Below are 285,362 nucleotides of genomic sequence, written 5' to 3'. Positions count from 1 at the left end.
AACTACGCTGCTGCTGTTGTCATGAATTTGCCTTCAAGACTTGAAGAAAAAAACCTTAATTCTGTCAAATATTGGACTTCGTGTCCCCTCGGGCTGCCTTAGGAACGCGTCAGCTGACTCACCTGACGTTTGAAGGTGACATTCAGGCAGCCTTTGCTGGGTCTTGTCGGTTGCCATGGCGACGACGGATGCAACGGCTCCCGCGGTGACAGCTCGGAGGCCGTGCTGGGTAAACACGGATTCCCCTGAGAGCGGGACAACTGGTAATGACACCACAGAGGAAAAAACACAACACACACACACACGTGACAGTGATGACACACGGGAAATTCACAGGAGACGCGGCTGCTCTGGTCATTAACAACCCCAGCATCTCCGTCTCTTTCTTCCTCCCCCTCATATTCTCACCTCCGTCTATATTTGTCCTGTCTATCCCCGACCTCATCATCAGACCTACTGTATTCTGCTTTATTCAGCCAGAACTGGGCCATAGAGCACAACCCTGTCCCAGCTCTCACACACACTCTGTGTACACACACTTAACACTAGCTCACACACACACACACACACACACACACACACACACACCAGGAGTCAACGCTAATTAGCTCTACAAACAGGTCTTGGCCTGCTCTGCGCGTGTGTGTGTGCGTGTCGGGGTGAGAGCGGGGCAGTGTGTTAACTAACTAGTGTGTCACGGATTTCTTTTTCTGTCCTCGTTTTACGGAAATGAAGTGTGCCCCGCGAGTGACCCATATCTCCTGACACATGGGAGGAGGAGGAGGAGGAGAGAGCAGGAAGGGAAAGATGTGGGAAAAGATATTATTTATTTATTTGTTTTTAAACAAAAAAACCATCGCATTTATATGTGGGAGACATCAAAAGGACAGCAGGAGATGAGGGACTGCAACAAAGTGAGCGAGGCTGAGACATGTGGACGGACAGGAAGGCAAGAGAAGAGAGATGAGTTATGACTAATGTTTACCAGTCAGAGTGGGACCTCTCCTTGTAAGGCCAGACTCATCGCTCTGAAGCAGAAGTCAGATGGTACACGGCTCAGTGCATACAGTACGTCCTCAGGAACCACAGCCTTGATGCCTTCTCCATATACAGCCTTGAACATAATACTGGGGGGATGTTGTGAAACCTGCTGTCCTCTTAACGTCTATGTTGTCTTTTATTTCTTCCGTTCATCCCATTCGTCCGAAGAATATTAAAGGTCCTGGTATACTTGCCGCCTCGAATATCGCGGACCCTTGTATACTCAGGGTCCTGTAGTAACCCACTTCACCGTCGGGTGGGGGTACAAGTCTGGACGCGGGGAATAGGACACATTCCTACCAAAAATAAAAGAAGAGAACGACGCTACGGCTCCCGTCAGTCCGAGGGTCACCAGGTCAAGGCTCGGATGACTATCCTTAACAACTACTTCTTCTGTTGTCGAAATGTTTTAAGTTAAATTCAGCGTCGGACAGTTTGACCGCGGAGAAACGAGTGTCAGATAGATTTAGGAGTGTTTTAGATCACATCCATATTGGGGATATTTGAGTCACAATAGTTTGTCATCTTTAAAAAGTGGGTCCCCATATAGGAGGTTTGGGAAACACTGGTATACATAATAAAAATAAATAGTCTCACCTAGGGCACCAAAAATGCATAGTTCCGGCCCTGCTGGTGTTGCTACCCTGAGTCAACACAGCCGGTGAGTACTCGCCCGATGTACAGTCTTCCATTTGTGTTACAGCGTGACAACGAAAGAATCTCAGGCCTGACTGGTTTTCATGACATTACCTCACATGCATCTTCAGTGACGGAGAACTTTGTGTCTTTGCAGGATCCACATGTCACCCTAACATGAGATTTGCCTCCATGCAAATTCACATCACATTCAGTGTGAAAGCACTGTTGGAGAAAATCAGGCGAATAACAATGATCATCTTATAAATGTGCTCTGTTTTCTATTGTTTCACAATGATGGTGAGTTACTGATGGGTACTGAAGTGTTACAGTAGAGGTCGTAAATTAGCCTCATTAGCCTCACACCGAGAGACAAGGGATAGGCTTGGAGGAAGCGTGCCACCTGCACGTATGAAAACAAAACTATTAATCATGGGATGCATTGGAAATCAGCCAAAATGTGTTACATGATCACCCAAAAATCACATACAAAGAAAGCTGAGAAGTCCCAAAACAATGTAACCAATCAAAGAAAGAGGGCGTAAACCCTCCCGTTACAGGTTTTTTATAAAGGAAAAACAACACAGCTAGATACCCCTACAACGTGCAGCTAATAGTGGAAAACACCTAATTTGTAATAACAAAAATAAGGGTCAGGGATAAAGGATAAATAGAGATGCTCCACTGTTTTTCAGTGTACTTGGGTGCTCTCACTGGGTGTTTTATTTGTGGATCCCCAAATAAATACCTGTTTGACTTGAAGACAGTGGCCTCAATGTGGCCTGTGATTATTCTTATGAACGCAGTGAACCATCCATTTGAACCTCCTAACAAATGTACAGAGTAGGCGCGTGAGCTCACATATACTGTATTTACATACATTGTTTCCTGGTGTCTTGTGATCCAGAGCCTTTTATGCTCGACCTTTGAAAACCACATAATGAGCTGCACCGCTCCACAGCAGCAGTATCGACTTTTCACACCAGTTGGCCTGATTTGACGTCTTCAGTCGAGAGACGTCATGAATCAGGACTGTCAAAAGACAAAGGGTAGTTTCCTCCTGCTCAAAAAGGAGCCTCGAACCACGGCTGTGGTTCAAGTGCCACACACCAGCCATCTGGTGTAGCCTAGTTTTAGCACAAGGACACAGGACTGCGTTTGCAAAACCACACTGTTGCTCCACAAGACTGTTCTCCTAGTATGTAAATTGTATTTTAATGAGATGTTTTGAAGTTTTGAAGTCAGTGTTGGCTTCATATCTGGTGCCTCAGCAAACACCCCTCCATCCCCTCAGCCACCAAGGTCAGCTGTGCCCCTATAATCTCACCTCACAGTTGATCTGGCTGTGTGTGCTCGTGTGTGATTATTGATCTTGCATCACTGAGCTTGGATTAATGCTGGGTTAATGGACGTGGCGTCAGTGGAGTTATAATATTTAACTTGAGCAGACAGCATCTACATATGGAGCTAAGAGGCTTGGGGATTTACTGGCTGCTTGTGCGTCTGTGATTATCTGAACTCACTATCTGATATTTTTTCCCATTTTTGAATAAAAACAAATAAGTAAACAAATAAAACACCTGGCTCTCACCAAATTATCTTTGCTCTCTGTTTTGCTTCATGCAAAACGTCTAATTGGCTTAGCACAGCATGACAACTGCGAGCCCATTGGTTTTCTGTCTGACGGTTACAAATCTGCCCACCAGCACAGTGAAGCTTTGCAATTAACGTGTTTCACATCATTTGCCGAGTCTGTGTCTAAAAGCAGCGCGTACAAATGTTACTGTGCTTTTAATCCGAGTAAAAAGCCATTGCAGCCGCTGCTGTCGTTCCATTCTGAGCAGTGCTGCTATCTAAATGATGCTAAATGTGAGCGAGACGAGCTGGAATTCTTTGTTATTCACCTTTTCACAATTATCTTCAAATATCTAATCCTCCATGTAAACGTGGTCAAGACGATCCACTGAAATTCACACCAAGCATCAAAATAGAGAAGAAAAGATCAAAGTGACTATGAATATGAAAAACTATATTCAGTGAGATAAGATAGTAGGTTTCTATACACATGTACACGTGTACAGAGTGTTTTTTCTAGTTTTTGTTCTCATTTTCTCTGCCTTTAAAATGACTGACTGTAAGTTTTTGCACCATAGAAGTCCTGTGTGTCTGGACGGTCTGTTCATGCACAAATGGCGACACAACATCTTGAATCTTGAGTGGGCTGTTGGTGCCAGATGTCTGAGCATGTCAGACACTGCTGATCTACTGGGATTTTCACGCACAACCATCTTTAGTGTTTACAGAGGGAAAAAAAAGAAGAGAAAATAGGCATAAATACTGTGTTGATGTCAGAGGTCAGAGGAGAAAGGCCATGAAGCAGATGGGCTACAGCAGCAGAAGACCACACTCACACACAGACCTGTTAAAATGATGATGGTTCGATGTTAAACTCCTGAAACCTCCCTCACAGTGGTGGCAGACACTGTAGAAGTCATGTCAGTTCATTTTTGTCGATCTTTATTCTCACACGTTCGCGTCAAGTTCAATTTATCTATAAAGATTTTTCGCCTCACGTCAACAGAAGGGAGACCAAAATTCAAATACTTCTACGAAGCTGAGCAAATGATTTACAGTATTTCACTGCTGCCCGGAGCTGGCGCAGACTTGTAATAACATTTCGGTTTCTTGACAGCTCCGTCTGGATAAAGCAGAGTGTTATGTGAGTGTCTAAGCTGCAGCGCTGGTGGATTAACCCTTGCTGCGATAATGAGTGTAGACGGTAACCCCGAAGACGAGGGAATCCATTACTGCAATCAGCCGATCAGCTCAGTAATCTCCAGGACTGGGCGGGGAGAGCAACAGAAATGCGCATGAATCTCACTTTATGAGGAAACCTTATTCAGAAAATGATACATTTCACATTGTGAGTTAAGGGTGTTATAGCAACAGAGAGCTGGAATGCTTCGGAATGCCCAAAATAGCCAAATCTACATCTGCATCTAAGAGATAAAAACCAAACTGGTTTGCTTCTGTGGCACAGTTGCACACAGCTGTTTCTGTGTTCTCTCTGCTATAAAAAAGATCATTTATTTGATTATTTCAGCTGCTGAACTGTCCAACGTCAGACGCCAAAGATAAATGAACATTTTTCAGGCTAAATGAAAGTATTTTCTTTTGCTATCTCATTGTTAACATTGTCATAAATCTCCATTGTTATTGACATTTGTGGCACGGAGCAGCGAATACGATAGGAAAACTATGACGTTATATTCTCCAGCGTCATTCATTGTTTTGTGTTTGGATTTTTTTTGACGTTTTTTTTTTACGGTTTACTACTGTCAAAGAAAAGTAACTAAAGTCTAATATCTAAAAACACTAGATATCACTAGAACACGTCCTGTCTTTGGAGATTTCACACACAGGGATGATAAAAGTGTTGAGTTGTAAAGAGAGGAGAAAACAAAACCTCTTTTAATTTAATTAAGCAAAACAGACAAGTGATTGTTCCACACATAGTCGGCTGCACTGGACATCCACAGCTCGTCTGTGACTCTGTTTATGTGTACTATGTGCTGTGTGCGCTCACAAAGCTCTCTCCGCGTGTGTGTGCGCTCACACAGCTCTTCTCTGCGCGTGTGTGCGCTCACACAGCTCTTCTCTGCGCGTGTGTGCACTCACACAGCTCTTCTCTGCGCGTGTGTGCACTCACACAGCTCTCTCTGCGCGTGTGTGCGCTCACACAGCTCTCTCTGCGCGTGTGTGCGCTCACACAGCTCTCACTGCATGTGTGCGCTCACACAGCTCTCTCTGCGCGTGTGTGCGCTCACACAGCTCTTCTCTGCGCGTGTGTGCGCTCACACAGCTCTTCTCTGCGCGTGTGTGTGCGCTCACACAGCTCTCTCTGCGCGTGTGTGCGCTCACACAGCTCTTCTCTGCGCGTGTGCGCGCTCACACAGCTCTTCTCTGCGCGTGTGCGCGCTCACACAGCTCTTCTCTGCGCGTGTGTGCACTCACACAGCTCTTCTCTGCGTGTGTGCTCACACAGCTCTTCTCTGCGCGTGTGTGCGCTCACACAGCTCTTCTCTGCGTGTGTGCGCTCACACAGCTCTCTCTGCGTGTGTGTGCGCTCACACAGCTCTTCTCTGCGTGTGTGCGCTCACACAGCTCTCTCTGCGCGTGTGTGCTCACACAGCTCTTCTCTGCGCGTGTGTGCGCTCACACAGCTCTTCTCTGCGTGTGTGCTCACACAGCTCTTCTCTGCGTGTGTGTGCGCTCACACAGCTCTTGTCTGCGTGTGTGCGCTCACACAGCTCTCTCTGCGTGTGTGTGCGCTCACACAGCTCTTCTCTGCGTGTGTGCGCTCACACAGCTCTTCTCTGCGCGTGTGTGCGCTCACACAGCTCTTCTCTGCGCGTGTGTGCGCTCACACAGCTCTTCTCTGCGCGCGTGTGCGCTCACACAGCTCTTCTCTGCGCGTGTGTGCGCTCACACAGCTCTTCTCTGCGCGTGTGTGCGCTCACACAGCTCTTCGCTGCGTGTGTGTGCAAGATTTGTCATTAGTTGCTTTTTGAATACATTTTAAAAAGTCACCGGCGGTCTGTAAAGTTGAAAGTTAGGAACACAAACAGACATTATACCTCTGACTCGGTTGATTCTGTCTCCGTTTCTGTTATTATATCTAATGTTTACAACGTCTTCTTCTGTTTTTTGGTGTAATGTTACGGCACAACTTACAGTCCTGTCATATGGACTATGGACGGAGATATTTCCTGAAATGTTGCCGTGTTTGCGGGGAACTTTGCGAATCTTCGTTTTATGTCCATGTGACTATTGTCTTCCACATATAAGTGTGTCAGTGAACAAATACTGCAGCAACAGACCTCTGATATTTACATCTGTCTTCAGTAATCTAGTAACCTACCTTTCTCTGTGTGAAAAGAATCATGGAACACTTGTTTGTCCAAACAAAAGCTTCACTATCACACTTTAAACGTATTATTCATTCATAACGGTGATGGCCGTCTTTCTTTTCTCTGTCACTAGTTACTACTATCACCATAGAGAGAGAGAGAAGGTTTCTGAAAGAATGGAATAAATCTCTCAGATTAAGTGGCATCTGGTGACCTCAGCAGCACAGAGAGCAGTCAGCCTGGTGTGTGTGTGTGTGTGTGTGAGAGAGAGAGAGAGAGAGAGAGAGAGATTATCAACACCAGCATAATGTGCATTAGAGATTGGTTCTGGTCCACTTTTGTATACAGCATAAGTGTGTGTGTAGTAGTCATAGTAGTGTTGCAGGTGCAATGTTAATCCTAATCCACTCATGAATATATATGCTGAAGGGCAACAGACCATTAGCCTCATTTTTGTGTGCGTTTATGAATACACGTTCAAGTCTACATACAAACGCACACATGCATACTGGGATGTAGTGGTATGTGTGTGTGTGTGTGCGTGTGTGTGTGTGTGGCTGTGAGCATGAGAGAGTAATCTGAGAGTGAATGGGGGTTAGAGGGCCATTAACCAGTGCATTAGCTCTGACGGCAGACAGACTGAAGAAACACAGTAAGGCCAGGGGTGTGTGCGTGTGTGTGTCTGTGTGTGTGTGTGTGTGTGTGTGTGTGTGTGTGTGCACATGTGCATGGAGGAGAGATGATGGTTTGAGGATTTCAGGGGGAAAAGGACAATGGGGTAAGGATTTAACAGCGAGGGGGGGGATTGAGTGCATTAGTGAGAGCATGTGTGTGTCAGTGTGTGTCGTAGGGATTGAGGGGAGCTGACCCATAAAAAGCAGACAGACACACCCTCAGTAAGTCAGAGTCAGCCGTTCCATCATCCCTCCTCACTGACATGCAATTTTCAAAGTCAAAAATATGTTGAAAACATGAATACCTATAAAGACAACACACGATAAGAGCAGATTTTATTTTTATTTACTGGAGAAATTTAAGTCAATTTATTGTGTGGTTGCATGTGTGGAACCGGCACATGAGGGGTTTTTCTATTATACAGTTCTAGCACGACTCGACTCGACCCGATCGGTATCAGACGTTTGTTTTTTGAAGTAGGAGAGAGGTGAGGAGGGTCAAACAAGATTTATATTTAACCCAACATCTAGAAACATCTGGTCCTCTCCCTCCTCAGAGGACCTCAGACTGTTCCACCAACATCCTAAAATATGTATAGAACTGCAGCTGGTAGAGCTACAGCGTCTGAGTGACTTTCTCTCTTCTTCTATCTTGTACAATCTCTTGTCATGTTGATAGATAGTTCAGTTCCTACTGAGGGAAAAGGGAACTGGCATACATCAGAAAAAAGAGCTTTACTGGATAAGTGTTTACTTATTTTATGATGGATGCAGATTATAACAAATGTAGAAGGAATGTCATTTTCCTTAGTTGAACCCTTAGTACACAGAGTAGGTTAAAATGTATATACAGAGGCTATAAGAATGTGCAGTATAGAGTGTCTTATATTCTTTTTTTCATGCACAACTTTTAGGCAATCTGATGAACCATTTTTGTTCATTTTCACCAACTACAACAACACATTAGAAGATGAAAAAACATATTTTGTAAAGCCTGCAGATCTGACACACACCCCAGGATGTCCATATAAGGGGTTGTGTATTATTCCAGCGGCAATTTACCAAGTGTTCACCTGCGGCACAGATCTGAGCCACGTGAGCACTAAGGGTCAGGGTGGTGTTGAGTCAGTGGGTTCAAGCTCAGGCTCTGCTAGTCTACATGCAGATGTGTCCCAGGGCAAGGCACTTAACCCCAAGTAGCTTCTGACATCTGTGCTGCCAGTGTATCTTGTAAGTTACTATCCGCCCTTTTTGCCACGGCACGGCACGGTTTAGGTTCGTTTTCCACTACAAAAATAGTACCTATTCACTGTGGGCGGAGTCATCACTGCACGGCTGCATGAAACTGCTGTGACTCCACCTGACTGAAACACAGCGGCAGGTTCTGTGATGCTGGTCGCGATCAGCAGCGCTGTCGCTAAACGCACCAGGCTCCTCTGTTAAATATTGACATTTTAGACATTTCCCTGGTAATTGTTGGAGATTAACGCAGGTTTTTAGGATTGTTAAGTCTTTTTAACTGATCTACAGTTCGGCATTGTTCGGCTTGGTTCTTGTGTCGCACGCCTCTTCCTTGTGACGGCACGTATATTAGCCTACTTACTCGGCACCTTGCCAGACCTTGCCAGAGCAGGTACTAAAAAAAGTACCTAGTAGTGGAAACGCAACTTAACCGTGCCGTACCGAGGCGAGTCAAGCCGGTGGAAACACTCTATATGTCTATCAAATGATTATCTTATAAATGTAAGATGGCAGCTTCTGTTTAAGGCTTCGTTTAAAGCTATAAAAAACAAATTATGTTTTATTTTAAAGTGATAATACACTCCAGCAAACTGTCAATAAACCACCTTAAGTGTTACACACGGGTTGTTCATTTTGGCTGAGTGATAGCCGCTGTAAGTCAGGTGAATTCCTGGCATCCTAAAATCAATTAGCTTCGGGCAGATGGGGCTCATTAACCTAGAATAGTAGCCCGTCTGGGAGAGGGGGAACAATCGGATTTCAACCCTCCGCTGCCTTGTGGCTTTACCCACCCACAGAAAAGGCTTTGGGAGTAAACCCTGAGGAAAAATGTGGAGACAGATTCCCTGAGGCAATCCAACACTGACATCAGTGTTCTGGAAACTTCTGCAATGCCACTGGGACTGAATTATATCAGCCTTTCCTTTGGATCTGTAGGGGGGATCGACTACTAAGCTACAGTTGGCCCTTGGTAGAACATGCTTCGGTCATCACACATGGTGCTGTGCCTAATGAATAGGGTCAGACCTGACAGATGGAGGACTCCCTGTCTAAGTCAGAAAAGGTCCAATACCAATGTTAACCCTGTACCCCCCTTCGGACCATGTGCATTTGTTTTCAACGGAACCGGCGACCGCGAGCCATGGAGCCATGAACATGCCGGTCGGGATCTGTTTGGAAGCTTCTGTGTTTTTCAATTCTCCCCGTTTTAAATCGGCTGGTCTGATGTAGACGCTTGTTTCCTCTGACAACGCTTTTCTCTGCTTCGGCGACTGGCTACGGTGTGTGTGTGTGTGTGTGTGTGTTTGCCGTGAAGCGATTTGTGTTTCTCGTGAGATCTCCTGATTCTGACGACTCCGGGTCGGCGGCACTGACTCAGGCAAATACTGTACATGCAGTGGCTGCTTTTCTGCTAACGTTAGATGGAAAAAGGAGGGGAAAAAACATGCTGGGATAAACAGAGAGGCAGAGTGAGAGACCAGGAGGCTCTGACAGGGTGGAAAAAGTGAGAGTCCTCCTGTGTCTTCTATTATTCATGATTTACCACAAGCAGTGGAGAGAGGAAGGAGAAGCTTTCGATCTCTCCCTTCAATTTAACCATCTATAAAGCCATGGCCTCATCCTCCTCTTCCACTTTCACCTCTCATTCACTCCGCGTTCCTTTTTCTTGTAGCACACTTTCACCCCCTTGTAAGATTTGACAGAGCTGCTCGGGTAGACCAAAGAAACCAGTGGAAATGTGATGTCTGAAGAGCTGACGAGGTGACATTTCTGAGGCCAAACACAGATGCTGGACAATCTGAGCTGAAAATAGCTCCATTGACGACTGCATGTCCTATTTCAAAGATATTAAGTCTTTTGATGTTGGGATTGAGATATTTTCAGTGTGTATTTAGCCCCCAATTAGCTACAGTATAACCTGCCGGCTTTCAAATACAAAGATTACTGATGGCCACAAATATTAACCCTTATTTTAACCATAAAAGGACCAGAAAATGTCCCGTGAGTAAGTGTTTTTGCACCAGAATAACTTTAGAATAACTAAAATACTGTATTAACACTTTCTAGTTGTACACCAACATCAGATTTGTGTGTTAAATTTGAGATTTGAACAGTATAAAACACATTTAAAATAACCTTTGTTTGAGGTTTTGTCACAATGTCCAAAAACAGGCAAACCAATTGGAAACTATGTACAGGATGTATGTACATTCTCCGGCTTCCTGCAACGGCACGAGTGAAATGAACCGTAATAACCACGCGTTGGCTTTGGCGTGCAACTTCTCAGCTTTCAGAAACCGTTGGAGTTTTACCGCTAGCACAAACCGGCAAGTAATAGCGGTAATCGTTTACGATTAACAATGATTAAATCAGAATCAGAATACTGATTCAATAAAGTGAAGATTTTTTTGAGCTTGTTGCTAAAGTGTAGTTGCATATATGGGCGTCTTCCCAGCTCCATGCGTTTGAGAGTTTACCCACAATGGTTTGGAACCTGGGAAATCTTGAGGGATCGTCTGATTCTGCCGTCCTTATTATACAGTTTCCGACACTTGTTTGAATGTCCTGGCTTAAGTCACTTTATACTGTCTTCTTTTATTGGTGAGAGAGATATTTAAATATCTAAAAGCGCGCAAATCTTGGTTTGGTTCTGTTTTATATTGGACATATTGGTTTGAAGTCCTGGAGCTATAAGGAAAAAGATGAGCACATAAAAAGTAATGATACATCTGTGGATTCAGGGTCATATTTATTCAGAGTTTTACCGTGTATATAATACACTTTGTACAATAGTCTAAAACTGATTGATAGCAAATGTTTATATCCCATCTGTTAAATTAATGTTAAGAGCTAGTTTAACCCTTTACAGGGCACTCATTGAAAAACAAGATCTGTTTACTGTTGTTGCATTTTTGTAGAAAACAAAGGTCCATGAATGTACCACGTATGGTTCCCTGCCCATATACGTAAAAATATACAAGAAAAACACAAACAAAGTGAAAGGAACATCTAGAATAGCGTTTCCCAATCCTTGGCTTCCAACACACCTGACTTCATGAACCTTCTATCATGAGATATATCATGAGATATCACAGTAGATGCAGAAGAAGACTGAGCCGTATCACCGTACTGGAACTGCACTTGAAGTTTTGAGAGTGGCAGGCCTCCAATGATTGGTCAAATTTCACGGTAGCGCAGATTTGGGTGTCTTCGGAAGTTACCAAATGTAATTCTTGGCCCGGTAAAGGGTTAAATCCCTCATGTGGTCATTTTGTTGGAGTGTTTTGTTGGGGTTTTATTTGAGAGCGAGAGAGAGAGACGCTTGTTACTTTGGCGAGATCTGGCAACACTGGTCACAAGCCAAGTTCCCTTTCCACTTCCCTGTCATCATTTATTATTTTGACGACTAAAGTAAATTTAATATTCATTTTAACATAGGAAATGTGTTGAGTTACAGTGTAGTCAGTGTTTTTTACAGAGCTGCTGATGACTGAGTGTGTTTTTGAGTAAACTCATGTGCGACACTAACAACCATTCCTCAGTCAAAGTCACTGAGATCATAGTAATCCTCCGTTCTGATGTTCTGGAGCTCCTGACCTGTATCTGCGTGATTATATCCACTGCACTGCTGCCACATCATTGTCCTGATTGAACAATGGCATGACTAAGCAGGTTTTTAATTAAGTGCACAGTGAGCATGGAACAAAAACGAAAGAAAAACGACAACCAAGCTGTCTAAAAATTGTCTACTTTATTCAATAACATAAATGTTTTTGTTTCTTTGTAAAACATTCAATAAAAAAAAAACAATCTTTAATTTATTGCTCATCGTCATCTTTACACTAGGACTTGATCGGATGCATAATAATTTTTCCAAAGCACTCTCACAGGGAATAATGTTGCTAGATATTCAGACAGGTTTTTCTGTGGTCATTATAATAGTAATAACATACACACGTACACATGATGTTCTGATTATATAAAAACAAACCAAACAAGTAAAGTTACAGTAGCCAGACAGAAAATCAAGAGAGCAGGGACGGAGGCAGAAACAGGGAAATGCTCACACACTGTACTTTGCAGTTGTCGTGTTCGTGTTGGTCGTGTAAGAACTAGTTGAAATAATTTCCCCTTGGCGATGAATAAAGTATTTATATTCTATTCTGTTCTATTCTAACTGGGAAAACCTCAAACCTTTAAATCCCAAAAAACTCAAAAATGTGGTGAGAGTTACAAACAGGTGTTCCTCATATCTTGGTCATTTTAAAAGTCCCTTTTCTTTCATTTATCATTAAATGACTATACTTAAAAGACATGAACCTAACGTACAATTTACCTAAACTATTAAAATAGAAAAGAAATGGAATCAAATGTAACGTATGAGCTAAACTGGGGTGGAGTTAGAGCGCGTACAGGTCATCTGTCATTAATGATGCACACATGTTCCGACGTGTTTACTGGACATCTTCTACGTTCACTGGCGCTGCTTAAGGCACAGTGACACACTTTTAATGTGAAACAATGTTCTCGGACGCCAATGTCCAGCGGTTTTAATCGTGGTAGTTTAGAAGCACAGCATGGACCGGGGGAAAATGAACGGAATAGTCCTTGAAGCGGCCAGTTCATAGTTTCTACGTCCTCATGTCCACTATAGTCCCCACATGACTGACAGTGAATGTCATCGTCCACCACGCGTCTGCGATGGTACGTCCTGATGCAGTTGCACCATACATATCAACTGCACATGCTTAAGGTACGACAGTGTATATTGAAATGGAATAGAGCGTGGGGCTCGGCGTGCGTCTTTTAGTACAAATGGACGCGCGGGTGTGTTTAGTGGAGCGCGTACTCTCTGCAGACATGGAACGCACAAAGTATGAAGAGGCCTTGAGTTGGCTTAAGGGAACTGGGTTATCTTAAAGAAAATGTACATCATGAGACTCATTACAGTACTGAGATGATGTGAGGCTCCTCCGTGCCAGAGTCATTTAGAGAATCCCACGTCCCTGCCACTCCTCACCTCATACACATTCTCGCCAACGTGTGTGTGTGTGTGTGTGTGTGTGATGAAGCTGCATATTTGACCTTCTGGAAAGAATACGCACAGACACACACTCACTCACTCACACAGAGCAGCCCTGAGGTCAGTGGTGTCGTCCCAACCTCGTGCCACATGGAGGGTGTTTACATTCTTAAATCAGCGTCGCCGCGCGCGTACAAGGCAAGCGGTCGATGGTAACCGGGCGAGGTGTCGTCAGGTCGAGGAAGAGGGAGCGCAGGCGGACGCAAACGGGTGCGAGAGAAAGGTCACGTCAACAAATAAATAAATAAATAAATAAACCACCAATAAATATAATAAGTTAAAGGGGGTCTGTCTGTACATGTGTGAAGACACGTCCTGTGTGTTGTTTGCTTGCATGTCGAGCGTCTGTGTGTGTGTGCTGCTCTGTCGCTAAGGAGAAGCATCACAAAGCTCGGCCTCCTCCTCCTCCTCCTCCTCCTCCTCCTCCAGAGACGCACAGCTTCACTTTCCTCTGACACAAACAGAGCTGCTACGACACTCTGTGTCCTACTGACAAGAAGAGAGAAAAACTAGCTTCTGCTCCATCTTTGATTTTTGCCATGCATTTACAGTAATGACAACGTGTGTGTGAAGAAAGCGCTGACAACTGCTGGTGAAGTCCCAGCATTGTTGTTTATTTCCATGGAAAAGCTTTGTTGTGAATGTTTCTATCAAAGGTCTAGTGTGTAAGAATCAGTGACACCTAATGCGCGGCAGGGGACGACAGTGCCAGGAACAACGTTGTCTTTCCTTGTTGTGACTTTATATATAAACGGCTTATTTAAGGCTATGGAAAAGCAAATGATATTTATTGTGTAGTATATGCATGTGTCTGCATATCTAAACTAAGTGTTACACACTGGACCTTTAAGATGCCAGTGTGCGTCACATGCAGACGCTTTGACATTGTTGAATAACAACCATCTCTTCCTACAACTTTCCCGACATGAGACTCTTTTCACTCTTACGGTCACTTCTCATGTGTACAACCATCTCCAAACACTGTCAAAGCCTCAGACGACATAATTATTATGACACAAAGTACCTATCATTGGTCATTTTAGATCAAAAACGATTTAAATCATGCTTTAATGATCATGAATGCGCCATAAGAACCCACAATGATGGGTTAATATGGACAGTTATCATAACTCTCAATGTATCGTGCTGAATGAGAAATGGGATCTGTACTAACTCATTTTATGATTGTAGGATATGTATAGTGTTCAAATTTAATCCAAAACAAGTGGTAATCTTGACGTCTGATCGCGTAGATGGTGCCGTGTACCATAAATAAGGTTCACTACGCAGTTTAATCTGTTACTGACGCCCCTAGAAGCAACTGTGATTATCGCGTCGCACGTGAGTGAACTTCATCAAAACCATAGTTTAGTATTTCAAATGATTACAGATTCTTACGGAATAGTCTAAAGACGTTGTTTTTGTTTAACGGCGGCGATCATTTCGTGACGCTCAGAAGAGATGAAGAGTAAAAGAGAGGAGGAAGCGGCTTGTGACTGACAGTGGCATAGACAAACGTTTTCATACAAAGTATCGGGAGTACCGTGGCACGAGTAAACTTGCAGTAAAAGGTGTGGCAGTCAGGTGCATGTGTGTGCGTGCGTGCATTAACAGGAGGGTTAAGGTCGAGGGGGGTTTTACATATCAGTGGTTGTACATTCAAGGTGAGAGGTTAGGAGGCGCTGTCCTGCTATGGCCTTCACAGGCGAGTAAGGGTCAGGTTCAGGAGTCGTCTGTAGGTGTGTGTCTGTCAGCATGGTTACAGTTGCACACTCATGGCAGGGTCAGTGGTTTCATCTAGAGAAGGATGCATTTTCCTTTCTCCACCCACGGGTTGTTCTTCATCAGCTCGGGATTCAAAAAGGGATCCTCCGGAACGCCGTCCTCGATCCACTTTACCAAACTAAGAGACACACAGAGACACAGAGAGACACAGAGAGACACAGAGAGACGTTTTTACTATTCACGAGGAAGTCCTCCTCTATCCTCTTTAGTGTTTTCCGGTAGATAAAACCTGTTCATTAGTGAGCTTTAGATGAGCAGAACCAGGATAGCTGGTGATTTCTGTGCCTGACTAAAATGCTAAAACCAAGTGACAACATCAACTAATCTTCAAAAAAGAGCTTTTATTCTGAAAAAACATGAAACGATCACTCAAATAGATTCTGTCGCTGTGGAGACGAGTGGAAAGTAAAGCTGGTCACCTACCCTGCCTGTCTGACTGTGCTCTCTGTCTCTCTCTCACTCTATCATGATAAACGTGAACGTGTGAGTTTCTGAGGACACTCACAGGCGGATTTTCAACATTGTTATCACATGTTCCTGTTGCATACGTGAAATCACGCAGTTCTACGCGTAGTTCTGCGTTTAAAAATAAAGATGCAATTAAACAATGGCGTCTGAAATGCACGCTGTCGTCTGTAGAAACAAGGAAATAAGTAAGTAACTTAAACTGGCAGCAGGATTGGTCGGTGATGGGTCAGGATTATTCGCATTAATCGTGATTCGTTTAGTATCCTGTGTGAGAGACTGTGTGCACAGTTAAACTGGACGACGCACTCAGTCACGGTTTTGGAGGACTTCTCTCGTTTGAAGGCCAGCTGGTACTTGAGGCTCTCCACCTCCTTCTTCATCTGGGGCAGGTCCATCTCATCCATGCCTGCAGCTTGATGTAGGGACTTCTCTACCTGCACACAGGAAGACAGGAAGATACAGAGTTACATTCATGCGGCGCACAGTTGTGTTAAATAGTCGTCAGGCGGCAACTCAGCGCGAACAGAAGCCATTTGATTTATATTGTACAAACAAGTGTGGCGTAAAACTGGCAGACCCACTTAACACTCCAGGATATGTTCGGTCTTTCAATTCTTTTTTTAATTGAATTACATTTACAAACACCGTGACCGAGAAATGAATGCAAATCAAAACAACTCTCTCGTTACAACAGGAGCAGTTTTTTCCTGATTGATTATCACGTGATCATTTACATTTACATTTGTTCCTCTCAGCTCCTCCTCCTCCTCCCTGACCGTGGTGTGTGCACCTGAGATGTGGTGGCGAGGAAAGTGAGGCAGTGGCACAACTTAAAGCCGTGTATAATCCTTGATAACACCTGATGCCTAAGAGCTTGTTTCGCTGGTCAGTTGTAGGTACATGGACATAATATGGACAAATTATCCAAATAAAATAGGAATATCTTTAGTATATATGCATATATTGAGTCAAGTGTTATTTTCTTTTGCTATCAGAGAAGCTAACACATTTCATATTTTGAGAGAAAGTTAAATACTCACTTCTTCATGTTAGCATTTAACCAGCAGCATTTAACTCGTGTTCTTATGTTTCTGTTCTATTTTCACTGTATTTGTTTTGATGCTCATTTTACTTCCATGTCTTTGATTATTCTTGTCTTTGAAATTCAATGATGTCAAGAACTCTGTGCTGCAATTTGTGCATCAAAGGTAACTTATTGTTATCATCATCATTATTATTATTATTATTATTATCATAAAGGGGAAGCAAAAATCAGTAAAAGCTTCTTTTGTGTTGTTGAGACAAAGTTATATTTTGCAGCGTAGCAATGTTTGTGGAGACGTCACAAAATAGACTTGTTTTTATTTTTATTTTTGTTCATAAAAACGAGCTTTGAATTGTGACGCATTTTCCGAATGTCACAAATTCAATGTGATTTTAGATTAAAATTTGAAGTACTTTTTGCTATCACATGTCTTTTCATCAGATTGCCTATAGGTGGTGCTGGAACAAACAGGATATAAGACATTCTTATAGCCTCTGTATACGCTCTGTGTTCGAAGGGTTAATGACAGAAACAGAAACATATGACAGTAAAACAGTAAACAGCCAATTTGCTCTGCAAGATTCAAAATTAAATTCCATGTACTGAGTAAATCCGTTCTAAACTATGGGATTTACTGAATCTAATGTAAGGCAGGAGAAGCTGTAAGACAGCATGTGCCCACGTCGTCATAAAGCAATGAGAATTTAGCAGGAAGACACCAGGCCCTCTGCTCTGTGTAGGAGAGAGAGGCTGTTTGCATACTTACCACATAAGAGGTCTCTGTCATTTAATGGCCTCAGTGAGGTGAGGGATAAAGTGGAGAGGACTCGCCAACAAATCTCATTTACAGCTGATGGCGAGACTCACGGAGAAGGAGGACACTTAGCTAATAAATCTCCTTCTCGGCAGAAAGCGTGTTCGACCTTGTTTGTACAGCGTCGTACTCATATGTGTTAAATACGCTACAGATCCTACACTTTATTTTATTATGCTGTACTGAGGAGTTTATAACAACATGTTGTTCTATATCATGTCATTTACAGCCATGATGTTCAGTATATTGTACAGCATAGTTGATGAGGGTGTAAATGGGGGTTATTGTTGTTTAATTTAGCATTGAAATCGTCCCGCAAGCTGCTATTTTAGCGCTTTATCTGTCACAATTGAATGAATGAATGAATATCTTTATTTTGGTTACAGTCATATAAAAAGTAAAGATAAAGTGAGATCATTTCACACAAACGTGCCAATAACCGAAAAAGGAATAGTCCGAAATGTAGAGAAAATATCTGAAACATTACACTTAAAATGAAAGCGCTGAACTGTAGATTCTCACTGTAAACTCTAATTATATTACACTTCTCACTTTTTTTGAACCCCCAAAAGAGTTTGCTCATTTCAAACATAAATAATCCTCGTGAATTATAATTTCCTTCTCTTCGTTTAAAGAATGCAAACAGGAAGCGTTTTATTCACGACTGATATCTCTTGCATTTCTTATCCAAATGACATCAAAGTCACACTGTTGGTGCTCTTAAGCCCTTAAATTGTGTGAGGTGGTCAGATCCAGTCTCCAGGTATAGAAGCTCCAGCTAAATGCAGGACTGCACTTCCTGTCCAGTTTAGCTGTAAAGTGAACTGAGCCATGGAGATGATTTTCAGGATCCTGATAATACATGTTTTGCTGCATTCATTTGATACTGCACCTCTTTCTCTCTTCCACTTAATCATCTTTCTGCTCTCAAACGTCTGGGCTCAGTAAGTACCAGCAGGTCTGAAATGTTGCTCGTGAACAATTTGTCCACTTATCCAATAATGGTAATTATTATTGAATATTTCCTGGCTTTGGTCCGCAATGCTGCTGCTGCTGCTGCTGCTGCTGCTGCTGCAGCTGAAGCAGCAACACTGACAGAAGCAGAACAGAGCAATTCAGGTGTATTTGAGCAATCATTAGAAATATAATCTAATCTTGCAGGAATATGACTGTGGTGTCACCTTCTAATCCCATCAGCATACTTTTCTTTTATCATTTAATGATGATTTTGATAGAAACTGTGCATTATTGTGCAAAAGTCGTCAGTTTGTCGTTACAGCAAAGCTCTAATGATCATAATGAGGCCCAGAGGGTGCAGGATTTGTATCCCACCTGCTGTGGGAGCGCGCGTGCATTCTGCGACGTGGAGGCGGGGTTACAATGTTACCTGTGAAGTAACCTGGCTCTTAAGATTCTGTTTAAATGCCTCTCCCTAGTAATGATTCCTAACAATGTCAGAATATCTTTGTAATGTAAGTCATTCCCAACCTTACGTGGAGGATAAAGTGGTAGAAGATGGATGGATGGACATTATACCTATTTCATGGGAACAAATTAGTATTTGTTTAATTAATTTTTTATTTTTTTTTGGAAGAATACAACCAGGAAATACAGGAAATATGTCTAAATAACGGTAGTGAGCCCCACACACACACACACACACACTGATTCCAGCCTAAATGGAGTGGAACCTTAATTAATGTCATAGAAAACACCTGTGTTTGTGCTATTATTTCATGTCAAAAATAGCTGCTGTGACGACAATCAAACCTGAAATCACAGCTTGTATCAGCAAGTAAAACTTTGCTAAAGTTGTGAATACTGTACTACTGTATTTTTAGGCCATGCCCAGTCTATACTGGTATCTATGATATGTGAAAACATTATATAGCACATCACATATAGGCATTATATGACATTATATGACAATAATTAACAGTGCAAATGGGATTTAAAGGCCAGAAAAGTGTAATACACTCGTGGTCCACTCCATATAGCAATGTTGTCCTCATCCTCTTCCTGTGCTTCCTCTGTCCTGCTCTCTCACACTTCACACCCACGCTCTGTGTCCACTGCACTCGCTCAATAATGCGCTTCCCCTCTTGTGTGTGTGTACATTGTGTGTTTGTGTACCCTCCTGTGTGTGTGTGTGTGTGTGTGTTCACAGTATTGTGAGTCATCTGAGGACTGGGGAGAGATGAGTGCCCGTCTAGTCAGCACTCAGAATTGATCTCATCGAGGTGCTTCAGAGACAACGCTGGTATTTTTACAGGGACATGAAATACTACTTGATATTATGCAGGGGGTTTTTTTTTTCCCCCTTTTTTATGACAGTTTAGTGAGCGAAACTGAACAACTACTCCACTGCATTGTCCACTGCAATACAGTGACGGCTGGTATTATTTTTCTTTCAGTGGCTGTGAAGCTCTCGCTTCTGTTTTTTTTGGTGTTTTTACCAAATATAATGTAGTTTATCACTGGGAAAAAAACCCTGAATCACATTGTTTCCAGTCCTAATGCTAAGCTAAGGTAACCGGCTACCAACTTGTTTGTTTGTTTCATGTCAGAAATCCACTTTTAAAGTTCTCGTAGACACATTTTTGGCTTGAACTTGTTATTATGATATTAAAACTGCAGAAACAAGCCTTGCTTTGACTTTGTTATTGTTTTTGTGACTAAAAAAGTAAAACATTTACAGCACAAACCAACCCAGTTTCTCCACATTCCACAGTGAATATCCAGAATATAACATTTTATTTTTTTTTTTTTACACCAACAGTAAGGAAAGATACTTGTGTGTCCTTTTTGTTGTCTTGCTGCTGCAACGACAAACACTCGAGACGCGGTAAAGGCCAAGTGCGTATAGGATTAAGTGCCGACTGACGTCCCTTCCCTCTCATATCGTGGCCCTTGTGTTATATGAAAATGTGAAATGGCCTCTTTAGAGCTGGTGTTTGTCCATTCTGGGCTACTGTAGTAACATGGCAGCACTATATGATGGACGCTGAAGGAGAACCGTTGCCCATCGTAGACGTAAAGGACTCATTCTATGGCGCTTAGTTTAGAATTATTACAGATTAAGATCATTATGACCATTCATTCTTATCAAAGGATCCGACTGATATTTAAGAACATTTGGACTAATCTGTGAAGGTCTGGTTAAAGAACAGGGAGGTGTATGCAGATGGAGACGGAGATGTGCACATCTGTGTCCTGAGGTGAAGACAACACACCAACATCTGTGAGTGCGCGTGTGTCCTAACAACATTAGACACAAAGAGGCAGAGTGATGGTCAGATCCTGGCTCAGATCAGGTTTCAGCAGCATCCTCCAGAGACAAGAGGAGGATTGGATGCTTTCCTCTTCATATATCTCATCCCTGTTTTCTCTCTGTGTGTCTCCTCTTACACTTTCACTTATTTTTCTCTACAAGATAACATCCTTTTTTTTCCCCCAGCACCCTCTTCTCCTTGAACAAACAAAGATCTATCGTGTTTTAGTCGCTACTGCAGTGCTACGAGAAAAACAAAGAAATAAGGCTTTACGCGAACAGTGTTTCTTTTCCTTGTCAATTAAAAGGAAATGATAATGATCTAGATGACTTTTTCTTACTTTCCAAGGAATGGGCCATCTTTTATTTATTGCATTATTACCTCTTATCTCTTTATATGACACAGCACTGGGAAACAGAGCGGATGTTTGTGTCAACGGTATCTGACTTTCCTCTAACATTGATGTGCACATGCAGCTGCAAAGTCAAATCTAATTAACTGATAATATTTCAGTATATACTTTGACTGCAGCTACAAAAACAGTAACCCCTGTAGTTAAAGCTGTTTTTTTTATTGGCAAACCTCCTGCCCGTGGCTGTCATTAGCATTCCCCTCCATCCTTCCCTGCATCACCTCACGAGCACCGAGTTTTGCCTCCTGATTAGATTACGTGTCACGATAGTTGAAAGATTTCCTGTAACTTTCCTGTCACAGTGCTGAGAGTAAGAGGCCGTGTCACTGAGCGGTCTACGATCAACGGCAGAGTCCAGTGGCGGCGTCAGAGATGATATTTCTTTATAAACATCCATACTGTATGTACTGTATAGACGAGGGGAGGAAGTAACTCAGATTAAATGATAAAAAAAATAAATAAAATACAGCTGTAAAAGTGAGGCGTGGAGGAAAACCACGGATTCTTGGAGACGTGGAGGATTCTGAATGGATTCACAAAGGTCCAAATTATGATTATTTAAAAGTTAAATAATGTAATAACTGCCCACTTTATCACAGAAGACTGGACGCTAATGATTCAGTTCACATTTTGTCTTAAATACATGAATTATGAGTCAAGATGTGACTTTCAGTCGTAACTTTCCAGTTTAATAAATGATACTGGACATGAATTATTTGTTTTCATTTGTTTTCTTTCAAAAGACTGATCGAAAGTGCATCAATAATCATTTTATAATCCAATCGCGGTCTCTGAATCGTAATCCAATCGTAAGGCACCTAAAGTTTGTGATGAATGACCACATTTTATCATTCACCTCGCCCTAGATTCATCGTTTAGTTACAAGAACTGCGATACAGTAAATGTCACCGCTGTGTTTTTCACTTTAATACCATTTTTATCATTTCTTTTTTGTTACTTTCACGCTTGTGGACACATTCCTCGAACGATAAGAGGCAATTTTGTGTTGTGAATGATAAACGACGAATGCAAGGAGGAGGAGGAGAATGATAACATTGTGCTCCTTTATCACTTTACATCCATTTTTACTGCTGCATTTTTATCATTTCCAGCCCTCGTGTGTATACCGTCTGTTGTTAATGTACAAAAACGTATTAAAAGTTGCGTTTTTATCGCCGCGGGCCGCGCCTCCTCCTCTCTCTCACCTATATCAACTGCACCTGTCATTTTCCATTCTTATCTTTCTCTATTGTCTCAAACGCCTGTTATTTGCTCAGTCCTCGCCCGTGTACACGTACATCTCGCCCTCTGTTTATCTTCTGCATCTCTGCTGGCTGCTAACTTTGAACTTCAGACACATCACACACTGTAAACATTTGACTTTGACAAAATTCGAGCCGCGGGAAGTAATTGAGTGTTGAGGCAGACAGTTTTCTTCCTCCTTTCACTTCCCTGGTATCTGTTTTCTGTCCGTCTCCCGTTGTCTTCCACACATGACATCACAGTAAGAGCTCCCAATCCATTTGTGACAAATTCCAAACAGTAATCTCTCCCTCCCCTTCCTCCCTCGCTCTCTTTCTGCTGTCAGTTGTTGTTCCTACTGATAAATCCATCCCAACATGACACACGATACCTATAGCAGTCACATTTACAGGTGGCGGTAAAGTACATATGTTAAAACACCAATATATCACTGACAGACTGTGGCCGAGCAGCCTCGTAAACCCCGCGTCTGTTTACTGTGACGGGACGGAGCTCGCTTCCCTCTGGGCTTCGCTCGCTCAACTGAAGGATAAACATGTCGCAATTATCTGGCATCCTGCCATTAGACCAAACGAAAGGCATTTGCTTCTGGTTCACACAGGATGTGGTGAGGATGTGCATTATATGTAGCCTGCTGTTCTGTGGACGTGGAGCTTTAAACAGATGTTCATCGTTCTCAAAGAAACCAATTGTTTTGTAACCAATTAGAATTTTTCCATTTATTCTCATCACGTTTTCTTTTACTTACTTACTACCTTTTGTGATATGCTTGATCGCTCTGTCTTGGTCCTTACTTTGGGAGCTTTTCCATTATACAGGCCTAGTACTTCTAGTACAGGTTCTCCGGCTTCCTCCCACAGTACAAAAACATGCAATATTATGGGGATTAGGTCAATTGGTCACTCTTAATTGACCGTGAGAGTGAATGGTTGAATGCTTGTTTGTCTCCATGTTTGTCTCCAACTGTCCAGGCTGTGACTCTGAGATTGGTACAGCCTCCTGTGGAGGATAAAGTGGTAGAAAATGAAGGGATGGATGGATGGATGTCTAAAATCTCAAGTCTGTGCTCCGCTCATGCAGGAAGTACTGAACCATTCGGTGGACTCATCTTTCTAATGATTCAGTTACACGTTGAGCGTCACTCGTTGTGTGTTTTTTGTGCCACGTCACAGCAGTTTCAATGTTGGACGCGATCCACATCTTTAAGTGCTCACGCTTGTATTGGAGTAGTACGTATCACATTTAAAATTGACAGAACTGAAGCTGCTTAAAATATCACGATTCGTTTCTGTATTTTCTGACTGAACATATACATGTACAGTAGTAACCACTGGACTCACAATCCTATTACCTGGGGATGTTATTTCATATTTAGTCCTATTTCAGTCAGACTAACATGTATTTCAAGGTTTTAGCTGGACTATCACAATAATTCCATTTCCTTCTACTGTTGCGTAAAGACAAACAACAGCTGAAATAGTTACAATAATCTTTATGTAGAAAAGTATTTCCGTCAATTAACCTGACTGCAGTGATGCTGGTTAGTTCATCCTTCAACATTTTGTCTTTGTTTGTATGCCAGTCTGCCTGGCAACAGCCCGTGGCTTATTCCTTGTAGTTGTCCAACCGTGTGTTTGTCCCAGTCTTACGAACACGATCTCTCACTAACACCCTGAGGGAATTCTTCATAAACGTCCAGTTGGACGTCATCGCCCCAAGAGAATCCTTCAAATGAACTGTTTTCATTTTGGGTGGCCAGTGGTCCAAGGTCAAAGTGGCCTCACAAGACCTTTAAGTCAACAGGCTCATGTTATAAAGGTCTGACAAAATAACCGTGTAGACTGAAACTGCGTCGGTCAGCAGAGGCAGACGACCACTGGGGAGTCATTCTAGTTTGGTGACGGCTTCAGTGAAATGTGACCTCCTGAACGTAGCCAGCACTCGCTGCATTTAAGTGTGGAGAAGTTGGGATGAGAGTCAGCAGCACTCTGTAAGCAAACAGCTGATGAATTAGTGTCCTGAGTGTCTCTGGTTCTTGTTTCCTGGATAAGCCTGACTTGGAAGTTTGACTAGAAAGGGAAACACTACATTTCTTTGTTGTGATCCAGTATCATCAGCATCATGAGTTTGTCAGGGCTAAGAAAGTCTAGGACGGTGACAGATGCTTTTTCTCTTTAGTGGGTTAAGATGAAGTGTTGATCAGCAGGGGGAACAGTGGCTAGCACTATTGCCTCACAGCATGAAGGCTGCCACCTTCCTTCCAAAGACATGCAGATCGAGGAGTGTGAATGTAAGCGTGAACGTTTTTTCTCTGCCCTTCCTTTAGCCCTGCGTCAGTCTGTCCTTGGCTACAGCGCCCCCTGTGACCCTCATGTGGAGGCTCAAGGCAATGATAGCGTAGCTGATTTGGGACTTTTTGTTTAGCCTAATGTCGCCATAAAGTGGACTTAATATAAGTGACACGACACTTTTAATTGACAACTGACTCATTTTTGCAACACTGCACAGAAAATGAAACCCTCGGCATAACTCATTTATGCTGACTGCTGTCTTCTCTTCCTCTCTCGCTGTCTCTTTGGCCTCGTTCAGGCTTGGACGCGGAGGCGATTCCTCTTATGACAGTAAAGGAAACTCCGCTTCCACTGGATCAGTGCATCTCAAACAAGTGGTGTAAAAATGTTCGAGCAAAGTCAGCTACAGACGGAGGCAGACTTATTCTCTCTCTCTCCTCATCCTCCTCTTCCTCACATGTACTTCACACACTGGTGCAGTGACATTAGATTAAGACGGAGCGAGTGATAAGGTGACTATAGTTTGAGACTGTTGTATTGACATTTAATGACTAAAAAAGTCTGTGTCTCATTTATATGAATCGCTTGTTCAGGATCAGTTGTCTATCTCAGGTCGTCTGACGTTATTTTCACTGCACTTTAAAACCAGCGGAAGCTCAGCTTCGATTGATCGCTACGAGACGGCACAGAATTGCTTTTTTTTTCACTGCGGCGGTCGGATCAAATCGTCACTTCCAGGGAAGCTCAGCATGTATAAATAACTTGGCCTGAAATTACTTTCCTCTGTTTGAAGGACCAGCAACCGCCACTGGTCTCCTGTGACCACGCATGATGAGATCTGGGCTTCCCTTCCCTTCATTCAACTGCACACTGACGTCTCACGTCCGTTTACAAGAACAAAGTTATGTTCCTAACGAGTCCGACTTTGTGTACGTCAGTGTGTGTGTGTGAGTGAATCAAAACCCTACTTACGCTGCTGTAACATGAAAAGTAGAAGTAACCATGGGGGAAAAAGGAATCATATGGTGATCAGTAATCAGCTCAGGAATGTTATGAAGCCACATGTGTTTACTCAAACTCTCTGGTGAGTGAGATTGGATCTAAATTGGATTTTAGGAACCAAACATTTAAACTGATTTAAAAAAAAGAGTCGTTCATTGAAGCGCTCGCTTCTCTCTTTCTTCTGCCTCTACGTCACCTCCCTCTTGACCTTTCTCCCCCCCACCTCTCCTCTGTCCCCCATTTTTCCTTTTCACCCCAATCGGTCGAGGCAGGTGGCCGCACATAGTCTGAGTCTGGTTCTATCAGAGATTTCCTGATCTAGATGTTTGCTCATTGTGTGAATTATTGGGTTTCTCTGCTCTCAATGATGTTGTCTATGTACAGAGCCTTGAGATAACGTATGTTGTGATTCGTATGATGAGCTATACAAATATTGTATATATATATATATGTATGTATATAGTGTATATATACATATATACATACATATATGTATATATATATATACATATATATATACATTTACATATACACAAATATATAATATTGAATTGAATCTGAGGACACATTCAGGATCTTTTTTGACTCTAATGAAGCTTTTATAGGTGAAAGCTAATTGTTTGTGTTGTTTGGTGGATCTCATGTACATAAACCTATCACTGAATTGAAAAATGGTCTTTCCCAAAATTGTTGTTCTTCACATTGTCAATCACTCTTTCAGGCAACGGCCTGCTTTATACATCCCCTAGAAACACCCTTGCAAATTCTGGTCAGGGCAGTTGTGTCCAGTTCTGTATGATATGTAGAGCAATATTTGCATTTTTAGAAAAAAAGAAGAAAAAAACACTTCCCTATTCTTTTCAGGAGATTCATAAAACATAAAATGTGACCTAGAGCCTGAAGGAATTATTAAACACAGTTGTTGCAGCAGAGGCATTAGAATCTGCCCGTCATCATTTTCTTCATGAATTAACATAATGAATTCATCATTACCTTCAAACCATAACAAAAAAAAGGCAGTGTTCTGTAAAAAAAAGTGATCAAAAGTGTAGTAGCAGTAATAAATGTCGAGCACAGCAGCGTGTGGTGTCTGGTTGAGGTTTGGGTGTGTTCACAGTGGTTACTGCGCTGGAGCTGAAGCTGTGAGGAGAAACTGGGACACTTTCCATGACGGGAGGTCGTGTTAGCCTCAAAACGACTCTCTCAAGTATCATAAAAGATGTCGAGGTTAATTACATTTTCTTTATTAACATTATTTTTTGACAGCCTCTTCACATATCTCCCTTCTTGACTTCTGTTTAAGACTGAGTGCAGCGTCGTAGTACGTTGTGTCAGTAATTAACAGCTCGTGGAAGTGTGTTTTTGTGGGTTTGTGCAGGGAAAAGTGTGGGGGTTGTTTTAGGGGAGGTTACATGTAGGTCACATTGTGATTTGGGTCAAAAGCATCCAGAGATTAACCCTCTACCCTGCGTCTCCTCCACTGTCCTCCCATCCTCTAACACTAATGTGCCACATACATACGTGTGTGTGTGTGTGTGTGTGTGTGTGTACATGAGTGGAGCAGGTGGCAGTGTGAGATGAGCTACCACAGTTTAATGTGTTGAATTGCTCGATCCGATTCCAAGGGCTGAATATTAAACTGGTGAACAAAAGGTGAACAAGTGAAAGTGGGTGAGTGAGGTGTGCACAAAATGAAGAGGAGACAGCGAGGGATAAATAAGACGCAGAAAGACGAGAGATGAAGGAATTCTTCTTGGCTCGACAGCTACTGCATTGTAAATAGAGACTAAAAATAGAAGTGAACAGGCAGAGCTGCTCTGACCAGCTGAGAGTGGCGACTGAGAGGGAAAGAGGAGGCACATTGCTGTTAAAGTGAGGAGGAAGTGCTGCGGAGGATAATAAATGCCAGACAGACGCTCACAGATGATGTTTGAGCTTTTACAACCAGGCGATGTGTTCGGAACATTAATGAGCTCCAGAGCCACTGGGACTAGCCCAGCTGATATGACGCCGCCATGGCACCGGCTGCATGGAGGGAAACGTCCAGTCGATCAGATCTGATCAATACTGGCCTGGAATACACTGTGTGCGATCAATGTTTGTATGTGTGGACGCACTAAAGCGAGGTCCACTAAATGAGCAGGACACTCTCTGACTGCACAGTCCTGCTAGAGTCACAGGGTAGTATCATGGATGGATTAGTGGACAGTCTGACCAGCAGGCAAAATCACAGCCAACAGTAATAAAATGGATTACAATCAGACAGGAAGATTTACAGAGAGACACACAACAACCCTTACGAGACACAAAATGATTGACATGTAATGATTATAAAAGACAAAAGATGTTTACAAAGACACAAAACGACCACAGAGAGACACAGAACAACCACCAAGCCACAATATTACTACAAAGAGACACACAAAATGTCTACAAAGAGCCAAAACAACCACTAAGATTCACACAGAGAGAGAGAGAACAACCTTAAAGGGACACAAAACAACGACAAAGAGACAAAAATGACCATAAAGTGACCGCAAAACCACACAAAATCACAAAATGACAACGAAAAAGACACAAATTAACAGCAAAGATACAGTTTCAGACAAACAAACGATTACAAAGAGACACAAAATAATGACCAACATAATAACAACACAAAAACAACCAATAAGAGACACTAAACAGCTAAACAGCTGTAGTTAAACATTAACTACAGACAAACACAGTTACTACAAAGTGACACACAACAACCACAGAGGCACAAAATGGCGACAAAGAGGCAAAACACGAGAGATAAAATATACACAAAGAGACACAAAAAAAAAACACAAAATGTCTACTGAGATTCACATTATGACTCCACAGCGAGAGAAACAACAACCTGGAAGGTACACAACCAGTTAGAGCCATGAAACAACGACAAAGAGACAAAATAACCACAAAGATTCACGATATAACGACACTGAGAGGCAACAACCTCGAGGGGACACTAAATGATTAAGAAGACCCATAAAAATAACCACCAAGACAGAAAAATGACTACAAACAGACAAATCATTATTACGGGAAATATGTGTCTGTAACAACAAAAAACACAAGAACAGACTAACAGAATGACTGAAGCGAGGCACAACAGCAAAAATAACATAAAACACAGACGCGAGAGGGGAATTTGGTTTGAATTTATTGATCATTCCTCGATTACACTGAGTAAACGAAGTCTTTACTGCCAAGACACAGATCTACAGTTCCCTGAAAACAGGGTCAGGCGAGGCCAGAGCAGAGGGAAGCAAGGAAAGGAAGAGGAGGAGGAGGAAGAGGTGCAGAGGAGACATGTAATGTAAGATTTATGTAATGTCAGTGGGTACTTGCAGAGCCGGCCCAAGGCATAAGCCAACTAAGAGGCTGCTTGGGGCCCCCTGATCACCAGGGGGGCCCCCCAATGGTGTGTGGAGAAAAACAATTTTAACATATTAAAGAAATCTAGACATCTTTATATTTAGATATCTAAATAGTGTTGAGCTTAAGTTATTTGGTTTTATTTTGCAGTTTAGTCAGTGATTTTACTGCCCTCTAATGTTAAAGAAAAGGCAAGAGTGACGCTGTGTACTATAATGAATGCAATTTTTAGTGTTACACTTGAATCAATAATAGTAAATTAGGGCTGCAGCCATTATTCTTTTTCAATTCATCGATTACTTTCTATTTTGATCTATTTTTTCAATAACTCTAACAAGCTTTCTGATTGTTTCAGCTTCTTAAATGTGAATATTTACTGGTTTCTTTGCTCCACATTACAAAGAAGTCATTAAAACGGAATCACTTTGCCTGAGAACATCAGCATTTCCAGGTTTGAGAAACACTGATTGAAATCTTTCCAACATATTCTTTACATTTTACATTTTGCGGACCAAACAAGTACTCGACTGATCGATGATGAAAAATAACCGTCAGTTGCATCGCTTTAGTCAAGTACCGGCTACTCGGAGGTGGAGGGAGGGGGTCCCTCAAATCAAATCAAAGCAAACATTAGGGCCCCATAAAGGCTTGAGCCGGCACTGGGTACATGGCCCACGACATGAAGCAAAAAAATATGAATTATGTAGTCCAAGATTGTTGTTGTACTTTGTGTAGTACATCTATCCATCTATCTATCTATGTATTGTGTATCAGCTGCATTAAGGCCTGTGATATACTATAATAGAGCACATGTGACACAGTGGATGACTGTAATTGTATGATGATGATGATGATGATGATGATGAGGTAAAGGAAAGAGTCGCATCTCTTACCTCACTGACGCGCCGGCGGAGGCTGTTGCTCTTTCCAAGTCTGACCGGTGCAGGGAGCGCAGAGGAGAAAAAGCAGCACCGACACACGCAGAGACGTGGATATTTGTTTTTTTAATTTCCTCTCTATGGAAACAAATAAAGAGCAGAGTCCCGGGAAGCGGCGCGCGCGCGCTCTGTATCCACGGGAAAAGATCAGGGATAAAATCCGCAGTCTCCGGAGTGTAGTACAGACGATGACGAGCACACTGAGGCTGTGTGTGTGTGTGTGTGTGTGTGTGTGTGGATGAGAGCCGGAGGAGTCTGTGTGTTGCAGAGGATGCGTGTGTGTGTGTGTGTGTGTGTCTGTGGTGGTGGTGGGGGCGAAAATAACCAAGTGGACAAGTTCACAAGCCGGTCCGGTGCGCGCTCCGCTCTCCACTGTCCGCGTCTCCGCCGGGGACCCAGCTATATGTGCGTCCGCGCGTGTGCGCGCGCACGAGAGAGGGAAAAGTGAGAGAGAGAGAAAGAGAGCGAGAGAGAGAGAGAGAGGTGTATCAGTCAGGTAACACAGTGCCACAATCAGGAGGAAAATACTTCAACCTGTTCTCACTCTTTCACTTCTCTCTCTCTCTTTTCTCCGTGTGTGTGTGTGTGTGCGTGTGTGTGTGTGTGTGTGTATACCTCTTGCTTGTCCCAATTGCCAGACTCTGGATTTCTGCCCTAATATGGCCACTTAAGCTGCATCTGATTCCACTGAGAGAGAGAGAGAGAGAGAGAGGGAGAGAACACATGTGAGGGTTTTATTCCACACACACAGAAAATGCTGCATTGGAGCAGAGAAAGCTTCAGCTTGAAATTATGGAGCAGTTCATTTTTATAACAGGTCTAACTGAAGGACTTTTAATTTGAAATGTGTCAAAATTGATTCAGTAAAATTGGATCGATTTTCAAAATGTTCAGAGGCTTTTAAATTGAAATGTTAAGTTATATAAGAAATGATGGAGCTATTTGTTTGTTTCCATTTCAGAATTTAGAAAACAAACAAACAAACAAACAGAAAACTAGTTTCCCCTCATATTTACCCTTCATGTTCTCATCAAACCCTCAGCAAGGCAGCGATGGAAGAGTGTCTATAAATAACTGTTGCTGTAAGTGTCTGGACTGCATTTACAGGAAATGTACACACACACACACACACACACATGCATGGTTCAGGTGAACCATAAGCACACGCAGCACTACAGTGAATTAGTTTGGTTGATTCAATCACAGAAGAAAAGCTCAGCACGAACGATGAAAGTGCACTGAGGTTGTTTTTGTGTGTTTTTAAGCCGTTATGAAAGCAAGAAGAAAGTGATACACACTCTATCTCCATCAGCATCACCAGCCACGTGAGAAGTCGTCCCCAGACACTGATCTGGTTTCACTCCATCAATTCTTCTCCCACCCTTAGGAGTCCAAGCATCCCTCCCCCAGGCCTCATGCTCATAGCTGAATAGTTTATAGTATTTTAGGGCATTTTTTTCCAGCATTAATTAACGCTGCAGTAGACAGGATTACTAGAGAAGTAGTTGATTGTGGAGTGGTTTATGTTTTAGGACTGACACACACATTATACTACAGTTCTTATTTGACTCTCATGTTCTCATACTGGAATAACAACCTTTCTAACAACCTTGAAATCGATTAATGACAAAAATATAGCACCTTTAAGCTTCCATGTATGCATATGTACATTTACAGAATTGTTTTCAGCGCACTCAAACTAGTGTCATGTATATATATATATATATATATATATATATAAATATACTCCTCACTTTACAGGCTCCATTAGGTGCTGTGAACATTACACGGATGAAGTTAGTCTCCTTCACCTTTGTGGGTCACCACCACTCTGTGAAGTCGTGTCCCTGGAGAATAGAAACAACATTTCTATTGGACGGCAGATGATTCCCCACTGTGCTGCTGGAGCCAGAGTGCATGCTGGGAGCAGATGTGGTCAACCACTTACAAAGAAGGTGTGAAAAGACGGGTAAATTGTCTGTTGTGGAAAGACCTTCAGGTGATGGACAGATGGACAGCTACAGAAATGTGCCGTTCTGAGTTACTGTAATGTTTCCATGCACAGTCCATGTCCTTGTCCCAGTATACAAGCAGCAGCAGGGAATCCATTCATTCAATGACCTCTCTTTTCAGTTTCAGGTTTAGCATGCAGCTAGTTGTGAGCATGTCTCCGTCAACATAAAAATATCCAATTCTTTAAGGTTGATGGAGCAAAAAAAAAAGTAGTAGCTCGACTCCTAATTGCATTTTCTGGGTTAGTCCAACTCTGAGGAATTCAATTTTGTAAAATTTCACTCGGATGAACATGTTATAAAAAATCCGGCACTGGATTTGACCAGGCTCTCTTGGTTTGGAAAGATATCTTTCAGTTGTCCTTACCTTGGCTTTTTGGTTCCTTGTGACTCCTGTTTTATTTTGCACTTCATCCTGGTGTATGTACCTTGTTAGGTGTGACTTCCTGTCCTGTCTTCCCTGTTGTCTGCCCCGCCCTGATGTGATTCACCTGTGTCCTCCCTCGTATATTTAGGCCTTGTTTCGACTGCAGCACAAATCACATTTTTAAGCATATTCAGATTGTATCTAGCTCGATTTTTTTGGCAGTTAAAAAACACACGAGATCCAAAGCTGATTTAAACCACATATGGAGGTGGTTTCAAATGTGCTCAGAAAGGAGTTCAACGTGTCTTCCTCCGGGATTCGACTGAGCTGTGGCACTGGAAGTGAAAACGCATCCACTTTAGTCAATGTGTCGCGTACTGCCTCCGTCATTGATGTGATTATAGATCCATCCATGTGGAAGACTACAATAGACTTATAATATGGACACACGCAGATCAGATCTGATCACAGTATATAATGTGAACAGTTGGTCAGGAAGATCCGAATCTGATGTTTGAGCTGCAGTCTAAACAAGGCCGTAGTCTCTGTGCTCGCGTCTGTGTTGGTTCAGTTTGTTTGTATCGGGTCCGTTTGTTTCTACTCTACTATCAAGAACATAACTGGACACCAGAGTTGCTGCAGAATCATTATTAATAACCCAAATCTGTTCAGTGTTTATTTGGTTGTATATAGGCCAGATTTACACTCGTGTGCTGGTGCCAAGACATTTTTGTCAACTGAGTTTATAATGGGGGTGAAAGAGAGAGGCAACAATCTTTCTTTCATTCATTATTGACATGATTACAGATTACAAAACACATAAAAGCAGCTCAGCGGACTCAAATAAATAACCATTATCCCCGGGAAAACCCAACACAACCATATCCAAATATATTATTCATGAAGCCCGGGGGAAGGAAGGGCTATGATATTATGTAATGTGCTGAAATCCTAATTGGAGCATTTTGCTTCGATACTGTAGCCGCTGGGTCTGACGATGTACATTTTAATTTAAATTATATAGTGGATGCAAAAAGTAAATGTACATGTTTGGGAGATAATCCGTTCAACAAGTTATTTGAGATTGTTCAGCTACTGATGTAGAAGATGGAACGTGGTGGAACACACACTATTAACTTAAAATGCTCTCTGTACAGCTCTTCAACCTGAAGTGATGAGACTGGATCACCTTCATTCCAGTGGAGATATTAACAGGTCATGGTGTTTGTCCTCTGTTGGCTGCTGGGCCTGCACAGTGTGCAGTGGTTAAAACAACTGTGTTTAGCAAGAAAATCCCAATGAGTGCCGTGAAACCGAACCAAAACAATAAAATTGACTACAATGCAACGTGCACGGGGCATTTGTTACACCATTGGTTCATGCTTGAGGGGCTGCAGCAGTCGCCGATACGTGAATCATCACAGGCTGAATGCTGGTAGTGCAGAATACTGTATGATGCACATGGAAATCTGTTGCATGGTCTCCAGATCTGTTTATGGTTATTGGACGAGGTTGATTTGTGACATCCTAAGGTACAAGCTAATATTCAAGTCTCCTCCATCTTGGTGCACGATAAAAGCTATAGCTTATATACACAGTCAAACTATAGCTGTCATTCAATGTCATTCAATAAAGGCGCAAAAGACAAAAATTGTGTGATGGATTTTACGTTGAAAGTGAAGAGGAAAAGTTAGCATATTGTTAAAAAGCAAATGAATACGATGAAATAAGACGAAGCAAATAATGGGTGGTGTTTAAAAATCAGTTTCCACTGGAAAAACTGTGTGTGAGGGAACGTAGAGCAGGTGTGGACAGACGAGGAAACCACAGCATTCCTCCACTTAGCGCAAGAAGTAAATATTACTGCAATAATAGATGTGAAGCAGCAATGACACACGACCACGTTTAATCTTGACTTTAAGCTTTTCAAAATAAAGGCTAGATATTAACCCGCGGCTGTTTGGCCCAGACAGGTTTGTTGTGGTAGGTATGGGAGTGTTAGATAGGAGTCGGTGAAGTTTTTAAATGTGTGCACCAAGAGGTTGTGCGCTCTTTTGCATAGGTTGTTAAGGTAAATAACGTGCAGTCACGTACAGTATGTGTTTCAGGCTTTTAATTTTAAGTGGCTAAGCTTTGAGCCTCAGTTCGCTGATTAAGAGTGTTCCAGGAGAGATTAACAACTAGTCTATTATATGTGATGAGACCCTGCATTGTCCTACATCGCTATCACAGCTTTACACTCGCTGAAACTTTTTCATAGTGGGCGTTTGGTTTACTATTTCAACAGTATATTGCATGTTTAACTAACAAAGAGACTGTACTACCTTGAATTTGAAACAGTTCTACACTAGTCATGTTCATAAGTAAATGGTTCACTCTAGGTTATCTTTCAAAATTCCATTAAAACATCGTGGCAAGGCATTTTGTTCCCGTTTCTTATTTTCCCTGTGGATCCAGCATGTTTGAACTTACTGTCCCTGTGTTTGAATCATGTTTGTGTATTTGTGTGTGTGTGCGCACAATATATTTTCCATGGTACCTCAAAATATTCACCATGGGAATAACTGGTAAACGGGAAGCGATGCAACATTGTACAGTGTTGTATCTCAAGTGGGATTTTGGTCAAAACCAAAGAGGTAAACCAAAAGTGTCCCAGTGCCTTGTTTTCCAGCATGCCTGTGCCATCGAAACATTTCAGATTCAGCACGAGCTGAACAAAATCACATTGTAGGACTAATTTAAAGATGCCCTTTCGAGTTCTCTTACACGCAGGCACTTGTTGATGTATTTTTTTTCCCTTGTAAAACATTTGCAAAGGCAAAAAAATGTTATATCTACACCCGTGTTTGCAAGCGGGCAGTCTTATTTGCCTTTCCTTGCACATTAGGGACCCATGCATACAATATTCTTTAAATATATTTTAGTAGCACCTCAAGTGCTCAAAACGTCACAGTGTACCATAACCAGCAGTCAGGCGGAAAGATTGCTCTGCAAAAGTGCTTTAAACATTCAGAAAAGGGTAAAAGCTGCTCACATCATCATCACATTAAGCTCACAAACATGTCCTTTCTGCACAGGCCACATGAATGAATGAGTCTTTACTCGAGACGAAACACTAGACTCCCGTTTCATGCCTTCGTGCCTGCTTCTGTTCATCAGAACAATCCACACCCATGAGTCTAAATTACACATGCCTCTGTACCTGGACCTGGAAATGCGTAGATTGTTTTTAAAAACGTTGTACTATATTTGAGGTTATTTAAATCCTGGTTACTGGTAAAAGGCAAAATGAAACAAACACTAAAGTGCATTATCACATTTTCATTTATCAAGTACAGTTATTTGTAAGGATAGAAAAAAAAAAGTGTTTGTGAGTTTTATTCCCTGTCTTCATTTGTCTGTTCCAGTACTTGTTGGTGAACTGTGTATGTGTGATCCTTGTCTTGCATGACAACTAAACCGTCCTGGGAGGACAAAGCAGAAGAGTTTGCAACTTATTCTTATGAACTGAAGTAAAGCAAACGCAATAGAGAGAAAACATACAGTTACCACCTTATGATGTGTTCCTGTTTCCTGGTTTGTTGTCGCAGTATACACTATTCCTGTGTCATGGATGTCCCCTTATTTTAAGAACCCCTTTCTTTTTGAGTCACACCTCTGCCCTCATGTCAGAACTCTCCTGAACCCCCGTTTTTTCCTGGCCCTTGTTGTTCTTCCTGTACTGTTTGATGCATGCATCGCCAATGGATGCACCAAGTGATCTTGACTGTCTCACAGGAGACGAGAAGAGAGAGGCAGTGGACCGAGACCAGAAGCTGCAAATACAGTCACAGGAAGACAACCAGAACCAGAACCACAGTACCACCATTCCCATAGCCAATGGCCACTACTTGGCATTGGTTCCAGGGAACAGGAGGCCCATTGATCCGACTCTTGCGGCACATTTTGCCAAGATCGCACCACCACCTCCTCCTCCTTTAATAGAGACTGGCACCGATGGTTGTGCTGGTGGAGAGCAGTTGAGGAGGCTGGAACAGCACCAGCAGAAGCTGAGAGAGATGCAGCACCGTCAGGAACAGGAGAGGCAGAAGAAGCAGTGGCTGGAGGAGGAGCGGTTGAGGCAGGAGCAGCAGAAGCACCTGGAGATGCAGCGCGAGGAGCTCCTCCAGCTGCAGCTCCAGCAGCAGGAGCACCAGCAACGCAGGCAGGTTCTTCAGTGGCAGCTGGAGCTGGAGCAGCAGTACCGTATGCAGCAGAAACACATCCAGCAGCAGCAGCAGCAGCTGAGGAGGAGCCCAACTGGCGTCATGCTCTCCCCATCCTCCGGGCTCTGCACCATCTACGAAGCCATGGAGACCAGCGATGAGGAGGACGAGGCCAGAGAAGAGCAGAACGGGAACAAACAGGTGGTAGGAACGAGGGTGCCATCCTCTGACGGTGTCAATACACAGCTGCATCCTGTCCCTCCACAGGATCTGGAATGGAACAGGAAGGTGGACATGGTGCAGCAGCTCATCAACCAGACCTTGATGCTGTCTGGAGATGGGGGCTGCCCACCTCTCCTCCTCCTCCCTGTGGGGTCAGGGGGCACCCTCAGCCCCTTGGAGAGCAGCATGTGGCCCAACATGCTGCCACAGTTTTGCCCTCCTGTCGCTACAGTCACCTCCGTCAGCAGCTACTCCCCGGACAGTAGGGGCAGCTCTCCACCCGGAGACTGGACTGTGGTGGAGGTGGAGACACAGCACTGAAGCAGCCGAGGTTCATCACCGAGTAATTCAATCCAGAAGTGCAGCTTTACATGTTTTTTATTTTTTTTTAGAAATACGCTTATTTACTTTCTGGTGGAGAATTAATTCAGAAATTTAAAATTGGCCACACTCTCACTTGTGTATGATGAATATGAAGCTATTGCTTGCAGCTAGTTAGCTTAGCTTAACACAAATATTAGAAACAGGGAGAAGGCTATCGAACAACAACTGCAGAGTTCACTAATTAGAGTGGAAATAAAGTATTAAATAAATAAGTTAATTCACATAAATGTATCCTTCGTACAGGATCATATCAAGGAGATGTCTAAGATTTTGACAGCTCACAGTAGACAGATTACAGGTGTAAATCATGAAATGAATGATGGCTGAGTTCCATTTAGCTGTCTCAGTCTCTAGCTGCATGATGGCCCCCTGTCGCACTGTCCCAATTAACATGAACTGAACAGAGCCGCCGTTGATATGATCAGTATTACCCAGGCTTTTGCTACTTGCTCTTTCTTACACAGTAAAACAGAGTTCACTTTATGGAGTTTAATGTGGGATTATTTGTATTTATTTGAGTATGTACTTTGATTTAGGGTGGGGATTAAAAAACAGTAAGTTAAAGGTTGTGTTGTTTGCGTGAGTGGGGTTGGTTTTCTCACCTCAAGTCTCCACCAGAAACCTAGTAAGCATATTTCCAAAAAAACTAAACATTATTCATTATTCATGAACATCCTATCCACTCTTAAAATGAGTGACAGAACACAATCACACAATGCAGTCATATCTGAAGGGATTTTTAATTTTGAATCCAATCACAGGTCTTATCACATGACCATCTGCTGTCAGACAAACAATATTAGAACAAAAACAAATACTTCACTGTGGATAAAGTGTGTCACTGATCACTGCAGCCTCATATCAGAGCATGAGGCATGTTAACGGTACTAGTCCAGTGTCTTCCTCATGTGTTCCACTGTCGAGTCTCTTTCATACAAACCAAACGCCGAGACCAAATACTGGTCGTCCTCTCAAATGAGAGATTACGCTATGACAAATTGCACTTCTGTTTATTTGTGTGTTCAGGTAAGTGAGTAAGTGAGTGATCTTCATGGATTTGTAAATGTTAGATGTTTTGGGGGCATCGATGCTGCCAAATAACCCCCACCTCCATCACCCAGTCTCCGGTCAGTAAACTACAGCTACTCTGACTTCACTGGACAACCCAGGTTTTGATAGACTTAATAGAGTCGTCAGTCATGGAGGGAGAGGGGGAGGCGAGGCCGTGCAGGAGGGAGAAGAAGGCCCTCCTTGTTCTGCTGTAAAGGGAGGGGAGAGAGGGATGGACGGTTAGGGGTGGTGGGGGGTGAGGGCACTGGTGGTGATAGGGGGGTGTTGTTGTCGTCCCACTCACATTCCAAAGTTGTAACCTCATTTCCTGGGTCGCCCACTATTCAGGGAGTCTCTGAGGTTACCGATGATGTCATCGTTGGTGGGAGAGAAAGGAGGATGACTGGGCTGAGAGACAATGTGCTGCTCTGGAGAGTCAGTCAGGGGGTGATGGTGGAGTAGTGTGGGGGTGGGGGGGTGTAGCACTATAATATATCACTGAATATTATATGACCGTTTTTGCACATTGTTCATATACATGTGTTTTGTGATTTGTGCAATAATTATATTTAGTACTTTATATATAATATACGTGATTAGTATAAGTAATATCAGAACATATCATGATATTTTATATCAACTAAGTCAAATGTCTTGTGTGTTGACAACAAAAGAAAAAAAAGCACCTGTGTTTGTCTTTGTCTGCACAAGCTGGACAAGGTGTGGCTGTGATGAGTGAAACAAAAGTAATATATAAAAAAAAACACTGCCACCTGTTGGCTGCATGACTGAAACATTGATTTAATACTCTGTGTATTTTATATCCACAGCTAAAATATGAGGCCATTTATTTTCACATGACTCTTCTACTAATAAAATGCATGTTTTATAAAACAAAATCTATATAATATTTAAATCTAAAGAGTTACATGAAATCAGTATTTATATTTGAAAGCAGCACGTATCGAATATAGTTTTCTACATTTATACTTGCAGCCACATGCATGCATGTACTATGCATGTGCCGTCACATCCACTGCTGCTTTATGCTGCTATACTATCATAAAATGTTCACTATTTTATCAAGATATATATATACATATATATATGTGTATACCTTAGACGTAGGCAAGAACAAATAATAGCAGTAATGCATGCGTTTATATGTATAAGTGAGCCCCATGTTGTTTTAATATAGTCAGTACAGTGCCTAAACATTTTTGTTAAGAAATGTGTGCACAATAAAAATCAACTGAAATCCTTTAGGTCCATGTTTCCATCATTAAGCTTCATAGTCTGTTTTGTGGCAAATACTTGAGGAGCATTAACAAAACAGTGTTAGTGAAGTGTATGACAGTTGGGTAACAAAGAGAGCTGCCCTCCTGAAACAAATGATGAGAATTAGGGGGACACCAAGTGGCGGTAGAAGGCAACTGCATACATTTGTGGATTTTTCTGCTGCACCTGTTATTAAGAAAAAGGAGACAATGAATGTACAGATTTTCAATTTAGAGTGTCCAAATTACCTAATCCCCAAATCTGCAAGTTTTTGGACTGTAGGAGGAAACCGGAGAACCCGGAGAATACCCACACACACACATGGGGAGAACATGCAAACTCCATGCAGAAAGGCCCTTGTTCAGACTAGGTTGCAAACGCAGGTCGTCTTGCTGCAAAGACAAGAGTCTACCATGATGGGTCTCACATTTTGAGATGGTAGATCTTCATTGTCAATTCTTCACATGTACCAGACATACAAATTTATGCTTCTCACGTACACTATCGTACGGTGAGGACAAGCCACAAGTAAAAACAGCAAAGTGTGCAGGCACAACACATAAAGACAGACATATATTGACACTAAAGTAAACAATAAATAAAAATTGCAAAGTAAAAGAAGACATTTACTGAGACTAAATTAAATGATAAGAGACTAGGAGTTCACAGTGTAAATGTAAGAAGTAGCAGCAAAACTTCTTATGTATAAATTAGGAGTTGTAATCGTGCAAAGACAGTCACATGATAGATAATAGATTTTAAAGCATTGGTTTCTACCTAATGAGTCACATGCACAACAGCAGAGAAACCAACCGAGTCATAATGACACTGATTTTGTTTCACTCCTAAGGCTGAGGGCAAGGATAAATAAAAACCTGATGGCAAAATGGTTATGGTGCACGTACTGTCAGTACTGTATCTGCATGTCACTTAATGTCTCCCTCTCTCCTCATTTCTATACAGTATAACACTGAGTAAAAATAGGCAAAAACAACAACAAAAACTCTCAACTTCCACAAGAAAGCAGTAACTTTTCATACACACTTCTTCAATTTCAATTCCGTTTTGTTTGTTTAGCTGAAGTAGCAGCATCCTCTGTCCTTAGACCCTTGGTTTGGGTAAGGAACAAACCCAACAAGGAGAAAATGGAGGAAACCTCAGGAAGAGCCACAGGGGAAACAGACGTGTGACGGATGTTGTGTGTACAGAGTGAGCAGATATTATTACACACAACTATGACAATATTGATGACATGTGATAATGCATGACATCAGTAGTAGCCTTATGGTTACACATGCACAAGAATAACAGTGGTAGTAATTCTTTGAGCATGCTTGTGATTGATGGTCGAAGAAGTGAGTGCAGACATGGTCATGGCACAAGTGGGAGAAATAAATATTTTTATTTGAGACCCTTAAATGTCTGTGAACACCACTGTCTGACGTCAGTCTAAGGCCTTTTCTGGATAAAAGGGAATGCAGATAAAATAAACAGGGATAGAGTGTTCAATGTTGTTGCTGCATTTATCAAACACATTATGTGCTCGTGGTCCGGCTTTACTCTCTGTGGTGATTTGCTGACTGCAGACATCTGGCACTGCAGAGTCCGACACATGTTTTCACGAAATCATATGTCGTTACAGTCAAAGTTAAAGGGGCACTCCATCAATTTTATACACAAAGGGGATCCACGGCTCATGTTATCTCAGTGTGGGTTCCATCTTGTTCTTCACTGTCTGCACATTCATTAAAAAGAGAGAAACGTATGCCCCCGCCTGTACATTACATTCTTAATGTATATGAATGGGCAGCGTGTTTGTCCAAAAACACACACACACACATCAGCTGTAAACATTCAAATGTGATCAACAGGTCTCAGGTGCTGCAAAGATCTGTGCCATTTATAACTGCAAATAAAGGCCGCGACAACAGCACAGGAAAACTGTACTGTTTTCAAAATAAAAGCACAAGTCCTTCCTTTACATGTGTTTTAATTGAACTGGGATAAATGTTGTGATCTCAGGGATTCTTTAAAGCAAATTTATTAGGCCTATGACTGTAAGCTGTACATTGACTAGTAAAGTTACTCTGGCTAACTTTACTAAGCTTTTCAATAATTATTATTTGGCATACAGGGTTACACTGTTTTTTCACATATGAACATAGTTTACATTTCAATGAGTAGCTGTCTTATGCATTCATAAGTAGTAGGTCATCCAATAATATTCGGTAAATCAACGTTTATTAGACCTATTATTAGTGGATTACCAGTATGCAGTATTATGCATGTTTTAATTCTTTTCAACAGATTTTTAACAAATGAGTTACACACTACACACTATATTGTGCGTATTCATCAGTATGTTATAATCAAAGTAAAACAAAAAAGAAATCAAATGAACAGCATTTTGATCCATTTTCTACAGGGACAGTTGTTGTGTTGCAGTAAAATTATTAGTCATTCAAAAAGGGATGAGGTTAACTGAAATGCAACTTTTATTTTGAAGGGTAGACCCGGAAGTAGTCTTGTTCTCTAATCTCAACTTGACCGACCACTTGTTCCCTCCTCCCCGGCAGCAGCGGCATCAAACACCGGCAGTGTGTGCAGAGCCGAGCAGGAGTCGCTCCTGCGGGCAACATGGCCTCAGTTCCCGGCTGAAAGACAGGGCAGAGTGCGTGCGTGAATCCTGGAGGGTTCATTTTTTTTTTATTTCGTGTTTTTTTTTGTGCGTGTTTCTCCAGGGTGAGGATGAGAAGAAGAAGCCGCAGCAGCTTTGATCGCCCTCACACCAACACTAACACAGGACACAGCACGCGCTGCGTGATGCGCGCCACAGTCCAAGAGTTGACGTGCTGTTTCCAGGAGGAGGTGATGATGGTCTCCTCCTGCTCCTCACCTGCTCCACTCAACAGTTCCTCCTCCTGTTGTTCGTGCAGCTCGCTAGATTAACGTTGAACTGGGACTCTTCACTGTTTTTTTAAATATTATTATTATTATTATTATTATTATTATTTATTTTTAATTGCATTGAAGTGAGCAGGACATATCCATGTTTTCGTGTAACCACTGGAGGACTTCACCTGTGATCTCATCCACCATGAAGGTGGACGAACACTAATTGAAGACACCTGGAGTCGCGGTCTAATTGGCTGTGCGCGAGGCACATGATGGCAAATAACGAGCTGCAGGTGAGTTTCACAACTTTTTCATTGTACAGCAGGTATTTTATTTATTTATTTATTTATTTATTTTTAGCGTTGTTGGTCAATAATACCAATAATTACCTTTTTTAAGCACAGTGCAAATCAAGTGATGTGAGAGGGAAGATCGCTTCTGTAACACGATGTTGACCAATCACAGTGCAGTTTAGAGAGAGTGGCCACGCCCACTGGCTGCTGTACTACTACTACTCTGCTGTCAGGTGCCTTTGGTGGAAAGACTGCAACACAAGGTGTTGTCCACACGCAGGCACAACTTTTTATGTACGATCTTTTTCTTTTTGTGTTGAAAGAAATGTTTTCATACACAACTCCCAAAACGCTGGTTTTGTTCAGATCACTAAGAACGTCACGATTCTCCGAATCCTCCATTTGATTCTCTCTCTTCTTTCTCTGCTCTTTTTAGACTTGTCTAGTTTAGTCCTGGATGATTGGTTTTATTTCACGATAACTCGACTTGACTGATATAATGTCATCATTCGTTTGCCTTGGCCTTATTGTCAAATTTAAATAATGTGTTAACAATATGAATGTAACAATAACCAGTCAATTGGAAACTAAGTGTAAAAAGAAGAGAAGTCATAGAGTGTCATGTAGCTCTGAATGTCCAGCAATCACTAAATCTGACCTCTGACCTCCAATAACATTATCATACATGGAAGAAAACACCTGCTTAACATTTCGTGACGTGGTTCCAGTGTGTTAATTAAATGTTTAAATCCAGGGTTTTCCCACCACTGAATAAGGTCACATGTCTGATGCTACAAACATGTCTATAGCGCTTGTTAAGTTTTGCTCCAAAAGACAGAAGAGTTGTCTATGTTGACCGTTATTTTTATAGTTACGTCTCCGTCCTTTTGATCCATGTGGAGACGTCCTGTGCTCTGACACACGCAGTGGTTTTGTTGTCGAAAAACGCAGATTTTGTTAGAATTAGAATTACAATCGAGACTGTGACCTTCAGTATTTCCCGCATGACCGGAGGTTCCATCTCTAAGACTCCATCGATTAATCTGTCGAGTATTTTCCCGATTAATTCAGTCAGACATAAAATGTCGGATCAGTGTTTGTCAAACCCAGAAATGAAGACGTTCTCGAATGTCTTGTTTTGTCCACAAACCAAAATGATGACATTTTAATGACTTCTTTGTCATACGGAGAAAATATTCACTTTTAGAAAGCAAAAACTATCAGAACTCTTGTTTTAATAGTTGCCGTTTAATTTAGTAATGGATTAATAATAGATTAATTGGTATTTGAAGATGCCTTTCCAGACTAAAAACACAGTCCTGGAAACTTTTAGGTTTTTTGGGGCTAGAAAATGTTAAATTTATGCGTGAGAGTTCCAGACTTGCATGGATTTCCTCTGGTCTTGGGTTGTGTATGAACGTAGTGCGTCCGTCTGTCTGATCATCTCATGAGAGGAGCTCAGGACAACAGACACGTAATCCCGAAACATTAATGTCCTGCACATGAAACTCAACAGTCAAGTGTTTGTTTTAGTGATCCTGCCTAGTGCAGCTTTAAAGCAGCTGCTGTGTCCGACTGTGAGCTGCTGACTTGTGTTGTCGTGTGTGGTGGAAATGCTCTGCTTGTGTTTGACGTTTAAATAATGATGAATATTGAGCTTGTCTAACCTTCTAATTACTATTAGCACTGGTTAAAAAAAATGACAACAATACTGGATGATGAGTGAGACGAGGGCCTTCAGCTCACTCATTGATGACATTTCTAACAGCGACCTGTTAAAACATCTTGTTCGTGTTGCCACACTCACGTGGAGCAGACGGCGTGTAGAGATGGGAACACATTCTCACATTTGTGACTCAACAGTTTGTTTATTTTTTCCAGTTAATTGCACACAAGGAAGCTTCTAGGAGAGAGCGTCATTTACCAAAGAGCCCAAACAATTCATAGCGCTGGATTTGTTTAATCCGTCGTAGATCTCGCCCGCTGTTCCCAACAATCACGCTGACTCACTGTCTCCACATGTAAATGACATACAGTGTTGACAATAGCATCCATTCAGACCTGGCGTTATAACGTGTCCTGCATGCGTCTCCTGTGACCACATGAGATCAGGTCTAGCATCCTCTCTGTCCTTGTTGTATACGCGCTGACGACATGTCTGTACATGACAGCTTCATTGTTTGTGATGAGTCTGACTGTGCAGATGTGTTGGAGAAAGAGAGTTTAGACTCTCACTGCTGTAACATGAAATATGGTTATTTGAATAATTTAGTAATTAAACTTAAGATATAATTCACTTTTATTTTGTGTCATTTGGTCATATTATAATGTCATAATAGGGTTAGGGTTATAATATTATATGTCATATTGGCAATTTGTCTTATTTTGTACGCGTTTATTATGGTTTAAAATTGTTTAAAATGACCGTAACCATAACGATAGTGTCTTATCACTCACATAGTTTTTAAATGGATTGTGATAGTTTTTCTCCTAATAGACTCGTGAACGTGACGGGGTCTTGTTTATTTTTGTAACTGACGGCTCGGTGTATTAAACGTTTGGATGCCAATTTTTATAGTCGGTTTTGCCTTTTCCTTGGATTTAACGAGTCAGAAACTTCACATTTCAGCAGAGTAATAACTGCAAAAATAAAAATCTTGTCGTGTAGGGTGTCCAGAGTGTGTTTTCGAGATCAGATCAGAGGACGTGTTTGACCTGGTTGATCTGGACGTGATCAGATCACTCGCGACGGATGTTAAAAACCAGGCGTGAACGGGGTCCATGTCCAGCTGTGTGTCCCCGATGTTTAGTCACTTTACTCACTATACTTAACTCCGCATGCTGCACTTTTAAGCCACATGAAATTACCATCGTGGAAATTCCTTCACCACAATGACCCTAATCAGGGTTCAATTTGCTGTTGGTCGACTACTAAACCAGCTTCATACATAACTGTGTTACATGCGCCCTTGCACAACCGTGACTTAATACAAAGAGAGCAATAAGCCTCATTATAGACAGAGAGTGTGTTTTGAAGTAAATGGATAACAGACTGCTGCTGCTGCGTCCCTTAAATGCCCGTGCCCCCGCTTTGACCTCACATCACTGATCAATACATAACAGCTGATGGACAAAACAAAGCCAGTGGTCTTTTCAGGACAGGACGCTGGACTTGCATTATTCACGAGGCCTCGCTTCATGTGTAAAAGTAGGTAAACATTAGTGTTTCATCGTGAGTCGAGTCCACTGTCTATATTGCATCAGATTTCATCAGAGACATGAAATGATATCTGGTTTGTGACAGTGTTGCAGCGCGATGAGTCATGAGGAGGCTTGTGGTGTGAGATGCTCTGGTCTCATGTAGAGGATTTGGGTTCCAGTTACGCTGGTGGCAGTCCAGCCTTGGTCACGGCGGAGCGAAAATTAAAAATTAAAGAGAAGCAGAGTTCTGGCTCAGCCTGTACATCACTCTGTGGTTGTAGTCAGGTCCAGTGTGTAACATTTAGGAGGGTTCACTGGCAGAAATTGAATATACTAGCCTTTAAAATAATAATTATTTGATTTTCAAAGCCTTAGAATGAGCCGTTCTTACGTACATTAGGCCATGGCATCTCGCATTGCTGTGTTTCTACATCAGCCTTACAAGATGTTTTCACATCTTGGCGCTTTTCCACTTCCCACTTCCAGCACGGCTCGACTCAATTAGCGATAGTACATGGTACCTGCTCTGGCGACGTTCCAAGCGAGCTGAGCCGACTGCCGGCCACTGATTGGTCAGAGTGTGTCATCACTGGAAGAGTCATGAGCGCGGCTTCCGACACGGGAATCTAACCAAACAATGTCGAACTGTAGATCAGTTTAAAAGACTTAAAAATCCTGAAAACATGCGTTAATCTCCAACATTTGGCACGGAAACATCTAAAATCTGGTGTATTTAGTGACAGCACTGCATCACAACCCCTTCCGCCGTATCAGTTGTGTTAGATGGAGTCTGTGCAGGAAGTGCTGAACAATTCTGTGAACAAATCTTTTGAATTCACTCAGTCTAATGGTTCAGTTACACTGAAAACAACTGCTTTGCAAGTCACTAGATTGTGTGTGTGTGTTGTGTAAAAAAACAACGTCACAGCAGTTTCATGCAGCCATGCTATGATGACTCCGCCCACATTGAGGAGGTATTCCAGTAATAGAAAACCATACCAAATCGTGTAGCGTCGAAGGGAAGTAGAACGGCTTAATCCACATACATTTAATGCATAAACTAACTTTAAAGCTGTAGCGTGTAACTTTTAAGTAATAAAAAAGATGACCGTTACATCGTCAAATGAGTTCACACAATTACGTTTCTCTTTTGTGTTGTGATGTCACAGCGCTGCACGCTTGTGTGTTGTTGCACTTTGCAGTCTCACATTTAGTTTAATTGTTTAATTAGAGTAATTGTCAATAATTCTTACACGATTGATATTTGACAACAACGCACTTCCCTTTTGTTTCCATCTACGACCTGTGTTGATCTACAGTGTCAATCAAGTCACAACTGTTGTGGGCATATGAGGATATCATAAAAAAAAAAAGTCTTTCCCAGCAATCAGCTCACTCACACATCCTCTGTGCGACACAGTGACACAGCTGAATCATTTGTTTTGAGTGAAAACTGACGGCCTCCTTGACATTTAGCAGTTTCCCCGAAGAAGGAAATGTGCCTGACGTGTTTCTTGGAAAGTAACGTGGACCAGCAGTAACCAGATAATCTAGGTCACTTTCACTGGCAAAGTAGTGGTTTACTGTGTTTTAAATTGTGCCCTTTTAAATGAAAGTATTTTAAGCAGCTTTGCAATCAAAAATGATTATTTATGTCACATTAGAAATATTAGATTATAATAAAGTATAACGCAAAGAGCAGTAAAATAGCAATAACAATGCTTGTATAACAATTATACAAGCATTCGATGTTGCCTTTAAATATGAATATTTTCTAGTTTCTGTGCTCCGTATAACAAATAAATGAAAGAAACTGAATTATTCTGGATTATGTTTAAAACAAGACATTTAAGAACATCATCGTTTCCATGTTTGAAAATCACTCTTTCATCATTTTCTGACATTTTATGACAAACAACGACTTGATTGGCCGAGAAAATAATCAACAGATTAATCGATAATAGAAATAATAGTTAGTTGGGGCCCTAAAAACAATGCAAGTGTATCAAGGAGATTTGACACTCACTTCCTTCCGAGGAGTTCACCTGTTAAAAATGAAACTTGCAATATCAAACAACGTGATAAAAGATTCACAAATGCTGCACTTAAAACATACATAATGCAGATCAGACCCAGGATTTATACTTGACTGTGTCACTCATGCTCCTTTTTGTGAATGACCTCATTTCAGTTGTAACTTACAGACGGATGCAATTATTTCCTCTTTAGAATTCTTATTTTTTTTAATCACTTTATTTATTTAACGCCACAGCGTTTGTGATGAATGATTCAAAGTATGTCAGGTAGTTTCAGGCAGTCCATTCCAGGCGCATGTCTTTCTCCACAAGAATTTAGTGAGCTATTTAAACTGCAAAGATTTCCCAGCTGCTGCTCTGCACTTCATACATGATCATGTTTTCAAAGACGTGCTCCTTCACCTTTTTAAATTTGTTAAACAGTAAATATTGAACTGAAATCCAAAACCAGTCACAATCCCTGTGATATTTTACTCAAATTGTTCACTCGCACAATTGCTCAGGTGCTCTCTACATCATATTTGGAGAATAGAAGCAACACATGAGAAATGTTATAGATTTTTATCTCTGCTTTGGTTAAAACTCCAGAGAGAGAACATAGAAAAAAAGTCTTCTGATGTGTGTGTTGTTTATCTGCCTTTTTAAGATTCAAAGACTTTTATTGTCAATTTTGTGTCAATCTATTGTCAAGATTTTCTTTAAAAATGAAGAAGAAGAATTTAACATAGCAATATTTGTCCAGACTGTATTCATGAAACTTAATTGGAGCCGCGTGGTGAAGTAAACAGCAGCACCTGTTACTGACAATTGCAGACACGTAGTCAGGCAAGTGCTTGGTTGCGGTTGGCAGAAAACGCGTTGCATGATCACTTTCATGTGAAGTCACCACGGACATGAAAACAAACCAAACACAGTCACGTGGAGCTGACTCCTTTGTTAATGGTTTAAATGAACAGTCGTTTGTTTACTTTTAAAAGTAACACAGATTCAAAGCTCAGAAAATAATGCGAGTCTTTGAAAAACCTTGCCCTAGTTTGTCACAGTGGTTTTCTGTTGTACGTTTCGTGAGATAATGTCACATTTTTATCGTTAACATCGACCACGGAGCTTGTACTCTCAACCACATATAGTAGATTGTGAGTCATACAGTACAAATAACAGGATTTCTCTTGACCTGCTGTGTCGATGGTGCGTTTATAACACGTTTATGGCCTCATGAGTCAGTCCATAGCTCCATAGATGGCCGCCTGAGCTGCAATTGAGCCATATCTGTCCAGTCTGATGAATTCAGCTTCCGTCTACTCTACTGCAGCGACAAGGGCTCAGTCATGGTTACTGGCGGCCAGCAGACGGTGGCAGTCAGTGGCGGCTGATTGAGATCAACGGGGTCACAGTTGACAGACTGGACGTGTTGAATGGAGCGAGGCCCGGCACTGTGGTGATCACGGAGCGTGTTTGATGGCTCCCTCGCCCCTTTATTCCTCCAGAATGGCCTCATCAAGGCCGCGCTGTTCGATGACACTCATCCTATTTGATGTCACGCCCTCTCTTCCTGCCTTGCCCCCTCCCTCCTGTGAAAAAAAACACATTATCCCTGTATGCACAGAGCAAGGCCATCAGTGTAAAATGTAGTGTAACTGTTAGTGCCTTTCTGCACTCTCTATCCTCCCCACCCCCCACCCCCCACTGACGCTGCTGCATACATCGATTTTCAGCCTGTTTATTTTTTGGCCCTCCCTCTCCTTCAGATGGTTGTAAGGAAAGTAAATCGAGCCTCCTGCCGAGGATGTGAGCTCTGCGCTGAGATGATAACATAACCTACACTTTGGGGGGAAGCTGCGCGCTCTGTGACCGCCCCCTCTCATCAATTCTTTATTTCTCCTTAGTTTCCTGTCATGTGTAAGAGTTCTGCAAGTCAGAGGAGCTGCTGCCGTCTGGAGCAAAGGCACGTCCAGACCACTATTGATCACCCATGTGAGTGGGAGCAGCTTGCTCCACTTCTTTAATGTCATCGGAACACTTTAGTGCACGCTGGTATAGAAGCGCTGCTGCCAGAGGTTTGTTGACGGCGTCCCACGCGTTGGAATACGTGCTCGTGTCTTACATCACACTCCACAGTAATGTGCATGTCCTGCTGCCGCCGTGATGGAAGTAATAGGATTAAGAAACTGCAGACTTCACTGTGTCTGTGACCTCAGAGGAGGGGGAGAGTGAGACGGTCACAGACGCGCACACAGACACACGGGCGACGCTGTTGCGTTGAGCTATGGTTGTAGTTACTTGGAGTTCAGGGACTCATTACTAGTAATAGTAATAATAGTGTGTTTCCTGGTTGTGTGCCATGATGACGGACAGAGGCTTGTCGCGTGAACAGGGTGAAGTCTGCCATCTCTGATTGCCTTGTTTTACCAACAAAGTTGGCAGCTCGTTGGGACCGCGTTGAACGTCATTCCACTGTCTCTTCACTTCAAAAATGTCATTCTTTAAACAGACAGAACATATATTCTGTATCCTCATCAGCTGAAAAAAAAAAAAAACATTGTTTTTCTTGCTGTTTGATCAAGGTCTCTTTTATTTTTCAAATAGAACAAGCAAAAAAATAAAATTCACACATGGAACAGTCAAGTCTAGTTTCAAACTTCCCACGGGTCTGTTGACTGCTTTCTGTGTGTTATATCACGGTCAAAAGCTATGGTTCCACCAAGTAGTACGGTAAACAGTTCAGTATGGACAATACATATGTTTGTTGCATTTTCATTAAGAATAATACCAAAATAACCGACCCCAACCGTTTCATTTTTCAATACCCTTCCCTTGCGGTACCGGAGTAAAATGGTACAAAAAGGGAGGAGCTAGACCGGCGACAGAAAAACGCAGCGCAAATGGAGCAGCTGGATGTCCTCAGTTGTGTCGCGTTTCATGTCGTCTGCTGTTCGATACACTGCGTATCTCGTCGACTCGGCCATCGGGCACAGTGCACACCCATTCTACCAAGTAAAGGAACTGTTCTCAGTGGAAACACAAGCCTCACACAGGGCTTTACTGTTCCAAACCATACCCTACTGTACCAAAGCGAACCACGGCAGGACCTGTGGAGTATGTGCAGAGCACCGAGGCCAGTTATAATAGTGATTCACCTCCCAACTGAGTTTCAATCGGACTTAACATGTTTACATGTATTTTAAAAAGTCTGTTTTTATCCCACCTAATTTTCTGGTGGAAGAAAAAACCTCCAACTGCTGCGTCACGTTTTCAGCACAACTTCAGTGGAACGTCTTAATGGTGCTCATCAATCAAAAGCAGTGCGTGCGTCGAGCTCTGAGCTCAGTCATTAGGGTGCAGTCGAGCAGACCCAGGTCGTGCCGGGGAGCAATACTTATCTTTTAAGTCTTTTAAATTGAATCCAAAATTGTAAATGATCCCAACACACGAGGATCTGCTCTGAGAGCTTGTGTCCGAGGAGGAGTCAGAGGAACGGGTGACAGACTAACTGGTTATACTGGTCACTTGTGTCCTACTATGTGTTGGCCTGTTTTTAAGCTGGTTGCATATGCGTTTTGAGGCTTTAACGGATTGCTGGTCTTACACGATTGAAGAATGTGTCGCTAAGAAGGTCAAGTGGCAGAAATGGTGCAACATATCGTAAATTTAATCTGGACTAGGACTGGGAGCCGTGTGCTCGTCTGTAGCCTGGTTTTGTCGTTTGTTGAGAACTCTCTGGGGTAAAAGGGAACAACAACAAGTGTTTGATTGAAGAAGTGGAGCAGGACAGAAGTAAACCTGATCCATACTGACTAGATCAAAAGTGATTTTGTTTCTCAATTTAGAGCCTTTAACTGGAAATGTGATTCCATCTTGTTCAATGTTGATACTTGAAAAGATTTTGAAATGTTGATTGTAGAGATGCATCCACCTATAAAAACAATAACACCATTTTTGACTGCCAGAGCATTGTATTTGCATTGTTTATACTGTAAAATGAAGGTTATCACACTTGTGATATGAGCTCTCCAGAACCCTCAGGTCTTCTGGTTCTTTATTTAATCACCTCAAAGTAAACACTAAAACTCTAAAGACTGTCTCTAACACTAAAAAGCTAAATCATTATTTATCTATTTTCTCAGTTTTTTCCCCATAATACTCTAGATCAGGGGTGTCAAACATACGGCCCGGGTGCCAGAACCGGCCTGCCAGAGGATCCAATCTGGCCCAAAGGATGAATTTGTCAAAATTTCACACTATGATTACAATCTAAACGTAAGGTCAAAGGTAATATTTTTTCAATTCCAGATACCTGTGACTAAATGTTTATGCCTTTTATAGATGATGCGTAAATAGTAAATGATATTGTTGAAATTTCACTTATATTTCTCAAGAAATTTCATGTTTTGTAAAAATATCCTTCATTAAATGTAAAACAAAGGAGAAAAAACAAAGGAGTTCTTGTTGGTCATAGGTTATTATGCTATTATTTTACTATTTTTACTGGTCCGGCCCACTTAAGATCAAATTGTGCTGTATGTGGCCCCTGAACAAAAATGAGCTGACACCCCTGCTCTAGATATTGTCTTTTAAAACCCTGCCTTTTTAAGTCTGTTTTATTGCCTTTAATTCTTGATTCTGCTCTTTTAGTTTAATCTCTTTGAGTATTATAAGCTGCTTTAGTATTTGCTTTTGTTGTGCTACAATTTTCTGTTTTGTAAAGTGAATAAAGTCTGATTGATTGAGTGATAACCATGGTTTGCACAATGCTTCACAGCAGATTTAGAAGTGTAGAAACGTATATCAATAAATGAATGGATGAAAAAGCAGAAGGTTATTGTGTTTGATGATTTTGTTAAACTGGAGGAGGCAGCTCCAAAGAGAGGGCGGCACCTGGGAGCTGTTTCACAAACGTTGAGGTTGATTTCCGTTTGTTTGGGTTGAAACGAAGTTTGAGAGAAACGGAGGAACCTGCGCTGCGTGACCTGACTGTGGTTTACGCCCGAGGCACTGGAGACGAGTTGTACCACCGCGGTGCAGAGGTCATGCGATAGCCTGTGTGCTGCGCTGCAGGAGCGGTGTCGGATTTAAGGGGGAGCACAGACCTGAGGCTTCACGGGAGCAGCGGCGCTGGACCGCGGCGCTGCCCTCAACAGTGGAGTGACTGTTCCGTCAGGCCAGGAGCCACAGACACGAGACAAACCGGGGAAGAAACGCTGCTTTTGTTACCTGTTTGAGAGGGAGACACGGAGGTAGTGACAGGGAAACCTGCCCTACAGACTGTAACCCAAACTGCTGCCATTGTTGTTAATGTCTCTGTGGTTGAGTTGTAACGCTGAGCTAGAGGCACAAATAGCAACCACGTCCAATTCTGAGTTTTTATGAGACCATGAGAGTTGTAACAGGACGAATATAAATAGTCTAAAGAATAGGATGCATCATTTGGGAGGGAAAGTCCACAAGAGAAGATGGTGAGACGTCTGGTTTTGCCACTCGATCATCCTTTACATAACGACACAAAATGAGGCTTGTCATTTCCACTTTGTAAAACGTTAAACTTTGTTTTACTCGATGAGAAATCCCAAGAAAAGACCAGAACAAGTGAATTATGTCCATTTACAATAAATGTCCTATACATCAGCTTCACTGTTGCTCAGAACCTTTAAATTTAATAAGCATTTGCTTCTCACTTAAGTAATGCCTAATCATTACTTACTGGAAAGACTCCACACCACCTTTAAAAGATATTTAGTATTTCTGACACAGACCTAAATGAGTAGTTGAACATTAAAACCATCCCCTTCATCTGTGGACGCCTGTGACCTTAAATCACATTGCCTTTAATAATTGTGCCTGCGTGTGCTTCTCGTGTGTTTGTTTTTGTTCCTTTCTTGTCATGTGTTGTCATGTGTGAGTGCCACGTTATTGTAATCAACAGCATCAGTAAAGAGGGATAATCATCTGCATTATGGAATGGACCTCTTATCCCCCTCAGCCCTTCTGCCATAATCATTTTTAATCTGCTTTCCATGTCCATTACCATCGTTCCTGCTCAACCATTCCATTAGATAACGGGACTCTCATGCAGCAGACATCATGGCCCCGTCACGCTGCACAGCGCTGCGCCTCCCGCTGCTAAGCTGCTAACAGCCAAATATGAAGAGGCTCGGAATCAAAGATTTACAAGTTTTACTTGGACTGCACTCACACATTCATGTTTCACTACTTGGATTGTACTTTTGAAATATTCATGCTATTGTAGTCTGTTTCCCATCTAGGGCGGAAATTTACATAGCACGACTACACTACAATACAACTTTGTACCATCGTTATGATGGTATGATGACTGTTCTTTGCAAAACTATTTAATTTATGATGAATAAGCATAGGGGTAGGTAGCACATGGAAGCCTTGTTTACGTTTTTAGACTGTAGATCTTAGGGCATTGGGAGTTATTCTTTGTTCCAGTGCCATTCCAAAAAGGTGGACAACTGAGTGTCCCGCCCAGGACAGGGTACAAATACAGACTGTCTAGCCTAAATCCGGACGTCTGGTCACCCTATCGCCATCTCTGTAGTTATTCTTCCCTCTTTTTTCAGTGCAGCCCTTGTTTTGAATTTCAAAAAAAGCTATTCTGATTGCATGTGTGATTTTAAAATGAATAGGTGTGACAGTCCACATGCTGAGAAACCGCTCTATAAAGCCAGGAGATGCCTATGACGTCATCTGCGGCCTGTTTTCCATTGCACCCAGGCCTGATGCTCATGTGCAGGTGGTGGCTCTACAGGGAGTTGGCTCCATCTAAGGTCTTTGAACTCATTGGTCCTGGTGAGTTGGCTTTCCCAGCTCATATGGATGGGTTCAGGTAATTTTACCTGACCACTATGGTGAGGAGGGAGCTTAGCAGAAAGTCCTTACCAATCAAATTGTACTCCAAAGCTCACCTTTGGGCAGGAGCATTTGGACGCTGTGTAAGGAACGATAAATACCCAAAGGGAGCTCTGAGTTGAGTGACTATTCCCTGACTCTCATGCTGTCTAGCTCCACCCATACCGTACCATACCATTACTCTGGTACCCCATGGGAAGGGTACCAAAAGATGGTCGGTTGGGCCTGGTCATTTTCATACTATTCCTAATGGAGACGGAAACCATTGCTAGGGAAGTGACATCTGCTGCTACTGTAACTCAACTCCTTCACAAGCCTTCAGTGAGTGGCTCATTCATAAGTAAGACCCTTATTGAGGTTGACCTTTGTAGGTCAACAATTGTTTTATGGTGCTTTTATATGCAGGTGGTGCTCAGTATATCTACTTCATATTCTTTTATCTTTGACACATGACTCAAGGTTAGTCACATGCACGTATGCGTACGTCGCTGGAGGTTTATGCCGCTTTACTCCTCAGGAGTCTGCACACACACACACACACACACACAAACACACACAGTGACTATTTGTTGCAGCAGAGTTCACAATGGACAAAACTGGGAAGGCAAACACATGAGCATTTACTGAAGTCTCTAGAGCAGATCAATCTTTTCACAAAGATGCTATTCATGCTGAGCTGCTCCTCCCCAGCTGTTGAGAGGACACTGCTGGAACACACACACACACACACACACACACACCACTCTCTCGCTCACCTCACCTCCAGCACAATCTTTCTCCTGTTCACCCAGACTGGGAGAATCTTCTCCAGTCATGCACGTGATACTTTCATCAAACTCTGCTTGTACACAGGACATAGTACATACAGCCATGATGCGCCGTACAACGGCAAAATTAGATTTGGCAACTGAGTTTCCACTGGAATATGAGGGATTTTAGGGATTAACTGGAAAAACACATAGTCCAAAGTGCATGGTATAAGCTGTTAACTCACTCACAGAGAGCCAGAGTTTGCAAACCAACACTCGTGGCTTTGAAACTTGGATTTGATAACTTAGAAACGTGTTTCTGCACATTGAAACAATAAAATAAAATAAATGTAATACGGTTAATTTATGGTTTTTAGATGTGTAGTATTTAACTTGTGTTGCCTTTTATAATAAAGTGCAAAACATCGGAAACATCCGTGTGCAGACTCAACATTTTTGACTTCTCACATTATATGCATTGACTGTGCATGATCAATGTATTACAACAATATAGGAAGGCTTAATTAATCTTTGTGGGGGAAATGGGGGGGTGGGGCTCAGGTACGCATGCATGGCACAACAGACGGATGCAAACAGTCTTTTAAGTACGAACGGAACCAGAGTGCAGAGAGTACAGTGAGGCCTGTACCCACATCAGAGTCCTGAAGTCAACTCTGCAGTCTATAATCTGCAGACTTTGCTCTGATGTGCTGTGTTGAAAAGCACTGTTCAGATGACACTGTTTTATTTAATCCACGACCAGTTACAATATATTATTGTGTGTGTGTTTGTACTCATTTTTCCCCCTAGATAAAGTAAGAGCTAAGATATGAATCGTGGATTGGTAAATTTTAGGGAATGAGGATTTTTGCACATTTTGGCTCATAAGCATTATGGGCGCATGTTGACATTTTGAGCAGGCTCTCACAACTTCAAAACTCTTTCTTAGCGTTAATCCAATGTTCACACATCACACCCACCCAGAACTTTCATCTACCATCTTTCATCTACCCCACCCCCCCTTCACCCCGCTCCCATCCAGTGCTTGCAGAGTGAGGCAGTGTAAAGACACCAGGATGTGAGGAGAATTTAAACTTGGGTTTCTTCTCCCAGATTCTGTCACACTGTCTCTGTACTGCACACGTACACACAGACACGCCCAATTAAAGCAATGAATGACCTCCTTTCCAGCCTCACTCTTGTTTTCTCGTGTTTTCCCGTTATAGCGTTCAGTTTTAAGCCAACCACACCAGTCATGTTTTCCTTTCTGTCTGAATACACCACTCTTTTTTGTTTTCTACTCACCTCATGTTGTCATTTCCTTTTTTTTACCTACTTCACACATTCATCACTGCAGCTATCAACATAATGTGAGACTCGCCAACTTGCAAGGCAACACGCACCAAAATAAAACACTGCAAAACACACATTTTCTGACATTAAACACATTTTCATCAACATTAACATCCCTCTCTCCTCTACACACACACACACACACTGGCTTAGGGAACATTTATGAAATGATGATTATTTTTGGCAACACTACATTAATGATCATGTTACAAGTCCACGCACAAGCCCAGTCATTATTCCCGCTTCATGTGAACTGCAGTTGTTGTAAGTAGGTGACAGAATGAGTAATGACAGAGTGATGGCTGCTCACATGGAGCATTCTCCTTCTCTCTCTGCCTCAACACAATGGACTGTCTATCTATTTATAGCCTCAGAAACGGCAGGATGGACTGACGGCTTGTTAAAACTTAACCAAACGCTTTGTGTCGCCGGCAGCGCCGGTGCATGAGTGTGCTGACCAGGATGTGAGGCTGAAGATGATGCGGCAGCAATAGGCAGAGAACCGGAGCAAGAGGAAAGGGTTAAGGAGAAGAAAATACAAGCAGGGGAAAACGGAGAGTATCAGAAAGAAGTGGGAATAGCAATCGATTAAAGTGATTGACAAAAATGATTCTGTTTCTAATCTCCTCGGCAGCATGTTGTTACCTCAAGCCAGAAAGTAGGATTTTGTTCTTAGAGCTGGAGTCAGAGAGGTGTCAGGGTGTTCAACCATCACACAGGCTTAACTACGGTGGCCCAGAAGGTCTCCATACTTACAACTCTAGTGAATGACTTTTAAATATAAACAAATGTCTGCTACACTGCTGATTAAACTCATAAACTCATAAGACACTCCCATGCTGCTCAGAAGTGGATTCTACTGCTAAAAATAAACCTGGACATCAGTAGGCGTTCACATTTTTAATAGTAAGCGTTCCTTAAACCACTGCCTGCATGTGCCAAACACATCACAGTTGCTGCTGTTCACTCCATCACACAGCTCCATCCAAGTCTCGTGGATGTTAAACAACATAACTGCACATAACACACCAAATGCTCCTTCTGCATGTGGTGTGAGACAGGGCGGACTGTTCATGTACTTTGGTCTTTATCAGGTACAGTGTAGACAAGTGGTTTCCTGTTAGCTTAGCAAAGATGGCAGACACTGTCTACAGTCTGGGAATGAGGTCCCGTTCCCCTACGAGTGCGGAATTAGCATTGCAGCTTCACGGCTCGGACCAAGTCAAGTCGAAAATCTTGTAGGGGGTCGGGACCTCATTCCCAGAATGTAAACAGTGTCCGCCATCTTTGCTAACAGTTGCGCTAACAGCACCAAGTGTCACTGGTGGGCACGTAACAAAGACAAGAATCAAGATATTTCTCGACTCAGGGAAACTGAATTTTTCAAAAATACTACCCATATTCTAGTAATACAAAGCAAATGGAAAGTATTCCTTTAAGAGTCTGGATTCAGTATTGTGGGACAGTCTAACCACATGGTCAGGATGAGACTGTAACTTTAAGAGCTCATTTCTATAAAGTGAAGTGATCATAGTTCCTGATAATCTAGTCAGCACAGTTTTAGCACCTGCTGCTTGTGACAGACTCGTCTGATGAGAGGCTTTTGCTTCTATAGGCATCACTCCAGCTTTAAGTTGTGATAGATTTCAGCTAATAATGAGAGCAGATCCATATATGTGAAGGAGACTGACAGTATGGATGTATGGGGGCTGCTATCTCTGCAGCCACCGCTCCATGTTACGCAGGAAGCATCGAGAGGCAAAGCAGCTCGGTAAGGAAATATTTGAACTACCTGATGACAGATATGAGGCACAGAGCGTTGACTTTTATCAAAACGATGTGAAGAAAGAGCAGCTGACAGTGTTTTGCATCCACGGACTTAACTTCATGTTATTTCACTTCCTATTTCCCTACAGGAGTGTGGGTGAATAAGAAGAACTAGACATGCGTTTGTGCCTTTTTTAGAATGCCATGCTCTTTGTGTGTGTGTGTGTGTGTGTATTAGGGCTGAGTAATCATAATTTTAAACTGCACAATTAGCAGGTTGCAACATCTGCAATTTCAGCGTTCCATGCCAATTTAAAATGCAGTGCATAAATCTTTGCATCAGTTGACACTTTTAATCCTTGCATTGTAGTATTTAATATTCTGATGTTTTTTCCTGTGATACTGTGTGTGTGTGTGTGTGTGTGTGAGTGTCCTTGTGTGGTACAGCAGACACAGATAGGGAGCCAGTGAGGGCCATCTGCCACACAGCGAGGCCTCGGAGGGTCAGTGACCCCGCACTGCTGAGTGTCTGAGGCAGATAAGCCCATGATGACCATGTGTGGGTCTCACTGACAGGAAGAGGACAGAAGTCAGACAGCAGTGAGATGATCTGTCGCCAACAGAACCGGGCTGATGACGCCTCGGCTCGTTGTCCCGCTTTAAACATTTGGCTGCTTGTAAACGTTCACCTCGGCCAATCGTTGGTTTATGTATAAGTTGATGATTGTACAGTATGATGGACGGTCATTCTGCTCATACGATGCTTTCATATGACGTCATGTCCTTTTATGTATCCAGTTCATGCTGCATTCATGCCGTTTGGTTATAAAACGCATACGCTCTGCTCCAGATACGACGTGTTTTAGTATGCACGAGCGAAAACGAAGACCTTTGGAAACAATGACACAGTAATCCACTTTCACTTCCTGGTTGGTCTTATCAGCCGACGTCGACTTCATCGATTCATCACACGCAAACCGCTCCAACTGCCAGTGTAGAGCACAACAACATGGCATTGTTTGAGGATGTTGTTCTACTTGGACCGGCCAGACTCGGAGTCTGAGGGTTTTTCATGTGTTTTTGTTCACGTTGTATTTCAGGGAGCTGTCACTGACTCACCTGCACCACTGACTCTCAGGTGTTGCATGTAAGGCCATAGTCGGTGACTTTGGCCCTGACTGGCTGCTGTACACCGTCAACCACTATCATGTTTTCTCCTTTTTAAGTCTCCTTCTTCAACAACCCCAGTGCTGTTGAAGAAAATGCAAAACTGAGGTCGTTTTCACACCTTATAGTCCGTTAAACTTGAACAATGATTCTTTGGTGTGCATCAGAGTTTGGTTGCACATTCACACCTCCCCAAACAAACCGGACTTTCCGAGCAAGCGAACTAGGGTTTGATTAAGAAGGACTGGTGTGAATGCACCCTTAAGTTATCAGTCCAAGCAAAAAGATTCTCCCTTCTCACTGTGTGCCATAAAACCCCTGTGTGGACTAGGCTTTGCATGTCAGGCTGTTGTGTTTCAGGCACCTCGCCACTCTTGGTGGTGCCACCGATGTTTGCTGCGGCCTCTCTTTACAAAGGACAAATTAGTGCAAGTTAATTCATCTGACAGGTTCTCAAAAACTTTGGCCTGTTGTTAATTGCACTTTAATTTGCACTACTCTTTCATGTCTTTTAAGGTAAACCTAATTCATGTAGTATTTTTCTTAAATGTTACAAAGTGCAAATACATTTTTAAGGTATTTTGGAGACAGAGACTTCCTTTAAGATACAAAAATGTATGGAAGCACATAATGAAAAGTAGCAATAAATGAATCAGAATCCAAAAATAGTTGTTTAGTCCATGAAATGTCAGAAAAAGGCGGTTTCATACCTCAAAATAATGACGCCCTCAAAATTACTGACCACAGTTTTAATTCACAAACTAAAGATATTTACTTTTGTGTCATGGAGGAGCAGAGAAACCTTGAGATATTTAAATTATTTAATGGTTGATTATAGAGCTGAAATGATTAATCGACAACTATTTTGATAATCAATTAATCGGTTTGAAGCTTTTTTCATGATTAAAACAAGATTTCTGTTTTTTTAAGCTTCTTAAATGTGACTATTTTCTTCATTTCTTTGCTCTGGATAACAAAGAAATCATTAAAAGTGAATCATTTTGGTTTGTGGACAAAACAAGACATTTGAGATTATCAACATTTTTTAAGATTTTCTGATATTTTATGGACCAAACGATTAATCGAGAAAATAATCGACAGATTAATCGATTATGAAAATAATCGTTAGTCGCAGCTCTAGTTGATTATTAATTGTGAAATAAATCTATCTTATAGATAGATCTGCATGATCTGGTCAAAAACCACGGTAGTGCAATCATTCTGACTGATGTGGTGAATGTGATTTGATTCATAATTGGTTCGACTGTTCATTTTTGCATCTTAAGCCATTTGAAATCATCCTAAAATCATACTTTTCAACAGACTGTCAACAAACAAAACCTTTCTTTTCAGGTTTTTTCTGAATTCCTGCAGAATTGCATCCAAATGTTGTTTTTCACTCATTTAATCTGCTTTCGGATTCGGATGTTGCACTTTTTTGATTATTTTGTGATGAATTATTTTCTGAATTCATCGCTTCAACTTCGGCAGTGTGATCGTGTATGCATGCAAACATAAATAAAAGCTGTATTTAGACGTATTTCCACCTGCAGACGCACAAACACACTATACATGGTGTGTTAGTCAATTAAACACGACTGTGACCTATTGCAACATCCGTCTCTCAGTTTTAGAAACCCAGAAGCAGGAAGCAGAGCGGCCCTGAGCGCTCTCTCTCTTACTAAACCACCCCAATGTGCATATGTCTATCTGCACAGAGTGCATGACGCCTCAGTCTCTATCTGGCCACGAGCAGAACAGGAAGCAGTGGGGTGGGGTTCAGTCTATGCTGTTTCTCTCTTCCTCTCCTCCGCCTCGTTCACTCGCTCCGGATTTAGACAGGCTTTTGATTCCTGGCGGGAAGGACATCCTGGATTTCGAGGAGGCAGGAATAGCACTCATTGGTGCCTGATTGGCACAGTTGTAGTGCAGAGTGTGTGATTGTGTGTGTGTGTGTGGCAGGGGACAGAGGGGAAGGAGGGGCCCCGCGTGAGTGAAGCCAGCAGGAGGCCGAACATGGCCAGTGAGGACGTACTGGAGGACCTGCCAGAGGATCTAGCAGTTGATTCCCCGCTGGCTGCTGAGCAGAATGACACAGAGTCTTCGGTAGGCAACTGTTGCCACACCAGGCCTCAACATGGCCACCTCTTCTTCTTTTTCTTTTTTTTCTTTTCCCCATCCATGACTGCTGTGGCCCTTCTCTTTTCTTTTCTGTCAGCTTCCTTGTTCACTTCCTGTAAAAACATCTCCTATGTGGCAGTGACTCACTTGTGCGTTTTTTTATTCCTGTGTGCTTTTGTGATTTGGCCCCTCTGTGCGAGCTGTCTTACACCTCGCTCCAGACGCTCTTTGTTCGAAAAACACCAGGGATTGAGGTCGTATTGTGCTGAACAGCAGTGCGTCACAGCACAAACTCTCCCTTCCTGTCGCTCACGGTGCACTTCTGTCTCTGCTTTTCTCTTGTGCCATGATTGGCTGTGGTCCCCACTACTGTACTACTAAGTACAGTATTCATGTTAGTAATTGTTTTCATGATTAATGTTGTGTAGAAGTTTATTTGTTGTATGGAGCAAAGAAAGCAGGACACACTTTAGTTTGTATAATGAAGTTTACATGGAAACACATGGTATTAAAGTATCAAGATTACAAAAAAATGTGTCTCGTACTGTTGAAAATCAGAGTGTAGGAATCACTCAGTCTGTGTGTGGCGTTGAGTAATGTGGCCCCTCCCCCTCCAGGTTTACACAAGCAGTCAGTCGGTCATGTTTTCAATGACATGATGCAAAACTGTGATATTTTTGTTTTAAGGTTATTCTCATCATACCATCAGAATGTAATTCCTTCCACTGCGTGGTGCACGTGTGAGTCACTTTTAGTTTAGTGTAGCGGTGATTTTCTGATTTCTTCAGAATGAAAACATTCCTCTTTCTGATCTGGTTCATGTCGCTTCAGTGCGGCGTAACGTCGATGAGATGCTTTGATGAGAGCAGAGCTGCAGCTCTGGCCTGCATGTAGCTGAATGGACACAGAACTGAGAAGTTGTAATCAGATCTACTAAGCTGGATGGAGGCTGCATGTGGCAGAGAAAGGCCCTGAGCACCCCCCCCCACCCCCCCCACACACACACATCACTACACTGTACTCAGTGTGTGTTTGTGTGTGTACATTTGGAGTACGACACATTTTTGATACAGACCTACATTGTTGTGGACATTTTGGCTGGTTCTCACAACATTTAAAGTTAGATAGGGTTAGATTTAGATTTGGGTTTAGGTTAGGGTTAGACATTTAGTTGTTATGATTCAGATTAGAGATGTGGCTTTTGGTTTTTACTGATTTATATTTTGTTATTTGACATCATTCTGGGGCCACACGGTTGGTGTAGTGGTTAGCGCTCTTGCCTTTGCAGCAAGAAGATTCGAGCCCCGGTCAGAACAAGGGTCTTTTCTGCATGGATCCCCCGTGTGTGCGTGGGTTCTCCGGCTTCCTCCGACAGTCCAAAAACATGCAATATGGGGGATTAGGTCAATTGGACACTCTTAGATTGATCGTAGGTATGAGAGTGAATGGTTGAATGGTTGTTTGTCTCTATATGTGTCCCTGCGATGGACTGGCGAACTGTCCAGGGTGTGACCCCGCCTATCGCCCTATGTCAGCCGACATCGGCACAGCGGTAGAAAATGCATGGACGTCATTGTGTGCAGCACTTTGGTCAACCTCAGTTGTTTTTAAATCTGCTCTATAAATAGTACTAAGAGTACTAAGAAGAATAGCTGCACAGACTGTGTGTTTTTGTTTGTGTGTGTTTATCATGACCACAAAAGTGAGAACATTTTTGTCTGGTCCTTTTTAGGGGTTTAGATCTGGTTTTAGATTTAGGTTAAGTTTAGTTGTGATGTTTCTGGACTCAGTATTAGGCTGCACTAAGAGTCCTGTGGTGTAACGGTGCTGCTGAACACATCATTTTTTCCACTTGTCACTTTTTCAAACCGCTGTGCATAAGGACCTCATGTCTCGCAGTGACGTCAGGGAACTAAACGCTTTAATCCTGTGTGGTAGTGATGCTTTAGCTATTTCTCTTACTAGTTGTTATAAAAAAAGAAGGGAACCACATTGTGGTTAATGTCTGACTGAATGCATCGTGTGAATCAAATTGAACTCGCGAACTCTCCGTCAGTTGGCTGAATGCTCAAAAAAGTACATTTTAAATGTATGATAAAGCTCCTCCTTCTCACACCTAGAGGACCCACACACACACTCACACACAGTGTACTTTATGTTACTCTATGGTTGGTATTCTTTAATCATTAGATGGTCATTTTATGGCCGAAATCACAGCCATTTATCGATAACTGGAGTCATAAAATCTGGGTGTTGTGAGATAAAAATAACTCAACACAAGCTCAATCATATGTGTTGAATGTCCGTGTGTACACGGCGCTCTGTGTGTATGTTTACTCGTGACCCGTCCAGAAGCAGACAAGGCCCTGATTGATTTTAGTCTACATTAATGCAGTTCTAATCTGCTGTAATCTGATTAGTGTTGATCAGTAGGAGAGCTGATGTGAGCACTCAGCCCCTTTTACGCACTTGAACGCTGCCTCTGCTTTGATGCTGCCCCACAGTCTCTGCTCAGCGGGTTTCACATTCACTAACAGAGCGGCTGTGTTTGCCTCCCACACCGCGTCACTTTGTCAGGACCGAACAGAAAGCCCGGTTCCAGTTCTGTGACCGCAGCTCGGCAGCGCTCAGCTGGAGATGTTGCCCTTTGAGTCACTTTTTTTCCTTTCAACTCCAGTTGACTAATCCCCCTGACACTCACAGGGCTAAACATAGTTTAAAACAGTATTGTGTAACCTTTATATACAAAAAAAATATTACATTCAAACCAGTGAAAAACTTTTCTTTTTTCAAATGTGCAAGCTTTTTTTTTGCAAAAGTATCACCTCCTTTGCCCCCACCCTTTCTCTCCTCCTCCAGAGCGACCCAGGCGGGCTGTCCGTGCTCCAGCAGCTCGGTCTGGACCAGAACTCGGACTTCTCGGACTCGAGCGTGCAGCAGCGGCTGGACGAGCACCGCGAGAGGATCCGCAGAGAGATCCGCAAGGAGCTGAAGATCAAGGAGGGCGCCGAGAATCTGCGCCGGGCCACGACCGACAAGAGGAACGCCCAGCAGGTGGACTCGCAGCTCCGCAGCTCCACACGCAAGCTGGAGTCCCTTCACACTCAGCTGCAGGAGCTGGACGCTCACATTGTGGTCAAAGGCCCAGATGACAGCAAAGGTAAGGAGGTCGCCACACTGTGCCATACATCACAAGTCATCATCACTACACACCTACGGTGGCCTGGAAGTGCAAACCAGTATTACAAAACTTGAAACAAATTTACATTTTCCGAAACACTTTTATAAATCCTGAAAACATTTACAAAAAGGGAATGTCCCAATAGCTGCGAGTGACCCGGAAATGATACCGTGAGCGCTCAGTTGGTGACTTATGTGTGTCGTATGAATGGATACTTGTGACCGAGTGAGGTTTTGTCCTGGATGTAGTATAAGAACTGGATAGAGCTCCACCCCTTTGGGTCCATTCATTCCTATGGAGTTGCTCACACAGACTCACAATCATATTATTGAGCTTGCCAGACCACGTGACCAACACGCAATGCATTCTGGGGGTTAAATGCAAAATGCCGGTAGTCCAGCAGTAAAGAATGCAAAATGACTCTTCTTTTGGTTTCGTGTGCTGCTGAAAGACAATGATGTGTTAAAAGCTGCAACAATATGGAATTAGATCTGTGTCAGTTTAAGAAGCAAATAAAATATCGTTTTAATCATTCAAAAATATTGGATTTTATTGTTTGAAAATACACTTGTTCTTTGCGTTCCCTGATTTATTCTTTGTGCCGTGGTTTTTTGTTTGTGGGCGGGCCTTAGGAAGCTATTTTGTCGGATGTCGTCGGGGGAAAACTTGGAACAAGTTCCAGACGGACAGCGACTCCGAGCCTGTGACAACTTCCGGTCCATTGAGCTGTCACTCCAAAACTCAGTATCCAATCAGCAGACAGCTTCCTAAGACCCGCCCACAAACAAAAATCCAAGTGTATATTCAAACAATAAAATACAATATTTTTGAATGATTAAATCGATATTTTATTTGCTTCGTGAAAAGTGTTGTTTGAAAAATACTGACACAAATCAACAAGTCACTTATTCTCGTAACAACCAATGACTCCTCTCGCCCAGATGCCCCTAACTCTCCGGGGTCAGTGGGTCGGACGTCGGCCACTCAGCACCGCATTGCAGCTCTGGAGCGGCAGCTGAACATTGAGCTGAAGGTCAAACAGGGAGCAGAAAACATGATCCCAATCTATATGAACGGAGGTACCAAGGTAATCCGCCTCCAGCTGTCACTCTGTGTTCTGTAATATTTCATCCGTGCCAACTTTGTCCAACCGCTTCTTATCAAACGCACCCACAGGACAAGAAGCTCCTCCAGACAGCTCAGCAGATGCTGCAGGACAGCAAGACAAAGATCGACATCATCCGCATGCAGATCCGAAAGGCCATGCAGGCCACAGAGCAGTCCGAGGACGGCCAAAGTATCTACCACAGCTTTGCTTTCATGCTCTTCCTCTCACTTCCTCTTTCATCCCACCTGCCTCTCTTTCAGCTTCTAAACACTGCATATTTTATGATGCAGGTGGTGATGGATCGATTCTTGCTTTAGAACTTAACTGTGTACAGTCTTCCAGTTACACACACACACACACACACACACACACTGGCCATTACAGTCCCTCCCAGGTTAGAGCTGTATTGATGTGCCTGCATCCTGTTGATGTTGCCCAACAACTAAAAGCCAAGCCTCATTTAACAGAGGTTAGAGAGGAGGCAGGTCAGATGCGGGGAGCCAGGAAGGGAGCGAGACTGAAAGGACTGAGTCAGAGATGACAACAGAGCGAAGTCGAGGGAAAGGAAGGAACCAGAGATGAAAGAGAGAGAAAAAGCAGGGAGGGGAGAAGAAAGAACAACAAGCTAACTGATTTAGACAGTGTTCGCTCCGTCTAACCATTAGTCATTAGTTCATTATTTACATTATTATTTTGTGGCGCGCTGGTCCTCGTTGACGTGTTTTCTGCAGCCGTCAATCGCGTTCAGCGTTAGAGCTCTAAAAACCCACTCAACTCTAGCTGCTTTTAAGCAAACGTCAGGAAAACAAAGTCAGCAGCTACTGGATGAACACAGTGCAGCGTTTAGTCATTCATTGGCAAGTTATTTCCCTCAGGAGCTCTGTTATCAACCCAAACACAGAAGAAAGTAAATACTGCACAAAGGCCCTGTATCAATTTTCTGGTTGACTTCCGATGGATGCTAATGTAGCTTCTCAGGCTGAAATAAACTATTAGATTTCTACTATATATAGCAATTATTTTCTCATTTTATTCATCAGTTCTTTGATCAAAAGAATTGAAAATGTCAATCAAATGTTTTTGAAACCTCAGAAATGAGTGCACAAACCAAAGATATTCATTTTACTGTCATAGAGGGACAAAGAATCCAAATATTCACATTTAGGAGTCTGGAATCACATACTTTTTAAATTAAATCATAATGCCAGTGGATTTTCTAACTGTTCTAATCCATGCTTTGGTCCTATCGCCTCAACGTGTTGCTGTTATTCCTAAATTCCTATGTGTGCATACTAAAACTGCCACCGGTCATCAGGTAAACCGGACATGTGTGGCGTGGAGCTCCGTGTGGAGGAGCTGTGGCACCACTACCGCGTGGAGCACGCCATGGCCGAGGGAGCCAAGAACATGCTGCGACTGCTGGGCGCAGGAAAGGTCCAGGACAAGAAAGCCATGGCTGAGGTCAGTGAACAGAGAGGACATTAAAAAAAAGGATTTAAAAGTAGTGTCATATGTTCATCCATCCATCCATGGACAGGTCAATTAAGAGGTGTCCAATCTACCTAATCCCCAAATCTGCTTGTTTTTGGACTGTGGGGGAAACCGGAGAACCCGTCATATGTTCAGTTGAGCTCTAATACATTTTAATGGTATTAAATTGAATCCTGGTTGGACTGATTTGTTTGTGTCGATTGGGTTTAGGTGAAATGGAGACTCAAAATTGTCTCTAAGTCTGAGTGTGAATGATATGTTGGCACTGAGATTGGCTGCTGACCCGTCCACGGTGATCTGGGATTGACTCCAGCTTGACTCTTGGGTGATACTTGGTGATGACGATAGATGGTTATTAATATTAATATTGAGCTTGACATATCTGTATGGTAAATATGAATCTACGTCCAGCTGCCTGTTAACATAATAAGCCTGGAAATGAGGCAAGTCTGGCTTCAAAGCCGACAAAATCTCAATCAGAGATAATGTGTTAATGAGGGAGGTTTACAGGTGCAGAGCCACGTTTTGTCAGTGAAGGAGAAAGAAAGTCAAATCCTCTCACAGTCGTCGTCGTCTTCTTCTTGTCTGCAGGCCCAGTGTGGTCTGAGCGAGTCGTCCCAGCGTCTGGACCTGCTCAGGTGCTCTCTGGAGCAGAGGCTGCAGGAGCTCCCCGAGGATCACCCCAAGGCCTGCCTCATCAAGGAGGAGCTGGTGCTGGCGTCGTCCTCGGCGTTCAGCTCGCGCCACAGCACCCCGTATGTCCATAACCAGTACAGCACCCTGAGCAAACCCTCTCCTCTCACAGGTAGACACAGAAACAACACACACACATCTGTGTATCTGCGTCGCGTCTCTGTATCTGTGACGGTGGAAGTACGTTCTTGTTTTCCAGGCTCTCTTCAGGTGCGTCTCCTGGGCTGTATGGGGCTGCTGGAGGTCATCCCGGGACGCAGCAGAGGGACGCCAGTGGTTCTTCCCTCTCACTCGGTGGGAGATGGACGCTCCTCCTTCAAATTGAGTGGCCTCTACAGCCGCAGCACCAGCAGCATGAGCCTCAAGATCCCCGGCAAGACAGACGAGCTCTCCTGTGAGTCCGTCAGCCGCTGTTTTAAACAGAAACCCTTCAAATACAACGCGTTTGTTGGTTTTACCTTTGTGTTTGTGTGTGTTACAGCGGAGGTGAGCGCAGTATTGAAGCTGGAGAACACAGTAGTGGGTCAGACAGCTTGGAGGACTGTTGGAGAACAGGCCTGGGATCAAACCTTCACTGTCGAACTGGAGAGGGTAAGATGTTCTTTTTGTGTATGTAACAGAAACAGTGTGTTGTGTAAATAGATGAAATTCCTAGAACTCGTCCAGGTTTTACCTCCAGTTGTGTCATTCTAACCCTGAACTCAAACTGTCGTTTTAAAAGTTCTACAAGTTAAATGCTGAGCTAACACATGAATCTTCCCTGCTGTTGTTTGGTGTGATTAGTCCAGAGAGATGGAGATCGCGGTGTACTGGAGAGATTACCGCTCCCTGTGTGCTCTCAAGTACCTGAAGCTGGAGGAGTTTTTGGACAACCAGAGACACAGAGTCCAGTTAGAGCTGGAGCCTCAGGGGCTGCTGCTGGCTGAGGTACAGCACGCGCACACACACACACACACACACACACACACACACACACACACACACACACACACACACACACACACACACACACACACACATTAACAGCAACAGTAAACATGCATTTATATGCAGACGTATAAACGTGAACACATACTACAAACGCGGTTAAACTGGGTTTTTGCACGGCTTTGATTTCAGGTGATTTTCTTCAACCCGGTGATAGAGCGAGGCCGTCGACTCCAGAGGCAGAAGAAAGTTTTCTCGAAACAGCACGGTATGTTCAAGTACTCACTGCACTGTAAAAAAAGGCCACTCCAAAAATAAGAAAACAAAAATAATGGATACAAGATGTTTTTTGCTTGTAATAAGCAAAAAACATCTGCCAATGGAACAAGTGAAAATTCTCTTAGTAAGATTTCTTGAAATAAGACATTATATTTAAGCCTCACAAGATTTGAAATATGAATTTTTAGCTATATTTTACTAGTATTGTGATGTTTTGTGTCTCATAATAAGCTTGTGACGCTCAAAAATAGTATTTTTTCCTCCATCCTATTTGTTTCAATTGCATTTAACTCATTTTTAGTTCTGTAATTGTGTAACTGTTCTAGATTTAACACCTACTTGAAATTAGATCAGAAACTTAGACATTTTCTTGAATTGACGATTCATCTATAACAAATAACACAGCATCTTAAAAACCTTCTGACGTGTCAAAAAAGCTTGTTTCATCTGAGATATGACTTAAAGACTGTTCCACTTAACAAGGTATTCTAAAAACAAGCTCCTCTATCTCACTTAAATCATACTCTTTAGGTGATTTTGTCTTATATTAAGTGAGATATTTTGACTAGAAATGAGAAAAATATACTTGGCAAGATTTGTCATGTTGTTTCCATGACTTAAGTGTTTTTATTGGTCTCATTCAGCTGAGAGGTTTCTGAAAATGTTAAATTACCCTTAAAAGATGACAAGAATATGTCAAAATGCTGCGTTTAAACTGTCAATGTCCACAAAGGTGCATGTCCAAATAACGTCCATATGAGAAAACAGCAGGAGAAACTCAATGATTCACAGCAACTGAGCGTGTGAATGTTCTGCTTCCTGCTCAAGCCACCGCTCATGTTCAGTAAAAATCCATTTCCAATTTTCGTGACATTCTCCCGAGTCCACGTCTGAAAACGACTTTAGTCGACAACAACACAAACAGATCGATATGTGCTGAAGTAGCTGAGGTGCCTCTGCGCGAGAAAGCCACCTCGAAAAGTCATTACAGATTAGAAATATACATCAGTTAACCACAACCTTTCGGTCAGATTGAGGTTTTTTATAATGTATTCACAGCCTAATAAAGTGGTCCACGCATTGTTGTGCTCAAAGCCAGAGCTCGGCTGCTAATAATGGCTTCTGCTACTCTCCACAACCACGATGATACACATTCACAGGAAATGCAACATGCAGCAGCTCAGCTGCCTCACGACATTAAATCACTCACACGTACGCGCTGCGTGTTTTCCCAGGTAAAGCTTTCCTCCGAGCTCGCCAGATGAACGTGGACATCGCGACTTGGGTCCGTCTGTTGAGGAACGCCATCCCCAGTGGAAGCAACGCGCCTGCCTACACGCCGAGTTTCACGAGCAACACGCTCACACACAGCACAGGGTATGTACGCTATGAGACTGTGGACCGGCATCGAGAAAGGACATAAAATGTGCAACATAAAACGGAGTCATTTTATGTTGACGGATGCTTTTATTTGCCTGGAGCCAATAAGACAATGCACAATTCAACCCATATGGTATGTGTATTCTTAACTCCACGACGTTTTTAATCCACACACCTCTTATTTCTTGTTTTATCACTACTTCTTTTTTCCTGTGTGTCTCCTTTTATGATTTTATGCTGCTAAGCCGAAGGCAAATCTCAATAAAGTTCTATTCTATTCTATTCTATTCTATTAAGCAGGTGTGTCAAACAGGATAACTGTGTGAAAATGTCACATTATGATTAGAAATAATGTTGTATACTATATTTTTCTCTTCCAGATACCTGTGTGCATTTGTAGATCCACTGTGATCTGTAGGTTGTAATTTGTGAAAAGTAAACGGTAAATAGTGAACTTAGGCATAATGCTGTTGAAAATGCACTTATTTTTCTCAAGAAATTGTTCTTGTTTTGTAAAAACAGACTTACATTAAATGTAAAACAAAAGGAAACATTAGTTCTTGTTGATGATAGGTTATTATGCTATTATTTTAGTTAGTATTAGTTTGACATCGCTGTGCTCTAAACATTAAAAGTGTAGAGCGTAACTTAAAATATATGCAAATGTTCATTTGATACCAGCTAGTGTCAAATGAGTTCACACAGTGCTCCACATGAATCTCTGTGTGTTTCTTGGTATAGCCGCGTTTAGATCTCGTGTCGCCCAGCAACGTTCTCACGCTGCACACACACACACACACACACAGTGATTAGTTTCAGGGGAGTCTACAGCAACGCTGCACAAGTGAAGAAAGATGGCAGCAAACAGGTTAGAAGGCGACTGAAAACACAAAGAAGTGCACACCGAGCATCTACACAACGCTCCCTCAGTCAGGTCTGATAGTATTGCTTGGCAGAGCCTGTTTTTGATAAAGAGTACGCCATAAAAATACTGTTACATTCCTTTTGTTCATAAAGACCAAACAGAAGTTAGAATAGTGACATGTTTTCCCTCTTTCCATTGCTCCTCGTCGACAGCACAGAACCAGATATAAAGTTTCTTATCTGTTTGTTCGCATCGCAGGGAAATCTCTGTGGAGAAGCTGAATCTGGGCAGCGACTCGCCTCCCAAACCTGAGGTCAGGAGAGACGTGGTGGATGCACCTGCTCCTCTGGTGAGTGTGAGTGTGAGTGTGAGTGTGGCAGGAACACGGGGATGAAGGGATGTCACACACGATCATGTTTCTACTTCACTCACTCACTCACTCACCTACCTGCTGCCTTTGGCCTGGAAACAGAGCAGCAGTCATAGGCCAGCGCTCTGTAAGCTGGAGTGATTTCTAAGAGCGGCACTAAGAACAGCATAGTGAGAGACGAGAGAGGACGGACGCATCATTAGAGAAACGGAGAACTAAAAAAACTCAGGGCGACGGCTTTAATGAGACTTGTCGGGGAGCTTTAATTCAATCAAGGCCAAATTCATGTTAGTTACTCACTGTGAAGCACACGCTCCGTAGGGAATGACTTGGTCATTCCCTACGGAGCGTGTGCTTCACAGTGAGTAACTAACAGGAAGTGAGAGGTGGCAGGTAGTGATGATGATGATGATGATGATGATGAGTTAGACACTGAGTTCTGGTTCTGGTTCTGGAGCCTCAGAATCTTGGTGAACCAGTGTAAGATGAACCACTGGCGTCTAATCTGCATTGCATATAACTTATAAATGAACTGTGCAGTCTCCAAAGTGTGTTGACATCCAAACCTCACCTTGCATTAACCTTGCAAATGTATTTCATTAAGAAAATAATGAGGTTAATACTCATCCTAAAATTACAGAAGTGCATTGCATTCACTTGAAAAAACATTTTTTTCTGTTTTTCAATGAAAAAATGAAAAAAATTACTCTGAAAAACTGAAAAAGAATCCACAGAAAAACAGGAAAAAATTACTTTGAATAACAGATAAAAATGTATCTGGAAAACAGAAAGAAATGAATCAGAAAAAGAGGAAGAATTATTATATAAAGTAGAGTATTTTTATATACTTCTGTATAAAATAACCTTTTCTAATATAAATGAGTGTTATATATAATTTTAAAAGGTCAAAAAGACTGAATCATGTCATTTATTGTCATGTAATGATGAGTCATCACATATGTGGTGATCCTTGCACAATATGCCTCCATAATACAGAGCTTCACTCTCATCATCACGCCAAAAAAAGCACATTTGAATCGGACAAAAGCAGCAGAATTAGAGCAGCACAGAGAAAGTCTTGGGAGAAGGCCTGTGACAGATGGCATGTTCAATTGGGCTGAAGTATTATGGGATTAATTACTCTGATGTTTTTAAGAAAACTAATTAGCAGTGAGAATGGAATGAAGAGGAGGAGCGAGGCTGACAGCCAGCCGGGGATCTGGCAACCATGAGGCACGAGGAGCTTCCATAACTCTGTGTTTATCTGTTTTTAGGTTATTACCTTGTTGTTGTTGTTGTTGTTGTTGTTGTTTTTCCCTCTGTTTTCCGGGCGTTCTCACTTTTTCTCCTTTCCGTCTCACAGGAGCAGACGCCGGTCATCGAGCCCCCAACCACACCGGGTGTCCCTGTTCACGAGCAGCCGACCAGATCCTTGTCCCAGAACTCTTTACCCAGGTGCAAATTAATACGAGGACATGTGTCTGTCTCTCTCACACACACACACACACACACACACAGAAAATACACCTGAGCTTTTCATTTTTGCAATATGGCCAACACAGCATGACACTAGAAACACACCCACACACACAATATGTTCCTGTGATATAACCCTTCGGTTTTTTTTTGCCAAGTCATCATTAATGTGGATTACAGCATATGTCATGAAAAGCTGGCTGTGCCAGAGAATTGCCAGAAACACTCACCATGAACAGATGTTGCATTTCTGCATTTAAATACGGCACCATGTTACGCTGCATATGCTGCATACGCTGCACTGTGCGTCATCTGTGTCATGTGCCTCTGATCTCTGTCTCAGACCCAGCAGAGGCCCACTTTGTCTGCAGGACTTCAGGCTGATGGCGGTGCTGGGCAGAGGCCACTTTGGAAAGGTACTCGCGACGAACACTCACACGGCGGATTTAACGGACACGTCTGCCTCTGCACAAAGTGACAAAAGTGTCACTTCTATTCCGTCATTATGTCATGAAAATTCGTTCTTTTCATGACATAATGTTTAATGTGAAACTCTGCAGTTCCCTTATGCAATAGAGAGATTTCTTAGCACCTTACAGTTGCAGTGTTAGACTCAAACATCTTCAGGGGTCTGATCATGTCCAGATCACACTAAGTACAGGTCTGAAAGCACACAGTGAGTCCTGCATCGATCCTCAGGTCTCATCATTAAAACACACACATATTGGAGGTGGTACATGAATTCAATGAAATTACAGATTCCACCTCCTCACTTGACGTCCTCTGTCCCACTGCAGTTCCACAGGATTTTTACACTAATCAGCGCCCGTTCATTGATTTATTTATAGCCACAATATTAAGACTGGTCGCCGTATCATTTCTATATAAACACACTGGATCATTTCTATATAAACACACTGGATCATTTCTATATAAACACACTGGATCATTTCTATATAAACACACTGGATCATTTCTATATAAACACACAGACAAACACACATAATGCATTTGAATGAAAGGTTGGAGAGGCCAGATTCGATTTCATGTGGTTGTAGGTGATGCATCTCAATGCCAGGTGTGAACATTCACACTTCACTTGACAGCACTGACGATTGTAGACGGATGTTGGTACCAGGTTAGAAAAAAGACATTGAAGGCACTTCACAAAACAACATATATATGAAATAATCCACTTCCTGCTTAGTGTTTTGCAAAGCACCTTACATCTACCCACTGGTGACCACAGACAGCTGCAAATGTCATGCAAATGTTGCCCCTCCACTGCCCCTGTCTGCTGCTCCTAAGTTAATATTGGTTTCATTATATTCTCTGGAAAAGTCCACTCCATCTTTACAAGTCAGCAGGACATTTTTGGATTGTTGAATTATCTCTTTCCGCGTCAAACACTGTGTCACTCCACAGTGAACAGAGGTCCTTTTGGATGTGTGATCAGATACAAATATGTAAAGTCGCTCTCCACACGAGTCTTGCCTTTGCATACAAATTCTGATACACCGTTTCCGTGTGTGCCACACAGCTCACTTGTTGCCGTATTAAAAGCACAGTGTTGCATAAAAACTAACGTTTATTCCACGTCAAGTAAAATTGTGAGGAATTGGAATATACGTGGATTGTGGCAATGATAATATTTGACATGAACAATGAGGCTTGCACTGGACTCTGCAGGTGTTGCTGTCAGAGTACAAGAGGACGAGCAGCCTTTACGCCATCAAAGCGCTGAAGAAGGGAGACATTGTAGCGCGGGATGAAGTGGAAAGGTAAGCGCGTGTGTGTGTGTGTGTGTGTGTGTGTGTGTGTTTGTTACAACACGGCACAGTCTCAGCTGCACACCGCGAGCCCACTCGCCTCATGAAACTCGTACTGTACGGTAATAACTGTCTCATTCACATCTTCCTCCCCTGCTCTGTCTGTCTGTCTCCAGTCTGATGTGTGAGAAGCGGATCTTTGAGACTGTCAACGGCTCCCACCATCCCTTCCTGGTCAACCTGTTTGCATGTTTCCAGACACCAGAACATGTTTGTTTTGTCATGGAGTACACGGCAGGAGGAGACCTCATGATGCACATACATGCTGACGTCTTTTCTGAGCCACGCGCTGTGTGAGTTTTGCTGTGTGTGTGTGTTTGAATGTCTTGGAAAGCTCCATACTCTGTGTTGCTCTTTGTTTATGCTCTGCCTACTAATCTATTAAGGATTAGGGCTGGGTTTTGAGATTGCATGATCGGTCTAACCCAGTTAGTCTCACAAGGTCTGTCTATGTTAGAAAACAGGAGCTTGTCCACCGAGAGGTTTCAAAACAGTGTAGACGGACGAGTTGGACGCTGTGCAAAGGCTTTACATGTTCTGTTCTATCTCTGTGCTCGTCATGTGTCTGACAGGTTTTATTCAGCTTGTGTGGTGTTGGGTCTGCAGTTCCTCCACGACCATAACATAGTTTATCGGTGAGTTGATGCATTGTCTACAACATGTTCTCTGTTTTCTAAGGGTTTTTTTTTAAATGTAAATCTCACTCCTTTTTTGTCAGGGATCTTAAACTGGACAACCTGCTGCTCGATACAGACGGTTTTGTGAAGATAGCAGACTTTGGTCTTTGTAAAGAAGGTGCGTGTCCATTTATTTGTCAGGCACATTTGCACTCTTGCAACAACCACGTGACTTGTGACCTCACTCTCTCAGTCAATAATAATCCCTCTCACTCTTTTACAAAGGCATGGGTTTTGGGGACAGGACCAGCACCTTCTGTGGAACTCCCGAGTTTCTGGCCCCAGAAGTGCTGACCGACACGTCCTACACCAGAGCTGTAGACTGGTGGGGGCTCGGGGTCCTCGTCTATGAGATGCTGGTTGGAGAGGTGAGACTGCAGAGTTAAATCTAGTTCCACTTTCCGTGTGTCTTTATAAACAAACACGGTCATTGCAAAGACATTTCACATCCATTAAGTAAAGTTTATTAATGCAGTGTGAAGGAATCCGGTCAAGGACTGGGGTCCCTGTAAGCGAGGTGCCCAGTCCCCATCGATTAGGACATCCATTGTCCTCCTTGTGCCGGTCCCAAGCCTGGATAGATGGGAGGGTTGCGTCAGGAAGGGCATCCAACATAGAAAACTCATGCCATGACTTATAAGAGGGACAATTGCCTCCTGCTTTATCCTCCACATGAGGACAGAGCTGCTGGTGCCAATCCCAGCTCACAGGGTGAAAGGCGGGTTACACCGTGGACAGGGCAACAACCACTCACTCACACCTGCGGTCATTTTAGAGCTTTTAATGAACCTGAAGCATGTTTTTGGGACATTTGGAAGGAAACCGGAGAAACTAGAAAACCCAAGCACACACCGGGGCAACAATGCTAGCCACGTACACCACCGTGTAGCCCACATGTGTCCTTCCTCAAGTAGTCTGAAGTCGATTTCAGACATGCACTGAACTCCAGCACAGGGTGTTCCTGACATTGTCCTGAGGGTTCATTTAAAAGGGTTAAAATGATTGACATAATATTATTATTTAAGTTTCCGTTCACCTTTTTAAAGGTTTTCCAGCTGAAAGTGGATTTTTGTTTGAGCTCATTTTAAATTACAGGTTAACACGTGGCCACTATAATAATAATAATAATAATAATAATAATAATAATAGTAATAGTTTGCTATAATAGCAAATCTTAATGTATGTTAAATAAAGACCTCCAGTGTAATCTGTGTGTGGACAGTGAGTCAATAATAAAATGCCAAAAATGATTTTATTATTAAAATTATTATTATATTTAATTATTTAACAAATATTTCTTTAATTTGTCCATGAGCAGGATTACTTAAAGAAAAGGTTTGTGCAGAGTTGATATGTAACCCAAGGAAAACCAGCGAGTGTCGTATGATGTCAAATATTGTGCCTCTTCTCTTCAGTCCCCATTCCCTGGTGATGACGAGGAGGAGGTGTTTGACAGCATAGTGAACGATGAAGTGCGATACCCTCGCTTTCTCTCCACCGAAGCCATTGGCATCATGAGACGGGTGAGACTCGGCGTTCTGGTTTTTACGTTATGATCTCAGTGAGTATTGGTGTCACATGTCCTCTGCCGCTTGTGGTTGTTTTCTCGGTCGCCAGTTGTTGAGAAGGAATCCTGAGCGACGTCTGGGCTCTGGAGAAAAAGATGCTGAAGACGTGAAAAAGCAGCCTTTTTTCAGGGTGAGTAAAAGTTTGTTATGTTATTCATGGATAGTTAAGTACTGATGTTACTGATGTCTACCACCTATTTGCAGCCTGTCTCCTTTTATAATATCTTGTTGATGTGGAGGAGATAATGATGGACACTTTGTTACGCCTGCACACTGTTGGCACTTAATATTCTGTCCGTCTGGCCATCTCATTCTTGCAAACACAATATTTCTAATATGCCTTGAAGAAGTCCAGTCTCAGTCTCTTGGTCAAGTAACTGTAACCTCAAAGAAAGAAAGAAATTAAATTTGTGTGTATCTTTGGTGATTTTTTTGTGGTTGTTAATCTTATTATTCAAAACCTGTGTCTGTGTGTGTGCTGAGGGAGCGTTTGTGTGTATACAGCAGCAACGCATGGGCCGACAGGGACAAGAAACAAGGTTTTTTTAGCGGTAGAATTCACTTCTGAAACTTTTCGTGAGTGTTCATTATGTAACTTTTAGCTTTTAATAGCACAATGTCGCTGTTGCCTCCGTCTGTCTAGACATATAATTAATAATAATAGACATAAAACTCATCGAAGCTGGAATGTTGCCATACGACACGAGATCAACAGAGAAACACAGAGAGTCTGAGTGTAGACTGTGAATCAGTGGAGACAAACGGCTGCTTAATGGTGTCCGTTCTTACATGTTGGCCCTTTATTGTTAATACTAAACTGAACGTGTCGTCTAGGGAATGGACTGGGAGGCGCTGCTTCAGAGGAAAGCCACGCCACCGTTTGTGCCGTCCATCGGAGGCAAAGAAGACGTCAGCAATTTTGACACCGAGTTCACAGCCGAGCCTCCTGCCCTCACACCGCCCCGCGAACGCCGCACACTCTCCCGCAAGGAACAGGACTTCTTCAAAGACTTTGATTACATCTCCGACCTCTGTTAAGGTCAGGGGTCAAAAGGGTTTTCAGCTGCCCACTGCCGGCCACAGACTCTGAAAAGGGAGACTGAGACGGAAAGTAAAGGCCAAGTCTGTCCTGTGAAGACAGAGAAGAACTTGAAGGAGACGAGAGGCGAAGAATCGCTCTCTCGCCGTGACCTTTTTCTCTCTCTCTCTCTCTCTCTCTCTGCGTTTGTGAGGCAGAGCGTGTGTGAACAGAGATCAGTGGAGTGTGATGGCGTGTAGCACTCACACGCAGTGTCATGGATCTGCTGACATCCAGATTATCTGGAGTGGCTTTTAGAGGAGGAGGAAGTAGCGGTGATGACAGAAGATAATCCAGATTATGTAACAAATGGAAGTTGAAATGATGGATCCTGTTGTTTGTCCTGCCTGGCAACACAGCGACACATAAAGAGGAAAAAGAAAGAATCTGTGATTGTACTCGAGCTTAAAGAGCCTCAAAATCACAGGAAGAAGCGATAATTCTGACAGGACGCGGTTTCTCTCTTCTTCCTGGACTTTCTCTAATCTCTTGTCCCTTTATCTCTGCTGTTTGTTGCTGCCATGGTTGTGTGTGTGTGTGTTTGACTGTGTTCAGTGTCCTTGCATCTGTCATGAACGTATACATGTCAGCTGCAATCGTGCACCACCTGCAAATGAACACATGGGGGAGCCAGAGGAGGGGAGAGCCCTTTCGTGATGGAGAGGTAAAGAGTGTGGGGGTTCAGAGAGGGAGGGCAGCTGGGTGCTGTTGGTGTCTTTCTCTCGTCTCCTGTCTGTCTTTCAGTACAACACTGAGTTTTAACTACGATCACTCTTTTACAGATTTTGTTCGGCTTTTGTGATTTTTATTTTGGTTTTTTCTTGTTTTATTGTTTTCGTCTGTTTATTCCTTTGTCATTTGCTGGTGAAACTGTGACTCAGTAAAGATGTGAACCCAACACACAAGCACTCAATCTTTATTTCCATTGGCTGCTTTTCCAATTCAGAATAATGGGTCTAAATTAGGACACTCTTGCCTGGACTTTGCATGTTTGTGAGTGGGTGTTCACCAGGTTCTCCGTTCTCACAGTCCAGACACGTGCAGATTTTAGGATAATGAACGTTTAAATTTAATCTAAATTGACCGTGAGTGTGAGAGTGGACGGTTGTTTGTCTCTGTGATGGACTGGCGACCTGGTGTACCCTGTCTCTCGCCAGCTGGGATTGGCACCAGCAACCCTGTGACCCTCATGTGGAGGATAAAGCGGTGGAAGATGGATGGATGGACGGATGGGTGGATATAAATTAGATCAATCAGAGAAATCACTCTGATTGGCTTTCAGAGGAGCAAACCAAACAATTAACCACGACTATAATCGGAAATGCACATGCAGGAAGATATTCTTAGCTTTTAACCACACAGTGGTTTTCCTCTTATCCAAAATTCTCGTGACGACAGCTGTATAATCATAATTGTCAGTTTCCATCACTGTCTGTTGTCTAAAGTCGTCTTGGTCGTCTTGGCCTTTAGTTTTACTAATAGAGAAGATGGGAGTAGCGTTCCTAGATTTGTATGTAAGCAGGTGTACACTAGAGCTGCAACTAACGATTATTTTCATAATCGATTAATCGAGTAATCGTTAGGGCCATAAAATGTCCACAAACCAAAAAATAATAGCAAGAAATGAAGAGAATATTCACATTTAAGAAGCTAAAACAATCAGAAATCTTGTTTTAATCGTGAAAAAAAAGCTTCAAACCGATGAATCGATTATCTAAATAGTTGACGAATAATTTAGTAATCGATTCATTGAGTAATTGTTTCAGCTCTAGTGTAAACTGAACTCTCTGAATATCAATGGCAGCAATTTAAAATAGTTGAGTGTTACAGAGGAGAAGAGCTGGATCCAGTATGAGTGTGGAAACGTAAATACATGTTGTTTTGAATCTTATGGACAGATGCAGATTTTTATGAACCAAACGGTAGTTTTCATATATTCAAAACCAGCGTTTTGCCTCGCAACAGACTGCACAGATGTTTATAAATACATGAAATCAACAGAGTGTCCCCACACGGCAACAGGCAGCATTTAAATGTAATTCTGTGAAAGGGTCACAGTGACACCAGGTCGCAGCTGAGATCCATGTCGTTTCTCTGAAATCCCAAACATTAACATGAGTTCTGCAGACAAACCGACAACGAGAGATAACAAGGACCAGTTATCTTTGCAGAAGTCACTACTTAATTAATGTGCGGTGATGTGCTTGTGAATCCAGACTCAGACTGACCAGGTCCCAGCTGTTGTTATTAATAATGACCCCCAAAACGGTCATCGTTCAAAAGATTACTGCAATTATTTGTCGGTGGAAACGGAGAGAAAATGAAGTGCACACATATTCAAGCTACTCGAGCTAAATTGGACACAGCTTATGAGCGATAACTTAATTAAAAAACATAGATGTTCTGTTCTGTAATTGGTAGAAACTTTTGCTAAATGGATTTTTCCCAATGTTTTTTTCCAAAAAGTTCCAACACAGCCCACGCACTCTGTCACTGTCTACATATAAGAACGAAAGATTATTTTTTATTTTAAATCTTTATTTAGCAGAGATAAGAATCAAGCCGAACAATGCCGAACTGTAGATCAGTTAAAAAGACTTAACAATCCTTTAAAAATGTGGGTTAATCTCCAACAATTACCAGGGAAATGTTTAAAATCTCAATATTTAACAGAGGAGTCTGGTGTATTTAGTGACAGCACTGCTGGAAAAGCAAGTTGAGACGTGCTGGAACTGTGCAGTGGAAAACCATACATACATAAGTATTGTATCTGCTCATCCCTATTGGTATTGTTATCAGTCTGATACTGGTCAAAACAGACAAAAATGTTAAATCCAATACAGTCCAAAAATCCTTAATGTCACTTTCTTCACTATGCACAGATTTACTAAAAAAATAGTAAATAAAAATCAGCAAAAGCCTTTTAGCTGAGTCATGTTTGGGCTGTTCTTATTTACACAGTTGAAGAATTTATGCCTTTGAAATGACTCGGCCCAAATGTGTTGTTAACAGCTTCATAGTTCATAAATGGTCTAAGGTGACTGTACCGGACTAACATCGGTATCAGATACTCGAGTTTGAGATATCGGTATCGGACACAAAAAAGTGGTATCGTCCCATCCCTAGTTTAAATAAATGTATTGTCACTGTAAGATGCCTGTTAAAACTCACATTTAAAAACCTTTTTTAAGCACATACCTGCCCAGGACTACAGCAGTTTTGCTTAAATCGGGTACAATGCATCTCTCCTTGATTGATGCTTGATGTTTTATTGTGCAACGTCCATTTCTAAATAAATAAAAATTTATGTTTTTTTATAGAAATTAAACAAAATTGTGCCATACCATAAGTGTATGTGACTGTGGTCATAGAAAATTGAGCATTTTTATTTTTTATGTGATAAATGATCAGTAATATAGTCATCATAGAGTAGTGTGTGTGTGTGTGTGCGTCTTCCCAAACTTTTCCCCTGCCAGTCAAACTCCTCAGGTCCTCCCTCCTCCTCCTCCATCCCTCCCACATCGCCTTCTCTCCTCCTTCCTGTTGCCATCTACGTTTGGAGACGTTTGCAGAGTCTTTTATTCGTGCGCTCGCCATCTCTCTCTCCACTCTGTCACACCATCCCACAGTCCCTCCCCTCGCCCCTTCAATCGTCTCATTACACGTCCCCTCCCCTCCCCTCCCCTTCCCTTCCCTCCCCTCTGGACTCGGTCGGTGCGTAAAAATGAATTTCCCAGTGGGAAAAACCAACTTCTCTGAAGTCTCGCCTCAGCTCGGTGAAGAGCAGCAGAGAGGGAAGTGGACTCACTCTGGGTTAACATGTGCACGGTGCGCGTGACCGCACTGTGACCTGTATGTGCGTGCGTGCGCGCGTGCGTGCGCAGGGAATAAGAGGGTTATGAGTTCAGAATGAAGCAGCAGCTGGATCAGCCTGTTCCTCTGTGAGGTGAGTCCAACTCCTCTGCTCATGTTTGCGCCACAGAGTATTTGTTTGATGAAACCATGTGAAGTGAACTCCGCTCACACTGTGTGATCATAAGTTAGTTTACAAGTTTGGATTAAAGACATTAAAAACGCTGTTACACTTACTTTTAACTTCACAAACCTGACAAACCCTTAAATAACTTATTAATAGTACATTTGAATGTTGTATTTATTTATTTATTATATATATATTATACTACACAATGACATGGATGGATAGATATTCTGAAATTAATTTAACATATTTTCCACTGTCATCACCAATTTTTAATCTGTGTTTGGTCGACTGTTTTCTTTTTCCAGACTTCCATCTCAACAAGTGCATCAGTGCTTCAAAAGAAATGATGGGTTGTCTTGCACTAGCTTTCAACTAGTTCTCAGTACGGTAAGTAAAGTTTATAAGTGTGCATTTTAAAAATGACTTTACATTAAATGACCAGTAATTAGTTAGAATTTTGTCACCTGTCATAAAATGAGAAAACATAAATATTGTAGAAATCTTTCAAAAATGCGTTTTTAAAACTAAAAATAAAGGTTATTGTTATTTATCTGGCAAATAACAAACTGAATTAACCTTTTTATACCCAAATATGAGCCTCTTCTCTTGAAGTTAATCAAACATAATGTTCATTACCTCACCATAACTAATGTTTCTGTTCAGTAATGCAAGTAAATAACTATAATCAATATACTCAACTGAACTCAAATATATAGAGCGAGGTTGACCAAAGTGCTGTACAGAATGACGGCAAAGAACAAAATGAAAAACACTAAAAACATAAAAAAATGATACAGAGCACAAACAAAAACAATGGGAGTCCAAGTCAGCCTGTGTTAAACGCCATGGAGTAATAGTAGGTTTTTAAAGATGATTTAAAATGCTCAACAGTCTGGGTGTATTAACCATTACAGAAACATAAAACAGGATTTTGATCATTACAATGCTGTTAATTTAGGGCAGCTGTAGGTTTAGTTGGTGGTATAATACTCTTGTTAAGCACTGTATATAATATATTCCAGCATATGTCATTAGAAAACTCAAATCTGGCAACCTGTCAAGATTGCTGACAGTTAATTAAAGGTTGCTGATTAATGAGTGAACTGTAACCGCTCTAATAATGAGCTGAATGTGTACATGTGTGCTCTGTGCTGAATGATACAGCATAAATGTGTGTGTGTGTTTCTGTTGAACAGGCTGTTGAAAGAGGGTTCTAGTGATGTCTTCACTGTCCGCTATGAGAAGGACCCTCTTCTGTCTCCTTCTGCTCTGGAAGAGAACAGCAGGTAAGAACATCGTCGACTCACGTCGACGGCCATTTAACCCTCGACTAAGAAAAGCAATGACTGTTTCGGGAAATGGGATTTTGATGCTGCTCCAGCATGAAAATGTCTGAAGTGTCAGAGTGAAAGTGAAAATTGTTGCAAAGATTTTAGTTGGAAACGGTCCAGTGTCCCCCGGCAAGGATTAATGTGCAGCACATTGTGAAACCCACACACCATGAAAGAGTGGGGAAAACAGAAAGGGAATTTATGACAATTAGAGCAGTGTGTGTGTCTGCGTGTCGGAGCAGAGCATTCACTCGTAACTCCTGTTATTTCTCTTTTGACACGGAGGGATATCTGCAGTTTTTCGATTATCTATGAGTCTCTCTGTGTCTCAGTCGCACGCCTGCGTTCCTGTTCTTCCTCAGCTCAGAGTGAGGAGGTGTGGTGTTCTGTGGCTGACCCGGTGGGGGCGCAACACCCTGTTCAGGGTCTTCTGGAGACATTTGAGGCAGGACCGGGCTGTGCTGCTCGGGAACGCGGGGACAAGGAGACGCACGTCATCGCAGTGGGGCGAGCGACAAACAATGCAAAAAACAAGGTGCGGAGATCAACCAAGGCCGAGTGAACAGACTCTTGTGAAAGTTCATAAGGAAGCTAAATGGAACTCAGCCAACATTCATTTCATTATGTACACCTGTGATTTTTCTGCTGTGACAAAGAAAGGACAGATATTGTTCTCAAAGCTGCACTGCATCACATTTAAATGTACGTAGAGCAGTGTTTAAATACACAGATGTGAATTGGATCTTCTCCGTCTGACAGGATAAACACTTCTTGTGCCCGCCCGCCCCTGTGCTGCTGATGTATACACGCAAACGCTCCCTCAGTCAAGTCTGACGGTCAGAGTCCATTTTCAGATGAAGGACACTGCAGACAAATAAAGTGACGTTGTTTCTGCTCACAATTATCAAACACAACAAAAATCACCAAAAGATTCACTGCAGCTGCAAGTGATTTGCACCAAACTTAAAAAAGGATCCAGTTTTTACTTGCTTCCTGTTTTAAGGGAGCAGAGGTCCTTTATATAGGCCTGTGCCTTCTTGAACTCTCTCCTGGTACATTTTAATATCTTTTTCCCCTTTGGTATTTTATGCTATACAAGTGTGTGCAAAATAAACTAAACTAAATCACATTGCACGCGTTCCCTCGTGTGTTTACAGGTGACGGTGTTACTGAAGCCTCTGTCTCTGTGGCCTTCACCTCTCAGAGCTCTCCACCTGCTGCTCAGCTCCAAGCTCCCAGTCAACTGGTGGCTGGAGGCTGAGAGATTGCCCCGTAATTTCCCAGTGCTGGTGCAGGTCAGTCACAGTTGTTTCGGTCACATGAAACTCATGTTCCGTGCAATTCTTCCTCCTGAAGATGTCTCGTCTGTTAGGTGTCATCTAACTCCAGCGTACAGTCCTTCACGCTGCGCGTGCAGGTGCACACGGTGCCCGTGTTACCGTTCCGTCCACATGCGCTTCACCGCTGGGCTCTGACACACCACGGCAACCTTTCATCCCTGACACACACCACACACGGCAACCGAGTCTACATCCGAGTGGGAGAGGGTGAGACACATTGAAAACAATTCCGGTCACGCTTTTTTGATCCGTGAGCTCCCTCTGTGCTCACACCAGACATAACATCTTCCCCTTTCATACCACAGACGCGACATTGCCCGCTGTGTGTCTGCTGCAGTCCATGTTCCTCTCTCACAACTACCTGACCTCTGACCTGCTGCCACAGGAAGTGCAGGGCTGCGCTCACGCCCCGGCAGCTGTCCCCAGCCCCGAAGTCCACGTGATCAAGCTGCATTCAGCGGGCTCGGGTCTCTGTGGGTGAGAACATGCACTCGTGTGTGTGTGTGTGTGTGTCACAGGCTCTGCAGTTTTGACATCCTGTTTTCTCTCCTCGTCTCTGTTCTTCAGCTCGATGCAGGTGGAGGTTATTGTCTCTCTTGTGCCCCCAGTGGCCAACTCCAAGCCACAGAGGGTTGTGCTGATCCTCAGCAGTTCAGTGCCAGTCAACTGGGCCGTCGTTGCTCATGGTGTCCAGGGTCATATCACTGTTCATGTAAGGGCCACGTTGTTTTTATGCTATTCCAGACACCAGTTTCGGAGTCTGTATCAGTATCATCTAATCCTAATCTTCTTTAATCTTCTTCTTTCATAATAATGAAATAGGAGTGATACAGGTCCAGATATCCATGATATTAATGCTATTTCAAGTTGATATAATAATATTTTAGACTTTCATTTGGTCTTGTACTTGTATTTATTTATATGTATTATCTATTTATTTATGTCACCATCTTCTTCTTCTTTGGTGTTTTGTGGCAGTTGTCTTCTGTAATGTTACACTGCAGCATCCTTTAACCTTCACTCTATCTTAATCTTATTTCTTTATCTTTATCTTTTTAATTCTTTCTGAATCCGTAACCCATCGAGACAGAAGGAACACAGTTAGCGTCAGACTCACTCACTTCACAGCCAATGAAGTCACGTTCCCTCAGGCCGGAGATACAGATCATTCTCTTTCAACATTCATCAGACTTATTTATGACTTTTTTGGACTATGCATTGCCATATTTATAATTTTGTAGAACTTTTCATGTCATATGTTGATAAGATTACTGTATTTTTTATTTTTCTTGTTTCTATAACTCCTGTTTTATCAGTGGTGTAGGAAAAATCTATGTCAGGAAAAACGATATAAGTGTTATGACTGTGAAAACACCTGTTTGATTCAGGATGCTAAATGTATGTCTTAAGTGTGTGACGTCACAATTAAGTAAAAATTTCATTTTTGTGTAGGATTTAGAAAGCAGTAAAATCCCTGTTAAAATCCCAATTAAAAAGTCTTAAAAAGTATTGAATTCATAAATCTAAATTCAAGGCCTTAATTAGTATTAAAGTAGTCAATCATCAATCGTCAATGCCATATTTATAATTTTGTAGAACTTTTCATGTCATATGTTGATAAGATTACTGTATTTTTTATTTTTCTTATTTTATTTAACCAGGAAAAAACAGATTAAAAATCTCTTTTTCAAGTTTGTCCTGGCCAAGACAGACAGCGGCACAGTTGAAAACAAAGTACAACACAGTTATAGACAAACAGTCAGCAGACATACACTCAATAAAAACATAAAATAAGCAAATTTCACAATCACAATCATAAAAAACCCTGCACAATGTTGATATGATGTGTCCTTACATTTTATTTTAATTTCTTGTCTCTCCATAGTCCTCCAACAGTGTGTCGCCTCCTTACCCCCCCGAGTCTTACCTGACCGTTTCCAGCACTCTTCACTCTGACCTGTCGTCCGTGTCTGACCTCGTTGTCTGGGCCGGTGACAAAGGTTACACCAGGGTGACCTCGTACACCGAGGCTGACCTGGCCAACCGCTTTGTGATCCAGCTGGCCGGGGCCGGGACAGGTCAGGACCACTGTGTGTCTCTTGTTTCCGTTGCAGTGTGAGTGAACTGACTGTTTAGTGATTTACTTCATGTTTACGCTCGTGTCCCCTTTGAGAAAGAGAAGAATGAGCAATGAAAGCTGAACATTTCCATGAGTGCACGGTGAATGCAGGGGTTTTTAAAGTGAAAGTGTGAGTATTCCATGTATTTCGCAGACGTGCTCGCAGCGGTGAATGCCCTGGTTGTGAGGCCTCCCTGGGCTGAGGAGCGCAGGCTGAGGCTGAACAGTGGAGGCAGAGCAGGGGGAGGACTAGACACTTTTACAGTGCAGTGTGAGGACGGACGCCTCAGTGTGACCATGGACCAGCAAACCCTGCAGGTCTTCATACCTCACTATTACATCTAATGTTATACTGTATGTAAATAGAAGCCAGCTGTTACAGCTTTGCTTATTTAACCTAGTGAATTGCTGCTGAATCTGTATTTAAAACTATATAAATCAATACACTAATGATGTCTGTGTTTAAAAGGGTTATATGTACCGTATATAGATAGATAGACATATGTCATCAGGCTTCACTGATAACAATTACACAGCCAGTTTATTCAGAATTTAAATTTTCATTTGCAGACCACAAACTTTACATTTTGTTTAATGTCTGTTGTTTTTGTGTTTTTGTTTTAGTCCTTGTCAACCACATTCAACACTTGATTATGGATTGCAGTACCCATTATAAACACTGATAGTCACTGCTGTAGTTTTTTTTAATTGGAAAGTGCTCCTGTTAATGAAAACACTACAGCAAACAGATTTCTGCAATCCTACAGCACAATATTTAGGATTTCTCGCCCACAGCTTTACTGTTTAGATTCTTAACATTTTCATCAGCCCTGCTTCCAGGAGTTGGGCTAAAGGAGAATTTGTGTTTTGCCTTGATGTGAAAATCGACTGTTTATCACATTATCTATAAAATCATAGGGAAGAATGTTTTGCACAGAGTTTTATTTTTACATCTAAAGCACACGTGGTTATTAATTAATCAATTCAACACTGCTCCATCAGATACGGAGAAAATGGAATTTGCACAGCGTGACATTAGTTTCTGTCCTTCAGACGTTGTCTGTCCCGGTGTCCGTCGTGACTCTGCAGGACCCGACGTGCCAGGCTCAGTCCAATGGGAGCCATTTCCTGTTGGTGTTCCCGGTCATTTCCTGTGGGACTGAGGGTGTGCTCATCGGGCAGTCCAGAGAAGTGCAGTACAAAAACATGGTGAGTGGATATTGGGACAGGCATTGGGGCTCAAGAAAACTCATGTTCCTTAAATTATTTCCATCTCTTCCACATAGCCACATATTACTTAAAGGTCCAGTGTGTGTAATTATGGTGATTTGGTGGAAATTGAAGATAAAATATATTTATGTAGCCGAGACAGCTCCACAGAGACCACCATTTGTTTACAATAGCCAGCACTGGACAAACTAAATCATTTCAAATGTCATTATAGTAGTTTGTCACTATATAGCTAACTATGTGGAATGGTAGATGATGGATGGATGGATGGATGGATGGAATAGCACCAACCCAAAAGAAACAGAGGCAGAGAAGAAGACAGCAGGAAGGGAGTGAATTGAAGCTTTTAGAGCACAGAGCATAACACACCTGGGCTCAAAATGAGCTCAGCTCTATCTCTATCAGGCAGTGGTAAAACAATAACACATGGTGCAAAATTGTGCTAAGTGGGAGTTTGCTCAGACCCAGGCCATCGCGACCAGAACAGTGCTCGGTGAAAGCCTAAAAATGGCATGCCTCGCCATCAAATGAGTTGAGAGAAAAACAGGGTTGTGGAGGCAGGAAGGACGTGGAAGAGTGGCTTCAGAAAGAGAAAAACATGCGAGCAACATTCGCAACAGGTGTACGCCATTAAACACTGAAGAAGAAAGGTGCTTATTTTCACTGTAACAAACTTGTTATCAACAGAAATAACAACATATTATGTTTGCTCTGTAAATCAATCTATAACTCCTGTTTTATCAGTGGTGTAGGAAAAATCTATGTCAGGAAAAACGATATAAGTGTTATGACTGTGAAAACACCTGTTTGATTCAGGATGCTAAATGTATGTCTTAAGTGTGTGACGTCACAATTAAGTAAAAATTTCAATCCCAATTAAAAGGTCTTAAAAAGTATTGAATTCATAAATCTAAATTCAAGGCCTTAATTAGTATTAAAGTAGTCAATCATCTTGAAAAATTTAACACATAGAAAAAATACATCATAAAAGCCTACTTTCTAAGTTCAAAATAATTAGCAGCAGTTATTTAAAAAGTAATATCATGCAGATTAGCACAGCAGAAGCAATAAAACAATAAAAGTTTTCGGAAATAGATTTTTTAGTAACTTTTGCACTGGACCAAAAAGCCATGTTTTATGTCGAAAGAAACATTTGGGGAAAGATGTCCCTAACTCATTTCAGCTTTTTGTTTTTTTGTTTATTGTAAAATTCTATAATAATCTTAGATTTCACATAACAAGTCTTAAATTGAACTTGCTTTAAGCTTTAGGAACCCTGTTATAATTTGATTGCGAGACACGTAGGATGAGGATTTAGATACTGTGTGTATAATAAAGCAGGGCTTACAGTATATAGTTACAGTCAGTAAATCATACATTATTTCTTTCCCTTTCATTTCTACCTAGATCTTATTATGGATGGACAAGCCTCAGACCATTCTAGCTCTCAATGAGACAGAGCGGAAGTCCAAAAGTCCTCTCAGCATACATGTGAGATATTTGTGTTTTTAAGTGTACACTATGTCCACATACTGTACGCCATGTTTATCGTTATTCTTTAATGCTATTCAACATCTAATAGTGTGGGTTTTTTGTTTGTCTTCTCAGTTTAGCTGTTTGGCTGCTGTCTCCATTTCCTCTGAACCCACTGCAGACACTAGTGATGAGCGTGGACTCTTCCCCTGGACACCGGAGGATCGAGGGCCTGACCCAGGACTGAGACACCTCCCGACACCCAGACACAGATCTGGACCTTTCCTTAATTTAAGGCTTTTTGTCAGCGAAGATTATGACCAGAGGAGGATTGGCCCCTGTGTCATCACTGCAGGCCACCGTGTCTATGTTGAGGTCTTTGCCATTTCTTCAATGATAGTTTGTTATTTGATAGGTTTTATTCTAACCTCTGATATGGATCCTAAAGGGGAAATATGTAAACTATGTAAAAATAACAACCTTTAGCGTTTAAAACAGTCCCTGCCATCCAAATTCATAGAAACAAGATGCTGCCCCAGTAAATAATCACATGATGAGGAGACAAGGTGACTATAACAGAGTTTGAATGAAGAGTTTGCTCACCACCTTTATGACTTAATAAAACACATTCTTACATATAGCCCCTTTAGTCACATCGAACTATTTGTATGACCTTTTAGAACTTCTTCTTCATCAGTGTTTTCTTATCTGTTACCATTTGGCAGATTTCGGCCAAAGGGCCGCTCCCAGACGCCGTGGAGGTGATTTCATGTGTGGTCTCCCCTCTGTCGAACCCAAAGAAATCTCCTTTCTGGACTGTGATACGAGAGGGCTGTTCCTCAGACCCGTCACTGACCCTCAGCACAAAGACACAAGACGATGACGAGGAAAAGGCTAAAGTTGGTCGTAAACTGCAGGAGGAAAAGGAAGGAGACGGAATTTTGCACCAAGAGAAGAATTTCTCATTTAGACACAAGGCGGAAAGAGAAAGGAGAGAAGCATCTGTAAGGATGGGAAGGAGTAGTACAATTGTGGCGACGGAGGAGGAGGAGGAGGAGGAGGAGGAGATGCAGCCCTTGAGGTTTAGTTTTATCCTGCGGCCGGTTCATAATGACTCCATGCAGTTCCTGCACTGCAGCCTCCACGTGTGTGTGTCTGACTCAACCAGAGGGGAATCCATGAAGGAAACGGCAAAGACTGACTGTCAGGGCAAAATACGAATCCCACCACTTGTATCCAAGTCACCCAAACATCAGGTACACAAACAAACAGAGTGGATATTGATTAGACTAAAGTTGAACACTTTTAGAGAAGCTACACGTTTATTTTGCTCTGTTAATCTCTCTAACACCATCAGTTCACTCACATGTACCTTCTCCTGCTGTATTCACATCTCAGTGTGAGATAAGAAACCTGTCCCGTCCCATGGTGGTCACACGCTCTTTAAGTTCACTGGCACCCAAACTGCTGAGGCCCCCTGCTGGCCAAAGGACAAAGAGGCTGAGTGTGTCTCCTCTGGCCTCTTCAGACCCGACACACAGCAGTGAGTACTGTTAACGTGGTCTCTTTTTGGTGTGTTGCAGTCGGTCAGGTCATTAATCAGACTGTCTCTCTCCCTCATGAGGCTCTGTGATGCAGATGGGACCAGTGATGGGAATTGTTATCGCAGCCTTCCTGTTGGGTGTCAGCCTGACGGGTGGACTGTGGTGGATTTATAATTATACAGGTAAGTAAGGAGACCCACTTCCACCATGTGGGGAGTTATGGTGTGAAACAGATCATCTTTATGCATCCGTGCATTTCTTCATACTGAAGTGTCCCATCAACTGTGGTGAGAAAAAAGGTTATTCCAGTGTGAATGTGAGGGGCCACATGCTATTCTACATCCACAGACCACTTATAAATTATATTATTATATTATAATTATTATAGCACATAGTTTAAATCATATGCCTTTGTTGCATTACTTCTACTTAGTGTTTAAAGTCCATTTTTAATACTTAAAGTTGTTTTAATTCAAATGACAAAACTTAAGACCGTGTTTCAAACCCATGTCTTCTTGATGCAAAGTGCTAACCACTACGAAGTGGAGATTGTTCATTTTAATATATCACATACAACAGATTGAAGGTATGATGTAAATTCACAACATTAGGTATACAGCATATATGGAATCCTCTCATGGAGCGAATTCATCTGAAATAAAATAAAAAAATCACAAAAGTCGTCATTTAAAAATAATATACAGTATAGGATTTTTTTAAGTTTATTACTTCGCCCCACAGAGTGAGTGAAGTATTGTTTTTGGTGGCTCTGAATTTGTGATAGACGTGGATTGTTTGGGTGGTTGTAGTTTATGTAGACATCATAACACAATGATAAATGTGTGTGTTTACTGAAGCTGCAAGTACAACCTTACTTGGAAGAGAGGGTCATATAACAGACCAGAGTCATGGAGGCAACAACACCTGCAATCCTCCGTCTGAACGGTCCTCGTCAGTATAGAGGTAAGGTCTCACTTTCTTATTCCTTTGTTCTTTTTTGAGGTACTTCTACATAAACTCCCTGTGCCGAGTCGCAGCTGTGGACAGACGAGCACAAGCTCACTAAAATATGGCTGCAGTGGCAGACAACAGGAATAAAAAATTAATTAATATCACACGTTTACACTCAGACTCGTTAAAAACATCATTTTGTTCTCACAAAAACACATGACATCAGTGTGCATTTGAATACAGGGCGGGGGAGGCAGATGTGATCTTGTGGTCACAGGAGATGCATCTCAATGTCAGGTGTGAACACTCTGTCTGCGAGCAGTCGGATCACTCAAGATGGATGTTAATACCAGGACAGGGCCTAAGAAACCCCTTCACATCCTTGCTTTTGCTGAACTTGTGCCTGCTGAAGCCGGCTGTACTGTATATAATACACCGACTATGTATAAGTACTTCATACAACCCCACTTTAAAAAATATTGAATTATCTCTGTCACAAAGCCTTTTTTAAATACTTATTTCTGCTGCTATCCTCTCCTTAATGTTAATTCCTTTTGTTTTGTATATGATCAGTTAAAAACACTCACCTTTAACTTAACAGACGACTTTTGAATTATTTTATTCAAGCTGCAGTGAAACCTTGTCTTAATTAAACCCAAAGAACTATATCTGTTAACTCTGTCTTCTCCTGCATCTATGGTAATATCTCAGAAAACTAATTATGGTAAGGTGATGACATCAAATGAAGCAGGGAAACATCTAAAACATGCAGGACAGTGGTCCCCAAGGAACCAGGGATTGGGGAACACTGTTCTAAAATAATGTCCCTTTTTACTTTACTTGTGTTTTTCTTGTATATTCTCATTTATACTATTTTCAGGGGGAAGGAACCATGTCTTAAGAGTAAAAGTTAAAAGTCCAGCAATCCAATCCTCCACATTTTTAATTATTTTAAGTATTTCAATGAGTGCCCTGTAAGAAATGTATTCCTCATTTCTTGGCATTAGCATTTATTTTTATATTTTGTTCCAATTCCACCAGTGACAAAAATAATATAATAAAGAAAAATACAAAAATATACAAAAATAATATAATATAGGATTAAAACAAGGGAATATAATGAATTATTAAGGACATTGCACAACAGAATCAGACAGCATTATGTTGAGGCATTCTACTCAAGTCAAGTTTGACACATTTCTTTAAAGAGTAAATGGAACAGCATGATCCAGCTGGGCTGCACACACTGAACCTAAAGATAAAGTTGTATATTAAAATAAAATGTGGCGGCGAGAGGCACTTGCAGTAAATATATCAGCACTAGACAAGCACCTGCAGATTTGAACTCTGATATGCCATGATAGACTGGTGGGTCTCAACAGTTCTGTTCTTTTTTATCTCACTCAGGATTTCCTTCTGCAAATCTGAGAAAGAAGTGGAACGGAGGTTCCAACAGCTTGCGTGTGAGTGAGCACAGCTGCCTGTGTGTGTGCGCAGATCCGCGTTTGTTCAGTTCTCCTCGTGAGCGGCATTCGTCGCCACGCAAGAGGACTGCAAGACGAAGCGAGAGCATGTGAATAAAGTCGCACTTAGTCATTGCAGCAGTGTGACAAGTCAAGTGTTTGAGTCAAAGTGAAAACGTCCGTCTGTTTGATGCTCAAAGCCTTTTTACGTCAAGTCATTTCAAACGTGGCAGCGGGGTCGGCACATGGCGTTGTTGTCTGGATTCGGCAGGATTGGAGGTCGGTTGCACTGACTCAGACAGAAACCACGTCTTTGCCAACTTTAGAGACCGAACACGGGGTCAAGTGTGAGTCAAGAGGTTATTGTGTGCCCCTGTTACTGTGAATGAGCTACATGTGATCTACATGTGAACTGTTTTGTGTTTATGTCTCAAATAAATGTGTAAAATTGAGCTATGAAAACAACAACAAGCGAAGTGAACACATATTCAAATGTATTGAGTTATTTCTTCAAAGCTGTAATAGTTCATGTTTTCCTCTCTAGAGCAGCAAACTGGGAACACACCACAAACATATTCTCACAATATCTCACAGTCATTTCACTTTCAACGTTCACCCAAACATGGCACGGTGTGTAGAAAAACCACAGACTGCCTGCTGCAGTGTGCAGTGCGTCCATCTCATACCCAGGCGTCGAGGGTGGACAGGAAAGGAGTTAACCTACATACACACTGACTGATTTCTGAGCATTCTCTGCCTTTTCAAACATGTCTAAAGGACAGAGCAGTTGATGTTGATGATCAACACCTTACACCATTAGCTGTTATAGTACTGATTTTATTTGTTTACAAATACATTTTCCCCTGTCGTGCATCTACTGCATGTGTGATTTTACTTTATACACAAGAAGGTTTCCTGATTTCCTGATCATGTCATTACTACATTACGGTACCGTGAAGCCCGTGAGTGGGCTGATGTGAACCAAAACATGAAAAGCTGCATACATTTAAATGCACAGTGTGTCATTTCTGCTGCTCAGGGTCTCTCAGTTAAAACAATAACAAGGGGCTTTAATTTGGATGGTGTCAGTGTAGAATTATGGTCTATTATGGAATTGTAATCTCTGTGTTGAGATGATCTAAGTAGTTATCTAAAAAATACAACACATTGGCTTTGGATTGGATTTTTTCTTGAAAAGAATTAAAGAGGGTTGAAAACATTCTTCCTCACTGGTGCCCCTGACTATTGGCATTAGAGGACATCCATACAGTAATTAGGTATTAGGTCACACGGCAGCACTGAGACCCGGGTGCCTCTGTATGCGGACGACCTCCTTGTCTGTTTAACTGACCCGTCTCTGCTATATCATGAACTGGAGAACGAGTGAGTTCATGCTCTTAACATGACAGTCATCAGTGACCGATTCACTGATGACTTCCTGACAAAACTGCCCTATAGGCATCTCTTCAAATTTAACTTTACAGAATCTGTAGAAAAACTTGAGTCTTAGAGAATACTGCCCCTATCTATGATCGGTCGGATAAATGTAATAAAAATGGTGAGCCAATCCACGTTGCTATACCTTTTCCAGGACTTGCCTAAATGCATCTCTTTTTTTAAGAACACATAATGTCCAAGGCAAAAACCTTTTGGAAAGGATGGTCTGGGACTGCCTGTTTTTAAACACTACTACTGGGCAGCCAACTCCAGGGCTCTTACCTACAGGAAGTGTTAAAGCTGAGGAAAACCCTTTGTGGCTACAGCTGGAAGCTGCTGCGGTTGAAATGTCCTCACTTCCTGCCCTTTTGTTTTCTGACTTCAACGAAACTTCACCGTGAAGAACTCCTTGCGAGTCCTAAATCAGATAAAAGTGGCTTGCTGGGTTCCCAGTGTCTCCATGCATGTGCCCATATGGCAAAACCCTTTGGAAGGAGGGTCCGTTGTAGCTCTATTAACTCGTAACGTTACAGCTGAATTCAGTACAAGGTGCTGCACAGATTGCATTACTGAAAAACAAAGCTAAATTGCATAATTTTTTGTCGGCTATATGTGGTTTCTTTTATGTTTCTCTGTTGTGTTTTTGTAAAGTTAAAAACTGTAAATAAAATGCTATTTTAATGCAGGAATGTTAAATATATCTTGAATCTCCCAGCCACTGGAATATGCTTAAATGGAGCTGTTATTTGAGTTTGGAACCATGAGTAGCCTCTCTTCACATCTCACTTGATTCTGTGGAAATGATCTCGGTCTTACTCGGTGCATTGAACCCGTTTATCTTAAATCTTCTATCTTAAAATAAGCCTCATGTTACATCCAGCAGTCCCAGTACATCCTGTGAATGGATCATCATGGGTTGTCTGTTTGGAACCCAGCTGTGCCTGCTCCATTCATTAATGGCAGAATCAAACACACACACACATATGTTGTTAAGGAAAAATGGTTCAGGAAATTACACTGGATTATTTTCATCACTGTTGCCAGGCAGGTATTGTAAAAAATAATCCAATTATTGTGAACAAATGAGCTCTGACAGAGAGTTTCCTGGGATGTGTCATCATGTGTGGGATGTATTTTTGTTGTTTTTGCAACTACATTTTTAAATTCTTAAAGTCATTTATGTACTAATGACCTAGTTTTCCCCTTTGACTCAAATTAAAGGTCAAAGTCACAGTGACCTCCAGTGAAGTGAAGTTCAAGGTCATATCACAGTAATTGTGATTTTTTTAATATAATTATTCGAATAATAATTATAATACTATAATATATACATTATATATGAATCTGGACAATCTGATCTAAAGTGTAACTTTAACTCATTCAAACTGAAAAAGCACTAACAAAGAGAAAGCAGTGTAGTTTTTATTCATGCATGTTATTATTACATGACGCACATCTTTTCGCTTTGGCAGTGTCGAATGACTGAGAACTATATATAAATGTCAGCCCAGCTTCCTGGCGTCAGTTTTGAGTCTAAATGTTTCCATAACCACACAGCGTCTCTTGGTGGTGCTGAAGGTCCAGCCTACGCTGGAAGGTGCGATGACACCGAGGGCAGCTGAACGGCTGATAGCTGTTGTGTTTGCGACTGTGGGTGATGAGGTTGGAGCTTTGGCTGAATCCTTTACCGCACACCTTGCACACGTGTGGTTTCTCACCTGAGGGAGGATCAGAGAGAGAATGTGCTCAGTGTTTTGGCAGCATGAATTTGAGCTTCTGACAATAGCAGTCGGTTGCTTTCGTGTTGACTTACCCGTGTGTATGAAAGTGTGCTTTTTCATGTCCGACTTCTGGTGGAACCTTTTCCCGCAGAACTGGCAGGGGTAGGGCCGTGTGTCAGAGTGGATGAGAAGGTGTGTGGACAGGGTGGATGAGCGCTTGAATACCTTTCCGCACACCTTGCAGCCAAAGCTACGGTCCTGGATATGCATGGACATTCAAAGACTTAAAGGGGCTATATGTAAGAAATGGCATCAGACATCAGACATCAGAAGTAGTGCAGAAATTCTAATTTGTGGACTGCAACCTCTAATGTTTTGGACTGTTGGGCCATCACCCACCACAACCTACTCCAGAAAAGCAGCTATGGGTCGCAAATGCCACATTATATTACATATATTATACATATACATACATGATACATACAGTGTATATATATATATATATATATATATATAAATATATATATATGTATATATATATATATATATATATATATATATATGTATGTATTCATAGTGAAGCATGACATACTATATAGGATCTTTGGATTATAACAGACTTTGCATTTTTTATCTGTCCGATATCCGATCCAGTGATTTTTATGACCAGTATCGGACTGATGCTGAGACTGAGTATCGCATCGACTCATCGCTCGGTTTGTACTGAAAATAACAATACATGATTGTACCTTCGCTCTACCGTAGCTTCTAAGCCCTGTGAAGCTGAAGGCCATGTGCGTCCTGTCTGTAGCTGTGGGTGATGGTGTCAAGGGAACAGAGACATGAGCTTGGAGGCCACCTGACAGCAGGACTTCTGACAGAGACTGAGACAAACAGAGAGTAGTGCACAGTTCAATTGCTACAACCAACCACTTTTAACTATTTTCTGATGAATTACATGATGAAAAATGATTGGCTGATACGGCGGACATGAAAATGGTATCCTATTTATTTTACAATTTACCTGCTCGATATATCAGAGACTAGTAAAATGTAGCAGGAAATGAGGCAATTTGAATTTGGTTATTGTACATGAGAAGAAATAAACGTTATACAATTTTCTATGTCTATTTTCACAATTTGTGATCACAATTAGGTTTTCATGAATATGGGAATTCAGACTCATTTAAGACATCAAGACAAACATTGGTGGGGGATTTCATAACTGTGTGCATAATATGTAAAGATAAATTAATGCAAATTATAAAATGTAAATTAGTGCTAACAAGAAAGCATCACTCTCCAAGCAGAGATGAACTTTAGGTATACATTTATTTTCTTTTACTAGTTTACAAAACGTCACTACAACAAAAACTATTTGCATTTTCAGTCTTTTTGATCAGATATGTTGTGGTAACAATAGTCAATTTAAACAAATTGAATGAACTAGTGACAGGTGATCACAGCCCACAGGGCATCATACCTTTTCACAGAGTAGACACTGGCTGACGGGGGATCTGAGATCAGTGTGCGATGTGTGGTTGAGAAGCAAGCACACCAGTTTCTCCAGTTCCCTCTCCCTCTCTGATGCTTGGTGTTGTTTTGGCAACCATGGCGAGGCGAGCAGAGCAGCATCTCTGTCCTCCACCGGAGCTTTAGCTGCGATATGAAAGGATTGATACCATTTGAACCATGAGTTCACGCAACGCTGACTAAGCCTATCAGCGCCACATGACTCTATCTGTGTCTCTCAGTATAGCAGAGTTTAGATTTTCTGTTCAAGAAGACTAAACAGAGGCATAATTATTAGAACAACAACATCAACAACAACAAAAATCACTTAAAGTTAGACACTGAAACACTGGGAGCAACACTTTCACAATAAGATATGAACTCTTGAGTACCTGACGTCCAATGATCGTCTGTGGTCGCACGGTTAAACTGGACTCCCATCTCATCCCACGGTGATCTTATTTCACCCAGAAGACCTTTGACTCCTACAGCAGGGCACACAGGCTGCATGGCATCTTCAGGATGCCCACTCTCCGATCCTTTCATGCGCTGCACAGGCTGTTCAGTCTCTGCGTTTTGTCTAAAGCAATCCTTATACGGGCTGAGTAGATGAGACCTTCTACATTTGACGAGAAAGGACCGAGGCATAGCAGGAGGGTGACTGGGAGAATGAACCTGCAGGAGTCTGAAAGGTTTAGATCTTTCATGTCAGGTTTGGATCCTTGCACACCTGCTCGTACATGTTCAGTTACAATGCCAGAGCTTGAGGTTTCCTTCACAAATACAGCGTGCCACCTGCACTTAAGTTTCAGGGCTGTCACTGAGGATAACCCTGCTGTGGTGTCGTCGAAATACTCAACTGACACAGATTATCTGCTTTCAATTAAACATCCTTTTGAAATGCATACATTCGTCTTATTAAAAATGAAAAGCAGCATCAGTAATTGTTTCACATTTGAAAATGTCATTTCATCATTAGCAAAATTAGCAAATCAATTGTGTATTTTTGCTTGATGAAGGGGCGACATTTATTAATTTATCATGAGTTATTCAGCAAGTAATCTAATAAAAAATGCTTTAGAATTAGTTTATCATTTGGTAAACAAGGAAGGAAAGCCTGAAAGAAAACAACTTGAGAAGACTAAACTGCTTATGAATAAGAAAACTTTAACATTAATGAAGATTTAGTATTAACCTCTTTATTAAATCCACTTCATAATCTAGTGTTTTCTGTAATCTGTTATGTGCATCCTGTTATCTTTCACAATCTAAGGTCGGTCAGAGTACATTGTAGTGAACCGAAGTTGAAAATACATCAAAAGAAAGTTTAAACAGCGTATGTGACCATAACAGTGGCAGCTTACCTTTGTATTGCGCTGCTGAATGTTGAGTGTTTCTTGTGTCCTTGCTGCTGACAGCGTCCTCTTTTCTCTTTCTCACACCCATCAACTGATGACATGACACAAAGAGATATGATTTGATTTTGAAACACTGCTGAGGCTTGTGGGACTGGAGGTATGGGAGTGAGGGAAATGACACAAAAACCTTATCAGAATGTCAAAATAAATGAAAGGCTGTCATTTGAAAATGAAAATGTTCAAAATATCTTGAATCTGTCAATTGATCTGGACATTTTTTTTTTTACCTCAGGATCTGCCTCCATTTGACAAGTAAAGGCTCCAAAAACACCTTGTTAGTTCAGTCGACTGTAAATTTTGGTCCCAGTTTGAATAAAGGTGTCACTGTACTGATGTCAAGATGAATCATTGATTAGTGTAGGACTAACTTGCTCGTGTCACTGCTGAATTCACCACTACAGTAACCACTTGTGTGGGTGGACTCATAAACATCTTTTGGAAAGTTTGATATGTCATCAATCCCATTTCAACGTTCTTTTGTTATCACAGTTACCTCAAACACTAAGTTAGTAGCATGTACAGAGCTTAACAAATGTATGTGACCACCACCCAAAACCACAGCTGCCATAAATTAACAGCAATGGTAATTATCAAAATATTTTTTTATTTCTGTAGTGTTTAATACACCAACTCTTTAACCAAAGTTTCATTTTTAATGCTAAAATATGATTATTATTTTTATCCATGAATTTTAAAATAATAAAGCACATTATTATTATTATTTCTTGATTAAGATGTGAAATTAAAGTTATTTACTTCCATTCCTGAACAGAAGAAAATAGTCTTAGTGTTTGAATGTTATGCTTGATTCATTTATATAATAAACCCATCATTTGTGTGACGTATATTTTTAAAGCTGTAGTTGCAAATATTTTTGTAAATCCTAAAAACAACAGGATTTAGCACGAGTCATTACAGTTGTTTACTGTACAGTTTACAGTAGTGTCCATCCCTGTACATGTACCAGAAGCATTCGCTGTAGCTACTGTACATCCACATGTATGCATGTATGACGTATTTTCATTTCCCCTTATACTTAAATACTTAAATTATATATAGAAAAGCTCACTCATTGAAGACACAAAATGTTAACATAACTCAAAGTAACTCTGACTTAGGCAGACCTGGCTAAACCAATTCAGGTTGCAAAATGATGGATTAAAGCAGTCTTCATGTTTTTGGATAACATGCCTTTGTCGGGTTGAAAACATTGAAAAGAAAGAACAAAAAGTCAATCAATATGCAGATGATATCCTCTTTTATACAGATATATCCGGAAAGCTTCCATTGTGGGGACTGTGGTCTGATGTTGGTTTATCAATGGTTGAAATATCCTCTAGTCCCATGGTTCTCAAACTGTGGTAAATGTACCACCAGTGGTATGCAAGCTTCCTCTGGTGGTACTGTTCTGTGTGAATGGAGTGGAGTTGAGGAAACTAGTACCTAGAAAATGAAATCTCTTGCCCCATCTTAATCTAATGTCACTATACCAGTGTGTGAAGTACGTGTGAGGAAGAGGAGGAGGATGAGAAAACGTTCTGTTCTTCTAACATAATGCTACTGGTATAAATCATCATGCAACAGTAAAAGTTTGGTTCACACTGGAATCATGAAGTTTGGAAGACGTGCTGACATGGTTACAGCATGGTAATACAACATGTACAATAAACATGTAGTTATATATGTAGTGCAATATACACACCTTACATATATCTACCGTTGTACAGTATGTATTGTATTGTAAACGTGCATCACCTTTTACCAAGTGCAATATATAAAATAACATCCATCCACTCTGCTGTACAATGTACAATGTACTGTATGCACTATCATATACTGCATATTTCCCTTACTGGCTCCCACAATACTTTGAAATACCTTTTTTACATATCCTTCTAATTTTTAGCGAAGGTATTGGTGCACTGTTTTATTTCTTTTATCTCTTCACTTGCACTACTAGAGCTGTCCTTTAATCTCGTTGTACACTGTATAATGACAATAAAGGTGATTCTGATTCTGTTATATTACAACGAAAACAAGCAGAGAGTCTTCCACGTTGAAGTCCAGTTTATTGTCGAACCACAGTATGCGGCCTGTTACTATGAAACAGCACCTGATGTTATGTTAGCTACCATCATAATGACTGTCTTGCCTCTGGAGGGCTTTAACATGCCATTTGCTCATATGACCACTAAGCATCACTTACATTTAATACTTGTCGCTTGCACAACAAGCCAGAGGAGTTACATGGGAGTACAGTCTCCCTTAAATCCACTTTGTCTCATGTCGAAAAACCAAAGGGATTCTACATTGTATCAATTTATCTTTTAGTTATTTATCTTTTTACATTATTTCTGAAAATAATGTAAGGGGGTGGAGTGGCTCAGTGGTTAAGACCCTACCTTGTGTACCAAAGACATCATGGTCGCAAGTTCGATTCCACCCCTGGCTAATTGTACTTGATTCCATTGTAAGTCGCTTTGGATAAAAGCGTCTGCTAAATGACATGTAATGTAATGTAAACCACCACCATTTAACCAGTGGGAATAAACCAATACTTTTGCAGATGTGTGGAGTTACAACTACATAATTGAATGCGACGGCCTCAGGAATCACAGTTTGTGAGGCAAAAAAAAACGAAACAACAACCTTCGATGCAAATGTGTAGCTGCTGTCAAGCAATGGGGGTCTCAATCTGACTTCAGATTGAAATCAAATCACCAAGCCCCACATATAAACTGAAACCAAAGCACCTCTCTGTGTGTATACATTTTTGCAGACATCTCTTTGACTTCTATAAGCTGCTGTAAAACAGAGCTGCGTTCACCTTGATGTGCACGAAGAGAGGCATGGCAGAACCCTGTGGTTGATGTGGTGGGGGGCTTGCAACCTTTTCCCAGGGGCTGTCAGGGAGAGCAGACGAGAGGAGCACAGGGAGCTGAGACGGGCTGGTGGGTTCTGTGGCTCTGTGTCTGAGGGGGGTTGAGGTGTTCAGGGGCTTCTTGTTACCCTGATGATGATAGTAGAGTGCCTTTCTAGGAACCTGAAACTTGGGGAGGATAAGGGGGTGGGGGTGTAGCTGTTCATTTCCTACACAGTTAATTTTGCAGTGTTAAATATGCAGTGTCAAAGTTTAATGAGTTTCAGAGTTATTACAACAACAGATTGAGTAGAATGTTCCCTAGGAAAGAGTTGCTGTACTTTAACACCAATTCTGATAAGAACCAAATACACTCAGACACAGTGGTAATTTAACTCTTTAACTCTCTAACTTTATGAATCATTTTACTTTATAGCACTGGATATGAGTTATGTCAGTTCCCCCTTGCTTTAAAATGTTTCTTCGACAGAAATGTTGTGAACTTCATCGAAAGATGTTTCGCACACTTTCAAAAATGACCAGATTCTTCTTAATTCCAATAAATACCACCACATGAATTATATTGCTGAAACTTTAAACCAGCAATGAAACCTGAGTTACCGGGTCACTCAATAATATGTAAATAGTTGGAACCAGCCTGTATCTTTAAATGGGCACTCTAAATAACAATAGGTCATGGAGTCTATTTAAAGGTAAGCATTTACAAGAAATTACTGAAATGGGGGGAGGCAAGTATGGTAATGTGTATGGTAAGTAAGGGTAAGTGTGTCTTCTGTGTCTGTGATGAAGGTTTTCATTGTACCACAGTTTCAAATGAAATGATGTCGTGAGATAAGGTTTTTCTATTTTAGAATACAGGGAAAAGACAGGGACTTTTGACAAAATGTCCATGTTTTAGAGATGATGAAATGATGTGGGTGAATTACCAGGCCAACAGTGTAGACAGGAGGCACTGCTGAGCTGCATCGTGTGGAGGTGTACTTCAAGGTTTTTCTTGGGAATAAACATGGTATCGCGATAAGCTGCTTTGATCCTAAATTGTATTATTTTTCACTTGCAAGTCTTCACCTTTATGATGGTGAAATAATAAGCCGCTGCTGTGTTTGCGTGTGACACCTTCTCTCTGTGAAAGTGACCTAAAAGCTCTCATGTACTTGTACACAAAGCATAATAACAAAGAAATGCTTGATTTACAGAGGCCGTCCAGAACTAAACAGCAGATTAGTTCATCAGCAGTTAGCAATTTAGTGTTCGATCCAAGAACTTTCCTTAAGACAAATAAGAAAAGCACTGTACTAATTCAACAGGTGGATGCAAACATGACTCAAGTGTTGCCTTTTTATTCCACACAAATGCCCCACTTTGTTTGACTGGATGTTTGTAACCTAATCGCAGTGTGTGACAACAAAAAGTGCCAATATTACGGCAATTGAAAAGTAATAGTGAAATATTGAAAAATAGAAGACATATAATATATAAATGCATACATATATATATATATATACATATATATATACACATGTTTTGTTTTGGGGCTTTTTGTCAGGAACAGGTTTCTAAAGCTTTTGATTGTCATCGTTGCCAATGGGTACTATGTTAAAACAACAGTGTTTACTGATTATGAGTGCATAACATTAGGAGTCCAGTATTTATATTAAAGAGAACAAGAGAACAGAACTGCACAGCACATCAGTGCACATATACAGTGTGCATCCATGTTTAGAGAACACCAATTTGCCCCTGGTTCCAGACCAATAGCATGTGATGCCTGAAACAAGAAGAGCTAACCAAAGTCAACTTACAGTGATTCAAAACAATTGCAATTCAGCAGTAATAGTTTCTCAATAAATATAATGCTCAGGCCTCGTTGACAACTATCTTGGTGAGGTTTACTGATCTTCCTGTTTGTGCACGTTCTCCATTTGTCTCTTGTGACAACAAGTTAGGAGTTTCATGCTCATTCAGCTCAAGGTTACATCATTACACCAAATAAATTGTGGTTAGGGATTACAGAGTGAGTGATAACATAATCACTCTGGGTCATGCTGCACTCGCTGCTCCTCTGTGTTTTTTTCTTCTGTGGTTTCACCTTGTGGACTTAGTGATTGCAGCACTGTGCCACATTCTCACAGTCAAACGCTTCTCTATTTTACCCCCACCCACACAAAGAGCAACTTTTACAAACAGAGCAAGACTTTCTCCTCACTCAGAGGCAAGATGATGTTTTTATGTTGATGTTGGTGATGTCTGGATGGCACACTGAGACATTTCATAACCAACAAGTATTTTTTGCTATATAACAAATAAGATGGGAGAAAAAAAAAACTCTATTTCTTCTGTACCCATGAGAACTGTGGACCGTATCTGCTCTCGATATCACACCATATATCATTTGGGCATGCACAAAGGTGAAGCCACTATACTCATGAGCCTCCCACTGAGCAGGAAACATGTATGAGGGTTTTTTTCTGTTTCACCTTATTACATCCTCCCACTCATTTCAATCAATTTCTGTCAGATTCCAAGCACAGATTCAGACTAAAAACCAAACCACAATGTTTATCAAGACACTGAAGAAGCTCATTTTTGTATGTAGTCAGAAGCAGTGTCTCTGGTGTCTACAGCTTTCTCAACCGATTGAAGACAGTGAAAAGGTTGGTGATGATTCTGGTGTTGATAATTCTCGTGTTCAGCCAGAAAATGGGCATCCCCACTCCCACACATGCACCCGACTCCCTGAGATTTGAATAACTTTGATGATGCAGGGCTACAGAGATGTAAGAGGGTGTGAGAACTGCAGAATGACATGGTACCCAAGACAGTGACTGCCCACATTAGCAACAGTGGAGGTGGTATATGTGGTCAGAGCCTGCATATGTGAGAAGATTTATAGTTGAGTTGTCTTATTTACCTTAATATGAATGTCGTCATGGAAACTTATATGGTCACACGTGTATGTGAAGCCAGATCGAGTGGCAACTGGTAGTAATGTCACCCACAACAATCTGAACTCCCGTTTTGGAGCCTTGAGATTTGCGATTTTGCCACTGCCATGTTTAGGTTTTGCTGTTGTCAATCACAGTGGTTTCCACTCCTATAACTTACAAAGTAAAATTCATGTCCCATTAAAGAAGACCTAAATCTAGTGATTGATGTTATAAATGAAGTGAGAAGTAGGCTAATTTTTCCATTTAAATATACTTTTTTTTTTTTTCAACCAGCAAAGTCGCCCCCTGGTGGCTATTCAATTACTCTTTCTTCCAGGTTGCCCTTAACCAGCAAGCCAGACCTACATCCACTTTTTACTTACAATCCAGGTCTGAATTGGGTCAATTAAGACACATAGTAACTGATGCATGTTTGCTGATGCTGTATATCCCTGTCTCCTTGTCCCTCACTTTGAATAACCGGTGTTGTATTCCTATTCGGGTTACAGCCACACCCCATCCTGGTCTCTGATGGGAAATCAGATATGGGTCTGTGACATGTCGGAGAAGTGTCACTGTAACCTCTGTAATCATGTCTTTAAATATTTCACACTAAGCAAATATCATGTGACAGTCTGGACTCGCAAAACCTCAATCAGAAAGAAAATCCTGTAGTTAGGCTAGGCTTAAAACGTGGTGTAGCCAACTTCCTCATTATTGCCATCTTGAGAGTGCCTGTCACTGACGAAGTTGCACCTTACATTAAAATGTGTAGTGTAGATATGCGTAAGCAACTGGAGTTTTGTTCAAGATGTTTCACCTCTCATCGTAGAAACTGGAGAAGCCATTTGGATGAGAGGTGAAACATTTGTAGGTATCAGCTCGTTCAAGATGGAGCCAGCACACATCTTGGATGTAGACCACATGGCCCTTTGTTCTAAGACCAAGAAGGTCATAGAACTCTCTCAAGTCTTTCAAGAGCCCCTATGTTCCAGACATCAGTGTCACTGATCAGTTTGCTACATGTGACCCCACATGTCATCAACAATATAAAAGCCAGATTCTCCTCCACCTCCTTCTCTTCTCTAGTCGCGACCTCACTTCTCCTCCCGTGAGGGGGTAACACTGACCTTCTTCTCTGCCCAGGCCCTCTGGGTGCAGACCACGGGCCAGACATCAGCTCTCCAACTGAAGGGCCTTCATTACAGCGATAAACAAGAGAACCCTCTCTGCTGCTCTCCAAGCAGCCTGTTATCCTCCCATCAGAGGCAGTGATACCAGAGCCTGCCTAAGGATCAACCAAGGACCCAAAGCCATGTTAGCTCCAATGAGCTAACTTTGTAAAGAGGAACCTGAGCAACAGACACCAGAAACACAGTCAACCATCTACTGTCTCTGGACCAACAGACAGCACCTCAAAAGGACATTTCTTGCATCTTGCATCTTGCATTTTGCATCTAGCATCACACAAATTGGCTAAGCATAGACTGTTTAACCTTGTGAATTATTGTATTGAGCTGACTCAATGCATATGTGTTGTTGTTATGTCAAGATTTAGGTTAATATGATGTTCAAGATGTGCATGCTACAAACTTTTTGATTTTACTCCGCCATCTTGTTGTAGTTTCTTTGTCGTCCGCCATCTTGGTTTGTAGTCCACCTCTACCTGACTCAGCCATTTGGTCTGTACACACACACACACTGTATATAATCACACTGAGTCTTGATGTTTGATGTCTTTTTAATAAATGTTTCTAAAATATATAGTCTTGGCTGATCAATATTGCACAAGTGTGAATATTGCCAACCTCTTCCCAGTAGAACTCCAATCTTTCAATTCAAGCTAACAGTTGATGTGGCATTGTGATTTATCAATTGTTAAATTAATTATTAATCATGATCCAGATTGGTAATCGGCTAAATTCATGAGACTGAATCAGTGAATTTTTCCATTCTTTCGATGAGTGGGGCCTCAGGGAACTTTACTAAGTAATATTAATATTTTTGGTGTTAATGTTATTATTATTAATCTTTGATAGTCAATAACTGATAGAAAGGGTCATATGTATATATATATATATATATATATATATATATATATATATATATATATAGTAACATAGCTTGTGTCTGTGTAATGTCTTCACTAAATAATAGAAATTAGATTTGCTGAGGCCTGTTGCAAGCTTGTTATATCTTTTTTTTCATAGATGTGTGAAGCCGGTCACATAACACAACCCCACCCAAATCCTCCCGTATGGGCATGATTGAGAGTCTGCCGGATGTGTGTCTATATCACTGATGAAAAGGTGTGAAGCCGCAGGCCATTTTGTAGCACAGCCTTAAAACTGAGGGTGTCATTAAGTTATCGGCCCCTTGCAATGTTGAGTGAGGCTCGCCACAGCCCTGTTGTTGTAGTACAGTAAAAATACATTTTTCGGAAAGGTTTCAAAAAGCACAATCAGTTGTAATGACATCATGGAACATTTGATGTTCCATGTTCCATGTTCTTATCTGTTCACCATGTTGAACAGTGTTGTAACTGAAACCCTACAGGATGTAATAACACATTTCATTTTTGAAACTTACAACCACTTGAAACTAGTTAAAGCAACACTGTTGAGTAACAAACAGAAAAAGTGGACGACTACTTCGTCTTTATGACTGAACTCAGCTCGATATTATTTAAGTTGCTGGGCCTAATTCTGGCTCTTTGCAATTTGAGTTGCACACTTCTCAAAGTGTTCCTACTTCTTCACATAAATAACATAATCCAAGCACAGAGGTTCAGGTGTAGGGTGGGAATATAAGAGACTTCATTCTCCCCACTACAAATCTGTGAGTCACCTGATTTCTAATCTGTTCATTTAAGAGAAAGGAGTTGCATAGTGTCACTTTAAATGGGGACGTTAATATCACCCTCATCTCTAGGCACTAAGTCCCAAAAGATCAGTTTAGTTTACCGTAAACATAAGCTTCTTTAGCTGAGATGGTGGCATGGTGCTGGAGATGACACGATTTTGTGAAACAAGGCAATGTGGAAAAGCCCGTTATGTGTCTTTGTGTGTGACAACAAATTGAAACGCTGTCAGGCTGCCAGAGCGTCCTTGCACTTTGATTCTTTATGCTGTTTATCAGATAGCAGGGACCGGTACAGGTGTCGTCTGTTGCTGATTTTAGATTTAACAAGTTTTGCAAAACACAGCATGAGCCTCTCAAGGCTTAGTGTAGAGTGAGCTTTACTTTGTGCACAGCAGTAGATGGTGTGAAAATGTTACCCAAGGAATCGTCAATATCCTTCAAAGGTACACCTTCACACATTATCTCGTTTTGTTTGACAACACTAACTGTCAGTCTCATGTCGTGCTTGTCACCAGTGTTGTACCTATAACACTCTGCACTTACATGTGCATGCATGTATGCACACACATGCACACACACACATACACACATTTAGCAAAGCTTACACAATAAATTCACACAGCAGCTGGAGCAGCTGTGCAGGCTACATTTACATTGTAGTTCACTGTCAGTTTGAGTCTTTGTTCCAGATTCTTCTTGACCCAGATACAAAAGAAACCACACACTGACCCAGATATATGACCCTCATGTGCACACACACACACACTATGACCTTCATGTGCAACACACTGCCCTACACACAAACATTTAAAGGTAAGAATTTGGTTAATTAAAAACTGTCCTGAGCTTGTCCTGAGTGTCTTCTGTCACCTTTAATCTCTTAAGGACCAAGTCTGGGTTCACAGGTTCACTCCTGTGAAAAACAGAAGCAGCGCACACACAGTGGGTAGAAGAAGTGGAGTCACATAGTGATGTTAAACTCAGAGAGCTTTAACTTCAGCAGCCCCTGCTGGTTATGACTAGTCATCACTTTATCTTTGGAGGAAGCAGTTGGAAATTAATGCATGGGGTTTTTAAAAAGAAAAAAGAAAAACAGTGAAGGCACTAGAAACCTATTTTAATCCTAATTACACAAAAATATACTGTAATGTAAACAGGTATAATTGATTCACACAAGTAAATGATAAGACATTTCCAGTAAACATAGTGATGATAAAAAGTAACCTGGTAAATAATGTGTAAGAGCATTTATTTTTCTTGTGAATTAGATTTTTGTCAGGGTCTTGAACCACAAGTGCTGCATTCGATGTTGGCAACCCTTCGATGTTGGCAACCCTCCAAAGCAGAGGCCTCGAACTTGCAGCCACATGCGCCCCTCGATATTTCATGCAGCCCACTTTTTAATATGACTGTAAAATGTAAGTGGATGTGGCAGAGATTTTTATGCCGCATGCTCTTCCTGACACAACCCTCCCATTTATCCGGGCTTTAGACCAGTACACTGGATGTGTGGAGTCAATTTAGACTGTCCAATTAACAATGAGCAGTGGAGATACTGTGGTACCTTGCTCAGGGGTACCGCAGCCCTTGACATGGCAGGGACTTGAAGCAGCAAACCTTTGGTTACAAGCCGTGTTCCCTTTCTACTTGGCTATATGAGCTGCCCCTGTTTTGGATATTTATGGAACATGTACATGAACATGTTTTTCATTGTGTGCTTTTTGTTGTGCTATATCAAAGAAAACATTTTTATTTTGAAATTATGTGAACTATTGTCACAACTCATGATGGAATATCATGATATAATTTTAAACTGATATTGCACACCCTTAACTGAATAGTTGAACTTTCTTCTTCTACTTTATTGGTCCCCTGCTGACCACAGTAGATACTCAGTGGCCCCCAGGTCATTCCAGTTTGAGACCCATGCTCCAAAGGCTGAGTGTCGGCCAGCTGAGGAGGCTTTACATCTGCCTGTAAAGCCATAAATCTACACTGAACTCATCTTTGTACATCACAACATCACTCTTAACCCCCCTTGAAGGATTTTACCATGTTGATAAACATACAATTAGAATGTCTTGCCACATCAAGAAATATACAAAAATATGTTAAAACACAATCAGCAGCAGTAGAATCTAAGCCTATAGTCAGATGGTGCTTGCTATAGTAAAGAACGATTCATAGCATTGTTTCTATTTTATTGTTTATTTTTTACATAGATACTGTAAAGTAATACATAATTGCAACAGAGATTACTTGAAGCTAATAGACATTTGTTGTCAGGTAAAACAGAATACTGTACAACTTATAATCTTAATAATCACAACATGTGCACAATGCATGTGAACAAGTGCAAAAGTGGAGCACCAAAAGCTATGTTGTAATTACTTCTGTTAACTGTGTGCTCATTTGGCATTTGGATTGGAATATATCAATTTTAATCCTAATGTAACAGTTATGACAATACTAGTAATTATAACTATAGCCTCGCAACTGCAGCCCTGAAGGCACGGGTAATAAAAAAAAATTAGAATAATGAAAATAATTGTCCTTTCAATTTTTTCCTGTCCCTCGCGAGCCTCCATACCGTCTTTCAGCAGTGTATCCCGCTTTTTTGCATTGCGTCGACTGCGGAACACTTTTCGTCCAATCATTGGCCCTGTTTTTGATTGGTCGCGCAAATCCACCAATAACGTCAACGAATTCGAAGGGAGGCGGAACTTCCGCCTACTGGTATTAAACCAACTGAGGCCTGTCCATGCGGTTCTGAGCTGAAGGTGGACAAGTAACCTACGCGTAAGAGGTAAGAAAGCAATATCGACGAAATTGTAGCATTGAATGACTTCTAAAATACCAAATGTCGTCGTCGAAGTCCTAAGTAGGATTTATTTCTGCTAGGTTCAAAACGTAGGCTGGCCGGGATTCAATTTTTTTTTTTTTCATTGTGTGCTTGAGGCCACTCGGCTGGCAAACGTTTTGTAGCTTAGCATGTGTTAGCTTAGCCAACTAGCTAGTGTTCTTCGCATTTGTTTTTACTGAGTAAATATGCGCCCCCACTCATCCGTTCTTGTAAGGTATACTTTATAAGCGCTCGCGTGCTTTAATTGTTTACTCTTTGTTTGGTGAATTTGGGTTGTTTTGGTGTTTATTACCGTGTGGCGCTTTAGCTTGCCACGTTAGCAGTGGTTATGCAACACAATAGCTTCCCAGTGTTGTAAATGGCTCAGAAGCTAACCGGTTTCAGTTAGGCTACGGTTAATGCAGGAAGAAGAGTTTGGAGTCTGTGGTTCGCCGAGGTAACGAATTGTTACTCAAAGAGCACACGTGCTTAATTTAGACCTGTATTATTCATCTCTCGGTCGACGGTTTTTTGTTTTAGCATATGCAGCATTTCGCGCATTAGGATGGGGTTGTGTCGGTTGTCTTTATTAGCACCCGTGTACGTATTGCTCAGAATCGTATCCCTTTTATGCAAACGTGATGATAGCTACAAACACGGCAGTAGCATGAAAGTTATATCTACACATTTTGTAATATGTGATGGAACCTGACACTAAGAATGACAACAGGTGGGCTTTGTTAGGCCCCACCACAACAGCTGAGGCCTCTGATGATCCATCGGAGACGAATGGAAAATCTTGACTTTGTTCTCCCTGTGTCCAGACAGACAATGGCTGAAAATGATGTTGATAACGAGCTGCTCGACTATGAAGAAGACGAAGAACCACAAGGAGCACCAGAGAGTGCAGCCCCAGCAGGCAAGAAGGAGGTGAAGGGTTCCTACGTTTCCATCCACAGCTCTGGCTTCAGGGACTTCCTGCTCAAACCAGAGCTGCTCCGTGCCATCATCGACTGTGGTTTTGAGCATCCATCTGAAGGTGAGGCTTTTAGAAACGTGCATTTTATTATCATGCAATAAGGGAATTGTACTAAGAAGTTGCGTGCCCTGTTAAGTGTGATGTACATTGCAAATGCAACTTTTGTATTGTTGCACTTACTGGTGACCTTGAGCGCGGTGAAAAGTGCCTCTAAATAAAATTTATTATTACTGTGATATTTAAAGTGTTATCTGACTTGTGCTAGTGGGAATGTGTATGTTAGTCTGTGTAATTGCTTTGATGTTATTGAATTTCTGTTAACACAATGTAAATACACTGTTTATATTTGTTTTCTCTTTCCTTCAGTTCAACATGAATGCATCCCTCAAGCTATCCTGGGCATGGACATCTTGTGCCAGGCCAAGTCTGGTATGGGCAAGACAGCTGTGTTTGTGCTGGCCACACTGCAGCAGATTGAACCTGTGGATGGGCAGGTTAGTGTATATTTAGCTCATAAACTTTACTTTATTAAGGACAAACATAACTAATAATTGTTCTGACCCCAGTACATGTAATATTACAGTGGATTTAAAACCATTGCCTTTCTCCTAGCCCTTTAAGAATTTCAGTAATGATGAAAGCATTATCTATGTAACTTTTTTGTAGCAGAGGTGTGATCTGGTGTGAAAAAGTTGTTTAGAGTACATGCTTTTAAACCTTTTTTGTGGACAGTGCACTGTTCAGAGAAGTCTGACAATTGTGACCATACATGTTAAAGTGGCTGTTTGTTTTAATGCTGACCTCTAATCTGGGGGCATTCAATTACAAAGATGCAATGTGTCTTAACTCAGTATTACTGTTTGTGTGTTCCTTAGATCTCTGTTTTAGTCATGTGCCACACACGAGAGCTGGCCTTCCAGATCAGCAAAGAATACGAGCGTTTCTCCAAGTACATGCCTACAGTAAAAGCTGCAGTATTCTTTGGTGGCCTGGCCATCAAGAATGACGAGGACGTCCTGAAGAAGAACTGCCCTCACATTGTTGTTGGAACGCCGGGTCGTATCCTCGCTCTCATCCGCAACAAGACCCTGAGTCTGAAAAACGTCAAGCATTTCGTTTTGGACGAGTGTGACAAAATGTTGGAGCAGCTAGGTGTGTTCTCTGACTTACTATCATATATTTACTAAGATTTATTTAAATTGTATGCATTGATCACCATGTCTCTAATTTGCTCTGTGGCAGACATGAGGCGTGATGTACAGGACATCTTCAGGATCACACCCCATGAGAAGCAGGTCATGATGTTTAGTGCAACACTGAGCAAGGAGATCCGACCAGTGTGCCGCAAATTCATGCAGGATGTAAGTGTTGTTGCTCATGAAGTTTCCCCACTGTCTATCACTTGGGAACTGCTCATGCAGGCAAAACAGCTGTATGTGGCGTGTTATGCACAATGTTATATGTGGCTGTTTTTAAAAAAACTGAATTTTCCCGTGCAGCCTATGGAAGTATTTGTGGATGATGAGACCAAACTTACACTCCATGGGCTACAACAGTACTACTGCAAGCTGAAGGATAGTGAGAAGAATCGCAAGCTCTTTGACCTTCTTGATGTGTTGGAGTTCAACCAGGTAAATTGATAGATGTCATTTCTGTGTCCAGACTCTGCCTGTTTGCTCATTGTATTTTTAAGTTGCATATTATAGCCCCCATTTTGAAATGTTTGGAGTGTAATGTCTGAAATTGTGAGAAGTCAGTTGCTGGTCAAGCTGTTAAAACAGTTGTGTTTTATTGTCTCTGCCTCGCCTCTAGGTGGTGATCTTTGTCAAGTCAGTCCAGAGGTGCATTGCTCTCTCCCAGCTTCTGGTGGAACAAAATTTCCCTGCCATTGCCATTCACAGGGGAATGGCTCAGGAGGAGAGGTGAGGAAAAACACACTTCCATGCAAAGATCTTAATATTGACTAATTTCTATGTCCCATTGGACTAATTGTCAAATATCTTAAGAGCATTGGCTTCATCATTTACTTCAGCACGTCATTGTACTAGATCCTGTATTAATCTTTCTGGCTCTGTCCTCCCTCTTACCCACCCAGACTGTCCCGCTACCAGCAATTCAAGGATTTCCAAAGGCGGATCTTGGTGGCCACTAACCTTTTTGGCAGGGGGATGGATATCGAGCGAGTCAATATTGTCTTCAACTATGACATGCCAGAGGATTCTGACACCTATTTGCACAGGGTAAGAAACATCAGGGACAGCTATAGACAATTTGTAGCGTCACTGACGATTTCTGTAATTATTTATGCTCAAGGCCCTTGAAGGTTTTTGGAATGTCCTTAAATAGACATGGGTTATTTAAAAGTGCTTGCTTGTTGTTGCTTGCAAGAAGGATTAGTTGATGTTTAGGTAAATCTATACCACCACTGATGTGCTACTACAGCACCTACTTACAATTCATATTTACTAGTGGTGTTGTGGGCACTGTACATTTTCTCTCTCTCTCTGCCATGCAGAACAATGAGTGAGTAATGTTAATAGAGCAAATTACATGATGCCTGGTAAATTACAAGGTCTTTGGTTGGATACAGAGTGTGCTGCAAATCAAAGTGGACACCATAGATGACTCGGCTCTTGTCTAACCCTGACATATTTACATTTACATTACATGTCATTTAGCAGACGCTTTTATCCAAAGCGACTTACAAAAGTGCATTTAAACATTTGGGTACAAAATCTTAAGCTGTGTCGGCACATTCTGACCTTGAATCTAACGGGTCCTTGATGTCTTTGAATTTGATGTCAACCATGGTGTGGAAATCCTGAATGTTTTTTTTCTCTACACCTGTCAGGTTGCCCGTGCTGGTAGGTTTGGGACCAAAGGCCTGGCTATAACCTTTGTGTCTGATGAGACCGATGCCAAGACTCTGAACGATGTGCAGGACCGCTTTGAGGTCAATGTGGCCGAGCTGCCGGAAGAGATTGACATCTCCTCTTACAGTAAGTGTTTCCATTTAGAATGGCTGTAAAATTCAGCCATGTTTGAAATGAATGATATTTTGACCATGAAGAATGATTGTAATTTGTCAATCAAGTTGCCTCACAGAATATCAGCAGTTGGTGCTGCCATGTCACTGTTCGACTCATTAAATTTAATAAGTTTCATGTTTAACATGTTGGTGAAAAGTTGGTATGCTCAGCTGTTTTCTGATCAATGTGCTCAAACCATGTCTGTCCTGTCCCCTTTTAGTCGAGCAGTCCAGATGAGTCCTCCAGCCCATCAGAAGTCTTCTTTCCATGGATCCCGAGTCTTGTGTTAGAATACTTCACTGTTGATTTTTGAAAAGCTCTGTTCACCAAACATTTATTTTTATTGTTTTTGGGGAGGGGGTGTGGTCAATTTTAATTTGTCTTTTACTGTTTGTTTAATGCTCATTGGAATTAAAACTTTTTATAAGATTTCATTTTTACTATTGTGGTCTCTTCCGAGGCTAATCGTGTCACTTCCCATATATTCATTCATTTCGGTCTGACGCCAATATTTGTTTAGAGAAATAGTTTTCACATTAAACAAAGGACATTTTAGCCCCACCCTTTTTTAATGTTGAAACTAGTTTGTATAGTTTTATTGCCCTCCCCAGTCACACACAATTGAGTTTTAGAAAGTAAATGTATCTGTTGGTATCTTGTCTTTTATTAGGTATTAAAAAAACATTCAACACAAAACTACAGCGACAACATGTCATTAATTGTATGTATTCCTTTTTCTCAAAGGCATATCAGTGACTCAAGCAGATCATTGAATTTTTTGCTATGCTAATGACAATGGAAAGAATAGTTCCATTTGACTCGCCATAAATCCAAACTGAATTATCAAATGTTTTTTGATAAACTCGGATGACACTCAAAAGACCAGTTAGTTTTGAGGGGTTTTTTTTGTCCAAATTTACCTGAGCCAGCCAGCGTACTGGTCCCAAAACCAGATAAATAGGTGGGTTGCTTCAGGAATGGCCTTTGGTGTAAAAGCCGCCAAACTAAGTATGCAGATCATCCTAGACAAGGGAGAAGCCAAAAGCCACCTAAAGTATAAGAAATTTACAAAATTCTGTAGTTGGCTATAGGTGACTGAAGTCCAGTCAAGATAAAATTCAATTCAATTCAATTCAATTTTATTTGTATAGCGCCAAATCATAACATACATTATCTCAAGGCACTGTACATAGACAACATCAAAGAGAGCAGAGACCCCCAACAGTTCACACAATGAGCAAGCACTAGGCATCAGTGGAGAGAAAAAACTCCCTCTTAACAGGAAGAAATCTCTGACAGAACCAGGCTCAGAGATGTGCGGTCATCTGCCTCGACCGGTTGGGGTGAAAGGAAAAATGGGGGATAGTGGAGAGGTGGGGGACAGAAAATGGGGGGAGAGAAAGGACAAGAGGGAGATGAGGGAGAGACAGAAGAGAGAGAGGGAGACCAGCAGCAGATACACAACAACTGTATCAGGTTACAAATTTATACAGTTACTGATATCGACTTTTTAATTTACAAAATAATAATAATGGTGACGATGAGCGTAGCCTCGGAAACTGGATCTTGATCCTGCAACCTGCATGATGAGAATACAGAGAGAGAGAGAGGGAAGGAAGGAAAGACACAAACTAGGGAGAGAAAGAGACAAGGTTAATGACATATAAAAAGTCATAATCAAATGCTGAGTGTGAGAGAGTGAATGTGCGTGTACCACAGGAAAATCCCCCAGCAGTTTAGTTCTATAGCAGCATAACTAAGAGATGGTTTAGGTTTCCCTGAACCAGCTCTAACTATAAGCTTTATCAAAAAGGAAAGTTTTAAGTTTAACTTTAAATACAGAGAGAGTGTCCGCCTCCCGAACTATCATTGGAAGCTGGTTCCACAGGAGAGGAGCCTGGTAGCTAAAGGCTCTGCCTCCCATTCTACTCTTACAGACTCTGGGAACCACAAGTAAACCTGTATTTTGTGACCTAAGTGGTCTATTAGGATGATAGGGTAAGACTAGGTCTTTCAGGTATGAAGGGGCCTGACCATTAAGTGCTTTGTACGTGAGGAGGAGGATTTTAAATTTAATTCTAAACTGTATGGGGAGCCAGTGTAGAGAAGCTAACACTGGAGTTATGTGGTCTCTCTTTCTAGTTCCTGTCAGAACTCGTGCTGCAGCATTTTGAATTAACTGAAGGATTCTAACAGACTTGTTAGAACATCCTGCTAATAAGGAGTTACAGTAATCTAATCTAGATGTAACAAAAGCATGAACTAGTTTTTCTGATTCTGATTCTGATTCTGATTCAGCATCCTGTAAAGACAGAATGTTTCTAATTTTCATAATGTTCCGCAGGTGGAAGAAGGCTGTTCTGGAAATTAGTTTTATGTGTGAATCAAATGACATTTCCTGGTCAAAAGTAACTCCAAGGTTCCTCACAGTGGAACTGGAAGCCAGGGTGATGTCATCTAAAGTGACAATGTGGGCAGAAAGTTTTTCTCTGAGGTGTTTAGGGCCGAGTATAATGACCTCAGTTTTATCTGAGTTTAAAAGTAGAAAGTTACAGGTCATCCAGGACTTAATGTCTCTGAGACATTCCTGGAGTTGAACAACCTGATTTATTTCATCCGGCCTCATCGATAGATATAGCTGTGTGTCATCTGCATAACAATGAAAGTGTATGTTATGCTTTCTAATAATGTTCCCTAGAGGAAGCATATATAAGGTAAAAAGTATAGGCCCAAGCACTGAGCCTTGTGGAACTCCACAATTAACTTGTGTTTGTAATGAGGCTTTATCATTAACGTGAACAAACTGGAATCTATCAGATAAGTATGATTTAAACCAGCAGAGGGCAGCACCTGTGATACCAAGAGTCTGCTCCAATCTCTGCAGTAGAATATCATGATCAATGGTGTCAAATGCAGCACTAAGATCTAACAGGACAAGTAAAGAAACTAGACCATTATCTGACGCCAAGAGAAGATCATTACTAACTTTAACTAGTGCTGTTTCTGTGCTATGGTTTAATCTAAAACCTGACTGAAAATCTTCAAACAGGCCATTAATGCGCAGATATTCACATAATTGATTGGCAACAGCCTTTTCTAAGATTTTAGAGACAAAGGGAAGATTAGATATCGGTCGGTAATTAGCTAAAATATCTGGGTCAAGGGTCGCTTTTTTTAGAAGGGGTTTAATAACTGCTACTTTAAACGTTTGGGGCACATATCCAGTTAATAAGGATAGATTAATTTGAGTTAATATAGAGTTGTTAATTAAAGGAAACACATCTTTAAACAGTTTGGTGGGGATAGGATCTAACTGACAGGTTGATGGCTTAGATGATGAAACTAACGATGTTAACTCAGGGAGATCTATAGGGGAAAAACTGTCTAACTGTGCACCTGGTGCTTCTAAAGCTTTTGTGCTAGAAGGTGAGTCAGTCCCAATATGAGGGAGGAAATGATCAATTTTTTCTCTAATTGATGTTATTTTATTCACAAAAAAGTTCATAAAGTCATCACTGCTCAGTGTTAAAGGAATAGATGGTTCAGTGGAGCTGTGGCTCTGTGTCAGCCTGGCTACAGTGCTGAAAAGAAATCTATGATTATTCTTATTTTCTTCAATTAGAGAAGAATAATAGGCAACTCTAGCTTTGTGTAGGGCTTTTTTGTAAGCTACAAAACCATCTTTCCAGGCTATATGAAGTTCCTCTAGGTTACTGGAACGCCATTTTCTTTCTAATCTACGTAACGTCTGTTTAAGAGCACGAGTATTGGAGTTAAACCATGGTGCTCGTCTCATCTGATTCACCACTTTCTTTTTCAGAGGGGCAACACAATCTGATGTAGTACGCAGTGAGGCTGCTGTACTATCAACAAGGTTATCTATGAGGGCGGGGGTAAAATCACAAAAGGTACCTTCAGATGTACTGACATATGGCACCGAGTTAAATAAAGGTTGCACTGTCTCTTTGAATGTATTAATATTATTATCAGACAGGCACCGGCTGTAGCTGTATTTCTTATTTATGTTATTGTAGTTCATTATTGAACAATTAAATGTGAGTAAATAATGATCAGTAAGGAGAGGGTTTTGAGTAACTATGTTGCTGAGGTTGATTTCATGGAGGGGAAAAAAAATATGGTTCATATGTGGCAAGTCACCCACCTGTTGTAACACTGGACATTGGTCTTCAGTCAGAGACTTTCTATTTTGTGTCTTGGTAGCAAGCTAAAATAAATGGTGGCAATCCTACCTCGCAGAGTTCATGTAAACTTTTAACTCTCCGTTCTGAGGTTTCAACACAAAATGTACACGGTGAAAATGTCTTTATTCAAATGCAATTGAAATATATGAAAAACATCCAGAGAAGAATTTGTGAACAACATGGGCAATTGTGTTTTGACTGAGTAAGCCAAAAAGCATGACTTTGTAGTTACACGTTTGATGGTCACTAGTAGACATACAGTCAGCATGCTTTTCAATTCTGTACTCATACAGAATCAGAACTATACGTGGACTATGACAGCATTACTTGGTCAAAAAAACGTGGCTCTTATACAGCAGACAGAACTACAAAGAAGGTATTGATGCATATGTACATATAGTATGTAGCTGCTCTATAGTATCCTGTAACAAATCTAGACATACAGTACAAAAACCACAGCATCTATGTGGACAGTTTTTGCAAACATTTTCCAAACGTCCTTTAATCGTCTGTAGAGTTTTAAGAACTAAAAAACAAAAGCCTATAGTTAGTATCAACAAGATGGTAGAAAATGCAAAAGTCTCAACAGCTAAGCCACTGTGTTATGGCACAACATCAGGTCATAAAATGGTACAAATGATTTAGAATCACCAAATCAGAATATGTATATGCATCTGCAGTAAAACTAAAAATCAGTTTGAAATGACCTCTCTGCATTTTCCTCTTTCATTCACATGAGAATGGGTCGACGAGAAAAGGCAACGAATAAGCGCTGTGCTAAGGTGCATGTACTTGAACCCAGCTGTCAGTCAAGGACGATGCTGGTGTTTGTCGGTCATTATGCACAGTCTCAGTCACAAAATGAGAGAATATTCCACAACTCCTCTCCTTCAGTTGTGTCTTTATTAGGAACTTGGAGTCAAGTTCTTGCTCATGTCTGGGCTCTGTCCTCTGCACGGCCACAGAGCCTCCTCTCTGTCTCTAACACTGACGTCCACTGGCGACAGTGGGCATCAGTGCCCGCCGTTTGTCACAAATAGCCGCCACTTAAGCACGGAGACGCATGTGTCATTGTGTTGTTGCAGTGTTGCTCGATTACAGGCCAGATTGGCCACCAGAGCGTCTCCGCCCGCCAGTCACAAATTACATGTTGACTCAGTTTCAAGCAAGTTTTCAAATCGTATTTTTACAGCAAACCAGAGAGTGGCCGATTTTTGTCCCTCGGAGTGAGGATTGTAATTTACGCAGAATTAGGTGGTCAACTTCTTGACGCCAGAATCCCAGGCTTGTTCTTGTGGTGCTTGCTAAATGTCTCAGTTTCACGTGCAGGCAAATCAGGGGATGAGTTCAGATGTTTAAACACAAAGCTGTAAACCACGAGGCACCACCTCTTGTCCTTTAGCCATCATCGTCCATCAATAGATGTATGTATTTGACTGCTGTGACCTCTGATCTACCCCCAGGGTTCAAGCCCAGGAGTCGTCTCCTCTGTTTTGTGGCTGACAGCTGCTCTGTCCCTCTCAGATCCATGTTCAGCCACACTGATTCTCCAAACATACATGTAGCAGGACCACCTTCCATGGTGGCAGACCACAGTGTCATCATGTACATCCCAACAATAAATACCAATGAATAAATACCATAAAAAAGACACACACACACCACGCTTCTGTCGGAGCATGTGAGATGCCCCTCCATCTTACACCGTCACGGGCCCCAGTCTTTTCTGCCAAGTTGTCTCTGTGCGTCTTCGTTTGGTTTACCAGTCCTCAGATGTCGAGTGGAGCGCGCACACACCGATGCTTCCAGCTCCAAAGCGCCGTTAATCTGTGAATGTGAATCTGTGCCAACTTGGTCCATTGTCCCCCCAATAAAAGTCTCAGAGTTTAGAGGACAGTTGGTGCATGGCAGCAACATGGCGGCTGGTTGCATCCATGTCATTATGAAGCAGGGGCCGGTCACCCCTCTCTTTCCAAGCTGGAGATGATTCTCCCCATTCCTCCCCAATTCAATTTCCATAAAAGATGATGATCATGTGTGCACCTTTCTAGATAGATATACTAAGCTATTCTAATCTAGGGGGAATCAAATTATTTTTTTTTGTGTGTGTTTTAAGGAATGTAGGGGGGGGGGACTACGGGGGACGCCGTTAGTCGATGAACTTGTGTGTGTCTCCATAGAGCCATCGCTGTGGCGGCAGGGCGGCCTCATTGAGATGGTTGCACTCGTCGCTGCACTTGCAGGACTGGATGAACATCACAGACCTGTTGAAGCGCTCGCCGTCGGGGCAGGCGAAGGTCACGCTGGCGGTGCGCGTGCGGCGGGGCGAGCAGCAGCGTCCGTCCTTGCACACGCCGCAGTAGTTGGGCCTGTAAAGGCGCGTGCTCCTGCAGCCGGCGTACGACAGGCGGTGCGGCTCCGGGGCCTTATGGGTGCGAGAGCACTTTCTACCTTTCTGTGGGGGGGGAAAGAAAGAGATACTGGTGTGACAGGGTCAGTTACTGCAGCATAAGTATGTATTTTTCCTTTTCATGTCATGATTACACAAGACACGGGAGTTCAACTTGTTGCGTGGAACCTTTGTGATTCTCCCATGTTCACTTTTAATGTGCCCACCTGGTTTTAAGGGTGGTTCTGTCCCTTACCTCTCCACATCTGCTGCTGCATACTGTGGGAGAGGTACATGATGTGTGCTTGTGTTATTTCCATATTGTTTAGCATTGTCATTATGGACAATTATGGGAGTTTCTTTTATTTGCCTCGTGTCAGAAATAATCGGAGACTGCCTCTAAAGATATTGCTCGTATGGCGAATTCTTCACAGCACTGCACCGGTTATACTGGCAACTTAAGGATTTCATGGTAACCAGTCAAGGATCACATTGACATTTGCTTGGCGCCAGACTCCTTATCCAAGAGTCTTCTTTATTCTGAAAGTCAGTGGTCACAACCAAGAAGTCCAATTACTAGTGTTTCAATAACCTTTGGAGAACTATAATTTAAGGTTGTTAAAGCTGCAGTGTGTAAGTTATAAAACATTATTTGTATGTTGCTTCTATCCTCTGTTACTGTCAGACGTGACTGAGAGAGCGTCTGTGTGTACACAGCGATTCATTATATTCTGAAACTTCGTGTTTTCAGTCACACTCCGGTGCTTAATCACTACCGTGTGAACACATTTGTTTTTGTATGTAAGTTATGCACCGCAGATTTAAGTCGCGAAAAGTGCGGGAAACAAAATAAAGGTCAGAACAACACACGAGTGTCACAGAGAGGAGCATGCCAGCAAAAGCTGAGGATTGACACTGATGCACATTAACGCCCACGACAGCTCGGCAAACACACACACACACACACACACACACACACAGAGAGCACAGAGGAACAGGTGCATAACAGCTCATCAGCCTCCTGAGTGGCTGAAGGCAGGAGGCTGAATGCTGTGTATGAAATGTGAAGGAGCAGCAGAGTGGGCACACTGAGTGCTCTTAAAAAAATCACACAGCACGGAGCTACCGAGCGCAGTGGGCAGCCACAGTGACGCAGGGTCAGCATTCAAGTCCTCGATGTCGCGCTCTAAAAAGTTCTAAAAAACAACATTTTTGTGTCATGTTATGAAACAGACGAGCGGCAATGAGAGAAAGTCATTTTTAAATGAAGCGCTGGATGTCGACTGACGTTGAACAACGTTTAAATTGTAGTGCGTAGCTTTTAAATATGCAGAAATGTCAAATGAGTTCACACAATGCTGATTAGGCCCCTCAGCTTCACACGGGTCTCCGTGTTTGTGGTTAGATCTCATGTTGCCAGGCGAAACTCCCATGCTGCACACAGGGAGAGATTTGTTTTTATGTCAAGACAGAAAAGACGGAGGAAACGGCAACATGGCACATGGTTAAGCAAGATGGTTGCAAACAGTTTGACTGAAAACACAAAGAAGTGTCCACGGAAAGTTCTGTAATGCTAAATTGTGTCTGCTCGTGGAGATTAACGTGAAAGATACACCAGTGAAACCTGCGTGTCATCAGCTCTGTCATCCTCCTAACACACAGCAACAGAACCATGAATAGACGGAATGAACCAGAAAAGACTCTAGCTACAGAGGGATTCAGAGGTGGAAAGGGGGAGGGGTTTATACATGCCATGATATTAATACCAATCTGACCCCATGAGAGACATCCTTTCCTGAATCCATTTAGCATGTGGCCGCACTGCATAGTTGTGGGCCATTAGAGGAAACACAGTAATCCACCCCTTTATAAGAATCTTAAAAGCACCAAACACATTCTTCACCTTGACAGGGTTGGACATGGAGCTGCAGGGCCGAACGTTGCACAGACGCGTCTCCTTTATCAGCTTACAGCGGGCATTGTCATTGGTAACACGAGAGGACACGCCCATCCCACAGCTCCGGGAACACTGGGACCAGGAAGTAGTCTGAACCACACACTGGCCTCCCATCTGCCTCCAGGCTGTGTTTAAGGGATGAAAACAGAGTAACGTGTGAGGGAGAGCAACAACGGAGGGATGCGAAATCTGAATTGCGGGCGAAATGGTTTGCAGCAGCATCGGCAGACGTGAAGCGGGAGGGAGGCGGCGGGCCCTGGGAGAACGAGGGGAGAAGCAGAGGTTCGGCGATGCAACGCACACTGGCCTCATTCACTGACCAGGCAACACTGACGCATAGAGAGGGTGATTACAGAGAGGGGAAAGCTGGGTGACAGAGCTGTGTGCTGTGTGAGAGCAGTGTGAGAGAGAGAGAACCTCTGGTGTGCAAGGAGCCAGTGGAAAACAAGCTTCACATAAATGCTGACACACACACACACACACACATATATGCAGCGATGCTGAGGGCAAGGCTCACACTGAGGCCGTTTGTGCGTCAAGAGGCTAAAACGGTTAAAACATCAACATGATGCTTTACTGCGTAGTGGAAACAGACGGCACTCTTAGGCGACAACATGGCGGCACCCTTGCTTACCCGCCAGCTGCTTGATTCCACGTGGCTTGTCCCACTTGCGCCCCACCTCCACCAGCTCGTTCCCCATCCCCGTGTCCTTCTCCTTCTTGGGTTTGTAGGGGTACAGCTTCCTGTATTGTTTTGGATACGGCTTGGGGAAGGGGTAGGCCGGGTAGGGAATGAACGGGTAAGGCCGGTAAGCCGGAGGTGGCGGTCGCCGGTGCGCTGGGTCCACGGCGGTGGTTCCCTTGTGGCAGTCGATGCTCAGGCAGCACTGACCGGGCACCTTGACCAGCTGTGGGGCAGGACAGGCCGGGGACGCCAGGGGCACGTGGCTGGGGCAAAGGGGCACACAGCCCACCGCTCCATCGATGCAGGTGCACTGGTGCTTGCAGCCAGCGCGGAAATTCTCGCCATTTTGATAAATCCGCCCGTTGTATTCGCAGGAGCGGCCCTCGGCCTTGGCTGTAGGGACGGAAGAGGACAGAAAGATGGTCAAATGATATAAAAACAAAACAAATATGCTGCTCAAAAGGAAGTAGAACAAACAAGAAAAGGCTTTTTATTGAAATACATCATAAAATGAATGGAGGGTAGATAAGAAGAGAGCAGGCGAGACACTCTATATCCGGATTTGTGAAGCAAGCTCTATTCTTAGACCAAAGGTATTTTGACTTGTTTACAATGTCCTTCCCCTTTCGCTGCCCCAGTGGAACTCCCCACACAACACCCCGGATACCCCCCTTTATATAGAAACACCCCCAAATAAACACTCATATAAAAATACCACAGTGTGTGTATGTTTGTGTGTTTCGTGGGCCTGTTTGTGTACACACTGAGCTACTTATACAAATCCCAGAGTTGGCCAGATTTCAGTCGCAGAGCTCATGAAGGCGCTCTATTTTCAAAAATGTGGCACAGGCTTCAAACCTCAAGCCTCTATCAAAGAGAGACTCCGGCCGCTTGGCTCGGAAACCAGATTCCCCACCCTGAAGTTACACAGTCCCTCGCTCAACCCTGAGCTAAACCCCCAAACCCTGGGCCCAATCTAAACCCAAAACACTTGTTTAGCCCCTCCCTTCTCTCATTCATCCTTCCTTGCCCCTCTGTTGTGCATACGTACCCCTGCAGATGCCGTGGGTACGGCCCACATCATTGCCATAGTTGCACTCCAGGCCTTTGTGGTGGTCACAGGGCCGTCCTTCGTGGCAGTCCTGGTTGAGCTGGGCTGCACACACCTTGCAGCAGCCGCAGCCGTCCGGCACCGAGCTGACACCCGGGGGACATGACGGGGGTCCCGCTGGACACTCACAAACCACCGGGCAGCCTGCAGTCACCTACAGGAGGGGATACACAGTTTAGAGTGAGTGGACTTGAGCACACAGTGACTAACCTCTGAAAAAACAACTTCACGCTGTGAAATTTTACACACGAGGAGTCACCGCAGAAGCATGCGGGACAATAGTCTGACTCATGTTTCACAGATCATAGAAATTCCTCATAGTGTCATCAGGTGAATACCCAGCACTGTCCCAAGCCCCACAGGGATATCTGTGACCCGCTGTCGCCTTCCGCTTGGCATTCGCCAGAGAAGCAGTGATGAAAGGGACTTTCTCGGACCCTAAGCCCCAACTGCTTGCTTCTGCATCTTTTGTTTCCTAATCTGTCTCCCACCACACGTACACACACACACACACACACACACACACACACACACACACACCACCATAGCCTCTCTCCCTAACTCCCAGCAGGGATGGAGATCACAGTGAGCTGCCAGCATGAGTGTCACACACAGCCTCAAGTGTGAAGGTTGGATATGACATCACACAATGCAGTGCCATTTTTAGCAGAGAACTGTGGGTATAACCTGGTACTTGTTACATCCCCTTTGTAAAAAGAGTCCCATCATAATCTCAGGAGTGCTGGGACTTCATGTTGTTGTGGTATATTTTGATATAGAAGCCTATGAATAAACTACTGAATTCTCACGATGACCACTGAGAGGCGCACATTCTTTTTGTGGTATATGTATTATTGTTGTGATATCAAGTTTTATGTAGTACACAGAATGAATATATATATATATATATATATATATATATATATATATATATATATATATATATATATATATATATATATTAATGTATATATATACATGAATATACATCTATATATGTATATACATATATACACATATATATGTATGATGATACACTTTTATATTCTATGTATCATGTTTGAATATATAAATGTATATATATATATATATATATATATATACATTACATGTTTTATTAATGATAATAAAAAATAGTATAATCTAGTATAATCTGTATAGCACAGTAGTTTACAAGTAGCCTACTTCAACATATAAAGCACTACTATACCATAGCTACTATAATAGATAGATAGATAGATAGATAGATAGATAGATAGATAGATATTTAGATAGATATTTAGATAGATAGATAGATAGATAGATAGATAGATAGATAGATAGATAGATAGATAGATGGATAGAGTCACGTGAGTCTTTATTCCTCGGTGTTTACGTGACACAGAGAGTAAACTTCATACACTCACCACAGCGACCGTCACCACCTGCAGGGCAGCAAATAACAGCAGTGTCCCCATGCTGTGAGCTCAGTCACATAGAAGAAAAAAGAAAAAAAACCTCTTTATATCACGGGGGTGGGGGGTGGGGGGGAATTAATGAATTAAATCCTCCACAGGCTCGCGCACAATGGCTTCTTGTCCACAGAGATTTTTTTTTAATCCGACCTGCGCGACAACGCTCGCGCGTGCCCCATCACTTGTAAATTCTCATCGATCAAAGTTTCGAGCCTTGTTTTTATATCAGCGCCGTGCTTTTTGTGGCGGCCACGCCCACCCCCGTCCTCCTCCAGCCAATTAGGAGGCAGGCGCTCGGCCAAGGTGTCCCAACAGGGCCGAAGAGAGGTGGGGCCGGGCTCGGAGATCCAGGGGTGGGGGGGCGTGGTCAAACATGAATGCAGTCATTCATAAAAATTGAGAATTACTACATTCCACAGAGGACCTGGCTTTTAGGTGTTTATTTATTTATGTTTGAGCGAAAATAATATTTTTGATGCTTTAAAGTCCTTTTCACACGCATACCTCTGTCCGGCTGCTGCTTTGTGAGAAGTAAAGTAAATATACTCAGCTGCTACATTAATACTTGGGGCAGCCATGGAAAACAGCGAGCAATTTCCTTCCCCCACTTTATGAAAATACTTTAAGACAAGAGCTGGACAGATACGTACAAGGGAAGCAGAGCGGGCTGTGACTACACCACTGAGTGATAGCGATGTTTAAAACGATTATGATAATCTCCCATTGCAAATCATCACACTCTTTTCCTCCCTCCATATCCTGTCTTTAGCCCCCACATCCCTTTTACCTAATCGCAGGTTCCCAGCCAAGTCACCGCTTTCTGCGCACACACACACAGCATGTAAACAGACAAGGTTTTTTTTTTTTTTTTCGTTAAAGTTTTTTATTCAGGTGTCCAGAATGAGTGGTGGCTGAGAAAAGCAAACGCCTGGATAATCTTCTTGTCATCCCTGTAGTCATGCACACAGGAAACTGGCCATCTCAGCACCTGAGCTGTAGGCTGAGACACACACTCAGGCATTGGGCTGCTTGTTGAAATTCAGTGAGAGGGACTGTGTGGTGGTTAAATTGTTGTTTTCCTTTGCCGTTTCCTACAGTATATGATTAAGAAGAGGGATGGCTGTGCTAATTTGTGCCAACATCCCGCCCCTTTCATCCTCTTTAAATGCACTTAAACAACAGGGTTGCAATTAAAGTGGAGTGTTCAGTAGGTACAAGCTGCTCAGTAGTGAAAGAGGTTCACACACCCATACTTAAGTGAAGATAAGTCTTTACTTAAACCTAAGATGGTAAAGTCAGGTGAAGTCAGGGAATTCAGTGACATCTACTATAAAAAATATCCCAGACTAAGAGATGATATTCGTATTACTTGTATAAAATAATATTTTATACAAGACGATATTCACTTGCATTTTACTCAGTTAAATCTTGTTTATTTAGTAATAATTGCACATATTATTATACACAAATAATATATGATTTGGATAATTATACATAGCACTCTTGCCTTTGCAGAAGACCCGGTTGGAGCAAGAGTCTTTCTGCATGTTCTCCCCGTGTGTGCGTGGGTTTTCTCCAGGTTCTCCGGTTTCCTCCCACAGTCCAAACACATGCAAATTTGAGGGTTCGGCAAAATTGAACACTCTAAATTGCCCATAGGTGAGAGTGTGAGAATGGATGGTTGTTTGTCTCTATGTGGCCCTGTGATGGACAGGCGATCGGTCCAGGGTGTACCCGCCTTTCTCCCTCTGTCAGCTGGGATTGGCACCAACTCAGAAATAAATTAAACATAAAAAGATTTACTGGCCATTTTATTTATTTATTTATTTATTTAAATTTAGATTTTAAAGTCAGAACCTTTCATTTCTTTTACATTCTTTTGAGGCAAGGTAATGCAAGTTTATTTATGTTGCACATTTCAACAACGAGAAATTTCAAAGTGCTTGACAATAAAAAAGAAAGAAAAATACAACAGTGGCAGCATTAATGTGTACGTAAATAATATATTGTCTGGTTCGGTCAGAGATTTCTTCCTGTTAAAAGTGAGTTGTTTTTCTCTCTCCACTGATGCCTATAGTGTTTGCTCTTTGTGTGAACTGTTGTGTTTCTCTGCTTTCTATAATATTGTAATAAGTTTCTAACTTTTCACTTCTGCACATACACGTACACTTACATACTCATATTTGCAGCATATCAGCAGCACATTCCACAAGCACTCAATACAGAAATAGAAGGACCCATACACACCATAATACCTGTGCAGTACAGTCTGTCTTCACACACACACACACACACACAGAGGCCTATACAGAGAGCAAAATTATGTATTTACCAAACCTCCATCCTCTTCCCACACAATCCATCTCTCTCTCTGTCAGTGTGAGGAGGTGATGTAACAGGTCCATGTAAACAAGCCCAACATGTCGAGAGAAAACAGAGGGGGGGAAAAAAAACCCACTGGATCCGCCAAAGCTTGTGCAAGCGAGTGTGTTTACACCCTCACCACACACGCACGCACACACGCGCACACACACACACACACACACACGGTGGAATGTTTTTGTTGTTTTCATATTCGAGTTCCATTGACTCATCAACAAATGTGTCATTTTCACTCTGGCCTCAGTGGCTTCCACCCGAGACATAACAAACAAACATGACGATTTTTCCAACACACCAAAGTCCAGGCATTCATCAGACGCTAACACTTGCCCTGTGTCGTGACCTTTGACATTCGCAGCTGACGCTGGACGTTAACTCAAGTCTGCTTTAGGAGGTCACTGGAAAAGAAACAACCTTCCATTAAAAAAGTCAAAGGAACGGTTGGAGTTGCGTAGGTGGGTGGGGGTGGCGGCAGTGGTGGGGGTGGGGGGGGCCCTATGGCAGGTGAGCAACAGACGAGACCTTCGAAAACAAGTCTGTGGAAATAAAAGCGAGACAACCCGTGTTTTACGGCGAGCGAGCGGTTAAAAGAAAAAAGAGGATAATACAATGACTCCCCTTTCATTCCTGATATTATGCCACAGAGAACACAACATTATGAGTCAAGCAGAAACGTGCAGGTTTTACAGTAAGGAGAGCTTTGTGAGTCTGTGTGAAAGAGTGTGTTTATCCAACACATGAGAGGAGTGGAAGTGGAGGGGGGGGGGAGTGAGAGGAAGACAGGTGTGGACTGTTTGTTTAGGAAAGCTTCTGCCACACCTGCTGCCACAACTCCCACTCTTCAGACACTATACAACACATGAATATGAATATGCAGGTGACACCCAGGTGTCAGACTGCCATTTTGTCTTTTTTTTGTGACCAACTTGTTTTGCTATAATTATTATTATCATTTCTCGTACATGCTTATAATATGGGGCGAATACAACTTATGCCACAATTGAGGAGGTGAAATAAAAGGAAAAGGACAACAGGCAAGGAGAGGAGGAATGAGGACTCATGTCTCTCTCTAATAATATATTTTACACGTGTATAAATCATAAAACTCTTTTCAGTAGGGGTGACAACAAGTCATTATCTAAATATCCTTAAGTCCACACATACACTTTACAAAAAGAGGCCTCACAAGATCAGCAGCTCTTCTCATGGCCTCAAAGGTTTCTCTGTCATTTGAGAACATTTTACATTTATATAGAATTCCAATAATGCATTTAATGGATCATCATTTGTGAAGATTTATGATGACTTTGATAGTTCAAAGCTTCCTCCACCAGCAGTTGTGTTATGTAAATGTTCACTGAGGGAATTCATTCAAATTGGGGTGGTCATTTTCCACAGGTAGAGGGTACAGTATTGCGACTTTGCTGAATGATCTTTTTTTTTTTTTTACACAACATGCTGCTCAACATTCACTGTTGAATGATATCCTATCTCCATAAGCAGAGGTGTCAAACTGGCGGCCCGTGGGTCACATGTGGCCCCCAATTGATTACATGTGGCCCATCACTTAATATCATGCTACTATGAAAACTTCCTTTAAACATAGCACATGTGGCTGTGGTGATAGAATATAGACAGAATATAATGCTAAATATTAACATGATATTACATAAATAAGATTTTCTGGTGTCCTAATTGACAGTTTCTTTGCTTAATTTTAGATTTATTGATTTATTTTGCATTACAAATATGTCATGATTGGGAGGTATACATAGTTCCATATCAAAATAAGCACTTTTACTTTGAAATTCTGCAAAAATATCATGATGAATATCTTTATTGTTATATCACGATGGAATTGTGATATCATTTTCAGCTCATATTTCCCACCCACTACTGAACAGTTGTTTTTTTTCTCTGTTGTTTTCCTCTAGACCAGACTAGATGCTCATTGGCCCCCAGGTCATTTGAGTTTGACACCCCTGTCTATAAGCATCAGATGAACTTTTTATGAGCAGATTTTGGCACACTAATGTGTCCTAAACTGAGATGGCAAGCGCACAGGTCATTAGATCTGCTCAACGGCAGCATGATGATGGTGCTGTGGTACTGACTCAGACCCTCAATGAAGCATTCTATTGCGGTTTCTTAATCAGCTATTTGCAATATTGTCCTGCAGGGAGCTTCACTAGGATACAGTAGGACAACATCATGTTCTTTCTGAAAATGGAATGCGTTTTTGTTTGTCTTTTAAATGCAAGTGTTTTTGTGTGTGTGTGTGTGTGTGTGCACGCTCGCACAGGGACGTATAGACAAAAAGAAAACACACGCAGGGTGCACAGTCTGTTCCAAAACATGGAAATTGGGGGGAAGAAAAACAAGCAAAGAGAGAATTTAGGAGAGCACCATTAAGAAAGATTGAGAGGAGGTGGGGGGCAGCACGGGGAGGGGAGCAAGGAATTTTAGTCCTAAAGTTATTTTTAAACTAAGAACAGGAACTCTACTGTTGACTTCCCAAACACTGAAACATAGATCGGTATGAGTGGCGCTGGGTGAGAGAGCGAGATGGAGGAACACACACACACACACACGTTCGTGCAGCATTTATAGCGATGACACTCAAAGACATAACAATCCCTAGACCCTTACCCTAATCTTAACCATCACAACTAAATGCTTAACCCTGAAACCAAGTCTTAACCTTTAAAACAACACACGAGGATCAGCCAAAATGTCCTGACTGGTGTGTAATCATAGAGCTATCACGTGTGCCATCCCATACTCGTGCAAACCCATTTGCTCCGTTACATGTTCTCAAATTGACGCTGGCTTCAAATTCATCATTCATTACTCACTGTAGTCAGAGCAAAGACCTCTTTAGACGTTCATACCCTCAATAACAAATGGTAAAAGGCATTCATTAAAATGTTTATTTGTACAATTACTTAGTTTTCCCCATATACATATACTCTATATACAGTATATGCATTTATTTGCGCTATAATCAACAGAAGGAACAGTCATTCAGAATGCGCCGATTACAGGCCAACGGTAATAGAAGAAAGAATGGCGGCACAACATTTAAAAAAAGATGAGAGACTAGCAGAGGGACATGTGAGGGGAGTTAGAAGTCACTGAGGATACAGTTTCACAAACTGAGACAAATACAAGGTTTAAATAACTAAGGTGACACAGAACGACACCAGGCTTTTATATAAGCAAACGAAGACCAAGTCTGCGTTTACGGGGAGTGAGTAGAGACACTGTTAAAACAGCTAGGTCACTGCAGGACATTGCAGATCACACCTTTTTAAGGCTGTTTCAATCGGGATTAAGTTATTAAAACAGGAAAATAAAACCGTAAAAGGACATTGCAACTTAAAATCGCAATCAAATAATAATAAATAAAAGACTTTAAAGGTAAGGTAGAAGTAGTAGGTGAGGTTTTCTTGAAGATTTGATGATGTGAGTTTATCAATTGTCTGAGGAAGAGTTTGTTTTGCTCAAAAAAAGAAGCTCTTTGAGTGGAAGTTCTTAAGTCCTTTCCGTCTAATTCGCTAAACTCTCACACAAAGGCGGGAGGGAGCGTCTTGTGTACGTAAAGAACACACACACACACACACACACACACACACACACACCCTGCCATTAATGTGTGTTCTGTCGGCCTGGGCTCTCATGAAACCTCCGCTCCATCAATGGCTTTTGTATTCCCAACTGTAGACAAGTGAGGAGTGGGAGTCAACGGCCAGGAGAGGTGAACGATCAGGTGCAACACTTATAGAAGTTGTTATCGGCGAGGAGACATGCAGAACAGCCTGCTCTGCGTCACAGGGGATCATTTTCCTTTGACCTTTACCCCCTATACTCAGCTGCTATGGTGACAAGAGAGGTCAGGCTTAGCACGGACCCCGGACCTCTCCCGATGGGGTCAAACGAAAGTGGGTCACCTGTACCTGTTTGTCAGTGAATATGCATCTTACTAATGGTGCCCACCGACCAACCGAGGCAAGGTCACGCCCTCCCCTCTCGATCCTCCCTCCCTCCTTGCGTCTTCGCCCTCCCTTCACCTCCGAGGTGTCACAGAGAGCCCTCTTGTTCCAACCTTCTCCTCCTTTCCACCGGGACCCCACAAAAATCCCAGATATCCCTGTAATTTCCGGTGCAATGTTTATTTGGCGGAAGGAGGGCTGGGGAGGTGGAGGCGAGCTGCCTTGAAAAAAAAGAGCCTCACTGACAAACAGTTTGGGCTGCGTTTGAGGGTAAACATGTGCAGGAGGGGAATGCGAGGCGAGCGGTAAGAAGGACTGAGGCTTGTGTGTTCTGGTCCTGACACACAGATCCCACCTCAGCATGGACACAGAGCGCCGCTCTGTTCAGGCCCCAACGGCTACAGTCTAATAAACCACCCTCAATCTCCCCCCCCACTCCACACACACACACTCTACCTGCTGTCTGTTCAAATGACATCGCCCTCTCCTGGAAAAATTAGAGCATGACAAAAAATGAAAGAACAAACAAACCATGAGCCCGAAATGAAGATGTCTCTCGACATTTGATTATTTTACTAATTTCATTCACTCTAAAAATACAACTTAATTTACTACCATATTGAATTAATACTTCATTAACATCAATCATTTTCCAAATATTTTCATTTAAATCAATTTGAATTTTAGTTTACTAGCATTTAAGATACTATTAAAGTGAACAATGTTACTTTTATTTAAAACACTGGTCAGTTTAAAACTTTCATACATAAACATCTCATTATAGTTGTGTTTAGACCTGGTGTTGCCCTGCGACATTCACGCACCGCACACAGGAAGTGATTTAATTTAATTTAATGAGACAACAGGAACATTGCTCTAGTAAAGTGACGCGGCCACAAATAGGTTGGCGTATGACTGAAAACACAAACAAGCACCAACAAAAAGTTTCAGAAGTAAATTCTCAGAATGCTTTAAAAAAAATCCAGTCAATAAACACTTCCTATCCCTGCGTGGCCGCTGTATACACACAAACACTCCCTCTGTCTGGTCTGATAGTTTTGCTTCACAGAGCCCGGACACAGCATCCAAATAATGTTACATCGTTTCTGTTCACAAAGACCAAACAGAGGCTTAATAATACATCTGCGACAACAAAATAACAAAATGCATTTTCCCTCCATTAGGGCTGCACAACATGTACAAAAAATATTGACAAATTACCAAATACCAAAATTCATTTGTCTATACATGATCTGAGCAGTGGTTCCCTGTTCCCCTTTTGACATTGATGCATGTGTTCACATTTCCTGTCTCTTTATAATGACATGGTCCAATAATAATAATAAGAATAAAAGTACACGTATATTTTAAAAAGCGTTCATGTTCATTATCAATGGAAAGAAAATGCGGAAAGATTTTTGAACAGGTGTATTTAAGATCCATGACATTAAAGGACCAGTGTGTAACCTTTAGGATGGCAGAAATGTAATATATATCCCACAGGTCTCTTTTGTACAAGTATATAATATTATTATTTTATGTAAAAATAAAAAGAGCCGTGGGCAAGTCCAGTTTTCTGGAGGCTGTTTCTACAGAAGCCTGTGCATATAAACAGAAGCTTACTATGCAAATGAAGGACAGCTCCACCTACAGTAAACCCGAAGAATAAACCAACAGAGGCACAGGGACAGTTTACATACTTTCTGGTATGCAAAGGCCACCGTAGTTGCCTGATGCACTTGGGACTAAGAGAAGGGAGCTGCAATCTGCAGTCTAACCCTTAGATATCACTCATTGTAACTCCTAGTTTCCCTAATTTTCTATTCTATTGTGTTTTGTAATGTAACATCAGGAATCGTATCATGGCAAACCAGAGTGATCAGACCTGAGGAAGTCAGCGTCCGCCCCTTCACTAGCTTCCCAACATCTCACTTCCTCCTCGATGAGCCCGGCTGCAGTGGCGGCACAGGTAGTGGACGGATGAGAGCATCTGGGTAGGAGCAGGGTGAGGGTGGGGGGGAGTTTTCTGGAAGTAGGAGGGGCACTTGCAGGAGGGAGCCTGACTGATAGATGGGAGGTAGGAAATGGGGGCGTCTGTCTCTCCTGTGGCTCACTGCCGCGTCTGTCTCTCTAGATTTCGCGCTGCACCTGGATTCAAATAGCCGTCGCTGGTTGTTTGTGGTGATGGAGTTCTCAGACTCCTTGCTCTCTGCAATGCCCAGACTTTGTAGCCATTCACAGAGCCTGGCATCCTCGTCTTTTTTACTTAGTGATGGTGGCGCCACATATTTTGTTGCACAGTCCACCTTCTTTCCTCTCTTTTGATGCTGCTTTGCTTTGATCACAGGCTCGTCAGATGTCTGAAGTGGAGTCACCAACCTTCCCTGTCTGCCTTTGTTTCTGCTGTTGACTCTTGGACTTGGAGAGAGGGGACAAAACCGCAGTCTGTCTTGCTTCCCACTTTGCACCTGAGGACCCGGTGAGTTGAAAGATGACGTATTTGCAAAGACTCCTGAAGTCAACACAACTGTTCTTTGCAGATCCAAATCCATTTCAGGCCCAAATGTATTCAGCACTTTATTGGACTGATTATCCTCTGAAAGTGCACCATTGCACCTCAGTGGGTATAGACACGTGGAAGCATGGTTTCCTGTCAGTATATCTGTAAAGGTGTGTATGTCGGAAGCTTCAGTGTTGTGTGCGTTTGCAGGCAACACAGCTCTAGATCTGCCGAATATAGAGCGGAGTCGTCTGTGTGGGGGCGCTCTGCTACAGAGACCGGACGATTCTATGCTGCGGAACAGTGGAGGAGGTCGAAGAGCGGAAGGGGGTGCCGAAACTCCTACTCTCCTCTCAAAGCGTTCATCCATTTTGTTATTTTAAAACCTCACAAAATGTGACTTGGATGTTTTCCAGTGTCCAGAAATGTGTCCATCGCCAGTTCAGAACTGTCAAATACAAATCCACAACAGTCCAAAGGCTAAAATGATCAAAAATTATTCCTCTGAATATGTAGAAGAAACCATCTTTGCTGTTTCTTTCCTCTAAAAACTGTGAATTGTTTTTCAATGTGAAAAATGTGGCAAAAATAATGAAAAGCTTCAGAAGATAAGCAGAAATGTGCCAGCAGAATACACATGTATGTAAAAGTCAAACAACACTGACTCCTCATCCAGGATCCTTGTGGTCGTCATGACAATTCCAATACGTCGAGTAGAAATACCTCGAAGATCAGACTCACCTTTCACCATTCCTCATCCTGGATTTTCATTTAACCAAAACATCGTTGTTCTTCAAACTCTTTTTCCTTTCCCTCCGTGTCGCTTCTCGGTCCAGTGTCTTGTCCAGTCTGACTTTTTCTCGCTGAGCCAGAGATGACACATGTCTCTAATCCATACCACCCACCTGCTCTCTTTCATCCCACTGCTCTCTTGGACATGAAAGTCTCAGTCCATCCATAAAATACGAGCATGAGCGCAAAGATGTCAGTAGTTTATTTCAAAAACCTGGAGCCACACACACAACACACAACTGCTTTTTAAAATATTTTTACACACATAATCATCCAGGCTCAGTAAACAGCAGGTGGGATATCCTGTATGAATCATATTTAATTAATCATGCAGTACATTAACTCCTATTTTATGCTGCTATGGATGCTTTTGTGAGTTTCAATAAAGTTTGTATGACTATGAATAATAACGCAAATACAAAATTGATTAAGACAACAGAGCTTTTGGGTTTGTTAGAGGTCTGAAATTACACAATGCTAGAGTATAGTATATATGGTAGAGTATAGTCTTGACTTATTATCTGTGGTAAATTCCATAATGTGGCCAATCAGGGAAGGAGGCAAATACATGTAACTCTTAATTTAATTTTTGAATTTTTGAATTCAAAAATTATTCAAAAAGATTTTTATTCAAAAATTTGGATTTTTGAATAAAATAAAATAAAATAAAATAAAATAAAATAAAACAAGATATGCAATTTGCATCAACACTATGTATTTAGATATGTAGAGGAACTAAATAATGTAAAGAAAATATGGATTATATTTACAAAAGTGACTTATGCTACTAGTTATTGCACAGAATTTGACTATTGCACGGGGATAAATGGCTCTGAAGTGCAATATCAGTGTGAAGATAATATTATATATATTATATATAATATTATATAATTGAAGTAATGTTGCAATAGACTTGAGATGGTGGCCAGTTACAGGACCTTAGCTTCTGGTGCCACGCTGTGTTTCCCTGCCCGGCCTGGTGGTGTCGCTGCTCGCAGTACAGAGCGATAAAAGCCGCTCCGTCTCTTTCAGTGTGTGTATATTTTTTTTTATCTTCGGCACCAAAGCGGAAGTACTAAGTTGGTCTGCGAGGTCAAGATCAACTCCAGAGAAACAGCAAGGTAAGAACTAACAACTCTCAGCATCACTTTAATTCACATGTGTCGTCTTCTAAATGAATAGTGTTCATGGAAGTGTTACGCTTTTATGTTTTGAGTTTGAGTATGAGAAGAGGAGGCGGCGGGAAACGGTTAGAAGTACGAGGAGGAGGTGAAGGAGAAGGAGGGGGAAAGTCATATGTAACGGCTGTTCATGGAGGGGACGAGCGGATAAGGAGCAAACATTTTGACACTGGCCGATTATTTCTAGCTTATGCGGCTTTGGTGGGAGTGTGAGTGTGTGTATCGTCACAGCAGAACAACATGGCCGTATCACGGTGTCCACACGTCCAACTGTTGAACAGTTTTGCTAGCTTAACTGACACACTAGTAATATAACGTCCTGTCAGTTCATTTATGTCACATAAGTAATCTTTATTAGTGCAACAACAGCTATTTCTCTGTGTATATATATTAAAAGTCAGGGTGGATTTGAGATTATAATTGCCATGTAGTGTTAAGGATACACAATATGGGAGTTTTTGCTGATATATCGGGAGTGCTTGGGTCGATAACCAATACGATACGCAGTGTATATTTCCGTTTTTCCCTGCCCCCAACTGCAGATTTTGTTTTGTCGCGTCTGTAGTGAAATAAACATAATGTTCTGACCTCTCATATCACAGCAGATGTCGATATAACTTCGAATAATAAATGAATGATAGTTGTAGCATAGAACACACTGATCTGTTCAATTTGTTTAACATTTAATTGATTCAATATATATTCAGAGTGTGTAAGTGCACCACAGTGCAGGTACCAAATGCAGAGAACATGAGTGTTGTTCAATTCAGTGGAGCAATTTTATGTATCATTTGTTAATATTGAATGGCAATATATGATCAGATGGAGGAGAAAAAAAGGAAAAAGGCCAAACATATATTATATCTATTACAAAATATTGTATCATACAGTACAGCTAATGGTTATGGACTGCATCTAAAATTTGGCATCAACCAATCACCCTCTGTTTGATTTTGTACTATATTTGTTCTTAATTATAACAATATGTATAATAAATGTTAACTTGTATGCTCCGATCAAACTAAAAGTTGGATGACTGTAACTGTAAACTCAGCTCTATTAAAGCAGCATATGTATTATTATGACATTTAAGACTTATTTACCAATTTCCATGAGCAAACCAATCAGCCACATCATGTAAACCTGTAAGTGGATGTAACCGATGAATATGTTGGTTCATTCATTCTTCATGCTCTTATTTAAACCACTATTCAGCTTTAATGTCGAGGTTCACCAGTGAATATCTGTGGTCCGTTTCACAAAGACCCCATTCAGCTTATCATTAATGTAGTTTTAAACTACTTTTGTTGGTTGAGTTACTTTTTCTATCTTCATACCTTGATAATTGTATCATTATGGGTTGAGTAAACATTAAGACCACTGAATGTAATTCATGGTTTATTTCAACAAAATGTACATGTTTATATATGGGCCACATGGTGTCATAGTGGCTGTAAAGCTGTAGACATGAATGCATAAATGTTTCTGGCCAATTCAAACAAGTGAAATTGTTCAGGTAATTGTCTACTTCATGATAAAGGTTTTATTCTGTTTAAGATCAGGAACTATGATATATATATATATATATATATATATATATATATATATATATATATATATATATATATATATATATATATATATATATAACACACCTTGTTCACTAGTGTTAGGGTTGCAGTGGTTGAGATGGGTGGAGTCAGCCAGTGATATGGTGGAAAGGGGATGAGGTGATGAACCGCTGTAGAAGTTCTGAGACCGAGGTTTAAAGTGTGAGTAACGAAGAAGATTCTCTCCCTGTGTTTTTGTTGCACCACAGCCCACTTAACAGAGACGGATAATCCTAGAAAAACCCAGGATTATTAGGATTCTTTTTTTCATGCTGTGGCTGATTAACATGTCAAGTAATGAAAGCATTGTTAAATAGTTTTGTCTTTCAAAAAAAGGTGAACATACTCTGAATCCTCTAAATTAAGATGCTATAATATCACATTCAAGTTGACCAGGAAATATTTGCAACCAACAAAGTAAAAATGAAAATGTTTTGCTTTGAATGACTTAAGTGACTAGTCATTCCCATTTGTAAATCCATGCAGGGTTTTAAGTGGATTAAACTTGTTTTACTTTAAATCAGATAAGACCGACCGCAGTTTATGGTGGCTTTTTAAAGGTGTGTAACTGTGTTGACTATGAGAATCTTGTTAAACTTCTTTTGAGCTTGTTTTGCCTCTGCTAAGTGAATGTAAATCATATTGGAAAAAAACACCCACCCATAGCACACTGACAGTGTATATAGGGAGAGAGGCTGTAAACATGCAGACCTTACATAAGTGTTCCTGTATGGGACACAGTGTTGTGCACTCCCTCTGCTGTGACCTCTATCACTGTCAAACTGGAAAGAATTTTAAATAAATCAATATGTATAATATGGTATATAATGTTGTGCAGTTTACATATACTATTTTTAAAAGATTATTTTAGCATGTAGCAAGTAACTTAAAAATGAAACCCTCTCTGACATTTTCAGTTGCCTACACCAGCCTGTGGTTTTATTTTTAGTGTTATGTTTATCTATTTTAGTGCAATTTTGTGTCATGTATTTGAAGAAATTCCATAAGGGGAGAAGTATATTGTACAGAATAGCTGTGAATATATTGTGTATATACACGGTAGATGTGCATATATTTATAGAAGGACAATTCTTCCTGGAAAGTCTGAAGAATACGACGTTTACGGTTGGTCCTGATTGCTTTGCCTCAACAAATATTTGCTTAGTTAGAAGAAGCTTTCTGCTTATTACATGTGAATATTGCTCCATTTGACAAAGACATCATTAAAACTGAAAACGTGGTTTTCAGAACATAATAATTTCCTGGTTTGGGAAACACCAATCAACATTTTTCTTTACTTTTTATCGACCAAACAAGTACTTGATTAATTGAAAAAATAATCGTTAGTTGCAGCAGTCTGTCATTCAGGAAATGAGTGATTTCTGCATATGTTAAAGTGAATGTAGGTTCAGTTAGGGCATCATTGCTGTGGGTAAATGTGCCTGACATTAACTTAAATTGTTGCAGTTCTCTGGTCTGCAGGGTCCTTAACACACACAAGCAACAGGGTACTAACTGTAGTTCACTTAATGGCAACTAGTGTCAGTCAGTACATTTATATAACATTAGAAAAACAGAATTTTTATGTTATGTTAATGACCTTTTTTTAGCAGGTTCACAAATCCCACTCGTGTTAGTGTGAAAGCGGCTTCAGTCTCAGAGCTCTGGCAGCAAATCTAGATCCAATCGGGATCAGCTAGAACTCCAAAAAGAGGAGGCGGTTTTCTCTGCTTGTGAGGTTAGGCCACTGCTTAACAGTAAATAAATGCCTCCCATCATGAAATGTGTTCATGAGGTGATTTAGAGAGGAGGAAGGGGAATGCTGTTGGCAGCAACTGACGAGCCAGAAGACGACGTGACTGAGCAGCTTTAATAAAACATTTTAATGTTACATGTAGCACTTAATTCATCACTGACCTTCTGTTTCCTCATGTCTTCTCTACAGATGGCTCACAGACTCCTAATACGTAGAATTTGGACACTGTCTACAAAAGATATCCGCTGTCTCCCAACGTCCACGGCCACCATAGCTTCTTCTTCTTTTTCCACCTCCCTTCAGTCTGCTCAAAGCCGGGTCTTCTTCCTCTCACCGTCACGCTCTCTGCCTCGCTCCCTTCCTCACACCTTCAGCCGCACAGTCTCCTTCAATGTTCAGGACCATGAAGACTTCACAGAGAGGGTCATCAACAACGAACTGCCTGTGCTAATCGACTTCCATGCTCAGTGAGTTCCATCTACTTTTTGAATTTGAAAACAAAGAACATTATTGTACACTGCTCAAAACAAATTAACATTATTTTGTTATCAATTAATTATGCAGTTTTTATCTCTTACATTTTTGAGTTCTATATTTTTTCAAAACACTGAAGGCTATTAATTACTTCACAGCCATGTGTCTCCACACCACCTGTTGAATGATCATTTGGTTAATTGGCAAGTTGATTGCGCTTCTCAAAACCCTCTATATGGCATAAAGTAATGCGAAAGACACAGATCTCTCTGTTTTGTAAATATTAAACAAATATAAATCACAATGATTTTTATCTGTACAGAAGATAAATGTTAAAGACATGCAGGCCTTTGTGAAAAGGCCCAGTAAGGGCTTGTTTAAACGTAGTTATTTGAGGTCTTAATCTTTCACCCTGCTATTATTTATTTTTTAAAAGTTTTAATTATGGTCGTCTTTGTGTCCAGACTGTTCTGTGGGAGGAGTTGGGTTCTAGGCTAGACAACTTTAGTCCAAAAGATACTGCGACATCAGCTTGAACAGTTAATGTTGGACTGTAGTTCAGGTTTTCATCCTCTGACCTTGGAAAAAGCCCTTCTTGAACAGCTGTCTTGTCTCTTTAAATGGCGGCATGTGTTGCATACAGTGTGTGTGTATGTCTCGCTGTTAAAAATACTAACACATGTACACATGGGAACCACCATGTGAGGTACAGCAACAGGATATCCTGTGTCTTACAATAGGATTATCATCTCCATAGGGTCTTGATTTTCTTTTTCCTGCAAGTACTATTTCAAGTGCATTCTGATGTCAGGTGTATCTCACTTGATATGTGGATCTATTTCTACTTTTTTGGACTGAGATAAGTTTTTTAACCACTATCTTTGAGTAACTGAGTGACATAGTTTCACAGGTGTCTGAAAAATCACCAACACAGCAGCATTTAAAAGGTTAAAACTGTTGAGCTCAAAGGTCGTGACTGTTTCAGCCACTCAACCAGTTTTACAGCTGCCATCCTAAACTGTGTTTACCTTTGTGTAAAACTTCTGCTGTTCACGATTTTAAAGCTGTGAGAAGTAGTAAATTACGTCTGGCTCTTTATAATCTGTTGTATTGTTTTATTATAGGCTTTTTATACGCTTTTTGACAGGATACGTTTGACTCGTCAGAGTGAGAGTGAGAAAGGGAAACTTTGTTTACTAAGTGACAATTTCACTGTACCCACACTCACTCAATAATGCCATTACGTGCAGAAATAATGAAGTGATTAGTTTAAAAGGATAATAGCAAACACCTGATGGCTGCTGCTCCAAAACCAGTTATAACTTGTGTGTCATCAGGACATTAGAATGAGGCACGTACTGTAAGTACAACACTAATAGTCAAGTAAAATGTATTGAAAGAGTGAACATAACAACAGCAGCAAAATAAGGTAAGAGCTGCTTTCAGACTCAAGACTACATTTGAAGGTCCAGTGGATAACATTTTAGAGATGTGTATTGGCATAAATTGACTCTTATTACAATTAATTTCTTTATTGTGATAAAATAAAGAAACGTGGCTGGTGGGCTGGTTTTCATTTATGTAGTGTAATCCTTTTAATACAGAATGTAATATATGTAAGGCTCTTGCTTGACATAATATGCCACCATGTTACTAAAATAGTTTTATGCAATATTATTGTCATACTGGTCAAACTGAATACTGTGATGTTTTGAAGAATAAATGCTTTGACCGTGGCTGTGTGTGTTTTTTTTAGGTGGTGTGGTCCCTGTAAGATCCTTGGACCAAGGTTGGAGAAAGCTGTTGCAAAACAGAAAGGCCGCGTTGCCATGGCAAAAGTTGACATAGACGATCACACGGACTTGGCTATCGAGTATGGGGTGAGAGTCAAAGTGCTTTTGTTGTAGGATTTCGTTATGTAAACCTTAAGGTTAATACACAGCACCTATTTTTAGATGCCATTAATGATTTCTTTTTACTTTGTCACTGTGGCATATGCAGTCAAAGCAGGATGCTTCATTTCACTGAACTCTGTATTGATAGATTAATCTCATGCTTTCAAACTATTTATTTAAACTATGATTTCGTCCATCCCCAGGTATCTGCCGTCCCGACTGTCATCGCCATGCGGGGAGGTGATGTCGTCGACCATTTTGTGGGGATCAAAGATGATGACGAGCTGGACTCATTTGTCAGCAAAGTCATTGGACAATGAAAACAATGGTTTTCCAACCCTGCTACTCACACCACACTGGTGCGTTTTTTTGTATGAATCTAGCATACAAAAGCCGCCATCTTGAGCCTGTTTAGCAACCTCTAACAATAATTAAATCCTTGCCGCAATCCCAGTTGGCAGACTTTCAAATGCTCACACCCATCCCTAGACACACTGCTTCAGCTGTGCATCACTTCTCTGTCTCCGTGTCTCTTGTGTTTCCTTTGTCTAGTGCTGGGTGTGTGCCGCCATTAACCTCTCAGTTCACGCTGTGCTCCCTTTTGGAGCAGCCCCGTTTCTCTTCAGTAATGTGACAGCTCCATTCGGAGCTGCCGTACTGCTGTGTGACAGTTTGCTGTAAAAGTCTGTAGAATGGAAGAAAACCAATGCTGTAACACACTTGCTACTATACGACATGGGTGATAAATGTTTATAGTTTTAATGGGGAAAGGATTTAACTTAAAACCCAAATTTATTCATTGAGGTTTGGGACAGTGTTACCTGTACTTGCTGCTTTTATCCACAAGAGGGTGGCATTTCTTAACCATTGCAAGGCCACAAATGGTAATTTTACACCTCCATTATGCCTGATAATGTGAGAAAGGAAGATGTCTTTATGTATGTATGTATGTGTGTCTGTGAGAGAGAGAAAGATAGAGAGCATGTGTATCTTTGGGTCCTGACCGTGAACCTCAAGTCAAGCAGGAATGAGTTTGATTTAGTCTTATTACTGAACAAGTGATGTAATAAAGGAGTTAAATGTCATGTTCTGTGTTTGTGGAGTTTTTTTTTGTTTGTGGCTGAAAAAAAGATCCCAACTAGCTTGATGCAATATTTCTGTGAAATCCATGTACTTTCCCAGTCTCAGCTGTTTTGACAGCACTAGAAGCAGGCACATGGGATTTGGGGGAAGAGGTCAGCTCTCAGTTATTCCTCATTTTATTATGTGGCTGTTATATGTTCCCCAAATCTACGCCTTGTATCTGAACATGTGGCTATTACTCATGTTGTCGCAACCCTCTCATCAGTGTGACGGAGAGGCTTCCACACCACCCTCCACTTACTGCGTCTCTCTCCAAGTCACCTCCCTTCTGTCGTCCCCTTAAATCAACAGTGGCAGCCATCTTGTCTTTCATCAACTGTACGTCTTCTTGACTCTCATACCTGACTAATCGCACTCTGCCAAATCACGTTTCTCCCATAACAGAATTGTGCTTCACACACAAGCCATAGCCAGACAGACTGTGTGACCCACAACTGACTGCCCTATTTCAAATTCTGCTGCTGGTGTCTGAACTTCTGAACACCATGTTCAAGTCAAACCAACATACAAACAGTATTGTTTGTTGTGTTATAAGTTGTATAAGTTGTGGTTTTTTTATAGATTAGCAAACTAGCAATGAGCTGCTAAAGCATGTGTTGGATACACCTGGTGTGATAGATGTTTTTCACAGCAGACATTTATCGTTACGAAGTAGTAGGACAGACGCAGGTTGGCTGTTCACGCAGTAATACAAGTACAAATGTTAAGGGTAAAAGCATAGAATTCACAGTCGAATACACAAGGAATAAAATATACATGTACGGATGGACTTTAGTGTGACATGTAGTCACACTTGGTGGGAAATTGGTTCTAATTATTATAGTAAAGCTGATAAAACAAATTTTTATCACTTCTTTGAAGCAACAGTGGAGTATGAGGTCTTGTATGAAGTACCTAGTAAGGGATACAAGTGCTTAAAGTTTTCATGTATATGCCACTTATTGTACTTGTAATTTAATGATATAAAATGCACTTAAGGTTTAGAAGTAAAAGCATTAAAGTGAGGAGTATGGATTGAGATCAGTGGTAGGAGTTGTCCTTTAACTGGAAGGTTGTGGGTTCAATTCCTGGCTCTGTTAGTCTATATGTGTCCTTGAGCAAGACACTTAACTCCATGTTGCAGCATGTGAATGGGTGAAAACTGTAGTGTAAAGCAGGTCATCAAGACTAGAGAAGCTCTATATAAATACAGACCATAATACCAAGAGGAAATGTAGTAAATAACAAAGTAAAGTACAGATATGTGAGTTTAGTACTGAAGTACAGTAACAATGTATTTGTACTTCATTACAACACTGAGTAGTTGGCTACACTGCACTGTGCAACAAGGAAGTGAAATGATTCACAGAAGCCAGAAGTAATCAGGCTCTAAGCAGCGTTTCACCTGTTTTACCAGGAAGTGCACCTGCACAAATACTTTGCATGTGAAGACTCCTCCACCTGTTTGTGCGGAGTAGGATTAAGACATTTCTGTGTCATTGCCCGCTGGAAACACTTGAGAGGAACAAAATGAGGTCAAACGGGGCTGAAGGAGACAGGCGAGCACCTGCAGCTACGCTGTCGTCATCCCACTCTTCTTAAAAAAACAGCAACACATTAACGCTGCCGTCTGCCCTCCCATCCTCATCCTGGCACGTTATCACATGGCACACAGTTGACAGATTCATGACAAAGGCGTTTAGGCTGATTTGTTACCCGCACACATGACTTGACATGTTCCATCTGCATGTTTAGTGGTCTCGGCTCCTCAGAGGCAGAAACCTGGTAACGTTGTTATTATTTAAATAGAAAGGAATTCCACTCGCATTACATCAGCAGGTGATTCAGATATACAGACGCTGTTGTTGTGTGTGCTGGATGAAAGGCATTCCTGCATAGTTGATACGTGTCTGGGGCTGCATCACATCACCTCTGTGAACGAGCTGACATTTTAACCACACGTTCGACCTCTTCAGTCTGTTTGTGTGCCTCTTATTAATGACTGACTGGTTTTGCAGACATCAGGGTTTGCACTCATGACTCAATCTGACCCCCCCTCCCCTCCCCTCTCCTCCTCCCTCCTTACACACACACCCACACACACACACCTCCCCATGTTGTCTGCTCATCCTCTTTGTCTGCTTTCACACTGAGGAAAAGAGGTGACCGGTGAAATGTCAACAAGCTCCAAAGGTTCAAGAACACCACGTGTAACCCTACACCTCTTCCGCTGAAAAAAACAATAGACCACACCTCCACCCTTGCTCCCGCCATCTCTCTCCCTTACTCAACCACTCTTGTGACCATATAAGGCAAAAAAAAAGACAGGGGAAGCCAGAGGCGGCTGCTGCTGCTGCTGCTGCTGCTGCTGAACAAACGGCGCTGAGAGACAGAAAACCTCTGCTGGTTCTGCCCCAGTTTGTCCTGCTCTCTCAAAAACCTGTGTATATTTGCTGTGTGTTTGTTTGAAATTGATTGCCGCAGAGCCGAGGGCCTTCACGGTGCATGTTTGGAGAAGGTTGTTTTGAAGTTTCTGTGAGAGACTCAGGACCCAACACCCAGACCTGGCACTGCCTAAGAGAATTCCGTGTTTACAGTAAATACTTTGCCGTATTTGTATTTGAAACACATGCAGCCCTCCACCTTGTTAGCTCTCCGCGCAGTTCCAGACAAATACTTATAACCCCAAACAGACAAAGTAGCCACTGATGTTTACAGCGCTTCATCTTGTTCTCATGCGACCAACACATGGCTTACAGTAATGCTCAATATTGACCTAAAGTGTGCACCGGTGACAAAGACGCAGCAAGACCTCTGAACAAAAGGCAGGAAGGCTTAACGTAGTTTCCCCTTAAGTCCACATTCCTTTGTTTTTGTGAGTCAACATGTGTCTTATCACTTCTTCCTGTGTACTCATTACTGTGGCAAGGCGGAGGACGGAGGCACTGGGAGCAGCGCTGGAGAGAAGCTAAAGAATAAACAGCCACTCGCTCATTACTGCATTATTTTAAAAGCTGAGGTCGGGCCAAATGTTTCTTTGTGGTTCTGTCATATTTGGTACCAACACAAACACAAGCAGGCACTGTCATGTCAGGAGACAGAGCTGGAGCAAGAGGGCCAAGTGCAAAGGGAGTGGAGGGTGTTGTGCACACGGAAGGTGATGAACAAAACACAAGTTGACAGATAATGTCATGCGTGTGTGTGTGTGTGTGTGTGCTGAGTCTCTGATCTGACACAGATCTGAGGCACAGTATGTTTATATGTACCTGCATGTTCATACATGACACATCGAGCGTGAAAGGCCACGCACACACACACGCACGTGTGAATTCACAATTGCTCTCATTCACGTAATTGCACAGTGAGAGTGATCGGCGAGTTAACGTGCTCCACTTTAAATGTGCCGTCACTGAATGGGTCCCTTTTTTCAGACACACCCTGCTGCTATTACGACCAACTGAAGGAAAGAGAGAGAGACTAGGTCACAGGGAAACGAAAGCGAGAGGTAGAGAGAGAGCGAGAGAGTGAGGTCAGAAGTCTCCATATTTGGTCATTTATGCCTGCATTTTTGTCCTTCACTACTTTCTCTGCAGAGAACTGTTTGTTTAGTGTCTTGTGCCATTTGTTGTGTAACTACTTTGTACTGTTTAAGGATCAAGACCATTTTTTTATATGTGATCTCCATGTCATTTCTTTTTTCTTCTTCTTTTTTTATAACTTAAATTGTTTATTTATATATCCATGTGTCTCTCTCACTGGCTCTCACTTCTCCTCCACTTGGTCCCTCTCTCCTCTCCCGGCATCTGGTCCTGCTCAAGTAATGGGCGACATGGTGATCTTTGACCTCTCAGCTGAAATTTCAGATATTTCCCATCCAACACAGACTCGGAGTGTGTGTGTGAGATTTATTGATTTTTCCAAGCAGCTATGCAGGATGTCAAACGTGTCTTGTTCTCCGTCCATGTTATGCCCAGCTGCTAAACACATAGGAAAACACACAGCACATTCCAAACATAATGGCACATGGCAAACATAAATCACACGTTCTACAGAAAATGTGACTTTTGTATGTTTATAAATGAACGTCAGCCGCGACTTAGGGCCCCTTCATAATGTCCGAGTTGTGTTTGTGCGCCGTGCTGAACACGTTGTGGATGTCACCAGTGTTCTCAGCAGGTCTCACTGAAGCATCATCTGTTTCGTATTCCTGCCTCTTATCTGGCATCAGCTCCTGAGTGAAGAAAGGAAGATAAAGCAGAAAAGGGGTCACGATGTTTGCTTGTCTGAATTATAGAATTACCCTCAACCTTCCTTCCTTTGCACCGCTTTCTCCCGACACATGCCCAGAAAAACTGTGTTCACGACATTTGTAATGTGCTCATTTGACCTCATTTGGAACGAGATCTTATTTAACGCTACTGAATACAATATATTTGTGTCATTGAACTCAGACTTTCAACCATTTATCAATGACTTGTTCACCTTTTTTGATTTTGATTACTTGAGTTAAAAGACATGTTCGACAGCTTTGTATCCCAACAGCTGTCATCGATTAAGCGTGTTTGCTCAGTGATATTGCTCTCTCTAGCCTCTTTCACACTCAAATTGGCAGGTATGTGATGTTAGAAAAGGAAAAAGAAAACAATATGAAGGTCAGTGAACATGTTGCAGTCGTTGCATAGTACTACGGTCTAGATGTGAGTGAGACGTTTGCTGATAAAATGAAACTAGCAGTCCAAACCTCTTTCAGTAAGGTTCACTAAAAACATTCATGGCATCTTCGTGTTGCATCAGTAATGACACTGGAATTTACCTTGCTGCCAAAAATGAAGAAGACAAAACATGTGAGGTTTGTTGGTGAATAAATGACCCCTCACCAAACATGTTCATGTTCACGAGGTGATGGAGGGAGTGGAATGCTAATGTCACTGGCAGCTGTTTTAACTATTGCAGATGTATGCATTACCTTTGGCTGACTATTATGTACAGTTATGTACAGTTTTAAATGTTATTACCACATGAAGACCAATGAAAGCCTTTCATTGCAACATTCCTGGCAAGTATTGATATATAATGCATGATTATTCATTCATTCATTCATCTTCTACTGTTTGATCCTCCACATGAGGATCGCGGGGGCCGCTGGAGCCAATCCAAGCTGACATAGGCCTGCACAGGTCACCTGCACGGTCAATTGAGAGTGTTCAATTTGTGCTAACTACTACACCAACCATGGCCCATTTCTTTTGTCTGGTTCATTAACCAGACACAAGTGTAACATTGACTGTTTTACTACTTGTATTACTTTGCTTTAGCCGCCTATTTAAACCACGCCTTCCTTTAGCTATCACATATCACATGATATTTTAAGCTTTTACACACTCACGAGCATCCAATTCAACATGTAAATATTTATGTTTCATCCAAACCAGACTTTTTCAAATACTTTCCCTACTTTAGCCGAGCTACACTACAGTCCATCATCATCATCCCATGGAAACTGCAGAAATAGCCTGCCCCCAGGGGCACATGTGCCCCCTTGTTGGAATCACTGCTCTATTATCTTTCAGCCTCAGTTCATGCTGATCAAAGCTGCTTGTTTTTGTTTTGTTTTGCTTTTTTGAATTTGTGTTTCACGCTGAGAAAGTGATTTTTCTGTTTTCCATTGCTAATGTCTCGCTGCTGGTTGTGGCATGTTTGTTGGCTCTGCGCCTTCATCTACACTCTACAAACTGGTCTCGGGTCACAGTATGAAGTAAACAGGTTCATATTGTACAATTCCATTATTTCATGCTTTATGTCTCTGTTTACTCACACCACCCCATCCTCTTTCCTACCAATACCACCACAATCATCTATGATTCCTCATTTTATTCACCCTATAAAATGTTACTATTTTTGACATAATTGACATAAAAATATATTAATGCCACATATCCACTTGTCTTCTTCTTGGTGTGCTGTTAATATCTACAAGTGAGGTCTCTTTGAAGAGCCAAATAAATGTCCTGTTGGATTTGAAGGCACTCACATAATTAGATCATCACCTGCGGCGGTTCCCAGGTTGTGTCAACATGTGCGATCATGAACCTCGGCTAACCTGCCTGAGTGATGGGAACAACTGTAAATCAAACAACTCCAGTGCACTACTTAATCTCATTCTTATCGTTTTAATCTTGCTAAATCTTGCTCACACTTTAAATCTGGGTAGTGCACTGGTTCACTGACATCATTGCAGAATTCTGCACTGACAGGACGTGTGGATTTGTCCAGTTAAACTTCAGCATAAAAACATTCTTGTTTGTTTCTCTGTTGTTGTTTTTTTTGGTGCAGATTATAAAACTACATACAATTCCTTAAATTGAAGCAGAGGACACTGGAATGGAGATATTTATGTTAAACAGGAACATGATTGTTAATGTTTAAAACTGTTGAGCAGTTCAAGGTCCTACAGGCCAAACTCCAACCTGCTAAAGTGTCAGACTAAACCCTTATTGGTCCTACTCTTATTGATAACCTCTGACCCCTGTTTGGAAAGAAAGCATACAAGGACGGGGCTGTTGGCACGGGATGAAGATGATTTCCTGACCAAAATAATCATGATTCCATATTGGTATGGTTACATAGTTTAGTCATTTTAAAAGATGAGTCATTGACTGGAAAGATGCAGGCTCAGCGAAATTACTGCATGTTGGCGAGGTAGGTTATTTTAAAGTAATATTACCCTTTTTTCAATTTACGATTATGCTGATATATTGAAAGTTTCCACAATCAATTAGCTGTGATTATCTGAGTGCTAAAATGTCCCAGCCCAAAAATAACACTTCTTCTTCCAATAATAATTTACGACAGGCTGCATAACTGAGACGTGTAATGCTGCCCTCCACAGGTCACAGAGTCACACATTCCCACTAATAAAAGAGATGTAAAATCTGGATTTAATAGGGTTTTATTTGACCAGTCAGAGCACATCAACTGTGATGACAGGATGATATGAATATTTGATCTTTATTCCAGGTTAGGACTGACAAAAGTTTGACAGTTATCTCTCTTCTTTCATAATCTCTTTACAATAAGGATATTTGATGTAACACAAACACAGCAGTGGTGGAAGTGGCATTGTGGATTGACAGAGGTGGATTTAGCTGAGATCTGGCAACTTGTTTTTAAGTCGACAGTGGTCAGACTAGATCCTGTTGACACATGGGGGGGAGACCCTGGATGATGCAGTCCACATCCAGAGAGTGTCTGGTACTTATATGGTCATAAAAATCCTTAGTATGCACATACCTCTTCCATTAAACACAGCTCTGTCTGTATCCTCTCTCTCGCCCTCCGTTCTCCACTCTTTCAAGTTACGTCTTTTGCCCTGCGCTGCTAGCCCCGCCCAGTGGCTGTCATGCGTCAATGTGAGCCCTATCGTGATTGGTCCACACGCTGTCGCTTATGAAAGCGCGGCAGCCATTAGTTAGAGAGGCGGATACATGAAGACCCGGGTCCGCCTCGTCCTGGACCGCACCCCGGCGCCGGCTGTCTACGTACTGAGTGAAAATTACCCGAGCCAGTGAGCAGGCAGTGGAAGAGGGAGGGCAGAAGAAGGAGGGTGAGAAAAAAAAAAAAAAGACAGAAAGGGTGAGTGAGTGTTGCACAGAAAGAGTGGGAGGAAGCGAGTGCTGTAGTTTAGCCCGAACTCTCTGCGAAGCTGCTGTCGACAGGAAAAGAAGTTTGACTCCCGGTGACGCTGACTGAGCCACTCGGTTGTTGTTAGCCACCCTCTGTACGGCGTCCTGCACCCTACAAGCAGGTAACACTCCTCATTTTTACACCCTGCGTCCTCTTTCTCTCTCTTTGCGCACTCTTTCATTCAGTCTGTCAGTCCGTCACTTCAAGCAAGTGCAGTGAACCAGGAAGCAGCTCGGTTGCTAGTCGCTGCCGCGCGGGCAGATTTAACCCGGGCTTTTTCGCCTTAACGTGTCCGTTAGTTTTCAGTCTCAGAACAGAGGCACGTGAGTAATCTGTACCAACATGAAAGCATTCAATGCTGTAGCAGCCGGTTAGAAGCTAAAGGCTTTAAGTTCGGAGGCAGGAAGTGATTCGCTTGAATGAGTTGCCGTAGCAGGCCGGGGAAGAGTTTGGGCTCCAGTGCCATGGAAGTGTGAATAGATAAGGGGGGTCCTGGACTACCCGGACACCGGGGAGCGTATTATTAGTTTGCGGTTGAACTTCTCGGCTTGTTGCGGGGAACGCAGTCGACGTGTGTGGCCAGCAATGTGTCTGTCTTGCCTGCATGACGTCACTAGTTCACCGGTGGACAAAAAAACACTAGTCGCCAGTGCAATCATATTTTTAGATTTTTTTGTTTACAATTCTTGCAATAATAATCGCAGTTATGCAAAAATACATTGTTTTAATAGTACAGAAGAGAGATTAATGGTCTTTCCGTCTTGCAAGGTGTAAAAAAAACCCTGTCTGATAACCGTTTGAAACAGGACAAAGTCACAGAAGTGGCTGAGCTTTGGTTATTTTATCAGATTTTTTTTTATCCTGAATGGCTGGTGAAATGCTTTGGGGGATGCCAGCTCAAAATTACCAGGTTTGCCTTCTACTTGGGAATGTGGTGCGCTGTGATGAACATTAACTTGGCAGCATGAGTTTTCCACAGCTTAAGATATTTTATGGGGTATATTAACATCCAGCTAAGTTGAGTTTATGCTTTATTTATTTTGCCAAATGTCTCAAATCGTCCTCCTCACAACTCCCTGTAATCATCCAGTCTTAAAAGTTAAGGACAGTTTGAGTTAAGGTTAAGGTTTTTAGGGAAACTTTTGAAAGTAAAAATGATTTGAGGTTATTCCTTTCATTCATTAATATTTGCACTTATCTAATATGAAAATAATACACTGTCAGTACATACATGATCAGGCTAATACAAGTGCACATTTCATAACAACACACTTTTGAAGTAGTTTCCATGCAAAGTCACTATGCCTTTCAGTTGGACTGCTGTCCTTGTTCCATTATACAAGCACTGCTCCACTTCCAGCTTGTTCGAATAAGACTGTTTTCAGTTTAGCTTGAGGCTAGTTGTGAGAATATCAAGGAGCATTTATCATCCATTAACTTGAAAATATTCTGTTCTATTAAGGTGATATAGTTTTAAATGCAGAAGACAATTGGTGCCACATGTGAATACTTCATTTATTTATTTTTAAATGTGGCCCCTAAACCTCTTCTGTCTTATTCTTCTGTGTTGCAGCGTCTTTTAGTCATTTTGGTTATTAGCTGCAGGTGGGAATTGTTGCGCAGGCGAGCTCAAGTCCGACTGAAGGGACATAAGCAGTAGTAGCTTGACTCCCAGTCGTTTTCTGGGTGTGTTTGTCAAACTGAGAAATTTGATTTAGTACGATTTCAGTCAGAATAATATGTAGACATGTATTTTTTTTAAATCCTTTCCCCTCTGTGCAATATAAAACATACTGATTGATTCAGACCAATGTCAGACATGGCTTTTTACAATCCCAGACTTAAATCACATTAGCCAAGTGTCACGTTCTCATTCCCCCTATCTTTGCAGTGTCATGGTGTTTGTGCCATGTAGGTGTTGTGTTCCTGTCAGTACAATTTGAATGCACTCTGTTATATTGTACATCATAGTGTTTGCACTGTGGTAGTCTGGTATGCTTGCACACCCTCCTGAGGTCGAGTACAAGCTGTGTGGCTCAGCATTAGCAGTATTCTCATGAACTTTACCTCATGTTAGACTGTGAATTCTAGCACTCACAACGTTGGCATTTCTCCACCCAAACCTGCTTCTCGTTGCACTTAAGTGTTAGTGGTCTCAGATAAAGTGAGAGCAGCACCTTTTTTTTGCTCGGACGTATTGTAATCGGAGTCACACATCTGTTTTCTGCCAAGAAGCCATTAAATCACAGTGTGAGCTTACCACATAACTAAAAACTTTTTGATACATGGGCAGGATATAAATTGTGTATGTGTGGGGGAGAACAATCTAATGAAGCATGTGTGAATCTCTTTATCTACATTCTTTACAAAGACAAATCTCTCAATCTAGCCTTAAAAAGGGACACAATTGGTGACATGTAGTATGTCATATCCTGTTATTCCATTTGAGTCATTTGGTTGAATTAAGTCTCAGCAATGGATTGTGTAATAGCCTCTCTGGGGGCCAGTTTGCTGGACTGATTGCCTGTTTCAGTGAAGTTATAGAGCCCCCCCTGCAGAGATTGTTACATTCCATCGTTCATGTATCAGCAATGTCCTCATATGAGGCCTCCCAGGAGAGTTATGTACTGCAGTAGAGACAAAATGAAAACATTTTAAACAGGGGAACCAGTGTGTGAGGCTGAGCAAAAACAACGCTGTCTAGAAGAACAAGCCTTGTGGATGTTTGCATATTATTGAAAGGACACTTGTCCCACATTACTTGAAGATGCCCTGCTTTTGTTGCAGATGAGAGAGCAGCATGACACTGTTTGGTACACTCCAACCCACAGCTGTCTTCTGTTATTAAGGATCTTTTAACAAACATAAGGTGCCTTGAATCTTTTATCTGCTGTTTGTGCAACCTAACTGCATTTGTGCATGCAAAAATCCCCTTTACCTCAGGCTGCCAGACTAAGAAAACATAATTGCTAACGCAACTTGGAAACGTTAAGAAGTGGCTTTGTCTCAGCTGGAGTTGAAAGGATTCAAAGTTGAGTAAAGATTTTTTGCTGATTCATTAACTGTGTATTTTGTTTGATAAATTTGCCAAGTAATGTCTGGTTAAAGCTTTTTAAATGTGAATAATTAGAAATAAAACAATCAAACCACATGCTCAGTTTAAGCCAAAGCCAAAACATGTTACCGTGGTTAAAGTGCTAAAGAGGAGCCTGTGAGATGTATTTTCTGAGCACATACTTGTGCCTTCTTATATTTGTCAATTGATGGGGCAGTAATGCCAAGTGTCATGCATGTTTCCTACATAGTCAGCTGAGTTTTATTCACACAGACTAAACATTCCAGCCAAACTGGAGATGGATGAAACTCTTCATCAGCTGTGGCAGAGCTGATCATGCAACTCCTCAGTATGTAGTTATTGTGTAGCTCATTGTCAGTGTCAGGATTTCAAAAGGATGATGATCAAACAGTATCTGCACACATAACTGAATGTGCTCTTTACGCCCTGCCATATATCACAAATATTAGCCTTTAATTCATGTCTTTCAATAGACAATTTAAATGGATATGTTTTCTTGAATATCCTGTCTGTTTAGGTTTTGTTGAAATGTACTTCTTGTGGCTGACATGCACAGCATAATTAAGTTGCCTTAGTCAGACTGGTTGAAGTGTTTGTGCTAGAGATGAATCTGCACCAGTCTCTGCTGTGGGTTTTCTATTTCCTTTCACTGTGCAACTTTATTTCCGTTTACATTTTTTCTCTCTCCCCATTCTTCTCATTAGAACCTTTTTTCACTGATTTGTTCTCTGTTGGTTCTCCTTCATTTCCTTCTTAGCTCCGTGTCTCTTCCTCTCCTTGTGTTTTTTGCCACACCCCATCCTTTCCTCCATCCTTCCCCTTACAGCACACAAACACACCTGCAAGATTTCAATACAATCAGGCTGAGACAATACAAGGAAATGGTTGCACTCTGACCCTGTCCATTTTCTGATCTTGGAGAACAGATCAAAACCATGTATAATGTATAATGATTGCTAGTGAGACTGTAGATAAATTGCTTGCTTTTTGTTTGTGGTATAGATAATGAGGTAGCACTGTCCTGTGTGCCAGTTTATCGATGTAGCTTCCCATTAAGTTGCGTGAAACTCAGTACTGGATTGTCCTCTTTCTTACACGACTTTGTGGAAAAAACAAAGTTATTCTTCTTAATTTATTTTTTTTATCGAAGCTGCTGTGAAGTATTATGCTAATTATGGTAAATTAAAGTAAAGGAAGTGAAGTCATGAGAGGCACAACATTAAATGGAATCAATGCAATGTGGTGCTGGTTGTAGTACAGTTGACTTACTGCACATGTCAGAAGTAGACTTCGCCCACAGATGGGTGTGTCGGTGTGTGTGAGTGTCACACCTGTGGGGGGACGGCAGACAAGTGGTTAATATGTCTGACCGTGTGCAACATGACTACCACAGAGACTTCACACCCTCTGTACTGTGAACTTTGAATCTTGCTGTCAGTTCTACCTCCTGCCTCCTATTGGACATGTTTGCAGTATCAGTCCAGTCCACCAGACATCGGTTATTGGCCTCTATCATGAGGCTCAATTATGCCTCAGTTGTGAGCACATTATTTGAGTAGATGGTTGTTAAAACAAGATAGCTTTTCTATGATCACAGTAACCTGGGACAGGGAGTGTCCCAGGTGGTGATAACAAGTGATAAAACAAAAAAATAAAGTGACATATTAATCTGCTGGTATAAAGACAGTGGGGACTGACTTCTGATAGGATTAATAGTATTATAACGCTGGAGGAGATCATAAGATGAGGTGGCTGATTTTATTCATTGGCTCTGCTAAGAAAAGAGATATGCCAGACAAATTCTGCTGACATGACAAACAGAAACTCCATTGCATTCTCCCACTGGCTTACGTAACCATGTATCTATCAATCAATACTGTCAGAGTGTTTCAGTGTAAGCAAACTGGTGCTGTACATCAATCTGCCCAGTTTTAAACAGTAACCAATCAAGTCAGTGATGTAATTGCATAGCAGTTTGAATGGAATGTGTTGACCCAGCACCTATGCCAGTTCTTTAGCATCCTTGTCGTTTTACTTAAATAAACATAGTTTTACACATAATGGATTTCTCTTCGTTGTACTGGTTTGGGTAACAGTTCCCATTAGTTATCGCAATATGTTTTCTTCAATGGCAATATAACAAAAGTTGAATACGTATAATTCACTGGCAATAAAATGTTTATAACAGCAATTTACATTTTTTTTAAGTTTCACTTTGGGTTTATTACTTATTCATCGTTAAAGATAAAAACATTTCTTATGATAACATCTTTGGCTGCATAGGCCAGCACTGTACAGCTGGACATGTTTTATCCTCGAAACTTCATAGTTGGATGTGTGGTTACTGACGTTGCAACATTTTTCGAGCATGACTGGTGGTGAAGCGGTGTTCGTGTGTTCATCAGACAGAGCTGTGCGCCACATCAGAGAGTAAATGTTAAGGAGTCGCTGGTGAAGGTGGTGTGCTGTGGGCTTAGGGTGCTCTCCAGTTCTAGATGGCACTGGCCAGCTTTCATTTCAAAGAGAAATTGGATCCTGGTTCTAGCAGGAATGTGAAAACTAATGTGGAAAGTGATGTAGATCTGTCATGCAGTGCTGCTATTTTTCAGCACAGGCTTAATTTACTTCTCACTCCTCAGAACCACGCTGCATGTGCTCAAAGAAATGCCACATTCCCTCCTCCTCCAAGATTTTCACACAAGTTCCACAAATGGCAAAATAGTTTTCTCAGTTGGTCATTTCCTCTTTTCGTCTCTTTGCCCCACCCTTCCCACATTCGGAGAATAAAGGGAGGAGAGAAAACAAGAGTTGACATCTGAGCTTGTAATGATTTTTGACTGACTCAGTACCTTTCCCATCCATGTCAGTGGATCATTGAACAGTGAATGGGGTGAAGTGGTAAAACGTAGATACACGCAGTTGGGTGTATCTACAGTACAAAGCCAAACAAACTAGACTGACCAGTGTAAAGCAATTATCCACAGCACGGTGAGAGCAGCTGAGAATGAGCACATAAGGCTCTGCCTAAGCCAGGAAATACAGTTGAGAGAAATACTATGTTATTGACTTTGTTGGTCTTCTATTATTATAAATGTCAATGTCAACATGGCACAGCTGGTTCATGGGTTTTCTCTTCAGTGGGAGCAGGAGGGTTTGACTGTACATGGTAATAAAGTGGTGGAGGCTGTCTGGACTCTGCTGCTTTTTACAGTAACTCAGGGAGAGTCAGCGAAGTGGAAAGGAATGAGAGGGAGTCTGACTGATGGACGGATGGCCTCAGTTCTATAAAGACCAACATTGACCTGCTTTCTGAACAGGACACACTGCACTGAAAAGGATGCTCTGTAGCTCATCCCTTTTTCTGTTTCTTTTCTTGTTCCTCCTCCACATCTTTCCTAAAAGACCATACCACTGTGTTACTTCCTCTGTTTGTAACCACACTCTTGTCTCTGAGGCAGGTTTCTAAAACTGGTCTTTGTTCGCAGCCTGGTGTTATTTATTTTGTGGTTCCTCTTCCTCTTTCAAACAAGCTGCTGCTTTGACAGGATACGGCTGCTGTCATTTGGGAAGTCTTGGAATATAATCCTCCCTTAATGGTTTCTGTCACATTCCATTTCTGCCAAGATTTGGCAAGACTGTGTCGATGAGTAATCCTTGCAAAGATTATCAAGAGCAGCTAATCTCACTGTAGATTGATCTCTAAAGAATTGATAGTGAAGTATTTTATCACCCAGCAGTGTTGCAAAGTAACATTACATCAAGGAAGCGTGGATTATTTTCGGGAACTGTGTGAAACTTGAGGATGCAAAAACCTGGTTCATGAACATGTGGGTGTGACAGATGTTAATGTATACTGTTTTTACCTCAAATCAACAGCCCTGTCTTACCACAGATGTTGACCTCCATGAGGGAAGGCCAAGGTCTAAAAATGTCCAATGGGAGTTCTTTATTCGTCCTCCTCTTTCTGCTTTCAATATAGATCATCGCTTGTCAAACTAGAATAGCTGTTAATAGAAATTTTTAGTCCTTCTGTCAGTCTCTGGAGACGCAGTTTGAAGTGTGTCACTGAGTTATCTGTGTCAAGCATGTGCGTTGGACTATGGCACACATCAGCAGACTCGACTCTTGGTTCCAGTTTGAGCTGAGACTTGAGTTGTTAAACATTGAAAATATGAGCCTTACAAATACAGCAAATCACATGTGTGTTTGCATGTATTTGTGTTTTGAGACGCTGATTTCCTGGTAGCCAAGGTGTCTACCTGCACCCTGAAACATAGAAAGCTAAATCAACAGCAACAAAAAAGCAATTTTCATTCAGTCATAACTCTGATCTAGCCTGTGATTGATAAAAATGTACTAAAATGTACTTTTTTTTTTGATATTTCTTTTTTATTGGAGCTTTTGAGAACACTGCGACACATATAGTGAATGAGAAATACTTTGCTCTACTCAATCTGTGCAACCGGAAATGTGAAACCACCAGGTATACATGGCCTGCTTGTGAGAAGGTGGAAAAAATGGAAAGTAGAGTCGTAGAATAAGCTGTAAGGGAGGAGGCATACAGGATAGTGGAGAGAAATGTGTGGAATGCCTTTGCTTGCTGTCTCTCCCTGATAAAGGGTGACTATGGTTGGAATGCGACCCTGAAAAGACTGGATAAACATAGGAGGAGGGGGAGGTTGGTGGGTGCTATGATTCCGGAGAGGCGATTGAGGGCAGAGGAGGGAGTTTAGAGTCAGCTGAGAGGTATAGCAGGAGCAATTTGCCCTTTGTTCTGTCACTGGATGGGGTCAGTACACTAGAGATGAGTTGGGGATGTGGGATGAGCTGCTTCGGGCAGCTGTACCGCAGCCTGGCGGCGTGGAGGGATGCAGGGGTCATGAGAAGAATGGCTCCCCCTCTGCGTTCTTTCTCACAGATCGGGGTAATGAACTGGAACAGAATCAAGCCTGTTAAATGCTGCAACTTTTCTCTCATTCTAAAGCTTTTCAAGGGTCCATCGCATTTGCACAGTACGTTTTTATGAATGCAGGGTGAAAGCATCACCCTGATGGATGAAATTTGGACAAACTAAAGCGTAAAATAATAACTTGAATAATACAAAATCCCTCTTAATAAATGAAGGGACAGCATCACATGATAGTTGATGTACTGTTGGAAACATAGGTTAACTTTATTACTTGCAGCATATAACTGCAGCATGTGTTGTTTTATGCACTGTTATGTAAAAGTAGTGTTTTATAATATCGAGCATGGGAATTTGACCCCAGAATGTCCCATTGGGCCACATTGCATTGTGAAATTACTCTTGTGGCGTGTAAAACACTTATTGTAAGATTATTTCTGACATAACGATTAGTGTACAGGCTGAACTTGGCCTCTGTAGTTTTTTTTTTGTGTTTTCTTGTACAAAAACCTTCAGTAAGTTTTTGTATAAGTTTCCCTCAGAGGTGAGGGAACACTGCGAAAGGCTAATGACCTGGCACTCCTGGGAATATGCTGTCATGCTCCTGCTGTGGTGGAATGATAATTGAGACTGTAAATTCTGGGGCACCGGGGTAGGTGAAATGCACGCCATGTTCAGCTGACTGGCCAGAGTCTCCCTGCATTCACTCATTGAAATGGGCGGTTTGAGTCAAGCTCACTCTCCCTTTTTTTTTCAGTCACACAGGTTAAACCTGTCTAGTCACCTTGTAAAGGGGTTAAACCATAGCCCTACCTGTCAACAACATGTTACTTATTAGCTTTAACTGGTGTATTAAGCAAGAACAGGGGCTGTTATTTTCTAATGTGCATGCCTGGACAAGATATTGTTTACAAAAGACATGTGCTCATGTTGGATTGATTTTGTTTTGCTTGAAATTCTGTGGGATGTTTTTATTCAATCTGCTCATCCGGTCCTGCAAAATAAGCAAAAATAAAACTGACAGTGCCCGATATGCTCATTCTTTCCCCCTCACTGCCAGGAGTTTCACTAAAGGTCCATTTCCACTGCTGAAATCTTATGAGATTATCTTTAGTTGTGCTGGAAGAGCCAGTTATTTTTTGTTTCTGCCTCAAAAATGTCATTATTCCAATAGAATAGTTTCTCATGATCAGGAATAGTTTAGGTTTAATGGAGAACTGAATTTTATTGACTGATCAAACAAAATTCTTGACTTTGGCTCTTTGATTTTAGCTAGTATTAATATTACATTGGTAGATACTTCCCTTTAATGCTGGTGACATTAAAGCAAACATATTTGTCAGATTAAAAATGAAATGGCAGGCTACCAAGAGCAAGACGGGAACAAGAACATTTTATCTGACTAAATACTATATTTAAAAATAACCAAGTAAAGCATCAGGACCACTTCACTGTTGTCTCCACCACTATTTGCATTTTACACCTTATCTGTACTGTTCATCTGAACTGATTAGGTTACTGTTTTTAGTGATCTGCACTATGTGGTTGTTTGAGGCCATAATTCATGCAGAGATTTATGCTGAGATCATCCACAGTTGAATTTCCTCCTCTTGCCAGGCACCCTGAGCAACCAGCAGGGACGACAGCAAAGACGTGCTTCCCACCAGCAAGCGGACAGTTGTGGTTTTTGGAAAACACAGCCAAACTGAAGGCACTTTCTTGCTACTGAGAGATGAACTTAGATCTCTGTGATCCTGTGCAAATGTTTCTGCTCTCACTCGGATGGGCCGGCAGCTGGAGATTTGAGTATTCACAGCAGTTAGCCAAGGAGTAACATGGGGCTGTGTGTTTTGTTGACCCGACCTAACTTCAGCAGTGTCTTCCTGTTTTACATCACATTAGTAGTGACCTTTGCATGCCATAGCGATTGTATGAAGATGGAAAGATTGCAGACGTCTGGCCTTGTCAATTTTATTTACTTAACACAAAGCCTGTTTTCTAGCAGAAATAATTGAAGACTAAGTTGCAGCAAGTGTGATGATTTGATGGAATATTTAAATGATGACTAGAAGAATGCTATTTATTTACCTACACTGATTATAACCATGTATTTTTCCTCTCTTTCTGAAACAGCAACCATGTCAGACGCAGACAAGTTCCTGTATGTGGACCGCAATATGGTCAACAACCCACTGGCACAGGCGGACTGGGCCACCAAGAAGCTGGTATGGGTGCCATCGGAGCGCCTGGGCTTTGAGGCCGGCTCAGTGAAGGAGGAGCGCGGCGATGAGTGTGTGGTGGAACTGACGGACTCTGGTAAGAAGATCAAGGTGAACAAGGATGACATCCAGAAGATGAACCCCCCCAAGTTCAGCAAGGTGGAAGACATGGCAGAGCTCACCTGTCTGAATGAGGCGTCTGTGCTGCACAACCTGAAGGAACGATACTACTCTGGCCTCATTTATGTGAGTATGGAGCAGCCTATGAATGCCTCAGCAAAAGCATTTAATGCAGCAGTAATGCATGTAGTTTTTGTGATATTTTACGTCCTTAAAACTGTTAACCTAATCCCACAATGTTAATACACACCCGGGATACAGAAGGTGCATGTTGAGTAGTTGATTAAAACCACAATAAAATAATACAATATAACATAAAGTAGGTTCATGTTACATTAGAGGTATTTGTTGCGTTTCCATTCTTTTAATCTAATAAACTAATACATGTTTGGCTACACACCATCCTGAGTTGTACTCCCTTAAATAACATCATCAGTCCACATTTGAGGTGTTTAGGTGACATCTGTAAATGGTATCTTCAGAAAAAAATATCAGGGTTACGGTCTCCCCCTCTAAACTGCATGAGAATGTGCTAGCACAGTAGTTCCATGCCATGCCACCCAACACCACAAGTAAACTCTTAACATGTGGGAAACTCTGTGAAACCATAATTGGGAATAGTATATTATACTTGTGCCAATAGAAATTCCCACATGCTAATATCTCACCAGCTTGTAGAAAACAATCTCCAAACCAGTATATCTCGCCATCTAGCCTTCTAATTATTTCATTAAAATTTATGGTTTAAGGCAATCCATTGTATTCAAATTGTCACAAGGACAGAAAGTGTACAATTTGTGGTACACAAGCACTCTTGTCCTTCACCCTCTTCCTCTCTCTCCATCTTGTTTGCCCTCTCCCCCTCTTTTCTGTGTTTAGAGTTATCTCACAAACAGGAAGTTGAAGGGAACAATGCAGTCCAGAGTTTGAGAGAAGTTAAAAGCAGTGTTGGGAAACGAGGGAGCAGCTAGTTTTACACAGATGGACAAGGAATGTTAAATGTGTTGTAACTGCTATTACCGCTCCCATAATTAATGTTATTTATTCCCCGTGTCCTGGGCTGGGAGTGATTTTTGTCTCTCTGACTCCGTGGTGTGACCCGGTCATATCAACACAAGCTGTTGTCCCCTCCCCTCACTGCTCCCAGAGATCTGGGCTATTGTTGATTTGAGAGGCTCCAGGCTTCTCTGTAGCTTTAGATTGACCGTCTCCCTGGGGAGAGGGAGAGGGAGAGGGAAAGGGAGAGGGAGGGAGAGTGCAGAGACATGGGGAGAGCAGCACTAGAATGCAGCACATGGAAAAAAATCCAAAACTTATAAGGAGGAGGAATGAGTCCAGAAGCACTAAAGAAAAGATTTAGTGCGGTTTATAGACAGGAATGGAAGAGGATTTAAGAACTTGGCCTTGAAGTAGAAAACATAACTCTATCAGGTGGATCTCTGACTTGTCTTGGCTAACCAGTCAAGTAGCTGTAACATTAACATGGCCGAGGTTACATCAGTTTTAAACTTGAAGCTGGGTGTGGTTAAGATTGCTTAATCAAGAATCAGAGTTCAAGGAACTTTGAGCTTCCTGACGATGGGAGAAGCTAAGTTAGCATATAAAATGAGGTCATCATTGTTTACCAGATTATTGGTTATTTTCAGATGATATGTCAAATGAAACCTTTTTAACTTAATCAGTTAATTTATTTTTACTGATGAATAGTCGGAACACTGCTGAAATATAAGGAAAACAGACGTGTAAATATATCCGATAGCTAAATAAATGATGAATGGACAGGTGATAGTGATATTGGTGTGCGGATGAGGTCAAATGGAAGATAAAAAATGTATAAATAAATGAAATTCTGTTAAAATGTAAGTCTTAAATACACTTTCATGTGTATCTTCACTTTATTTTTAAATTCCACATTTCATTGCAGTGTTTTAAATGTCACATTGTGTGTGTTTGTTCTGCAGACATACTCTGGCCTCTTCTGTGTCGTCATAAACCCCTACAAGAACCTGCCCATCTACTCGGAGGACATTGTTGATATGTACAAGGGCAAGAAAAGGCATGAAATGCCACCTCATATTTACGCCATCACTGACACATCTTACAGAAGCATGATGCAGGGTGAGTACCTGTCCTTACTGTAAACGTGTTATCACGACAATCAAACACAGGTGGCGTCTGCAGTCTTTACAGTCTCACTGTATTTATTTGCTCAATTATGTGTTGTTTTAACATCTTAAAACTTGTAATATGGGCACAATTCATTCTCAGTGAAGCTCTTGTCTCCAAAGAAAATAGGTTTTATGTGTTGTAATGTGTCCACCTTATTTGCTTAAAATCATGTTAATGTACAATAATACTCTGCCTAATGGGCTTTACAATGAAAGGCATTGTTGATGCTGAATATTGGAATTAATGTCAGAATGTTTACATTGTTTACTTTGCCCATTATTCACAGAAAATGCCAGATTACCTCAAATCTATCTTAGTTAAGACCGACTATATCTCCTGTGCAATTCATTCATTCCACTCTTGAGGGCGGCGTACAGTTAAATTAGCAAATGATATTAATGATGTATTTCATTTATTGAGGTTGAATGAGCTGCTTTTATGTGTGTAAAGTGCTACTTTGCCCTACAGGGTTATATAGCTCTGTGTGTGTGTTTAGTTTTAGTGTTTAGAATGTGTGCATTCCCTTAGCTTTACAGCTTAACTGCTTGGAGGCCTGTCTTTTCTTTATTTATGTGCTGATTTGTCATCCATTATGCAAAACACTTAAACGAATCCCCTCGGGTCATTTTGGGGCCTATGTTCTCAACGGTCCCTTCAAAGTATTTAGACCACATTACAGGAGCTGCTGGGTAATTAACTGATTAGTTTGAAATCCGCTAACGTCTCTTTCCACTTTTTGGAAGCCGGATATTCACTTCCTGTCTGTGGCTAATGTACATCCTGCTATACCGAGACTAACTCAATGCACTGTGGTGATAACGTGCTGCTTGTGTGTATGCAGAACTGTTGTGCAGAAGGTGCATAGTTAAACGCTGCACATTTGTATTTTGCAGATCGTGAAGACCAGTCCATTCTCTGCACGTGAGTTTCAGATGCACAGACAGTTTTGTATTAACGTTGTTTTTTTTAATTTGACCACCTCCTTTTCTCTCACTTTCAGACATTCAAATGTTAAACTATCTCTGTTTTGTCTTGTGTGTGTATATAGAGGTGAGTCTGGTGCTGGAAAGACGGAAAACACCAAGAAGGTCATCCAGTATCTGGCTCATGTGGCCTCCTCTCATAAGACCAAGAAAGATCAGGTCAGTCCTGCCTCTCATCTACACACTTCATCTTTAAATCCCTCCTTCTTACGACTCTTTTACATCCTCCATTAATGCCCTTTGTCATTGACCCCTCTACCTTCATTCCTCATTTTCTCTTTCCTGCTGTAACTTATTTTCATCATCACTTTCCAGTGGGACACAATCCGTCAGTCTCCAGTGTTTTCATTTTTACAGGATCAACATTTGTGTCTCCACTCAACATTTATTTTGCGTGTGTGCGAATGTACTGTACGTACAGTTGTTTGTGTACATGACTGGTAATCCATCATCACACTGCCATGTTCAAACAGTGTGTTTTTCAGCAGTAGACTGTATTTGCTGTGACAACCATGATAACAGCCCTGCAGACATAGAAAAACAATAGTGCAGATGTTAAACTCCTGGTTTTCTTAAGCGGGCCAGAGGCCTTAACTTTATCTGATGTTTTTCTGATGTCCTGCGAGTCTTCTCATGAGAAATAAAACTCGGTCTACCACGCGGTGTGGTCAAACGTTACGTCAAACTCCTGCACTGCTGTTATCTGGCCTACCAGCCTCCTCGTCTAGTAGCTGCTGCTGAAAGCAACAGTGGAGTGTGATGAAAACCACATCTTTCATCCCTTTTTTTGAGGTTGTTGTATTTTTTTCTCTTCCCATCAACAGAGCTCGTTCCTGTCACATGTGAGTTAACTCTCCCTCCATGCACCCTTCCCCCCCACCTGCTTCTGTCATCACCCCCCCCCACCCTCACCCCTCAATCCCCCTCCTCCCTCCTCTTTCCCCCTTATATTACGGGCAGAGGCGATATCTTGCCAGCCAATAGGAAGTAAAGAGGAAGTTTGTTTGCAGATCGGTGGCAGCATTTTGTGTTCCTGTGAAAAATTCAGCCAGACAATGGTAGGATGAGGGGAGGGGTCTCTGCTGAGGGGGGGAGGCAATATGCGGGATCGTACAACATGTATTCATACATTGTGTCTGGTTGAATTTTTCACATCTTGTATCGCGTGCACTTGTGTCCAAAGTTGCTTCTTTCGTCTTTTGTTGCATAAAATGTTGCTTCATCATCTTTGTATATTTGAACAATGTCCAATCGCAAAAAACTCATCTGGTGACCATATTTATTTTGTCAGAACATACATACAATACAGGACACCCAAGTGATTATTCAAGTTATTTTCTATTTAGGAAGATGATCGAACAGTAGTCCAGTATAAGTCTGATACAGACTTATACTGGACTACACCTTTTGAAATGTCACTGCTTTGAATGGCTTTTTTAGTTTTAACTTCATGAACTTAAAATTGAGGTTAGTCCATGCTATTGCTGAATGGTTGTGAGTGATCATTGGCCAAACTGGTGAAAAACCAAGTAGCACTATCGAACCACACATGCTCAGCAAACTGAGAGGAAAAGGCTTTTGCCTTACTTGCACTTGTTGCACTTGAAATTACACGCATACTTTACTATGATGTAAATTAATGTTGCACACAACACTGCAGACAGGCACTGCAGCACTAAACATACCAAGCTGCTATAGTTTATGGAAGAGTGAAGCTGAAAAGACATTGGTTTGTGCTTGTTGTTCACTGGATCATTGTCTGGGTAACGGGTGATGGGTTTACTGACAAGGGTCCACAGGGTTTTTCGGTGTTTTGGGCACTAACCTGATGTTATTTGTGAAGGGTAAAATGTTTGTGCGTGTGTGTGTTGCTGGTGTGCTTATTTGATCAGTGTTGTAAATGTTTTGTACACTCTATTATTTCATTTGTCAGCATAATTATTTTTAAAAAGAGCAAAGTAATCTATTTATTTAATGACAACACATAACAGTAAATAAAAAAAACATACCATAATTCGAGGTTCTCACAGTATATTACACTGACTCATCTACTTTGGTGCCAAGGTCTTGTTACATCAGAATCCATGGCTGAATAATATCTCTAAGATCTCATAGTGCAAATAGAAAGTGTACTATTATTGTGCTTTGGTTTTCTCCTTGTGTCCATCAGGGGGAGCTGGAGAAACAGCTCCTGCAGGCTAACCCCATCCTAGAAGCCTTTGGAAATGCCAAGACAGTCAAAAATGACAACTCTTCCAGATTTGTAAGACTTAAGTTAATAATACTGCTACTTTTAAACTATTTTACATGTTCACTGCTGTAGATAAAATTAAATGTTCCTTTCCTCTTCTAGGGAAAATTTATCCGGATCAACTTTGATGTCAATGGTTACATCGTTGGTGCCAATATTGAAACTTGTATCCTTGAAAATGCCTCACTGCTTCTTCCTAAAACTGAAAATGTTGTTGACTTTGGTCAGAAAAGTTGTCCTTAACAGATTGACCACTAGACTTGTTGGAAAAATCCCGTGCCATTCGCCAGGCCAAAGATGAGAGGACCTTTCATGTCTTCTACTACTTGCTCACTGGGGCTGGAGACAAATTGCGCAGTAAGCAACATAATATGTAATGTTTTATGACAAAGTGAGGTTTTCTTAACTATTTGCCGAGTAGAATTTATTGTATGTAGGACACAGATGGCATTTATCCACCAGGGGGCCACTCTTTTATGTTTATGGTCTCAGTTGCTAGTTGCAGGTCTTTTTCAGTAGAACATGATGTCTTGTAAATGATGTTCCAGTTTAGAGGAAACAAGAGGATAAAGCATAACACAATATGAGTGTGACAGCTGGTGTCATCTTTATGTCTCCTGATTCAAAAATTGACAGGGCACTTGTCAAATAACACATTTCTAGGTTTCACAAGGGGTAATTTGCTTTGCAACGTAGAGCACCACATTTTTTATATACAATCTATATTATATATTCATCTCAAGCTCATCTCACCACTGTTGTGTCCTCTCAGATGAACTCCTCCTTGAAAATTACAACAACTACCGTTTCCTTTCCAATGGGAATGTCACAATTCCTGGGCAGCAGGACAAGGACCTGTTTGTCGAGACCATGGAGGCCATGAGGATCATGAGTATCCCAGAGGATGAGCAAATAGGTAAGGCAGACATTCTTGAAGTGGAACTTAACACGTGTGTGTGTGTGCGTGTCTGTGTAATTTATGTAATTATCAGTGCAACATAAACCAATCTTTGTGGTACCGTTTGTTCTCTTCTGTGTAGGTTTGCTGAAGGTGGTGGCGTCTGTACTGCAAATGGGGAACATGAGCTTCAAAAAGGAGCGACACACAGACCAAGCCTCCATGCCTGACAACACGGGTAATTAGACCACAACCCTCTCTGAATCTCAAGAGCAGAGGATCCTGAATGTGTACCTTAAACTTCATTGTCCTCCTTCTTTTCTGCACCAGCGGCTCAGAAGGTTTGCCACCTCATGGGCATGAATGTCACAGACTTCAGCAGAGCCATCCTGACACCAAGGATTAAGGTGGGCCGAGACTATGTCCAGAAGGCCCAGACTCAGGAGCAGGCCGAGTTTGCTGTGGAGGCCTTGGCCAAGGCCACGTATGAAAGGATGTTCCGCTGGCTCGTCATGAGAATCAACAAAGCCCTGGACAAGACCAAGAGGCAAGGAGCCTCCTTCATCGGCATCCTGGATATTGCTGGTTTTGAGATCTTTGAGGTAAACGGGTGATCCAACAATCTCATCCACGTTTGCATTGGTGTTGTTGCTTTTAAACAAAATTTAACCATTTTTCTTTTCTCTCCAGCTGAACTCGTTTGAGCAGCTTTGTATCAACTACACCAACGAGAAGCTGCAGCAGCTCTTCAACCACACCATGTTCATCCTGGAGCAGGAGGAGTACCAGAGGGAGGGCATCGAGTGGAGCTTCATCGACTTCGGCCTCGACCTGCAGCCCTGCATCGACCTGATTGAGAAACCTGTGAGTGCTTTTAGATCTTTGTTTAATTAAGTGTTAAATATGGCATCTCTTCAGTTTCATTATTTCTTTTTATTTATTTATTTATTTGTGCAAAATGTATTTATTAATTATTAAAATATTACAAAGTTTTCACAACAAAAAGACATGACAGAGCAATACATTTAGTTCCAGTCCAAGAGTCCTCTTTTTTATGTTTTAATATTTACATTATATATTACAGTAATATGAACATCTGCACTTTACCCTTGTTTCCAGGCCAGTCCCCCTGGTATTTTAGCGCTGCTGGATGAGGAGTGCTGGTTCCCCAAGGCCACAGACAAGAGCTTTGTGGAGAAGGTGCTGCAGGAGCAGGGAACACACCCAAAGTTCTTTAAACCCAAGAAACTGAAGGATGAGGCTGACTTCTGTATCATCCATTATGCTGGCAAGGTAAAACTGCACAGTATCTTGATGATTCAGCCCTCAAATTTTATAGCAATCTCACACAGGTGTAAGGAAAAACAGTGTTGATTCCTGTCAAATGTTACCTCTCAGGTGGACTACAAGGCAGACGAGTGGCTGATGAAGAATATGGACCCCTTGAATGACAATGTGGCGACTCTGCTCAACTTGTCCACTGATAAGTTTGTCTCTGAGCTGTGGAAGGATGGTGAGTTTGGCAGATATTAACTGGTTGCAATAACCAAGAGTCACTGCTCCTCTAGAGGCAGTGCTTGCTGTGGAGAAATATTTCATGCTGGCCTCAAGTCTTATTTCTGTTTTGCATTTCATGGTGCTTTCTTTCTCTCTTACTGTGTTTGGACCTTTGTTTTTACCTTGTCAACTCCATTACCTTATTTCTACCGATTTCTCCCTCTGTACGGCCCCATTTTGTTTGTCATGTTTTTCTTTAACTGGATCTCAGAGATAAAGAATTGTCAGAGAGCCTATTTTTATCAGCGTTTTCCTATTCTGCACTCAGACTCAGGTGATCAGGTTTCTTTTTCATTATTTTCTTCATTCCCACGCTCTCCCATTAAAGGTCCAGTGTGCATGAATTACAGATATTTGAGGGTGAGACAGCTCACCCCTCCCTTTCCCAAGAGTGTTGGGGAATTAGGTTACCTATGCATATCAGAAAAATTTGTTCTAATTTGTTTGCAAAGTGAAGATGCATTGCTTGCAACATGGAGGCTTCCATAAAGTGAGACTCTTACTTAAATTGCATATTCAACACTTCTTCCAAAGCTACAAAAAACAATTATACAAACATTAAGTGCTCATGGGTAGTACATTCAATTTATGCTTATGAATTTTCCTAAATATTACACACTGGACCTTTTTTTTTTTTTTAAATGTTCTTACTGTATTTCAATCATGACTCCTGTTGCCATTTTCTCCTACAATGATCTTTTCCAAAAGCCTTGTCAGTCAGTTTGTATCATTGCCTTTTATCAGCTCTGTATTCAGTAACCAAGTATTGTCGTCATCTCAGCACTTATTGCTCTCTTTGAACTCTCCCTCTCTCCCTCTGTGTAATAGCATTGTAAGGGGACCCCTGGTGTTGGTCATGGGTACTGCAGCAATGGGTATTTACTTGCATGGGTTTGGTTGTTTTTATTTTTGTGTTCTACATGCCCACTGCAAGTGCCAGCGTTTGTCACCACCCTGACACACATGTATATATTTAAGTGAACTATCACACATAGATTCACTCAGAGAACTACACATGAATATTGCACTAATTGTGTTTTTTGGTTATGGTGTGTAACCTTCCCACACTTCACTTTTTTTGTGATTTTTGTGACTACATCCTGCTCCTGATTTGTTTCCTTCCACATTCACGCTATGTTTGTTTGGTGTTTCACTTATCCTATCTCTACTCTCTCCTGGTAAGTTTCCCAAGAGATGGTGGAGAAACAATGTTCATCTTTGTTCTTATTTGTGACATGCGTTTGGTTTGACTTTGCCTGGTTGAATATTTGAATTATTGAATTAAATTCTACTGGCTTCTTTTATAATTGTGTTCCTCTCTCTATTTTGCTTGCCTCTTTCAGTGGACCACATTGTGGGTCTGGATAAGGTGACTGGCATGTCCGAGATGCACGGTGCCTTTAAGACACGTAAGGGCATGTTCCGCACAGTGGGCCAGCTGTACAAGGAGCAGCTATCTAAGCTCATGGCCACATTGAGGAACACAAACCCAAACTTTGTTCGCTGCATCATCCCAAACCACGAGAAAAAGGTATCAGAGAAATACTGGCTGTCACACCACTTCAGAAACTTTTCTAGTGGGATAAGCAAGCTAGAGAGTGAATAAAAGGGGACAAAGGTAGAAGAAGATAAACATTGCATGTCAGTAATAAAATCTAAAATGGAAATAAATATCATACTGGGTCTCCCTGTTCATTAACTGAACTCAAAACAGATCTTTGCAGGTCATGAGCAATTGTTGAAATTGGATTTAAAAACAGAAATGTCTAGAAGAACCTTTTATTTTAATTCCTTTGGTTTTTACCATGTCTGGAAGTTATTATTGCACAACAATCACAAGCCACCATGCAGAGTAGAACCATTTGTTTCTCTGTTTTGCCAAAATAACTGATCAACAAATGCTCCCCCTCCACAGGCTGGTAAACTGGACCCACATCTGGTTCTGGACCAGCTGAGGTGTAATGGTGTGCTAGAGGGCATCCGTATCTGCAGACAGGGCTTCCCTAACCGCATTGTCTTCCAGGAGTTTAGGCAGAGGTAACGGAAAATAACTTTTTAAAGACATCATTTAGCGAATCGTCAGAAAACGTGAAATCTTATCATCTGCCCCCTCCTCCAGGTATGAAATCCTCACTCCTAACGCCATCCCCAAGGGTTTCATGGATGGAAAGCAGGCCTGTGTTCTCATGGTAAGTGCTTTACAAAAAAAATTGCTTTGCTTTGCTGCACAATGTCTAGAAAACTGAAATATTAAAATATCTGAAGTGTGTTTTCAATCAGTGCATTTCCCTTCCCGTCAGATCAAAAGCCTGGAGCTGGATCCGAACCTGTACCGCATGGGCCAGAGTAAAGTGTTCTTCAGGGCTGGTGTCCTTGCTCACCTGGAGGAGGAGAGAGACATGAAGATCACAGACATCATCATTAGCTTCCAGGCCTGGTGTAGAGGCTACGTGGCCCGCAAGTAAGACGAGAAAATCCTCACATTCACTGACTGTTGGCATTGGCATCCTACCCTCAATAAAGGGCATTTCTTGTCTGTTGCATTGAAGTGTGTGGTAATACATAATTCTGTTTTACAGGGCTTTTACCAAGAGACAGCAGCAATTGACTGCAATGAAGGTGATCCAAAGAAACTGTGCTGCTTACCTTAAACTCAGGAACTGGCAGTGGTGGAGACTCTTCACCAAGGTGAACCTCGGCTTATCTGCAACATCTTATTAAACGTTGTGTTAACTGCATGACATGTCACTGCTGTGCTTATTTTTCTGCCTTATTTTTTTTTTTTATCCTAATGCTCCTTGTGCTCCTCTATGTTGTCCTCAGGTGAAGCCTCTCCTGCAAGTCAGCAGACAAGAGGAGGAGTTGCAGGCCAAGGATGATGAACTGGTTAAGGTGAAGGAGAAGCATATTTATGCCGAGCAGCGACTTCAAGAGCTGGAGCAGAAGCAACAGCAGGTAACGTGACATGTTGCGAATAGAAGGAAATGAAAGGAGTTTTAAATGCTGTTTATCCTTGTTCACAAAAGCTCATTATTGTTATTCGTTTTGCTCTCCTTGCAGATCTCTGCTGAGAAGATGGCTCTACAGGAGCAGCTCCAAGCAGAGACTGAGCTCTGTGCTGAAGCAGAAGAGATGAGAGCCCGTCTGGCTGCCAGGAAGCAGGAGCTGGAGGAGATTCTCCATGACCTGGAGGCCCGTGTGGAGGAGGAGGAGGAGCGTGCCTCTCATCTGACATCAGAGAAAAAGAAGATGCAGCAGAATATTAGTGTAAGTTGAGATACTTTATTCACTCCTTGGTGATACATGCAAACTTAAAGCACTTTGTAGGGATAGTTGTTTGTTTTCCCCCAATAACACTCATCACTAAATGTTCTCAGGACCTGGAGCAGCAACTGGATGAGGAGGAGGCAGCCAGACAGAAACTTCAGCTGGAGAAGGTCACTTTGGAGGCCAAGATGAAGAAGATAGAGGATGATGTTATGGTTCTTGATGATCAGAACAACAAACTTAACAAGGTTGGAATCAAAACCATTTAAATCATTTCGATTGGTTGAGTCTAATGCCGAGCTATACTTCTATACTTCTAAAATAACACTTCAGTGAGTGGAATTTTGCCTCACTAAAGATTTTGTTTGCCGTCTTTGTGATCACAGGAGAAAAAGTTGTTGGAAGAGAGGATCTCGGAGTTCACCACCAACCTGGCAGAGGAGGAAGAAAAGTCCAAGAGCCTGCAGAAACTCAAGACCAAACACGAGGCCATGATTACAGACCTGGAGGGTAAGAGGAGGTCATAATGGAGGATATATCCTATGTCTGAATGGCTTAACATTTGACGATTTTATACAGATTCCTACAGTGTCTTATAATTTGTGTTCCTTTTCTTCGTCAGACCGCCTGCGCAGGGAGGAAAAGCAGCGTCAGGAGTTGGAGAAGAACAGACGTAAACTTGAGGGTGACTTCACTGACACACATGACCAGATTGCTGAGCTGCAGGCCCAGATTGCTGAGCTCCGTGCCCAACTAGCCAAAAAGGAGGAAGAGCTCCAGGCGGCTCTGGCCAGGTCTGTATGAATTTTACTGCTTCTTGTTTTATTGTTGTTAATCATTTTCTTCATTTTTGTTCCCTGCACTTGGGTTACTAGTCACTTCTAATAAAAAAAAAAGAAGCATGTTTTATTCAAACAGATGAGGCTTAAAGATCATTTTATTTCTTCTTGATTTGTTTGCCCAACTATTCAAACTTTCTTTCTTTTTCTTATTCAATCTTAAGGATTGAGGAGGAGGCAGCGCAGAAGAACCTGGCCCAGAAAAAGATCCGTGAACTGGAGGCTCAGCTGTCTGAACTGCAGGAGGATTTGGAGCTTGAGAGGCAAGCTCGAACCAAGGCAGAGAAACACCGCAGAGACCTGGGAGAAGAGCTGGAGGCCCTCAAGACTGAGCTCGAGGACACTCTGGACTCCACTGCCGCCCAGCAAGAACTGAGGTAGAGCTATTGTTTCTGGCAGAGCTACAACATTCAAACCACATAACATTTAACATTTTCTATGGTATTGACACAAGTAGATGACCTCTACTATGCCTCTTTTAGGAGTAAGCGTGAAACTGAGGTGGCACATCTTAAAAAGACTCTGGATGACGAGGCCAAAGTCCACGAACAGCAGCTGGCTGATATGAGACAGAAGCACAGTCAGGCCTTTGACGAGCTCAACGAGCAGCTGGAGCAGGCTAAGAGGGTAAGTGATCTCCTTAATGACCGTTTTCTCCTTAATGCTTGTTTATTTTTCAATTGCATCAATCTTTGTCCTTCCTTGCAGACCAAAGTGTCAGTGGAGAAGGCCAAGCAGGCTCTGGAGTCGGAGAGGAACGAGCTGGCCATTGAGCTGCAGACACTGATGCATGGTAAAGGAGAATCCGAACACCGTAGGAAGAAGGCTGAAGCCCTGGTCCAGGAGCTGCAGCTCAAATTTTCTGAGTGTGAGCGCCAGAGGGTGGAGCAGGCTGAGAAACTCACAAAAGTGCAGGTATAGCTTTGTGGAATTCTTCTTTCTGTTTTAGAATCTTTAAATCAACAGAGTATCCAATCTCTTTATTTTGTGTTGAATGGTAAATTTGTCATCCTCTCTCTGCAGGCTGAACTGGAAAATGTCAACTGCGTGCTGAGTGATGTGGAGGGGAAATCCATCAAAGCAACCAAAGACTGCTCTGCCGTGGAGTCGCAGCTACAGGATGTTCAGGTGTGCACACGTTTTGTTACGTTCTGTAAAATCAGTAATGGACAAACCAAACAAACAAAAGCGTATGTGTACAAATCAAATGGCTCATAATTCAGCTCTATGTGTCTATGATTACAATAGGAACTACTGCAAGAAGAGACGCGCCACAAACTGTCCCTGGGTACGCGTATGCGCCAGCTGGAGGATGAACAGAATAACTTGAGAGAACAACTGGAGGAAGAAGAAGCAGCCAAGAAGAATGTGGAGAAGCAGCTTCAAACTGTGCAGGCTCAGGTAAAACACGCAAACGTGTCCCTTTATATATTCACATATTCTTATTCAGACCAATGGCTTAGAAATGTTTGAGTAACACCACCTCTTTTTGTACAGCTTGCTGAAATGAGAAAGAAGGTGGAGCAGGAGACAGGGTCGCTGGAGACTGCCGAGGAGGGAAAGAAGAGATATCAACGCGAACTTGAGGCAACAAACCAGCGTCTGGAGGAGAAATGTGCTGCCTACGACAAGCTGGACAAAACCAAGACACGTCTCCAGCAAGAGCTGGATGACCTGCTGGTAGATCAGGATCATCTTCGACAGATTGTCTCCAACCTGGAGAAGAAGCAGAAGAAGTTTGACCAGGTCAGGCAGTCTTCATACTGTAATTGCAAACTGTAAAATTGTATTTTAGGATTAGGACTTCAGGGCGGTTGGATCACATGCATTTCTTCAACTTAAAAAGCTTTTGATTTTCTTTTAGATGTTGGCTGAGGAGAAGAACATCTCTGCCCGCTATGCAGAGGAGCGTGACCGGGCTGAAGCTGATTCCCGCGAGAAGGAGACCCGAACTCTGTCTTTAACCCGTGAGCTGGAGTCTCTGATGGACATAAAGGAAGAACTGGACCGCAACAACAAACTGCTGCGGGCTGAAATGGAGGACCTGGTATCCTCTAAGGATGATGTCGGCAAGAGCGTAAGTGTGGAAGGTGTTGCTTGCAGAGATGTTTTATGTACCTTTGCAGTCCCCTTCCGTCATTGTTCTCCTCTCAAATCGTCCCTCTCACACAGGTCCATGAGCTGGAGAAGTCTAAACGTGCCATGGAGCAGCAGCGAGAAGAGATGAGGACTCAGCTGGAGGAACTGGAGGACGAGCTGCAGGCCACAGAGGATGCCAAGCTGCGTCTTGAGGTCAACATGCAGGCCATGAAGGCTCAGTATGAGAGAGACCTGGCAGGACGCGATGAGATGGGAGAGGAGAAGAAGCGAGCATTGGTCAAACAGGTGCTGATAGTTTATAGACTGACTCTACTTAATACATATCAACGGTTGTCTGCTTCCTGTGGTAAATTGTCTCTTGACTGTTGAAGAATAGAGGCATGTGCGTGCTCTTGGGGGACTTTCAATAATTTGTGCCTCCCTTCAGGTGCGGGAGATGGAGATGGAGTTGGAGGATGAGCGCAAGCAGCGCTCTGCAGCCGTGGCCTCTCGCAAGAAGCTGGAGCTGGACCTGAAGGAGCTGGAGGCGGGCATTGACATGGCCAACAAAAACCGCGAGGAGGCCCTGAAGCAGCTGAAGAAACTCCAAGTGAGTGAAATTGTGAACAAATGATTTGCTCACAATTTCTGTTTGCTTGTTTACGTTCTCTCTTGCGTGTTTTTAAATATCAAGAGCACATTTTGATTTGACTTTATTTTTTCCTCCACAGGCACAGATGAAGGATCTTGTCCGCGAGTTGGAGGACACTCGCATGTCTCGGGAGGAGATCCTTGCTCAGAGCAAGGAGACTGAGAAGAAGCTGAAGGGCATGGAGGCTGACATGATCCAGATGCAGGAGGTTGGCATGCACACATTTTTGAAACTTCACTAAACTTCTCCCCTTCTTGAGGCAAGCGTCCGTTATGTGCTTTAAATAAAAGTGACAAAAACTTGCCTTGTACACTTACCCTCTCGTTTTCCATACAAAACAATATCAACATTACATTGTTGTTTATTGTGTCAAATTGAAATAAATGGCTCTGTGGTCCTGTGCAGGAGTTGGCGGCTGCAGAGCGAGTGAAAAGACAGGCCCAGCAGGAGAGAGATGAGCTGCAGGATGAGATTAACAACCAGGCCGCCAAGAAGTAAGAAATCCCTCAGTGCTCAGTACAATGGCCAAAGTGTCACTTGTGTACATTACTTGTTGTTTACCCACATTTTTATACGTCCCTTTCCTTTTCTTTGTCTCTCAGTGCTCAGGTTGCAGAGGAGAGGAGACGACTGGAAGCTCGTATTGCTCAGCTGGAGGAGGAGCTGGAGGAGGAGCAGTGCAACGCTGAGCTGATCAACGACAGGCTGAAGAAATCAATGCTGCAGGTTCGTAGGCTCACGTTGGTCATTTTATCATCAGCTGTTTTCATATTGGGTTTTTAAGAACCACTGACTGCATTTTTAAGTGTTCAGCTCCAACAGACGAGTCCTTGTTGTTTCTTCCGCAGTCCGACCAGATGAATGTGGAGCTGACCGCCGAGCGCAGCACCTGTCAGCGCGTCGAAGGGGCTCGCTCTCAGATGGAACGTCAGAACAAGGAGCTGAAACTGAAGCTGCAGGAGCTGGAGGGAGCGATCAAGTCCAAGTACAAGGCCAACATGGCCACCCTGGAGTCAAAGATCGTTCAGCTAGAGGAACAGCTGGACATGGAGACCAGGTGATAGCCTCACAGATGACTAACTAAAGATTGTGCTTTTACGTAACAATATATATCATGAGATAAGTCAAAGACATGGCATTAATGGAAAAATATTGCAATACAGTTTTATAGAATGTATTGTGTCATTACTCTTTATCCTAATCAGTGTTGTATTCTTGGCTCAGGGAGAGGCAGACTGCCACCAAGATTGCGAGACGTACGGAAAAGAAGTTGAAGGAAGTCATTCTGCAGGTGGATGACGAGAGACGCAACACTGAGCAGTACAAGGACCAGGTCAGAGGTTTTCCCATCACTCTTCTCAAACGTGTCTTCTTCACAGCTCTAAATTGGTTATTTTTATTTACTATTATCTCTTGTCAGTGTAATGTTTATGTGGATCTATTCATGCTGTGTGTCAGCAAGAATCTGGCAATACCATAAATATCCCCATACAGGGGGGGCTATGCTAAGTATTATGATAAATTATAATCAAGGAGATAAGTCATTTCATCTTTAGGAATTGGAAATTAAATGATAGAGATTTTCTATGTTTTTGCATTGAGGTAAGATGCACTTTTTTCACCTTTTGTCACTTAAATCTTTATTGACAAATTATTGCAACAACAAAAACAAATGCAAACAAACAAGAAAGTTAACTGGGTCTTACAGTCTTGCAGGTTGGTTCAGTCCGGTATCATCGTTCAGAGTCTTGTATAGGATCCATTTTTTTCCCATTTTTTGTCTAGCTGTGCTTCCTGTAGCCTCAGTATGTGTGTCAGTTTTTCCATGAAGAAGATTTCTTCCACAATTTCTCTCCATTGTTCTTTCGTTGGTGGTGTTTCCTTTCCCCAGTTCATAGTGATGGCTTTCTAGCTTGCCACCAGCAGTATTTTGATCAGAAGACACACTTTTAAGACAAAGACTTGGCGTGTAGAAGCTGGTGCAATTTGGTTGGAGTTGTGCTAACTCCAGTCCGTCATCAAGCCATATTTTTTACTTTCAGTCATTCTAATCCAAATACCAAAGATCACAGAATTTCACAGACATAAAAACAATAAAAGTTGCGGTGCCTTAAGCCTTTTGCACACTACTGTGTATAATGTGTGTGAAAAACACAACAGATGTCTATAATGTCTGTTAATATCACAGGTCGACAAGCTGAACTCCCGTATGAAACAGCTGAAGCGTCAGCTGGAGGAGGCTGAGGAAGAGGCTCAGAGAGCCAATGCCAACAGAAGGAAACTGCAGAGGGAGCTGGAAGACGCCACCGAGTCAGCAGACACCATGACCCGTGAAGTCACCACTCTGAAGAACAAGCTCAGGTGAGCAAAGGGGCAGCAGTGACATGGCAACTTTTATTTTTATCCAGGGGAGTTCAGTTTGAAGTGGCTTTAACCACAAGATGGTGCCATTAACACTCACTCACTCATTTCATTCTTCTGTTTCAGACGTGGAGACCTCCCCTTCACCACCCGCCGCACTACTGTTCCACGTGCTGGCATCGAGAGTGATGAGGAGAGCGAGAACAAGATCGAGACGCTCGAGCCCAAACCCGAATGAGCAGCCACCACAACACTTTGATTTGTTAGAACTGCATCATAAATAGACAGATCCAAATACACACAAGCACACATTACTGTACCTGCTGAACAGGGAGGAGCACACTCGACACAAATCACGTGACACTCTTTAACATCGACAATCTATGCATTCTTAACACACTCACACACAAGTACAGACGCCAGTAAACTTGGGACAATCACATGCTGATGAATACACACGTTATTTCCGGGCCCAATTTTTTTTGTTTGTTTCATTTTACATACTCTGGGAAAATTTAAAGAAGCAAAAAATGATATTTTTATAAGGAAACATTCCAGTTCTGATAGTCCTGATCAAGGATCTATTTTTCTAATTGAAGAAAGAGAAAACAAAGAAGGATAAACAAATGAATACCGATTACTGGAAGGGGACCAAAGTAATATCTCGATCTATAGAAATGTATTTTATGCTGAAGTTTTTATAATGGTTAAGAATGGAAGTGCTTCATGTTTATTACGCTTGCGCTCTTGCCTCAGTTTATAATGAAGGTTTATATGCTGAAATGTATTCTATCAATTTAGCTGCAATTAGCACTTGAGACTATGCTTTTGGACTTAATAATTTGTTACATACAATTCATGTCGAAAATTTGAGGCAAATTTCAAGTAACGGATCAGACTCATTGACGCATATTGAAGGCATTTGATTGTGACTGTGCTGAAATATCTTAATTTTGCACTGACATGGTAAGGAAACTTTAGCCTCGACATCATTAACCACTGCAGTTGTGTGTTTAATTGAAACGTTTAATTGACGGAGATTCTTTGGAAAAAATGTGCATGTGCTCGTGTAGCCAGCGCACACACATGCACACACACACTAAGGCCTCAAACGCAGCAGAATTTCCACTGGGCGGGGATGTTGGCTTATTTCTGGACATGCATTGATTTTTATGTTTCTCACTATCAGTGTTTTTGTTATGTTCAGGGTGAAGTTGAATGGGGTGGTGGGGTAGTTAAATACTCACAGCACACACTGTATTCTCAGGGCACAGCTTGCTGAGGGAGACGCAGTTGAGGGTGTAACAAACCAAAGGCAGATTAAGGATATGTTACTCTAACCTATGTTCACTGTAGTCTGACTGGCCTGTAAAGCTTCACATAGACATGCTCATCAGGTGAACAAGCCCATGTCTCGATATCAAACCCTTATCAGGTTGTGCCCAGGGGCAGCTTTTGGCTCACACTGCTGGAAAGTGAGAGGAATTTGTTACCTAAAGAATAACGGTTCATAAGTGAAAACGATTGCTTCTAATGCACTTAAAAAAAAAAAAAAAGGAACTTAAAAGACAAAAGAACATGCATCTCCTCATTTTTAGTAATGTTGGTCTGAGTGCACCTCTGGAATGGAAATCATGTTGTGAAATGTTGGTATTATTGCAAATAAAGAGGCTTTCTAAACTGCTACACGATTGTCCGTGTTTTTATGTCTTAAGACAAGGTTTGTGAATGTGTGAGAAGTCTAAAACCTTGTGTTAACTATGCATTCGCACCAGCAGAGGGCAGTGGGGCTTTCCCACGAGGGGCTATTGGACCACAATCAGGTCCTAACCGGTTTTACCATAGAGTAAAAATATAGTAAACACGGACGGCGACACTTTGGGTGAGAATTCTCTTTAGTATCTAATAGTCTTGTATTATAATAATGATATTTCTGTTCTAGGTTTCATGACATGAGTGGAAGAGGGCATACATTTATGAGTCAAGCTGTTTAAAAAAAGCTGCTACGTTAACTTTTTAACTAATGATGCACAAAACTGATGTGTTCAACCGGCTAAATATAGACGTCAATAGCCCTGGTATTCGTAAATACAGTCCGTGGTGAAAGTAAGTAAGTACAGTTAGAAAAGTACTGTTTCTATGTAAAGGCACTGCTTTTTCTGCTTGTATTTATCCGCATTTCAGTGTTTTTATTTCACAATGTTTAATTTTCTATCCTGGTATTTACTCTGTGGGATAAACAGGCTTCGAAACTGCTGTGTAATTATAAAATATCAACTTTTAAAGATCGTTCACAAGCGTCTTACACATCAAATAATAAGAATATTCTTTTTTATATTCCTGTTTAAACTGAGAACGCGCAGACTCATGTGACAGCCATTAAACAAATGGTGGATACTCCTAAAGTATTTGACCTGTGTCACATTGTCAGTGCAACAGTTTGCCTCATTAATATTCACAACCCGCGTCAGGGCGCGAGTCAGCCAATCAGAGTAGAAGGTTGCTGTCGTGGGCGGGGCTTCGTCACACCGGTCTCGCGCTTTGCAGTAAAACAGGAACCGGCTGGTTTAAGGTCAGACAGACAGACAGACAGTGGTGAATGAGCGGGGTTGACGGTAACGACGGTACAGAGTCACGGTGACACTGAAAGACTTTTTTAAAGATCCTGTAACAGAAAAAGGAGGAGTGAGGTCATAGAGTCTGTGTTGAGGACCGTCCGTTTGTCTGTCAGGGAGGACGAAGAAGAAATCTCTTCACTTCTTTTATTTTGAAAAAGAAGTGACACTCCTGAAGCCTGTCAGGTATTGTCCGTTTATCACCTGTTTACCGTATACTGTAGCGTTACTGTATACTCGTTTAATGGCTGCAGACCTGCAACAATCTCACTGGATACGATACAAAACTAGACAAAATATTCAAAATTCAACATTTGAGCCCTTTTGCAATCCTGCAGAAACTTTCTACGCCCATATTTGTGCATTAGCAAGTGACACTGTGCCAAGTGATAGCATTGAATTTAAAATAATTTGTCCATATTATCAAAGACTAATCGTTATGTTAAGATTGATCAGAATAATTATTACCATTTTGGCCATAACTGAGAAGCGCTATGTTGTGTCTATAAATGTAGTCTTTACAAATGACTCTGTAAATAACAATTTGCTAAACTGGAGAAACACAGTGTTCCATTGACATGTTTCCATCTGAACACAATGTCAAGATAAGAATGCACTTCTTATCGTTGACTTGTTTCTGTCTATACTGCAGTTTTTACGGCTTTTATTGTCTGATGAGCTGATATAATCCACTCCACGTTGGTCCTGTATTGGTCAAAACCACTGGATCAGAAAAATGTGAAATCCTAATACTATCCCTAAATATTACTGAAGTACTTAATTATGAAGCACATGTGATAAAAAATAAAATAAAAGCAGCAACAGCATTTTAACTGAGTCATGTTGCAGGCTGGTTATTTCTTCTTTAAAGAAGCTGAATACTTGTTTTTAGTTGGAGCATGATGTCTTTGAACTGGCTTGTAAGTAGTATTCCTTATGGAAACACAAACAATGCAATTATTCTACTTCTTTGACTGGTAGTAAATGCATCAGTACAAATGTGTTAGTAGTTTAAAGTCAAGAAAAATGTGGAGAAAGGAACTATGAGAGCAGTTTCTCTCCACTCTTTCTTTTCAGGATTTTTTCAGGCATGTCTAAAATATAGCTTGATGACACATAGGAGCTATAATTAATATAAATTGTCCTCAGATTTTGTCATAATGTAAAAAATAAACTCACTTAATCAACGTGTACCCGCGTAACTGCACCTGAGATGTCTTTGTCATGAAACTGTCTTTTACCTTGATGCGGAAACAGAAAAATTGGGGGGAAGATCTGTAGCTAAACCTGCTCTCTCAGAGACAACAGAAATATAATTCAGAAAAGTGAACACACATCGTTACCAGACTTTTTAAGGCATCCGCACAGACTGCGTTAATTTATCATGTGTTCACACTCACGTGAAAAGCATACAGCAAACACTCACTCATCTTAATATTCAGCAGGATGATTTTCGGTTAGTTAATGAGTAGCCGTGTGCTGAGTCAGGCGGTTGCAAATAAGAAGAAGCACAATTTAAGTCAGGCGATCAATGTATTAGCACGGCTGAGCCAGTTGTCCCGTTACTTTCAGGAGAAACTCCCTGGGTGCAAACTGCAACGTGTAGTGGACTGACCTTATTACTGAGAGACTGCTATGTAATGATTTGTAATTTCTTATCTTTGTAGGAATCATTTGCCTTGGCTCCGCAGAAGAGTGTCTGTGTGTGTGTGTGTGTGTGTGTGGGGAAAAACAAAAATCAAGTGTCATCCCGAAGAGCAATGGAGCTGACGCTGGTGAGTTTACATTTGGAATAATGATATAATTATGTGCTCTTTGAATCTGATATGAATCAATGGGTGTGGTGATTTCCTTTCCCCCTTTGAGCAGCGGGAATGTCGTTGTCATTACATAACTAAGTGGAGGTCAGGGCATCCTGACAAAGACACCACTGTGGCACACTGCGAACACTATTTTTACCCTTCTTTCACTGATTTTCCTTTGCTTTTGTGTTTGTTTATGACTTCAGGCTCACCCGGTCATCAAGGCCTTCATGTGTGGTTCTCTCAGCGGGACCTGCTCCACCCTGCTCTTCCAGCCTCTTGACCTGGTTAAGACTCGTCTGCAGACGCTGCAGAGCAGCGCACAGCCTGGGTGAGTTTATCACATGTAGACGGTTATCAGTGTTGCATAACATGCTCCGAGACCTCGTAAAAAAAAAAAAAGAACTGCTGAAGAGAACAGAAACGTTGTGTCTTGTGTCACACATGCACTTTTCATGATTGAATGTTTCTCTTCCAGTTCAGGCAGAGTGGGGATGGTGACTGTGCTCCTGAGTGTGGTGCGGACAGAGAAGCTGCTGGGACTGTGGAAAGGAGTTTCACCGGTTAGAACTCTCTCCTGCTACTCATAACCAAGGATGGCTTCATGCTACTTTTTCATGTCCAACTTGAGTATCTATGATGCCATAATCAGTCCGATACAGTCAGTTTATTTTGAAACCCAAGGTGTTAAAAACACAAGAGAAAAGAAACCCAACAAATTGTTACCAGTATCAGACTGATACCATTACTTATCCTATTGGTTCAACCACACATTTTCTCCATCCTTTCTCCAAAATCTTCATTATGTATTAAAAATGTATCTGTTTCTGACTCAGTTCTCTCTCTCTCTATCTTCTGTGTGTGAACTTCTAGTCATTTGTTCGGACCATCCCAGGTGTGGGCATCTACTTCAGCACGTACTACTCTCTGAAGCAGCACTTCTTTCAGGACAGCAGCCCAGGAGCCGTGGAGGCCATGCTTCTGGGAGGAGGGGCCCGGGCGGTGGCGGGGGTCTTCATGCTGCCCGTCACTGTCATCAAGGCACGCTTTGAGGTAAGCAACGGACAAGAATGTGTGTGCATTGCATGTACATGGTCAATGCCAAGATAGATTTGCCCTCAATGCCCCAATACCATAGTTTAAACTAGTGTCTCAAAACCTGTTTTGTCAGACATGTCCCCTCAGTACTACAGTATGAGCTACGTTCACATTATCATATTATTTGCTTCCAAATAAATTCTGATTATTATACAATAAATACAGATTTAATGAATACGAAAGGCAAAAAGCTTCATGGAGTCTGATATGACTGTTCTTACTCATGTCACATGACTACATGTTGGATAGACAGTATATACAGTATCAAATCTCATTGGAAATCAGAATTGACAATTGGGTTACAAGTGCCCTGAAAAAGTAACATCAATGTGCTCCAGCCAGCCTAGCCCTGGAGCTTACAGTTATTTTTATTTTATTGATAAATAGGTTATTTATTTTCTGAATTGAGTATTTGGCTCAGTGTTTCTCAAACCTAAAAAAATATGTCTTGTCTACAAACCAAAGATATTCAGTTACTGGTCATGGAGGAGTAAAGAAACTCAAAACTGCAAAACTAGTCACATTTAAAGTTGAAATCACAATTTTCTATTAGAAAACAAAGAATCATTAACAGAGTATTAAAAAAGTTGTTTGTTTGAAAGTGGATATTGTTCCTTTATACTGTTATGACTGTTATACTTTTCCATGTAATATTTAGGCATTATAACTGAATAAATATGTGTGCATAATAAAGTAAACTGACTGGTTGTGTCACTGTGCTTCAGTGCGGCAGGTACGGTTATAGGAGTGTGGCTGGAGCTCTGCGCAGTGTGTGTCAGACTGAGGGTCCTGCTGCTCTGTTCTCTGGCCTCATGGCCACTCTCCTCAGAGACGTCCCCTTCTCTGGTATCTACGTCATGTTCTACAGTCAGAGCAAGGCCTTCCTGCCAGAGGGTTAGTAAAAGGCCCACACAGTGATAATGAAGACATGTTTTCTTTAAAAGAAAAATTGCAATACAGTCTGTCCTGTTGTTGTCTTTAATAACCATCTGTCTCTTCATACAATAAAGAAATCAGAATGTCTCCTGTGGCCCCCCTGGCTAACTTCAGCTGTGGGATCCTGGCGGGTGTGTTGGCCTCACTGCTCACTCAACCGGCTGATGTGGTCAAAACTCAGGTCCAAGTGAATCCCCAGCTGAGGACGGCAGAAGCTATCAGATACATCTATATGGTAACTATCTCACTCCTCTTTTACTCAGGTCAAAATTATACTTTTATTATATTAAAACGCCAGTATGTAACGTATGTGGCCAAAACACTGCTTGTATTTCTACCACCCCACACTAGGCTCACACGTCAGCTGAACCTGAAAAAAATTCTGAAACGACAAATCTAGGTCCATATTCCAGCTGTTTTCTCTATTGTAAACTAGTGTGCCCTTCCCTTGGGGCACCAGAGTAATGGTACAGTACGAGTTTGAGCTGATTGGGCGGCAGAAAAGTGTTACTCCCCTTAAAGAAACCAGTGTTTCCTTAACGCCTGCAGTCTATTCTCATAGAAAGTTTGACGTCTTGTTCAGACAAACAGCTACAAACCCATTGTACATTGTGTTGTTGGCTGTTGCTTCGAGTTCAATGTTGTTGTCGGTGCACCGGTACAATGTCACGCTACACTACCAAGTAAAGGCACTGTTCTCAGTCAAATGCAAGCCTGACCTAGGACTTTACCGTTCCATACCGCACCGTACTGTACCAAACCGATCCGTACCATGATGGAAACACATCTTAATCAGCATTGTGTGAACTCTTAAGACAAGCTACACACTACAGCTTTAACATTTGTTTTAAAGTTGCATTTTCAGTTGAACGGATTTGTGTTTAAATTGTTTAGGACATAGAGTGACAGGTTTGTCTTAATGAGTCCTCCTGACCACTGTCCTCTTTTAAAAGGAAAATGGCCTCCAGGGCTTCTTCAGGGGGGCAGTCCCTCGGTCACTCAGGAGGACCATGATGGCCGCCATGGCGTGGACAGTGTACGAGAAGATGATGAACCACATTGGACTGAAGTCCTGAGGAGAAACATGGATGAGAAGCTTGTGGAAAAAAAGTGGAGATGAAAGTCACGTCACTGAATGAAGACAGGAATGTGTGAGAAGAGTGAGGAGCTGCTCCTGCTGCTCCTGCTGCTCCTGCTGCTCCTGCTGCTCCTGCTCCTCCTGCTCCTGCTGCTGCTGTGAAGAGTCAAATGCTTTTAAATGACTTCAAGTATCAGACAAGTGTCAGCAAAGGAGGCTGACACTTGTCTGAATGAGCTGCACGAACATTACAAAAGTGTTGTGAAGTGAAGTGTTTCACTGGGCTTTGGCTGAGGTTCAGTTTTCCGACTTTATGCCTGTGCAATGCCACATAATGTTGACGTTCTACTAATGTTCATTCTACTAAAGTGTTTGATGCCAGTCAGCATTTGGATTCCACTGTTTTAGACATACAGTGAGGAATCATGACTGTCCTCTGGGGTCGGGACATTGTCCCAGATAAAGCTCATATTTCTGTAATGCACTTTAACCTCTCCAGTTCTGTCATGACATCTTTACAACCTGGGGAGGCTTTTCAAGCCTTTCTGATAACACAGTTATTTATACTGTAATATTTTTGTAAAAAAAACAAGATATGTGCTTCTCAGTACATTAATCTGCCTTAAAATATAACACATTTTGATATTTGTTTGACCTTGTTGCTAATATTCATATATTTGCCAGTGTTAAAGTATTTGATCTTTTTCTGGATGACATTAAATGGGGTCAAATACAGTATTTTGTATCATTTGTATTCATTTTTGTTGTAATCTGACTTCAGAAATTATACTATTTCCAGGAGGGCTCATTAACTGTGAGCATACACCGTTTTGTTATTTAGTTGGCTGGATGTACTTATTGGTCAGATAGTAATGGTGGAAAATGTAATACATCAACAAGTTATTTCCTAAAAACTGAATTTTAAGTATGTTGTATAATAGATTCTGCCAGGATGATGGCTTTCAGTTTGAACTGTGGCATAAAAGTATCAGAAGCACTTTCATGAGATAACAAATATAATATGGTTGTTATCTCATGAGAGTGCATTATACTGTATATTTTACAGTATACTGCTACAGATAACCTGTAAAGCCAGTCATTGCATCACTTACTGGCAAGTGAAAGTACGCCTTTGGTTAAAAAAATAAAAATAAAAATAAAAAATTCATTTGTATGATGCTTTCAGGGTGGAAATGACTTTTAAAATGTACTCCGAGATAATAAATAATTGGTTGCCTATCTCTAGGGTCCTGCAAATGCTAAAAAAGAGGATTAGAATAATCTTTGTCTATTGGGCCTGTCTTCTGCATCATGTTTCTCCAGGCTGGGCATCACTGATCAATGAATCAGTCATGGAACATGAGATTTGTCGTAATGACTCTGCAACTTAGATAAATAGATTGCATATGTCATGAAGTGCTAAATATGGCTCACCAGGGCAATAGCCTGTTTTTTATTTACTGTGTATGCCTTCCCAGAAAACATCTCCAAAACATGTGGGCCCCTCATGTGACACATTGCTCCACTCTTCTTTGTGGCCTTATTTGTAAGATCCACCACCTCTTGTGTCCTTGACATTCACACAAACCCAGGTTTTGAATCAACATGTAATTTCCAGCTAACCCACTTATCTTCCAGTGTCTGTTCAGTGTCCCGTAACATGTTGGTCAACGCTATTGTAGATCCACGATCATACCCAACACTGCACATATCTTCTCAATTTTGTTGTGTAACTGTGTACACACAGTATGATCTCTGGAACACTTTATCTTTAGCAAACACAGTTGCAACACAGGTCAGTCTTTCACTGAGGAGTCAGCGTCTCAGCATTGTCTTAATATGGTATTTACATCCCCACTGTCTTAATATGGGATACTCATCCGACCTCTGGTCTAGCCTCTGGTAACCTGCTCCTGTCCTCTCTTACACATTGGCGACAACCCCACCTGGCGGCCTGATCACAGAACTACAGCAACCCGGATTCACAAGAACCAACCAATCCCACGCCTTGAAATTTGGTATAAATACTACGTCATTTCCGCCCAACGCTCTCTTTTCACCGTGTGGTCAGATTTCCATACGGCGTTGTTTCGTGGTGAGTATCAAATTCATATAATCTGCTAATAAACACATCAAATGCTAATTGAGACACGACATATTGGCTTGTAGTCGTCTAGTCTCGCATCAGGGCCGTTAGAATGTTATCTGTCGTGTCCTCTTCTTCTGTATTTTTCATAAAATAGATGCTGCTAACATGCTGAGCTAACTTGCTAGCATCTGACACGCGCTCACCTCGCTGTTGCCCTCGCGCCTGATGATAAATACTGATGAGCTTTAATGCCGCAATTAGTTTACATTATCATTTGTAAATGTATTGCTTTTACAGACTAAACGTTTTAGGGTTTTGTAAACGAGAGCTTAAATGTATGGAATCGTCTTAAAGTCTGCCGTCTTTCGTTGATCGGAGCGGCACGTTTAAGCAAAAACTGCTTCAGCTTTTTTGCCCGCGATGTGCTTGCCACACTTGCATGATTGATACTTTTACTTACTTTTAACCAAAATGAATTATTACAAAATAAATAGTTCTCATTTATTGACCTAAGCATATCTTTTTGTAGCTCTCCCATAACTCGTAACTCGGGGAAAGCGGTCACGATGTCCGGAAATCTGGATGTCCTTCAAATGAAGGAGGAGGATGTGCTGAAGTTCCTGGCTGCAGGAACCCACCTGGGAGGTACCAACTTGGACTTCCAGATGGATCACTACGTCTATAAGAGGAAAAGTGACGGTAAGTGTTGGGTGGGAATCACAGGGTAGCTTACAATACGTGACAAGACACCAATAATGTCAACGGTTCTCTGTTAATATATTGCAAGGCAGTCATATAGTGATACATCGTGCTATCTACCTATCGGGGGTAAACAAAATTACTGTGGACAGTGCATAAAGTCTGCATTGAATGGGGATGGACATCCTTGTCTCTATCCTGCTGTAACTCATTAGCTGGGTAACTTTTGCCCATGTTTCCTGTCATCAATTTGAGCAGTAGGGAGTTGTCAAGTAGTGACTTTAGAGTGCCTGAATTTGTTAATTAAAATATTTGCCCAGATGTATCAGTTGACAATGTAGGTACAATGTTAACAATACAAATGCAACTTATGCATTTCTTTTGATAAAACTTTAAATAAAAGTGTAAATGCAGTTCATGAATGCAGTCTACAGAATAATTGATTACAAGCCATGTCTGCTTTTATTCCTCTCTAAATCTTAAGGTGTGTACATCATTAATTTAAAAAAGACGTGGGAGAAGCTGCTGTTGGCAGCCAGGGCCATTGTTGCCATTGAGAACCCAGCTGATGTGTGTGTGATCTCCTCCAGGAACACTGGACAGGTAAAAACATGACGTTTTTGTTCTGTAACAATTCAGTAGCACTTTCACTGTCATTCAAACTACGCACTCTGTTAAAGCCGGGCACTGATGTCGGTGTTCAGGTGTCGGAAGAGTGCAATAGCAAGTGTGCCGGGTTTTCGCTAACACCATGAGGACTGCTGTCCCATGACTGGGGTTTGATAGTAACCTGAGCCACAGTGCAATCTATTTAAATAAAAATAATTAGAATTTATCTGAGTAATTTATTCTCCGTGCCCCTTTTAGAGAGCAGTGCTGAAGTTTGCCTCCGCCACCGGTGCTACAACCTTCCATGGTCGTTTCACCCCTGGTACCTTCACCAATCAGATCCAGGCTGCTTTCAGGGAGCCTCGCCTCCTGCTTGTGACCGACCCTCGTGCTGACCATCAGCCACTGACTGAGGCTTCCTATGTCAACATCCCCACCATTGCCCTGTGCAACACAGACTCCCCCCTGAGATATGTGGACATTGCCATCCCATGTAACAACAAGGTGTGTCAAACTGGGAAAACATAAGCTCTTATTCCAGCCCTCTTGGTGAATGAATGTTGCACACTGTTAGAGCCCGGTGCTGTCCTGTCTGTGCGGTGCTGGGTGTAGGATGTGTGCCAGAACAATGTGCCTGGCCTTAAAACTCCTCTTTCTGAACTACACAGAAAAAATGAGTTAAGGTCTTGCCACAGTTGTTAATGCCCTTTTGATCATTAGAAGATTATGACATAATACAGTGGCTCTTGATTGGAAGTTAACTGTTCCATGACATGATCTGTAAATGTTGCAGGGTCACCACTCTGTGGGTCTGATGTGGTGGATGTTGGCCAGGGAGGTTCTCAGGATGAGGGGAACCATCTCCAGGGAACACCCATGGGATGTCATGCCAGATTTGTACTTTTACAGGGACCCTGAAGAGGTGAGATGGATTTAAATTATATTCATAGTTTCATGTTTTGTTTTCATATTGTAATACATAATGCTTAATCATTTCATGGCAGATTGAGAAGGAGGAACAGGCTGCAGCTGAAAAGGCTGTTGGAAAGGAAGAGTTCCAGGGTGAATGGAGTGCTCCTCCAGCTGAGTTTGCTCAGCCAGAGGTCGCTGACTGGTCTGAGGGTGTTGCTGTGCCATCTGTGCCCATCCAGCAGTTTGCCCCTGGTAAGATTGCCACTCTAATCAATGTATGTTAACTTTAAGTGCATCCATGTGGAACTGCAAATAAAATGCTACTTCTGTCTTTGTAGCAACTGCTGCTGCGGCTGCTGCTGCTGCTCCACCTGTAAAGACTGGGGAAGTCTTTTCTGGTGAGTGGTGATCCCAAATCATATGTACTGTCGGTATTGCATTTACTGTTTTATGCTCAAATTGAATTTTTTTCTTTCTGCAGAGGACTGGAGTACCCAGCCTGCCACAGATGACTGGTCCACTGCTCCCACTGCCCAGGCATCTGACTGGGGTGGCACCACTTCTGACTGGTCTTAAACCATCATCTTTGGCAACAATAAAAGTGTTTTTTTCACTTTGACTTTGTTACCTTAATTTCAATGATGCTAAATATCAGATGTTCAGCTTTAGGACATGAAGCCAAATGGCTCATAACTGACCACTGGTGAAATAATGAAATCAGGAAATCCTTCAGGTTATGTTAATTGAGGTGGAGTATACTGTTATCATGCTATTGAAATGAATTCACCAAAACTAAAGATGTATATTCCACTCATTCTCTAAACTAGCCTTGTAGATCATCTGACCTGTATTGTGCATTTTATTTTAAGTTGGGTTTAACATGAAGGGGTTTTTAGCTGATGTATATTGTCAAAAATTAGTAATTACCTGATTTCTTAATACTCAAAAACTAGGTGAATAGATTTTAAATGATTATGAGGGTACAGTGAGATGTTGGCTGTGCAGTGATCCGAGTCTGATCTGTTTCAAGCTCTGATCCTGTATTAGTTTCCGGATCATTAGTAATATAACACCAGATTGAGAGGATAGAGGACTGTCACTCCATTTAGACATTTGTCATGAAAATCCTAATTAGTCACACACTGGTCTGTTTCAGTCTGGAGGAATCTATTTGTTTAAACATCAATGAAGTTTACAGACTAATTTCTTGGTGCAGACTATAATAGACATGAGGGCATTGAGTCCCAAGCATAATCAGGAAAGTATGTGTTTAATGCAGAGGTGGTGTCAGATTTACTGCACACGTGATCTGATTTTGCAGGTAAATGGTTTACACTGTTAAAACGGTGTCTATGCAGCACAAGGCACAATTAAAAGAATACACTCATATTTATGTGCTTTTAACTCTACGTAAAGTCCCTAAAATAATATCAAATTGTGCCAAATCACTTTATGCATTACCAAATGACCGACACTTCAGTTCTCCTTAATCTTTTTTTATTAAATATAAGTTTATATTTCCGAAAATATAAATACATACTTATAATATAAAGAAATATAAAAATTATCATAGTTAAGTTCCCCTTTTACTTTTTTAAAAATGATTTATTTAAATCAATTTAATTTTGTGTCGTACATGACCATGTTTCCATATTTATCCATATAAATGGATATATCACAGTGTATGTTCTTTGTTTATGTCAAAATGTTCAAATCATCCATGGTTCAAATGCGTTACAGCGTTAACAAAATAAAAATCTGTGCTTTCGCTGTTTACGTAAATCTTCTTCTCGACTGTTGCTGAACATGCACATGCCGAAAATGTGCGACATCGCCACCTGCGGTCATATATTTATGTGCAATACCAGTAGTATTATTTTTGTACCTGCACACTCTTTGTTTAGCTTATTTCTAAACGAAGTAACAACACTAAGTGTTTGTTTCTACGTTCTAGAGACACATTTATGTCCTGGAGGAACAGCATAATAACAGGACTCCAATAACATGGGCTGTGTTTGAAGTTTAAATCACTGCAATTTTTAGGGAAATATAACAGTTGGTAGAATGTGGAACATAATTCCAGATTTTAGTTATTTTAATATGGACTCATTAATATAAATGTGTATCTTCTTGTGTCTTTTATTCACTTAAAACATTCATAATTTAGTGTTTAATGATTTAGTAATACAGACATACACGCCTAATATGGCTACAGGCCTTATCTATCTGTCTGTCTGTCTATCTATCTATCTATTTATGTCTGTTTTTAAATCTTTTCCTAAAACCCATCTGTTTTCATTGGTCTTCGACACTATTGAAGTTGTGGATGTTGTTTTATTTTGTTGCTATATTTATGTCTTTTAACTTATTGCAGTTGTTCTTTTAGGTGTATTTTATGGCCCCGTGCAAGCTTTTTCTTTTTCCTCTTTCTGTATTTATTTATCATTCTGTGCAGCACTTGTCCACTGTGGTTGTTTTACAGTGTTTTATAAATAAAGTTGGATTGGACTTGACTATATTTAATTCATTCATTTATTTATTGTTTTTTAATGCTTAGAAATTGATGGTGAATGAAATTTTACGAGTTATTTGTTTAGAGGTATATTGAGGACAGCGTGAAAAGCACGAGCGCCTATGTGTGTGAAACGATCGTGTCCACGTTCGCGCTCGTGTGTCAGGAGGGCGTGTTTCAGCTCTGTGATTGGTCAGACGCTCTTCCTTTTCCTCCCCGGCTTCCGCTTTCTTTTCATACGCACGCCCAGACTCTGAATAATGATAATAATGATCAAGATGGCTACTACAGAATACTCCTTGCGGTAGCGAACTGCCAATTTCATGGAAGCGCTCAAAACTGCGATTTCTCACTTTTTAAGTCCCTCGCAAGCGACGGGGCCGCGCCTGGGATTATACTTTATGGATTAAAACGGGTTAAGAGGAGATAAAAGTGATTGTATTGTCTGCAGCACTCATTCTGAGGACGCTAGCTAGCAGAGCTACTAGCTAGTTGTACTTGTCGACCATCTGCAGGTTAAGCTCTCCAGCCAGCGGCACGGGAGTGCGGCGCTGCCCGTTTCGCGTGTCCGCTCGTCGCACGGAGAGCGTCAAATGGCAGAGCCGAGGAAAGTGCCGTTTGTCACCATTTCATCTTTCACCACCTCGCCGCCAACCCCTGAGTCCAGCAAGAAGCGTCGCCGCGAAGATGAGGCCGTCGACATCACTTTTGGGAAAGATGGAGGTGGAAGTGCGGCGGCGCTGGGGTCAGGAGGAGGAGGAGGCGGCGGTGGCGGTGGGGGGCTGTTTGGCAACGCGAAAGGAAGCGACGCCGAGACCGAGGAGACGAAACCTACCGTCCGCCTCATCCTCCCGCTGACGGAGCCGAGCGAACGAGGTTCCGCCGAGTTCAACTACGGCGAGTTGGTGAACTCAACAGTTTCTCAGGTTAGGAGAGCAGGCACCATGATGTGAGGAGGAGGGGCCTAAATCCTGGTTACTTGGCACCAGCTCAGCTCTGAGATGCCACAACAATTATGCTGTTGTTTGTACTTTAAAGTACAGACTGTGCATGTGTGGTGTTAATGTAACACCCATATCTGTTTAACTAAGAATGTTACGCTCCTGTTTCACTTACTTTGATCTGTTGTCAAAGTTTGCTGTGATTTATTGAAACCGGAAATGAAAGTGCTGCTCATGAGTATTAGTATGTGATGCAATTCAGTGTTTTTATGTAGAATTTCACATTAATTATGTTTAATAGAGGAGAACGCAGAGCACACGCAGAGAATCACAGTTTACGTATTATTTTGATATGAACAGGGACAGTAAATATGCCCCAGCCCCAAAATAGATCAACATTCTAACCAAATGCTAAAGTCTGAATGTTTACAGAAGTTTACCATGTAGACAAACACGCTTTCTCTTACGATCAATATTTTCCTAACAAAGTCCGGCTCTCTGACTCTATACAACCCAACTCAAACAAACCTTTAAGAGCAGGTTGAGTGACACTTTGATGATGAAATGTATCCCTACCGCTTTAATTCTTAATAACTTATTTAAAGTTAACATTTGTTTTTGTTTTAAACGTTGTGCTGATTTCAGAATCTGAAATTCTTAATTGTTCCCCTGGGGAAATTGCTTAATGACATGAATGCAGTAAACATGTCTTTTAAACTCCCTGCCCTCAGGTTTTATTGTAGACATTCTTTTGTAAATGTCATGTTTGACTTGATGGTGTCATCAGGGTTATTTTCTCAAATTGGATATGGCTGCTTTCAGAGCCATTAAAAACCATTATATACCTGTTCTCTTACACGTGTGATAAGTAAACTGTGTGAGTAAGCACCATATATGAGGTAATGCCTGCCTTCTCCTATTCCTAATTCAGTTTCTTTGTTTATGTCAGGTTAAGCATGCTGCTTCAACAGTCCCTAAAGGGCTCACTCCTCCTCTGGACCCCAATGACCCTTTTGCTGATGATGAGAGGGAAAGACGTGAGGTTGAGGCGCTGGCCAAGAAATTTGAGAGCAAATATGTAAGTATTGTATTCTCAAGATACTTGGATAACAGCTGTAATTGTTTGGATTGTATGCTTATGGTGAATGCTAGGCATTTGTTTTTTGAAGGATTTTGATCCCTTGTGTTTTTCCCTCTGTTTGTAGGGCATTGTCCCCAAGAAGAAGAAAAAGGACAGAATGCAGGATCTTATTGATATTGGATATGGCTATGACGAGACTGACCCATTCATAGACAATTCAGAGGCTGTGAGTTCTCTTTATTAATTCAAAACGTGTTGTGTTATGATGAACTGAATCTTTAATGCTGGTAATAAATGGAATATAACAGTCATTTATCCTCCATCCTCAGTATGATGAGCTGGTACCGGCCTCACTCACCACAAAACACGGAGGCTTCTACATCAATACTGGCACTCTGCAGTTCAGAGCAGCATCTGACTCTGAGGGAGAAAATGCAGGCATGGAGCAGAATCACTTCAAGGTAAATCATCTTCTCTGCACTTCTATCAGGACATTCAAATGCAGGAAGGTTAAACATCAATGCTTATGTTTGTGGGTGTTTCTTTATCTTACTTTAGAAGATGAAAGATGGCGAAGAGAGGGTGATTAAGAAAAGACGGAAAAAGCCAGATGGAATCCTGGAGGAAAAGAAACCCAAGAAGAATAGAGTACCAAAGTCTGGGTATGCTTTTAATCATTCTTCACTGTTTATACATTGCTTTGAAATATTTTAAGAATTTAATTACGGATTCATTCAAAACACTAATTGTTTGATCATGCAAGTCATTCCTATCAACCTTCTCACCATCTACAGTTTGAGTGTTAATTGTGACATAAGATTTTCTGTGCTACTTGGTTAAATATCTCTCTTCTATTTAGCAGCGTTTCAGCCCTGAGTATTCATCGTCCAGAAAAGAAAAAGCGGAAGAAGCTGATGAAGGACTCTCTCCACTTGGCCAACATGCTGCGTCGTTTCAACAGGGAGAAGGACGAGATGCGCAAGAAGAATATAGCTGCTGGTGGTCTGCAGCGGTCCAACGCCAAAGTGCCCCATACCAACAGTGCAGTCCTCAACGCCCACCCAAAGGCTGCCGGTGGAAACGACTGCACAATGGTTGACCTGAGTGCCGACCCGGCTGTGATGTCATTGCTGGGTACGGCTAATAATGACATACTGCAGGACATGATGGGCGACCTGGACTTTGGAATGCTGGACTCGCCTCAGCCCTCCAGTCCAGCGCAGGGAGAGAATGGTTCCTTTGGAATGGGACATAAAGCAGGTGTAAGCAGAGTGCCACAGGGCAACATGATGACTCCTCCCCCTCTGCCTAGTGGACTCCCAGGCCCTCTCTTAAAACGCATTGAGGACCTGAGAGCGGTACGAGTTTAAATTACATTTGAACATATCATTTTCATGTTGCAGAGAATTATTTTGCTAACATCTTGTCCTGTTTTTAGATTTAGCTCGAGAAGTGTTCAGACAGAAGGAACATACTGAAATACCAAGTTTACTGCATAAAAAATCGAATGACATGTATCACGGTTACACGAGTGGTGTTGTACCATTGTCTATGAGAGATTAGGAAGTGCAGTCGAGAATGTTGATTCATTCGTATCGACATTCCTCAACATTCGTTGCTTTTTTTTATGGTGTGTCAGAAGTGTAAACAGGATGGACAGAGACATTCTTAAACTCTTAATAACACCTGACTGTGTTGTCACAGGCGTCCCGTTTGTTTGACGAAGAGGGCAGAAAGAAATTCTTCACTTTGGACATGAACAACATCCTACTAGAGTGAGTCTCATTCACATTTTCTCTTATGCAGATGGCTGTAAATCAACAAAGATAATGTAAATTACATTCTCTCTCTCTCTTTCTGTGTCAGTATTGAGTTGCAAGTTCAGGAGCAGCCTACAGAGGTACGCTCAGCTGTCTACTCTCACCTTGAGGCCTTTGTGCCCTGCAATAAAGAAGCTCTACTCAAACGCCTTAAGAAGCTCAGCCTCAACATACAGGTGTGTGACAGTAATTATTATCATTTTGGCTATATCTGAGGTGTATTTGCACAATACTGGAATCTGCTCATTATTTTTTGGAGTAATTGATTCATTGTTTGGTCCATGAATACTGTCGATTCATGTTTCCCAAATTGCAAAATGTTTTTTTCTACACAACTTGTTTAAATTAAAAAAACAAAATGATTTAGTATAGATTCATCGCAGCAGCCATATTTATTATTTTTGCATTAAGTTGGTTAATAAATAATCCCAGTTAGTTTATGTTGGATGCTAAGCTCGCTGTGTGAAAGCATATTTTGTTGTATCTGTTGTGTGTACTCTGTGTGCCCGTTATCTGATTCTAAATTTAGCATGTGTGTGAGATTTCTGACTCTGTTTTCTCTGTTGTCCAGGATGACCGGCTTCGCGCTCCCCTGCTGAAACTGAAGCTAGCGGTGTGCAGCGTGATGCCTGAGCAGATTGCTCGATACAACATGGACTGTATTGCCAAAGTGGCAAAGTAAGGACTCGTCTTGCGTAAACTGTGGCTAAGATTGATGCAGCCATTGCTTCTGTTTGTTTTACATATTTCTTTCTAAAAGTGATTTACCATGCGATGGTTCTTTATGTGTTCCCAGGCAACAGTCTGGGGAGGGAGAGAAGAATGGGTCAGAGGAGGATGATGACGAGAAACCGGGGAAGAGAGTGATGGGGCCTCGGAAGAAGTTTATCTGGGACGACAAACTCAGGTTAGATTCACAGAGGGAAGTGGCCATACATGTGCATATTGACTCTTAAGTGGATTATTTGGATAATTGTATGTGATTTCCAGGTCATTGCTGTGTAACCTGGTGCGGGTCAAACTGAGTTGTTATGAGCTGGAGGGTAAGAACACGCAGTCTCTGGAGGATTACCTCAAAGCCTTCATGGAGACTGAAGTCAAACTTCTGTGGCCGAAAGGCTGGATGCAGGCCAGGTCTGTGTGTGTCTGTTTTTGCCATCATTTCCTCATTTAAGATTACATATCATATAACATTTCTTAACCTTTACTGAATAGTGTACCATTTAAAGATTTTTTTTGTTTGCTTGCTACAGGATGCTGTTCAAAGAGAGCGTCATGGCTCATGGTCACATCACAGGTTACACGTGAGTCATGTAACTTATTGTAACCTTTTATTCACAGGTGACTGATGGTTTAGCTTCTTCTCACTCCTGTTGTCATTTCAGAGCAAAGAAGAAGATGGTTCCTCCTCCCAAGGCAAAGCCAAAGGTCAGACTTTGAAACCAGCTGTTCCTTAAAAAGTGATGAAGTGCATGTGCTTGCTAGTAACTTGGCCTCTTGATCAATCGTGCACAGTTTAGGTACTGCTACACAAACATTTTTAAACAAACCGGTTTGTGTACTTGCAGTTGGTTGCTTAGTTGAACCGAATACTATAAATGAGAAACTGTGGTAAAAAGTAAAAGCATTCACTGCTGGTAGATGAGTTTCAGTTTATAAGAACTGATCAGGAAGTGAATGTGGATAACTGCTAACCAAAAAGGGGTCAGTGGAGTTTCCAGGTGTCTCCATTTTAAGTGCATAAAAACTCCATAGTAGTCGCAGATGCAAACGTAGCAGCAGTGATGTATTTTAAAGAAGAACAACTATAATATAACCTTAAAATATATATTATAAAAACTGCTGTTGGGTAAATATACAAGCCCAAACTTAAAGCTGCAGGGCGTAACCTTTGCAGATTTCTTGTTGTTGATTTTATTATTCTGTCTCTGTTTGGTCTTCGTCAATGGCTGAAATGGAACATTATTTTTATGCTGCTTCCTTCATCTAAAAACAGACTCTGTCAACCAGTACTATCAGACGTGTGTGTGTGTGTGTGTGTGTGTGTGTGTGTGTGTGTGTGTGTGTGTGTGTGTGTGTGTGTGTGTGTGTGTGTGTGTGTGTGTGTGTGTGTGTGTGTGTGTGTGTGTTGGCATATCCTGTCAAACTGCTAAAGGACTGGGTTGTTTGAGCAGTACAATCACTTGTGAACTTCTGTTGCTGTTGCCTCTCTTTGTCTTTACATAGTGCAGTGCACGAATGTTGCTTGTCGGCACAAGATCTAAACACAACTATAGTAAGAGTTGTGTGGAGCTGATGGCTCACTTAACATCGTATAATCTCATTAATACGGGTTGGAATGAGATGAGTCATTTGATTATTTTTTTTAACTACAATTTAGAATACCACTGAAATGTTATTTTTGCTAAATCTTTCCAGGAGGCTGTCTGGGTTCGAGCCACACCTTCAGCAGGTGCCACTCCCTCCCCTGCTGCCCAGGTTGCCAGGCGACCACCTCAGAAACCGTCTGAGCCCATATGTGTGGATTCCCTTGATGAGGATCTGGCGGCTCCCTCATTAGACTCCATTTCCCAGGCCCTTGCCATCCTTGGCAACGCAGCCAAAGGCCTGGCTCAGGGGGAAAGCCCGCCGTCGCCGGAAGGACCCAGGACAGCCACCAAACCCCCCTCCCTCCACACCTTGCCACTAGTTCAGCAGCAGAAAAAGAACACCGTCAGCACTCCCACCTCTAGCACACCTCACTACATCTCTACCTCTTTGTCTTCCTCCACCTCTCTGTCTCGGCCCCCCTCCACCATGTCCTCTCCTCTGCCCTCTGTGAGGGTGGATGGGATGGGGGTCGTCAAGGCCATAACGCAGGCACACAGACATTCAGTTTTGAACACTCAGAGACCTTTGGGTGCAGCAAAAGTAAACATGTCTGCCTCATCACCGTCACCTAAACCTCGCCCACCACCCACTGCGTCTCCACTTGTGCCCCCAGGATCAAAGACAGTGGTCTCCACCCCTCTGTCTGGCCTCCTCAAAGGCAGCAATAATATTAAAGCCAACAGCAGTGACACGCTCATCCTCACATCACCCCAGTCTCGGCTGCACACCCATTCATCCACCTCACTTCTGACGCCCAAAACCTACCAGACTCCTCGCCTGCCCCACTCCACGCAGAGTAAATCCACCCCCTCTCATTCCCTCTCTCAGACTCATTCTAGTGTTCAGCCCCGGCCGCAGTCTAACTTCATCACCCCTATGCATGCCACTCTCACCAAGTCTTCACACAGCAGTATACCGCCTATTGTCAAACTTACTCCCCGAACTCCCAACCCCACTGTCACCGTCACCACCTCGGCATCACCCTCCATCTTGCAAAACCCCAGGTCTCAGGCAACTCCCACCATTCTCAAGTACTCTCCCCAAACCCCAGCAGGGTTCCGCCCGACGTTCTCAGGTGCCCATGGAGGAGCAACCAAGCCAGGGCAAGGCAGCTACACTTCTCCAGGCAGCCAGAAGACCCCCAGCAACAACAGCACCAACAACACCAGCCTTATCAACACCTCGTCCATAAGCAAGCATTCAGGGTCTAGTGCCTCCCCCATAGTGGCCTCTGTTAACCCAGGTCAGCGTCCAAGGCCCGTGAGTGTGACACCTCAGGGCGCCAAGTCCATCGCGTCTGTGTCATCGTCATCTGTGTCGTCTCAGTTACCACAGGTTTGTACTGTCCGCACATTTAGATAAAGCTGAATTTTACTAAGTGGTACAATCATTACAGTTCAGCACAAGTCAGTTTACAACAGTAATCCCTAATCTGGCAAGTTTCCACTCCGGGGTGTGTCAGTCTGATGGCAATAGTTGCAAAAGCTGTGTAAACAGTGTGACATGGTGTAGCCTGCCACAAGAATTAACCCAAGTGATGCAGTAAACACTGCTACACATTGATATTTTCATTAAAAAACAATCTGCTTATGATCCTTTCTGTAGTAATGCACAGTGCCATTTTTTTTAAATTCCAGCCCGTTGTCCAGACAACTCTCTGTCTAAGTATTCAGTCAACAGACTAGTTTTTCTAGCTCCACCCTGAAGGTGTTGATCCACTGTGCCAGTTTAGCCAACTAGAAGGCTCACAAAAAAGTGGTTCTCTTCTCAATGTTTGACAGTTGAAACAAACAATATGGGCATATAGGATTGTAAAACTTGGTGAAAACTGGGCTTTTGTGACCTGCATTATTCAGAATATCTGATCATTCACTTGTTTTACTATAATCAAAATCCTCAAGTGAAACTGGTTTGAGAACTGATTGAAAAGGAACTAACTGCTAACTGTTCTTTACTCCAGGTTTTGCTTTCTGTTTCAGACAATTAAGTCTGATTTATCTCTGCAAAGTCAACACTTTTAAGGCTGATTAATGTGTGGATTGTTTTTTCTAATCAACTGATTTTTTATAATTATTGCAAGAACTTTTAAAGTGAGAGTTGAAGACTCTCTTTGTTACTTCTTAATGAGCAGAGACCAAAAACACAACCATGTTGCCTTTCTTATAGAATCAGTAGTTATTACATATTATGATATAAATGCTTTTTGTTCTAATAATTCCCAGCAGGTTGTGCTCTGAATGGTGTAATGCTGTCCTCCACAGTAGGATGTAGCATGATCAGTATTTATTTGTGACGCTGTTTGCAGATAATACGTTTTTAATGTACAACTGACAGTAAATGGTCTGCGTTCTGGCTTCACCTCTACTCGGTGGTTAAAGTACAGAAATGCAATATGATTTGGAGGAAACTGGCAGTTTTTGTCTTTTTTGATGCAGTATTTTGACCACACATGTAAGATCTTTATGCATTTATGTACAGGTCTCCACAACAGGTAGCAGCACTCTGCTCGGGACACCCTCGTCTCTCTCTCTAGGGTTTGGGATGCTGGGGGGCCTCGTGCCTGTGTCATTGCCCTTCCAGTTCCCCTCGCTACTGAACCTGCCTTCACTGGGTACAGCAGGCTCCAGCGAAGCAGCCAGCGGCTCCACGGCCAGTAGCAATGCATCGTTCACCACCCTGACCCAGAGTGAGTGATCAACACCACAAACAATCATGGATACTCTGTAGATGAAAGTTATTCTTGCACTATGATACCGATTTAAATTTGCACACACGGTAGATATGATAGATCATATGTCATGGCGAGGGGATTATAGGTCCAGTGTGTAACAGTGTGGGGGATTTTGTGTCAATAATTTGCACATTTATAATAATTTTTTAACATGTATCCAGTCAGTGCAGCTTTCACATTAGCCAAGAAATGACACTGAGCGTTGTTGCGGCTTTTATTCTTTGGGACGAAGGTTGGTTTTCATTTTATATGTATCTTACCAGTCTGTGTGTTGTTGACAATAGGGCATAATTAATTAAAAATGCTTGATGCACAGTTGGTTGAGGAACGTCCTGTTTGTCTACTAACAAACAGGATGTTCCTGTCTGAAAAAAACAATAGTGGCCAATCACTCTCTTTGTTAACGAGCTGATGGTCAGTAAAAAGACTGCACTTTTTAATTTAAGTATTTATATTATTCATGCTTCAGTTGATGTACAGAGGCCTTAACAAGGGTTTATCCAGCGTGAATATACTACCCATAAATATGTTTGTATAATTGCTTTAAAATAGAAATCGGTTGGTTTTCATAGAATTTGAATAAACCTTGCTTTACAGAGTCCACCATATTGTTTTCACATTTTGAAGTGCAAGCTTACTAGTATTCAAATTAAGAACTACATATTTTCTGTGTGAAAGCCACTATTGTTCTCTGACTTGCTTGGGAAAGGGAGTGTGAGTGGTGGAGTTAATCAAGTTTGTTCCAGTCTGCAGTTTTACCACTAGATGTCACCAACTCTTACACACTGGACCCTTAAATGTTGAGATATTACATAGGTCAAGCCCTCTGTGAATGTGACCAGCGTCAGTTTGTAAATCTACTGTTGTCTGTTCCTGTGAAGGCTGTTTTTTGTGTTACATGTTAGAATATCATCATGTATTATATTGTTTGTCAGCTTGTTTTTTTCTCCTGTTTGACATTACTTTATTTTGTTTGCTTCATTTCTCTTGAATCCTACTTTTCCCTTCATCTCACACCTCCTTATCCGTTTACTCCTTCTGATTGGCCGTCATCGCTTGCTTTGTACCCCTGTCATTTTGCTCCTCTTTGTCTGTCTCACCTTCTTTTCCACATTTGCCCGTCCCCTCTTCCCTCCCTGTTGTGTTGGCGTGTGTCCCTCTTTGTCCCCCCTGTCCTGTCTCCTCAGATCTGTATAAGAGTCTCCAGTCAGGGTCTCAGGTTCCTCTGCCTCCTCACATGCAGCTCGCTTTCTCAGGTAAAATCTGACCCTCAAAGCCTGCTCCATTTACTCCCTCTCCTGTTGTCTTTCCAGGTGTCTGGTGTTCTGTCTGTCTGGTCCTGTTGTGTTCTCTGCTCGTCACTTGTTGGCAGCATGCCTTTTTAATGGAGTAATTTCAGCTGTCATTTGATCTCTGTATTGTTCCCCCATCATTGCTTTTCACTAATTTCAAAAATTGTTCTTCCTGTCCAGATGTCAGTCAAAGCCAGGGAGGAGATGCTAAGAGGAAGACGCTATGATGCAGCAGGATCTCTACACCCAGCAGACAAAATGTCAGGATTAAGATGGACGTGGCTTTGGGGGATGAAGCACGTGTGTCTGTTAATACAGACTGAACGACTCTTGGGATTCTTGAGCTGAAACAACTTAAGTTTTAACGAGTACCACAGCTGAATATAACTTTTTTAAACAGTTTGATAAGTTTTAAATACTATTCTTCATAGAGTTGTTAAATGAAATGACAAAATACATTTGTCAATGTTTACAAGATAGACCTATATCACTGTGGACAGGGAGGAGTGAATGAGTTTTTTAAGTGAGGGTGTGTGAATGTGTGTGTTATGTGTGGGGAAAGTGTGCCTTTGTACATGTCCCTCTCTGATGCATGGTCAGTGTCTTATTTGGTGCTGTTTTTATCCTAATGTAATTATCACTGATACCTGTAAGAAATGTAAACTGCAAATTGATGGATTTGAGCTTTTTTCAATGAAAGATGAACACTTTTTCATCATACTTGAATTCTTGAATGAATTCTACTCTGTACAGAACTCAAGCTGACTTAATTAAATCTTTGCTTTCATAGTTGAGTAATTTGATTCATTTAACACACGTGGGTCTTGAATGAAGGTGTACTTGTCTCAAACTGAGGCACAGCAGACACAAATGGGCAGTGTTGATTTAATTGAAACCTTAAATTGGCTATTAAACCATAGGAAATCTAAACATAAAGTAGACATGACAAATTTGAAAAGACATAATGTATGTCAAGTTTTTGAAAACACCTGACACCAGATCATAATGTTTGACAAATACACAAAAGAAAAACAATACAAAAAAAAGAAAAGTGTCAAGTCTGTTTGAGAAAGATGTGAGGGGTAACTGGCAGCTTGAGGTGATCAGGATTGACCGGCCCTCGCAGAGCTTCTTTCAGGTGGTTTTCCCCTCTCAACTTTGCCACGTCCACCTCGTGAGGACTACTTGACCAGAGGCCTGGTTTTGTCGTCATCACCACACTGGTGGGCTTTGTACTTTTTCACCTCAGCCATGTACTTTGACCAGGCATCGCTCTTGCCAGGCACAGCCTAAAACCATGACACACATCGTTAACTGTAGGACTTTCCAGAACTCGCACATGTTGACACCAACAACCCCACTTACTTCCGAGTCCTGTTTCTGCTTCTTTGCAACCACACCGGTCTTAAGGAACACACCGCCTCGGCGCTTCCCCACCTGGGTTAGGGGATAGAAGACTGAAACCGTTATAGGAGCTCTTGCAGGTGGACTGCCAATGAAGGAGACCACACCAGAGCAGAAAGTCTCCTGCTGCACCACCAGTCATCAGTAAGGAGCATCCCTACACTTACATTAATGCTCTGTTACATGTAATATTATCATGTATTGCTGTCACAGTGAAAAATATTGCATATGCAACACTGGTACTAGCATGTGTGACACGAAATGATACTGACATACTGGCCATTATTTCAGGATGTACTAAATCAGTAATCAGTGCATATATTGCTTATATTTGGATGTATGCAGAGCTAATATCTCATCTTACAACTGGCAAACCCCTTACAAAGCTTGTCACGGGAGGGGGCTTCCTCTCCACTGATGTCTGTCCTTGTTCTGTGGCTCTCCCATCTCCACTTTGCGGCGTCTCTTTTTTTCTTTTCTGCTCCTCCTCCATCTTCTTCTTGAACATCTCCATGAAGCTGCCATCATTAGCGAACGCGTTGCCTCCGGGAACAGAGGCTTTGCTCGCCGCCGGTGCGGTGCTGCTGGACGGAGACGCGGGGCTGGAGTCCCCGCTGCTGCCGTCGCCGCTTGCTGGAGGTTTGCCGTGTGCGCGGTGTGGCTCCATGTCTCCAGGGCGTAATAATCATACACTGGCTCAGTCCGGAATGTCAAAAATCTCACAATATTTGCCCGTCCGGTTTAAAAAAATAAATATGGCTTTGATGTGAGGTTGGCCTATGAAGATACACTGCAATAATGGTTAGACCCCACCTTAAATATAACCAAGGCTTAGGGGTTTAGCTGCAGCACAGTCCAGTTAAGGAGAAATAAACGCCCGGTAACTCGGCTAAAGAGAGAGAAAATAGTCAAAAACGCTTCACGATACCAGTCGTTTAGCACTAAGCCATGACAAAAACAAAGACAGCTAACGTGGCTACTGGCTAACTAGCGCCCGCTTTGGCGAGGCCTTTAACGGACAAACTCAACGCACAATTTCACTTGTTCTCGGTGATTTGTTCCGGTGTGGATCTAAACCACGCAATACAAGGTTCAAATACCTGTAGCAGAAACTGAAAGGTCCCGAGACTTTAGCGAAGCTTGAAGCTAACTTTCGCCATTTATCACTCACCGTCAGCCATGTTTAGCTTCCTGTTGGAACGTCACTCGGTGACTTTGGCGCCCCCTGTAGTCCCGGAATCAAAACGGATATTACAAAAGCATGATACACACACGGTATACACAGTCGGTATACTATAAACTGTAATAACTCGTTTAATGACAAAGTTAAAGCAGAATAAATATAGGTGCTTAAAAACAGAACATTTTAACCTAATTGTAAAAAAAACCAAAACTTAAAAGTATGACTCTAATTGAAAAGACACGGGTCAAACTAAAAGTCAGACCACATCAATACACTTTGAGCAGTTATTCAAAAGACAGAGTTTACAGTCAAGCAGAATTTGTTTTTTTAAAAGGCTTATACATTCTTGGATCATCACAACATTTAGATTACAGTTAAGCAAAATAAAGTTGAGACCACTGAGTAATATCCAAAAAATAATTATGTTTAAATTATAATAATATCCATGTATAACATGTTTGTTGAAAGTTATTTGAGAAGATGGACTAACCAGTGTGGCCTTGTGGTAAATTGTTCATACTAAAACCAGGGTAATTTCTTACGATCCAACAGGGGGCAGCAGCAGCAAGGAAACACTTTGAGGCGCAGTGGACCAGTGAAGGCATGAAAGCATAGTTATAAAGGTTCAGATGAAGATTGCTATATCTCCAGTCAGTATCATCTATGTGTATTTTGTTTTGTTCACCTGCCGGAGAGTTTCCCATTATCTTGGATGATTTCGAATCAGACCTCTCCTGGCGTTGGTGGACCGTCATACCCTGAGAAAAAGAGAGCGAAGAATCAATGTGGTCAAACAAAGTGTCAATCAAAACTCTTTCATTACAGCACAGGTGGTTGCTGTGATACTTTTTTAAAACTAATTTGAAATGCATTTCTAGGTATACTAACTAACTATGACTTTTTTTGGCACATTTTGGACGACATACTATACCATGACAATGAGCCAGTCCATCGCCCGATGTAACTAAGATTTGCACAGCACCTCCCGCGACCCTCTGGTGGAGGAAAAAGTGGTAGATGCTAAACTATGACTTTTTTGTCACATTTTGGACGACAAACTATACTATGACTTTTTTGTCCCTTTTTGGAAGACATCCTAAACCATGACTTTTTTGTCAAAATTTGGACGACATACTATACTATATTTTGGACGACATACTATACTATGACTTTTTCGTCTTATTTTGGACGACATACTATACTATGACTTTTTTGACTGATTTTGGATGACTGACTATACAATTGCAGCTCTTAAGATTTCATGTATACCTGGTTATCAGTGAAGTTATAGTCAAGTGTGTATTCCAGTTTGCCCAGGGACTCCTTCTCCTCATCTTCCTTCCCGTCCTCTCCTTCCTGGAGGACAAAAGTAATGTTTATATGTGCAGACCATAAGTGTCCAAGTTTATCTTCAGCAATATAACTTCTCTTCCCTCACCTTCTTCTCGTCCCCGTCTTCTCCCTCTGCATTCTTCTTTCTGCGCCCTCGGCCTCCCTTCCTCTCACGGACCTTCTTGGGTTTCTTGCCCTTGTTGAAACACTTCCTGTAGATGCAGAAACACAGGCAGCCGGCGAGGGCAAGGACCACAACTACGATGGCTCCCACTGCCCACATGGGCACTGGAGGAAGTGAGGAAAAATAGTAAATAGTTTACCATATCTTTATAATCAAGTTTTTTTATCCATGCCAGTGGCAGTGGCAGGGCAGTCAGCTGGTCAGTTCACCAAATTGAAATATGTCATTCTTGGTCCCTCAAATTTAATTAACGCTAATAGTTATTGATCTCTTAACTATGTTTCTGCTGCAACCATTAAATTAAAATGCGATATATGTTATTGGTGATTTGTAACAGATTTCCAATGTTCCTTTAAGTATCAATTTGAATGATTTTGTTGACCCCTGACCACAGTCAGGTTAAAAAAAAGAATGTATCTAAATGTTTGGTAGAGCAACAAATACCTGCAAAGATAATGTACCTTTTTAGTATATGAGGTAATTAACTTATTAGAACGTAAAAATTTGATTTGATTTTAGTACATATGTTAATTCACTTCCACTGTAAAAGATAACAACATATCTTTTATGTTATTATCTTTTACAGATAACAACTATCATAGTTTGTTATCTGTGCTATCATAGTTTATAGACCTGACTTAAATATCTCAAAGATTCACATGGACATACACACAGGAGATAAGATAGTGTCCTCTCAATGTGATTTTTAAAAATGTGTGTATGCCCACCAAAATATTTACATAATATTGTCTATTTTCACAAACACTGCTCAACTACACTAGTAAAATGTTTTTTGTTTGCCACCAGGGGAAAGGTTAGCATGTGTCGTCTAAAAACAAGAAAAACTCAGTCATAGAACAAGACTTTTGATGGACTTACAGTTGAGTTTATGATCTTGAACAGTGAAGAGTGGACACATGGAGAAATCATGGAGGAAGAAACAGAGAAATGAAGCATAATTCAAAAATGAGATGATTAGACAGCGGTATGATATGAGACGGAAGAGGCCAAGATACAGATAAAAAGTTGTAGGCTCTATAGCTGATGGAATGTGGAGCATGAGCATCAGTCTTCACATATTATTTATGTGTGTGTGTGTCTGTGTGTGTTGGCTCACTTGGCAGGTGCGTGAGTTCGTTGAAGAACTTGTTCTTCATGCTTGTGAACTGGTGGTTGGAGTGGTGTGAGGGGGGTGGAGGAGGTGGTCGCTCCCTCTCCTCCCTCTCCTCCTCCTCCTCCTCTGCTGCCCTGCGGAGCCGCGCCCCCGCCACGCTGACCAATCGCATTGCAGCTCTGTGACAACAGAGAGAAGAGCAGGAAACAAAAGATTTACAGCGTGTGCATCCAAAACAATGCTTAATCAATAAAGACTAGACTTTTGTTTATTGCTATTAATGGTGACTTCAAATGAGTCAAATGAGTCATATTCATGTCATCATAGCTGGAAAGTCTCTAAAAACTCTGAATTCACAGGTTGTGCTGAATCCCACTGAAGTTCACTTTGTAAACCAAGTCATATTTATTGAGAAATTGATTCATTTATCTAAACTTTCCCTTTACCATTTGAATGGCGAGCAAGTCATGTTCAAATCATCCCAGACACAAGATCTTGAGTCCCTTTTCACCATAACAAATATTAAGATATTGAAATGTGACAATGACCCTACATGTACAGCTCCTGTATACTGAAACTGAAGCAGCTAAATGGAATTGAGCCATTATCAGTTTTATCATATGCACCTGTCAAGCCAAGTTCAGTAGGCTACTTTATTTCAAGACAATCTCGATAAAGTGGGAATGGTTTGTCTTTCATTCATCATTTCCATACATCCATACACATTTTCATTTTATAATTATATATATATAAGATTTAAAAGTTTCATAAAGTGCAAACAATAACTTCTTCCCTGTCATTGTGCAGGGGGAAAAAAAGAAGCATGAAGAGAGAAATTGTGAGTCTGAAGTAATCAGGCTTTTCTGTCCAGCTCAACACAAACAAACACATACAGTACATTCCATCCCCACAGCAGACATCGCTCCGTGGCTGCACAGCGATATAACAAGATTAATTGCTGATGGTAATCCCTTAAATCCCTCAGCTTATCCAAATTAAGGACAGTTTGCCTCTCTGAGTCTCCTCCCTCCTCAACACCCAGCCTGTCACCATCTCTCCTCTACTCCTCCACTCTGGCCTCTACGTCTGTCATCTGTCATCATCAGCTGAGATAAATGTGAGTACAGGTGAATATGAGGACAGGTGAATATGTTGAGGACAGGTGAATGATGAGGACTGGTGAATATGTTGAGGACAGGTGAATATGATGAGCACAGGTGATTATGTTGAGGACAGGTGAATATGAGGAACACAGGTGAATGATGAGGACAGGTGAATATGAGGAGGACAGGTGAATGTTGAGGACAGGTGAATGATGTGGACAGCTCAATGATGAGGACAGGTGAATTGGTGTTAAGGTCCCTGAGTGAGAGAGAAAGTTAAAGCATTTGTGACCTTTGACCCATGTCGACTGATACATTCAGTCTTTACATAATTTATTTTGTCAGCACTTGAATTTGTAAAGTTTTGCCTTTAATTAAAAACACTTCATGTGAAATGTGTGTCGCCTTGTCCTTTTTGCACGACACAAGAAGATTTTTAAAAAAGTAACTAAGTAACTTTTACTCTGAGTACATTTTAAACAAGCTACTTTGTTACTTTAAATCGAGTACATTTTTAGACCTGTACTTTTACTTGTACTTCAATAAGTCAAGTCAAAATTGTGGTGCTTTTACTTACATACTTTCACCATGTGGCGCCCTCATGTGGAGGATAAAGTGGTAGATAATTGTACACACTGGATATTTATCATTCCACCATGTCTGGACTACAACTGAAGGCCTTTCCATTTTTGCATTTGTGTCTCAATGGTAGAGATGCATATACTGCATGTGTATGTGTCCATTGTGTGACACTAGAGCACATCTCAAACATTGTGTTGCTGTGTATCTCACCTAGACTAGTCAACTACAATATTGACATGTACATGTCTGATGGCAGAGACTGTGTGAAGTATGGGGCAGTTAGAACAACCTACGGTTCCATTAAAATTCATAATGCTACCATAGCAACACAAATTTGATAAAAACCCACAATTTCCAAAGAAACATGTGAGCATTTGATAATTTCTGACTTGGTATTATCTAATATGTTCATTTGGTTTTTGTATAAATGTCAACAATAGTGGAAGAACAGGTTCTCAGTGATGAGGATGACTGAAATATAACTCAACTCACTTTATATGATCTGTAATTTCACAGTTTAGGTTTTTAGTCAGTGTTCAGATACGGACAGTCCCTGCAGAAAATAAAATAGAACATTCCACTTTCAGCTGCATCTCACAATAAAACTTGTTCCGGAGTGGAATAAAGAAGCCAAACTGACAAAAAATAACTAACATTAATTTAAAAATTAAGAATTTATAACGAGGGACTAAGGATTGCTGCAGTAATCTGAAAATATTTGAGGTATGTAGACTTCAAGTGTGGGCTCTATTAACAGAAATTACAATACGTTTTCATTTATGCACTTAATTTATCGCCTGAAAATTAAAGACTCTTGTGTTTTCATTACTTTAGTTTGGGAAATTTATGATAACACCAGAGCATGACTTTGTCTTTCCTGCTGAACCTCGGTGTCAGTTTGCATGGAGGAGGTTGCAATATGTAGCTTCACCACTAGATGCCACTACATCTGACATCAATATTATATCATATCACAACCATGACATATTTTGTTACAATAAATTGGCAGAATTTCAAAATAAGTGTTTATTTTGAAATAGAATAGTATATATAAAAGGATGCAAAATAAATTTTTAAAGTACTTCATGATAACTTGATATTAAGTGGTGGGCCATGTGTGGCTATACAACATTAGAATTTATATTATTGCTTTATTACATTTTAGAGTAGAGATAATGCAGTTTGATGCATTTTAAAGAACAAATGATTTATGCGACTCGTCACGTCAACAAAAATCACTGCTACTGTTAACGAATGAGCTTTACACTAACTTTGGTCAGAAGTTACCCGTTAGCTCCCTTAGCGCCCATCTCTATGCTAAGCTAAGCTAAGATACTGCTTGCACCATGAGGCACTGGAGCTGGATTTTCTGTAAGTAAATACTTACAGGCATTAGTTCATTATGAATTCATTTTGTTGATAAATCACAAATGTTTGCATTTGTTGTAGAGTGCAATACTAAAGCAGCTATTTAACAGTATGACAATATCACTGCTGTTGCTGTGCAGCCTGGTGTCAGTAAACGGTTTATACTGCAGGTAAATGCACACACACTGTCGCTGTAAATAGAAGTGCGTCCGTGTCCCATAATCCAATTAAACTAATCTTTGCCAGTTTCGTAAAGCAGCCTCCACTGTGTGTAAATAATCAAATGCCTTCTCCAAGGAAAGCTTTTTCAATGAAATGTTACAGCAAAAATCACATACATATAAAAGCAGGATTAGAATACACTGAGAATAAGTTATTAATAGGCCTGATGGACAGTAATCAGTTCAGGTTTCAGGAGTAATTTTAAGTAAAAGAGAGTAGCTCATTAAATGACATTTCTAAACAAAAGAAAACAGCAAATAACTCACCTGATTTATAAAAGTCCCTCTTGTTTCTCTGGTTTTTATTGTTGCCGTTATTATTCTGCGTCCAAATGTCCTCTGGACAAATTCACCTCGACTGAGATCTTCTTGCACACACCTCCCTCGGTCTCTCCCCCTCCTCCAGTGCTAATCTCCACTATATCCCTCACCGTCAACCACTTACTGTCTACACATCCACTTCATCTCAACATTAAGGATGTTTCATGGTTTTGAACAACTTTTAAAAGAATTAGTAGAAACAAGTGAACACAGGACAAATATCAAGTATCTTACACTGGAGAAAGTGCACCGATTTTATGCCATTGCTTTGTTTTGTTTTGTTTTTTAACCTGTTGTCAACACACGTTAAGTCCCTGAGACACTAACAGGTTGTTTTACTTTATCAAGTGACTCTGCAGGTTTCAGCACTGGACAGCAACTAGGAAATGACCTGTGGTCCCCAACAACTCGTAAATTAAACTTAAATTTTTGGTGATAATTCCTTTAAATTCAGATCGACATGGATGATTTATGTAAAATATTTCACAACCTTGTTCTCAAAAGCTCAGTTCAATCAGACAATTCATGATTGTATGTAAAACAGTTCATTGCATATAAACAGTTATGCTTGGCGTCCGCACTCCAACGTAATCAGATATGTTACGTTGATGTACTGCGGAGCAAGCAAGCATTTAAAACTTTAAAAAAACTCCTGCAGGTGCAGGTGGTTGTTGGGTGGATGTTGTGGTGGTGGACACGAGCAGCAACAGCAGCACGGTGCAGCAGTATCACTGAGAGCAGAGGGAGAGTATGGAATTAGATTTGTCTCAAAATACAATTAAAATATCGATTTAACCATTCGAAAATAGTGCACTATATTTGTTTGAAAATACACTTGTTTGTAGTTTACTTTGCTCCAAACTCTTCTGCGTTCTGACCTTTTTGATGTTAATTCACACAGCACTTTAGCATCATTTGTTGAGTGAAAACCTCTAATGCTTCACCATTAAACAGTGCCTTGGAAAACACCATTGACATGCCAGTATGAATCCATAGCACCACCTACTGATAGTTTGTGTGAAAAGGTCATCATTTTAGATACAGCAATACTACAACTGTTGTTTGTCTCTGCATGTGATGTGTGCCTTTGTGTCTCATGCATGTCCTTACATGGTCTCTGTAGAAGTTTATGCTGAGGTTACCACTGTCTGTGTCTCAGAGACTGACAGTTACCACCGTCTCTGCCACAGAAGTAGTTTCTCACAATGATAAATTCATTGGCGGACACAAACCACAAGTAACTTCTTTATTTTTCAGTTTAATCTCCCCGTGACATGCATCTAAATAGAGGTACTGTAAAGAAGAAGTGAGTTTGAACATCTGACTTCTGCTCACCTGCCTCCTCTATAATGTTGGTGGAAGTGGCCGAGCTACGTCTCGTGGACATTGTCTGCAGACATTGTGTTTGAAGCGACAATGAGCGTCACCACAGCAGCAGGTGGACTCCTTCTTGTTATTGTACAAGGTAATTTATGTCTACATTTATATTGGAAAGTATCTTTTAGTCATTTAGTGCAGGTGTGTGCGCACACTTTCTTTCTCACTTAGGTCTAAGGCTGCACTTTGTGTAGTGACGGGCCATGGGAGTGTGTTATGGTGTGTGTCTCAGTGACCATAACGAATAAGGAATCTGACATGAAGGGAGATTTATTACATTTAATAAGGGGGGCGGGCACAGCAAGCAGGTAGGTAGGTAGATGTGGAGAGTTGAACCAAATCCAAAACTCACCAGACAGTCCAGGGAACAGGCAGCTCTGGGTCAGGAGACTGAGGTGAGATCCAGGGTTCATGCAGAGGCAGACAGGTCGAGGTCAGGCCAGAAATAAATGCTGGAGAGCTGGAGTACATGGGGAGGGTGGATTGCAGGAGATGAGGAGCAACTGTGGTCACAGGTGAGTAGTGTTGGCTTGATGAGGAGGTGTGTCTTGGCTGGTAGAGTGGGGTGGAGTCAGGTGAGTGGAAAACTGCTGAAGGAACAGTGTGACAGCACTTTATGTTACATGATTATACAATATTTCACTTTCATGTTCATGTTTCACCCTCTTATGAAATTATATTGATTTGATTTAATTGATTTAATTATATTATATTATATTGTGCAGATGTAGTGCAGCTCTACACAAACAGGTGAGTAAATGAAGTCTTCTCTGGACTGTGTGTTGCAGTGATACAGGGCCACAGTGACTATGCTGTGAGTTACACGTCTACAGAGGTCTGCGCCCTCAGAGGGTCAACAGTGGACCTCAGCTGCACGTACACATACCCACTCACAGGGAATGACCGTGGTGCCACAGTAGTGGAATCGTTCTGGTTCATCAAAAAGAGCAATGGAGTTTATGTCGACGTGAGATCAGACCCGGATTATTCAGACCGCGTGGAGTATGCGTGTGAAAACAACAACAAGTGCACTCTGAGAATCAAAGACCTGCGAGACAGTGACGCGTCTCAGTACATGTTCAGATTCATAACAAACCAGCCTGGAGAAGCTTTTAATGCTTCACCCGGAGTCACTCTGTCTGTTGCAGGTAACTTTTTTATTATTCATTTAACTCCAAGTGTTCATGTGCTCCTCCAGTGTATTGTATGTACATATTACTATAAAAAACAACAACAACAAAGACTTCTTCTTCTTCTTTATATACAGATTTACAGGTGCAGGTGAGCACTTTAGCCATCTATAGCTCCATGATTGTGACAGAGCTTGCGTGTCAGAGCAGCTGCCGCCTCCCTGATCATCTGACCTACATTTGGTATAAAAATCAACAGAAGAAGAAGGAAGGAGAATCTTATTCTGATCGTTTGAATCAGACAGACAGCGTCTCCTGTGCCGTGAAAGGACATGAGAGAATCTCCACTCCATCAGTGTGTGAGTTTAATCTCTGGAGTATTTCAATGATATAACTTAAAATGCTGAAGTATTTTATTACTTATGTGCTGTACTGAAACTTTGTCAATCTGAATACATACTGTAGGCTATAGTCTAGATTAGATATATCGATTTATTATTATATATCATTATTATTATTATTATTATTTATTATTTGCCCATAAAAATGTTTACTACAGCAGCATCTTCAAACACCTTCTGTCAACATGGTTTGTCCCGAGTCTTTGCTGAGATGGGAGAGAGGAATCATTCATAATAAAAATGATTGTCAATAATTTGCTATTTTGATTTGATCTTGGACCTACATTGTTTTGTCTGTCATTGCCATTATTGGTACTTTTATAAAAGGATTTTTCATTATCTATTGAATGTAAACTTTGGTGTTTTAACCTTTTTTTTTTTATTATTGAGAAAACCCAGTCTCCACGTCCACCTGTACTGCTTTACCTGGTGGACTTGCCTCTCACAGTATGAGAGGACACACTGAAGTTTGGCATCAACAGGGCAACACAGTGAATGAGACGTCTCCGAATATCTATGTCTTTAATGCCAACAGCCAGAAGATGGATGTATGTCATAGTATTGCGAGAAAAGAAAAAATGAGGGACAGAGAAGAGGAGGGGGACAGAAAGGAGAGAAATGACAAGAGGGAGGTGAGGTAGAGACAGAAGAAAGAGACCAGGAGTAGATATATAACAGATGAACTACAATGTCATTTATATAAGCAGCAGCAGCAGCTGCAGCAGCAAAAAAAAATCAAATTTGTTGTGGCCAACATTGGTGCTGCTCATCACACATAAGTCTTCAATCCATAATGTAAAAACAGTGGTAGTCTGGGTTTGACTGGTCAACAGTCGATCACACGGCTTCACAAACAAATGCCATAAGTGTTGTGTTGTTGTCTTGACTGTGATCCTCTGCTGTGCTCTGTGTTACAGTGATGTGGAGTCAGAGAGGTTATGCTGTGAACTTTGCAACTCCTGTCATCTGTGCCTTCAGAGGATCAACCGTGGACATAAGCTGCACCTACACATACCCTCACACAGTGTATGACCATGCTAGAAGAGTGTACCATGACACCACAGTCATGGACTCATTCTGGTTTATACACAACAGGACTCAGGTGGATCTCAGGTCTGTGCCGGACTCTTCGAGTCGTGTGGAGTATCTGTGTGGAAACAACAAGTGCACTCTGAGAATCAAAGACCTGAGAGAGAGTGACGCCACTCGCTACAAGTTCAAATTCATAACAAACCAACCAGAAGGGAGTTTTACTAGTTTGTCTGGAGTCACTTTGTCTGTCGCAGGTAACATTGTCTCAGAGAACAAACCCGTTTCATATGTCGTACATCAAAAATAACAATTCTCTTACTGACAGATCCTCAGCTGCAGTTACGTGTGAGGAGGTCAGTCAGTCAGGATTGTGCCTGGACCGAGCTGACGTGTCACAGCAGCTGTCCGCTGTCTGAGAGTGTTTCCTATGTCTGGTACAATAATGGAGAAAGAGTTGGAGAAGGAACAAAATATCTTCTCTTTGAATACTTCAGACCAACAGACAGCTACCACTGTGCGATAAGAGGACGCAAGCGTATTCGTTCTCCTTCTATGTGTGAGTTCATGAGTGTAAAATGAAACTTTTTAATGGGATAATTTCCATAAGGAAAACAGATATTAGTCATTTAAGAACATGTTTATCACTTTATCTCACATTAGACTGCTTTTTATTTTACTGTGTACCACTCACTCTCCCCCACCAAAGTCCATGGCAAAAAAAACAAAAAAAATGTATCATAGGAATGAATGGAGAAAATGATCACAACCCAGACCATTTTGGAGCCTTTTTTTCACAATACAACAACATTTTTAACCTTTAAAACGAACACTAACCAGTTATTATCGCTGAGGTTATGTGCATAAGTATTCTGATTCATTATGTGTGTGTGTGTGTGTCTTGTGTTTATATAGCCTATCCTTCAGATGCTCCACAGACTCCCTCTGTGTCCGCGAGTCCCTCTGGTGAGATAGCAGAGGGTCATTCACTGACTCTGGCCTGCACCAGTGCTGCAAAACCAGCAGCTAATTACACCTGGTACAAGAAAAACAGAGACACACTTCAATTTCTCACGAAAGAGAAAAGGTTTCTCTTCAGGTCCATTAAGTCCTCAGACTCAGGACAGTATCAATGTACAGCTGAGAATTACCTGGGAAGGAACACGGCAAACATCACTATTAGCGTGAAATGTAAGTGACAAATTATTCAGTGAAACAATTGCCATGCTTTGACATTTAGCTCATTGTTTTCACGCATACTCACAGATACTCCCAGGCGTCCCTCTGTGTCCGTGAGTCCCTCTGGTGAGATAATGGAGGGCAGCTCAGTGTCTCTGGCCTGCAGCAGTGACGCTAACCCAGCAGCTATTCACACCTGGTTCAAGGAGAACAGAAATGGACAACACCGTGTTGTCAGGGAAGGGACACCGTTTGTCTTCAGGTCCATTCAGTCCTCAGACTCTGGACAGTATCACTGCAGAGCTCAAAATAAGCTGGGCTGGAGTTCACACAATATCTCCATTGCTGTGTCATGTGAGTGACATTTGAAGTTACCTTTTTTTTGCCCCATCATGCAAAGTCCTCCTCAAAACTTCACTTGTAGGATGTGGACACACTTCGGATAATCAGTCTGTTCATTTGTCTTCTCCACATACAGATGCTCCCAGACCTCCGTCTGTGTCCGTGAGTCCCTCTGGTGAGATAGTGGAGGGAAGTTCAGTGAATCTGACCTGCAGCACTGATGCAAACCCAGCAGCCACGTGTGTCTGGTACAAGAACCAAAGGTTGATCAAAGGAGCAGAGAGAAGTCACTTCCTGTCTCCCGTCACGTCAAACGACAGAGGGATGTACGAGTGCAAGTGTGAGAATAAACATGGATGTAACTTTACCTCGAATTTTCTAAATGTCCACTGTAAGTCACATTTGTACCTTATCTTACTAACCCCATTTCCATATATTGATATTATCAGCACTTCAAATCATACATTCCGACATTAATGTCTTCATAAATGTTAACCAGACGCTCCAAAGCCTCCCTCTGTGGCAGCGAGTCCCTCTGGTGAGCTTGTGAAAGGCAGCTCAGTGACTCTGACCTGCAGCACTGATGCAAACCCAGCAGCTACTTATACCTGGCACAAGGAGAACAGCAGCTCAGTAAAAGCATCCGGACACACATTCACCATCTCTGACATCACAGCTGAACATGGAGGAAATTATTACTGTCAAGTGCAAAACAGATATGGACACAGCAACACCTCCTTAAAACTGTTTTTTGCACCAGGTGAGATATGACCTCCGACCTTTAACCACACATCTACTAAGGCCACAGTCTAATGTTACTGCTAATATCTCCAATCTGTCGCCTAGTGAAATCACCCTATGTAAATGTGAACATCATCAGGCCGACTCTGTTGATCCCATTACTGGTTCCAGTGCTTGTCGTGACTTTGTATTTGAGGTAAAAAAACAATACAATCATTGAATCAATAGAAACTGGACTTGTAGTTGCTACTAATTCAGTGACTTGTGCAGTGGATTACAAATAATAATATAGAAGTGTTTGTTGCTTTCAATCCAGGATGAAGAAAAGCCGGAGTTTGAAAACGGAAGCAAATGAAATTGTAGAGATGATGGAGGTGAGAGACGACTGTTCTGTGTATTAGAACACGACCTCTGCGGCGGCACTGACACAGGACACACAGGAGGATTAGAGTCAAGTTAGTGTCAACACAGTAATTAGGATTTGAATATGTAATAGTGATTGCATTTAATCTAAATTTAATGGATTAACACTTTAAACATCATCTCTTCATCTATGTTGGACAATCTCTTTGAATACTATGCTGTAATATACATGATATTCCTCTCGCCTGACTCTCCCTCTTTAAGGTTTGCTTTGTAGAGAATAGAATAATTGAGAATATGGGCTATAAAGTTAAAATTTGAGTCAACAATAAGTGTTGGCTCTCAGGGTTTCCAACATGAGCTCAAACAAATTGGAGGAAAATGTTGCCATCATGTGGTCAAAGGTGGAAATGTACTAATATTTCAGAGCAGCATTTGTGTGAAGATTGTATTCCTTCAGTATGCATCAATGTCAAAGATATCTAGCATGTTTATTGCAAGCTATTATCCAAAGTTATAACCAGGAGCTGGTTATAAATTTAAATCTCATTCTGCAGTAAGGAAAGCAATTTAGAGTCAAGTGATGTAAACTGAGCAAAAAAGTATTTTGTCTTCAGTTTCTGCCAAATTAAAATAGGTTACTTTTTAGGTTATTTTTACACACTGAACCTTTAAAGCAACCAGATTCAACGATGTAAGACACACCAATGCAGACAATGTCCAGCTCAAAAGGTTTATTCAAATCATCAAGAAGCCACAATAGGTTTGTAGTCAGAGGGAAAAGCATGACCAATTAACCCTTTAGGACAATAAACGAGCACTCATCTTTGCCTTGAGCATTTTAATGCCGATTACACTTAAGTGAATGAACAGCTGGAACACAAAAGGTGCATTTGATTTAAGCCTGTGTTATGATTTTCAATACCAGGATAAATGCTAAACTTTTGCATTTAGTCCTTGCTGCTCATGGTGTGCTTGTCAAACAGGTACTCCGCCATCTTGTTGTTTTGGGCATCCATGCGGGTGAGGGTGCCGATGTAGTCGCCCAGCTTCTTGATGGACTCCACCTGCTCGTTCAGGTAGTGGGTCTCCAGGAAGTCACACATCTAAGGACCGGACAAAACAATAGTTTAGTAAAAATCAGACAGACTTTTAATCTCAAGTACAAGGTTGTCTGGCCCTCAGCATGACCCGACTGTTTAAAACAACTTACATGAGGGTCTCCATGCTGTGAGGCCAGCTTGTGCAAGTCCAGCAGAGCCTGGTTGACGTTCTTCTCCAGCTGCAGAGCGCACTGCAAGGCCTCCAGACCACTGCCCCATTCATCACGTTCAGGTTTCTGTGGAAAAAAAAAAGAGCATCCAATTACAGCAGACGGCACTCCCATTACATTAAGTCATATGTATACTTTGCACAATGATACGACTACGCTTGTACACCCATACAAGCTATTCATCCCTCGGTCTAATGACAAAGCAAAAAGATTAGTGCTGCCATCTGAGGAAGTCGGACCTGATTTCACCTCCAAAACAAGCCAACAATTTTTAAATTGTGGCTGAGAGGAATAAGCACTATACAATTATGACATTTAACTAACCAAGGCTGTGGTTACTCAAGGTTATCACAACATTTTAAGACAATCTAGATCACTGCACATCTACATTTCTTCCTGGGGAGGCAATAAAATGCACATTTTACTTTGAATTATGCTGCTCACAATTTCACAAACTGATCAAAAGACAGATATAGCTGAAAACACAATATCCATAGTTGAAGTAATTTGGGCCAATGTTGCACATTATAATATGGTTTTTACAGCTGATACATAAAACACTTGAATACGATGCAAACACGGCACATCTTGACAGTTTATCTGCATTAGACACACATGACTGTGGTAAGATGTTAGGCTCAGATGTGGACTCTGTACTGACCTTCACGTCCTGGAGGAAGATGCGTCCTCCTCTGTTGTTCTGGAAGGACAGCAGCTTGTCAGCATGCTCCTTCTCCTCCTCGCTGTTCTCCTTAAAGAAGTGGGCAAAGCCTGGGAGGGCCACGTCGTCACGGGAGAAGTAAAAGCCCTGAGAGTGGACGAAGACAAACACATCATTACAAGACTGCACCTGATATTTGACAAAGACACCCACGTACAAAACAGTAGTTATGTGACCAGGCAGTGGTCAGGCACGCGAGTCATTATTTAGGATCAGCCTGCTTAGTCTAGACTGACACGACACGCCACTGTGACCGGGGGGGGCCCGGGGGGGCCCGGGGTGGCGGGATCACCAACCGTCTGTTGGTGAATAACAACTCGACAGAATTGAATTGAATGACTTTATTCCTCCCCCAGGGGGGAAACACACATTCACAACAGCTCAGTTAAGAAAGGTGAGAATCGAATAAAAGTAAAGAATAAAAATATAGAATAAAAATAAAAATAAGATAAAATAAAAATACAATAGTAAGACAAAATTACCAAAAGATAAAAAGTAAAAAGGATAAAATTACACTCTAATATAGAGTATTATCAGGGAAAGTGAGTGGACATTTAAGAGGAGTTAAATATCCGAACAGCAGTGGGGATGAAGGACTTTCGGTACAGCAAAGCAATGACTCAGGCCAAGGCCCTTGAGGTTTTTGTAATGAATCAACATAGCACTGTACAGTCGTAAAATACCACTAATTACATAAAGTGTAGTTTTACTCACCATGGAAGTGTAGGTGTAGGACGCGAACAGCTCCATGTTAACCATACGATTGACGGCGGCCTCGCAGTCGCGGTGGTAGTTCTGACGCACTTGAGACTCCATTTTGGCTGGCGTTTTTTCTCGGTTTTTTCTTATCAAAAACGGTACAAAAATAGAGGGTTTTTTTACGTCAAGTGTTTTCAGTAGCGTTTAAGTACAAAAAGTTCTTATTTTTTAAATACGGCAAACGAGAGTAGTCGGAAGAAATCGCGGGACGAGAGAAAGAAGCTCCGTTCAAACACTGTTGAAGCAAGAACTCCTTACTGACTTGTAATGGCTGTGGAGACGCAGGCTCTATTTATACCACGCGGAACGACCTCGTGACAGACGTGACGTCACTCAGCGCATTTGCACCAATCACGAAAAGCCCAGGTACCACGTGAGCTCTGAGGTTAGCGTTGACGTTGCATTTTTTCTTCTTCTTATTCACGGAAATCGCCGTGTAAAGGTTCACTCTTTGACCTAATCGGATCAGACAATGACGAAGCACATTTTTCAACAACACATTTGAAGGGACAGGATGTACCCAGTTTCTACACGTATACCGTAGATATTTAACTTTAACTCAACTCTTAAAATGTATTGTACCTGAGAATAATGACAATAATTGTGTATATTTAATGTGACGTGTAGTTTTTTCCTCCACGTAGGCATTTAAACAAAACAAAATAAATGAATAAAATAATCCCTCCATTTTCTACCGCTTTATAATAATAATGTTTTTGTAAACGATCCACTTTAACTTAAGACTACAATTAACTTGATTATTGTCAGACTTTTTTTCATGTAATCCAAACACAATTGCACCAATGCACTACTGCACTAATACAATTTCTTGTATTAGTATTTCACCAGGTCTAGGTCTTTGATTTAGTTTTTTTTTCATTCTTTTTAAAAAAATATATATTTCTACAGCTTAACCTACACCCCATGGTTTCTCAAACTGTGGTAGTGGTACGCAAGCTTCCTCTGGTGGTACTTGGAGGACAATCCGAAATACTGTTCTACTGTATATACCAGGGTATGTGATCGGAAAAAATAAGTAAATACAATAATAAATCTGCCTCCTGTGAAAAGTCTGTAGCTCCCTACACCAATCGTCCAATCACACCATATACATTGTAAACAATCTGTGGATGTAGGTAAGACGTGCTGTAAAGACACTGCAACCGCACAAAAAGTGAGGATGAACTGGACCCGTGACACTTAAATACAGCACATGACATCTAAAAACTGCTGATAACACGTTTCCAGTCGAGGCTGTTTTACTGCATTACGCTCAATGTACCACAGCACAGTCACACACAGTCTATAAGCCCCGAAAAGGCCCGTCAGTGCTTATTAAACCACACTGGGACCAAGAAATGATTATTGTGTTTATATTTTAATGGCGAGCAAAAATGAAACATTTACCAAACTGCACGTTACATAAGTTAGTTTATTGTTTGAAAAGAGTAACGTCAGAGAGCAGAGAAGGGTCCACATCTCTGTGCGTACCATGATTGTCTATAGTAGTAAACATAGGCTGCAGATCTGCTTCTAACAGCATATAAATACACAGTTTTGTTTATCCTTGTGTGAAACTCAATATCCTGTATTTAGCTTTCCACATTTTGACTGAACGTGTGAAGTAAACAGTACAATAATAAGCTATATGAGACTGTAATGAAGTGGCACAGCACTGTGACTCAGTACTTTTCCACTCGCATAGCACGTCTTTGTCTCAAGTGGATTTGTTAGGTAAGTGTCTGTCAGTCTGTCTATGGTTGCTTTCTTCAGCACCTGTGTTTTACGCAACAACATAGCTCCTGTATCCTGTTATTCATAGTAAGTCATATCTTTCTTTTCATTTGGTTTAATATTGAGTGGTACATTTCTACCATTTCTGTTCAGTTGTTTCCATTTTAATGAGTTGCAAAACCACAGAAGAATAGAGCACAGTAACACAAGCATAACATGTAAGGGTTAGTTAGGGTTAGTAATAAAAAAAGTGTTTATTACTTTATATCTCACATTCCCCAACTCTACCATCTTTATTTTGTGCTGTGTCATGCCACTGAACAAAGGTAACATCAGGTTGAACTGAGGATAATGCTGTGTCATTGACTCAGTGACTCAGCATTGTGACTCAGCATTACACAGAAGCCTCCTGAAACACTATCCTGATCTGCCAGACTTGTGGTTGCACAACAATGTCAGGCGGGAAGCTCCGCCGGATGAGACCAGTTTTGGCGAAGAGAAAAAAGGAACCAATAACTGCACATAATACACGCACGTCTCAGTGCATTTACTGTAATAAAGAGAGATAAAGAGAAAAAGAGATAAAGAGAAAACATAAACCTCTGCCAAGGCCACTCAGTTTCTTACTGTCAACACAATCCCCCATTTTACAAGGTTTACACCACCTGAATCCGTATTCAGATCTGTATCCACATCACCACCATTCCTCATAATTTCTGTTGCACAATAATCTGTACTCCCAGAAAATAGTTGTCTTAAAGCAGAGGAAATGTGAAATGTAGCCCAAACTTGGTGGAAGTCATCACATAATCTGAGCTACACATTTATACAATGAAAAGACCATGACTTGTGTTTTTTGTGTCTTAGTCTGAAAAAAAAAAAAAAAAGGAACATTCAAAAATGGGAAATGTTTCTTTTAGACATCAGCTGACGAGTGTGGTCATATCACGTGTCACCAGGCCATGTACATGCTTTTTGTAATCGGATCTGAAGATGCATTCAGGTGTCTTTCATCTATTACGCCTGACTGAGGGAGCATTTGTGTGTATACAAACTGCTGAACGACGGGTTTTTAGAGCAGTAGAATTCACCTCTGAAACTTTGTGTTGTCACATTTCATCACTTTTACTGGTTGACTCCGTCTGTCTTGACATAAAATAAATAACCTCCCGTGTGCAGTGCAGGAATGTCACCAGGTGACAACATCTGAACCCTGCTCTATTTAGAAATGTGTGTGTTGTTGCATAACAGACACTGTTTGTATTCAAATTTTAGGGACTACACTTTTAAAGTTAAAATAAACTTGAGCAGTTCCATGTATGACCATATTTTTTTTATTTTGTTTCCATTATAACACCTATAACATTATTTATAAAAAAAATGTAGTACCTGTGAACACACACAAAACAGGAATGCAGTTTTATAGCTTCAACTGTCCTAATTTTGTTTGCTGTGGCTGTTCAAAGGTAGCTTTGCAAAGAATGATTAATCTAGAGTACTAGACAAAATTAAATGTAGGAAAGTGCACATCATCGAGGAGCCATAAATGTCAACATTTTATATAGACAATGTAAGACATGACAAGAGAGTAAATTCATGGACTCATCCTTTATTATGGCCTTTGGACAGTGTTACATTCACAATAGTTGTCTCTGGACAACATTATTTATAATTAGACATGGAAACGAAGCAGAATTCAATGGGAATGTTTGAATCACAGAGTAAGTTTACTTCCGTTGGCAGCATTTTTATACAGTAGTAAAGATATTCAGTACAGTATATTGTGTTCACACATGATTGGTTGGTCTCTTTTCAGTCATAGACAGAATTGTGAGGTTGATGAGATTTTAAGTTGAAGAAAAACTGAAACAAGGAAAAACAAATGTTGACTTTAAAGAAAAGAGAAGTAATGAATGAGAGAGAGAATAATCATAATAGCAGAAGATCAAGGTAGAGAAGACATCAGGTCAGTAGGTACTGTAAGGTAAACTCACAATCAACTGCAGCTAAATGTTATTTTAAAACACACACACAATAATGCAATGGTATTACATTTAACTGAAATAGTCTTTGGTTGTGAACAATGTAGCTGATGTTTTCCTTTCTCAAACCCTTCTGCTACTGCTTTTCTACAGAGAAAATAGAAAGTTAACATGGTCCTGAGATCACATTGCTTTAGTTTCATGATGGAAAGGAAGGGGAAATGAGTTCACTCTTCAAAGATCTTTTTTAAAGTTCAGTTTCAGTTCAGAAAAAAATATATATATATATTTTTTTTTATCATGTCAACAACAAAAGAAAAATAACCTTCACGTGTAAAGCAGTGATGTTACTGGTATGTCACCTTCATCAATGTATTTTTGTTTTTAAGTGCTTTAAGACTTTTTAAATTGCTCATTCAATCCAGATCTCGTTACATATATTTAATGTTTGCTAAATTAGGCTCCTTCATTCATACCCTGGTGGGTGTGTTGTGAAGATACTGCTAGATAAGAACAATGTCACGCGGCCTCTGTTTGCTCTGCTCTTTGTTGTGGTAGTTGTTACTGGTCCGTGCTCATGTTAGTGCATGTTAGAGGAAGTTAGTCTCTGAAGCTTCAACTGTGGGATAATGAAGGGTCTATTGTTCCAACATGAATAAAACTATCTGCAGTAAGTCGGCCACAGAGAGTTGTGATAAGCACAATAACAGTAACTAAGAAACAGCTACTGAGAGCATTGTGTTGTCTGTTCACTTTTCATTTCAAAGGCATCTTGTGAATTTAACGGTCACAGTTAGTACCTGATTCTGCATTTTTATAAAGGTTACAATAAGAAGCAGTGAGTGTCTGCAACACTTCCTTCATCATCTCTTTCTCCATGTCGTAATCCTGTCACCTTTAATCTTTCTATGCAGTGGGAATCCACACGCTCTTCCACTGCACCGCACTTCTCCACATGTCCTCCAGGAGCGAGGGATGAGACTGAGTCCAATCCATCCCACCGTCATCCGTTTGGCAGAAGAGGCGCAGGGTTTTCAGAGGGCAGGTGCAGGAGTACTGCAGGTACTGACAGCCCTACAGCAGGAAAACAGGGATCGAGAGAGACAAGAATCAAGTTTGGACTTGAACTAATTCTCCATGTGGGAGCATTCAGGTCTCTTTTGAGCAAACTGTGGACACTGGTGCATGTGACGGTGTTAAGTTTTTACCTCGGCACTGCCCCAGTACCAGATGGCCTTTAAGACACTGTGATTAGCCAGAGCCACTGTGAGCTGGTCCCTGCTTCCTGAAATGATGTTTACCAAACCTGCTGGCAGGTCTGACGCCTGGAGCACCTGATGAGGAGGAGGAGGAAGATGAATTATAAAGATGAAATGGCATTTACTACAATGGAGTATTTGGGCCACATTGAGAAAAAAGAAAAAAGAAAAATCACACACATCGAGAATAAAGTTTTAATTTACGAGAATAAAGTCTTAATTTACAAGAACATCACATTGTCATAAGTATCAGGACTTTAAAAAGTGTGTGCAAGAAAATGCATATATAATAAACTGGATGTTGTAGAAGTAAATCCGAGCATTGTGTGCTATCATGCGTAGATTACTGTTATTATTTACACTGCAGATTCTGAATTCTTGTGCAAAAGCTTGGCTTAAATGAATGGGAAATGGAGCATTCAATGTGTTTGCACTATAGTTGCAGCAGCTGCATAAAACACTAAACATTCTATAGTATTCTTTTTCCACACTTTGGCGACTGGTAGGGCCTCCAGAGTGCCAAATATATGTATTAAAATGGTTAAAAAGTAGATTTTTCATAATATGTCCCCTTTAACACTTGCCTGAATGAATGCCAAAGCTGCCAGTGGATTCTTCTGACTGGGAACCATGATGACCGCATTGCCGGTGGCTATTGCTGCACCAAGAAGTGTCACCATGGAGAGGAGGGGGTTCTTGTCTGGGAGGACCAGGCCCACGACTCCCAGGGCTTCAGGGATGGAGAGGGCAGAGCCAGACTGCGGCATAGGCTAAAGGAGGGGTGAAACGCTTGCTCAGTGTCGTACTTATTACATTTTCTGATGTCAAAAATCCAACACAAAATGTGTATAATATAAAAGGTCCTGACCAGAGATCCTCCTTGAAGTTTATCACAGTAAGCTGCCCAGTCGCTGAGCCGGGCAGAGCTGATGTCCACCTCATTCTCAGCTTCCTCTGCTGACAAAGTGCCCTGGATGCTGAGTGACGCAGCCATGTCTTTCTTCTTTGACTCCAGGTTCTTGGCCAGAGAGTAGAGAGACTGAGCACGTGCAGACGGGCTTTTCTTCATCCAGCTAAAAGAGGGAAAGGATATATTTTGAACAAATCCAGGTGTAAGGACATAACATTTAATAAAAAGAAGAAAACAATGACAGTGAATAAAAAAAGACAGAAACGACTCAAAAACATCACAGACAACTTTTAAACAAGAGTTAATAAAAAGCAGAATGAGTCAGTGGGTCACATGATAAAGGAGTTTAAAGGACTTCTGGTGTGGTTTTCCTTGTTTTTGTCCAGTTTGTCACTTCATTTGTGAAAAGATACACACTTTTAGAGCTGTGTGTGTCTGTGTGTTTACATTCCATGATTAAAAAGCTCAAAGTATGAATTTCCTGTAGTAGAACTACAGTAAACATAAACTGTTATTTCAACATTCTGTGTGCGTCAACAGTAACAAAGCCTCATGTAATTCACTGATACACGGTACATGACTCAGCAGATTTGTCAAGCTGAAGGTCAACTGGTGATAAACACAGTTATGTGTGTCCTCATGTGAAAGTCTGAATAAATGTATGGACGTGTTTAAAGGAGCCCAGATTTACCTCTGATAGCTTTATTACTGTTTATCATTGACAGGTTTAAGATTATGTTTAAACGTAGTTACGTTTTAACTTGGGAGTGTTTCAGTTTAGGTCAAACTGTTGCACAACAAACTAAAAGCCTCAACATGGAAAACATCAAACAGAATTTAACTGCGGGACCAAAGCAGGATTTTAGCTCACGTTTTAAGAAAGAGAGAGAGAGAGAAAGAGAGAGAGAGAGAGAGAGAGAGGGAGAGAGCAAGAGCAAGAGAGATTCTTGTGTGCCAAAGCTCTCACCCAGGTTGCACTTTGCTTGCTGCTTCCACAGCGTTTCGAACATCTTTCCGGCCTCCATCTGGACAATAGGCCAACACGCTGCCACCTCCTGGTGGCTGCACAGCCACACTGCAGCCAGATTCAGCTTTACATGCCTTACCTCCCACAAACTGCAGGTATGACTTAGGAGAACTGAAGGGACAGGAGGGAGGAAGCAACAAATAAGTGATGTGCAACTGAGGCGGTGGATATTGTCTCCTTAACCTTCCCTGCATTTTGTTGTGCTAATAAGTTACCATACACTGTATTAATAATAATGTCTCCGTGCGTACAGTCTTGGCATCTTGTGAAACCTTGTGAATAAGTCTTAAAAGTAAAGAAAGCTTTACAAACCCACCTGGCAGACTCATCAGGAACAATAATAGCTGGAGATGCTGCTGTTCCAAACTTGGTGTAGTCCAAAGAGACGGGGGAGGAGCGAGGAAGAGGACAGGAACAACAGGACGGACGTAGGAACTGGTACAGACCCTGGTAAGAAAGCAGAGTGGAGTTAGTATGACTATGAAAGATTATCAAACAAGTAAAATATACAACTGATTAGATCAATACATTCTATTTTTAATTAAATCATGTGTGTTAAAAGGACACAATGAGTTATTGTTTTATTTATTTATTTATACCATGTAGCACCTGAGAAAATATTGAGCTCTCTCAGTAACACCATTATCACCAACATTAAAATACAGTGGTGTAAATATGTAGAGCAGTAGTCAGCTGCAGACCTTTCAAAGGAGGCAGATTTATTCCCGATAAGATAATTTGCTCTCATTGCTCCCAGTGACATTAGATTAAGATGGAGCAAAACATAAGGTGACTGTAATTATTACTATTTAATTTATTATTAATTTGTTATATGTTTCATTTTCTATGCACTCTGGTCAGATTTTTCTTCCAAGTACCTCCAGAGGAAGCTACATGCCACTGGTGGTACATGTACCACAGTTTGAGAACCATGGATAAATGACATGATCACTGATCAATATCAAAAGAAAAATCACAGTTCTCATGATTATGGTAGTGGATAGAGTTGTTGTAGGGGAAACTGTTTTATTCAGAGAAAAGTCTGCCATGATTAAATGTTAAAACACTATAGCTAAGTGGGTATTACTGCCACCTAGTGGACTAGAGTGAACAGCTACTCAAAGAGCATAGTAAGTATTCTGCCTCCAAAGTCTTAAAGGTCTTCACAATGAGCAAGTGTTGAGCACAGCCCTGTCTCCACAGTTTTTATATTTCTGCAATTTTTAGGGCTTTATACGCATGCGATTCCTGTCATAGTGAGAGGAACTACTGAAACCCACCTCCTGTCCTCCGTCAGTGCAGGTGCCACTGTCTTTGTGACCAGAGACAGGGAGACAAGGGTCTGACACAGAGTGGGAGTTTACCCATACTGAGCCAACTGACAGACTGGGGGAGGAGAAGAAGAAGAAATAAACAACAGTTGGAGAATTAGACTTAGGAGACACTTTTTTGAAGATGTTATCATCAGAACATCAGAATCAATGAAAGATGCGACTGGAAAACAAAGTACAAAATAACTTGTGAATGTTTGTACCTCTTTGCCGTCTCCAGAGCCAGAGTGAGGTCTTCGGTCCAAATGGAGGCTGCCAGGCCATGAGGACTGTGATTCCCTGTGAAAACAAAAAGTGAATCGTTATCACTGAAATCAGTTTTTCAAGATTTTCATGTTCATATTCATGTTTTCATGTTCTTCATGTTTCTAGCAGTTCCTGTTGTGAAAACATCAGTAGCAAGACTCCAGTAAGAACGCAGGTATATTCTGGCACTGACCAGTTGTTGATGCATAATCTGCAGCGACTCTTCTGACTGTTGTGTAACGTAAATGTGATCATATAACGCCAATAATGGCCTCACTCCACTGGCTACCAGCACGTTTTAGGATTGATTTTAAAATACTGTTGTTTGTTTTTAAATCATTAACCGTGCTGGCATCGCTGTATCTGGCAGACTGCTGCACATGCAAACTCCAGTCAGAGCGGTGAGGTCGACAAACCAGCTGCTAATAGAAGTCCCTAAAACTAAAGACCAGAGGAGGCCGAGTCTTCGCAGTAGCAGCTCCTCGGCTTTGGAATGCCCTGCCCTGGCTATTGAGATCTTTAAATCTTCTTTAAAAACCTTTTATACTTGCCGTTTAACTCAGGTTAAGCTGAACCCCTGTTTGTTTGTTTTTATGTGATTTTATTATGCCGCATCATTTAAATTTTAATGTTGTTTTTATGATTTTATGTTCTCCATTTTTTTATGACTTTATTGTGTACAGCAATTCGGTTAAACTTGGTTGTTATTAAATGTGCTCTATAAATAGAGCTGCTCTTGTGTTGCGTCAGAGTAAACATTCCCTTTGTGTAGATATCGGGTGAGTGCTAAACTCTGAAGTGTTTTGTATACAGAATAACAGTTCCTTTGGCTCATACATTGACTCACAAAAGAAGAAACGGCAGACATAAGTGAAAGTGAGGCCGATAGAGTTTCAAGATACACTTACAGGCCACTTTATGAATCAATGAAGTGCCAGAAGTGGCACCTGATATGGTCTTCTGCTGTTGTAGCCCATCTGCTTCAAGGACTGGTGTGGTGTACATTCAGAGATAGTGTTCTGCACACCATGGTTGTAACGAGCGTTTGTTTGAGTTACTGTTGACTTCTGTAATTTCTAACCAGGCATTTTTCCAGACGAGAACTGTTAACTGGATATTTATCTTGTTTTTGGACCATTCTCTATGAACTCTGGAGATGGTTGTGGGTATAAACCCCAGTACAATAGCAGTTCCTAAAATAATAACCACATTCAAAGTCACTTAAATCCCCTTTCATCCCTATTCTGATGCTCAGTTTGAACTTCATGCCTCAATTTGAGTTGCTGTCATGACAGTGACTGTGATTTGTGTTGATGAGAAGTTCGACAGATGTACCTAAAAAAGCGGTTTTAATAAGGTTTTTCTATCACCATTATCCTGTGTAATCAGTTAGTTCAGTAAATTCAACTGGAAACGTCTGCACTTCACGTTATCTGTATCCTGTATCCACGGCAACGTCCTTACCCAGAGTCACTGCTTCAGTGTTGCTTCTGAAGGTCATGAGAGGCAGCAGCGGTCCTGGACAAGGGTTGACCACAAATGAAGAGGAGGGGGCTGCGCCACAGAGCACTGTGGGAGGGTACAGAGCACCTGAGGGAGCGGCAGTGCAGGATTGAACCAACTGAAGCAAAAAGGGAGAAAAATATCAGTGTTTGTTGTTAACACAGATAACACCTACAGATCACAGACATTCCCATTTCCTATAAAGTGAATACAGGTGATTTTTTTTGCTTGAAACTGGAACAGAAAAGCAACTGCAAAGCTTTTCTCCCATTTCCTTGACTAACCTTCGCCCCCTGCTGCTGAGCCTCCTGTACTGCAGCATCCACCAGGACTCTGTCTGCTTCACTGGACAGGCCGACACACTTCATGCCTGACATACGCAGACTTAGACGAGCAACAACGCTGTCTAACGCACTCTCTTGCACACACAACACCCAGTGAACCTGCGGCGGAGAGCGGGAGAAGATGGTTACAGTGACTGTAGAGCTGGTGTGAGGAAATGAGGACGTCAGTCACCTCTTTCTTCTTTTTAAAAGCAGCCTCTATCACTCCGTCCACAGCGCTGTCGATGTCAGCGGACTCAAAAATGATGAAGGAACATGTGGCACCAATGCAAGGGGAGACAGAAATGGGAACGCCCATCCCTGCTGTGGCCTTGCACAGTTTTACTCCGTCCTGAACAAGAGGATAAATCTTGCTGTTTATTCACACTAAACATTAGTAAACAATGAATTAAACACAACACCAACTTTTCACTCACACAAACACACACCTGTTTGTTGCCACAGTAGGTGATGTAGCTGATGCGTGGGTCCTGGGCCACAGTGGCACCCAACATTATGTCACTTCCTGTTAAAACATTAAGGGCCCCAGCAGGAAGTCCTGCACCCACAAAAAGCTGAGCCAAAAGAAGCGCTGGAGCGGCGGTGCTGCGACCAGGGACAACGATTACAGAGTTACCTGGGAAGAGGCAGAATGACAGACACATGGATTTTATTATGGCTGCAACAGTTTATCAGTTACATTTGAGCAACAGAAACCTGTTCTTTTCCTACTACGGCAATCGAATATATGTTGCTTTACTTATATCTTAAGCCATTGTAACGTTAAGTCCCTCTTGTATAATGAAACCCAGGGTCTCAATAAAATTACTTGTATAAATAAAGGTTAAATACATTTAAAAGTCAGACATACAAAATATTTTGAAATGAATCAGTCGTGATGTTGGCTTCTTTCTTAAAGGAAGTAGAATTTCCAAAATGCAATAAAAACTAAAATTTGTGAGTTGTTGAATCACTTGAACCTTCCATTCCAACCAACCATTTTTTCAGATTCTCCATTTTGGGGTAACTTGCCACAATACCTTTTATTTAATTTAATTTTCATTTAACAGCAAATAGCATGAACATTAGTGCGGGTGATCTGCATAAGTGTGAAGGTACCATTGATGCAGATGCTCATATTGAAATTTGAGAAATATGACTCTGTCATTGGGCAAGATAACGTCTTTTACCAGTTTTGAAAAAAATAATGAGTTTGAAAAATAATGGAAACGAGAAAACCATGTCACTGTGCAAGCACTCTGGATAGCTGTCAGAATAAGGAGTATTTCACTTGTCCTCTTTCTATTTTTTCATGTGTAAGTCCACAGAAAACCCAGAGTCAAATGACTTATAGGTGCACCAATTATTGGCCAACAAAGCCACTTCTGCAGCTGTATTTCTTACCCATGGCCAGTGCTGGTAACACTTTGAGGATAAGAGAATAGAGAGAGCAGTCATCGGAGACGACAACTGCCACCACACCTGGAAAAAAAAAGGAGGAACAATCATTATTAGATCATAAAAGAAAAACATTTAATTTAAAAGCATTAATGAAAGGCCTTGCTCCTTCACCCAGTGGTGTCCAGTTGGTGATGAGAGTGTCCCTGAGTTGAGCCCAGCTGCTGTAGTACTGCAGCAGTCTGACGAGGGTGGAGGGCGAGCAGGAGGCCTCACACAGCTCACACAGCTCCAACACACACTTGGTGTGCTGGCCGAGAGAGCTCACCAACCTGTTATTAAAGACGGAGTCAGAGCAGAGCGGACTGCTGGCAAACTGACTCAAACAAGCAAAAACCCCAGTAATCTGTGCCGTCAGCTCTGACTTCATCCCACCTGAGCAACACTTTAGCTCTGCTGTAGCACGTCATCCCACTCCAGGCCTTGTAGCCATTAACAGCTGAGGAGGCGCATAGGGAAACATCGTCCTCAACAGCGCAAACAGTGCTGCATACATTAGCACCTGGAGGGCAGAGCAGGAAAATATGAGACAGGTCAGACTTACTTCATTTAAGGCTGATTATGAAATTAATAGTCAGCTATTTTGATAATTGATTAGTCATATTTTTTTTAAATAGTTAGAGTTTTCTGATATTTCAGCTTCTTAAATGTGAATATTTTCTGGTTTGTTTGCTCCATATAGCAAAAAATCATTAAAAGTGAATAATTTTGGTTTGTGGGCAAAACAAGACATTTGAGAACATTGTCATTTTCAGGTTTGAGAAACACTGATCAACATTTATGAAAAATAATCGTTAGCTGCAGCTCTACTTCATTCCAAAAGGATTTTATTATTAGTTTTTCTTTTCAGACATATTTAAGGACGTTCAGAAATGATCTGAATAAAAAAAAGAAAAAAAATTATCTGAATCTGTTTATGTCAGACGAGTTGCAAAATCAGGCTGCTCCTACATTTAGTTTATATAAATGACAAACAAGTGACATTCACTGCCAGCACAGCAGTCAGAAGCAACTTAACACCAAGTTAAGTGTCATTGCCAGGGACACATCACCTAGCTGAGTCGGTGACTGAGCCCATGACCTTTCGTTTGAAAGACAACCCACTGTACCACTAATCCACCGCTGCCTGCTCTTACCTTTAGAGTCTGTCAGGGAGCGACTCTGTCTGTCAGCTGGTCGGACAAACTTGCCATCGATGAACAAACCCAGGGAACGAGAATGATGATCGAGCCAGGCCTGACAACACGATTAACAAAGGATACAATTTATTAACTGTGAACGTGAAGGACACTACTGTATTTAAAAATAAGCCAGGTTGATTTTTCTGTTTTCTATACCAATTTATCCATCTTCTGAAGTTCTGAACCTTGCATTAGAAATATTTCTCTTTATATTGTGTGTTTTAAATCTATTAACTCAGTGAATGTTTAAATGAAACTTGACATGATATCCCAAATCATATGAAAATTGGGCCCTAAGGGACAAGAAAGATGAGAAGAAAGCTGAATACATTATAACCACCTCTTGCTTATCCTATCATTAGAAATAGGTCTTTAGGTTTCTGATGACAGGTAGAAAGAGAAAAACAAACATTTGTAGGACATACAAAAAGTACAACCTAATACTAGAACCTGTTCAAATCACACATAGTGCTCACAAAAGCATCAATCTGAGTAATGTAAGTGCAAATAAACAACAATGCAATTATTTTAGGTAGCTTTTTTTTAACATCAAGAATTAAGAATTCTTACAGACTTAGAATTAAACTATTAAAACCCTGTTGAATGTGCAGTTTATTAATATCAGAAATTGAGATAATGAGGGTTCCTTTTAGATGAGGCAGCTCTTATGCTACAAATGAGCAATAATGTCCAAACCTAATACTGTACATGCTTAAATACTACTGGCTGAGAGGACGCCACCACCTCTGCAGGACAGTGACTGATGGAAGCCTGTGTGTGTGTGTGTGTGCATGTGTGTACTGGTATTTATATCTTTGTGAGGTCCATGTGGGGACATTCAGGTTTAGGTTAGTGTAAGGGTTAAGGCTAGGCACTTAGATGTGATGGTTAAGGTTATGGTAAGGGACTAGAGAATTATTATTATGCATATCAGGTGTCCTCACTAACTTATAAAAACAAGTTTGTGTGTGTCTATGCGTTTGTGTTAACCATTTACAGACACAAGACTAAAGTACAGCGCTGATCTTCTCTCGTCTCAACACCAAGGGCTCATCTTCAGTTCAACAGACAACCAGAACCATCTAAAGCTGCTCAGATTTACCCTGGAATAAAATATATTTCACTAACATTTTTTTTAATTTGGTCATTAATTTATTTGAATGTCACATGTCAATTTAATTCAAGTTTCATTTTTAGATGATTTGCAAAAGAGACAAAAAACAGCTCAGCAAATCCCTTGTACACTGCACTATTTCCAGTGCTTGTTTTATTAGTTGTACTGTCATTGCATTACTTACATTATTCATTTTGTCTATTAAACTATATTTATTTTTTTATTTAACTATATTTGTACTCAGAAGAGACTGCTATTTCTTAGTGTGCTTGTTCATATAACAATAAAGTCCTTATCTAATCTCAAATTTCCTTCAATATAAATCAACAGTGTCTCACTGTACCCTCACTGCCTGGTTAATGTCCACATCACAAACACCATGTGTGTGGGGACAAATTAAATACTAACTAACTGGCTCCAGATGGCAAGGAATGTAACCCACTCTACGTGTCATTAAAGACCTCAATGTGAATTGAATGTTCTCCCATCTAGGTTAAGGAGGAAAAAAATTATAACGGTATTAGTATTATGCTTTATTTTAATAATAAAAAACTGATTTCATTTGTTGAAACCGCCTGCTATTTGATAAAAAACAAACAAAACAGATGTGGTTACACTGTTATGTGGCAGTTATAGTGACTATAGTGGAATATAAACATTTTACTAAGTCTCAAATCACGTGAACCAACGGATATCTAAACCACCTGCAAAGGTAGAGGGGAGATTTTGAATGTGGAATGAGCAGAATGAGTTAAAGGTCAAGTGTGTAATAATTTGTGAAAATTAATGGTGAGATCATAACAAACAGAAGACTCCTCCGCTCACTCCTCCCTTTACCAAGAGGTTCATACTACAAAGGTCATGACATTTGTGTAATAACCCTCTGCTTTTAGACACAAAAGCCACTAGGGCTGCTGTATTGACTTGTTAGCTGAAGATAGCGGCCTCCACAAAGCAACCCGCTTGTCTAAAGTACAGTACTGTGCAAAATATCTTCAGCCACCATTAGATTTGTTGTTTTAGCAAATACATACATAGAGGATAATTGGTTTAAGTTTATTCTAACTTGGTGTTTAATGTGTGCTGCTGCCTGTGTTGGACAATTTGGTTCTTAATCTCAATGTTTTCCCCCCTGTTTTTTTTTTTTTAAAGGTTAAATAAAAAGCAAAATTTTCAATTAGTAGTAACATACATCTTCATCATCTGGCTCTGCGTCACGCTTCATATATCATAGCTAACTTCAGTATACAGTAAGTCACATGTTTGCCTTGTGAGTTACAGTGACAGTTAATGGACTTCACATGGGCAGGACATAATGTCTGACGACTTCAGGCTAATAAGTCTCGTGAGTGATTGAGTGAGTGAGTGAGCCGGAAAACCACATTGTGTTTGTAATAACTAAATTAAATAACATAGCTTTATGCTAACAGTAGGTTTAACTTTAACTTTACCTGCGCCGTGACAGTGCTGGAAACAGCTGCTGGTCCGTACTCCATACTTTGGAAAATGTCGTACACCGTCTTGGTGGCGCTACCAGCCATAATACTTTCAAATTAGCGAGAAGGCTAATCTCTCTATTCGCTTTACCACCCCAAACTAACGCTTGCAGGACAGACAAGAAGCCTGGAAAGAGGATGCAACGTCAAATGCAACGTGCTAAGGCTGAAAGTTCCCTCCCTCTGTGACAGATTTCCCTCCTCCTCACTGCTGGTGCCGCGTACAGCTGTTAAATGTTCAACTTAATAGTGTATTTTTTTTTGCAAACAGGTTATTTTATTACTGTGGAAAATCCCCAACCTTGTCACATTTCGTTTGAGCGAGATGAATTATCAAAATTGTAAATACCTGACGCTAGCCCAACACTCTGTTTCACCCGGAGGCATTTTCTGAACGCACCCGACAAAATAAACGGTCCTGCGCCCTCCGTACTAGGAAGTGCGGAGAAATTGATGTGCCTTTTTAAGCTGAGTTGGCTCCTGTCAAATCTGTGGATTTATTTTTCTTGTTGTTTATTCGACCCGAGGTCGATTGCTCATTAAGCACGGAGTAATAATACACGCCTCGTCCTTAAAATGCCCCGGAGAAAGGTAAGGCAGCTGCAAACTGCAACTCGGGGACGCAAAAACATAACGTCATAGCTAATGTTAGCCGATGTGGAGGCAACACTAAGTTGTGTGTGGGAATACGTGTATATGCACGTGAGCCTAAAATGTGACTCCACAAGATGCCACCAACGGGTTTTATAATTGCGTTTGTTTTCACGATCGCAGGTAGAAAGAGCTGCCACTGTGTGTTTGCTAAATGATAAGCTAACTCGTGTTTATTAGTGAGTTGTAAGACGGAGCAGTTCACAAGCTCTCGCTTCTTCGTGGTACAAAGGGGGCGGGGCATTTGAGTGTGTGGGCTCCGCGACATGAGGTTAGATTTCTATGAGCCGAGTGACAGACGTTGAGCCAGAGTAACGCCAGTAACGGCAGCTATAAGAGGAGAGCCGAAAAGGAAGGAACTTGCTGTTCTTGTTCGATGCGAGAATGAAGCGAAGCGTCCGAACCAAAACAACGCTGTTATTGGTCCAGATCTGGAAAGTGTTGCGCCCATTGGTTCGTCTTTTACAAGCCCCGCCCTCCTTTTAATTTCATTGGTCGTATGCAAATAGTGTGTTCGACTTCTTGTGAAGTTGTCAAATGCGCTCACTTCAATGAGCGCTCATGCTGCGTGAAAATTAAATTTGATTCTCCTTTTTTTTTCTTCTGTTCTCTAATAATATTGTTTATGCTTGTTATGAGTATCGATATGGATTTTTATTAATTTTATTTTGCACACATTAGTCCCATGCACACAAATATGTTTTGCTTACAATGTTCTGTGTACTGTCCTTTTGTGTACTTTTCCCACTGTATTAAATGTTTATTGTATTAAGTTTTCTTTAGTATCTTTTCTATGTTATATATATTTTGACAACTACCCCAACAATCAATATTTATTCATTTTTTTGACAGGGAGTCATCAGCACGAAGTACAAGATGTAAACAGACCTGATTATAGGGAAGCTAATTTACATCTATGCAGTCCTTGTCGAGGTATACAAGCATACATACAAAGAAATCAATAAATAAACGAGCCTACATTAACTGAAATGTTTACAGTCATAGTTTGTCGTGAGTATCGATGAGTCTTTAAAGTGACAATTGCAAGTAGTAGAATATTGTGGTATTTACGTCTCCTCACAGTCCCCCTCTAGTGGTGGCTTTGGTGCCACTGTCAGCAACCACGTGAAACCTTGTAAATAAAATAAAATAAAATAAAAAATATTGTTTAGAAAACAGAAAGTCATGTTATTTTTCTCTAGGAACTAGCATTGATGAAACTCAAAGGGCTTAATGCCAAGTATTTTTCCTTCTTTTTAACAAGAAGGTGATTCTATTGGTTGTTGAATCACCTGCATGGGACATGATTTCCTGTGTGTATCTAGTTGCAGTATGGAGGCTGTTTTATATACCAGAGGTGTAATTACAAAAAAAGAGTAAAAAAATATGACACAATAGGCAGCTTTATAGTGGCTTCAGTGACATGTAAATGATATGTTGGCTCCTGCTCTCCTTACCCCACCCCCACCTCACTGGATTTTGGTCTCTGTAGTGGGTGTAGTGGGGTGAGCCCCATCAAATCCTCTGCTGGCAGCGTCACCCCCTCTCTTTCCGGCCATCATTTGGATAACCCTATCATTGGGACATTTCATGGGTTCATTTGGTTTGACTGACTTTTTTCGGCTCTATTGGAATTAACAGATAGTTGACTCAGGAGTATGGGGGACTGACGCTGGAGTTGCACCCAGGAATTAATGATAAAGCGGCCGGTTTTATCCGAGCAATGACGAGCAGTGGTGATGTCGGGTTTCACTGACACGCTCATGTTGATAGGTGTGGGTGCAGAGCAGGAGATGTGAACGGGTTGTGTTCCCCCCTCAGTATGGGATCTTTGTTGAATTATCCGCTGGTAAAAACACAGATAAACACCACGAAATACACTCGTTTTCACCGCTAAATTCGAGAGAATATTATTTTTTATAATTCATATTCATATTGTAAAGTGACACCAAAACTGTTTGTGGTTGTTGTTTCCAGAGGACCGCAGGCAGCAGCTCAGACGGAACCGAGGACTCGGATTTTTCCGCCGACCTCGAACACGCCGAAGTTCCCGAGAACGCGCACAGACGTAGCAGCACGCGCCTGACCCGCGCGTCACTGCGCCTCAGTCAGAGCTCACAAGGTAAACACGAGCAGTTGTTGAATCAAAAATCACTTTAAAAGTCCTATAAACGACTTTTATAAACGTCGTATAAACGAATTTTATGAGTATATTGAGTGCACACACTCAATATTACACAAATTAAAGAATTATAGAGAATTATATTTTAAAAAGCAATATGAGGGACTTGAATGTATAAACAATTGAAGAATGCTGGTGTCACAATTATTTAAGAACTAAAATTAGAATCTGGCTGAAACAACAATATAAATAAACACAAATACATTTATAATATGGTGATAAAAGTGTTTGTTTTTTTTTAGAGAGAGATTTAAAAGATACTGCGTTGAGTTCCAGTCACCTTTAATGACAAGCTGGAAGATCTTGTGATCTCTGACCTTCAAGGTATTAAAAGGTCATATATTTAGGCAGGAGCCCAAAAAACAAGTAGTATAAAAACTAGTAGTAGTATAATCTTGAGATTCATCCTACGTGCAATATGACATTGTAATTTCACATAACATTCTGTTTATACTTTTAAATATCAAGCTCATACTGTATATATTCTGGTATCTATAATGCATATTCAATTTTCTATTTTTTATAGCTAAAAACCTATGCCTTATTGTTGATATTGTACGTTCACAGATGTGAAAATGCATTACTTTACCATTGTGGGGCTGATAAAGGACTATCTTATCTTATCTTAAATTAATTAAAGTTAGTGCTTCAACTAACGATAATTTTCATAATCCAAGAATTTTTCGATTATTTTCTCGATTAATCGAATAATTGTTTGGTTCATAAAATGTCAGAAAAGGTTGAAAAATGTTGATCAGTGTTTCTCAAACCTGAAAATGATGATGTTCTTGAATGTCTTGTTTTGTCCACAAACCGAAAATGATTCAGATTTATTTGTAATATTGAGCAAAGAAACCAGAGAATATTCACATTTAAGAAGCTGAAAAGACAGAAAACTTGTTTTAATTCTTTAAAAAAACATGCAAACAGATTAATTAACTATCAAAATAGTTCAAAATTAATTTAGTAATCGATTAATGGTGTAATTGTTTCAGCCCAAATTTAGGTAGCCTGTGACAGGCAGCTGGGATTGGTATTATATGGTCACTTCTCTTTGTCCATGTTTAAAGCCTGGTGGCAGAAGTTTTGTTTTGTTTCAAGAGGAGATAAAAGCATGGGTGACCTTTTCTAAATCATTAAAAGGGAAGAATATACTGACTGCACCACTTCACCATCACCAGAGCATCACCAGGGAGCTCAGAATCAAAAGGGATTGTATTATTAATTATTTTTTTATTACAGGATAACAATATAATTTTAAATTGTGAATATCACATGCATCCCACCAAAACTTTAAATCCCAGCTCTCATTAACAAACTATAGAAGACCGTGGGTTCATGTATTTCCAGGATTTATTTCAACTGGCAGAAAATAACATGTAAAGTTTACCAAACAAACTGCTCTATAAAGTATTCATACATTTTAAATATAACTTCTCACATCCCACCTACAGTACCTGATGTGTGGCCCACATTTCTGGAATCACAGGGATAAAAAATAATAAATACATTAGGTTATAGCAGTAGAAATATTAACATTTCACATCCGTCATAGTTGACATTCACAGCGGAGGTATTTAAAATTGTAATGTTCTCAGTTAAACTCAAGAGGCTGCAACGTTTCCTGTCCTTAACCCTGAATGAGGGGGAGGAAAAACTGCCCAAAACTACTTAAGATAATTACACTAGTTTATTTTAGCAGCGGTTTCACTTATGAGGTACGATGTTTTCAGACTTCCTAAAACCTGTTTATGAAAATAAAATGTTCAGTTTCACTGCAAAAAAGAAAAAAAATCCATTAGAGCCATTAACCTTTCACACTTTGGATAATTGCACTTGTTTATTTTACCATTAATGCAACTCCAGTGTGTTCAGACAGCAGTTCATTGGCTCTTCCACTGCTTATTTTGCTATAAACGTTTAGAAATTTAGAAGTACCATTTTCCTGCCACTGCTTTAATCAAACCTATTTATTACATAGCAGTTTAGTTGTTCTGCTCTTGACCTGTATTGAACTTTCTTCTTTTTAATCATACATAATTTATCCTCACATCATTTTTTTTTGTCTTACCAACTGTTGTTAAGTGTAGTTTACGTTTCTGTGAGTAAAGATGTTTCCACAGAAACTCCAAACTGCCCCTCACCTCATCAGTGTAGCACCAGCCATTATGTGTGGTCAGCGATGAAGCATGAATGGGTTCAGACAGCCCGACCTCCCCCCACCACAGAGACACAAACACCCCCTGTGTGACCTCTTTCTGCTGTGCCAGAGGGGATTTACTACAGAGAAAGAAAGGCTGACACTGTTTCCTCCTTGTCTTGTTGCTGAGGGAAGTTGGCCGCGTCGGCCAAGTCCTCACAGAGACACAGCACAGAGGAAAAAAGGTGGATTCAGAGGTTCAATCCTCTTTTCTGTGGCAGCATTAGACTCTTCAGGATCATTGAGGCCATTCACGACAAGTAACATCTTTCTTTTCTTACCATTTTTGCTTAGGGTTGCTCAGAATACACAGAATACTGTTCAGGTTTATGACGGCTGAAGAAAACCCCTCTTATCTAGCTTTTCAGATATGTTTCTACATTTGATTAGTGCTGCAGTAATTATATTTTGATAGGTGTTGTGATTGAAAATTGATTTATAATCCATACCATTTGTCATTTTTGCATATTTACTGTCATTTTCATTTGTTTGTCAACAAATAAGACACATATTTCCTCAGCTGATGAGCAAGGTGTTGGGGCCAGTGAATTTGTGCAGCCTTCGTTACAACTAATGGTTACTTTACTTTACTATGATCATTTTATCTGGTTATGGTATTGATTAATTGCTTGGTGACACCAAATTGTTACTTTGAAGATATACGTTTTGTTATTTATCTTCTGTAAATCCAGAAGCTGGGACAAAGAAATGTTTGCCACCGTTGCTTGAAAATGTCCTTGATTATCATAATAATTGCCAGTATTTTTCGTCAAATGACAAAAAGAAATTGGATTAATAATTTGAGCTCTACATTCAATGCACAGATGTCAGATCGACTTGTTTTTTAGTTTTGTTTTTTACCTTTCCCTTAGAGGCAAATATCCTTTCAAATAATCATCAGGTTTTACAGATTTTTTTTATTGTTATTGTTTATTGATCTTTTTGACACATTGCTTAACCCTACGTCCACAGGGAGGCTGTAGTTCAGTGGTAGAGCCTTCCATCTGGAAGGTCAGAGGTCAGATCCCAGTCACCGTTAGTCTAAATGTGTCCGTGGGCAAGACACTGTTCCCCAAGTTTCTCCTTACGACTCTGTCAGCAGTGGGTGTGAATGGTTATGATTGATGTGTGATTGAAAAAGAACTGTAAAATACTGAAATGGGTGGTCATCAAGAAAAGCATGGTGCTGAATAAATACAAACCATTTACAATGTTCCACTGCAGAGCATTTCAAACTAATGGGAAACTGCTACTAGGGTTAGAATATTTGTTTATTGTTTATAAGTGTTATGAGTTTAGGAGAAGCTTTACATGAGTTAGGTACTTTTATTCCTAAAGCATGCTATGATAACTAATGATGTGCGATAACGCTGATTCTTCCGATCCCATACAAAGTCAAATCTGATCTGATGCCGATACTTTGCATAAAGAGCATCCACACAAGTACAGTACATCTTAAAATGCTTGCCTGAACATTTTAACCCAAACTATATTACACATTCACTTTTTTCACAACCACATTTTCCCTCATTCATAGAGTTTTGTTGAGGAACAACAGCATATTTACAGTTTACTCATTAACTCGGCTTACTTTTTTTATTTTACTTTTCTCTCCTCCTCTTCAGATTGCCTCATCATAACCAGACAGTGTTATGGTTGGTTATGAGGTGTTTAACGAGGTTTGTGGTGTTGCCACAGTGCTTCACTGACTTCCCACGCACATCACATACTGCGTTCCTACCAACTGTGTGTCATTTATACTAGATACCAATAGTGTAGTTACTTTCCATTGTATTCCTGTTAATAATGAACCACACATTTACCTCAAATAACTAAAATATTGATATTTCAATATGACAATCGATAATCTCCTCTCTCCCCTCCTCTCCTTTCCTCTCAGATAACTGCAGTTCTCCAACAGCTGTGGCTCCTGATGAAGGTCCTGATTCAGCAGCAGAGGCAGCAGCAGCAGCAGCGGCGGCGGCAGCAGCAGCAGTGGCAGCATCGGTCTTCTCCTCTGGGCGCAGGATCACACGCAGCCAACAGGGGGCGACAAACACCACAGCCAAAAGATACCCACTGCGTCAGAGTAGGTCATCTGGCTCAGACACTGAGGGTAATGGTGAGCGCTGCAGCCTAGTTTGTATGTTTTACAATGATTAACATTTGCAAAGAGACTTGATGTTATATTCATTCACTGAGAAAGGAAGTGATTTAGGAGGTGAGAAGGGAAGAGTAAACCTAGAATGAAGGAAGCAGAGAGAGGAGGGCAAAGAGTAGAGGAGTAGAGCAGAGAGTTGAAAAGAAGGAAATACGATGAAAATTAAATTATATTGAAAGGAATGAGGAGATGGTGGAAGGGTTTCTGTGTGTACTTTCATTCATTCATTCATTCATTCATTCACTCAGGGCTGTCTGTAATCACAGTGTGTTCCTCATTATAAAGTGTCAGAAAACATCTGAGGCTTGTTCTTGGTTACATTATTAGAGTTTGTTACCTTAACTGTGAGTCAAATTCTGAAAATATATTATATTTGATGTCCTGATACATAGTAAATAATGATTTATAACAGTCATTGATACTATATTTTAACTATGTCAATACTAATGCAAAAGAAATACAGAGCTTTTGAAATTAGAAAAGTTAACAATATTATTTTTCCCTTAAGCTATTTAGAAACAACATATACTAGCATTGTTTACAAAGAAAAGGTAATAGACCCTAAAAAAGACCCCTGTGGAACTCCTTTATATATTAAAAGGAGGCAAATAAATTCCTTGGCATGTGACACATGATGACGAAGGCTGTGAAAAAACCATTGACGACAGTAGTCAGTCACAGGAAGTCCTTCTCTATCATCAGTCCCATGTTGCTCTATTATTATTTACTGCATATGTTATTCCTTGAACTCCTTATGAACTAAGAATATACACTGGCCACTATAGTCAGGATATATAATATTTGAATAATCATAAATATTTAACGGGAGAGTTAAAGTCGTGTTGTGTCGTCAAGACCAGTAACTGTAAATCACGATAATTAACTAAATAATACATTTTTACCTTTGTTTGCTTCAAAGTTAGTCTGACCTCGGATTTGTAGGTTTTAGGATGTCACACAGTTTGAAAGAAGCATAAGTTTGCTATATCAGTCTCCCTGAGCTATAACACCAGTCCTATGCTGCAGTAGCATCAGTCTTTACTATTGAATTTCTCTGCTGGCAGCCACTGTTGGAGGGTGTTAAGTGCATCTGTATGTGGCCGCACACACCGTAAAGAGATTTCCCTCAGGATAGACTTGTTACAACAGATAGGCTTGATTATTTTTTACCACCATGTCGCCACCTACCATTAACATGTACTGTATCTTTGCAGAGCTGAATATAAATGGAGTGACATTGTTACTCGTGTATCTGTCACACACCTCCAGTGTCCACCGCTTGTGTTTGGATTTTATTGCCGCCCACATTTACCCACGTTTACACACTTATCAGTGTTCACACTACAAAGGTTATGTGGACAAATGTGTCCCAGACTAGCTTGACATGTTGTTTAAAGATGAAAGTGAAACATTTATGTAATAAAATATCTAAAAATGTTGGGTAGCCAACATCACATTAGCAGAAACATGTCCAACACTTGAAATCCATATCTGTATGCAAGATGATGGACTGTTTCATTTAATTTTGTCTTTAAATGTTTCTGCTGTAACGTCTGGGTCAAGGGTCGTATTAAACATGAAAGCAAGGGAGGAAATATTGGGTACTACTATTTAGCTAGTGTGTTTTTAGTCTGTGCATTTGTCACTAATGGATTACTTTTACTCACTGCCATTTGCTGTGCGTTCTGCTGCCTGAGCTCTACCTGTCAAGTGCACTGGTGAACCAAACAAGACAAGGATTCTCATGATCCTATGTTGCTTCTTGATGTCGTCAATAAGGGCTTATGTTATTGTTTTGATTGAGAGACCGCATAAAGACCTTTGAACTGTGGAGGGCAGCATAATCCAGCCTGTAGCAAATTACTATTAGAAGAAGAAAAACAATCCCTAGCATATATTTAAGTAATCAGATCACAGAGTTGTAGATTCGACCTCACAAAATGTTTGTTAGATGTAAAGATGGCTGCAATCTTACAGTCTTTTTTTATTGGCCCAGCAGAACTAAAACAGGGGGAGGACCGGGACGAGACTCCTCCCCGCACTCCAACAGGCAACGCCCCATCCTCGGAGTCCGACATTGAGGTTTCCAGCCCAAGCAACGACCTTGTGTCTTCCAGCAATGATATTGTAGTGTCACAGGAGGAGGACGAGAGATTGGCGAAAGAGCTGTCACTCAAAGAGGCCGCCGCCCACGACCTCTCCCACCGGCCCAAACGACGGCGCTTTCATGAAAGCTACAACTTCAACATGAAGTGTCCCACACCTGGCTGCAACTCACTGGGTGGGGGCAAAAAAAACCCACAGCATGACAGCACGACATTTTATGTTGAATAAGATTTCCTGCTCCTGTAGACGGACTCTGAGCTTTCTGTTTTTCTCTGTGTGTAACTCTCTTTCTCCCCATTCACATTTTCCTTCTGTTTTTCTCACTCAGGTCATCTAACAGGGAGACATGAGAGACATTTCTCTATATCTGGATGTCCTCTCTACCACAACTTGTCTGTTGATGAGTGCAAGGTACATACACAGACACACACACACAGAAAAATTATAAACTATGTGACTATTTAATGTTGTCTGTTATCTTTAAGTTTCTCTAAATGCTACAGTGGAATAAAAAGGACACAGCATTTTTCTTCAGTCCAAACTATTGTTAAGCTTTTGTGGGAACATTCCACTGAGCACACTGTCCAGTAGGGGTGGCTATTGGTCAGATCTTATCAATATTCATACTGCCTTTTGATACCAATATGTATTGATATTTGTGTAATCAATGCAACATTGATATCTATAGTGGTATTGTTTGTCCAATACCTTGGCATTGACCAATGATGAACTGGTATCAGTTTAAGACCACTTCTTGATACCCATCCTTAGTGTCCAGTGGATGAAACCAAAGGAACCCAACAGACTCGGATTGAAATAGTAAAGCTGTAAACACTTCAGGGATGTGGGGGCGGTTGCTGTGATGTTTCTGCTGCAGGCTCGGTTTGTGAATAGTGGTAGACGAGACAGTGTTGATGTTTTTTTTCAGGGCAAGGCGTCAACGCGCGACAAACAGGCTGAGGAAAGGACGCTGTCACACCGCCAGGACGAGAACAGACATTCCACAAGAAGCCAGGTAACGCGCAACACGGACACACAAGTGCTTCAGACAGTGACGCATACACACACACCTGAAACACACAAATGGGTACTTTGCTGTTTTTCTTGGCAAGATCTTAAAAAAGGTATTTTTTTAAAAAGCTGAACACAGTGACATACATGTATGTTATAAAATATATACACCCACGATAACGTGACTAATATGCCCAAAATAGAATTGTACATATCCAAGATATGTAATGCCACATAATCACAATCAGTTGTCAGCTGCTAGCCCTATAATTAAGGTGAGGATGGGTTGCAAGGACAAGATTTATATGGGAGTGATGAGCATTACGTATCTTTAGATACAAAAGCTTTGAAAGCTGCTTGATTTAGTGTTGGTGTAGTGTCTTCGCATCAAGAAGACCCAGGTTCATGACCCGGTAGGAACAAGGGTCTTTCTTCATGGAGTTTGCATGTTCTATGCTCTCCCCGTGTGTGTGTGGGTTTTCTCCGGGTTCTCCGGCTTCCTCCCACAGTGCAAAAAGTCTATCGTCCTATGTCATATGAGATTGGCACAGCGTGTCGTGGAGAAAAAAGCGGTAGAAGATGGATGGTTGGATGAATGGATTATATACTGTAAATGTATTAATATGAAGTAATCAGACTTTGTTGTTTAATCAAGGACAGACTTGGACTAATACAAGTTTCTAGGTACTTAATCTGTAATCTGTGGGTTTAGGGAAATATTTTGAAGTTATATTAAGGTTTAAGTTGGGTGGGTCGTATTGGCTGGACTTTTAATTTTATACTATTTGCGTATGGACTGTCTTTTATATAGCAAATATGGGGCTGCCATGCTCTATGCTAATGACCTCATTAAGTGCAATGTCATATAATGTCATATAAAGTGTAGACCCGTATACAGTAGCACACTGTGTCATCAACATATGAATGAAAATGAATTACATAAAAGTCCGAGTATAGATCCCTGTGGGACTCCGAAAGCTGTCATCCTTCACATTCACAGATTTCACATTATGATAATAATCAAAAAACAGCTCGATGAGATATTGTGTCTTCAAACACCATCACAGGCTCCAACAGATCGTCAACTGCGCTACAAGGAGAAGGTAACTGAGCTGAGGAGGAAGAAGAACTCTGGCCTCAATAAGGAACAGAAGGACAAGCACATGGTATGTGGGTGGGAAATGGAAATATGTAGGCAACATGTCTGAAATCCATATATTCTGAGAGTCTTTCTTTTACATCCAGGAGCACCGTCAAAGCCACGGGACGAGCCGGGAGCCACTGCTGGAGAACATCACCAGTGACTACGACCTTGAGCTGTTCAGGAAAGCGCAGGCACGTGCATCGGACGACCTTGTAAGAGAGAAAACTCATCACCATCTCCCCCTTTACTCTTCTGTTTTGTCCCCTCTTTTCTGCCTTCTCCTTTTCTCAGTTTCAGTCTGAAAAAAAAACCTTTCCCCCTGCAGCCAAAGGAGGAGTCTGACATATCTTTGGTAGTTTGGACAATCACTTCCTGTTGTTCTGTTTTCTTTCTGCGTGTGTGTTTTTGAGCCCTCTCAGATGAGAAAACATTGCTATATTCCGCCGTGCTTCACATAAATGGTTGTTTTAGCCTCAAATACGTACAGCACAAATGACGTGTGCAGTGCAGTGCCTACAGTTTTACAAGGCAAACCATTTAAGCCAAATTTCAACCTGTTGTTTTTCATTTCATAAATAAATAATTAAACAAGTAAATAATTAGTTAAAATAAAACTTATCTCAAAAACATGAAGCATATGGCAATTTGTGAGTGATCTTTTTTTTTTCCATTACACTGCCTTCTTAGATACATGTAAATTAGCTATTCAACTCAAGCTTGTACGGTGCCATTTAAGTATGGCCAAGCCTTTTTTTCTGTTTGTTTCTCATTCTGAACATCCATTGTTTTATTTTTCCCTTTTCAATGATCATTTTCCTCCACTGAGGTTTTTCAAGTGTGATCTTTGGCTCAACTGATCATTTTCTCTGCATAATTGAGATTTTTTCTTCTCCCTCCCCTTGTTCCCCTCCACCTGGCTCATACAGGATAAACTCCGTCTGTCCGGTCAGGTGTCAGAGGGCAGCAACATGATAAAGACGATCCTGTTTGGCCGCTATGAGCTGGACACCTGGTACCACTCTCCATATCCCGAGGAGTACGCCCGCCTGGGGAGGCTCTACATGTGCGAGTTTTGCCTTAAGTACATGAAGAGCCAGACCATTTTGCGTAGGCACATGGTGAGGCAACATTTTGGAGAAGTTGGAAGAAGTTGCAGAATCAGTATTTGTCTTCTTGTATAGAATTGTCTCCCAACCTTTAGCCACAGGAGGCATCTGTTTTAGTGCTAGTGGAAAAGCGCTATAAATCTATAAATCAGTGTTGTGTTCACAGCTTGTGAGGCAGTGGGGGAATCAAATTGGAATTCAATCCAATTTAATATAATGCAGATGTAAAAAAAAAAAATACAATTGTTGAGTTTCAAATGCACAGAATCGTGAAGTTTTTTTTAATGCAGATCAATATGTAAATTTATGTCAGGTAGCAAACCCCTGTGTTTAATTACAATAGGGCAAAGTAATGAATCAAATCAAAATCATCTTTCAGTTCAAGACAATGACATGCACATGTGTTCACCTTCACATTTCAAATCTATCACAGTGAATTATGAACTGAAGTTTGACTTGAAATAAACATCGCTTTTACGTTAACATAGTTTTCAGTTGGTATTTCAAGTTAAAAAGTGCTTAAAACTTCTAAATACAGATTTTTCCTGTTAAGGTTCAGCGGTGATAGTTAATCTATAATAAACCAGAAGAAAATGAGGGCTATCAGTCAGTGATGGCGAAGCATTAAAGTGAAAAAGGACCTGAAATGATTCTTGGCTATGGCCTCAATTTAAACAATAACCTCTCTATCTCTGTGCCTAAGGTGATTCATTGTTTTATTTTTAGTCCACACAGACTCTATTTAGATACATTTCATAACTTTGACCCTCTCATAGTGTTCCAATAATGTGAGTGATGGATGGACGAAGACTGACTGTGCTTTGTTTTCCCCCTCCTGGTTTGTTGCATAAAGGCGAAGTGTGTGTGGAAGCATCCTCCAGGTGACGAGATCTACAGAAAAGGGAACATCTCTGTGTTTGAGGTGGATGGAAAGAAGAATAAGGTATGACAGATCTGCATAAGTCACTCTGACCTTCTTCCAAAAGGTCCAGGAATCGTCAGAGACACATTTTCTCTGTATTTATTCTGTGGCGGCACATTCACCAGTCCAGAATGACCAGTTTAAGTCAAGGAAAAGCTTAAAATGAATTCTAAACCGTACTGGAAACTCGGGAAGGAACTCAGTGACTATGGTTATGAGAGGTTCTTACGCGAGTCCTCTTGTCAATGTATGTATTGTGTCTCTGTCTGTTTTCTTTTGTATTTCATGTGACAATCTGCTTCACACTCTGCAGTCTCACCTGTAGATGTCACGACAACTCACACACTTGACTTTTAATGGGACAAAACTACGGCAACTGTGTGAGTTTAACCGTGAGCTGTCGGGCAACGTTGTCCAAGTAATAATGTCACTGATGTCTTTCCTCGCAGATTTACTGCCAGAACCTGTGTTTGCTGGCCAAACTCTTCCTGGACCACAAGACCCTCTATTACGATGTTGAACCTTTCCTCTTCTACGTCATGACTGAAGCTGACAACACAGGCTGCCACTTGGTCGGATACTTCTCTAAGGTAAATGTGGAGCTACATTGCAGAACCTACAAATTCCTACTTTGAATGAACATTACATGACATGTCATGCAAGTGACAGATTTCCCTACTTTCTCATATACGGAGAAGATCCCAAAATACATGTCCTCTATTTTCACAGCAAATCCATAGGTTAAAAAAATTAACCCTGGTTCTTAGAACAATATAGCTGCCCTCCTGTCGTCCTCTGCTGGACCGCACAGTAATTACTCCAGACGGTCAGTGTAATGGGCCTCTAGGCTGGCTATTTTGAACTCAGTATAGGATAAAAAAAGTGACAGTCCTAATGCTGAAAATCAACCTGTGTCAAGCAAATGATTGTGTCTCTGGATTTATTTTCTCTCTGTGCAGGAGAAGAACTCTTTCCTGAACTACAACGTCTCCTGTATCCTCACTATGCCACAGTACATGAGGCAGGGCTATGGCAAAATGCTCATAGACTTCAGTGAGTACACACACCCCCAATGTGTGATCTTGTGTGTGTTTATTTGTTTTATTCAAAAATATATTGCTGCCATTGATTTGTTGTTCTTTTACCAGTTTATATTTCTTCAAGTAAGATGGTACTTAAAGGCTCCTCTTCTTCTTCTTTGGAGTTTTATGCATAGACCATATATAACAAAGTGGACATAGTCCTCCAGTTACAAAAAAACCTCCTGTTTTGAAGCCTCGTGGTCAGTGATTTGACAAGTGTCATGTCAATTTTTAAAACCGTGATCGAGTCCATTAACTCCTCAGGAAAAGGTTTACTGACATTATATAAATTGAGTGATAAGCACACACTTTTTCCAATAGACTTCCATTCAAACTTTGTCCAATCAATGATAACTAACTGCTAACTTCCTTCCTTGATTTCTGGATTTAATCATCCATTACAGTTTCCTTTCCCTTCTCCCTTCCCTCAGCTTTGTAGACTCCTGCTTGTCCTGATTTGAATAAAGCTCTGATTGGATTGTGCTTCCAGGTTACCTGCTATCCAAGGTGGAGGAGAAGGTGGGGTCACCTGAGCGTCCTCTGTCTGACTTGGGCCTCATCAGCTACCGCAGTTACTGGAAGGAAGTGCTGCTGCGCTACCTGAACAATTTTCAAGGCAAGGAGATCTCCATCAAAGGTGAGGAAAACACACGATGCAGCCGTGGAAAGAGATGGGAACATTTCATTAAACCCAGTGAAAGAGCTAGAACTGCAGTGCCTTGATGCCTTCAATTTAATTTTATTCCCTGATTTTGTTGGTGTTCTTTTCATTCTTTCTTCTTTTCAAGTTTGTAACGCTATTTAAGCCACTAAATGATAATGAACATTAGTGAGTAGTGGGGTTGTATGGTTGGCTGCCTGTGTTTTTACAAAAGCTCTGGGAATCCTGTGTGTGTGTGCACGTGCGTGCATGTCTTCAGATGTGTCGCTGTCCCCCTTTGTGAATGGATCCAGGAGCACTGAAGCCACACCGAGTCAGTGTTAAGCTGATAAACGAAGGCAGATGTTCACACCGTTAAAAGTCATGCAAAACTAGGCCAAACCCAAAAGAACACAGAGCAGCGAACACCACACTCACATCAGCACTTCAGTTTTGTTTAGTTGTTTGTGCCAGTACCTACAACTAAAAAAAAAAGTGTGTGCCACTGCAATGAAGACAAAAACAAGTAGTGTACATATGTTTTGGCAGCTCTGTGAAACAAAGTCCTGACGTTTTTTTAATGCTGTGTGTCTGTTTTTAGCTGCTAAAATAATTTTTTGTTCTATTTATATCTATAATTATAGAACCTGTACATTTTTTGAGAGCATCTCAGAAAGGGATGGAACTTTTCTATGATATATTTTATATTTATATTTGTGATATTAAAAAAAACTAAAGCCTATTACTATTTGCAAGTAATACAGTAATAAAACACTCCACTATCATTTCCATGCTTAATTTTAAAATGTCTGCTCACTGGAATATGTTTTCAGCTCACACAATGATAGAAAAGACTCTGAAAAGTCATCCCAGTGTGCACTCGAAATGTTCTCCGTGTTCCGCCACGATTCAGCGGCTGTGGCTCTGCCGTTCTTTGCCGTGCACATGACATCTCACAGAGTGGGTTGAGTCATTTCTCAGTGACATTTAGATAAGTTTTAACAAAACAGATGTGCCTCAGACAGAGTGTAAAAAAGTGAATATGTTCATAATTAAACTCCAGTCTCATAACATTGAATACTTTTTCACTTAAAGACACAACAAAAAACACAACACTGATACAACTGCTCAGCAAAAACAAATCATACTTCTTCCTGTGATTTTCTTTTCAAAAACATTTGAATAATATTGTAAATATTCAGCTTCATGAAGAAGTTCTTTATCTGTCTTCTGTCGTCTTCTATTCTTAAATCTAAAATGATGGTGCACAGGAACTACTACTGTTCACATTTCACAACGTCAAAAAACATGTAAAACAATTAAGAGGTCAAACCGCTGCTGTGTTATTGTGATAGTAAATCTAAGGTATGAACATCTTTATGATTAATAGTTATTGTTTTAATCTCTTGTTGTCTAATGAGAGTAGTTTAGCTGCGCTAATCTCCAGCCTCTGGAGCAGCAATATTGGCCAAAAGTGAAATACCTGCACAATTTTAGGATGGGCTGGCTCGATGGATTGGCTTGTTTTCGTGAGCTTAAAGCTAGAGATGATATTGTTTTTTAAATGTATCCATGTCCTGTTGTGTCCTGCTGCTGTTAGGAGCGGGCGTGTGTTTACAAGACAGCAATATGCACATGAACAATACGGGCAGTGGACGTGACAGAGCAGCAACAACAATGAAGAATAGAAGGGAAATTCACTTTTTCACAATGTGCAATTTTTCTTTTTTGCTGTGATGTCAATCACCTAGAGTAACCACCTCCTCCACCTTTTCTTTATATTGTTTAGGGCCTGAGTTCTCTGTTGAACAATTATGCTGACAATAGGACGGAGCAAAGCTAACTTTTACTTTTACTTTACTTTTCAGATCAAACAGAACATGTCGATCGACAGTGTTTCTTAAACATTGTTATTGTGACCATGAGCAAACACTACAAAACACTAATTTTGGCGTGTTTCCATTGGCATGGTTAAGTTGTGTTTCCACTAGCATAGTACCTGGTACCAGGTCCTTTTTTTTACCTTGCTCTGGCAAGGTTCCAAGCGAGCTGAGGCGATACTATGTGTGACTTCGCCAGACTGCCGTTGCAGGAAGAGCGACGAACAATTCTGTAGATCAGTTAAAAAGATTAAACAATCCTAAAAACGTGGGTTAATCTCCAACAATTACCAGAGAAATGTCTTAAATCTCAATATTTAACAGAGGAGTCTGGTGTGTTTAGCGACAGCACTGTTGATCACGAGCAGCGAGCGGCATCACACACCCTGTCGCTGTATTTCAGTCCGGTGACCGTGTCGGACGGAGTCTGTGCTCCGGTCATGGAGGAAGTACTGAACGAATAGTAGAGCTGATTAATCGACAACTATTTTGATAATCGATTCATCAGTTTTAAGCTAATTTCTTGATTTCTGATTGTTTAAGCTTCTTAAAATGTGAATATTTTCTTCATTTCTTTGCTCTGGATAACAAGAAATCATTAAAAGTGAATCATTTTGGTTTGTGGACAAAACAAGAACATTTGAGAACATCATCATTTCCAAGTTTGACGAACACCGATCAATGTTTTCTGACATTTTATGGACCTAACGATTAATCGTTTAATCAAGAAAATAATCGACAGATTAATCAATCATGAAAATAATCGTTAGTTGCAGCTCTAACAAATAGTTTTAATTAACTGATTCTAATGATTCAGTTACACCGCTCACATTGAGTAAGTACTATTTTGTAGTGAAAAAAAACAACTTAAACCGTGCTGTGCTGAGACGAGGCGAGTGGGGACCACAGGTGGAAAAGGGGCTTAGGTCTCGGTGTAGCCTTAAAGTGCAGGTGGCATGGTTGTAGCGTCTAAAAATAACAATAAAATAATAAGGAAAACCTCATCCTCTGAACTGTGGTCTGACTCTTATGTTCAAAGAGATCAGTCAGGAGACGGCAGTGAACCCTGTGGATATTGTCAGCACGCTGCAGTCCCTCCAAATGCTCAAGTACTGGAAAGGGAAGCACTTGGTGTTAAAGAGACAGGTAAGAGACAAAGTGTGTCTTTCTGCCATCACTACATGTAATAACTAAATGAATTAAGTTTGTTCAAACTGTAGTTGACAACTTTTATGAAATTGGTCTGAAGTGAGTTGTTAAATTTACTTCAGATTAACTTCATTCATTTCAGTATTATCAGTGAAAGTTAAGTTTGTCCAACCATTTTCTTTTTCCAGTGTATATCATATAATTTATTGAAACAGTTCAAGGCCTGTTGTACTCGATCCCTATTGCTCCCCAATGATTGGGTTAATTGGACGCTAAATAGAACACATCAAGTGTCCTCCTAGTGCCGTCCCAAGCTCAGATAAATGGAGATCAGGGAGGGCATCTGATCTAAAAATGTTCATGATTCTTAATAAAAGGTAATGGTAATAACATTTCAGATGTGTTACATACGTCTTCATTATAATAAGCAGCTAAGATGTGTTTTTGTTTTTCTTCCTGCAGGACCTTATTGATGACTGGAAGGCCAAGGAGACCAAACGGGGCAACAGCAAGACTATTGATCCCACAGCCTTAAAATGGACACCGCCTAAAGGGACGTAGAGAAGCTTCCTTTCACACTGCAAAACCTTAAAACACACTCCAACACAGTCAGACCCACCCCGTACACTGGCATGCTCACACACACACACTTGTACAAACTGTTTTCAGCAGCTCCGGCATATCATCCACTTATAAAGTCAGACATTACTCCGGGTTCAAGCAGTCACTGTCATGGCTTTGGGAGAAACGACTTCATGTCAAAATTATATGAATTTAAACTGGAAAACAATTGTGCAAAAGATCTGTCTACTAAACTACATGTCAGAAAACCATGACACATATGCCTGGAACATAAAAGTTATAACTTTTTATTTACTTTGATACTTTGATTTAAGCAGTATAAAAAGGATGTCGTCGCACCTGCTATTTACTTCCAATACTCACTTCAAAGTCCAGGGTGTAAGAATAAGTGACGACTCCTCCCTTCACCCTTTTCTATGTCCTAAGCACTTTGGGGAAATGACTTATGGTCGGCCTCTGCAGACCAGACAGGATGTCCTGTTAATAGTGGCTTCTGTAAATGCTCTAAATACGTCACCTTTTGCCTTGTCACTACTGTTTTGTAATGTTCCGTCACGTTATCGTATGGCGTTATAATTATTGAACAATGATCCAACTTTATTTTAGACCTGAAACTGGAAAATAATAGAACTTAAACATTAATGGTGACGAGGTTATTTGTCCCCTGTGAACCCCCAAAGTATTTAGTCTTAAATAAACACATTTATATTTACCCAGTACGTATATAGACTCACTGGCCACTGTTCAAGTGCTTGTTAACACTAATATATCGAATCACATGGCAGCAACTCAGTCCATAAATGTATGTCAACATAGTCAAACTGAGCATTATAGTGAAGAACGGTGATGCTGGTCTGAGTATTTCAGCTCATCTGTTTGCAGTCATCTCAAACTAGTGTCTTGAACATGATCATATTATGTTCACTGTACTCAAATGGCTTCACAATGTCACTGTCATGAACAGTGTCATTAAGGAAAAGAGTTATTATATTAGTCAATTGATGTTTCACTATTAATGTTTAATTTCTTTAGTTTCCAGTTTCACGCCACAACAAAAGTAGTGTGACTAAAATATGAAACGATGGGCCACAGTAGGAGTCAGTGACGTCAGTGTGTCGACCCCTCCTCAGCCCTATTTGTTTTCTGAAAAGTGAGAGTAATTGTGCGTCGTTGGCGCGCCTCCTCTCAGACACTCGATTAGCACAGATCACCAGACACACTCGCTAATTCAATCTGCAGTCATCCAGGTATTGAACCTGTGCAGCAGCAGCAGCAGCAGCAACACACACGATGATGGCAGCTGACTGACTCATGCCACACACTGTGGCAGACGCAGACCAGCTGGCTGTGATTAAAGACAACAAGACCTGCACTCACACTGTATCAAGTTTGGAAGAGACAAGAACCCCCAAACCTCAGTTTATCGTCCTGGTCACATGGACTAAATTTAAAAAAAAAAGATTTTATTCAGTCCCTGTGAATAAAATATGACCCGCTTTTATCAGTGCTGGTCTTTCAGATATATATAAGATTGTCTTCCAAAAATGACCCCTCATATCAACTTGTGGCACTTTGGGCTGAAATAAGTACATTTCATTTGATGACAACAATTTCCTGTTTATGAATGTCATTAGATTTAGGCACAAAACTCACCTGGTTAGGCTGAGGAAGAGCTCATGGGTTGACACAACATCCTCTCATCCTTGTAAAAAAAAAAAAAAGCAAGGTATGATGCTATTTAAAACAGGCTAGGACGTCGTACGCCTGATGTTGAACTGTGGTCTGTGAAGTGGAAGTGTACTACACACAACAAAGAATGTTATTTTTGGTATGTGAAGGCCACCATAGTTTCCTGACACGCGAGGGAAAGGGAGTAGTGAGCGTGAGGAGTCCTCTGTTTGTTGCAATCTGTAGTCTCACCATTAGAGGTCACTAATCCTTACACACTGGACCTTTTTTACGCATAAATCTAAAATTTTCATCAGTATTGCTCATACTTGATGAACTTAATCTCAAACTATTTCTCTTATCCTCGAAAAGCACCCAGTGAAAGTATAATTAATTCAATTGTGCAACGAGAAAAGAGGGTGTCGGGTCAAGTCATGTGCCTCTGATTTTACTTTTTACTGTAAAAGAAAAGAAAAAGACAAATATACAGACCAAGCAGTGGCTGTTTGAACTCGGTGATTCTATTTCTCTCCCATGTAACAAACACTCTCTGTGACTACACCGTATTTAACCTATTTCAGTAGTAGTCAGTTAACCGGGAAGCTATAGCTGCCATTGGCCATGTTTGGACTGTGTTGTGTTCCCAGTGTTGTGTTCTCCTGTGCCTCACACACTCACACACTCACACACACACTCTGCCCATCGGTTATGTTCTGTCTCAGTGTTGAAATGTCCACACTTTTCTGAAAAGCAAAGGTACATGAGGAATCTCGGCCGAGTGTGGGAGCACAGTGTTTTCGGTCTTTGTGTTGACTTTGTTCGAGTTCTCAATGATATTTTACACTTTTCTACCTCTAAGGTTTTTACCACTGTATGAAAGCTAAAACGGCCCCATTTTTACCGTGTTCTTTTCTTCCCCTTTTTTTATATTTTGTGTGAAAATATGTAACTGTGTTTGGCCAGCGAAATGTTGTTGTTTTTTTCATTAGAATTTAAAAAAAAAAAGACACCATATTTATTTTCTTAAAAAAAAAAGAAAAGAAGCTATGTTAACTGCGTAGAACGTAGAGTAACAGACAAAGTCTGGTAGTGGAACGTCGACTCCATTTGACCGGTTTTCTTGTGAATATAAATATTTATTTAAAACGTTGTACGTAGATTTGAATGTGTTCAGAATCTCATAGAAAGGTACAAGACCTGCCACAAACAAATACAATGACACAAGTCATTTTCATTTCAGACATTTATATCCTGGTATCAGTGGACGTGACACATTTAAATCAATTTAAAAGTGTCACTTCTGCACATTGTCATTGTTTGATTACGACGCATTTGCTGCCTACTTGTGTTAGAGCAGGGGTCTCAAACTTAAATGGCCTTGGGGTCACCGAGCATCTAGTCTTGTTGTTATTATTATTATGAATCACATTTTGGGTGTCAAAAACTGACCCAAAAAAACGTCTATTTGAAACTTATTTTATTGTTTTAAAAAGCAACTATTCATTTAGGGGTGGGCATTATGAGCTTAGATATGATAGATATTTTACACAGAAATATTAAAATAAATAAAAGTGTCTGTGTTGACACGGAACAATATTAAGTTCATGATTAATTTTTTTTTAATTTGTGATGCAAAATTAATCTATTACTTAAACAAATATTAAGTGGAGGGCCACATGTGGCCCGTGAGTTTGAGGCCTCTGTGTTAAGAGCATAATCAGCAGCATTTATACTATTTTTTGTTCTATACGCCCACTGTGCAATAATTATTATTTTTTAACTGTATTGATATTCAGTGATATGGATCAATATGTTGTTCCTTACCAGCTTTTAGGGTTTGCTAACATTTTGGGAAATGTGCATGTCTGAATGGGGGGGGAAGAAAAAAAGCTTTACCTAGCAACCAGTTAGCTTAGCTTAGATTGTCTTAGCTGAAAATAGACTGAAAGAAACTTAGTCTGCTGACAACATGTTAACTCAGTTAATTATCTTAGTTAATTATCTGAAAACAGCTTTAGTGACTTTTACAGGTGCTTGTTGGTTAAGTGGACAAAGCTAGGCTAGCTATTTCCCCCCCCTGTTTTCAGTGTTCATGCTGAACTAAGCTAAGCAGCTATACAATGTCAGCCTCCTTATGTACACTAGCTCAGCAACACAAAGTGAATGTGTGTATTTCTACGAATGTCAAACTATTCCTTTAAACACTGTGCATAAGCTGAGACAGCAGTTGGCTGTGAAATTGGAGGTGTGAGGCCAACAGTGTCAGAGTGAATCAGCCTTTCTTTTTATGATTTGTAGTTTTTGTGTCACGATTTCAAACGTGGAGGGATTGTGTTCTTTCACACACAGACTGCTGTTACATTTGTTTGTGTCTGTCGCCCATTAAGTGCACAAGTTATGTATTTCTGTGTCTTATTTTCTTGTTTGTTATAGTGACGTTTTCCAATGTTGACTGTGTTTTATCCGCTAATGTTTTCTCTAATCCTGTACTTGTGGTTTAATTTGGGTTTTTACACGAGGGAGTTCACAAGTCGCGTCACTGACTGACAGACTTTAAAAATCATAACAAAGAGTTTATGCATTTCATACAACAGCATTTATCCTTTTAGCGCCTGTGCTCAATAAACCTCTGTCAAATATGCTACTGACTGAAATCATTGTTGTAAGCGTCTAAGTCTAAAGTGCATTTACAGAAAAGTGCACTTACATTATTAAGAAATTTCAAAAGTAAAACAAAAAAATCTACTGTAAATTAGTGCAGACAGGTGTGTTTTTATTATTATTGGTATTATTATAATTCTATATTAGACAATATACAGAATCTTACATAAAAATAACCATCATTACACTGTTTTGTCAAAAAAAAAAGTGCAATGTGTTGAATATGACATAAACATAACAATGTCTTCTTTTTTTTCTTTGAAGAAAACATGTTTTGTCACGGTGTCTCCGTCTTGTTTGTTTCTCTCATTTCTTTTTCGTCCTGTGGTCTCGCTGTGGTCTCTGTGCCAGTGGCAGCTATAGATTAGCAGCTTCGGAGCGTCTCGCCGGTCATTAACACAATTGAACAGTGTCACTGTTAAACGAGAGGCATTCCATCACCTGCCACAGCGACCAGCCAGCTGTTACAATACAGCCACCGATTTTAACCACACGGCACACAAAAGTAGCGTGGCATTGATGTGTAGCTCACTTGTGGTTTTTGTACGTGCTTCTCCCCATTACCTCCCCTTCAATAAATGCAAATGGTGATCTCTGCCTCGTGTGTTGTCTGTTTATTAGGCGTTTCCCTCGGCAACAGCACGAGAGCAGGTTGACAAGTCTCTGTAATTAACAAAGGGAGTATGAACAAGTAGCACACAAGGTACAAGCCGTCGTGTCTCCTCAAGATGTACATCTGTCCAGCTCCACTCGGCAAGAAAGACTAGTGTCGTTGATGACGTGTGATGTCTTATCTACAGCTGAAGTGGACTCAAATGTGGAGACAACTTGTGAAAATAGCTGCTATTCAGTTATAAGTGAATCTCCATTTGAATAAATGACCACATGATGTGTCCAGCATGACCGTAATCAAATACTAACATGTTAATGTTAGTATTTGGTGTTGTTGATTAATAATTCCATATTACTCCTCTAGACTCTAGAGTTTACAGCGAGCAGGGGACAGCTATAGACTGGAAAGGTTGTTATCCCAGTATCGTTAATAACTGCTTGTGTTGCAAAGCAATCCAAGTCAACAGAAAGAGAATTAATTAACTATGTGAACACCCAACACTCAACTAGATTGCAATAAGTCAACTTGACTATTTCTAGTAATCTTTACAGTGACAGAATTTACCAACACTCTTTAGTCTTTTCCTTTATTTAAAATATGTAGCACAGAGCTGAACATTCCTTGACGTTGGGCATCGTATTAAATGTCTAAAGTTTATATATTCAATATTCAAGTACAGCACTCCCTGAATCCATCTTGTGAGAAAAGTTGTAATTTTGCTGTCATACACTCTATTGTGCAGACCTGATGAGGTCTATTGATCCACCGTTCTCGTGTTTATTTTAATAGCTGACATTACCTTAAAAAACGTTCCCCCTAACACTAACTGACTGGACGTTAATGAGCTTGCGAGTGACGATCCGTGTATATCGTCGATTGGACGCCGACCCAGTTCAGAGCTGACGTTAACATCCATCCATGAGTAATGTGATCAGACATGCTCAGCGCTGAACTCAGGTCTGAACGCACCAAATCCATCCTGAATACGTTCTTTAATCTGATCACACGTTCAGAGGCACAGTGTGGGATTATCTTTGCCAGGCATAGGAAGAGTGGCTGAGTGTTAACATAACTCCACTTCTGCTGCTGCTACAGTTACAACCATTTGTTATTCTACATCCTTAAATATCTGGGAAAAGTAGTCCATTCTATTTCGGACTCTACACAACTCACCTTTTATTTTAGCATCCATTTTAAGGCTATAGTAATTTTTTTCCAAGGTGCTAAATGGCTCCGTGTGACACTCTCAATCTTGCTGATTCACGATTATGTAACCAGTAATGTTATAGAGATTTGTTTTGCTCTGTCTCTGTTTTTAAATCAAGACAAAACAGTCAGTTTCTTTTATTGTTGTCACTGCCATGTTTTTATTTGTGTTTAAACTTTAATTCATTCATTGATCCGTGTTTAAAATGTGCTTTAGAAAAGAACTGTAATTACTCTCTTTACATAATACCACAACAGTATGATTACAGATGCATGACTCTTTTCATTAACAGTGAAACAACAACAACTTTATTCATCATCCACTCATCGGAGAACAGAATAAAGACACACTCAGCTAATGTCATCAGCTTTAATGTTTGAGCATGAAATAAACAAATGCCCTTAAAACATTTATACATGACCAAACTTTATCAATAACAATATAGATTACAGATCAGTAGAGTTGGTGTAGGAGGCGATGATCCCAGTGCTTTTCAGCAGCTTCTTAATAAATTTGATTGAATTGCAAATGTATGTTAAGAACATTAGTCCTGGTCAGAGTGAGAAACTCTCTACTGTATGTCCGGTTGGTCAACACGCCAGACTGCATTTGGACATTTGGATTTTATTTCCATTTTCATCTTTAATAGAAGTCTGATTTCCACTCCTCTTCTGTGTCTGGTAAAAAAAATGGATTACGGGGCAGAATATCAGAATGACATCAACAATTTCTCAAGCATTGAATATTTGGATTATAAAGCACCTCTGATTAAAGATGTGAGCACAAAATGAAGAAAGACAATAACAACTGAGACATGAAATCATACAACTAGATGAAATACATTTTAAAAGATAAGCATTTGCTGAATAAAGTAGGCTAATTCCATTTTTATTATTATTATTATTATTACCTCCACCTAAACTTCTTCTGCCCATGAGTCCAACAAACATCTCCCCTTTATTTCCTGATAAAGGCGGGGACGGCGATATATAGAGAGGAAAACAAACGTCAGGGTTTTCAAGAGAGATTAAATCGGGTGATAATCTAAAAAAAGTAAGAGTAAGAAAAACACAAGCAACACTAATAGATTTCTGAGGCTGAGTAATTATACTCACTTTTCCTCCCCAGCCTCACGGGATGATATGAACCTGAAAGAACATGAACAGAACATGTTAGAACAGGGAAACCAAGCCATTCAGAACATCACTATTACTGATCGAGATGCAAAAACAATACCACAATTTACCTGAGCTTCTTCCCATCAGGCCGTGGAACTGCTGCGATTTGGACCGTTTGAGGAGATCTGCCAGGCGAATGGTTATTCCTCTCTCTAGAGGGTAACCCTGTACACACACACACACACACACAGGCTCGTGTAAGTGAACAGAGTATTGTACAGTATGCACTCTTGAGTTCATCGTCCATGACGCCCCACTTTAGCCTGTTGAAAATCATCAATCATCGTCTGCTTCAACCATTTTCCCTATCTGTCCATCAGCTGTCATCGCTGCACGTCTGCCCATCTCGACGCTGATGTTTGGCTCGGGTTTTTCTGACACCAGAAAAAGCTTCACTCGACAGTTTTTTACGTCTCCAGTAGTTAATTCATGACCTTTACTAAACACATTTTTTTTAAGTTCTGACTATAGACGACTGATTTTTGGATGGTGCAGATGTGTGACAAGAGAAATGATGAAACCTATCATTATTATTGTTAGTAGTAGTAGTAGTATAAGTCTCTGGAGTTCATATTGTAAAATAGTAGAAATAGAAATCCTTTATTATAAAAAAATATATAAAACCAAATTAAGATTGGAAAAAAAAATGGATTGGCAAATTAAACAGGTGTGGTAAACTGGCATAAAAACACATTTAATTCTAAGAGAATAACAAAATAATCCATATGTTGTGTGGAGCTGTTTGTCAGGTGTTTCTCCCTCCTCCACTGACTTATCTAAAACATGACTGCTTCCTTTTATTAAGTAATTACAATAATAAGTCATGGTCAATTCTGTTTTAGCAACTCCAGTCACAGGTGTGTGTGAGTGTGTGTGTGTGTGTGTGTGTGTGAGTGTGTAGCTCTCCATGGTGCTGAAATCTAAGTGCCATATAAAACACAAGCCTGTACAACTAACTAACTAATTAACTAAACTCCCTCCTCTGCTTCAACCTAAACCTAATTATTGATTCACAGGATTCGCTGCTGGAACAGAAGGAGGAGTCTCATGTGAGTTTTGAGGAGGATTTGGAGTTCTAATGTTAGTGGAAAGTCACGTGAAAGACAGACAAAAGTATAGTGTCCTAGTCGGGACCAAGATCAGACTTGAACCGAGACCAAGAACAAACCTGAGGCAGAGTGAGACCAAGTCAAGACCAGAACTTTTATGTCCTGGTCGTGGGTTCACTCTGGTCTTTAACACTTGTAAACGTATGGACCCAACATAAAGTTAAAAAATATGCCTTTATCTCTCAAGGCTCCTTTGCAATAATAATAATAGTGATAAAAATACAAGCAAATACATTTTATACAAAATGAATCAGATAAATGCATTCATTTATTTCCCTGAAATATAAAATATTATCATCTTTTTTAATAATATACCTGCCAGTTGTCCACAGCCCAGATCTCTCCGTCCTCGTTTTGGCTGGACAGTGGATTCCCTAACGCGCACAAAACCTGCAGGAACACGACCACCAGCAGCACGAGCGCAAACTTCAGCGACTCCATCTGTGCACGAAGTCAAAAAAAACAATGCCAACAAATAAATAAAATATTATAATAAAACACGTAAAGTAAATAAATCAATAAACGCGTCCGCAGGTGGTCAAGAAAAACCTCCCCGGGCTCGACGCATTAAGCAGCCAAATCAAGTCAACGCAAACCAACGCGCGCCTTCCTCTTCTTCTTCTTCTTCTTCTTATCTGTGCGCGTTTGTCCTGATGTTTACTCTTTTAAAGCGGCTCGTGCTCAGCCCCTCCCCTCATCCTCCAGCCTCCACTATTAAAGTGAATCAATTCTGCAGTCAAGATATTTGTTGTTGTTTTTGTCTCTGATTTATGACGGTAAAAAAAAAAATCAATTTTACCTAAAAAACTGGGACTGAAGGATGTTTGTTTCTGTTACTGCACCAGTGATTGGTCTTCAGCACACACACACACACACACACACATCAGATGAGCTGAAGTATGGCACACCACCTTATTTCGTTACCCTTTCAGGACCTTTTTCTGGCTTAAACACTGACATTGTCAGGACCAGTAAAACCTGGTCCAAATGAGGCCGAATCTCATTTCTGAGGAATTGAGGGATTAGATTTGGGGGGTATGGTTCAGGTTCAGGTTTAGGGATAACACAGCAATGCAGTGTCTTATAAAGAAAAGCTGTGCAAATCTGTGTGTGGTATTCCTCATGTTGTGGGGACCTTACGGGGACAAAAAGCAAGTCCCTATAACATAAATTATTACATAAGGTGAAGACATGACGTATGGTTAGGATGATGTTAGGATTAGACCAGTATTAGTTATGGTTAAGGTTAAAGAGTAAATGTCCACAAAATGAATGTAAGTCAATGTAATGTCCTCAGAAGTCATGGGAACCAGACTGTGTGTGTGTGTGTTCCAGGTATTCCTCATGTTGTGGGGACCTTACGGGGACAAAAAGCAAGTCCCTATAACATAAATTATTACATAAGGTGAAGACATGACGTATGGTTAGGATGATGTTAGGATTAGACCAGTATTAGTTATGGTTAAGGTTAAAGAGTAAATGTCCACAAAATGAATGTTAAGTCAATGTAATGTCCTCAGAAGTCATGGGAACCAGACTGTGTGTGTGTGTGTTCCAGGTATTCCTCATGTTGTGGGGACCTTACGGGGACAAAAAGCAAGTCCCTATAACATAAATTATTACATAAGGTGAAGACATGACGTATGGTTAGGATGATGTTAGGATTAGACCAGTATTAGTTATGGTTAAGGTTAAAGAGTAAATGTCCACAAAATGAATGTAAGTCAATGTAATGTCCTCTGAAGTCATAGGAACCAGACTGTGTGTGTGTGTGTTCCAGGTATTCCTCATGTTGTGGGGACCTTACGGGGACAAAAAGCAAGTCCCTATAACATAAATTATTACATAAGGTGAAGACATGACGTATGGTTAGGATGATGTTAGGATTAGACCAGTATTAGTTATGGTTAAGGTTAAAGAGTAAATGTCCACAAAATGAATGTAAGTTAATGTAATGTCCTCTGAAGTCTTGGGAACCAGACTGTGTGTGTGTGTGTTCCAGGTATTCCTCATGTTGTCGGGACCTTACGGGGACAAAAAGCAAGTCCCTATAACATAAATTATTACATAAGGTGAAGACATGATGTATGGTTAGGATGATGTTAGGATTAGACCAGTATTAGTTATGGTTAAGGTTAAAGAGTAAATGTCCACAAAATGAATGTTAAGTCAATGTAATGTCCTCAGAAGTCATAGGAACCAGACTGTGTGTGTGTGTGTTCCAGGTATTCCTCATGTTGTGGGGACCTTACGGGGACAAAAAGCAAGTCCCTATAACATAAATTATTACATAAGGTGAAGACATGACATATGGTTAGGATGATGTTAGGATTAGACCAGTATTAGTTATGGTTAAGGTTAAAGAGTAAATGTCCACAAAATGAATGTTAAGTCAATGTAATGTCCTCAGATGTCATGGGAACCAGACTGTGTCTGTGTGTGTGTGTGTATGTACATTTTTATGTCTTTATGGGGACCAAATATTGAAAATGGCCCACGGGCCAGAACCAGCCCGCCCAAGGGTCCAATCTGGCCCGCGGGATGAATTTGTTAAAATTTCATAATATTGTTGAAATTGCATGTAACAAATTTCATATGTTACTTCATTAAATGTAAAACAAAGGGAAACATTTGGAGATCTTGTTGTTTAAAGGTTATTATGCTATTATTTCACTGGTTTTAAGATCAAATTGCGTGGTATGTGACCCCTGAACTAACATGAGTTTGACACCCCTGCATGATGTGTCCTCACTAAGCTATAAAAACAAGTGTGTGTGTGTGTGTTTTGCTAGGTCAACAAATAAAAGAGGAGTATAAAAAAAGAGCCACCGGCAAAGACAGCACATGCTTTATCTTACAGTTTGAATAATGCCAAACCATCACCAAATAAAACTGTCAGCACCACGTTTTGTGCTCCAGGTGAACTGTGAGCACAACCAGACCGCGCTCATCTCGTCTCGTGTCATCCCTCTGGCTCGTGTCACCTTCCCCAGGTGTTATTTGATTTCCAGGCGCTCTGTTTGTGTTCATGCTTTGACAGCGCGGGCTGGTAACCATGCACAGTGGTGTGATGAATTTACGCTTTGACCGGTCACTGCAGCAACAGCCTTTGATGGCAATACAATCCACTGCCTTGCTCAACACACATTGGCTTTGTAGTGGGGGGAGGGTTCTCCGGATTTGTGGCCAATCGTATGTTTCTGTTTGTTTTATTTTCACTTGACATCTGTGAAACATCTGGTCTACAGGTGTGGCCTGAACTGCAACTGCAGTGACCATCGTGCTCGATTTAAAACAATCTTTTGAACAGAGAAACCAAACAGGAATGTGCATTTGGCAACATTGTTGGAGAGAAAAAACATCCTTCAAACAGAAACAGAAATCTCTGACAGAACCAGACTCTGCTTCGACCGGGTGTGGTAGGAGAGAGGAGAGAAAGAAGAGGGAAGGGAAGGGAGTTAGTGAAGGAGAAGTGGGTGAAAAGAAGAATGGAAAGGAGAGAAGAAAACCAGGATACTTAATAACAATAATCTGATTTATCTTTCGCATCACTACGTCCTTGTCAGTTGTGTCAGGGGTAAAATACAGGACACGGCTCAGATTAGGCAGAAAGGTGGAGAACTTTAATTAGACACATTTAATTAGACGAGCTGCAGGTGAGGAGAAGGGGGCGTGGAACAACAGGTGAACGGAAATGAGCTGATTGATCTGAAATCACAGGAAAGTCAGTGACAAAGGCATGAAATTAATATCAGAGCATAAAAAGATAAGAGTTACTGTGAACTATCACGAAAAACAACTCAAGGAAACCAAAGTGAATCGTCACAATAGTGGATCAAAGTTTACACACGTGTCAAATTACAACAGGATGTAAAATCCACAGCCCAGAACACGTCCGTCTCTACGTCAAGAACAGAGTTTTTAGCGACGGGTCATAAATGTTTTGTTTGTGACGTACGAACGTGCGCGTCTTCTATTATGTTCGTATACATTATCTGTAAATGCAGTCTCATCCCAGTGTTTAGTGAATCCATACGTGCTTATTCCAGTCCAGCATGAATAACCTTCAATCAGCTTCCTGCCGGGACATTTATTACCAAACAAATGGTTTACTCATCAGTCATTTATGCATCCATGTCCTCGCCGGGTTTTATTAGCAGCTCCTGTTGTTTATTGCTGGCTGCAATCACCACCTATTGAGAAGAAAAGCAACGTCGCTTATAGAACTTTGTGCTCTTATGAAAGATATATAATAAAAAAGACCAGTGTGGAGGATTGAGTGGCACCTAGAGGGAAGTTTATATGTATATGATATGTATGAGAAACGACTGTGTCCTTCAAGTGGTACAAAAACGTGAAAAGAGCGACATCCACAGAGAGGAACTGCTCCCAGTGTAATATTATTAAAGGGCCCCATTGTCTAATTTTCTAGTGATACTGTAAATATTGTAAACCCTCCCTTTCCACTCACAATTTACCTGCACATAAACACCATTCTGCCAGATAAGTCCATCAAAATCAGTAGAATTAAGCCATGTTTCCAGTGAGTGGACCAGTTTGGTTCAGTGCAGTACGAATTTTTACGTAATTTTTTGTGTTTCCATTAGGAATAGTACCAAAAAAATCCAGCCCCAGTCGTTCCCTTTTTGGCATTTTTGCGATTGGTGTAAATATCCCATGGAAATCAAGGCAAACAGTCTATTCTCATACAAAGCTTCAAGTCTTGTTGAGACAAACAGCCGTTGTTCCTTGTCGTTACACCGGTGCGAAGCCCACCAGCGGCCCGTTAGCCTAGCTTAGCATAAAGACCGGAGGGGAAAAAAAAAAGCTAGATTGTGTGGTTCTGTATTTGACGTAACAGCATCTTAAAGCTCATTATCATAAATCATTCATAAATGACACATTTTGGATGGAGCATTTGTATTTTTCACTGGTGCAGCTTTTCCAGCCTTTACAGCACTAGAGGTCCGGGGAGATCTTTGGGCCACGTTGGATGCGCGAGCAGAGCGTCTGCGTCCCTGTACGTCTTACTTTTCATCCATCACGGCCACTCTGCACTTCAACGTCGCGCGTTTCAGGCGCGTGTCGGTTGTGCTGCGAATCCAGCTCTCGGCTACTTTTACTACAAGTTAAATAAACTGCGAGACGGTTCCGTTGTTTACAAACACAACACATCAAGTTGTTCCTGTTTCAAAGTAAAGTTTTTTATTGCAAAATATTTGATGACAACAGACTCTTTCTGTGTGAACTAGAGTGAGTAAGACACTCCAGGGGGAGATGATGGTGATGGTGATGGTGATGGTGGCGTATTGTGATTATTTCATTGTATCTGTCCTTTAGCCAAACACCTGCACTGTCCTGAATGCCAGAGACCTCCTGCCTGGACACACCACAGGACAACTGCATGGTTCTCAGATCAGTCACCACACCATTACCTCAGTTATGTTCCGCCATTCTACCATGATGATTGAGTGGCTCACATAATTGTCACAGGGAATATTGAAGCTGACGTCAGTGAGTTTGGAAGATGAGTTGAGGACGTGTGCTCATTGATCAAATGTCAGATTAAGGATAAGAGGACACCTGTATGACAGATTATTCATATGGAAACAGGAAACTATTGTCATTTTTAAAATGTTTTACGTAAACACGGCTTCGTTTCAAGAAATATCTTCATCTTCATCTTCAAAATCCTCCAAAACAACGGTAAACGCTGCATGTGCATAAAGTAGTATTCGTATTAGGGCCAAACTGAAGTGTTTTTGCTCATAATATGAGAGAATAAAGTCGTAATCTTTCGAGAATAAAGTTACATTTTGATTGGGGCTTCAGAAATAAAGAAATACGGAATCTTTTTGTCACATCAGCACCACTTTGTTTTTAGCATCAAGACTTGATGACTTGATGAAACTTTGGAAGAAAGAATCAAACGGACTTGGAGGAAATCATCTCTCTTTGTGGACTGGAGGAGGAAACAGCTGCTAGTGGTCGACTGTAGTGCTGGTTACATCTGCGTTCTGTTGCTATTTAATAATAATACTTCAAATAATGATAAAAAAGACTCTCGTAATTACGACTTTATTCTCGTAAATTACAACTTTATTCTCGTAATATTACGACTTTATTCTTGTAATATTACGACTTTATTTTCTATAGATGACTTTTTTCTGCATGAATACAATGCAAACATCAATTAATATACTCTTTGTGGCCCCAACACAGACTCTGAATATAAAGATGCCTCCACCTCCTGGCCATCATCTCCTTTTCATTTCACCGTAACTCCTGCCAACATTCTTTGTTTGAACTAAAACCAAGTTAAACACCGAGGGAGCAGTTTTTAGCAAACAAAATAAGAGACATTAGTCTGACTGTCACCTCTGCCGCTCTCTTGGGGTGAGCAGAGGAATCACGGAGAGTGGGAAGTGCAGACAAACTGCAAAACTTCTCTAATCCATTTAAGGCCTAAATGCTTGAAAGTCTTTCTCCACTGCCCTTATGGCACAGTATAGGAGCAGAAGATCCAGTGAATGCAGAATCACAATAAAGGCATGCAGACAATTCAAAGAAATAAATCATCTAGAAACTCATTGCATGCTGATTAAGTGCTGTTCTTTGTTGTCAGCGTCAGACGCTGGTGAGGCTTTCTGCCCCCCCTCATCACATAAAGTCCATATAACAAGGGAGCAGTAATGCCCTCCACTCTCTCTTCTAGTGTGTGTCTGCCTGATTTGACTGTTTTTATTCTTAGTACAATAAAAGATGCATTTTTCTATGGTAAAAATATCACAGCTGACGTGGAAACCTGCAGGGGTTTAACCGACCGGTGCAACCAGTTTTAACTTTTATATTAAAGCTCGTAGATCCTAAAAAGAAATGAACCAGTTCAAATGAATTATCTCAATTTAAGAAATAAAATTCTCTCAGAGTATTTAAATGAACCGTAAAACATGTTTTAAAAAAGAGTTTGATTATTCCTTGTCACTAATAATAGAGCTGAGTGTGACCCGTGCACTGACACACACAGTAGGTTTTTATAGCACACGATCATGTCCCATAGGATCTGGAAATAACAAGCCATTTTTTCACCAGCTCATTACAGTTCTCTTCTTTGTCAGATTCAGGATGTACAGCCTCCTGCACGTGTGTCCTCATTCATGCTGTACATTAACTAACTCACCTGGGTACATGATTCTTCCCCTTGTCTATAAGACATACGCAGCAACATAATAGAGCTGTGTATGTGGTAGTATACATATATAAAGTGAAAGGCTTGTACCTAAACATTTGAGTTATTATACACTATATGGTTTTTAGTTAAAACCATATACCGTTCTGTAATCCATAAAGTCTAAACCATGCAGACTTTTTTATTTAGCTTAAAGTATATGACATTTACTGTACTTAAGTATCAAACGTCATTTTCTGATATAAAATGTACTTACGTTTTAGAAGTAAAAGTTTAAAAAAAGTGTCGGTTGTGGGTTCAATTCCTGGCTCTGCTGGTCTATATGTGTCCTTGAACAAAGACACTTAACCCCATGTTGCAGCACGTGAATGGGTGAAAACTGTAGTGTAAAGCTGCTCATCAAGCTCTATATAAATATATAATACCATAATATCAACTCTCTGTCTTGTCTTGAGTAAAAGTAAAAGTTGCGTACAGATGCGTGTACTTTGTTACATTACAACACTGTTTATACACATATTGCAAAAACCTGCAAAAGACCTCTATGACCTCAAGCAGTCCTATATGAAAGTTTGGTTCTGGAAATTGGCACATATTAGTTTTTAAAACAGTTGAGATTACGTGTGCCGGGTGGTTAAAGCTTGGTGTGGTGGACATGACATGGGTCCATCACTATCCTCTGAGAACAGACTGCTCGTAGATTGTCTGAAGGGACAGGTACATCGTCTTTGCGTGCCAACCTGGAGAGAGGTTACCTTTAACCATGCTGACGTTCCATATCTGACTACGCTCTCCAGCATACATACACTCTGAGTCTTCTTTAAAAAACGACTGCACAAGCTCTCAACATGAACCTTCCAGCTGAAGACGTTGTCCGAGTGAATGGCGAGACGCCTGTAAGAGCAGACCTGACCTTGGGAATGGAATAGGAAATAACAATAAAGCAGTTCAGGGTCAGTATATAGAAATACATTTACCGTTTTCTACCACACTTGTCACCTAACTGTGCTAAAAGTGCTGGAAATACAAAAGAAAACAGATGAAAAAACAACAATTGCTCCCTCAAGAGACCTACCACTGTGTGTATGTATGTATACATGTGACAATATATGCATGCACTTTTCTCACACTCCTACAGCGCCTTAATTTGCTCCATATGTTCTGGCTGAGATGCCTCCTGCAGCACGGCACCGTTCCAGGTAATAAATACTGGCAGTAAACATGAGTGGATGCTTCTGCTCGCTTTATAATGAGATCTCTCCATCATTCACTGCAGAGACCTCTGCCTTGCCGGAGGGGGGGGGGCTCTGGCCATGCACACGCATGTGCAGTGCGTTAGCGTGTAAACGTGTGTGTGTGTGTCAGATTCTGACTCAGTGAATCAGTGTCTGGGCGTGTAAGCTTACATGTAATATACTGACGTATGTGTTTGTATGTATGGAATTTACACCCAGCAAAAATCACTCGGGTGAAATGCATGCAAACGTATATTGAATTTGTGTCAGAAGGAAAAGATGCATGTCACTAATTACTTCATCGTTTCGTGGCTCGGGACCAATTCCACGAGTCGAGTGTTGCTTTGCTTTCACTAACTGCACTCGCTGCTGTTGTTCCCGGCACAAGAGAAAGGGAATAAAGTATTTTATTAAGTATAATTATGCACATTTTTTCTGCTGAAGCTTCCCTTTGTGTAATTTTCAAAATCCTTTCCGGTTAAAACGAGTTAAAACTTTGACATTTTAGAAATATGCTCACTGAGTCAAGGCCACATTCCAATAAGTGTGTAGCCGAGGCCAGAAGCAGTTTGGCAAAAATAAATGACCCTACAACTCTGTATGTAACTACCTTAACTTGCACCATCTTGTGCCTACTGCCTGCATAATCCTCTGCAATAGTTATATTCTTTACTGAGTCTGATAACTGACAATACACTATATTTATTCATGCATCTACCTACAACGTGCAAAAGTATCTAGCCTTCATTCATGTACATAATGTGCATACACTATAGTCCTTTATTTACCTTTCTTTAATCCCTTGCTTGTTTTGTGTCATCTTATCTTATTTTGCTGTCTGTCTTCAATGATTTATGCTGCTGTAACAAGTGAATTTCCCACCATGGTGAATAAAGTTTATTTATAAACCACGAGGAGTGATACTTGTGCAGAAGTCACAACACGGAACATTTTTATTTTATTTTTGTCCATAAAAATGAGCCAAGCCAACGTTGAACTGTGACGTATTTCCAAATTCAAACCTGTGAGTACTTTTTGCTCGGGTGTGTTTATATATATAGTTGGTGAAAATTAAAATAAATAAATAAAAAATCATGTCATCAGATTGCCTATAGGTAGTGCTGGAAAAAAAGGGATATAAGACACTGTATATTGCACATTCTTATAGCCTCTGTATATACGCTTTAATCAGCCTAAATAATACAACAATTAAACAGATATAACCTGAGAGGCAGAGAATCTTCACGATGAAAAAAAAAAGACAAAATTGGTTAAAATGAATACAAAAATGTATTTTACACTGTGGAGGTGGGCGTGGTCAGTCAGCTGCAGGAGAGAGAGAGAGAGGGGGGCGGGGCAGAGCTTCAGCAGGAGCAGCACCAGGTGAGTTGATTAAGCTCAGCTGAGCTGAGTTAACTAATCAACCTCTCTCTGTCTCAGCAGCAGAGGCCAAACCAGAAGAAGAGCTTGGATTCTGAATTTCAGTTAAAAATCTAAAAATGATTAATTTCTACACCTGCCCGCTGTGGTATCTTCGGTAAGTAACCATCTTCACACACACCAAGTGAGGACACTCAAAGATATAATGCATTCCCTAGCCCCTTACTCTAACCCAGCCTTTCTCAAACTGTGGGGCCAGTCCCCCTGGGGGGTGCGTGAGTTCAGTTTTTTGTTTCTTTAACTAAAGTATAGCGGGTGGAACTTTAGGTCTTGCCGTAGGTAACCCCAGACTCATTTTTAGTGACGTACCACAACAAAACTACACTGGTGTCGTGACAAGGTTTGGAGAATGGAGAAGATTCTGACAAAAGAAAACCGAGCAATGTTTCGGAAACTAACGACAAGCCAACGCCAGCCGAAGTGAACGATGATTTCCGACTACCAAAAACCAAGATGAATCCAAATGTATTTATTGTTTAAAAAATGACGCTGTTATAGTTTTAATATTTGATAATTGCTTTCTCAGGAAGCAATATTGAGGTTATTTATATTGCTAAAGCAAAAGGGCTATTTGTACATGCAGCCAATTATTGAAGTAAAGTGAAACGTTTGATCTAATATTGATGTTTCTTTCAATAAATGTTATACTTGACACATTCTTACAATTTTGTGAGAGTCGGGGGGGGACCACTGCCCTAACCTAGAACCACAACTTAGTAAGTCTTAACCTTCAAAAAGCTCTTAAAATTCCACTACCTACGATTTATACAATGTCCACTTGAGGGTCACTGGTGCCAATACCAGCTGACACAGGACAAAAGGTGAACCTGTTCCTCACAAATGAAGTTCTGCCTCATCAGGACCAGGCCTCGGTCTCCACGAGGACTAGTTGTCCTGAAATGACCCGCAGGGTGTCCTGCTCATGTTTGCTGAGAGACTCTTTGGTGAACATGTGTTCTCTACATACTGTTATTATAATTAATATGAACGAGAACGTGATTGATTAACTTTACCCGGGCAAAGACTGTGGAGGTGGGTGGGAGTGATCATTTATCTGAGAATTATTGGCTTACGTGGAAATGGATTGATGGGCTTTATCGTTTCAATTTCAAATGCACACATACACACACAGCTGTATCAACAAGCAGGAGAGGAAGACAAGGAAACACTGGTGAGTGAGTGATGAGAAGGTGACGGGAGATATGATGTTGTTTATACATAAACCCCTATTAGATAATCTGATCATGATCCAGGACACAGGTTTAAAAACTCAACATGTGGGTGTGTAACAAGGTGACCTGGGGATTCCAGTCTAACTTGAACCTACTGTATATTGTTACCATTCAATGTAAACTGTAGCTGATCTGATCGTAAAGTAACATGAAAGAAAAACACAATAATTCATTGTTCAGATCAGATCTCAGATGTTTCCACGTGAATACAAACAAGGATTTGAATAACCATGAAAAACAACACAGGAGCATCCTTCAAATGTTTGGGCCAGAGCGCCATCTAGTGGTACGTCCTTTGAAATCTCCAGAACTGACACTGACTGCACATACAGTCCAGTATTATTACCACAGCTCCCACTCAAGTGAACTGGCAAAGTGAAATGATGTTTAATTTAATCAGAATGTCCCTCTCCACCACTGACAGTGATGTACCACGACACCATAAGCCAGGGGTGTCCCAACCAGGGGCCACATTTGATAATGTTTAGATTTCTTGGGGCCGATTCAGTAAAAGTTTTTATATAATCATTTTATTTTCATTGTCACAATTATCATTTTTAAATGGCAACATAACCAAATCCAAGCCATGCAGGAGTGGAAAAATTCAATAAATTCTGCCTTTCTTTCACAGTAAATACAAACAGACACGAACAGAGGCTGTTTGCACCAGGATGAGGATTTGGAGGAAACCTTTTGTCTGAGTTTGTTGCCGACATCACTGTCCTCACTCCTCAGGTGAGTCTTCGTCCTCCATCTGACACAAAGTCACCGAGCAGTTCAACCCGACCCAGAAGCCTGGGTACAGGGGTTCTGTGAATGTGGAATAGAAGGTGTGGAGGTGGGTGACTGCTTCAGAGGAAACTCTGTAGAAGGACAGCATGCCAGCAGGCCAGTCCAGATACACTGCTACCCTGGAAGTGCTGAGGGGGTGGAACCGTATGTTTGTTATCATTTTATTATGCCAACTATAGTACTGGTCATCGGTGCACTCTAGACACCAGGACTTCTCATTCCACCCGAAACAGCAGTCGACGCCTTTCCCACTCCGGCCGATCCCTCTGTAGGACACTGCAATCCAAACCCGTCCCTTCCACTCCACCTCCCAGTAACAGCGACCAGTCAGACCTTCTCTGCACAGCAGCTCACACCAGCCAGAGAACCTGTCGGGGTGATCTGGGTACGGCTGTTCGTCTCTCCTCCTCGTCACTCCCTTGTGATCGTCAGACAGGACGAGGTCTCGGTGTGCTGTGTCCAGGTCCAACGTGAGTTCACAGGCATCTGATGGAAACCACAAGACACGGGTCATGTTATGAATGTATGCCGACGATTCCACATTGTATTATGCTGCAGAAACTGTTAGTGAACTGGACGATGTTTTATCAGCTTATTGAATAGGGTTTTTGATCGGGATAAAACAAAGTAAGTTAATACTGAACATGTTGAAAACCAAATCAATTATCTGGGGATCGAGTCATAAACTGTCATCTGCATCACGGTTAGTCTGAACTTGGTTGGGGAACCTATAGAATTGGTGACAGCTAATGGGGATCCTTTTAAATAAACAAATAAACCCGTGTTCCATTCATGAACTTTCAGTTTCCCAAAGAATTCTGATCATGTCAGTGCATACTTACATTTCTTAAGACCGGATTTCAACCAGCGCACTCTAGGGTCGACCCTTGGAAGAGACGAGGAGTTAAGCAATTTATAACATTTCATTTGAGAGATTTCCCATAAATCATTTTACAGCTTTAAAGAAGAGTCTTTAAAGGGATAGTTCAGGCATTTTATTTGAAGTGTGGTTGTATTAGCTTAGGACACTGACTCTAACTGTCATTGAAAACAAAGCTGCCAGCAGGGACACACTTCTATGTTATGTGCAAACTGCACCAGAGTCCAGAGACACAGGAGCTGCTGGTCCACTACTGCCTCACCTGGGACGTCTGAGTCGTGTAGGAAAATCCAGAAAAAAGGATCACATACATCAAAGTTAAAAAAGGGGGCAACTGTGCATCGATGGTAGAGCAGGTTGTCCAGCAAACCGTAAGGTTGTAGGTTTGATCCCCCCGAGTTTGGACTAGATGTAGAGTATGGTATAAAAAAGCTTTGTGATGTGATGGACTGGTGTCCTGATCAGGGTGTGACCCCGTCCTATGTTAGCTGGGATTGGATGGGTGGAGGATAAAGCGGTAGAAGTCTCTATTTGGTTCATGAGAAAGAACACACTTCAAAAACCTGAATTATCCCTTTAACCAGGAACAATGTGTGCATTCTGTCTCTCCATACTTCAGAGTGTCCAGTCTCCACTGTGGGTCCTCCACTCCAGCAGACAGGCTCATCACTCCAGAGTCTCCTAGATGATTGTAGCTCAGGTCCAGTTCTCTCAGAGAGGAGGGGTTAGAGCGCAGAGCTGAGGCCAGAGAGACGCAGCCTTCCTGTGTCACCAGACAGCCTGACAACCTACACACAGAGGCCACACCAGGTTGTTTCTGCCCACTTTTTAAAAAAAAAAACAACAAAAAACATTCAGGACTTTCTAACCTGAGAGTTTCCAGTCTACACTGTGGACATCCCAGTCCGGCAGAGAGAGCGTTTACTCCAGAATCCAGCAGGTCGTTGTTACTCAGGTCCAGCAGTTTCAGACAAGATGACTGTGAGCTGAGAACTGAGGCCAGAGCTTCACAGCTCACCCACGACAGCTTACACAAATGAAGCCTTAAAGAACATGAAAACACATTCAACTCTGCATCTGCAATTTTTGGAAACATGAAAAAGGTATTTTCATGTACTCGTAGCCTTAGATTCTAACCTGAGAGACTCCAGTGAACAGTGCAGACTCTCTAGTCCAGCGCAGAGCAGCTTCACTCCTCCGTCCTGCAAGTTGTTGTTCCCCAGGTCCAGCTCTCGCAGAGTAGAGCATCTGGAGCTGAGAACTGAGGCCAGAGTTTTACAGCTTGTCTCTGTGAGGTTACAGTCACTCAACCTGAAAAATGCGACAAAAACAAATAGATTGAAATGTTTATTGCGGCATATTTTAGTTTGGATTTGGTGTCAAGGCTCTCATCTCACTCCCCCCATGATTACATAGAGATACTCAGTATTGATGAACAAATATTCCAACTCCCTGTTGGAGCCTGCAGGTGTTGCTGAGATTGTGATGGGGCGGAATCAACTGGCAGCAACTCTAACACAGGACAGCAGATGTGGTGGCAGTAAATTTAGCAGCTAAAATAGACTAACAAATGGGTACGATAAAGGATTATGGAAGGTAAGGTGTGTCATGAGTAAAACTGCTTGAGTTGACTGCCTGAGTTGGCACAAGGCTTGTTTTGCTTTCCTCCAAATGACCATTGGATATGAGCATGTTCTAGAATAAATGATTACAGAACAAATGATGGCTTTGACCATAATGTACTGCCACATGCATATTTGTTTTTTTTAAATCACGATGAAATAGAGCTGACCTGAGTGACTGGACTCTGCAGTGTGGGCTCTCCAGTCCAGCAAAGAGCACTGTAACTCCGGTGTCAAGAGGATTGTTGCTGCTCAGGTCCAGCTCTCTCAGATTAGACTCTTCAGAGGTCAGAACTGAAGCTACAGCGTTGAAGCTCTCTGACAGATTACAGCCACTCAGCCTGATGAAGATTAACGGAGGAAGAATGATCTATTTCAAACAACTAAAAACACATCTGATACTCTTAATGTTATACATGTACATACAGGTATGTCGTGGATTCTTGAAAGGCTGGCAGCAGCCTCAGGAGACCCTGCTCTGAGGCACAGTATTTCTTCAGGTCAAACACAGCCGGCTTTTTGTCTGAAGACAGCAGGATGAAGACCAGAGCTGACCACTGAGCAGGAGATAGAAATATTTTCGCGATGTTTCCAGAGTTCAAGTACTCTTGAATCTCCTCCACGAGAGAATGATCGTTGAGCTCATACAGACAGTAAATCAGGTTGAAGCTTCTGTCTGCAGATGGATTCTCCTTGATCTTCTTTTTGATGTACTGGATTGTCTCTTGATTACTGCTTGGACTTGTGTTTTTCTGGTGAAGCAGGTCTGTCAGAAGGTCTTGATTTGTCTGCAGTGAGAGGCCCAACAGGAAACGGAGGAACAAATCCAGGTGTCCCCCTGAACTCTCCACGGCCCTGTCAATTGCAGTTCTCTGGACCTCTGTTGGAGATGTTTTGTAGAAAAGCATCCACGGAGTTTTGGAAGTAGACTGGGATTCAGCCATCACATTCTTGCCGTTGTTAATGAGTGATAACCACACATAAAAAGCTGCCAGAAACTCCTGAATGCTCAGATGGATGAAACTGAACATCCTGCTCTTGTCCTTCTTCTTCCAGCCCTCCCTTCTGAAGATCTGCGTGAACACTCCAGAGTACACAGAGGCTTCACTGAGATCAATTCCACTTTCTTTTAGGTCTTGCTCATAGAAGATTATATTTCCTTTCTCCAACTGGTTAAAAGCCAGTTTTGCAAGTGACTGGATGTAGCGTATGGTCTTCTTTGTGCCGTACTTCTCTTTGGTCTGTCTCATTTGAAAAGCCAGGAATTCGGTGTACATCCCGGTCAAAGTCTTGGGCAGCTCCACTTCCCCGCTGCTTTTCAACACGTCCTCCAGCACCGTAGCGGTGATCCAGCAGAAGACTGGAATGTGGCACATGATATGGAGACTTTGTGATGCCTTAATGTGGGAGATCACTCTTCTCGCATGCTCATCGTGGCTGAATCTCTTGGTGAAATAGTCCTCCTTCTGTTGGTCGGTGAACCCTCTCACCTCTGACACCATGTCAACAAACTCCATGGAGATCTGGTTGGCTGCGGCAGGTCGTGTTGTTATCCATAGACGAGAGGATGGGAGCAGAGTCCCTCTGATGAGGTTCACCAGCAGTCCTTCTATCTTTGTTGACTTTGTGACATCAATTACTGTTTTCTCTTTGGCGGTGAAGTCGAGCTGAAGGCGGTTCTCATCGAGTCCATCCAACACGAAGAGGAGTTTGAATTTACTCTTGTCATAGTTGGTGTTTCCTGACCTCTGTAACTGGGCGAAAATGTAATTCAGTGTGTCCTCTTTGATATCATTGGTTTCCCAGATACATTTGTGGATGAATTTGGAGAGGCACAACCGTTTTCCCTTCAGCAAATTCAGCTGGCGGAAGGTGAAGGGGAATATGAGATGCACATCCTGATTGCTTCGTCCTTCAGCCCAGTCAAGGATGAACTTTTGGACAAGAAATGTTTTCCCAATCCCTGCATTCCCAGTGGTCAACACTGTCCTTATGGGTATGTGTTTTCCAGACGGGTGTTTGAAGATATCATTGGGTTTGACTGATGTCTCTGTTGCAGCTGTCTTTCTTGATGCCATCTCAATCTGCCTGACCTCGTGTACTCTGTGGTTTTGCAAGTTGCCGGCATCTGTGACGTAGAGTTCTGTGTAGATGTCAACGAGAAGCTTTTTGTCCTGCGTGCCTGACATTCCCTCCTGAACACACATGAAGCGGTTCTGAAGATTAGACTGGAGAGTTTGTTGGTGTGATGTGATCGGCTGTGGGGGTTTTGGTGCTGATGTCAAACACAAGAGACAGAGCAGACAGTGGCTAATGTTATTCATTTACAGGCAATTTCACAAACTCTGGTATTGATGATGTGGTCAGTTTATTTTATTTTAGGATCCTTTGAGGACTCAAAAGTACAACCACAAATAAATGTGTAAAGTGTTCTTTAAGATTTTGAGTACAAGATCTGAAAGAGCCTTGAACGAAAATGAAAGTCATGAGGGTTAAGAAATTAAGAAATGTAACAAAAAAATTCAAATTCAATGGACACAAGTGGCACAAACTTAGGTTTTGCAAAGACACAGGTGACGTAGGACAAATGGGAACACAGAGACTTGAGACACTATGTACCTAACCAGATGAAAGTGAAACCCAATTCAGATAAATCTGAAGTAAAAAGACCAATGTATGCACTTCCATAATAACAAATCTGTGCAAACTAAGTTCCAAAAGTCCAAATAACATAAGAACATAAGAAAAACAAGTACATTTTCAAAGAATCTTCAATGTCTTTAAATAAAAACAAAAGTAAATTCTAACTTAAATATACACTCTCTGAACCTGTGCCGACAGCATGTGAATGGGTATGAAAGATGAGTGAATGGTTGAAAACTGTAATGTAAAGCTTTGAGTGGTTATCAAGACTAGAATAGCACTATATACATTCATTGGAGTTATCTCCAGCAGAGCAAAGCAAAGCAACACCAATGCTACCTCTTGTTCTGCTTCACTTCCTCCACTGAAGCTACAGCACGAGCAGCTGTGACTCCAGCTGACCTCCATCCTGTCACTTTCTAATCCGTTTAATTTAAAAGATGCACAAGAAGTCGAACATGGCTGCTAATCAACAGCCACATCTGTTCAAGATAGAGATACATATATATGTAAAAGGGATGTTACAGGAGTGAAGAGATTTTACTCAAAGTGTCCTGACCTCTTGATTTTGAAGTGATGCTTGATAGTTGCTGCACAAGATCATTTCTGTTGATCTTGATCAAAAGCCCTCTGGTGACCTCCAGAGCTCCATGAAGGTCATAGAACTGCACCATCTGAGCAACGGTGTCCTGCCTGTCGGTCTTCTCCAGCCTGGCCACAGGAATGGCCGGGCAGGGATCATGGTGTGGGATGATTGTGCGCACAATATCCACCTGGTGGATCAGCCACTTGAACTGCTTGAATTCATCGTCCCTCAAATCCTCCAGTGTTAACCACAGCGTCTCCTTAAGTGCAGTCATTGTGATTTAGATGTGACATTAGCGTGTCACATCATGCTCATTTCCACATTTCCTCTGTAAAATGAAAGCGACGGGTGTTCCTTTACTTCCCGTTTGCCTGCACTGATCTGCTGGCAAGAGTTACCCTAATATTAACAAAAACATGCTGTATTAGTCTTTATATGTTTTAAGATTTTTTTTTTTTATATGTAAAAAGTGAAACGTCACTTACCCTCTTGACGGACTCTCGATCTTACAAATGGAGAATGTTATTTCGTAACACAACACCGGAGGTTTGGTATAAGGAACAAAACTCACCACTAGATCATACAACATACAGCATTTCAAACACTTCCCTGAAGAATGCATGTGGAGGATTTGGTGACATCTAGGGGTGAATAATACCTTTTATTTCCCTCTCATTTGATTTGTATGAGTGATTTGAAATCATTCACTCACTGTTGAGTTTGAAGGAGAGACTGATGTAAAAGACCTTCATTGTGTTGTGCATGTTCTTCATCCAACCCTGTTTTGCATCCAACCCTGGTCAGAAAAACCCTGTTAATCACCTTTTGTGGTTGAAATCTTTCAGATCATTTTTGTATGATTATGGTTTTATACAGAGCCAAAAGTCCATGAATTATTCAGGCATTAAAGATTATCCCCAATGAAGGTTTTTAGCTCTGTTTATTTGCTTTTTTCCCCCCGTTCATTAATGTTTTGTCATTTTTCTGGAAGAATAAAATGCTGTAATACTCCAACATACAGTAATATGTAGTCGTAGTATAGTCCAGTGTTCTGCATCAGCCGTCCAAGAGCAGCTTTTAACATAAAGCATTGCTACATTTGATATAAACACGTGGTGAAAAAAGCCTGAAGCCAAATAAATAAATGGAACAAATAGAACACGCATGACATGTGCATCGTGCAGTGTGTGCAGTAACAACAGTAATACAACTACAATACGAGCCGTACTGTCAGTCAATCAAAATGTGACACTGTAAGTGGAGGATAGATTTACAATTGCACTCTAAACAGAGCAGATATAGATATATTTTTTTATTTTAAACATTCACTTTGACATCAATGATTTACAAGTCTTTTTTAGAATTAAAAAAAAATCAACGCCACCAATGTAAAAAAAGAAAAACGCTTGATCTTGACTGATTTCAGAAATGATCTCAGCTCA

The 285,362-nt window shown here is 41.3% G+C and overlaps 18 protein-coding genes and 1 long non-coding RNA gene across 34 annotated transcripts; 11 read left to right on the top strand and 8 right to left on the bottom strand.

Annotated features, from left to right (window-relative positions):
• Window positions 1-12,235: 12,235 nt before the first annotated feature.
• Window positions 12,236-30,587, bottom strand: LOC122785541 (guanine nucleotide-binding protein G(I)/G(S)/G(O) subunit gamma-13-like). The gene is made up of 3 exons (XM_044051390.1): window positions 30,234-30,587; window positions 16,146-16,273; window positions 12,236-15,489 (listed from the first exon to the last, which is right to left on the bottom strand). Exons 2-3 carry the CDS (start codon window positions 16,241-16,243, stop codon window positions 15,384-15,386), a joined length of 204 nt encoding a protein of 67 aa, XP_043907325.1. The 5' UTR covers window positions 16,244-16,273; window positions 30,234-30,587; the 3' UTR covers window positions 12,236-15,383.
• A 12,205-nt stretch (window positions 30,588-42,792) lies between these two features.
• LOC122785110 (serine/threonine-protein kinase N1-like) lies at window positions 42,793-80,068 on the top strand. Of its 4 annotated transcripts, none has more exons than XM_044050744.1 (23): window positions 42,793-42,984; window positions 62,090-62,233; window positions 65,108-65,408; window positions 66,371-66,516; window positions 66,606-66,726; window positions 67,853-67,998; window positions 68,620-68,833; window positions 68,921-69,115; window positions 69,203-69,312; window positions 69,505-69,648; window positions 69,841-69,916; window positions 71,163-71,304; window positions 72,431-72,521; window positions 73,906-73,997; window positions 74,362-74,434; window positions 75,708-75,799; window positions 75,964-76,140; window positions 76,420-76,482; window positions 76,566-76,642; window positions 76,750-76,892; window positions 77,940-78,047; window positions 78,142-78,222; window positions 78,927-80,068. In XM_044050744.1, exons 1-23 carry the CDS (start codon window positions 42,961-42,963, stop codon window positions 79,128-79,130), a joined length of 2,964 nt encoding a protein of 987 aa, XP_043906679.1. In that variant the 5' UTR covers window positions 42,793-42,960; the 3' UTR covers window positions 79,131-80,068. The 4 variants fall into 4 exon arrangements, with proteins under 4 accessions (XP_043906679.1, XP_043906681.1, XP_043906678.1 ...); XM_044050743.1 differs by lacking the exon at window positions 42,793-42,984 and adding an exon at window positions 58,735-58,964; XM_044050746.1 differs by lacking the exon at window positions 62,090-62,233 and having other exon boundaries at window positions 42,794-42,984.
• A 2,813-nt stretch (window positions 80,069-82,881) lies between these two features.
• Window positions 82,882-95,118, top strand: engl (endoglin, like). Its single transcript, XM_044050048.1, has 18 exons — window positions 82,882-83,116; window positions 83,458-83,539; window positions 84,349-84,438; window positions 84,846-85,018; window positions 85,641-85,778; window positions 85,856-86,030; window positions 86,129-86,300; window positions 86,391-86,535; window positions 87,709-87,901; window positions 88,097-88,260; window positions 88,996-89,151; window positions 90,580-90,663; window positions 90,781-91,020; window positions 91,371-91,901; window positions 92,044-92,188; window positions 92,270-92,371; window positions 93,047-93,152; window positions 94,548-95,118. The coding sequence occupies exons 3-17, from the start codon at window positions 84,372-84,374 to the stop codon at window positions 93,148-93,150; spliced, it is 2,589 nt and encodes an 862-aa protein (XP_043905983.1). The 5' UTR covers window positions 82,882-83,116; window positions 83,458-83,539; window positions 84,349-84,371; the 3' UTR covers window positions 93,151-93,152; window positions 94,548-95,118.
• A 2,326-nt stretch (window positions 95,119-97,444) lies between these two features.
• LOC122785546 (zinc finger protein Gfi-1b-like) lies at window positions 97,445-101,036 on the bottom strand. Of its 3 annotated transcripts, none has more exons than XM_044051401.1 (7): window positions 100,919-101,036; window positions 100,638-100,722; window positions 99,666-99,958; window positions 99,245-99,420; window positions 98,511-98,645; window positions 97,854-98,019; window positions 97,445-97,758 (listed from the first exon to the last, which is right to left on the bottom strand). In XM_044051401.1, exons 3-7 carry the CDS (start codon window positions 99,919-99,921, stop codon window positions 97,574-97,576), a joined length of 918 nt encoding a protein of 305 aa, XP_043907336.1. In that variant the 5' UTR covers window positions 99,922-99,958; window positions 100,638-100,722; window positions 100,919-101,036; the 3' UTR covers window positions 97,445-97,573. The 3 variants fall into 3 exon arrangements, with proteins under 3 accessions (XP_043907336.1, XP_043907337.1, XP_043907335.1); XM_044051402.1 differs by having other exon boundaries at window positions 99,666-99,948; XM_044051400.1 differs by having other exon boundaries at window positions 99,666-100,722.
• An 11,049-nt stretch (window positions 101,037-112,085) lies between these two features.
• ddx39ab (DEAD (Asp-Glu-Ala-Asp) box polypeptide 39Ab) lies at window positions 112,086-116,907 on the top strand. The gene is made up of 10 exons (XM_044050960.1): window positions 112,086-112,167; window positions 113,028-113,242; window positions 113,549-113,676; window positions 114,058-114,334; window positions 114,425-114,543; window positions 114,682-114,813; window positions 114,995-115,104; window positions 115,278-115,422; window positions 116,034-116,181; window positions 116,432-116,907. Exons 2-10 carry the CDS (start codon window positions 113,035-113,037, stop codon window positions 116,446-116,448), a joined length of 1,284 nt encoding a protein of 427 aa, XP_043906895.1. The 5' UTR covers window positions 112,086-112,167; window positions 113,028-113,034; the 3' UTR covers window positions 116,449-116,907.
• A 3,610-nt stretch (window positions 116,908-120,517) lies between these two features.
• On the bottom strand, window positions 120,518-128,185 carry si:ch211-106h11.3 (CCN family member 1). The gene is made up of 5 exons (XM_044050961.1): window positions 127,962-128,185; window positions 126,496-126,709; window positions 125,394-125,837; window positions 124,706-124,884; window positions 120,518-122,868 (listed from the first exon to the last, which is right to left on the bottom strand). Exons 1-5 carry the CDS (start codon window positions 128,010-128,012, stop codon window positions 122,563-122,565), a joined length of 1,194 nt encoding a protein of 397 aa, XP_043906896.1. The 5' UTR covers window positions 128,013-128,185; the 3' UTR covers window positions 120,518-122,562.
• Window positions 128,186-135,950: 7,765 nt separating this feature from the next.
• Window positions 135,951-138,189, top strand: LOC122785655. The gene is made up of 3 exons (XR_006362317.1): window positions 135,951-136,352; window positions 136,731-136,862; window positions 137,094-138,189. It is a non-coding gene; the product is annotated as an uncharacterized LOC122785655 (long non-coding RNA).
• Window positions 138,190-142,381: 4,192 nt separating this feature from the next.
• On the top strand, window positions 142,382-145,676 carry txn2 (thioredoxin 2). Its single transcript, XM_044050738.1, has 3 exons — window positions 142,382-142,689; window positions 144,453-144,576; window positions 144,795-145,676. The coding sequence occupies exons 1-3, from the start codon at window positions 142,397-142,399 to the stop codon at window positions 144,909-144,911; spliced, it is 534 nt and encodes a 177-aa protein (XP_043906673.1). The 5' UTR covers window positions 142,382-142,396; the 3' UTR covers window positions 144,912-145,676.
• Window positions 145,677-153,280: 7,604 nt separating this feature from the next.
• LOC122785104 (myosin-9-like) lies at window positions 153,281-182,459 on the top strand. Of its 2 annotated transcripts, XM_044050734.1 has the most exons (41): window positions 153,281-153,517; window positions 163,512-163,843; window positions 165,679-165,835; window positions 166,780-166,807; window positions 166,935-167,028; window positions 167,694-167,711; window positions 169,040-169,132; window positions 169,223-169,286; window positions 169,379-169,477; window positions 169,893-170,036; window positions 170,161-170,256; window positions 170,349-170,620; window positions 170,709-170,882; window positions 171,138-171,311; window positions 171,417-171,531; window positions 172,919-173,106; window positions 173,491-173,612; window positions 173,695-173,764; window positions 173,876-174,036; window positions 174,155-174,263; window positions 174,399-174,530; window positions 174,636-174,842; window positions 174,953-175,090; window positions 175,229-175,352; window positions 175,465-175,636; window positions 175,846-176,058; window positions 176,164-176,308; window positions 176,390-176,596; window positions 176,705-176,809; window positions 176,930-177,082; window positions 177,179-177,427; window positions 177,546-177,758; window positions 177,854-178,066; window positions 178,209-178,370; window positions 178,492-178,620; window positions 178,818-178,906; window positions 179,015-179,138; window positions 179,261-179,469; window positions 179,637-179,745; window positions 180,601-180,773; window positions 180,900-182,459. In XM_044050734.1, exons 2-41 carry the CDS (start codon window positions 163,517-163,519, stop codon window positions 181,009-181,011), a joined length of 5,883 nt encoding a protein of 1,960 aa, XP_043906669.1. In that variant the 5' UTR covers window positions 153,281-153,517; window positions 163,512-163,516; the 3' UTR covers window positions 181,012-182,459. The 2 variants fall into 2 exon arrangements, with proteins under 2 accessions (XP_043906669.1, XP_043906670.1); XM_044050735.1 differs by lacking the exon at window positions 167,694-167,711.
• Window positions 182,460-183,326: 867 nt separating this feature from the next.
• LOC122785105 (mitochondrial glycine transporter A-like) lies at window positions 183,327-189,037 on the top strand. Its single transcript, XM_044050737.1, has 8 exons — window positions 183,327-183,574; window positions 185,056-185,163; window positions 185,397-185,521; window positions 185,669-185,753; window positions 186,064-186,243; window positions 187,014-187,182; window positions 187,299-187,459; window positions 188,178-189,037. The coding sequence occupies exons 2-8, from the start codon at window positions 185,149-185,151 to the stop codon at window positions 188,298-188,300; spliced, it is 858 nt and encodes a 285-aa protein (XP_043906672.1). The 5' UTR covers window positions 183,327-183,574; window positions 185,056-185,148; the 3' UTR covers window positions 188,301-189,037.
• Window positions 189,038-190,314: 1,277 nt separating this feature from the next.
• Window positions 190,315-193,230, top strand: rpsa (ribosomal protein SA). Its single transcript, XM_044051597.1, has 8 exons — window positions 190,315-190,397; window positions 190,921-191,090; window positions 191,575-191,693; window positions 191,958-192,203; window positions 192,493-192,621; window positions 192,704-192,863; window positions 192,950-193,009; window positions 193,093-193,230. Exons 2-8 carry the CDS (start codon window positions 190,958-190,960, stop codon window positions 193,185-193,187), a joined length of 942 nt encoding a protein of 313 aa, XP_043907532.1. The 5' UTR covers window positions 190,315-190,397; window positions 190,921-190,957; the 3' UTR covers window positions 193,188-193,230.
• Window positions 193,231-195,153: 1,923 nt separating this feature from the next.
• ubn2b (ubinuclein 2b) lies at window positions 195,154-206,145 on the top strand. Of its 3 annotated transcripts, none has more exons than XM_044050691.1 (17): window positions 195,156-196,049; window positions 197,014-197,142; window positions 197,270-197,371; window positions 197,475-197,606; window positions 197,704-197,807; window positions 198,008-198,503; window positions 198,850-198,920; window positions 199,012-199,141; window positions 199,537-199,643; window positions 199,762-199,872; window positions 199,956-200,099; window positions 200,219-200,269; window positions 200,351-200,393; window positions 201,384-202,670; window positions 203,814-204,021; window positions 205,254-205,322; window positions 205,539-206,145. In XM_044050691.1, the coding sequence occupies exons 1-17, from the start codon at window positions 195,717-195,719 to the stop codon at window positions 205,583-205,585; spliced, it is 3,564 nt and encodes a 1,187-aa protein (XP_043906626.1). In that variant the 5' UTR covers window positions 195,156-195,716; the 3' UTR covers window positions 205,586-206,145. The 3 variants fall into 3 exon arrangements, with proteins under 3 accessions (XP_043906627.1, XP_043906626.1, XP_043906625.1); XM_044050690.1 differs by having other exon boundaries at window positions 195,157-196,049; window positions 198,005-198,503; XM_044050692.1 differs by lacking the exon at window positions 205,254-205,322 and having other exon boundaries at window positions 195,154-196,049; window positions 198,005-198,503.
• An 84-nt stretch (window positions 206,146-206,229) lies between these two features.
• trir (telomerase RNA component interacting RNase) lies at window positions 206,230-207,977 on the bottom strand. The gene is made up of 3 exons (XM_044050694.1): window positions 207,145-207,977; window positions 206,724-206,795; window positions 206,230-206,647 (listed from the first exon to the last, which is right to left on the bottom strand). The coding sequence occupies exons 1-3, from the start codon at window positions 207,427-207,429 to the stop codon at window positions 206,540-206,542; spliced, it is 465 nt and encodes a 154-aa protein (XP_043906629.1). The 5' UTR covers window positions 207,430-207,977; the 3' UTR covers window positions 206,230-206,539.
• A 1,190-nt stretch (window positions 207,978-209,167) lies between these two features.
• On the bottom strand, window positions 209,168-214,265 carry LOC122785603 (synaptotagmin-1-like). The gene is made up of 5 exons (XM_044051483.1): window positions 214,117-214,265; window positions 210,579-210,754; window positions 210,341-210,355; window positions 209,384-209,565; window positions 209,168-209,301 (listed from the first exon to the last, which is right to left on the bottom strand). The coding sequence occupies exons 2-5, from the start codon at window positions 210,745-210,747 to the stop codon at window positions 209,197-209,199; spliced, it is 471 nt and encodes a 156-aa protein (XP_043907418.1). The 5' UTR covers window positions 210,748-210,754; window positions 214,117-214,265; the 3' UTR covers window positions 209,168-209,196.
• Window positions 214,266-215,497: 1,232 nt separating this feature from the next.
• LOC122785640 (sialoadhesin-like) lies at window positions 215,498-220,973 on the top strand. The gene is made up of 12 exons (XM_044051533.1): window positions 215,498-215,635; window positions 216,336-216,695; window positions 216,815-217,036; window positions 217,996-218,104; window positions 218,174-218,364; window positions 218,436-218,666; window positions 219,023-219,298; window positions 219,374-219,640; window positions 219,765-220,019; window positions 220,128-220,388; window positions 220,475-220,565; window positions 220,686-220,973. Exons 1-12 carry the CDS (start codon window positions 215,587-215,589, stop codon window positions 220,768-220,770), a joined length of 2,397 nt encoding a protein of 798 aa, XP_043907468.1. The 5' UTR covers window positions 215,498-215,586; the 3' UTR covers window positions 220,771-220,973.
• A 478-nt stretch (window positions 220,974-221,451) lies between these two features.
• On the bottom strand, window positions 221,452-223,766 carry LOC122785641 (ferritin, middle subunit). The gene is made up of 4 exons (XM_044051534.1): window positions 223,441-223,766; window positions 222,667-222,813; window positions 221,946-222,071; window positions 221,452-221,838 (listed from the first exon to the last, which is right to left on the bottom strand). The coding sequence occupies exons 1-4, from the start codon at window positions 223,540-223,542 to the stop codon at window positions 221,683-221,685; spliced, it is 531 nt and encodes a 176-aa protein (XP_043907469.1). The 5' UTR covers window positions 223,543-223,766; the 3' UTR covers window positions 221,452-221,682.
• Window positions 223,767-226,808: 3,042 nt separating this feature from the next.
• aldh16a1 (aldehyde dehydrogenase 16 family, member A1) lies at window positions 226,809-239,212 on the bottom strand. Its single transcript, XM_044050051.1, has 17 exons — window positions 239,005-239,212; window positions 236,395-236,494; window positions 235,634-235,760; window positions 235,373-235,530; window positions 235,205-235,282; window positions 234,250-234,437; window positions 233,994-234,152; window positions 233,762-233,920; window positions 233,439-233,595; window positions 231,932-232,007; window positions 231,678-231,783; window positions 230,714-230,844; window positions 230,338-230,508; window positions 229,329-229,533; window positions 229,045-229,230; window positions 228,410-228,535; window positions 226,809-228,275 (listed from the first exon to the last, which is right to left on the bottom strand). The coding sequence occupies exons 1-17, from the start codon at window positions 239,092-239,094 to the stop codon at window positions 228,108-228,110; spliced, it is 2,385 nt and encodes a 794-aa protein (XP_043905986.1). The 5' UTR covers window positions 239,095-239,212; the 3' UTR covers window positions 226,809-228,107.
• A 117-nt stretch (window positions 239,213-239,329) lies between these two features.
• Window positions 239,330-262,791, top strand: LOC122784733 (histone acetyltransferase KAT7-like). Of its 6 annotated transcripts, none has more exons than XM_044050056.1 (15): window positions 239,330-239,640; window positions 241,678-241,822; window positions 245,983-246,204; window positions 248,240-248,524; window positions 248,678-248,760; window positions 249,278-249,364; window positions 250,428-250,526; window positions 250,606-250,716; window positions 251,431-251,622; window positions 252,464-252,553; window positions 252,982-253,122; window positions 253,492-253,585; window positions 254,105-254,251; window positions 257,174-257,280; window positions 257,746-262,791. In XM_044050056.1, the coding sequence occupies exons 1-15, from the start codon at window positions 239,626-239,628 to the stop codon at window positions 257,842-257,844; spliced, it is 1,917 nt and encodes a 638-aa protein (XP_043905991.1). In that variant the 5' UTR covers window positions 239,330-239,625; the 3' UTR covers window positions 257,845-262,791. The 6 variants fall into 6 exon arrangements, with proteins under 6 accessions (XP_043905991.1, XP_043905992.1, XP_043905990.1 ...); XM_044050057.1 differs by lacking the exon at window positions 239,330-239,640 and adding an exon at window positions 241,288-241,549 and having other exon boundaries at window positions 250,606-250,695; XM_044050055.1 differs by lacking the exon at window positions 239,330-239,640 and adding an exon at window positions 241,289-241,549 and having other exon boundaries at window positions 245,983-246,198; window positions 248,243-248,524.
• Window positions 262,792-277,768: 14,977 nt separating this feature from the next.
• Window positions 277,769-284,524, bottom strand: LOC122784721 (NACHT, LRR and PYD domains-containing protein 3-like). 3 transcript variants are annotated; one of them, XM_044050038.1, is made up of 9 exons: window positions 284,406-284,524; window positions 283,894-284,319; window positions 281,118-282,966; window positions 280,862-281,032; window positions 280,207-280,380; window positions 279,939-280,112; window positions 279,684-279,857; window positions 279,032-279,075; window positions 277,769-278,675 (listed from the first exon to the last, which is right to left on the bottom strand). In XM_044050038.1, the coding sequence occupies exons 2-9, from the start codon at window positions 284,192-284,194 to the stop codon at window positions 278,122-278,124; spliced, it is 3,441 nt and encodes a 1,146-aa protein (XP_043905973.1). In that variant the 5' UTR covers window positions 284,195-284,319; window positions 284,406-284,524; the 3' UTR covers window positions 277,769-278,121. The 3 variants fall into 3 exon arrangements, with proteins under 3 accessions (XP_043905973.1, XP_043905971.1, XP_043905972.1); XM_044050036.1 differs by having other exon boundaries at window positions 279,684-280,112; XM_044050037.1 differs by having other exon boundaries at window positions 279,684-280,112; window positions 283,894-284,301.
• Between the last annotated feature and the right edge of the window lie 838 nt (window positions 284,525-285,362).

Source organism: Solea senegalensis, linkage group LG19 (assembly GCF_019176455.1).
Source record: "Solea senegalensis isolate Sse05_10M linkage group LG19, IFAPA_SoseM_1, whole genome shotgun sequence".
NCBI classification, from domain to species: domain Eukaryota; kingdom Metazoa; phylum Chordata; class Actinopteri; order Pleuronectiformes; family Soleidae; genus Solea; species Solea senegalensis.
This window is presented reverse-complemented; position numbering and strand designations above follow the sequence as displayed.

Coding starts and splice junctions, on each gene's coding strand:
- LOC122785541 (XM_044051390.1), bottom strand. CDS start 16,243: ATGGATGAGATGGACCTGCCCCAGATGAAGAAGGAGGTGGAGAGCCTC. Junction 15,490..16,145: donor TCCTCCAAAACCGTGACTGA/GTGCGTCGTCCA, acceptor TGTGTCTCTTAG/TTTGGTAAAGTGGATCGAGG.
- LOC122785110 (XM_044050743.1), top strand. CDS start 58,896: ATGGGGGCTGCTATCTCTGCAGCCACCGCTCCATGTTACGCAGGAAGC. Junction 69,917..71,162: donor AGTTTTCTCGAAACAGCACG/GTATGTTCAAGT, acceptor GTGTTTTCCCAG/GTAAAGCTTTCCTCCGAGCT. Junction 71,305..72,430: donor ACGCTCACACACAGCACAGG/GTATGTACGCTA, acceptor TTCGCATCGCAG/GGAAATCTCTGTGGAGAAGC.
- engl (XM_044050048.1), top strand. CDS start 84,372: ATGTCTTCACTGTCCGCTATGAGAAGGACCCTCTTCTGTCTCCTTCTG. Junction 86,301..86,390: donor GCGGGCTCGGGTCTCTGTGG/GTGAGAACATGC, acceptor TCTGTTCTTCAG/CTCGATGCAGGTGGAGGTTA. Junction 89,152..90,579: donor AAGTGCAGTACAAAAACATG/GTGAGTGGATAT, acceptor ATTTCTACCTAG/ATCTTATTATGGATGGACAA.
- LOC122785546 (XM_044051400.1), bottom strand. CDS start 99,921: ATGCCTCGGTCCTTTCTCGTCAAATGTAGAAGGTCTCATCTACTCAGC. Junction 99,421..99,665: donor AGACGATCATTGGACGTCAG/GTACTCAAGAGT, acceptor TTCATATCGCAG/CTAAAGCTCCGGTGGAGGAC. Junction 98,646..99,244: donor AGTGTCTACTCTGTGAAAAG/GTATGATGCCCT, acceptor TGTTTGTCTCAG/TCTCTGTCAGAAGTCCTGCT.
- ddx39ab (XM_044050960.1), top strand. CDS start 113,035: ATGGCTGAAAATGATGTTGATAACGAGCTGCTCGACTATGAAGAAGAC. Junction 113,677..114,057: donor TTGAACCTGTGGATGGGCAG/GTTAGTGTATAT, acceptor TGTGTTCCTTAG/ATCTCTGTTTTAGTCATGTG. Junction 115,105..115,277: donor GGAATGGCTCAGGAGGAGAG/GTGAGGAAAAAC, acceptor TTACCCACCCAG/ACTGTCCCGCTACCAGCAAT.
- si:ch211-106h11.3 (XM_044050961.1), bottom strand. CDS start 128,012: ATGGGGACACTGCTGTTATTTGCTGCCCTGCAGGTGGTGACGGTCGCT. Junction 125,838..126,495: donor TACCCACGGCATCTGCAGGG/GTACGTATGCAC, acceptor CCGTCCCTACAG/CCAAGGCCGAGGGCCGCTCC. Junction 124,885..125,393: donor TGGAATCAAGCAGCTGGCGG/GTAAGCAAGGGT, acceptor CCTTAAACACAG/CCTGGAGGCAGATGGGAGGC.
- txn2 (XM_044050738.1), top strand. CDS start 142,397: ATGTCTTCTCTACAGATGGCTCACAGACTCCTAATACGTAGAATTTGG. Junction 142,690..144,452: donor CTAATCGACTTCCATGCTCA/GTGAGTTCCATC, acceptor TGTTTTTTTTAG/GTGGTGTGGTCCCTGTAAGA. Junction 144,577..144,794: donor ACTTGGCTATCGAGTATGGG/GTGAGAGTCAAA, acceptor GTCCATCCCCAG/GTATCTGCCGTCCCGACTGT.
- LOC122785104 (XM_044050734.1), top strand. CDS start 163,517: ATGTCAGACGCAGACAAGTTCCTGTATGTGGACCGCAATATGGTCAAC. Junction 165,836..166,779: donor TTACAGAAGCATGATGCAGG/GTGAGTACCTGT, acceptor TGTATTTTGCAG/ATCGTGAAGACCAGTCCATT. Junction 179,746..180,600: donor CTGAGCAGTACAAGGACCAG/GTCAGAGGTTTT, acceptor TTAATATCACAG/GTCGACAAGCTGAACTCCCG.
- LOC122785105 (XM_044050737.1), top strand. Junction 186,244..187,013: donor TCATCAAGGCACGCTTTGAG/GTAAGCAACGGA, acceptor ACTGTGCTTCAG/TGCGGCAGGTACGGTTATAG. Junction 187,183..187,298: donor CAAGGCCTTCCTGCCAGAGG/GTTAGTAAAAGG, acceptor CATACAATAAAG/AAATCAGAATGTCTCCTGTG.
- rpsa (XM_044051597.1), top strand. CDS start 190,958: ATGTCCGGAAATCTGGATGTCCTTCAAATGAAGGAGGAGGATGTGCTG. Junction 191,091..191,574: donor CTATAAGAGGAAAAGTGACG/GTAAGTGTTGGG, acceptor CTAAATCTTAAG/GTGTGTACATCATTAATTTA. Junction 193,010..193,092: donor GACTGGGGAAGTCTTTTCTG/GTGAGTGGTGAT, acceptor TTCTTTCTGCAG/AGGACTGGAGTACCCAGCCT.
- ubn2b (XM_044050690.1), top strand. CDS start 195,717: ATGGCAGAGCCGAGGAAAGTGCCGTTTGTCACCATTTCATCTTTCACC. Junction 197,372..197,474: donor TCATAGACAATTCAGAGGCT/GTGAGTTCTCTT, acceptor CTCCATCCTCAG/TATGATGAGCTGGTACCGGC. Junction 199,142..199,536: donor AGCTCAGCCTCAACATACAG/GTGTGTGACAGT, acceptor TCTGTTGTCCAG/GATGACCGGCTTCGCGCTCC.
- trir (XM_044050694.1), bottom strand. CDS start 207,429: ATGGAGCCACACCGCGCACACGGCAAACCTCCAGCAAGCGGCGACGGC. Junction 206,796..207,144: donor CCCCTCCCGTGACAAGCTTT/GTAAGGGGTTTG, acceptor CCCCTAACCCAG/GTGGGGAAGCGCCGAGGCGG. Junction 206,648..206,723: donor AGCAGAAACAGGACTCGGAA/GTAAGTGGGGTT, acceptor TCATGGTTTTAG/GCTGTGCCTGGCAAGAGCGA.
- LOC122785603 (XM_044051483.1), bottom strand. CDS start 210,747: ATGCGATTGGTCAGCGTGGCGGGGGCGCGGCTCCGCAGGGCAGCAGAG. Junction 209,302..209,383: donor AAGACGGGGACGAGAAGAAG/GTGAGGGAAGAG, acceptor TTTGTCCTCCAG/GAAGGAGAGGACGGGAAGGA.
- LOC122785640 (XM_044051533.1), top strand. CDS start 215,587: ATGAGCGTCACCACAGCAGCAGGTGGACTCCTTCTTGTTATTGTACAA. Junction 219,299..219,373: donor CATCACTATTAGCGTGAAAT/GTAAGTGACAAA, acceptor GCATACTCACAG/ATACTCCCAGGCGTCCCTCT. Junction 219,641..219,764: donor TATCTCCATTGCTGTGTCAT/GTGAGTGACATT, acceptor CTCCACATACAG/ATGCTCCCAGACCTCCGTCT.
- LOC122785641 (XM_044051534.1), bottom strand. CDS start 223,542: ATGGAGTCTCAAGTGCGTCAGAACTACCACCGCGACTGCGAGGCCGCC. Junction 222,814..223,440: donor CCTACACCTACACTTCCATG/GTGAGTAAAACT, acceptor GTCCACTCTCAG/GGCTTTTACTTCTCCCGTGA. Junction 221,839..221,945: donor CACAGCATGGAGACCCTCAT/GTAAGTTGTTTT, acceptor TCCGGTCCTTAG/ATGTGTGACTTCCTGGAGAC.
- aldh16a1 (XM_044050051.1), bottom strand. CDS start 239,094: ATGGCTGGTAGCGCCACCAAGACGGTGTACGACATTTTCCAAAGTATG. Junction 233,596..233,761: donor CTCAGCAGCAGGGGGCGAAG/GTTAGTCAAGGA, acceptor TTTTTGCTTCAG/TTGGTTCAATCCTGCACTGC. Junction 229,534..230,337: donor GCAAGCAAAGTGCAACCTGG/GTGAGAGCTTTG, acceptor TCCCTCTTTTAG/CTGGATGAAGAAAAGCCCGT.
- LOC122784733 (XM_044050052.1), top strand. CDS start 241,523: ATGGGATCTTTGTTGAATTATCCGCTG. Junction 241,550..241,677: donor CTTTGTTGAATTATCCGCTG/GTAAAAACACAG, acceptor TGTTGTTTCCAG/AGGACCGCAGGCAGCAGCTC. Junction 252,554..252,981: donor TGGATGGAAAGAAGAATAAG/GTATGACAGATC, acceptor CTTTCCTCGCAG/ATTTACTGCCAGAACCTGTG.
- LOC122784721 (XM_044050036.1), bottom strand. CDS start 284,194: ATGACTGCACTTAAGGAGACGCTGTGGTTAACACTGGAGGATTTGAGG. Junction 280,381..280,861: donor TGCAGAGTCCAGTCACTCAG/GTCAGCTCTATT, acceptor CGCATTTTTCAG/GTTGAGTGACTGTAACCTCA. Junction 278,676..279,031: donor GAAATCCGGTCTTAAGAAAT/GTAAGTATGCAC, acceptor GGTTTCCATCAG/ATGCCTGTGAACTCACGTTG.